Genomic DNA, 288,358 nt, shown 5'->3' with positions numbered 1-288,358 from the left:
TAAAAAGTCATAAAACATGCATCATATTTGCATAAATCATATTCTAAGGCTTGTCGTAATGACTTTGCTCCATACAACAATGCATCTTCATCACTTCCTTCTAATGTGCCATAAAGTCCGTCACTGTAAATCATTTCAAATGAGTTATTTAGAATATGAAGTTCTTTTGGTAGTTCTGACACCATTAACAATTCTTCATTCATTAATGAATCTTTTTGTATAAAGTAATACAATTCACTGCCAAGTAATAATATTTCATCAAGATCACAAGTTTGGAATTCATTTCCATTTTTTATTTTGCAGTAAAGTATAGCTAAAAGAGCATTAGATACACATTGTTTACCTGCAAGTTCTCTAAATCTGAAATCACCTTGATGATAACTGCCTCGTGCTATTATACCATCATTTATTTCCATTTCTATTTCAAACTCACACAATTCATTTTTTGAAATACCTTTATTAGTTGTATTATATTTTTGACCGTTTGTATATTGATTTGCAGAAACACTATTTATTTGATTATCAGTGTTTTCATCTGTAACTACATTTGTCTTCTCATTTGTGATGTTCATTTTTTTTGCTTCAGTTTGTTCATTAATGCTATGCAAGTGTGTAGTTTGGCTTTTAGCACAATTTGTTTTTGTTTTACTTTTTATAAAACGACCTTTCTTTCTAGGTTTATTTTCACCACCACCACCGTGCAGCTTCATTATCTTGTCCGTCATGTTGGTAATACAGTAGTAACAATTTATTTAATATATATGTATTTACATAAATAATTTATCATATAATATTATTCAAGTATAAATAAGTTGCTTTCTTCAATTTATATATTCTCAAAAATTCTCATAAATTCTCATAAATTGTCACAAATGTTCACAATGGTTCAAAATTCCTTCTTGCTGCCAACCACAACTCTACTTGACTCACCAACTAACTAAAATGTTAGAGGCTATTGTCTGAGTTTGCCAATCAACAGACTTTCTCTTGCTATCTATTACAACTCTACTTGACTCACCAACTAACTAAAATGCTAGAGGCTGTTGTCTGAATTGCCAATAAACAGACTTCTTCTTTGCTACCTATGTCAACTCCTCTTTGACTCACCAACTAACTAAAATGCTGAAGGCTATTGTCGTGAGTTGTTCATAAATAGACTTTTTCAACCCTGCTGCAGTCACAACTCCGCTTTGACTCACCAACTAGTGCTACAGCTAGAGGATATTGTCGTTGAGTTGCCAACAAACAGACTTTTATCCAGAATATCTTTTTATCAACCAACTAACTGAAATGCTAGAGGCTGTTGTCTGAGTTCTTTGCTACCTATGTCAACTCCTCTTTGACTCACCAACTAACTAAAATGCTGAAGGCTATTGTCGTGAGTTGTTCATAAATAGACTTTTTCAACCCTGCTGCCGTCACAACTCCGCTTTGACTCACCAACTAGTGCTACAGCTAGAGGATATTGTCGTTGAGTTGTCAACAAACAGACTTTTTCAACCCTGCTGCCGTCACAACTCCGCTTTGACTCACCAACTAGTGCTACAGCTAGAGGATATTGTCGTTGAGTTGTCAACAAACAGACTTTTTCAACCCTGCTGCCGTCACAACTCCGCTTTGACTTGCTACTAGTGCTACAGCTAGAGGATTGTCGTTGAGTTGCCAACAAACAGACTTTTATCCAGAATATCTTTTTATCCAGAATCACTGTTATAATCTGCAAAGAGAAGGAATATAAAAATTACATTCACAATAAATAAGATGAGATATTTATTAAAAATTTACATAGCTAGATGAAAATAATCTCTAGATAATTGACGGACAAAATAGTGGTAAAGAAAGAATAAATTAAATAAATAAAGATTCTGACAAAATCAATAAGGTTATAATTATATGCATGATAATACATAAAACCTAACAATTTGAATCATCAAGTTTTTTTTTGCAACAACCAATCTTAATTCTAAAACCATTGTTAACAATAGATTTTCTATAAAAAAAAAAAAGGAGGGGGGGGGGGCCACATACAGTAAAATATCAAAGCAATCAAATACATTTTTTTCATCAAATACATTAAAAAAAACAATATTAAATATTGCGTTTCTAATTGCAGAGGGCAGTATAGAACATAGATATGGACAGTGGGCTGCCTTATGTACAGTAGAATTAGCATTATAGCAACATGCTATATAGCATGTTGCTATAAAAGCTAATCCTATTATTATAAATGGCATTGTAAAGTTTAGATTAAAATTTTCAGATGTTGTAAATAACAGAATTTGAGATGTTTAAGTTGTGGCTTGTGTAGCAATGGTTATTAGACTGATTGCCAACAAGGGCGCTAACTATAGTATTAAGCCAAATTGCTTTTGAAAATATATAATTCCATAATAGTTGTGTCATGCAAAACCATAACCAATGATTGGAAAATAAAAGAGGTCTATTTAAGTTTATTGTTCTTCCAGATACTTACCAGAAGATAACTGGACAATGTAGCTTGTGGGTTTATACTGTAGTAAAACTTTGCTAAATGTTGTAGATTTTCTAGAGAAAAATAAAGATAACATACAGTATATCATCAAATGAAATATCATTTTTTGTTCACCAAAATTGCTGTCATGCATAACTACAACCTATTTATTGTTGAAATTTTGGAGTATAAAAAACAAAGCACATCCTCGTTCTATAGTAATTAAAAATATAATAGCAATTGATATTATTTTATAATTAATAAATAATATATAGTCCAAGTTGACTGTATTATTCTAACATTAATTTGTTATAGTCCTATTCTTTAACCTTATAGTACAGTATTTGCTTACATGTAGTTTCTTATGGCCTTCAGACTAGTTACCATGGTTAATGATTACAAATGTAATAGGATATAGAGGAGTGTCATTTTCAGCAGTGTGTTATGAGCATTAAGAAGAAAGCTATTAAACCACACCCAATGATTGCAGAGTGATGAATAGACTAACAATAAAAGAGGTCTATTTAAGTTTATTGTTCTTCCAGATACTTACCAGAAGATAACTGGACAATGTAGCTTGTGGGTTTATACTGTAGTAAAACTTCGCTAAATGTTGTAGATTTTCTAGAGAAAAATAAAGATAACATACAGTATATCATCAAATGAAATATTATTTTTTGTTTATCAAAAATTGCTGTCATGCATAACTAGTATAACCTATGGCTTTTAATGTGTAAATATAAATCATTTTAAAAACATGAGATTTAATGCTGTTAATGGAGCATAAAAAAACAAAGCACATCCTCATTCTATAGTAATTATAAATATAATAGCAATTGATATTATTTTATAATTAATAAATAATATTATAGTCCAAGTTCACTGTATTATTCTAACATTAATTGTTTATAGTCCTATTCTTTACCCTTACAGTACAGTATTTATTTACATGTAGCTTCTTGTGTCCTTCAGACTAGTTACCATGGAAATTAATGATTACAAATGTAATAGGATATCTATAGAGGAGTGTCATTTTCAGCAGTGTGTTATAAACATTAAAAGAAGAAACTAAGTTTTTTAAAGCTAGTAGGGACAATAACAAAAACATCTTAAACATCATATCATTAAAAAAATAGAGAAGGAGGGAGGTGATTTAAAAAAAAAAACATTAACCTATGGTGTTTAATGTGAAAATATAAAATCATGCATTTTAATGCTGTTTATTGTTGAAATATTAGAGCATAAAAAAACAAAGCACATCGTCATTCTATATTAATTATAAATATAATACTTAATAGCAATTGGTATTATTTTATAATTATTATATAACCCAAGTTGATTGTATTATTCTAACATTAATTTCTTATACTATAATAGTCCTATTCATTACCCTTACAGTACAGTATTTTCTTACATGTAGTTTCTGTATAAATATAATAGCAATTGATATTATTTTATAATTATTATATAACCCAAGTTGATTGTATTATTCTAACAATAATTTCTTATAGTCCTATTCTTTTACCCTTAGAGTACAGTATTTGCTTACATGTAGTTTCTTGCTTATGGCCTTCAGACTAGTTACCATGGAAATAAATGATTACAGATGTAATAGGATATAGAGGAGTGTCATTTTCAGCAATGTGTTATGAGCATTTAAAGCTTATAACAGTGATATATTTCTGCACGATCAAAACCAAGTATTTTTAATACTGGGTTGAAAGTTACCTGATTGTATTATTAGAACATTTTATTTATTTATATATTCAAATAGGCCTACATTGTTTTTAATGTATTTTAACAGTAACACATACAAAACAAAGTATAAAAAATGGAGCCATAAAACCATACCGACTGAAGTCAAGCACATTCTTTTTATAAAGAATCAAACAATCTATCGTGTTAATAATAATTTAATGTTACTCATTCTGAATTTCACTTTGTCATGGAGGTACTGTAATCTATTTTTATACCTCCATGACCTGGCTAACTCGACTCGACTTCTCAAGGAGGAGGACTATCATACATAATTTTGAGGTTCAAATGAAACATGTAGGCCTAGGTAGATAGCTACAGTATTAAGTATGATAACCTAGCCTAGAATTAAATTATATTAAAAAATATTGTGCAAACTCACCACAAAATGACTAATTGACTGTCAACAGTAACGATGTTCTTTGTTATGACTGCAACCAAAACAAATATTGTGGCACTTGGAATCAAAATTGTCGAATCTGAATCGTTGATTTCTTGATCAGAGAGTTTTATCAAAGAACTTATAATGTTATAAGATCTTTGGTTTTATCCATTCAGCAGTTTGTTGTTTTTGTGAAGGACCACGACAATGAGGGCGTCATCACCTTTTCAGAGTCAGAGCCATATATATTTATATACAGTACTGTATAATGGCTCTGTTCAGAGTTACACATGATCAATCTATATACGAGACTCACGTCATGTTGTAATTTTTCGGTATGATGACGTTATAAAAAAACACTTGAAGATGACAATTTCGAAAGATAATGAATTGAGCAAAAAAATATAAGGTTTTAAAGAAAATTTGTCATGTAGATGCGCAGTGCGCGCTCTTTAAAATTGTAATAAATGTGACGAAAAAGATGAAAAAAATACTTTTTAAATTCAACTGGCCATATCATAACGTCACAAAATCCGATTGGCTTAATTTTTATGTGAATTCATATCTACATTTCATCAGCTGTGACAATGAATTAAAATCATCACGGTCACCTTTAATTCTGAAGAGTTGCGAGATATTCAAATATACGCTGAAGGTGAAATTAATCGACCCACGTTATTCAAGTTTTTACGCGTGATGACGTCATCATAATGACAACTCTGACAACTCATGAGAAATATGAATAATTAAACAAGCACATACTGAAATTTGTGAGATATTCGAGCACAAACAACCGAGATGCGCTCTGTTGAATGTGATAAACTATACAAAAAGTAAAAAAATCCTAATTTTTAAATTCAAGTGGCCATTTGATGACGTCACAACATTTTGTACGTCAAATGTGTACATTAATACATATCTACAACTCAATGGCTTCCTGAATAAGATAAAAAAATTGGGGGTCATCTTGCATTCTGAAGAGTTATTTTCATTTTAAAAAAGACCTATTTTTCACCATTTTCAGAACTTTTGTGAAATTAATGTGCGCATTTTGTCAATTTTAACGTGCTCGTATAGCGTTATTTTAAGTCGGAATGGACTCAAAATCGGTGAATGTACTAAGGATTGTGATTAGAATGTGATTTATACATCAAATTTTATTTTTTACGCTTTTTAAAATTCGCGTGCGCAAAAATGTGTTTTTGCGCAGTAATTTTTTGAAACATGCAAATGGCCTAATTCATGCTCTAAATTGATCAAAACTTAATTTTGAGCTTTTTAAATTTTTAATGCGCGATTTCACGCGCATGACCTTGAAACACGCAAGTTTTTATTTGCTTATATTTTTACCCTTGACCTGAAGTTTACATGTAGTGAATTTCATTGATATGTGATAATGAATTATGGAGATATGATTAATAGTGTGATTTCACAAAATCGCGTATTATTGACGTCACAGTTGAGTGATCACACTGGAAAGCTTATTATGGTTAAGTTAAAGTATTTGAAAGACATTGTACAATTTTTGTGATCATTGCTATTCAACTTTTTGAGATAATTGTTACACAAAAAGTGTACAGAAAGAAGAATAACTAGAATTTAATTCGTCACTTTGACGAATTATAGGTGATCATTTTTATCATTTTACTGAAATTAATTTTTTTTAAACATGCACGTACGTTAACATACGATCGGAAAATGTTGATGTATGCCATCCTATTATATGCTTATAGTGCTGAGTTGTGCCTATATGCCATATACAATATGTACAGTATATACTGTATATCTATATACAGTGTAGCATAGGTGAAATTACGAGACACACATGTTCTAATTTTTTGGCATGATGACGTTATCAAACTAAACTTTAAGATGACAATTTCGAAAGATAATTAATTGAGCAAAAAAATATAAGATTTGGAAAAAAAATTGGCACGTAGAAGCGCTGTGCGCGCTCTTTGAATTGTGTATAACTTTGACGAAAAATATGAAAAAACTACTTTTTCACTTCAACTGGCCATATGTTAACGTTACAACATCCGATAGGCTTAATTTTTATATGAATTAATATCTACATTTCATCAGCTTTCATAATAAATTATAATCATCAAGGTAACCTTCAATTCTGAAGAGCTGTACGATATTCAAATTTACTGCGAAGGTGAAATTACACGGCCTACGTTATTCAAGTTTTTACGCGTGATGACGTCATTAAAATGAAGATAGTGTCAACTCATGATAAAGATAATTAATTAAGCAAGCACATACTGAAAGTTGTGCGAAATTCGAGCACACATAACCAAGATGCGCTCTGTTGAATGTGATAATCTACACAAAAAGATAACAAATCCTAATTTTTAAATTCAAGTGGCCATTTGATGACGTCAAAACATTTTGTACGTAAAATGTGTACATGAATTCATATCTACAACTCAATGGCTTCCAGAATAAGTTAAAAAAATCGGGGGTCATCTTGCATTCTGAAGAATTATTTTCATTTTAAAAAAGACCTATTTTTCACCATTTTCAGAACTTTTGTAAAATTAATGTGCGCATTTTGTCATTTTTAACGTGCTCGTATAGCGTTATTTTAAGTCGGAACTGACTCAAATTTGGTGAATGTACTAAGGATGGTGAGTAGAATGAGATTTGTAAAAAAAATTCATATTTTTTACGCTTTTTAAGTATCGCGCGCGCAAAAACGCATTTTTGCGCAGTAATTTTTTGAAACACGCAAATGGCCTAATTCATGCTCTAAATTGATCAAAACTTAATTTTGAGCGTTTTAAATTTTTAACGCGCGATATCACGCGCATGAACCTACGTGCGCGTGCGTTTTTATTTGCTAATATTTTTACCCTTGACCTGAAGTTTACGTGTAGTGAATTTCATTAATATGCGATAATGAATTATGGAGATATGATTGATAATGTGATTTCGCAAAATGGCGTATAAATGTCGTCACGGATGAGTGATCATGCTGGAAAGCTTATTAGGATTAAGTTATATTATTTGAAAGATATTCTGAAATTTTGGTAATCATTGACATTAAACTTTTTGAGATAATTGTTACACAAAATAGTGTACAGAAACAATAAAAAGAAAAAAAAAAAAAATAATAATAAAGATTTCATACAATAACAATAGGTGATCATTTAGCATTCTAAATGATCACCTAACTAGAATTTAATTCGTCACTTTGACGAATTATAGGTGATCATTTTTATAATTTTACTGAAATAAATTTTTTTTAAACATGCACGTACGTTAACATACGATCGGAAAATGTTGATGTATGCCATCCTATTATACGCTTATAGTGCTGAGTTGTGCCTATATGCCATATACAATATGTACAGTATATACTGTATATCTATATACAGTGTAGCATAGGTGAAATTACGGGACACACATCATGTTCTAATTTTTTCGAATGATGGCGTTATCAAACAAAACTTTAAGATGACAATTTCGAAAGATAATTAATTGAGCAAAAAAATATAAGATTTGGAAAAAAATTTGGCACGTAGAAGCGCTGTGCGCGCTCTTTGAAATGTGTATTACTTTGACGAAAAATATGAAAAAACTACTTTTTCACTTCAACTGGCCATATGTTAACGTCACAACATCCGATAGGCTTGATTTTTATATGAATTCATATCTACATTTCATCAGCTTTCATAACAAATTATAATCATCAAGGTAACCTTCAATTCTGAAGAGCTGTAAGATATTCAAATTTACTGCGAAGGTGAAATTACACGGCCTACGTTATTCAAGTTTTTACGCATGATGACGTCATCAAAAAGAAAATAGTGTCAACTCATGATAAAGATAATTAATTAAGCAAGCACATACTGAAATTTGTGCGAAATTCGAGCACACATAAACAAGATGCGCTCTGTTGAATGTGATATTCTACACAAAAAGATAAAAAATCCTAATTTTTAAATTCAAGTGGCCATTTGATGACGTCAAAACATTTTGTACGTAAAATGTGTACATGAATTCATATCTACAACTTAATGGCTTCCAGAATAAGTTAAAAAAATTGGGGGTCATCTTGCATTCTAAAGAATTATTTTCATTTTAAAAATGCATTATTTTTCACCATTTTCAGCACTTTGATGCAATTAATTTGCGCATTTTGTCATTTTTATCCTGCTCGTATAGCGTTATTTTAAGTCGGAACTCACTCAAATTTGGTGAATGTACTAAGGATGGTGAGTAGAATGCGATTTGTAAAAAAAATTCGCATTTTTTACGCTTTTTAAGTATTGCGCGCGCAAAATATTTTTTTTGCGCAGTAATTTTTTGAAACACGCAAATGGCCTGATTCATGCTCTAAATTGATCAAAACTTAATTTTGGGCTTTTTAAATTTTTAACGCGCGATTTCACGCGCATGACCTTGAAACGCGCAAGTTTTTATTTTCTAATATTTTTACCTTGACCTGAAGTTTACTTGTAGTGAATTTCATTAATATGTGATAATGAATAGTAAAGATATGATTGATATTGTGATTTCACAAAATGGCGTATAAATGACGTCACGGATGAGTGATCACGCTGAAAAGCTTATTATGTCTAAGTTAAAGTATTTGAAAGACATTGTGTAATTTTTGTGATCATTGCCATTCAACTTTTTGAGATATTTGTTACACAAAAAGTGTACAGAAAGAATAAAAAAAAACTAGATCTTAACTCGTCACTTGAGGACGAGTTTGGTTATCCGCCCGCAACAAACGTATCTTGCGCATTCAAGTACTTTTCAATCATGACTTTTCCAAAAAGAAAGGGAGTTTTATTCGAAAATAAAACTCCCTTTCAGTGTAATAAGCAAATAAATCCTTTTATTTAATTATTTTCCCGTGACGGGATTCGATCCCGGTACCTCTGATACCAAAGTCGGTTGCACTACACATCGAGCCATATGAGCACCTGCTGAAGAAAATCCGAAGAACAATTACTCGTTCATTCGGTATGTCGTGAACCCCTCGATGCAAGTTGATTATTACCTATCAAACTAAATCATAATTTTTACTATGATGAAATCTTCACACATTTGAAACAGTAACATATTATGAAAGTTCATACTTTCAAGTTTTATATATTAAAATGTGAAGAAAAAAGATAAACGTTATGTTTATTGTTTTGCTCTTTGAAAATGTTAGTGTTTGTTTGATGATCAAAATTTCAAAAATTATATTTAATATGCACATAATGTAGCCATCAAACACGTTTTAGCATTCAAGACTATAATAAATCAGACCTATGATTCATACACTGCAAGAAAATAAAATAAAAAATGGGGGTAACCTTGCATTCTGATGAACTGTATCGTTTTTAAAAGTAGACATATTTTGCAACATTTTCACAATTATTAGACATTTTACGTGCGCAACCAGTCATGTTTAACGTGCTCGTGTAACGCCATTTCCAGTTGAATAGTGAATAAAATAACGCAAAATTGTTAACTGAAGTTTGAAAAACACAGTCTATGCAAAATAAAGGCTCATACGCGTTCCCTGCGCCGTGCGCGCGTGAAAATGTGCGCATCTGGTGGGAATTTTTTAAACGCTTAAAATGACCTGAAACGTGCGCTAATTTAATCAGAAAATGATTTGAAGCATTTTAAAATTTCAAACGCCGTTTACGCGCGCACTTTCTAATGTTACAAAATTCGGTAGCGATAAAACAGTTTACAATTGATGTGAAGCAACCATGGCTGAAAATTTCGTTAAAAAATATTTATTTGTTTCAAAGTTATGATCAATTTAAGAATTTCAGAAATTCGCGCGTAACTTACGCTACGTGGCTCTGACAGCGTCCAAAAGCTTCGCAGTACAACTTCAGTTAAATGTCTAAATGTTTACAAAGTTACAACATGTTATGTTAACACGTTGCAGAGAAACAGCGTGCACAAAATCTGAGAAAGAAAGAAGAATAACTAGATCTTAAACTCGTCACTTGAGGACGAGTTTGGTTATCCGCCTGCAACAAAACGTATCTTGCGCATTCAAGTACTTTTCAGTTGTGACTTTTTCAAAAAGTAGCCTATTCAAAATTAAAACTGCCCTTTCAGTGTAATAACCAAACAAATCCTTTTATTTAATTGTTTTCCCGTGATGGGATTCGAACCCGGTACCTCTGATACCAAAGTCGGTTGCATTACACATCGAGCCATATGAGCACCTGGTGAAGAAAATCCGAAGAAAGAATCCTCGTTCATTCGGTATGTCGTGAACCCCCTCGATGCAAGTTGATTATTACATATCGAACTTAAATCATAATGTTTACTATGATGAAATCTTCACACATTTTAAACAGTGACATATTATGAAAGTGCATACTTTCAAGTTTAATATATTAACATGTAAAGAAAAAAGATAAACGTTATGTTTATTGTTTTACTCTTTGAATATGTTTATGTTTGTTTGATGATAAATATTTCAAAAATTACATTTAATATGCAAATAATGTAGCCATCAAACACTTTTTAACATTCAAGACTATTATAAATTAGACCTATGATTCATACTCTGCAAGAAAATAAAATAAAAAAATGGGGTAACCTTGCATTCTGGTGAACTGTTTCATTTTTAAAAGTAGACATATTTTGGAACATTTTCACAATTTGTTGACGTTTTCGTGCGCAACCTGTCATGTTTAACGTGCTCGTAGAACGCCATTTCAAGTTGAAAAGTGAATAAAATAACGTAAAATTGTTAACCGAAGATTTAAAAACACAAATCGTGTAAAAGAAATGCTCATACGTGTTCCCTGCGCCGTGCGCGCGTAAAAATGTGCGCAACAGTGGCAATTTTTTAAACGCTTAAAATGACCTGAATCGTGCTCTAATTTAATCAGAAATTGATTTGAAGCATTTTAAAATTTCAAACGCCATTTACACGCGCACTTTCTAACGTTACAAATTGCGGTAGCGTTAAAAAAGTTAACTATTGATGTGAAGCAAACGTGGCTGAAAATGACGTTAAAAAATATTCGTTTGTTTCGAAGTTATAACCAATTTAAGATTTTCAGAAAATCACGCGTAACTTACGCTACGCGGCTCTGACATCGTCAAAAAGCTTGGCTGGACAACTTCAGTAAAATGTCTAAATGCTGAACAAGTTACAACATATTATGTTTACACGTTGAAGAGAAACAGCGTGCACAAAATAAGAAGAGTAAAATATTTCAAACGCAATTTACGCGAAAACTTTCTAGTCTCCAAAAATTTGGTAAACATTCCAAAAGTTAGCCATTGATGTGAAGAAAACGTGGCTGAAAAATTCGTTAAAAAATATTTATCGGTTTCGAAGTTATGACCGATTTAAGATTTTCAGAAAATCGCGCGTGACTTACGCTACGCGGATCTGACAGCGTCCAAAAGCTTGGCTGAACATCTTCAGTTAAATGTCTAAATGTTGACCAAGTTACAACATGTTATGTTAACACGTTGAAGAGAAAACGCGTGCACAAAATCTGAGAAAGAAAGAAGAATAATAAAAAAAAAAAGAAACACGTACAATAACAAAGGTTATCCGCTTGTGGCGGATAACCAAAAAAAAAAAATAAAGATTTCATACAATAACAATAGGTGATCATTTTATTCTAAATGATCACCTAATAACAACTAGACATGTAACTCGTCACTTTGACGAGTTTGGTTATCCGCCGCGCAAGTGGTGCAACATTAACATTAAGGGGATAGGTTGAGGACAAAAGGAAGTGTTCACGTTGGCATTATGACCTGAACTGAAGAATATGATGTGTTGTTATTGCTGAATTTTATTATTTAAATTCATATATAGTATACACAGTATAATCTGTATCCATATCACATACAGTGTAGAATAGGTGAAATTACGGGACCCGATATTTATTGCAATTTTTAACATGTTGCCGGTTTTAAAATGAAACGCGAAGGTAGCATTTCCGAAAGGAAATTAACTCAGCAACAACGTATTAGCGTGTAGAAGAAATTTGAATACGTGAAATATTGATGCGCGCTCTTTTAAATGTAATGAATTATGACGCAAAAGATAAAAATACGACCTTTTTTATTTAACTGGCCATATGATGACGTCACAACATTCGATTGGCAAAATTTTTACATAGTTTCGTATCTACAATCCAATAGCTTCCAGAAAAAGTTTTAATCGTGATTATCACATTTTATTCTTACGAGCTATAACAGATTAAAATTTACTGTAAAGATGAAATTAATGCCACACGTGATTTAAATTTTTAGGCATGATGACGTCAAAAAAATTAAAATATTTTTAACTCCTGCGAAAGATAGTTGATTGACCTAGACAATATCAAAATCGGGGTGAAAATGGAAAACGGATAAGTGGAGATGCGCTCTATTCAATGTGGTAAGCTATGACGAAAGCTACAAAAATCCTAAATTTTATATTCGCGTGGCCATACGATGACGTCACAATGTCCGGTTAGCCATATTGATACATGATCCTATATCTACAACTCATCAACTTCTAGAATATGTCATCCACAAAAAGTTGACCGTGCAGTTTAGAAACTACGACTGTTTAAAAAAAGGCATAATTTTGACAAATTTCTGAACTTTTTCATCAAAAACGCGCGCAAATTGACCAATTCGACGTGCTCGTATGACGTAACCTTAAATCCAAATTGTTTAAAAGTTGGTAAAATTACTAGAAGAGGCTGGAAAAACATAAATCACGCGAAAAATATATGTTTTTAATGCTACGTGCGCACCGCACACGTAAAAATTTGCGCACGCGTGGGAATTTTTGACATGCTTAAAATGACATGAAACGCGTAGAAAGTTGATTAGAAAATAATTTTGCGCATTTTGAAATTTTAAATGCGCGTGCGCGCGTAACTTTATGTAAAACACGTAATTTTTTTTCAACAGAAAGTTAGCGCATGATATAAATTAAACTTTTGGAAAGTTTCAATTTGAAATGTTATTTGGTTTTCGACCTATGTTAAATACGAGGAAATCGTTAAATCACGCGTAAGTCACGTTGCGCAATTGTAAACGTCATGAAAAGCTTCGCAGCACATCTTCATGTGCATGACGATATGTTGAGAAAGTTACAAAATGTTATGTTTGCAAGTTTTAGAGAAAAGCGTTCCACAAAAATCATACAGAAAGAAAGAAGATCAAGAAAAAGATGTTGATTTCGTACAATCACAAGAGGTTATCCTGCAACTTCGTTGCGGATAACCAATAACAAAAACAACAATAAAGATTTTGTACAATAACAATAGGTGATCATTTTATTCTAAATGATCACCTAATAAAGATTTTGTACAATAACAATAGGTGATCATTTTATTCTAAATGATCACCTAACTAGACATGTAACTCGTCACTTTGACGAGTTTGGTTTTCCGCCGCGCAAGTGGTGCAACATGAACGTGTAACGACGTACCTTTTAACATTAAGGGATAGGTTGAGGACAAAAGGAAGTGTTCACGTTGGCATTATGACCTGAACTGAAGAATATGACATGTTGTTATTGCTAAATTCTATTATTTCGATTCATATATAGTATACACAGTATAATCTGTATCCATATCACACAGTGTAGAATAGGTGAAATTACGGGACCCGCTATTTATTGCAAATTTTAACATGTTGACGGTTTTAAAATGAAATGCAAAGGTAGCTATTTCGGAAGGAAATTATCTCAGCAACAACATATTAACGTCTAGAAGAAATTTGAATACGTGAAATATTGATGCGCGCTCTTTTAAATGTAATGAATTATGACGCAAAAGATGAAAATACGACTTTTTTCATTTAACTGGCCATATGATGACGTCACAACATCCGATTGGCAAAATTTTCACATGATTTCGTATCTACAATCCAATAGCTTCCATAAAACGTTTTAATCGTGATTATCAAATTTTATTCTTACGAGCTATAACAGATTAAAATTTACTGTAAAGATGAAATTAATGCCACACGTAATTTAAATTTTTAGGAATGATGACGTCAAAAAAATTAAAATATTTCTAATTCATGCGAAAGACAGTTGATTGACATAGACAATATCAAAATTTGGGTGAAAATGGAAAACGGATAAGTGGAGATGCGCTCTATTAAATGTGATGAGCTATGACGAAAGATACAAAAATCCTAAATTTTATATTAGCGTGGCCATACGATGACGTCACAATGTCCGGTTAGCCATATTAATACATGATCCGATATCTACAACTCATTAACTTCCAGAAAATGTCATCCACAAAAAGTTGACCGTCTAGTTTAGAAATTACGATTGTTTAAAAAAATGCATATTTTAAACGAATTTTTTAACCTTTTCATAAAAAACGCGCGCAAATTGTCCAATTCGACGTGCTCGTATGACGTATCTTTAAGTCGAAATTGTTTAAAATTTGGTAAAATTACTAGAAAAGGCTGGAAAAACATAAATCACGCGAAAAAAATACGTTTTCAATGCTACGTGCGCACCGCACACGTAAAAATGTGCGCACGCGTGGGAATTTTTGACATGCTTAAAACGACATGAAACGCGTAGAAAATTGATTATAAATTAATTTTGCGCATTTTGAAATTTTAAATGCGCGTGCGCGCGTAACTTTGTGTAAAACACGCAATTTTTTTTCCACAGAAAGTTAGCGCATGATATAAATTAAACTTTTGCAAAGTTTCAAGTTGAAATGTTATTTGGTTGTCGAGCTATGTTAAATACGAGAAAATCGTTAAATCGCGCGTACGTCACGTTGCGCAATTGTAAGCATCATGAAAAGCTTCGCTTGACGACGTTACATAAATGTCAAAATGTCAACATAGTTAAAAAAATGTTATGTTTGCAAGTTTTAGAGAAAAGCGTTACACAAAAATCATACAGAAAGAAAGAAGATGACAAAAAAGATGATGATGATGATGATTTCGTACAATCACAAGAGGTTTTCCTGCAACTTCGTTGCGGAAAACCAAAAAACTAGAATTTAATTCGTCACTTTGACGAATTATAGGTGATCATTTTTATCATTTTACTGAAATTAATTTTTTTTAAACATGCACGTACGTTAACATACGATCGGAAAATGTTGATGTATGCCATCCTATCATATGCTTATAGTGCTGAGTTGTGCCTATATGCCATATACAATATGTACAGTATATACTGTATATCTATATACAGTGTAGCATAGGTGAAATTACGGGACACACATGTTCTAATTTTTTGGCATGATGACGTTATCAAACTAAACTTTAAGATGACAATTTCGAAAGATAATTAATTGAGCAAAAAAATATAAGATTTGGAAAAAAATTTGGCACGTAGAAGCGCTGTGCGCGCTCTTTGAATTGTGTATAACTTTGACAAAAAATATGAAAAAACTACTTTTTCACTTCAACTGGCCATATGTTAACGTCACAACATCCGATAGGCTTAATTTTTATATGAATTAATATCTACATTTCATCAGCTTTCATAATAAATTATAATCATCAAGGTAACCTTCAATTCTGAAGAGCTGTAAGATATTCAAATTTACTGCGAAGGTGAAATTACACGGCCTACGTTATTCAAGTTTTTACGCGTGATGACGTCATTAAAATGAAGATAGTGTCAACTCATGATAAAGATAATTAATTAAGCAAGCACATACTGAAAGTTGTGCGAAATTCGAGCACACATAACCAAGATGCGCTCTGTTGAATGTGATAATCTACAGAAAAAGATAACAAATCCTAATTTTTAAATTCAAGTGGCCATTTGATGACGTCAAAACATTTTGTACGTAAAATGTGTACATGAATTCATATCTACAACTCAATGGCTTCCAGAATAAGTTAAAAAAATCGGGGGTCATCTTGCATTCTGAAGAATTATTTTCATTTTAAAAAAGACCTATTTTTCACTATTTTCAGAACTTTTGTAAAATTAATGTGCGCATTTTGTCATTTTTAACGTGCTCGTATAGCGTTATTTTAAGTCGGAACTGACTCAAATTTGGTGAATGTACTAAGGATGGTGAGTAGAATGAGATTTGTAAAAAAAATTCATATTTTTTACGCTTTTTAAGTATCGCGCGCGCAAAAACGCATTTTTGCGCAGTAATTTTTTTAAACACGCAAATGGCCTAATTCATGCTCTAAATTGATCAAAACTTAATTTTGAGCGTTTTAAATTTTTAACGCGCGATATCACGCGCATGAACCTACGTGCGCGTGCGTTTTTATTTGCTAATATTTTTACCCTTGATCTGAAGTTTACGTGTAGTGAATTTCATTAATATGTGATAATGAATTATGGAGATATGATTGATAATGTGATTTCGCAAAATGGCGTATAAATGTCGTCACGGATGAGTGATCACGCTGGAAAGCTTATTAGGATTAAGTTATATTATTTGAAAGATATTCTGAAATTTTTGTAATCATTTACATTAAACTTTTTGAGATAATTGTTACACAAAATAGTGTACAGAAACAATAAAAAGAAAGAAAAAAATAATAAAGATTTTATACAATAACAATAGGTGATCATTTTATTCTAAATGATCACCTAACTAGACATGTAACTCGTCACTTTGACGAGTTTGGTTATCCGCCGCGCAAGTGGTGCAACATCAACATTAAGGGGATAGGTTGAGGACAAAAGGAAGTGTTCACGTATGACCTGAAGAATATGATATGTTGTTATTGCTGAATTTTATTATTTAGATTCATATATAGTATACACAGTATAATCTGTATCCATATCACATACAGTGTAGAATAGGTGAAATTACGGGACCCGCTATTTTTTGCAATTTTTAACATGTTGACGGTTTTAAAATGAAACGCGAAGGTAGCAATTTCGGAAGAAAATTATCTCAGCAACAGCATATTAACGTGTAGAAGAAATTTGAATACGTGAAATATTGATGCGCGCTCTTTTAAATGTAATGAATTATGACGCAAATGATGAAAATACGACCTTTTTTATTTAACTGGCCATATGATGACGTCACAACATCCGATTGGCAAAATGTTTACATGATTTCGTATCTACAATCCAATAGCTTCCAGAAAACGTTTTAATCGTGATTATCACATTTTATTCTTACGAGCTATAACAGATTAAAATTTACTGTAAAGATGAAATTAATGCCACACGTAATTTAAATTTTTAGGCATGATGACGTCATAAAAAATAAAATATTTTTAACTCATGCGAAAGATAGTTGATTGACCTAGACAATATCAAAATCGGGGTGAAAATGGAAAACGAATAAGTGGAGATGCGCTCTATTCAATGTGATGAGCTATGACGAAAGATACAACAATCCTAAATTTTATATTCGTGTGGCCATACGATGACGTCACAATGTCCGGTTAGCCATATTAATACCTGATCCGATATCTACAACTCATCAACTTCCAGAATATGTCATCCACAAAAAGTTGACCGTGTAGTTTAGAAATTACGACTGTTTAAAAAAAGGCATATTTTTAACGAATTTTTGAACTTTTTCATCAAAAATGCGCGCAAATTGTCCAATTCGACGTGCTTGTATGACGTAACTTTAAGTCGAAATTGTTTAAAATTTAGTAAAATTACTAGAAAAGGCTGGAAAAACATAAATCACGCAAAAAAAAAATGTTTTCAATGCTACGTGCGCACCGCACACGTAAAAATTTGCGCACGCGTGGGAATTTTTTTCATGCTTAAAACGACATGAAACGCGTATAAAGTTGATTAGAAATTAATTTTGCGCATTTTGAAATTTTAAATGCGCGTGCACGCGTAACTTTGTGTAAAACACGCAATTTTGTTTCAACAGAAAGTTAGCGCATGATATAAATTAAACTTTTGGAAAGTTTCAATTTGAAATGTTATTTGGTTTTCGACCTATGTTGAATACGAGGAAATCGTTAAATCACGCGTAAGTCACGTTGCGCAATTGTAAACGTCATGAAAAGCTTCGCAGCACATCTTCATGTGCATGACGATATGTTGAGAAAGTTACAAAATGTTATGTTTGCAAGTTTTAGAGAAAAGCGTTCCACAAAAATCATACAGAAAGAAAGAAGCCAAACTAGATTTGAACTCGTCACTTTGACGAGTTCGGGTTATCCGCGCAAACGCAATATGCACATACGTTTAAAATATATGAACTTCGACAATTATTATACCATCTTATGACATGAATTAAATATTTTTACAGTGCTGAATTGTACCTATTTTGTAGCATACAGCATATTACAGTATTTACAGAATACACTGTATGTTATATACAGTGCAGCATAGACGAAATTTCGAGACCCATCTTTTAAATCCAATTATTAACAAGATGACGTCATCAAATTGACATATAAAGATAACAATTTTTGAAGATAATTATCTAAATAATTACATTAATACAAATTTGAAGAATTTTGAGCACGTAAAAGTGAGATGCGCTCTCGTTTAAATGCAATGAACTTTTACGCAAGAGATGAAAATATGACTTTTTGAATTCAACTGGCCATATGATGACGTCACAACATCTGTTTGGCAAAATATTCACATGAATTTGTATCTACAATCCAATAGCTTCCAGAAAACGTTTTAATCATGATTATCACTTTTTATTCTGACGAGTTATAACAGATTGAAATTTACTGTAAAGATGAAAATAGGTGACTCGCGTTATTTACATTTTTAGACATGATGACGTCATAAAAATTAAAATATTTTTAACTCATGCGAAAGATAGTTGATTGACCTAGACAGTATTAAAATATATGAGGAAATGGAATACGTATAAGCGAGATGCGCTCTATTTAATGTAATGAGCAATAACGAAACAGTCAAAAATCCAATATTTTACATTCGTGTGGCCATACGATGACGTCATAACATCCGAGGGGTAAAGATTCTGCATGAATTCATATCTACAACATATCTGCTTCTATATTAAATTAAAAAAATTGGGGGTAACGGTTGATCCTGAGGAGCTATAATAGATTCAAAATAGGCATAATTTTGACAACATTTTGTCACTTTTGCAACTAAAGCGCGCGCAAATGGTCTAAATCAACGTGTTCGTATGACATCATTTTAATTGGAAATTATGTCAATCTTTTTTAAAATGACTAGGAAAGGCTGTAAAATCATAATTCAAGAGAAAAACACATGATTTTCATGCTCCGTGCGCACCTTACGCGTAATTTTTTTCGCGCGCATGGGAATTTTTGACATGCTCAAAATGTCATGATCAGCGTAGAAAGTTGATTAGAAATTAATTTTGCGCATTTTGAAATTTTAAATGCGCGTGCGCGCGTAACTTCTTGTGAAACATGCCATTTTTAATCCATAGAAAGTTTGCGCTTGATATGACTTAAATTTTCAGTAAGTGTCAATAAAAAATGACTTTTGGTTTATAATCTATGATCAATCATTGAAATTCGTAAAATCGCGCGTAACTTACGCTGCGCGACTCTAACGTCATATAACGAAGTTTCCTGCACATCTACAGCTACAGGTCAATCTTATGACAAAGTTATACAAAGTTATGTCTACAAAAATTTGAGATATAGCTGCAACAAAAATCCGGGAAAGAAAGAAGAATAAAGATGAACTAGATTTGAACTCGTCACTACGGACGAGTTAGGTTATCCGCAGCGCAAAGGCCACGTCATACGTTAGAATATTGCAAACAGAAAAACGATTATGCCATTAAAACAATTTCAGTGTGCTCTCTATTTTGTGTCACGTCTAAGTATATACAGTATACACTATATACTGTATACATACTACATACAGTGCCATATAGGTAAAAATAAGTGATCAAAGTTATTTACGCTTTTGAACATGATGACGTCATCACAATTTTAAAAATGGTGAATCATGCGAATGGTAATTGATTGACCTAGACAATATTTAAAAAAATGGGGAAATGGAATACGGATAAGTGGAGATGCGCTCTATTAAATGTGATAAGCTATGACGAAAGATACAAAAATCATATATTTTATATTCAAGTGGCCACACGATGACGTCACAATGTCCGGTTAGCCATATTGATTCATGATTTGATATCTACAACTCATCAACTTCCAGAATCTGTAATTTTAAAAAATGTCACCACGTAGTTTGAAATCTATAACATTTTAAAAAAAGGCATAATTTGACAAATTTTTGAACTTTTTCATCAAAAACGCGCGCAAATTGTTCAATTTAACGTGCTTGTATGACGTGATTTTAAGTCAAAATTGTTTGAAAGTTGGTAAAATTACTAGAAAAGGTTGAAAAAACAAAAATCAAGCAAAAAAAAAATGATGTTGCGCTACGTGCGCACGCGCGCGTAAAAAATTGCGCACGCGTCTGAATTTTTGAAATGCTCAAAATGACATGAAACGCGTAGAAAGTTGATTAGAAATTGATTTTTCTCATTTTGAAATTTTAAACGCGCGTGCGCGCGTAACTTTCTGTGAAACATGCCATTTTTAATCCATAGAAAGTTTGCGCATGGTATGACTTAAATTTTCATAAAGTTTCAATACAAAATGACTTTTGGTTTTTAATCTATGATCAATCATTGAAATTCATAAAATCGCGCGTAACTTGCGCTGCGCGACTCGAAATTCATAAAACAAAGTTTCTTGCACATTTACAGCTACAGGTCAATCTTATGACAAAGTTATACAATCTAATGTTGGCCAGAATTAGAGATATGCGTGCAACAAAATTCGTGGAAAGAAAGAAGAATATAGAAAAAAAAAAAAAAAAAGAAAAAAAAAAAAAAAAAAAAAGATCCTGACAATAACAAGGGGTTATCCGCCAAGTGCGGATAACCAACTAGACATGTAACTCGTCACTTTGACGAGTTAGTTATCCGCACGACAAACGCCACGTGCACGTCATACGTTAGACTTTTGCACACAGAAAAAGGCATTATGACCTGATCTGAAGAATATGATATGTTGTTAGTGCTGAATTCTGTCAATTTTGTGTCATATAGTATATACAGTATAAACAGTATAATCTGTATACATATTACATACAGTGTAGAATAGGTGAAATTACGGGACCCCCGGTTATTCCTATTTTTAACATGGCGACGGTATCAAAATGAAAAACTAAGACAGCAATTTCGGAAGGACATTATCTCAGCAACCACATATTACCGTGTAGAAGAAATTTGAATACGTAAAATATAGATGCGCGCCCTTTTAAATGTGATGAACTATTACGCAAAATATGAAAATACGACTTTTTTTATTCAACTGGCCATATGATGACGTCACAACATCCGATTGGCAAAATGTTCACATGAATTCGTATCTACAATCCAATAGCTTCCAGAAAACGTTTTAATCATGATTATCACGTTTTATTCTGACGAGCTATAACAGATTGAAATTTACTGTAAAGATGAAAATAAGTGACCCACATTATTTACATTTTTAGACATGATGACGTCATAAAAATTAAAATATTTTTAACTCATGCGAAAGATAGTTGATTGACCTAGATAATATAAAAATTTGGGTAAAAATGGAAAACAGATAATTGGAGATGCGCTCTATTAAATGTCATGCGCTATGATGAAAGATACAAAAATCCTATATTTTATATTCGCGTGGCCATACGGTGACGTCACAATGTCCGGTTAGCCATATTAACGCATGATCCAAAATCTACAACTCATCAACTTCCAGAATATGCAAAAAAAATAACTTTCACCGTTTAGTTTAGGAACTACGACTGTTTAAAAAAGGGCATAATTTTGACAAATTTTGACGATTTTTTGAACTTTTTAATAAAAAATGCACGTAAATTATCCAATTCGACGTGCCCGTATGACGTAATTTTATATCGAAATTGTTCAAAAGTTGGTAAAATTACTAGAAAAGGCTGGAAAAACATAAATCACGGGGAAAAAATTGTTTTCAACGCTACATGCGCACCGCGCGCGTAAAAAAATGCGCGCGCGTGGGAATTTTTTACATGCTCAAAATGACATGAAACACGTAGAAAGTTGATTAGAAATTGATTTTTCGCATTTTGAAATTTCAAACGCGCGTGCACGCGTAACTTTGTGTAAAACATGTCATTTTTTTCCCACAGTCAGTTAGCGCAAGATATAACTTAAACTTTTTCTAAGTTTCAAATAAAAATGTTATATGGTTTTCGATCTATGGTAAATACGCGAAATTCATAAAAACGCGCGTAAGTCACGTTGCGCAACTCTGACGTCATTCACAATAGCAGGTGCACAACTTCACGTGAATGCCCACATGTTGACAAAGTTATAAAATGTTATGTTTACACGTTTTTGAGTTACGTGTGACACAAAAATGACAGAAAGAAAGAAGAATACAGAAAAAAAAACTAGATTTGAACTCGTCACTACGGACGAGTTAGGTTATCCGCAGAGCAAACGCCACGTGCACGTCATACGTTAGAATATTGCGCAGAGAGAAAAACGATTATGCCATTGAAAAAATGTTAGTGTGCTCTCTATTTTGTGTCACGTCTAAGTATAATCAGTTTACACTATATATTGTATACGTTCTACATACGGTGAAGAATTGGTGAAAATAAGTGGCCCAAGTTATTGACGCTTTTGGACATGATGACGTCATCACAATTTAAAAAATGGTATATCATGCGAAAGATAATTGATTGGCCTAGACAATATAAAAAAATGGGGTAAAATGGAATACGGATAAGTGGAGATGCGCTCTATTAAATGTGATGAGCTATGACGAAAGAGACAAAAATCCGCCATTTTATATTCGAGTGGCCATACGATGACGTCACTATGTCCAGTTAGCCATATCGATGCATGATTCTATATCTACAACTCATCAACTTCCATAATATGTAATACAAAATAAACTTCATCATGTAGTTTAGAATCTATGACTGTTTAAAAAAAGGCATAATTTTGACGAATTTTTGAACTTTTTCATCAAAAACGCACGCAAATTATCCAATTCCACATGCTCGTATGACATAATTTTAAGTCGAAATTGTTTAAAAGTTGGTAAAATTACTAGAAAAGGCTGAAAAAACATAAATCACGCGAAAAAATTATATTTTTGCGCTACATGCGCACGCGCGCGTAAATTTATTGCGCGTGCGTGGGAATTTTTGAAATGCTCAAAATGACATGAAACGCGTAGAAAGTTGATTAGAAGTTGATTTTTCGCATTTTGAAATTTTAAACGCGCGTGCGCGCGTAACTTTCTGTGAAACATGCCATTTTTAATCCATAGAAAGTTTGCCCTTGATATGACTTAAATGTTCACCAAATGTCATTACAAAATGACTTTTGGTTTTTAGTCTATGTTAAATACGCAAAATTCATAAAATCGCGCGTAGCTTACGCTGCGCGACTCTAAAGTAAAAAAACGAACTGTCCTCCACTTCTACAGATAGAGGTAAATCTTCTGACAAAGTTATACGATGTAATGTTGATCAGAATTTGAGATACACGTGACACAAAATTCTGGGAAAGAAAGAAGAATAACATAGAAAAAAAAAAAAAAAAAAAAAGATCCTGACAATAACAAGGGGTTATCCGCCAAGTGCGGATAACCAACTAGACATGAAACTCGTCACTTTGACGAGTTAGTTATCCGCACGACAAACGCCACGTGCACGTCATACGTTAAAATTTTGCACCCAGAAAAAGATTATGGCATTATGACCTGATCTGAAGAATATGATATGTTGTTAGTGCTGAATTCTGTCAATTTTGTGTCATATAGTATATACAGTATAAACAGTATAATCTGTATACATATTACATACAGTGTAGAATAGGTGAAATTACGGGACCCGCCATTTATTCCATTTTTTAACATGGCGACGGTATCAAAATGAAACACTAAAATACCAATTTCGGAAGGATATTATCTCAGCAACAACATATTAGCGTGTAGAAGAAATTTGGATACGTAAAATATAGATGCGCGCTCTTTTAAATGTGATGAACTATGACGCAAAATATTAAAATACGACTTTTTTTATTCAACTGGCCATATGATGACGTCACTACATCTGATTGACAAAATGTTCACATGAATTCGTATCTACAATCCAATAGCTTCCAGAAAACGTTTTAATCGTGATTATCACATTTTATTCTTACGAGCTATAACAGATTAAAATTTACTGTAAAGATAAAATTAATGACCCACGTAATTTAAATTTTTAGGCATGATGACGTTATAAAAATTAAAATATTTTTAACTCATGCGAAAGATAGTTGATTGACCTAGATAATATTAAAATCTCGGAGAAAATGGAAGACGGATAAGCGTGATGTGCTCCATTGAATGTGATGAGCAATAACGAAAGAGACAAAAATCCTATTTTTTACATTTGTGTGGCCATACGATGACGTCACAACATCCGTAAGGAAAAAATTCTGCATGAATTCATATCTACAACATATCTGCTTACATATTAAGTTAAAAAACTCGGGGGTAACGGTTGATCCTGAGGAGCTATAATAGATTCAAAATAGGCATAATTTTGACAATATTTTGTAACTTTTGCAACTAAAACGCATGCAAATGGTCTAAATCAACGTGTACGTATGACGTCATTTTAATTTGAAATGATGTCAATCTTTTTAAAAATGACTAGGAAAGGCTGGAAAATCACAATTTAATAGAAAAAAACATGATTTTCATGCTGCGTGCGCACTGCACGCGTAAAATTGTTCGCGCGCGTGGGAAATTTTGACATGCGCAAAATGTCATGAATGGCGTAAAAAGTTGATTAGAAATTAATTTTACGCATTTTAAAATTTTAAATGCGCGTGCGCGCGTAACTTCTTGTAAAACACGCCATTTTTAGTTAACTAAAAGTTTGCCCTTGATATGACTTAAATTTTCATAAAGGGTAAAAAAAAAATTACGCTTGGTTTTTAAGCTATGATCAATCATTAAAAATCATAAAATCGCGCGTAAGTCACGTTGCGCAACTCTGACGTCACTCAAAATAGGAGGTGCACAACTTCACGTAAATGCCCACATGTTGTAAAAGTTATGAAATGTTATGTTTACACATTTTAGAGATACGTGAGCCACAAAAAAACGGGAAAGAAATAAGAATAATACAGAAAAAAAAAAATATTGATCCACTACAATAACAAGGAGTTATCCGCTACTAAGCGGATAACTAAAAAAAAGATGATGAAACAGGACAGTTACAAGGAGTTATCCGCTGAATGCGGATAACTAATAAAAAGATGATTTCGTAGAATCACAAGAGGTTATCCTGCAACTTCGTTGCGGATAACCAAAAATAAAAAAAATAATAACTAGAATTTAATTCGTCACTTTGACGAATTATAGGTGATCATTTTTATCATTTTACTGAAATTAATTTTTTTTAAACATGCACGTACGTTAACATACGATCGGAAAATGTTGATGTATGCCATCCTATTATACGCTTATAGTGCTGAGTTGTGCCTATATGCCATATACAATATGTACAGTATATACTGTATATCTATATACAGTGTAGCATAGGTGAAATTACGGGACACACATCATGTTCTAATTTTTTCGAATGATGGCGTTATCAAACAAAACTTTAAGATGACAATTTCGAAAGATAATTAATTGAGCAAAAAAATATAAGATTTGGAAAAAAATTTGGCACGTAGAAGTGCTGTGCGCGCTCTTTGAAATGTGTATTACTTTGACGAAAAATATGAAAAAACTACTTTTTCACTTCAACTGGCCATATGTTAACGTCACAACATCCGATAGGCTTGATTTTTATATGAATTCATATCTACATTTCATCAGCTTTCATAACAAATTATAATCATCAAGGTAACCTTCAATTCTGAAGAGCTGTAAGATATTCAAATTTACTGCGAAGGTGAAATTACACGGCCTACGTTATTCAAGTTTTTACGCATGATGACGTCATCAAAAAGAAAATAGTGTCAACTCATGATAAAGATAATTAATTAAGCAAGCACATACTGAAATTTGTGTGAAATTCGAGCACACATAAACAAGATGCGCTCTGTTGAATGTGATATTCTACACAAAAAGATAAAAAATCCTAATTTTTAAATTCAAGTGGCCATTTGATGACGTCAAAACATTTTGTACGTAAAATGTGTACATGAATTCATATCTACAACTTAATGGCTTCCAGAATAAGTTAAAAAAATTGGGGGTCATCTTGCATTCTAAAGAATTATTTTCATTTTAAAAATGCATTATTTTTCACCATTTTCAGCACTTTGATGCAATTAATTTACGCATTTTGTCATTTTTATCCTGCTCGTATAGCGTTATTTTAAGTCGGAACTAACTCAAATTTGGTGAATGTACTAAGGATGGTGAGTAGAATGCGATTTGTAAAAAAAATTCGCATTTTTTACGCTTTTTAAGTATTGCGCACGCAAAATATTTTTTTTGCGCAGTAATTTTTTGAAACACGCAAATGGCCTGATTCATGCTCTAAATTGATCAAAACTTAATTTTGGGCTTTTTTAATTTTTAACGCGCGATTTCACGCGCATGACCTTGAAACGCGCAAGTTTTTATTTTCTAATATTTTTACCTTGACGAAAAATATGAAAAAACTACTTTTTCACTTCAACTGGCCATATGTTAACGTCACAACATCCGATAGGCTTGATTTTTATATGAATTCATATCTACATTTCATCAGCTTTCATAACAAATTATAATCATCAAGGTAACCTTCAATTCTGAAGAGCTGTAAGATATTCAAATTTACTGCGAAGGTGAAATTACACGGCCTACGTTATTCAAGTTTTTACGCATGATGACGTCATCAAAAAGAAAATAGTGTCAACTCATGATAAAGATAATTAATTAAGCAAGCACATACTGAAATTTGTGTGAAATTCGAGCACACATAAACAAGATGCGCTCTGTTGAATGTGATATTCTACACAAAAAGATAAAAAATCCTAATTTTTAAATTCAAGTGGCCATTTGATGACGTCAAAACATTTTGTACGTAAAATGTGTACATGAATTCATATCTACAACTTAATGGCTTCCAGAATAAGTTAAAAAAATTGGGGGTCATCTTGCATTCTAAAGAATTATTTTCATTTTAAAAATGCATTATTTTTCACCATTTTCAGCACTTTGATGCAATTAATTTACGCATTTTGTCATTTTTATCCTGCTCGTATAGCGTTATTTTAAGTCGGAACTAACTCAAATTTGGTGAATGTACTAAGGATGGTGAGTAGAATGCGATTTGTAAAAAAAATTCGCATTTTTTACGCTTTTTAAGTATTGCGCACGCAAAATATTTTTTTTGCGCAGTAATTTTTTGAAACACGCAAATGGCCTGATTCATGCTCTAAATTGATCAAAACTTAATTTTGGGCTTTTTTAATTTTTAACGCGCGATTTCACGCGCATGACCTTGAAACGCGCAAGTTTTTATTTTCTAATATTTTTACCTTGACATGAAGTTTACTTGTAGTGAATTTCATTAATATGTGATAATGAATAGTAAAGATATGATTGATATTGTGATTTCACAAAATGGCGTATAAATGACGTCACGGATGAGTGATCACGCTGAAAAGCTTATTATGTCTAAGTTAAAGTATTTGAAAGACATTGTGTAATTTTTGTGATCATTGCCATTCAACTTTTTGAGATATTTGTTACACAAAAAGTGTACAGAAAGAATAAAAAAAAAAAAAAAAAAAATAAAGATTTCATACAATAACAATAGGTGATCATTTTATTCTAAATGATCACCTAATAAAGATTTTATACAATAACAATAGGTGATCATTTTATTCTAAATGATCACCTAATAATTATTAATAAATTAATAGAAAACTAGAGAGGGCACTTTTCGAAAAGAAAATGAATATTTTTTTATGTGCGTTTTTATTCCGCTCGAGTTTATTCAATGTACTGTAATATACACTGTTATACTATTTTATTGGAAAGTAATTATTTTTGTGTGAATCTTCTTGAAGTTGTTTGAAAGCGTATCCTTTTACTTCTTTTCTTCAGAAACATCTAATTTATGTCTTAAAGTGACAAATATACACCTCGCACCAGATTCTGCCCACACACACTTCATCTCCTGAACTAACATAGTACAGTATAAGTCAAAATAATTGTTTAAAATTTTTTTTTATTGAAAACAATCTGCCTCAAAAAATATTATACAATAGTAACAATATCAGAAAGGTAGGTATTGTAATAATGTTTAAATTTAAAAATGTGAAAAAAAAACTGAATGTTTATACATACATTACAAATGAAATATATTAACTACTAGGTTATTTTAGTATTGCATACACAAGTACAGAATATCAGAAATCAATGAATCATGTTTCTAAATGTGGCATTATTAGGCTAATTTGCTTTGAGAAAAACATTGATGCCATTGGCCTATACAAAAAATCAAGGCAATTAGACAAAATATTTATATAAACAATTATACTAATATTGGTAGGTATAAAATAAGTGTATATAAACTTTTCTTAAATAATAACAGTATAGGGCCTTACCAATTTATTTAATACATAATATATGAACTATATTCCACAAGACATATAAATGAATTTATATGGACATAATGATTATCAAAACTAGTCAATATAATTAAATTTTAAACTCGTTACCACCAGCATTATAAATAAAATTTTAAAAAGATGAGAATGCAAGTAAACATCAGATTCTTAGTCCTCATTATACACAATAATTTTCTACTATTAGTATCACATATTAAAATATAAAACAATCATGTAGCCTTTAATGAATTTACATGGAGGTCTATTCAAATAAATTTAAATAAAAGGGTCATAATATGTCTCGTCTCCAGTTCGTAGAAAATGAAGTTAGGATTCTATTCATTTCAACAATAAAAAATATTCAAAATATCCTGCCAGTTTGCGTTCAAGAGTACAACCTGCTTAGTTTTTAATACGAGTACTGCTTTCTATACACATAACTTTGATTTCTGCAAAAAAAAAAAAAATCTCTGTAATAATGTACTTTAATTACTGTAATAATCTAGGTATAGATTATGTTGACCGGGCCAGTGAGAGGGCGTTCGACTGTACTACCATCTAGGTGTATACAACTTACTTCTTGTCTACAAAGTGTATAGTAGTATGCTAATAGTACTATTATTAGATTAGGTAGTTGGGAGTAGATTGGAAAGATACATCTATTTATAAGAGAGTACTGTATATGGAACTATCTGTGTTAGCCGCCTTTGTATTTTTAGATATAATACCAATAGGTACTATGTATTGGGATGCAATTCAACAGTTATGAATAAAAAAGTCCTATGTACTCTGTATGTTGGAGGAAATAAGCATAAGAGAAAATAAAGCCTTGACCACAGGGTGTAAGTCACTATTTTGAATCAGTAGTATGACTTCTTAGGAAGTAATTTTAAAATTATCATTGTATGATCGAAAAAAAATATTATAATATCTAACTTTCCCCTTTATATAAATATATTATTTTATCCAAGGGGTTGCAAACACAAGTGTTCATATGTCTTGTTATGTATTGCACCTTTGTCCTGTCTTTATGTTGTCTGTAATGTCACTGCACTAACGGGTGACCGGTAAACGAGCTTCTCTCTTACGGTTATCCATCCATATAAGTTGTTCATCTCTTATGTTCAGAAATTGAAATGGTAAATAAACTGAAACTGTGCTTATGTGGTCCAGGTTGACGAGCCAGGAATGATGGTAGTGCCAGTATACCGTGTAGTTTAGCCTCAAGGCAATACCATGTAGCTGGAGTAGCTTGGACAAATACAGTAGAAATTTATGAGACTTGGTGTGTGATGATTCAGTATGATAAATTTGTGCTGTGAAAGACAAAATTGTAGAATTATGAAGAAAATATTGTAAAATATAACAAGAAAATTATACTATAGTATAATTAAGGGGTAACCGTATAATATATAATTAATAATAATAAATGCAATGGCAATTACTTATATTATGTATACATTACAATATTACAAATAAATTCATATACAGTATTATTTTATTATGATAAGGAAATCTGTTTTAGAATGAGAAAAGCCATCCCAACCCAAATTTGAACCCAGCTATCAATAAAGCTATAAAACAAAATAAACCATATTGTAGCCGGACTGGGTAGCGTAGACTTACTTGAGGCCTAGGCCTAGTACGATTAGCTAGAAGGATACAGGTCAACCCGTACCCATGCCAACTCGCTCGTACCCAAATTTTGGTTTACTTATCCAAAATTTTGGCTTACTCGTACCTATCATGGGCTGACTGCCTAGTAGTAGTAGTAGCCTAGCCTAAGGCAGCAGGCCCGGCCCTAGCCTACTACAACTTAAGTCTAGGCCTAGCCTAGTACTAGTAGGCCTAGGCCTAGTAGTTAACATCATACATACGCCCTAGAGCCTAGTAGTAGCTACCTAGTACTCTACTAGCTAGGCCTAGGTAGTAGCAGTAGTAGTTATTGTAGTAGTATTATTGTATTGTAGTATTAGTTGTAGCTGTCCGGTGGTCCTTGGTCACTTGTCTAACTAGCTACGTCTAGGCTAGATCCCCTAGTAGCTCCATGCCTAGGCCTAGGCCTAGTACGTAGTAAAGATAATTAGTTATTCTTCAACAGTCACACAATTCAGATTCTGCCGCTGATTGCTAGTGAACAGGGGGAGGGAGAGAAAGAGTTAGAAGAACTGAAATAAGTCGTGACGTATAATAAACATCATACAAAATAATAATATAACTCACGAATCCGTATAATATAATAATGTTGTATGTTATAAATTAAGGTAAATGCGTTTAATATAATACAATTATATTATAATATAATGTATTTTATTAATAATATAATAGTAAATGTTCATAATATAATGCCAAAACCGAATAATATAATACAAATAGTCAATAATTTGTTACATTTTTCACATAATATATTAGAAATAGATATAATATAATGCTAAAACTAAGTAATAAAATGCAAAACGTATATTTCATTACAATACAATATATAATATAATAAAAAAATGATATAATAATATAATATTTTGAATACTTCAGACAGCTGAGGCTTGCCATAATAAAATAAATAATATTTTTTTATTTTTTAAAAGTTATACAGCCTCTTTTTACAATATAATCAGGTTCAACAGAGACTAAATTATGGCAAGCCTCAGCTGTCTGAAGTATTCAAAATATTATATTATTATATCATTTTTTTATTATATTATATATTGTATTGTAATGAATTATACGTTTTGCATTATATTACTTGGTTTTAGCATTATATTATATCTATTTCTAATATATTATGTGAAAAATGTAACAAATTATTGACTTTTTGTATTATATTATTCGGTTTTGGCATTATATTATGAACATTTACTATTATATTATTAATAAAATACATTATATTATAATATAATTGTATTATATTAAACGCATTTACCTTACTTTATAACATACAACATTATTATATTATACGGATTCGTTAGTTATATTATTATTTTGTATGATGTTTATTATACGTCACGACTTATTTCAGTTCTTCTAACTCTTTCTCTCCCTCCCCCTGCTCACTAACAATCAGCGGCAGAATCTGAATTGTGTGACTGTTGAAGAATAACTAATTATTTTTACTACGTACTAGGCCTAGGCCTACTAGGGGATCTAGCCTAGACGTAGCTAGTTAGACAAGTGACCAAGGACCACCGGACAGCTACAACTAATACTACAATACAATAATACTACTACAATAACTAATACTGCTACTACCTAGGCCTAGCTAGTAGAGTACTAGGTAGCTACTACTAGGCTCTAGGGCGTATGTATGATGTTAACTACTAGGCCTAGGCCTACTAGTACTAGGCTAGGCCTAGACTTAAGTTGTAGTAGGCTAGGGCCGGGCCTGCTGCCTTAGGCTAGGCTACTACTACTACTACTACTAGGCAGTCAGCCCATGATGGGTACGAGTAAGCCAAAATTTTGGATAAGTAAACCAAAATTTGGGTACGAGCGAGTTGGCATGGGTACGGGTTGACCTGTATCCTTCTAGCTAATTGTACTAGGCCTCAAGTAAGTCTACGCTACCCAGTCCGGCTACAATATGGTTTATTTTGTTTTATAGCTTTATTGATAGCTGGGTTCAAATCTGGGTTGGGATGGCTTTTTGTCATTCAAAAACAGATTTCCTTATCATAATAAAATAATATATGAATTTATTTGTAATATTGTAATGTATACATAATATAAGTAATTGCCATTGCATTTATTATTATTTATTATATATTATACGGTTACCCCTTAATTATACTATAGTATAATTTCCTTGTTATATTTTACAATATTTTCTTCATAATTCTACAATTTTGTCTTTCACAGCACAAATTTATCATACTGAATCATCACACACCAAGTCTCATAAATTTCTACTGTATTTGTCCAAGCTACTCCAGCTACATGGTATTGCCTTGAGGCTAAACTACACGGTATACTGGCACTACCATTATTCCTGGCTCGTCAACCTGGACCACATAAGCACAGTTTCAGTTTCAGTTTATTTACCATTTCAATTTCTGAACATAAGAGATGAACAACTTATATGGATGGATAACCGTAAGAGCAAAGCTCGTTTACCGGTCACCCGTTAGTGCAGTAACATTACGGACAACATAAAGACAGGACAAAGGTGCAATACATGTGAACACTTGTGTTTGCAACCCCTTGGATAAAATAATATATTTATATAAAGGAGAAAGTTAGATATTATAATATTTCTTTTCGATCATACAATGATAATTTTAAAATTAATTAAATCCTAAGAAGTCATACTACTGATTCAAAATAGTGACTGACTTACACCCTGTGGTCAAGACTTGCTCTTATGCTTATTTCCACATACAGAGTACATAGGACTATTTTTATTCATAACTGTTGAATTGCATCCCAATACACAGTACCTATTGGTATTACAGTATAACTAAAAATACAAAGGCAACTAACACAGATAGTTCCATATATACAGTACTCTCTTATAAATAGATGTATCTCTCCAATCTACTCCCAACTACCTAATCTAATAATAGTACTATTAGCATACTACTATACACTTTGTAGACAAGAAGTAAGTTGTATACACCTAGAGGACTTATGGTAGTACAGTCGAACGCCCTCTCACTGGCCCGGTCAACATAATCTATACCTAGATTATTGCAGTAATTAAAGTACATTATTACAGAGATTTTTTTTTTGTTGCAGAAATCAAAGTTATGTGTATAGAAAGCAGTACTCGTATTAAAAACTAAGCAGGTTGTACTCTTGAACGCAAACTGGCAGGATATTTTGAATATTTTTTATTGTTGAAATGAATGGAATCCTAACTTCATTTTCTACGAACTGGAGACGAAGACATATTATGACCCTTTTATTTAAATTTATTTGAATAGACCTCCATGTAAATTAATTAAAGGCTACATGATTGTTTTATATTTTAATATGTGATACTAATAGTAGAAAATTATTGTGTATAATGAGGACTAAGAATCTGATATTCACTTGCATTCTCATCTTTTTAAAATTTTATTTATAATGCTGGTAATGAGTTTAAAATTTAATTATATTGACTAGTTTTGATAATAATTATGTCCTTATAAATTCATTTACATTTCTTTTGTGTAATATAGTTCATATATTATGTATTAAATAAATTGGTAAGGCCCTGTACTGTTATTATTTAAGGAAAGTTTATATACACTTATTTTATGCCTACCAATATTAGTATAATTGTTTATATAAATATTTTGTCTAATTGCCTTGATTTTTCGTATAGGCCAATGGCATCAATGTTTTTCTCAAAGCAAATTAGCCTAATAATGCCACATTTAGACACATGATTCATTGATTTCTGATATTCTGTACTTGTGTATGCATTACTAAAATAACCTAGTAGTTAATATATTTCATTTGTAATGTATGTATAAACATTCATTTTTTTTTCACATTTTTAAATTTAAACATTATTACAATACCTACCTTTCTGATATTGTTACTATTGTATGATATTTTTTGAGGCAGATTGTTTTCAATAAAAAAAAATTGTAACAAACAATTATTTTGACTTATACTGTACTATGTTAGTTCAGGAGATGAAGTGTGTGTGGGCAGAATCTGGTGTGAGGTGTATATTTGTCACTTTAAGACCTAAATTAGATGTTTTCTGAAGAAAAGAAGTAAAAGGATATGCTTTCAAACAACTCCAAGAAGATTCACACAAAAATAATTACTTTCCAATAAAATAGTATAACAGTGTATATTACAGTACATTGAATAAACTCGAGCGGAAAAATAACGCACATAAAAAAACATTCATTTTCTTGTCGAAAGGTGCCCTCTCTAGTTTTCTATTAATTTATTAATAATTATTATTAATTAATGAGTAATATGAACATATTTTTAACATTCAATGCTGGAAACTGGTTCTAATCCTAACAAAGTTTCATACCTCCAAATTTCATCAACGTATTCAAAGCACTTAAATAAATATCACATTTAACATTACAAATCCAGGTTTTGATAGAATTTTGCTTAAAAACATATACAAAAAACATCGATAAAAAATACTTTTCGTATTCAAAAACATTTGATAATTGGTATATATGTTCAATATAGGTTGCTCCATCCATATTGCAAAAAAAAAATTAACTATCAAGCCATATCACTGATTTTTTAAATTTACGTTTTTACAAAATGTACACTTATGAAAGACTATACAATTCCAACTCATTTTTTTCAAGCTAATAACTATTTTGAAAAAACAACCAACAAAAAAGTTCATGAATGCAATTTTGTTTCTGTGAATAGAGCAACCTATAGTGAACATTTATACCAAGTATCATCTGTTTTTTAATACGAAAAGTATTTTTTATCGATGTTTTTTGTATATGTTTTTAAGCAAAATTCTATCCAAAACCCGAATTTTTTATGTTAAATGTGATATTTAATATTGAAGTGCTTTGAATACGTTGATGAAATTTGGAGGTATGAAACTTTGTTAGGAGTAGAACCAGTTTCCAGCATTGAATGTTAAAAATATGTTCATATTACTCATTAATTAATAATAATTATTAATAAATTAATAGAAAACTATAGAGGGCACTTTTCGACAAGAATATGAGTGTTTTTTTATGTGCGTTATTTTTCCGCTCGAGTTTATTCAATGTACTGTAATATACACTGTTATACTATTTTATTGGAAAGTAATTATTTTTGTGTGAATCTTCTTGGAATTGTTTGAAAGCGTATCCTCTTACTTCTTTTCTTCAGAAAACATCTAATTTAGGTCTTAAAGTGACAAATATACACCTCACACCACCAACCTCCAACACACCAGATGCCCACACACATTTCATATCCTGAACTAACATAGTACAGTATAAGTCAAATTAATTGTTTTAATTTTTTTTTATTGCTGCCTCAAAATATATTATACAATAGTAACAATATCAGAGAGGTAGGTATTGTAATAATTTTTAAATTTAAAAATGTGAAAAAAAACTTAATGTTTATACATACATTACAAATGAAATATATTAACTACTTGGTTATTTTAGTAATGCATACTCAAGTACAGAATATCAGAAATCAATGAATCATGTGTTTAAATGTGGCATTATTAGGCTAATTTGCGTTGACAAAAACATTGATGCCATTGGCCTATACAAAAAATCAAGGCAATTAGACAAAATATTTATATAAACAATTAATACTAAGTAGGCATAAAATAAGTGTATATAAACTTTCCTTAAATAATAACAGTATAGGGCCTTACCAATTTATTCAATACATAATATATGAACTATATTACACAAAAGAAATATAAATGAATTTATAAGGACATAATGATTATCAAAACTAGTCAATATAATTAAATTTTAAACTCATTACCAGCATTATAAATAAAATTTTTAAAAGATGAGAATGCAAGTGAATATCAGATTCTTAGTCCTCATTATACACAATGATTTTCTACTATCACATATTAAAATATAAAACAAACATATAGCCTTTAATGAATTTACATGAAGGTCTATTCAAATAAATTTAAATAAAAGGGTCATAATATGTCTTCGTCTCCAGTTGTTGCAAAGAAGTTAGGATTCCATTCATTTCAACAATAAAAAATATTCAAAATATCCTGCCAGTTTGCGTTCAAGAGTACAACCTGCTTAGTTTTTAATACGAGTACTGCTTTCTATACACATAACTTTGATTTCTGCAAAAAAAAAAAAAAAATCTCTGTAATAATGTACTTTAATTACTGTAATAATCTAGGTATAGATTATGTTGACCGGGCCAGTGAGAGGGCGTTCGACTGTACTACCATAAGTCCTCTAGGTGTATACAACTTACTTCTTGTCTACAAAGTGTATAGTAGTATGCTAATAGTACTATTATTAGATTAGGTAGATTGGAGAGATACATCTATTTATAAGAGAGTACTGTATATATGGAACTATCTGTGTTAGCCGCCTTTGTATTTTTAGATATAATACCAATAGGTACTATGTATTGTATGATAAAAAAGAAATATTATAATATCTATCTTTCTCCTTTATATAAATATATTATTTTATCCAAGGGGTTGCAAACACAAGTGTTCACATGTCTTGTTATGTATTGCACCTTTGTCCTGTCTTTATGTTGTCCGTAATGTCACTGCACTAACGGGTGACCGGTAAACGAGCTTCGCTCTTATGGTTATCCATCCATATAAGTTGTTCATCTCTTATGTTCAGAAATTGAAATGGTAAATAAACTGAAACTGAAACTGTGCTTATGTGGTCCAGGTTGACGAGCCAGGAATGATGGTAGTGCCAGTATACCGTGTAGTTTAGCCTCAAGGCAATACCATGTAGCTGGAGTAGCTTGGACAAATACAGTATGATAAATTTGTGCTGTGAAAGACAAAATTGTAGAATTATAAAGAAAATATTGTAAAATATAACAAGGAAATTATACTATAGTATAATTAATTAAGGGGTAACCGTATAATATATAATTAATAATAATAAATGCAATGGCAATTAGGGCCTAGGTACTATTACAAATAAATTCATATATTATTTTATTATGATAAGGAATGTTTTAGAATGAGAAAAAGCCGTCCCAACCCAGATTTGAACCCAGCTATCAATAAAGCTATAAAACAAAATAGACCATATTGTAGCCGGACTGGGTAGCGTAGACTTACTTGAGGCCTAGGCCTAGTACGATTAGCTAGAAAGAAGGATACATGTCAACCCGTACCCATGCCAACTCGCTCGTACCCAAATTTTGGTTTACTTATATCCAAAATTTTGGCTTACTCGTAACCATCATGGGCTGGCTGCCTAGTAGTAGTAGTAGTAGTAGTAGTAGCCTAGCCTAGCCTAAGGCAGCAGGCCCGGCCCTAGCCTACTACAACTTAAGTCTAGGCCTAGCCTAGGCTAGTACTAGTAGGCCTAGGCCTAGTAGTTAACATCATACATACGCCCTAACCCCCTAGAGCCTAGTAGTAGCTAACCTACCTAGTACTCTACTAGCTAGGCCTAAGTATTAGCAGTAGTAGTTATTGCATTAGTAGTATTATTGTATTGTAGTATTAGTTGTAGCTGTCCGGTGGTCCTTGGTCACTTGTCTAACTAGCTACGTCTAGGCTAGATCCCCTAGTAGGCCTAGGCTAGGCCTAGTACGTAGTAGTTATTCTTCAACAGTCACACAATTCAGATTCTGCCGCTGATTGCTAGTGAACAGGGGGAGGGAGAGAAAGAGTTAGAAGAACTGAAATGAGCCGTGACGTATAATAAACATCATACAAAATAATAATATAACTAACGAATCCGTATAATATAATAATGTTGTATGTTATAAAGTAAGGTAAATGGGTTTAATATAATACAATTATATTATAATATAATGTATTTTATTAATAATATAATAGTAAATGTTCATAATATAATGCAAAAACCGAATAATATAATACAAAAAGTCAATAATTTGTTACATTTTTCACATAATATATTAGAAATAGATATAATATAATGCTAAAACCAAGTAATATAATGCAAAACGTATAATTCATTACAATACAATATATAATATAAAAAAAAAATGATAAATAATATAATATTTTGAATACTTCAGACAGCTGAGGCTTGCCATACTAAATAGGCCTATATTGTATATGTATTGTTATTTGTACCTGCATGTACTCTAAATATATAGATTATTTCTTACAATGCAACAACTAATACACCGTAAAAAAAGCCTTTATAATATTACTTATTAGTTAGGCTATAAACTGGAAAATGAGTTTTTGGCAGTGTTGATGACGTGTAAAACGCCCGCGTTTTATTGGATGTTTCTGTCACGTGCATGCGCCGTGCGTAACATCACAACAAGATTCTGTTTACTTTACACCCATGGTTACCAACCAAAAAACTTTCACATCATCCGCACACGAGTTGATTAAAGTTTTACTTTAAAGTTTATAATAGCAAGTTATTTCAGTTTATTCAAACTACGTACGTATTTTATGAGATTTTATTTTTGTGTATATTGTTTTAAAGGAATGTTTTATAGCTTTTAAACACAAATTTGAGTATTTGTTCCAATGGGCTAGGCCTACTTTACACATCAAGCCCGGAGAAAGCGTCACGCGCAGCCACTGACTGGGGAACGTCATGCGCGCAGAGTTGCTTTACTTACTACTTTCTTTGGCTAGCTGGCCAGCCAACTCTCGAGACTTGGCATGGCCTACATAGACTGGCTTAATTACTTTTTATTTAGATTTTTTATTCAAAACTTTGTGTTTTTAAGTGCATGTTATTTTATTATTATTAATTAAAGTGTTCCGAAATAAATATTATTTCAACTTTGTTAATGTTTGTAACTTTTTTTATATCATCACGTCGATCGCGTTGTTGTTTTTGCACACGTCGCGTTCGTAAAAAGAAAAAATGTATCTGACGTCACACAAACACCTTCGATCTGGTGATTTGATTGGTCAGATTAAAGCGAATTTTGCACGCCGCGCGGGGGGCGCCAGTGACCGAATTCACCGCGTTGAAGTTGGGAATTGAAACAAGCAGCAGAGATACATAATAGTAGAGCAGTTAATGACATGAGCTGTGCATTTTATTACCAAAGCATGAAACTTGGCACAAAGTTTCTATAATGTATATAGATTCAAAATATCGGGGGGTGCCAAGTGTCCAACGTCCGGTATGGCGGCCATCTTGATTTTAAAATGGCCACCATAAAAACAAAAAATGTTCATATCTTGGCAACTATACACATTAGAGACTTAATTCTGGTCTCAAATTGTTCACAAACTATATATTTCTATTTGCTCTAATGAAAATTTTCGTCCAAAAATGACCGGAAATGACGTTTCTTTCAGTTTGACCTTTGACCTCGTATTTGTATATCTCTGTAACTACTGGTCATTTTCAATCGATTTTGGTGTCATTTTGTTCAGAATAAATACATTTATATTTGTAGTAATGAAACATTTTCACATAAAATGACTGGAAATACAATTTATGACCTTTGACATTTAATTATTGATTTTTAATTATGTGAATATACTGTATGTGGTTTTTGGTGGTCTTAAATGCACCTAATTTTGAACTTTGACCTGATAGGCGTAATTATATTAAATAATTAATGGACTTAAATTGTATATAGTACATAAAATTGGTAAACATTGTGCTTGGTGGTACCATTAGTTAAATGATGGTGGCACCTTCTGATTCGCTAAAAGTTTTAATAGTTTGACAGAGGAAATAACATACATGTTATGGAATACCGTAAAACCTCGAAAAGGTGATAGCATGAGCTTCTTTTCGAGATAGACTGTATTTGAATGTCAAATGAATAGTATGATGATCGTGTTTATATCAATATATTATTAATGACCTTACAAAGAAACCTTTATATTTCAACAATCAAGCCTCAGTTATTCTACAATTTATTGTTTTCCAAGTGGTAGGCCTATTTTGATTGCATCGTCTTTTTGTAGGCCTATGCTTCCTCGGTAATATGGTCCTACCCCTCCTTCTTTGTCTGTAGATGGTCTTATACCCCATTCTTTGTCTGTGGATGGTCTTATACCCCCCTTCTTTGTCTGTGGATAGTCTTATACCCGCTTCTTCGTCTGTGGATGGTCTTATACCTGATTCTTTGTCTGTGGATGGTCTTATACCCGCCTTCTTTGTCTGTGGATGGTCTTATACCCGCTTCTTTGTCTGTGGATGGTCTTACACCCCTTTCTTTGTATGTAGATGGTATTAAACCCCTTTTTTTGTCTGTTGATGGTATTACACCCCTTTCTTTGTGTGTGGATGGTCTTACACTCCTTCTTTGTCTGTGGATGGTCTTACACCTCCTTCTTTCTCTGTGGATGGTCTTATACCCCCTTCTTTGTCTGTGGATGGTCTTATACCCCCTTCTTTGTCTGTAGATGGTCTTATAATCCCTTCTTTGTGTGTGGATGGTCTTACACCCCCTTCTTTGTCTGTGGGTGGTCTTACATCCCCTTCTTTGTCTGTGGATTGTCCGACACCCCCTTCTTTGTCTGTGGATGGTCCTACATCACCTTCTTTGTCTGTGGATGGTCTTATACCCCCTTCTTTGTCTGTAAGTGGTCCTATACCCTTTCTTTGTCAGTGGGTGGTCTTACACCCCCTTCTTTGTCTGTGGACGGTCCTACACCCCCTTCTTTGTCTGTGGACGGTCTTACACCCCTGTCTTTGTCTGTGGACGGTCTTACACCCCTTCTGTGCCTGTGGACGGTCTTATATCCCCTTCCTTGTCTGTTGATGGTATTACACCCCTTTCTTTGTCTGTTGATGGTATTACACCCCTTTTTTTTGTGTGTGGATGGTCTTACACCCCTTTCTTTGTGTGTGGATGGTCTTACACCCCCTTCTTTGTCTGTGGATGGTCCTACACCCCCTTCTTTGTCTGTAGATGGCCTTACACCTCTTTCTTTGTGTGTGGATGGTCTTATACCCCCTTCTTTGTCTGTGGATGGTCTTACACCCCCTTCTTTGTCTGTGGATGGTCTTACACCCCTTCTTTGTCTGTGGATAGTCTTATACCCCCTTCTTTGTCTGTGGATGGTCTTATACCCCCTTCTTTGTCTGTGGATGGTCTTATACCCCCTTCTTTGTCTGGACCCACTACTTTGATTGATTAAATCAGACATTGTTTCTTTACTTGTATGATTAGGAGACCAAGACCTTCAAAGTGAAAGTCCACAGGTGGATGCCTAAAAAGGTCTTGTACAGAACAGTATATTGTAGGTCCATGTCACTAATTTGAGAATTACTTGAATAATTATATTAAGATGTCTTTTACGAATTGATTTGGTTCGGATTTTGCTAAAAAATCAATGAGTAGAGAAAATCGAGGAAAAGGATTCAGATGGTTTACAGCAAAGGCCCATTACCATAAAAATGGAGTACATTTTTTTAGATGCAACGAAAATGAACAAGAATTATCTGAGTTTCTGACTAATGAAAGTAGGTCTACTGCACAAATGCAGGATAAGTTTGTAGTAAGTACTTTGAAAGACGGTATTCTTTTAACTCATGAAAATGAAAACTTTCCGAACTTGTCTCATATGCAACATCAAAGAGGCCAACGAAAGAATGCTACTTTACATCAAAAATATTTCCAAATGGCATCTAACAATTCAATTCAACTTTTATTTCAGACAATTGTCCATATGGTATAATACATTGCAAAAAAAAAAAGATGATGGAGAGAGGACCAAAACTTTTATCTAACGATTGACACATCACAGTTTAGCAAACAAGTCGGCATAGATGAGCTCAGTGATTGCTGTTTCTCAGTGATCTGTCATACTTTACGCCTATCCTATCACATCAAAAGTCAAAAATTCAGAATAATAATTCCTGGTCATTTTTGCAGTGTCATTTATTTCGTTAAAAAAAATTAGGTGCATTTATACCAATGTAAACCACATACAGTATGTTCACATATTATATATGTCAAAGGTTATAAATTGTATTTCCAGTCATTTTATGTGAAAATGTTTCATTACTACGAATATAAATGTCTCTATTCTGAACAAAATGACACCAAAATCGATTGAAAATGATCAGTAGTTACTGAGATATACAGATAAGAGGTCAAAGGTCAAACTGGGAGAAACGTCATTTCCGGTCATTTTTTGACGAAAATTTTCATTAGAGCAAATAGAAATATGTGGTTTGTGAACAATTTAACACCAGAATCAAGTCTCTACTGTTTATAGTTGCCAAGATATGAGCACTTTTTGTTTTTATGGTGGCCATTTTGAAATCAAGATGGCCGCCATACCGGACGTTGGACACTTGGCACCCCCCGATATTTTTAATCTATATACATCAAAGAAACTTTGTGGCAAGTTTCATGCTTTGGTAATAAAGTGCACAACTTGGCTATTTTTATGGCACTAACTGCTCTACTATAATGCGTGTGATATCGATTTCAACAATGCGAACTTCAGCGCGGTGAATTCATAGATCGCGAAGTCTCTGCGCGCGTGACGATCGACTTACCATCCATACGTCACAATGTACACAGTGTAATAAAACAACACACGTGTGACACAATAAAAATAATGTTGAAAACCGAAATTATGTTGGCAACATTTATTTTAAGATCTACTATTAGTCCTGTTTGTGCTGTATATGCTTGTTTTAACTCACTCACAACAATTTGTATATGCTTTGACTAGTATTATTCAAATTAATTAATATATACAATAATAATTAAAATAATTAAAAACATAGTAGCCTATATCATTGACCAACAATAATTTATTCAAAATGTTACAAGTGAGATGCATAATGCACATTCTTTATATCAAATCATTAATGACAATATTATATTGCACACTAAAATGTAGGCCTATTGATATTAATAATCATTATGCATTTTTTTTAAACATGCATTTGATATAATTATTTCAGCATGCCTGGAGAACGAAGAAGCCTTCGTAATCTATTCAATCGGAGAACTCATAGGAGGAATCCAACGCTGTAAGATATTATCATTACTACAGTATAATTACATAACAGCATAATGTAACTACTGTATATATAAATTATTATGCTTATTTGGAGACAGACTGTCACAATGTAATCGTTAGTTTTTAATACAATACAATTCCAAAATGATGATCTGGTACAGTAACCCTATAAGGAGGACACCTTCTGGACCCAATAAAGTTCCCCCTTACCCACACCTTCCCCCCCCCCATACATTTCCCATTATTCATTTTATGGTAAAGTGTCCCTTTAATAGGGGTGCCCCATGCTAAAGGAGGGATTCTACTGTATTCTGTATTTTTTGCCTTTTACATTTAAATCATATTATTGAGCATCAGTAAGCATAATTTATTTTTAAAATCACATTTAATTTGAAACTATTTCTTATGGAGTTATTATCTTTTAGGGATCTTGTTCCTGCACCTCCTCCAAGCCAGCAGGAGATTAAAGAGGAACAGTCCTTCTTCAGAAGGATCTTTGGGTGTTGCTTCCCATTTGTTTTAAGAAGGCAGGCTCCTGCAGCACGAGCTCCTCCTCCGGTGCCTCCACCAACGCCAGCACCATCAACAGAGAGTGGGGCATCATTGGCAACTGCAGCTTCACCAGTAGAGGAACCTGTTGAACATCAATTTCTGAAGACAAGGAAGTCAAAAGTTAGACCGGTGGCCACTCTAAACTTGAGTCTTCCAACATCACCAATTAATATGCTGAAGGAAACTGTACCAGCCATGACCTTGGTGAAGAAAGAGGAGGAAGAAATTGTAACACCAACACTTCAGAAGGTTCCTACATCTGATATTCCACTTCTTACTATGGATAGTCCAACTCCATCAGTGGATGTACAACTTCCTGTAATGGAATTATCAGAAATCACTGGTGATGATATGCCATCATTTGGAGTGTCTTGCAACGCCAGCAATGAATTTGAAGATGAAGAGACTAGACTCCAAGCCGACATCGACGAGATCTTTAGAATTGTTCCTTCAGCTCCTGGTGCAAAACCACTTTGCTACAGGTTTAGCCCTAAGAAGGTATGCAGTTCTCCATCAGAGAAGAGTGAAAATGAAGAAGACCTGTTCTGGAAGAAATCTCCATGTGTTGATAGTCTTGATTCAGTTTGCAATGGCATCCTTGAATTGATAGCAAGTGGAAGCAAGACAGACCAGACTGTTGAATACAATAGAGTGAAGGATATGACGCCATTGGAACGCCTAGAAGATATGCTTCCACCATTTAGAGTTCGTTTAAGTGGCAGAGTCAATCCATTCCCAGCATCATGCAGCAATGAGCCAAACTTCTACCGTAAGACCTTCCTCAGCACAATATTTGCTGGAAGCTTTGCTGGAAACAATGGACTTGACCTTCAATTTGTCATCTTCAAGGGAAGTCAATCCACCCGGAGTGATAGGAAACTAAAGATAGAAGCACGAGTGATGCAACTATTTGTCAACAAATTCCTCAAAATCCACGGATCCATTAATGATGTCGCTAACCGTCATCATCGACTTGGGGATTTTGCTCTCATCACTGAATTCGTCGGAAATGAGGAAAGTCATTTATCCTACACTCTGGATGAGGTATGTGTCAGCAGGAAGATCGAGATGGGATTCTCTCGAATAACTGCCATCAAGATGGGAATTGACATCGCTCATGCTCTTCGTAGCATGCATATGGCTGGCTTACTTCACTGCAACCTGACCTGCAAGTCTGTGCTCATCAAGCCAAATGAGCCTCGCTATACAGTGAAGATCATTAAGCTTGGAAACACATGCCTCATTGATGCACCAATTGGTCTTGATATCAAGCACAGTGGAATCAAGACTAACCCATTTACTATAGTCAATGAAAGTAAGTACTCTATTTATTTTAAAATAAACAGCAGCTCACACAAAATAGATTTCTTTATGTGGTTTTACAGTATTTATTCCTTAATAGGGGTTAGCTGTAGTATTAAAACAAACATTGTTCATTTGTTTCACAGGAATGTATTCTCTTAATAGGATGTCCTAAAGAAAGGGTTCTACTGTATAACCATATTATATTTATTTTCACTAGTTGAGGACGACTTCGCCCCAGAGTTGTACCAACAGGGTGCACTACCATCCATCAAAACCGATGTCTACAGTCTTGGCACTATCCTTTATGAACTTGGATCATTTGGCTATGTAGCATCGATGAAGAGACTTGGAAAGGAATGCATGAGGCAGAAACCAGAAGACAGACCAAGCTTGGAGATAGTCATTGCAACACTGAAGAACACCCTAAGACCTGGTGCAGCAAGAGGCCCGCGGACTCGTCCAAACGGCCCCAAGACACTAGGTTAAATCTTCAGCCACCATCGTCCATCACCAATAAAGCAATGTTGTCAATTTTTCAACGGTACTTCACTTGAAACGAATACTAAATAGCAGTGCCGGATACTCTGAATTTGCAGGTTCAGGGAAGATTAAAATATAATGTACTTTTATATCGCCACCAAATGAAATACTATGCTAAATGATGGATAAGTCTGCTATACAATGAGTTACAGTACATCTTCAGCATTCAAAGAAATTGTTGAAAATAATATGGTTAAATAGCTTTATTTTATCCATGGTATTTTGATGCTATGTTTAACTTGGATTTCACAGCTACAGACTCTTCAACTCAACTGGAATTCTGTGGGTTACATTGACAACCTACAAAAAAAGAAGAAAAAAAGAAAAAAAAAATTAAGTTTAATAAAGTAATATTAAAAGAAAATATGACAACATAAATTATGAAACCCCGGCAATAAGTGTGTCACCTTACAAACCAAAATGTGACAAATGTAGCTTTATTTAATTGGTGATGGTAACGATGGTGGCAGACTTATAAACTCAACCATTTAATGGCTGGTGGCAGTAAATCTAATCTCAACCGACCCAAAGAATTCAATTATACAGTGAAACCAACTAGGTTGATGAGTTTATGAATTCTATACAAGTATACAACAGGTAACTAAATATGTGAATCTTCCAAACATTAAAAAAAAAAAATTGTCATGCATAGTTATAATTTTAAATGTAACAAAAAACATAAAAGTAACTTTAACTTTAACTTTCAGATTCATAATGCAAATAGTCAACAGTATTGAATTAAGTGATGGAAAACCCACAAGAAAGGAAAAACCCAAAAAGGGGAAAAACCAAGAAAATCCACAAGAATGGAAATCCCAAGATGAGAAAAATAATGTACAATAACACCACAGTGTAGAAAAGTATCAGTAACATAAAAAAGTAAAGTATGGTGAAATTGGTTATACTAATATCAACTAACCAGAATTTCAAAGACTTTATGCAACATCTTACGTTTTTGTTTATTTTTCTTTTTTAGTACCTGGGCAGACACTAGCGGAAATTTGATTAGCGTTAAAATCGAATTCTTTCATACATTTCTATTACAATATATTGTACATGATAACATAATTGCTATAGCTCAATCAAAGAAAGTGTGTTAACCATTATACCCTAATTGCACACAATGGAAATGATTGTGCTAACTCTATTTTATAATTCACTGTGTTACTATTACAGAAATTATACTGTAGTCAGGAAGGTAAAACAACAAATTGTTATAATACTGTAGTTTTAACTACTATTAAATTATCTACCTTTGTTTTAACTCTTTAGATAAACAAAACCATTCCAACTGAGATAATGAATTGGACAGTTGTGAAAGATATGATACAAGACGGGGACAAGATGCAAAATAGGGTGCAGGGAACATCCGTGTCACCACACCACACCTTGAAAAATCAAACAGAATCCTGACATCAAGTGACAAAGGAATCACCAGCTTCAGATTAAGATCTAAAATGTGTGTAAAATGTAAAAGAAATTAATTTTGTTTTAGAAAATGGATGCTATTTTAAAATTCACAATGATTTGATAGTGAATTAAAGAGTTATAGCAATAAAGTTAAAACGTTAATTTGTTTGTACTGTTATACTACTATTAGTTAATTACCTATATTTTCTTTAATTCGTTAGATAAACAAAGGCTAGGTGCCAATTGAGACAATTTGATCAGTTGTGAAACTTCAAAGAGATGATAATGATAATACGATACTAGGAAAACTGTAAAATACTGTAATGTCAAGACTTGCGCAGAATGTGAGGAACATTACCACTGTTTATCCATGGTATTTTGATGCTATGTTTAACTTGGATTTCACAGCTATAGACTCTTCAACTTAACTGGAATTCTGTGGGGTTGACAACCTACAAAAAAAGAAGAAGAAAAAAAAATTAAGTTTAATAAAGTACTATTAAAAGAAAATATGACAAAATAAATTATGAAACCCTGGCAATAAGTGTGTCAACCGACCCAAAGAATTCAATTATACAGTGAAACCAACTAGGTTGATGAGTTTATGGATTCTATACAAGTATACAACAGGTAAATAAATATGTGAATCTTCCAAACATTACAAAAAAAATTGTCATGCATACTAGTTATAATTTTCAATGTAACAAAAAACATAAAAGTAACTTTAACTTTCAGATTCATGATGCAAATAGTCAACAGTATTGAATTAAGTGAAGGAAAACCCACAGGAAAGGAAAACCCCACAAGAAAGGAAAAACCCAAAAAGGGGAATCCACAAGAATGGAAATCCCAAGATGAGAAAAATAATGCAAAATAACACCACAGTGTAGAAAAGTATCAGTAACATAAAAAAGTAAAGTATGGTAAAAATTGGTTATACTAATATCAACTAACCAGAATTTCAAAGACTTTATGCAACTTCTTACGTTTTTGTTTATTTTTCTCTTTTAGTACCTGGGCAGACACTAGCGGAAATTTGATTAGCGTTAGAATCGAATTCTTTCATACATTTCTATTACAATATATTGTACATGATAACATAATTGCTATAGCTCAATCAAAAAAAGTGTGTTAACCATTATACCCTAATTGCACACAATGGAAATGATTGTGCTAACTCTATTTTATAATTCACTGTGTTACTATTACAGAAATTATACTGTAGTCAGAAAGTTAAAACAACAAAGTGTTATAATACTGTAGTTTTAACTACTATTAAATTATCTACCTTTGTTTTAACTCTTTAGATAAACAAAACCATTCCAACTGAGATAATGAATTGGACAGTTGTGAAAGATATGATGATACAAGACGGGGACAGGGTGCAAAATAGGGTGCAGGGAACATCCGTGTCACCACACCACACCTTGAAAAATCAAACAGAATCCTGACATCAAGTGACAAAGGAATCACCAGCTTCAGATTAAGATCTAAAATGTGTGTAAAATGTAAAAGAAATTAATTTTGTTTTACTAGGAAATGGATGCTATTTTAAAATTCACAATGATTTGATAGTGAATTAAAGATGTATTGTCCCTTTGACCAATTCAAAACAAAATTTTTTTTTTAATTTCGAAAAAAAGTGGGTCATTTTGAAGTATCATAATAGTTATTAACTTAATTTTAACAAAAATTAGTAAAAAAAAAAATTATTTAACCGAAATACAGACATTTTTTTGTTCAAAAAATAACTTTGACTTCCAGTCAAAGTTTTCGATCAAAGCATAACTCATAATGCAACGCGCTTTTTTGGCTACTCTGTATGCATAATCATAAAATTTCCTCGCGATCTGTGTGAAAACACCTTCTCAACCGCGACGAGTTGTAAACAATCCTAATTAGCATCATGTATAATGCATACTCGTGGTTTGAAATCTTTGTTTACTTTCGCTTGTGATGATTTTCCAGACGAAATGTAATCAAATTAATTGACCTGTTAATAACGTAAACTTGTTTTTTTCGGCTCAAATTTTCGACCTAAAGTGAATACCTTTAATATTACTTTGATATGGCCAATTTAAATTTAGAATATTTTTTTTTCATTTTTTGTGTTTCAAGGGACAATACATCTTTAAAGAGTTATAGCAATAAAGTTAAAACGTTAATGTATTTGTATTGTTATACTACTATTATGTAATTACCTATATTTTCTTTAATTCTTTAGATAAACAAAGGCTAGATGCCAATTGATTCGTTGTGAAACTTCAAAGAGATGATAATGATAATACGATACTGGGAGAACTGTAAAATACTGTAATGCCAAGACTTGCGCAGAATGTGAGGAACATTCCACTGTATCACATGATTAAATCCATTTTTACCCTCCTATTTGGTGTCCCCAGGGTAAATTTACAGGATATGACCCGGCAGCAATATTGATTATTGCATCTTAGCTACATATCTACATAATCAGCCAATCAAACCTCTTGTGGCTTTTCACATGAATAAATTTTATGGGCGCATGGTCTAATAGTAATCAACAGTGGACAGATCTAAGGTGTGTAAAATGTAAAAGAAATTAGTTTTGCTTTTAAAAATATACACTATTTAAAAACTCACAATGATTTGACTGTGAATTAATACATTATAGTCAGAAGGTTAAACAATTTGTATGCAATACTAATATTAAATTACCTACCTTTGCTTGAATTCTTTAGATAAACAAGGCGCCAATTGAGAGAATTTCAGTTAGAAACATCAAAGAGATGATAATAATACGAGACTGGGAAATCTTGCAAAATATTGTAATACCAAGACTTGCGCATGATGTGAGGAACATCAACACTCTTTCAAACTTGACAGAATTCAACAGAAGTCAGATATTAATTGACAGTGGAAACTTGAACAGATCTAAAAGGTTTGTAAAATGTAAAGAAATTAGTTTTGCTTATAAAAATATACTACCTGTATATTTCAAAATTCACAATGATTTAATTAATACATTATAGTCAGAAAGGTAAACAATTTGTATGCAATACTAATATGAAATTACCTGCCTGTTTTAATTCTTTAGGTGAAAAAAAATGAGGTTCCAATTGGAAACATTGTGACAATTAACTTGGAGAGTTATGAAACTTGAAAGTGATGATAAAACGACAGAAAAAATAATGGCAACACGCTTTGAGCACAGTGTGGGGAACATCTACTTCACCATTCAGCTTCAAATGCTGCATAGAATTGAATTAAAATAATATTGTTATACACTTATCAGTATTCATACTCAGAATGGAGTATTAAACATACACAACTGATCATAATTTGATATGTTTTTACTGTGTCCTTTGTAATTACAGCTTTGAGTGTTACAGGTCCATAGTGTAACATTGCCAACCACAGCACTGTAATACCATGGACATTCATTTACAGGTCCATAGTGTAACATTGCCAACCACAGCACTGTAATACCATGGACATTAATTTATAGGTCCATGGTGTAACATTGCCAACCACAGCACTGTAATACCATGGACATTCATTTACAGGTCCATAGTGTGACATTGCCAACCACAGCACTGTAATACCATGGACATTAATTTATAGGTCCATGATGTAACATTGTCGGCCATAATACTGTAATACCAGGGACATTAATGTATAGCTCCATGGTGTAACATTGCCAACCACAGCACTGTAATACCATGGACATTAATGTATAGCTCCATGGTGTAACATTGCCAAACACAGCACTGTAATACCATGGACATTAATGTATAGCTCCATGGTGTAACATTGTCCACCACAATACTGTAATACCATGGACATTAATGTATAGCTCCATGGTGTAACATTGTCCACCACAATACTGTAATACCATGGACAATAATTTATAGCTCCATGGTGTAACATTGTCCACCACAATACTGTAATATCATGGACATTAATTTATAGGTCCATGGTGTAATATTGCCAACCACAGCACTATACCATGGACATTAATGTATAGGTCCATGGTGTAAAATTGCCAACCACAGCACTGTAATACCATGGACATTAATTTATAGCTCCATGGTGTAACATTGTCCACCACAATACTGTAATACCATGGACATTAATTTATAGCTCCATGGTGTAATATTGCCAACCACAGCACTGTAATACCATGGACATTAATATATAGCTCCATGGTGTAACATTGTCCACCACAATACTGTAATACCATGGACATTAATTTATAGCTCCATGGTGTAACATTGCCAACCACAGCACTGTAATACCATGGACAATAATGTATAGCTCCATGGTGTAACATTGTCCACCACAATACTGTAATACCATGGACATTAATTTATAGCTCCATGGTGTAACATTGCCAACCACAGCACTGTAATATCATGGACATTAATTTATAGGTCCATGGTGTAACATTGCCAACCACAGCACTATAATACCATGGACATTAATTTATAAGTCCATGGTGTAACATTGCCAACCACAGCACTGTAATACCATGGACATTAATGTATAGCTCCATGGTGTAACATTGTCCACCACAATACTGTAATACCATGGACATTAATTTATAGCTCCATGGTGTAATATTGCCAACCACAGCACTGTAATACCATGGACATTAATTTATAGCTCCATGGTGTAACATTGCCAACCACAGCACTGTAATACCATGGACAATAATGTATAGCTCCATGGTGTAACATTGTCCACCACAATACTGTAATACCATGGACATTAATTTATAGCTCCATGGTGTAATATTGCCAACCACAGCACTGTAATACCATGGACATTAATGTATAGCTCCATGGTGTAACATTGTCCACCACAATACTGTAATACCATGGACATTAATTTATAGCTCCATGGTGTAACATTGTCCACCACAATACTGTAATACCATGGACATTAATTTATAGGTCCATGGTGTAATATTGCCAACCACAGCACTGTAATACCATGGACATTAATTTATAGGTCCATGGTGTAACATTGCCAACCACAGCACTGTAATACCATGGACATTAATGTATAGCTCCATGGTGTAACATTGTCCACCACAATACTGTAATACCATGGACATTAATTTATAGCTCCATGGTGTAATATTGCCAACCACAGCACTGTAATACCATGGACATTAATTTATAGCTCCATGGTGTAACATTGTCCACCACAATACTGTAATACCATGGACATTAATGTATAGCTCCATGGTGTAACATTGCCAACCACAGCACTGTAATACCATGGACATTAATCTATAGGTCCATGGTGTAACATTGCCAACCACAGCACTGTAATACCATGGACATTAATTTATAGGTCCATGGTGTAACATTGCCAACCACAGCACTGTAATACCATGGACATTAATTTATAGGTCCATGGTGTAACATTGCCAACCACAGCACTGTAATACCATGGACATTAATTTATAGGTCCATGGTGTAACATTGCCAACCACAGCACTGTAATATCATGGACATTAATTTATAGGTCCATGGTGTAACATTGCCAACCACAGCACTGTAATACCATGGAAATTAATTTATAAGTCCATGGTGTAACATTGCCAACCACAGCACTGTAATACCATGGACATTAATTTATAGGTCCATGGTGTAATATTGCCAACCACAGCACTGTAATACCATGGACATTAATTTATAGGTCCATGGTGTAACATTGCCAACCACAGCACTGTAATACCATGGACATTAATGTATAGCTCCATGGTGTAACATTGTCCACCACAATACTGTAATACCATGGACATTAATTTATAGCTCCATGGTGTAATATTGCCAACCACAGTACTGTAATACCATGGACATTAATTTATAGCTCCATGGTGTAACATTGTCCACCACAATACTGTAATACCATGGACATTAATTTATAGGTCCATGGTGTAATATTGCCAACCACAGCACTGTAATACCATGGACATTAATTTATAGGTCCATGGTGTAACATTGCCAACCACAGCACTGTAATACCATGGACATTAATGTATAGCTCCATGGTGTAACATTGTCCACCACAATACTGTAATACCATGGACATTAATTTATAGCTCCATGGTGTAATATTGCCAACCACAGCACTGTAATACCATGGACATTAATTTATAGCTCCATGGTGTAACATTGTCCACCACAATACTGTAATACCATGGACATTAATGTATAGCTCCATGGTGTAACATTGCCAACCACAGCACTGTAATGCCATGGACATTAATCTATAGGTCCATGGTGTAACATTGCCAACCACAGCACTGTAATACCATGGACATTAATTTATAGGTCCATGGTGTAACATTGCCAACCACAGCACTGTAATACCATGGACATTAATTTATAGGTCCATGGTGTAACATTGCCAACCACAGCACTGTAATACCATGGACATTAATTTATAGGTCCATGGTAACATTGCCAACCACAGCACTGTAATACCATGGACATTAATTTATAGGTCTATGGTGTAACATTGCCAACCACAGCACTGTAATACCATGGACATTAATTTATAGGTCCATGGTGTAACATTGCCAACCACAGCACTGTAATACCATGGACATTAATTTATAGGTCCATGGTGTAACATTGCCAACCACAGCACTGTAATACCATGGACATTAATTTATAGGTCCATGGTGTAACATTGCCAACCACAGCACTGTAATACCATGGACATTAATTTATAGGTCTATGGTGTAACATTTCCAACCACAGCACTGTAATACCATGGACATTAATTTATAGGTCCATGGTGTAACATTGCCAACCACAGCACTGTAATACCATGGACATTAATCTATAGGTCCATGGTGTAACATTGCCAACCACAGCACTGTAATACCATGGACATTAATGTATAGCTCTATGGTGTAACATTGCCAACCACAGCACTGTAATACCATGGACATTAATTTATAGGTCCATGGTGTAACATTGCCAACCACAGCACTGTAATACCAATACTTTTTCCAAAGTCAGATTTCAATTAAGTTGACTGTAGTTGTACATAATGTAAATCAAAAAGTGAATACAAATTAAACCGGCAATTGATACAAACAAATACTCTACAGAACTTATTATCAGTTTCTCTATATTTTGATATATATTCACCAACCAAAACATTAAAATCTCCTTCTTCGCATCCGTCATTTAATTGAACTAAATAATGCAACTAAACTAGTTTATCATCCCTTTCATTAACAGCACTGGATCATACATACATCTCTTTATATAGCACCATACCAAAAAACACAGCGACTTCTGTTTTTCATACTTTTTTAAGTACCAAAAATTACAAAAACTGGGCCCAAAATTACAATACTTACGATCTAAACCCTCATACGGGGTATATTTTAATACACTAAAATATTAATATTTAAACTTTTTGTTTATCTTTTTGACATGGTTTATACTGTATATACAATCTACATATTATTTGCATATTAATTTTGCTTATTTGCATGCTCAGACAAATAGCACATCTCACGTTTTCACTTCCCACCAATACTAAATTGGCTCAAATATTCTATATAGTAACATAAAAATAAACTTTTTATACAATTCATTTCCTAACATTTCTTTCCCTAAAAGATTTCTATTCGTTTTCTATTTTTGCTCGAAATTGGTTATATATATAACGCCGCCTCAAGGTGGGATGGTTGAAATATGAGATGTACTGTCTCTCTCTCTTAATTTTTTACAGACTTATTAGCTATTTACAAGGAAACATAAAAATAGTAAACAAATAAGATACTGTGTCCGATGCTTTATATACAACAGCATATTCCACATCTAGTTCAATTGTTCCCTAACAACTACCTTTATCAACAAAAGTATTGCATTTTTAAGTAATTCATCTAATTTGTATGTTAAAGAGTGTATGTTCTCCATTCATTTACATGGGAATTTCATTTGGAAGCGAACTATAAAACATACATATCGAGAAAACACAGTAAAAATTGTTATTTTAAATGTATTTGGAGTGATTGACACACCTGTTTGGCATTATTAAAATAATTGTACATACAATATTGTATTCATGAATATGGGGTATTTCAGTTCATAAGTATTACAGTATTGTGCTTAAATGTACAAGGTACAAGTATGCTGTATTGGAAAAAATCTTTACACAAAGCAAAACTACACAAGTCTCTTATGTAGCAAATTTGCACAATAGCTGCTTATGGATTGTTTATGTTTGAACTTTAACCATTATAACAAACACTATTTGTATGAAAAAAAAAAATATCTAAAAACGGAAAAATTCATTATTTTTTAATATTTGAAAAACAGAAAGGTTAAAATTCCAACAAATACCTGAACTACTCAATCGAGAAAAAAAAATTAATTCACCCAACCGATATAAGAAGCAGTAGAATATTTTTCTTTGGTTCCTAAACTACTATACATAATATGACCCAACATTACTGAAATACAAACCCACCCAAAACTGGTCAAATATCACGTATGATTCCTACATTTAATAATTGTGTAGTACTAGTAGTTATTATATTGAGGAATATTCAGAACTAGCCTAAACAAGCCTAAACAATGTACAACTATAATTATGCAGAATCCCATCTGATCTTATGACATTATTGAATGCTACAAATAAAAGGTACCGTCCTGGTATTAACACAAACAATGTGCATATAGATTATTTGTAATAGTTGATTTGAGTATTATTAATAAGGAATATTAATTATGGAGCACAAACAAGAATCGTAAACAGTTTATAGTACAAGAGTATGAATGACCGATGCAGTGACCTGCGCAATATGATAGTATTGTGGTACGTCAATATCTGATAAGAAACTAAACCCGCACCTAGTATCTCAACATAGCTGTGTTTTAGTAAAGTAGTACGATTCCAATATCGGTATGATAGGAGTACAAAATACGACCGAATACATTATGTAATTTTAGACTAATCTAGACCAACCTAAAAGACAATGGCGTTAATTTTAACCAGATTACATTAGCATGAGCACCCATAGACTTGCTTATCATTTGAAATTAGCAAGCACAAACAAATATTTTGTGTAAATAATTATATTTTTGTGATTATTTTTTAGTTTTTTCAAATGCCAAAAAGTATGCTGGAGAAGAACATTTCACATTCATGTCAAGTGTTTGAAATTATTGTTATTTTTTAGTAATTAATTAATTTTAATTAATTATTAATATAAATTTTAAATAAAAATCAACAAAAAGAAATTTGATTGAAATGTGTTCTACCATCTGCACAAGTTTCAAATTAGATGGATTAAAAATATCAAGTGGTTAATAAAAATGTAAAATCATATTAGTTTTTGGTGTTAGACTGTAAGTACAGTGGTAGAGATATATGCAAACATAATTTTAAAGGATTACCATATAGACTCAAGCGTAGAAAACCAAAATATTTAACAAATCAATCTCATTTGCATAATTGTAAAAAGAGGGCCATGGATATCAGCTGGCCTGTGGGTTCAGCTGGAAGTGTCATACCTTCTATAAAGTTGAAATAAATAAATACAATTGTGTGGTTCTATTATAAATCATATCGTATAAATTGTTCAACTTGAGGCATATACTAGATGTCTGTATGGTAAACATCACAAAAACATAACATTTAATTCAACACAAACAATACTAATAAAACAAAAGGTAAAATGGTCAAATCTATTGCATCGCCTACTAGAATATAATTGTGCAATTGTGATCTTATCCTCAAATAAGTAGCAGGAATGTGGACATTATAGGCTATTTAAACGCATTAGCCAGGTTTCTGATTTGAATAATGGTTTTTGATTGGCCATTTGTATAGTTTGCCTTGTGAAGAACAAACTCAAGAGCAAGTATAGTAACCAATAGACAAGTCATAGTGAAGCCCCATTTATATATAGATAGGATCATCATTGGTAGCACTGACCCTTAAAAAAAATGAAGGGTCCTTAAAAAAATATTTTATTATTTTTAGTCCTTATCCGAGAACTAATGAACTAATACGTAGTAGAAAGTAGTGTGAAACGGGATTCATGAAAATAACGAACTGACAATTCACTCAAACAAATCAATTTTTTTCTTCCATTTATGATATTTGCAAGGAATTCAAATTATTTTGACAAAAAAAAGTTTGATGTGCCCAAATATTGTAATGATACGCTTAAATATGGTAGTGATATGACATCATCATATCCATATATCACATTTTTTGTGGCATAAATTTTTTTAATTCAGTTCCTAAACCTACTTGAATTGAAATGCCATTGAGTCGTTTCCAGGGTTTGAAAATGCACCAAAGTTGGGTGGTTGTACCGATGGTGTTGATGCAAAATTAAAACCACCACTAGGGGCTGGTGTGGTTGATGAACTCTTTCCTCCAAGCTGGAAAAGTGAGGAAGAATTGTTTTGCTGCCGAAACTGGAATGAGTTGTTAGGTTTTGAATTTGAATCACTGTTGAATTAAAAACCTATAAAGAAAACAATTTAATTAAATTTTCCATTTTGACCATATCTCAGCATTGTATAGTATGTTCAGGAAACATCACTAATTAAACAGGGAATAATTTCGCCAGTGTAGCATAGCAACAAGTTTTAAAAAACAACCTTTTTGCTACAGATTTTTTAAATTGTGTAGCAAAAAATACAATACAAAACTATGTTTCTCGACTCAAAAATCAGTTTGATTAGCAATAAAATTTAAAAATGAAATTTTCCCCTGTTTATTTAAAATGATAAAACAGAAGATTAATAGGAAGGGAAAGAAAGTAATGAGAAGAGAGTGAGAAGGAAAAATAAGTAAAGGGAAAGTCATTTAAAGTTATACACTTAAGAATAGACTAAGATACTTTGAAGACATTTGTTGTTGGTCTCCATCAGACATAATGTGCAACAAGGATATTCAGATTCACGACTAAAGAGAGATCTAATCTAGTAAAAATTGTTACATGAATTCTTACCACCACCTGGTCCATTAGTTTGTAGTGCCATACTACCGAATGCTGGAGCAAGGGTATTGTTAGCACTGGCACCACAAAAAGCAACAGAGTTACTATTCCCCATACCAAAGCCTATTGTTGAATTACTCTGACCGCCAAAGGTTGGAGCTACTGGGTTGACTGTAGCGCCAAAGGCTGGTGTGGATGACGTGGCACCAAACTTGGGAGCAGCATTGCTAGGGGTAAAATTGAAACCACCACCATTGTTACTGGATGCATTGAAGGTAACACCGCCTGTGGTAGAATTTACGCTGTTACCAAGTGTCGGTGCTGTTGAATTATTTATTTTTTGTCATAAAGTTTAATAGTGTAGACAGAGTTTTAGTCCTGGATAGAAACTTTTGTAGTCTTTAAATTCAGTTCCTAAACCTACTTGGATTGAAATGCCATTGAGTCGTTTCCATGGTTGGAAAATGAACCAAAGTTGGGTGGTTGTACCGATGGTGTTGATGCAAAATTAAAACCACCACTAGGGGCTGGTGTGGTTGATGACAGCTCTGAACTCTTTCCTCCAAACTGGAAAAGTGAAGAAGTTTGCTGCCCAAACTGGAATGAGTTGTTAGGTTTTGAATTTGAATCAGTTGAATTGAAAACCTATAAAGAAAACAATTGAATTAATATCTCAGCATTGTATAGTATTTTCAGGAAACATTATTAATTAACAATAACAACAAAAATAATAATCTGGGCAGTTTATTAACAATCATCTGCAACCCTTGTTGGGTATATCCCAATGCCTTTATGGTCTCAACACAATTATGTAGATCATTCGAAAATGTTCTAAGGGTATCAGTCTCCACTCTAGGGTTTGATTTTATTTTCTGTATCCAATGTTGTACAATTGTGCCCTGATTACCATATCGCTCATGTAGTATGAATGGCACAGCACTGTGTTGCGTTAAATGCCTCACCTTTACAGTGTCGAAGCAGATATACCAATTTGATCTTTTCCTCTTCCCCTTCCATTAGGTTGTGAAACTCGGTAATAAAGGGAAAGTATTCCAATTTGTTACCTGTAAATTCTGCTAGTTCCGCCAGGATAGCTGAATTAGCATTAGGTATTGTAGGACTAACTACTTCACTACTTACATCATTGGTGTCACTACGTTATCATTATGAGTGAGGGTGAGTAGGTCGTTGCTGAGAGTTATTGGTAGGGTGGTTCTCGGTCTTCCTCGAAATTTCATATTGGTAGTGTTGCTGAATAATAGCTTATTGCTGTGTTGGCTGGTGTATATGGGTCTTGTCTAAGTATGTGACCCAATAGTCTCCATCTTGCGTCGACTATTTCTAACGAAATTGGTTTTGTTCCTGTCCTTCTGTATAAATGTATTGATGTAGTCAGTAATAATATGGTGATGGTTTAATAAGCTGTAACAGTAATAATACTACTAATGTTTCAGTAAACTCAGTAATAGTAAATAGAAGCTATGGTAACAATATTAACAATTCAACTAACAGTTTAAAGTGTAAAACAACATATTCCAACATATGAGCTCAAAGGTCAACCTCTCGGTGCACGCCATGCGTGCTTCTACCTCCGCACTCGGTATATATTGTAAATAATATAATCAATGCTTACATAGATTCCTAACTTTATATCAACAATAGTCCTATAATTCTAAAGGCAACACTAACGAAATATGCACAGTAGATGCTGCTCGAATAACTAACTAAGCTCATTATAAACAATAAAAACGTAAACGTCCGGAGCCCGTAAAGTGACATTAGTTAAAAAAAATATATATTATTTCGAGGGAACGAAATATTATTTCATTCCCTCGAAATCATTTCGTTTCCTCGAAATATTATTTCGTTCCCTCGAAATATTATTTCGTTCCCTCGAAATCATTTCGTTCCCTCGAAATCATTTCGTTCCCTCGAAATATTATTTCGTTCCCTTGAAATATTATTTTGTTTCCTCGAAATATTATTTCGTTCCCTCGAAATATTATTTCGTTCCCTCGAAATATTATTTCGTTACCTCGAAATATTATTTCGTTCACTCGAAATATTATTCGTTCCCTAGATAGAAATAATATTTCGTTCCCTCGAAATAATATTTCGTTCCCTCGAAATATTATGTCGTTCCCTCGAAATAATATTTCGTTCCCTCGAAATAATATTTTCTTCAAATTCTACACGTTATAGTACTAATCTCACACTACCTGATGTAGTGTCAACCAAGACAATGTTGTTAGATTCCCTTGTGTCAACTGACCTATGAATTACTATAGTAATCGTTAACGAAGATGGAGAGAGGAAGGGTCCATTCGTCTTTGTTTTAAATATAAGGATATCGTATGGTTGTTGGCTATAGAGCACGGGTTAGTTATATCACTACGTCATTTGAAACGATTATTAAGTGGAATGGGATTGTTCCGAAAGAAAAATTACAGTGACATTGCTGATATTGTGAAATTTGTACCTAGTCAGATACAGAACTCTGGGGCGTTGGATGTATGCAAAATGTCTTGCACAGAATTGTCGGTGTAAGAGGACATACGAATAATACTCAAAGTATTAGACCCAGTAGGTACAAGCCAGAGACTAAAAAGACGACTTTTGCACCGGGTGTACACATCAAAGGGACCGAACTATATCTGGCTTTGAAAATAAAAGATGTAGTTATTGCAGATAAACATTCAAATTAAACTTGCTTTATAGTTCATTAAAAGTTTAATATTAACGTTTTTAATATACATTATGTAAACTATTAAAAATGACTTATTTATTTCAAATAAAACTTTTTTGATTTAAATACAGTAGTTCATAAAAAGTTTATCATTAAAGTTTTTGATGTTTTTTTTTAATAAAAAAGTGAAATAGATAAAGTTTAGTTTTATACTACATTAGTAGATTTACACTACTAAAGAAAGCTTTGAAATTAAAAGATTTAAAATTTGACTATCAGCTAATTCATTTTTTAGTTTTTCAAGTTTTATTATATTATAAATGTTTTATTTACCGTACCGATTGACGTGTTAAAATATTAGTACGTTATAAATATTACAATGTATTTATGTCGTTCGGCGTATTTCGTGGACATTGAAGCCATTAATCTAAAATACAGTGTACAGGCCTTATATTAGTCCCATATTTCTTTGTACAGTTCTGTTCTCGCGCCTATAATTGTCTTTGTATAGGCCTATTTCCCTCTGACGCCAGTATAATTCATTCACAATATGACATTTTATAATGTATGCTGACGACATTCTGTACTTCCATCTGCAAATCGTCCAATTACTATCTTCGAAATATCCATGTAGTATCAGACAGTATCTTGACAACAACTTCCTTTACTCTCCTCTTCTTCGGATCCGGTTATCGACCTTTATGGCTCCTCATTAAACAACGTATACTATTCAAGATCCTTGTTTTAACATTTAAATCCTCTTTATTTTGTCTCTGTCCGTCTTATATCACCACAATTTGTTCCTCAATATTTATATCTCGACGCCTTCCTTCGTTCCCTCTGACAAATTATTACTATCTGTTCCCTGTTTCCACAATAAGACTTTTTCTTTGTTGCATCTTCTCTTTGGAACTCCCACCTTTTGTCAAACTTTCACCCAATTTGTATGCATTTAAAATAATATAAAGACTCATTTATTTATCATATGCAATATACAATGCACAGTTGATCATTGACGCTTCAATTGACGCTATATAAATGTTTGAATAATATTGAATATTACGGAGCCCGTAAAGGGACATTAGTTGAAAAAATATATATTATTTCGAGGGAACGAAATAGTATTTCGAGGGAACGAAATCATTTCGTTCCCTCGAAATATTATTTCGTTCCTCGAAATATCATTTCGTTCCCTCGAAATATTATTTCGTTCCCTCGAAATCATTTCGTTCCCTCGAAATATGTTATCGTTCCCTCGAAATATTATATCGTTCCCTCGAAATATTATTTCGTTTCCTCGAAATATTATTTCGTTCCCTCGAAATATTATTTCGTTCCCTCGAAATATTATTTCGTTCCCTCGAAATATTATTTCGTTCCCTCGAAATATTATTTCGTTAGCCTTTGATTTGACACGTCATACAATACATCTTTAATGTGTGACAAAATAATATTCTTTAGTAGTCTGTATACATCCGCCCTTATGAGGGCGGGCATCACTCTCTGTTACAAATTTCTAATGCAAAAATCACTCATTGTATTCATGTTCAGAGCTCCTCAGCAGATCGCCAGAGAGAGTGGGTGAGGAGAGGGGAGCGGTGTGTCGTGTAACTTGTGTGTTACTGTAGGTGTCTAGCCTAGTGATTTATGTAATTAATGCCATACTCTTGGCACTGGTACGCTGCTAACTTGTTTTTAACCGATTGATTTGTTACTAGGCTACTAGGCCTATCTTTTAGCTAGGATAGGAGGCTACTCCCATCGCATCCACCCCACCGAACACCACCACTCTCGCTCATTCTGCACCAACCACCACGGTAACGGGACGATTCGGCCCTGAGACGATTCGGCCCTGGGACGATTCGGCCCGAGACTATTCGGCCCGGGACGATTCGGCCCTGAGACGATTCGGCACACTTGCATTTATCGGCTTTGATATGCATTTTATAAGCAAAAATAAGCTTTTTCCCCAAACTTTATTTCCAGAGAGACTATGGGGTAGCCTAGTACTACTAGGGATAAAGATGCAATAAAGCAAACATTTTGAAAACTGTCGAAAATGATCAATTTTTAGTCACGCGAACGATGTAAACAAGTTACGCCCTCTGTTGGCCGCTTGGCGAATGCACGAAATAAACAAGGTTTAAGAGTAATAAATTCATTATAAAATTACGTTTTTTTTAGTAATTTATTATATATATTATATCAAAATGTCAATATCAATAAAATACGGATTGTTAAACACCTTTAAAAACTTGATAAATACCCACAAAAATGAATATGAATTTGATCTGAGGTGAGACGTTTCGGCCCACAAAGTGGGATGTTTCGGCCCAAAAGTGGGCCGAATCGTCCCACCAAAAGTGGGCCGAATAGTCCCGGGCCGAATCGTCTCAGGGCCGAATCGTCCCTGAACCCCAACCACCATCAGCCAGGAAAAGAGAATTTTCCCACTTCTATTTAGACTATAATAGCGCTATATAGGACCTAACCTCACAGTCACAGAGAAACTACATACGTTGACCACATCCAATTTTATTTTAATTCTGGTTCACCATTTTAAAGTCCTCCTATTTATATTTCAAAACCCTGGATACGCCACTAAATCGGGTCAATTTTGACATGCCGAAATATCGGCTTATGGCCCTAATCGACAAGCTTTTTTCCAACTTTCTAAGTAAATCTATACAATGGTGCTAGGCCTATTATAGTTTTGTATTTTTTAAAAATTTTATAGCAGCGCCCTCTCTTATTTGGCTGTGCTTTCATAAATTCTCTGATATTTCATTTTTCTGTTTTGACCTCTGCTGTTGATGCTGAGAATAGTCAATGCTTTCATACAGTACTACAGTGCTAAAATTAATTTTTTTTTTCAGATTGACGAGAGTGTAAACCAAGAAAGGTTGTATCTATCCAACAACAAGATGGAGAGAAGAATGTGCACAAGAAGTCACGCAATCCAACTAGCAATACAGAACAGCAATGACAGAGAAATCAGAAAAGCAGTAGCCACAGGCAATTTGAATAAGGTTAAGAAAGTTTTCAGTTAAAATGCATGCCATACAAGTCTTGTGCAACTGGCATAAAGCCCCTGCTTTTTTACCAACCTCAAGCCATGCTAAAGTGGGTCATAAAATTGACAATAGACTTGCTGTCTTTCTTTTTTTATGTTAGCCGTTTTGATTTCCGCCGTGGCTAAAGATACGGTACCGTATCCTAACTTCCGTTTGCTAAAGGTACGGTAAAATTGCATTACGTCATAATCAGCCAATGGAGTGCTGGTACGTGTGTGACGTCATCGTATATAAGGACTTTGGATTTGTTTTATCGGATTTGTTTTATCGCGAAAACAGTGATCAACCGCTTAACATTTTCTTTATGTTTCATTTATCGCTATTATTGCCGTCGTGTGTGACAAAAACTAAATGTAGCCATAACATGTTGATTTTAATTCTAGAATACAGAAAACCGTTTCAAAGGAGGCCTACTACGTACTATAACCTATAGCCTCATTATATGAGTTTGTTTGTGTAGGGAAAAGGGTGCCAGGCTGTGGCCAGCTGCATGTGTGCGCTGATTTCTGTGACTCTGCCTTGGGCTACTGTCTAAATCATAATATTTGAGGGCCCCTTTGTTGTCCACATTTGCTTGTTTATGGTCACCATCTGTAAACAAAGTTTAATAAAAAATAGAGGCCATTTGGAATAAAAATAAAACCCTCATAGTAACTATGGATGAATGAACTAGATGCAACATTGAATTATAATTCCTTTACTATGTTGTATAATGAAATAATATTTGAGATTGAGTGCATGTTTTAAACGCTTTATGTAACGTCCACCTACCACATGAACTTGCTCTATTACTACAGCATCGACGTTGTCGCCCGTTATTAAACTTCTGGATTCAACATTGCTAGGTCTAGCCCCGGGGCTGAGTCACAGAATCAGCGCACACATCCATGCAGCCTGGATAGGCATTCTCTACAGACGCGATATGAAAAAAAATCCAAAGTCCATATACGATGACGTCACACACGTACCAGCACCCCATTGGCTGATTATGACGTAATGCAATTTTACAGTACCTTTAGCAAATGGAAGTTAGGATACAGTACCGTATCTTTAGTCACGGCCTTTGATTTTTCTCTGAAAGCTCAGGATACATATGAAACACCATATATGCCAAATTATTTATCTTTTTACTAATATTAAGTCAAAACTCCTAGACTAAATTAACAAGTGCTGAATAATAACCAGATTATTGAACCATGTTACAATTGACACCCTTATTATTTTATAATACATTTCTTATTTATAAATTGTAACATTATTTTAATAATAATTATCTATTATTACTGTAGGTGCAGAAATTGTTGTTAGAGGGTGCATCTCCAAACACTGTTGACTCAAATGGCTGGACGTTGTTACACTTGGCAGCATCAAGAGGCACTGACCGCGTTTTACGAATCCTTTTACAATATGGAGGTATATCACTTACTATTAAAGCTTGGTTCCCACTTAATCACAACACGTAAGGACGTAAGTGTATCACTAGTAATTTGACCAATCACGACGCAATGGATCGTCGTGCCTACGTTGTATTGTGCTTATGTTTTTGCATCCAAGTGGGAACCAAGTATATAGTAGATCCTATGTATACCTATGTGTTTATATAAATTAAGCAAAATCATTGACTTTACAAAATTGCAATGCTAATCAAGTTTGATCAATCCAACCACAGGTATCGTGGATGGGAAATATGCATTCCGATTTAAGATCAACATTAAATATTGATGATTTATTTTGTTTCATAGGAAATCCTGAAATTGTAGATCGTATTGGAGGATTTACATGTTTACATTATGCTGCGATGCACGGCCGTACACGGCTAGCTCGCATCCTATTAGAAGTTACCAAAGATAAATTCAAATTCATTGACACTCAAAGCGTGGATGGTTGGACCCCCTTGCATGTGTCGGCACACTATGGTCGCGATTCGTTTGTTAGGACACTTCTACATTTCAGAGCGTCTGTAGACATGTTGAGCACGAAGGGAACGACGCCTCTGCAACTGGCTGTAATAAAACAAAAGTTAAATTGTGTCCGGTTATTAATAGGAGCAAAAGCTAAAATTAACATCCAGAATGGGTTCCCCTTGCGATATGCAGTTATTAAGGATTATCACAAAGAAGTTGAACTACTTTTACATGAAGGGGCTGATGCTACTCTAGCCCGGGAGGAAGACAGTCAAACTCCATTACACCTAGCTGTACTAAGAGATGATGTTGAGATGTGTAAAATACTTTATAGATTTGGTGCTCTTTGTCATGTACTGAATGATGATAATGAAACTCCATTAGACATTGCAAAGTTACAAGTTCTTATTGATGGTCAAGTTTGTAATAGATCCTGCCTGCCAATAATATCACAATTAGCAGGTACAGTATTAATTTATCGCCAATATTTAAAATATTTTGAATTTAATTTAATTATCCAAATTGTCAATTTTTTTATAAAAATTCAATGCTTTCATATTACACACAAACAATAAATGAAATATTAATAATTTATCTTTTTATTCAATACAGTACATTCAGTTGTACAATCATTGTAACAAACTGTGTTTTTTTTAATAGGAAACCCAAGAAGTTTACAGGAGCTGTGTAGATTTGTTATCAGAGCAGTTGTGGTCCACAAGACTGAACTTCATCGCTTACCACTTCCAACATTTATGATAAAATATCTAAAATTTAAATTTAGTTGGTGACCATTCATGAAAATAAAAAATATATAGATGATAAAAGAAGATAGCAATACTGTATCCTACAGTCAGGGGGCGTAAAGTTCCACAATATCAGTACTGTATATTGTAAAGCTTATTGGTCAGAATTTGTGGGTAGATCCACAATAGTAGTACTGTATTATAGTTTAGGGTACCCTACTTAACACCAAGCAATTTATGTCAAAAATAAACATGTTAGACGTAAAAAATGTTTTTGAACAAACTAAAATAGATGGGATATTGGTCACTAGAAATGACAATCCAGACTCCAAAGTGATTAATTCTTTGTGTTAGTTTGACAAAAAGCAATAGTAGCAATGTATGTTTTACTGTAGTTTCTCATAATTCAGGCAGGACATGAAAATTAAGTATTCCAACTGCTATGTAACATTGTTTGGCAGTTAAATAAGTAGCGAGTATTTGAGGAATGCTAACAAAAGTGTACTCTGGTTTAAAAGATTGTAAAAATATACTGAATCCTATTTGTATTGTTGTGGCCCTGGCCTACTTCATAAAATGAATGTACTTTGCTATAGGAACTGTTTTAAGTACTGGAATTGATACATTCACACTGTCAAATATGCTGCTCTGTCATGATAATAGTTATTGCAAGTGTGGTTCAGGAAATTTATAGAATTAATCAATTTTATATTCAATAGAATGAAGATAAAAGTGCCTATCTAATTCTTTCAAATTTTATACAACAGGAACAAATTTTACATAGATTGATAAAGTTATAATAGCAGGAATTTTAGAATTTAAATGGTCTTACTAATTTCAGATGTCTTCCAATATTTTATCGTTTATATTTTGTATTTATAAATTTTAGAAAATACGGAAAACATCAATAAAATGGCAATAATGTTATTTGGATCAATGTTTTCAAACAATTGAGTTTTACTTTCAATAACCTTTTGAATAATCAACAATTTGTATACATGAATTTTCCAATATTTTAAAGTAAAATAATTTTGTATTCAATTGAATTGTATTTATTTTAACACATTATTTTTTATTAAACATTGGTTCCCACTAGGACGCAATGCAAGGACGTAAGCACATAGTAAATTGATCAATCACATGTGCTGGATTATTCAAACTGTCTTTTGTGATTGGTCAAATAGGTGTTGCGCTTACATCCTAGTGGGAATCAAGATTTAGAGAAATTGATATATTTATTGGCCTGGGATGATTGTTGTTTTATCTAAAACCATTTTATAAAAATTGGGTTATATCGTACTTACTGTATTCAGTTCTAATGTTTAGATAAGTTTTATTTTACATTTACAGAAATTTTCTGTTAACATTATGGTTAAAGTTAAACCTCATAGAGAGAACCAATATTAAAACTAATTAATTAATATTGCTAAATAATATTAACCTGATATAACTAATAATATTAAACATTCCAATGTGTCTTGTGTCAGTGGTTTGTAAGTAAGATGTGTAATAACTGTAAATATATTAAAATCAAAAAATTGTTTTAGTAATAGTATTTTATAATTATGATTGCATTACATGGCGTGCACTATTAAACGATCATTTTTGTGTACGAAAAAAAAAAACGTTTCGCGGATGAAAAACATGTCTTGTCTTGCCTATGTTTTGGTTGTAAACACCACCGCGAGATATGCATGGGTTGGGGGGTTGGGGTCGCGGTCAAAAAAGGTTGCGGAACGGCTGATTAAACACATCCATACATAGCGCCCTTATTTGTTACTCGCCCTATCTTGCCCGAGAAGAGGGGAGGTGGACAGAGATGACGTCAAGAAGCAATTCTCATTTCGACCCGGTGAACTATATGGCTTTTGGACATGTAGCATTGTGAAAATAGTGTTAAGGCCAGTGCTTTTGTTGAAACTGAACTTATACAACAGTAACACAAATATCTTAAATGGAAAACATCTCTAAAAGACGTCACAGAACAGCCTACTTAGGCCTACTCTGCTTTCTCACTACAACTTCTGACACATTTCTAGAAACAATACAGACAGAGAAATAACTAAGTGACGTATCCTTTTGTTTGAAAGACGCTGATCATAAAAATATTAACTTGAATACAGAGAGTCGACGAAATCCAAATGATGGGGTTAAACTAAAGTATTGTCAGAGACACGTAGACTTGCTGGATTTACATCAATATTGATCAAGGTCATTGAGCGTGGTTATCATTTGAATAACACAAATTTAAAATGATTTCATCAGAGCTGGCAAATCTGGTTGATGAGTTTGAAAGTCAACATTTAAAGAGAGATGATATCCCGATTAATGAAGAATGCTGCAATTCTCACAGAGGTGTTTGTTGGCCATGGCATGATGACATTGGACAGAAAATGTTTGAGGCATTGGTAAAAGTCTTGTAAACTGTCTATGGGATCCTAAGAAGGGACGAATATTGGCAAAAAATATATATGACGGTGAATATAGGTGACAAACTTATTAAAGTAAAAGAGGACTCTTTGTCGTATCACATAATCAGCCGGTACAGTACTGTATATGGGAAAGTATGAGTATTAATTTGGCGGTGAAACTTTTGCTGATTTGTTTATGAACAAGCTTGTTAGGATCGCAGATCAGTCTGTTGAAGTTTGATGGATACAATATATAGTAGAGGGTGAGAACGAAGGAAGGTTAAATTACTGTATGGCATTCAAGACAGCTCATTGATTAGACATATTTCATTGAAGGACTTTGGCAGAGTTAGTCATTTAACTGAAAAAGTTTATGAGATGTTTTAATATTAAGACGTGTACTGTACTGTAGACCTCCTGATAGTCAACATTTTGTGTTATCTCATCTCTATGTTGTTGTCATAGGCATATCATTTTGTGTCATTTCAATCTAATTTTATTTAACTTACACACGTTTCAATAAGATATTTAACCCATTTTTTAAAATGGGTTGAATTTCAAAATGGCCGCCATTTTGTGTTAATCACAAAACGTTGTTGTCATAGGCCAATCATTTTATGTGGTTTAATTTTAATGTTTTAATAAGAAATTTAATCATTTTTTTTTAATGGCGGCCATTTTGAAATTCAAAATGTCAGAATAGGCCTACTGATGAATATAGGTTTATAATAATTCTTATATAGCAGAGAACCCATATGGCATTAATTTTAACTTAAATTATTATTCATAATGGGTGTTACTTTGTCCAATATGGTACGTACATTTATTGGATATTTTACGTATTGGCGGCCATGTTGGATTTGACTCCCTTAAGCTTTTAAAAAAAAGTGGCAACATATTTTGTTTTTATTACTTTACATCCTAAAGACACTAAATCAGCTGGAATTTTGCTTTAAAAAAATGACACGAAATTACATAGTGGCCTACATTATTTTCATAATCTGTCTATGTTCTGTCGAGATAATTATTAAACTTTTCTGAGCTGAGAAGTATTTTGTTTGTAGTACCCTTGGCATGCTTAGATTGGAATTGCGCACGTAGGCCAAACTATAGCAAAGTTCATAGAGAAAGCAGGTTTTAAATAGTCATGAAACACCAATCACACGTTATACTGTATATTGATCATTGCTGGCCATTGGTTATTGACGTTAAATTGTCCCCCTATAATATCTCTATGATTGTCTTCATTTACCAGCGTAGTATAAAAATACAATTTAGCTTGAAATTTGATCTATATTTGATTAATATGTTAAATCCAAAAAGTTAAAACAAATTTTCAACCAAAACACTTGTTTAAATCAAGGATTCAATAAAGACCTATAAATTCTCAGTTCGAGTCTTTTGGACTATTTTTTTCGTTGAAACTATTTACTGTAATTGATTTTATAATTTCACAAACTTGTTTGCTATGTGTGTAATCTAGCATGCCGAAACAAAATACAAAAGCTTGCTTAATCGCCGCTATTTCTCTCTTGATCTGTTCACAATACTTTTTCCGTCAGTCCAGCATTATCGCTGGAATTGTTTTTTTATGGTACCATTATCTATTAATATCCGGAGGTACTATTGTAAATTCATGTCATTAAGATGAGTGACGTGCCACTTGATCTCTTGTTGCGCATGTGCACCGGAGATAATATATCAAAATGATTCTTCCCATAAAATTATATTCATTCATCTTATATAAATAGGCGAACTTACGAAAACCTGTTGGAATAGGCCTACAAGTTTGAAAGTTGTGTAGAAACTTCCTTCGTTGTTTTGCTGTGGAATTAAAAACGATACTCCCGAAGAATCCAAACTACAAAAGAAGCTTATTACGCGGTAAATCCTTTTTGGATTGGATGTAATTATCTTGTCAATGCTTGCTTCATTGTATTGTATGCGTTTGGTGTAATGGACAATCTGTTTATAATGGTGCAGATAGGATTCTTTTATAAGATTACAGAAAAAACATTCAGAAGCACGTTCTTCTTCCCGTTATTGCCTGGTCATTGTCATCGCATCTAACATATTCCTGGTTTAAAGTAACAAAAAGTCTTTTGAACGAATGAATCCATTGACAAAAGTACAATTTATTGAATTACAGTCAGGTAATTTATGTATAGCATATTCAAAGCCAAATATTATTTGTCTTTGTTGAATTGTAAGCCCGTCCGTAGAATTAGAATAATAAAAAGGGGAATTTCCCTTATTTTAAATGACGTAATCAACGAAACCGTAACAATTTAGTGGAGGCGCACTTTACTTTAATTTAATTACGTACTGTACTTCCGACTAATTTTTATGAAACAAAAAGATGTTGTTGGTTAATTTTCATTAATTTACATTGAATATGTGAATTTAACAACTTCTTGCATTAAAAACAGTTGAAATTATATTTCTATTTATAGACGTCAAATAGGTAAGACGAAACAACCATAAATGTATTTTGTTTTGTCGGGGTTATATTATAGGAATAATCTCTAGGAGGCCTAGGCCTAGCTAGGCTAGGCCTATCCACCTAGACTAGGCTAGGCCTGCCCTTCTAGCCTAGCCTATAGGCCTAGCTAGGTGGTTATACCGGGATATACCTTGGTTATACATACTACTGTATTACACAACAGACTACAGAATACAGAAAGTGCCTTGGTCGGTTGGGTTGTGTTGGTTAGGCTTTAGCTAGGCTTAACTAAAGTAGGCATACGAAACATGTATGTATAATGATTGATAATGTGGAACGAATGAGTGATTACTCTTTCTACTTCGGACTAGGCCTACTGTAGCTACGTCTTGCTTGATTTAAAAAAAAGGTAATCGAGCTAGGCCCTAACTCAAACTGTCATCGGCATGGGTGATGGGTGATGGCCATGGTTAAACCTAAACAGTACTCTCCTAGAATACTGGTCAACCCGTACCCATGCCAACTCGTACCCACCAACTCGTACCCAAATTTCGGCTTACTCGTACCCAAAATTTTGGCTGACCCGTACCCATCATTGGCTGACCCGTACCCATCATTGGCTGGCCCGTACCCAAGTTTAATGCTATTTAAAGTATATTTATATTAGTTATTACATTTAAACCCAGTTTTATTAAATTTTTAGATACCAATCCTATGTTCGATATTATAATGGCAAAAACTATTGACCTAAAAAGTATAATAATATGTACAGACTCGTACGAAAAAAGCACAGCTTTCATCGTATTTGCGTACGTCGTATTTGGTCAAGTTAATACTTGAGGGCGCTGTTTTATATGGCTCTGGAAGATGTCAGTGGTCGGCTGTGCTGCATTCTATTTTTTTTCATTTATGAGTTATTAATCTATTATTTTCTACGAATAGTAGTACACGGACATTGAAACACTGTGATGATGAAAACTTGAATTATTAAAAGTAAACATGAATATCTTTTATACATAATTTGTATTTTCATTTTATTTTACAGATAATGAAGTAAGGTGCTTTTTTAAAATCGTTTTAAAACGAATGGTTTTTGTTGTTATGTTTAGCAAGTTTTGGAAAATATTAAACTGTTTTAACATTTCGAAAATATTTAATACATTTTTAAGTAGTCACTCGTATTTTAAAATCACGAAACTATTTAAGTTGATACCAGCCTCATTGCTGCTATGAGCATCTTAGTAGTAGATTAGATTATTGCCGTTTATCTAGTATACAATGACGGATGTGAGAGTAATAATCAAAGGTAACCTCCCAATAATTTAACATTTAATTACAAATGACGACATTTGCTGTTATTACGTTTTCATTTTATAATGATTATTACTGTATTATTATGACTAAAAACCGAAATAAATACTACAAACTTAAAAAAATCATCTTATCGCTGACAGATACGTAAGTACTCAGACACGTGTAGGTAGGCCTTCAGAACGTTTATATTATTTTAGTAAATAAGACGACATCCGTTGCCATGGAAAAACGATCGTAGTTCATTCATTTGTCTTATTTGACACATTATAGAATGCGTTTTTTTTTTTAAAAAAGGGAATCCCTCGTCAGCAAAAACACGTAGCTGTAAGTTATTGAGGAAACATCTACCAAAAATGTTTAATTACCGTAAACAAACAGATAATTTTACTGAATTATTTAAGAAAAAAAATAAATAGAAAACGATCATACGCCACATTGCGTTGTCTATTTTTGTATTTTTTTTTTAAAAAGGGAATTCCTTGTCAGCAAAAACACGTAGCTGTAAGTTATTGAGGAAACATCTACCAAAAATGTTTAATTACCGTAAACAAACAGATAATTTTACTGAATTATTTAAGAAAAAAAATACGCCACATTGCGTTTTTCTATTTTTGGACACACTACAAATGGACCCGTACAAATGCGTTTTTTTTAATATTAAAGAGGAATCCCCATTCAGCAAAAACACGTACGTAGCTGTTATAGAAGAAAATCTGCCAAAATGTTTAATAATTGCCTTACAGTACGACAGTACGTGTATATGATCATTTCACTGAATTATTAATAAATAAAATATATGGAAAACGATCATACGTCATTACTGAGTCGTCTCTTTGACGCCGGCCCTATAAATGCGTGTTTTTTATAATAAAAGGTTAATCCCGGTCAGCAAAAACACGTAACACGAAATCTACGAGTAATTCGACCCCATAGCCCTGCAGGCTTTTTGCTTAAAACAGGGCGTTGTTAATTCAACCAATTTTAAATATACCAATACAATAGAAATAATAATTACTTGATCGAATGTAATCAGGGAAGATAATTAGAATAAAATAAAAGAATAAAATTTGATAAGTATAAAATTATACGTTGTTGGTACTTTACCTGGGCTTAATTGAATTGTAATACTAACTATACAACAGTTAAAATATTTTTTTATTAATTAATGTTCTCTTACGTAAATAAAAAAGACACATCAAACATACGTTTATAAAACTATAATACTACATTTAAATAAATGTTAACAAATATATGCCTAATTAAACGAAGTCTACAATCAAATCAATGGTCATTAATTTTTTTATTAGCACACATTTCACCGAGACCTGTAAAATAAAAAAACAATTTAAATATAGAAATATTCATATGGCAAAAGCATACCACTAGTTTTGCGCCGATCAAATCATTACAAGTAATTATTCAAATTGGGTACGAGTAGGCCAAATAATGGGTACGAGTAAGCCAAAAATGGGTACGGGTAAGCCAAATAATGGGTACGAGTAAGCCAAATAATGGGTACGAGTAAGCCAAATACTTGGGTACGAGTAAGCCAAATATTTAGGTACGAGTTGGCATGGGTACGGGTTGGTTTGGGTACGGGTTAGCCAAAGTGGGTACGAGTTGACCAATTATTTGGGTACGGGTTAGCCAAGTTGGGTACGAGTTGGCATGGGTACGGGTTGGTTTGGGTACGGGTTGACCAGCACCCCTCTCCTAGGCCTACTACCACTACTACTACTACTACTAGAGTAGTACTAGGTAGCCTAGTAATAGGTCCCTGACAAGAAAATTTAAAGGACAACTTGACCGAGGACCATATTTTAACAACGTATTAGAGATGTACATATGATTTCAGAACCATCGCAAGATTAAGGATATCGCCGCCGTACAGCCGTCGCCGTAAATTGCTGTGAAAACAAAGACCCCACTAAAACGTTTTAATATTACGTTATATAGGGGGTCTCTGTTTTCGAGTTTTTCTCAAAAACAGAGACCCCCACTAAAACGTCTCAATATACATTATATAGGGGGGTCTCTGTTTTCGAGTTTTTCTCGAAAACAGAGACCCCCACTAAAACGTCTCAATATTAAGTCAATATTACGTTATATAAGGGGTCTCTGTTTTCGAGAAAAACTCGAAACATAGACCCCCACTAAAACGTCTCATTATATTGGGGGTCTATTTTTTCGAGATTTCCCGAGACCCCCTAATATAATCCCTGTTTATTAAGAGTGTTGCAAATACCCACCAACGAGCTTGGTCATAAATTATTAAAACCCAACTTTTATCGCAAAAACCGTGAATTTATGTTTATTTATTTATCAATTTATTTATTTTTTTTAATTCATTTCTTTTTTAAGGCTCGCCCAACACAATATATTTGTCTTCATCCTCCAGTCTGCCTCAAAGTCTGACCTCATATCATTTTGTTATTGCATTGTACGTTATTATCTTTTATGCTTGTAAATAAATGTTACGAAACTAGTGTCAGCTTTTGAAATAATCTCCCGCTTTTTAGCTTCTAAAAGGCACAGCATGCATTTATACATATTACTTCTAGGACGTCGACCTTGTATTCCAAAATGACAGTCTTTTCACACGCGTTCAAGAATTCATCAATCTCTTCTTATCGTTGCGGCATGTTCTTTGATAGGCATATCAGTTACCGTTTATTACTGATACGTCATTCTGTGATTTTGAGACGTTTTAGTGGGGACCCCCTATATAACGTAATATTGACGTAATATTGAGACATTTTAGTGGGGGTCTCTGTTTTCGAGTTTTTCTCGAAAACAGAGACCCCCTATATAACGTAATATTGACTTAATATTGAGACGTTTTAGTGGGGGTCTCTGTTTTCAAGAAAATCTCGAAAACAGAGACCCCCACTAAAACGTCTCAATATTACGTAATATAGGGGGGGGTCTCTGTTTTCGAGATTTTCTCGAAAACAGAGACCCTGGGTCTCTGGTCTCTGTTTTCGAGGTCTCTGTTTTCGAGACACCCCTGTGATTTGTGACGACACAGGTGCATCGCAAAATGAGTAAACACACTTTGTAAATAAATCGTAAAAAATATAAATGAGGCATGGCATGGCATTGGTAATAATGTTCAGCGCTTACAACATTAGGCATATAAATCCAGGATATTATTATTATTATATATTATGATAATTGTACATGTGTAAAACCTTTAGTTCGTTATAAAGGTGAACCCCGTGCTGCGCTGAATTTTTTCTTGATTGGTCAATGGATCAGTGCAATTTTACACTAAAAAAAAACCCAAAAAAATTAATGTAGAATGCAATTTCCTAGAGGTCCATAATCCTAAAATATTCTTACCTTTTATCTTAAGGTGACAGACTCATTTATATTAACTTCATTATGTGGTTCAGCTGGGTTGCTGGGCCGCACATTGGTCTTGGGAATCATATTTTAGGCTGGAAATAAAAAGTTTGCAGAACGCTGTTTTAGGTAATGGTGTATACAGGGGCGGATCTAGGATTTTGATAAAGAGGGGGCCGATATGAGAAAATAAGTCTAGTGGGGTCAGGGCATGCTCCCCCGGAAAAAATGTTTTCTAGACGCCTGGAGATAGCATCTGAGGTGTTTTGGCCAGTCAATTCTTGTCATATAATTATCTGAATATAGTGGGTTTTATAGACCATTTTGACTATACGGAACTGTTTTTTTTTTTTGCGCCTAAAGCCTGTGTTCCCGTCGATGAAACGTTATGACTAGTTGCCTTAAATTTTCAAATCGTTAAAGTTGAAAATAAATTTAAATGATAACGATGATCGAGCCGGACCCGAAATCTGGGCCTGGTATAAAGTGAATACAACAAGACTTTTTAATGAAGCTGCCTACAGTATCTTTGCCCTTTTTTCAACCTTTGTTTAAAGTGTGAATTTTCCAGTACAATTTCTACTGTTTGTCCCCAGAACAGATAATTTTACAGGCACTGCTTCGATAGAATAAGTCCTTAAAATCTGATCAAAACCAGTCTAATATATTATTAAGTTACTTCAAGGGAGCTTCTTAAGCAGTAACATTATCTTAGAGTTTTTAGTAGCTTGAATCTTGTAATATAAAGTATTAAGTATTCTTTTTTTTTCTAGAATCAGCAGAATTACTTGAAGGTTTAATTGCATCATGACGCTGTGCATTGCAATTGTCATTTTTGCTGCCACGAATGTTCATTTTTTGTCAGCACAATCATACACTCCTGCTGAAGCCAGCCTAAAGATCAGAGACAGTCAAATAGTTGGTATGTATTGTTTATTTGTTGGAAACATATTCACAGACCTTCACACCAGATAAATTCTTCATAATGAAGCTCACATCAACAATAATATTCTTTTATTTTAATGATAACAAATGATACACCTCCACCAATACTTTGTCCAAAGACTTTTAAGCAGCCCTATTTAATTAGCGAGGGTAATTTGATGGTGAAACTGTATTGGATGTCTGGATTCAATTCAATCACTAATTATAAGTATTGTGCTAAATTGCATCAACATCATACAAAATGCATGTGTTGACCCCCTGTATATGTGCAATATCCACTAGGAGATTTGAAAGTAGTATTAAACTCTATTGACAACAACAAGGCAATAGGTAGGAATTGTTTCCAGTACACATAAAGTACTGTATTATATACACTCTGTAATTAATAACCTTGGATGGCTTAACATTAATTTATTTATCTTAATTGTAATGTTAGGTGGGTGTTTATTATTATTTATGAAATATACAATATGTTATGATGACTTAATATTATTAATATAGTAGTATGTGTACTTTTGATTGATTGTAAATGGGTGTGGCTATAAGGAAATACTGTGTTATCATTGGCATATTACATCTAAATCATGACCAGCAAGAAACAACAGATTATGAATTTGGAAATTATGTAAATCGTGCATTTACAATTATAATTTTGCTGGACAGATGTTAGTTGATATCACTTAGGAACTTTCATTATCCCTTTTCCTAAGAAGGTATAATAAACCCAGTTGACTATTATGTTCCACATTGGTTGGCATTTTAATTGTTATGTTACATTAGATCACATGGTCTGCATGGACCACCTATGTGTGTATCCAATTTACACAGTTTTATCAGTTGTTTAAGCCCTGTCTCCCCATATTAAACAAAATTAGATCTGTATTAAATAAAATAATAATAAATAATTTATTAGGAAATGACACCTTTGCATCGGTGGCACACACAGAAGTGGTGCATCCAAATTAACATAATAGTAATACATCAAAACAATACTTAATATGACGGATACAGGTTCTTAAACTATTTGCAAAAATATAAAAGGAAAAATAATTATCAACATGGTAATACAGGTACTGTATTAAATTGTCCTACAGTATCATAGGTTTGAGTTGATAATTTAAAAAGGTATATAAAAATAAACATAAAATATATAGAAAAGAGTTTACATTACAAACCATTGTGTTTCAACATCAGGTACTGAAGACCTATAGTTGTTATCACAGGTGTATAATATTTACAAATCATATATAAAAGCAACAATACAAAAGAAAAACAATCTATATATTGGGAGATTTAAGTTCTGACCGTTTCTCCCATGCAGCTCTTGTGTATTGTTTACAAAACAAATCAAAAAAGGTCTCAGATTCTTTACAAATCGCGATAGAATCTCCACCTAAAATATACTGTAATTTATCATCATCACTGGCTGTTGTGTAACGATTCCATGTGTCATAATCATTACAGAGCACAAGATTATTTTGTAGAATGGATAATTCTTTCATTCTAATATTATCAAATGCTTTACAGTTTAATAAAAAATGTTTAATGTCTTCAATTTCACCATTCCCACATAAAGTACAAAGACCGGACACATCATTGGACCATTTATAAGTTTTACAATCTAAAGGTAGAGTGTTGGATCTTAATTTAAATTTCAGACTTGTCTCATAAAAATGTGTTTTATCATGTAAATATTTTTCTGAATTAGGGAAAGGTTTCAATTTTGAGTATAAATTTAATGAGGTTTTTTGCATTATATTATTTGACCACTCTGATTTATATGATTCTGACACACATCGCTCGACATTGCTGGCTGAGAAAGGAACAAGAGTTAAACTATCATTATCAAAAACATTGTTGTAAAAGCCTATATCTGTACATTTTTCAAATACGTCAACACAACTACTAAGAAATTTATATTTTAAACGATCAAAGTCACATTTCAATTGTAGCATAGAATTAAGTACAATATTAGGCCACCTGTGGTCATCCATAGTTATAAAACGATTAAATAATTTAACTCTGGACAGTTTGTGTAACTTGGATAATGGAACCCACCCAAGGTCACCATAAAGTGCCTCTTTTGGAGTATACCGTGGAGCTTTGAGAAGAAAGCGGGCCATTTGCAATTGCACTTTCTCTAGGTCTTCGTTATCCTTCTTGGAATTATTATACCAAATGCTACAAGCATAATTTATTGAAGGAATTGCAATGGTTTTCCACAGTATGTTTCCATAGTACACCCGGTTAAAGTCATCAAGGTTAGCTATGATACCTTTGATATAAGCTATAAGCCGGTTGCCCTTTTGGATAACATGTTCATAATGTGAATGTTCACTCATGTTTGAGGAAATATAGACCCCTAAATATTTATAACTATTTACTTCTTTTATCGATTTTTCACCTAATTTCCACTCTGTATTATTTCAGATAAAGTGTTTAGTGAAGATTGTTTTAACTTCAGGACACTTGTTCGATCAGAAGATAAGATATTAGTTGGATGTAAAAATAAACTCATTCAGTTGAACTTTAACCTTTCAGAGATTGTAAGTATTGCTTAAAATTTATTTTTACCATCAAAACCTTCCACCACCTATGTTGATTTTATGATCTTTGTAGGCTATATTGACAGTTCCCCCTTCTGAACCGGCAGCACTCATGCAATTTCAAATTAAATTTTAAATATGTTTTTTTTAAACAAAACCTACTACTACCTGCATATTTTATTTTAAAACTGAAAATAAAATGTATATATGTATTTGAAAAGATAAGATGAGGAAATCAGTGTCTCACAGATTTCTTCATCTTATCTTTTCAAATTAATTAAATTTCAGTATATCATCTGGCGGTTTGAAATTAATGTTCTATGCCTAATGTGTGTATATAAAATGTATATATGTATATAAAATATAATAAAGTTTATTATATCATGTTTTCTTTAGAATTCGTTAGATTTCAGAGTTTGTGACCTTCCTTCGGGTCATATTACATGTGAACAGGCAAAGGCTACAACAAAAGAAGTAAGTAGGCCTAAGTATAATTGCGTTTTTTAGTTGTGTCAGGTCTCTGAACTTTAAGTTTGAGTTTTTATTTTTATTTTTTATAGGATATTTTCTAATTTTCTTTAATATCCATGACTGTGTTTATAAATCTATTGTCTATTGTAGGTGTCATCATTTATATATTTATTGGTCACACCAACATTGTATATGGAATTTTGACAGTGTAATGTTGGTAATTATTTTACAATTAGGTTTTCTTTATCCATGATTTTGTATTACCTCACCAATAGTAACACTCACTATTTCTGAGTAACTATTTCTGAGTATAATTAAAAACAAAGCGCTCACACAAAAAACAACAAAATATCAAATAATACACCATGAAAAAATATATATATTTTATAATTTCGTTAGTGTCTGCGTGCATCATCTAATTTTGACTACCACAACCATAATTTTAAGTCCGTAAGTAGCTGTAGTTTTAAACTGCTGACTGATTGACAGAGTTCAACGTGCATGTCCCTCTCATGAATTCTCTTTGGTAGAGTACATAATTATGGGGGTGTTCACTATCTAAGAGCCTATTAAACATATGCGTCACCCACTGTCCAAAACATTTATTTATCTATCTCCCTAAATTTACAATCACGTATTCTGTAATTTTACTGATGCTATTCAATTGTTGTTTTGACGTTCATCGCTGAGAAACTAAATATATTTCAACAAATTACACAAGAAACCCAAATCGCGAAAATAAAAGGTTGCGAAATAGTTGAAAATGTAAAATTGCAAACTACACTACAGTAGTTAAAATCTAAATATAAAACATTAAAAATCTATGAAAAAACAAATTCACAACCCAAAACATTTTTTCTTTCAGTATTACTGTCAAAACTACATCAGAACAATCATAGAATTATCAGATGATCCTAAAGGAAAATATTTTGTTTGTGGCACAAATGCTCGGACACCTCTTTGCTACTATATCACAGAGGTAAGAAAATAATATATTTATTTTTGTTATGACATTTAGGTAATCCTGTTTTAATGATTTAATTGGTTATCCGCACTTGGTGGATAACACCCCCCGCCTTGTTATTGTCAGGATCTTTTTTTTTGTTAAACTTTAATAATCGTGCGCTAAAGAATAGGTAATTTAATGCCAATTTGTGCAAAAATATACCTATTTTTAATCAGTTATAGCTCCTCAGGATTGGTTACCCCAATTTTTTAAAATGTATTATAGAAGCTGATGAGTTGTAGATATCAATTGATGTAAAATTTGTACCTACTGGATGTTCTGACGTCACCATATGGCCACTCGAATTTTAAAAAATTGAATTTTTTTCACTTTAGTACTCAAATGGTTTAATGGTTTTAAATTTATATAGCGCAAAATACAAATAGTCTCTATGCGCTGTTTAGCACAAGTGTGAAAATGTTGATGTAAAATAAACCACGAAATAGCCTAAAAAACCGAATAAATTGACCAAGACAACAGAAAGCGGAATCTCACATCACCACACTGTTTCACTAACTTGTCAAGACAAGCTAGCTATTTATTCACAAGTGTCATAGTGATGTGAGCATCTGACTATCCTGCCTAACAAACAATAAAATGAATAAAAGGTATATGAAAAAATAATGAATTCACACAGAACGAAACAAGTGAGTCTTCAAGTGAGCTTTGAAGATTGAAACGGAGGGAGACTCACGAATCACCAAAGGCAAAGAGTTCCACAATTTTGGAGCAGCGACCACGAAAGATCGCTCCCCATATGACTTCAATCTACACCATGGATAGTCAAGAGTGGTTAAGTTGACCGGAGGGAATGTGTACAGGTCGCCGAGCGAAACTTGATTAACTCTGAAATATACGCTGGGGACAAATGATGAATGGATTTGAAAACAAATAAAAAAAGGAAGAATGTTGGAAGACAGCCACGAATGTACATCATCAATACATGCCTCTAGGATGCGGATTGACTCAGTGGTATTCTCTAGATTGAAAGAAGTATACAGAGTATCATCAGCGTAAATGTGATACTTGATTGCATGTTTGTGAATAATATCACCAAGAGGGCGCATGTAAATTAAGAACAAAATAGGCCCCAGGGTGGAACCTTGGGGACACCAAAATCTATAGAAACAGGATCGGAGATAGCTGATTCCACTCTAATTTCATCTTTGCTACACTGTATATAACATAATACAGAGTATTCCGTAAATACTGTTAGAAGATTGACCTCTAACTGTAGATGTGCAAGAAACTTCGTTATATATATATTATTATTTCTAAGTTTTAAACTATATTGTTTACCTCCTTGCATTTCTAAATCTTTTCAAATCAGTTGTTGTCAGTAACTGTCTCATTTACATTTCAACTCCTGAACCTTAACCTATATAAATAGAGGGTGCTCGCATTGTCTAAAACTGCATTTACTAGGGTTATCTTTATCTTCAATATGAGCCGAAATTATCATGCCTTCTGTTACTCTCCTTATTCATGTCAAGTATTATGCTCAGTTTCCGAGCGCTTAATTCATTATTTATCTATGGTTTTTTATTTAAGAATTTCGAAAGAGATCCAAGAAATCCCAAGTTAAATGATACATGTGTAGTTGATAACAATGGTGAGAATCCTGTCCTTGGATTATACAGTGGTAAAGAGATTGGAGCATTCAATCCAAATCAAAATATATCATCTATACTTGTCAATATACCACACTCAGGTAAATGTATATTGTGTGTAATTATATGAGATAGGGTTTCTGTAATTAGTTATATAATTGAATGGATACGGCAATAGAAGGAGAATTTGTTTACTCTATTAATTTCTTTCTTAACTCTCACTTCTTTCTTACCTCATATTTTCTTTCTTAACTCTCACTTCTTTCTTACCTCACATTTTCTTTCTTAACTCTCACTTCTTCCATACCTCACATTTTCTTTCTTAACTCTCACTTCTTTCTTACCTCACATTTTCTTTCCTAACTCTCACTTCTTCCGTACCTCACATTTTCTTTCTTAACTCTCACTTCTTCCGTACTTTTTATATTCTTTCTTAACTCTTACTTCTTTCTTACCTCACATTTTCTTTCTTAACTCTCACTTCTTTCTTATCTCACATTTTCTTTTTTAACTCTCACTTCTTTCTTACCTCACATTTTCTTTTTTAACTCTCACTTCTTTCTTACCTCACATTTTCTTTCTTAACTCTCACTTCTTACGTACCTTTCATATTCTTTCTTAACTCTTACTTCTTTCTTACATCACATTTTTTTTTCTGTCCCTTGATCGGAACAGGAACACCATAATGTACAAACCATGAATCCCTTAAAACATTGATTGCTGCCTGATTTTTACATGGAACAGACAAAGAAAATTTACAAAAAACATCGGTCATATAAACCAGAACATCTTCATAACTTTAAGAAATGCCAAAATCTCTTGAGGACGAAAGGCTAATAAGTGTCGAGGTGGTGGTTTAACAGTAGAGAAAAGAACTGTAAAGTCTTCATTATTCATCCCCAGCCAATCACAATGAGCCCACTTATCATGACATAATTCAATTTAAGTTGAACACAAATTGAATACAAGACACCATTAAAATCACCGTAATTAGACCTCTCGCACAACCAACAAGATACAAACTCTGTTTCTGGATGTCCATCCTTTTCTCTACACCATCCAGCCTTCCATAGTTTCCAAACTTCACATAGCTCGTCATCTTTCTGCTGCATACCTGTAAGTTGCTGAAATGTATAACTTGGTAGAACAGAAGAAATATAGACTTAGTTTCCGAAAGGGACTTTGCCAATGAGATAGAATTATCCGAATTGTGATAAATAATAGCAGTATGAACATGTACCCACAAGCAACAAGCAACATACTCCAACGCTTCCTTATTTACACTCGCTTTTTCAGACGGATATCTACTTAAAGTATCCGCACACTTATTGTTTAAACCCGATTTATACTTTATTTCTATATTAAATATTGCAAGCTGGGCAACCCACCTTAAATCGCTCCAAAGGATTGTTATCAGTGTAAACTATAGCTTTAGAACTCTGAATATAAGAACCAAAAGAAGAATCTGGTTATCATCCCGCTGAGAGCCCGCTCATTCACCATTAACCCATACTTTGCTAACCTACTAAACACCTTATCTAGACGATTCAAATGTTCTTCAAATGTGGCTGAAAAGATAAGAATATTACAAGAATACAAAGCCAGTACGCATTCACCTGAAGAAAAGGTAGTTTGTAATACTTAAATGTCCATTTTTACCTTTTGCCCAATATGGACATTTGGTAATGTACCTCCTCTGTAGCCAATCCCCCCAAATGACTTACTAGGGCATCATATTTTACATCCCCATCTAAATTATAATGCGTAAATATGTCTCAAAATCTTCAAGCCATTACTGAAATGTAACATCCCCAGGTGATCCCTAAATTTAGTCAAGTTAATTCCTGTGGTCTCAGTATCTGGTTTCTCAGCTTTCTACAATATACACCGATGATATTAGTTTAAATCGAAATATATACAAAAAAATGAATAACAATAATTTATAAACCAAACTATACTATATAAATTCACATATAACATATTCACAAATTTCAATGGATATGATTCCCAGCAAGAGTACAGTACAGGTATATAACATTAATTATTGGAATTATTTTATCAAATTATTAATCAAAACCAACAGCGATAATTACCGCCACTAATAGGTTTGATACAAACAAAGCCAGTACTGTTTAAAGCACCTTGATTGGTCCTAACATTGATCAAGGGCTCCTCTCTTGTGGGTTTTTTTCCCATTGACACTTGTGTAATAACTACACCTAGTTTTCATAAGACATGCTTTTTTTGTATTTTTTCTACAAATTCTTATGAATATTGGTTCAATCGACATTTACGTGACGTTGTGCACCTCCTATTTTTGAAAAATGTCAGAGCTGCACAACATGACTTGTGCACGATTTTATGAATTTCAATGATTAAATAGATACATAATAATACGATAATAATAATAGATAATGATACAAGACACATAAAATGCGCAAAATTAATTTTTAATTAACTTTCTACGGGATCAATCATGGCATTTTGCGCATGTAAAAAATTCCCACGCGCACAAACTTTTTCAAAAGTTTTTTCACTTGAATTATATTTTCCAGCTTTTTTTGGTAATTGAAAAAAAAAGGTAGATCATTTTCAATGACATCATACAAGCAAATTGAATTATTAGACAATTTAGTTAAAAATTTTAAAAGTATTGTCAAAATCATGCCTATTTTTAATCTATTATAGCTCCCCGTGATCAATCATGACCCCAAATTTGTTTAAATTATAATGCAAGTAGATAAGATATGTAGATATGAATTCATGTAAAATTGTTACCTCTCGCATGTTATGACGTCATCGTATGGCCACCAGAATATAAAATATAGGATTTTTGCAGATAACTAAATTGTCAAAGTGACGACAAATCTAGTTCAAATTATTATCGTCAACTTCATGACATTTTTTCCTATGATATGAGTAGAACATAAGATTATTATAACCAAGTAAATTACATGATATTCAGTTGCTAAATACAGTATACAATTTGATAACTTATAAACAATATTTGTTTATTTTGTTATAATCATAGATGAAAAGAGATTGTACACAGCGACAACGCACAACAGTGCTGAGACCATTCCAATGATTCGAAGATCCAACATTTCAGACTTGGATGATAAAACAAAAGTTATAATTGACAAGTCATACGAGAAATGGTTAGATGGTAAGTTAAATACAGGTAGTACTTGAAATTTACTGTAAATTTAACAAATAAGTTATGCACTAAGTGCTACAACCGAAGACCAACAGGTGTCATCGGTCGTCGTCTGTTCCTAGAAACCATCAAACCTGTGTTGAGGTGAGCGAGGACATACAATACAATACCCTTGCATGTGCACAATGAACTAACTTTTTTTTGTGTGGAAATTTTGATGTCAACCAACAACAATTGATTAAATAAATTCATTCAACTTGACTTTTTTAGCACCACAATTTGTTGGAAAACCAATTGAGTATGGAGATCGTGTGTATTTCTTCTTTCGAGAACATGCTCAAGAATTTGAGAATGAAGGAGATGCAGTGTATGCTAGAGTGGCTGCTGTCTGTAAAGTAAGTATACATCTACTATCTCCCTGACAATCATAGGAGGTTCCCAATGTTTTGAGCTACCTTCCCATCACTCAGGGTTATTTTTATGTGGGGGAAAAGCTTTCTAATAATGTACAATTTTATTGGCTTACTACTAGGTCTTCTTTTTACATACAGTACACAGTCAAGAACTAAAAAAGTGATCCCTTTATAAATAGATGTTTCAAGGTGTTAAAAACATATATTTCCTCTTGTTCATGTCAAGGAAATAGGGGTGTTCTAAAGGTTCTACTAGGTAAAAAGTGGGTTTCTCCAACACATTTTCTACTTTTTCCTTGTCTGATATTAAGAGCCTTCATTGTTTTTACTATAAATGCTTGAGCTCCACCCCAAAATCAACTGTTATTTAAAATATCATCCCTCATACTTCATATGTAAAAGAAATTGTTTTCAACATGTACAATTTTCTTTAAAGTCACGCCTTTTCACGATTTGGGGGGATTCCTTGTAATTTCCTATTCTTTTACATGCAAAAGAGCAATTTGAATAATCCTAAAAAAATTATTTCTTCACAAAAAAAAAATATTAAAATGTTTTTTTTAATGTAATTTTTCCAGATTTTTATTAAGTATACTTGCCGCAATTTTGTGTAAATAGACACTTTCCCCCATTAGAGTGTAAATAGACACTTTCCGCCATTAGGGTGTAAATAAACACTTTCCCCTGTTAGGGTGCAACTGGTTTTTTTTTTATTATGCTAGGGAGTATGACCACGTGACATTTTCCACTATCACACTGCTGCTGTAGCTGCACGTAAAGTATATTAAAACATTCTGAATGTGACCCTATCATGTTTTCACAGTGGAGTAATGTGATTATAAGAATTTATTACTAAAATGTCAAACGAGATCTGAGAAAGACGTGGCTATAAAGCTAGGCCTAACTAGAGTTTACTGTAGGTATGTACAGCCGATGCTGCTTGGCCTAGCTAAGCTGAATAGCCTTATAGCAGTGAATTTTGATCAGTCGTCCTACCCATGGTAGGGTGCCTGAATAATTGCTCTTCACTCAGGCCTAAGCTTCCATATCACTTAACTATTCTGAGCAATATCAGTCTTGTTTTGCAGAGGATCATGTGCGAGAAAATCCAGGAGGGATAAATGGGGGAAAATGACCAAGTCTTTTCGAACCTATGAATACATAGGCATATGAATTCATGCAAGCTACAGTAGCTAGCATAGCTTAAAATTAATGTAGCAGGTGTTCACTCCTCTTAGCATGCGTTTTTCGCAATTCTATCACCGCGAACTACAAATAATATATCTACTCGGACATGGTCTCTCGAACTTCCGAATTAATAAAAAACGACATTAAGGCATAGTGGGGTTTTGGTTGGTTTATGATGATATCGGTCGCACTGAAATCTGTCGCGCTGAAATCGGTTACGATAAAATCAACTCTTCTGGCATTTTGTATGGCGCGCCACTAGAGCTATACTTTTGATGATATCTGTTATGTAGGATATTATTAGGTGTATAATAATTATTGTTGAGGCAAATCACACGTTTTTTTTCTAATGTTTAAAATAGTTTTTAATAAAATGATCATATATGCGGATGGTTAAAAGGCGAGTTACTGAAATAAACCATATCGGAGCTGTGCCTTCTATGACCGTGCAGCTGTTTCCTCTAACAGTAACATTATTTTTCTGATGGGGATTCCCCTGTTTAAAAACATGCACATGTCATATTAGTGTGTCAAATAACGGACAAAACATGTATGATCGTTGTCCATGGCCAGGTAAAGATGACGTCTAATAAACATACGTTCTGAAACGTCTATAGGCCTCCTGCACATTTTTTTTTAAACGATGTATATAACTTGCGTGTAAGTTCGAATATCTTTTATTTCTTCATTTATATAATCATTTTAACGTAAATAATTATGCAAGTACAACTCAGTGTCTCATATACATACAACATTCGTAAATCTAAATGTTTAAATATTGCAGATATACCTCTTTGAGAATCGTGTCCCCCTTTATTATCCATCCATGATTATTCTCACATCTATAATGTACATAGGCCTACTGTAGGCCCGGTAGATTGATTTATAACGGCATATTATCTATTTAATTTATTATTATCCTAAAAAAATGCTCACAACAGAGTGGCGGAATGCAAAAACCATCATGCATCATATTCCTTTACTTATTACATGAACCTCATTGAACTGGTATCCACTTTCGTAATTAACTCTGTGATTAAAAAATATGCAATGGCGTGTCTACTTGTTTAACTATTAAATTATTTCAACATTTTCAAAACTTTAAAACAGTGGCATGCCAATCTTTTCAAAAAACATTTTTAAAAGATTTCTAATTTAAATTATTATAAAATCATGAGATAAACATTTACTGTACTTAAAAAATAATACTGATTAAGTTTAAAAAAATGTTAATAGTATTATTAATACTATTGACATTTTTTTTCAAACGTTACCGTTTTCATCTGACACCTTTCGGTTTACGGTTAACCACTCAGCCGGTACAGAGCTACGTCACACAGCAGAAAAGCAATACACTAAATACAAAACTAAAATTAAAGAACTTTAATTTATTAATAATAATTTAAAAAAGGAATACAATTATACCACAAAAAAAATATTTAAATTAAACCTAGTCTAACCTAGCACTACTCACTAATTGGGGATGTGCACAAAATGTTCAATACACTGTATATGTTATATACAGTGTAGCATAGATAAAATTACGATACCCATCTTTGAATCCAATTTTTAACATGATGACGTCATCAAAATGAAATACGTAGATAGCAATTTTGGAAGGAAATTATCTGAGCAACAACATATCAACGTGTTGAAGAAATTTGGATATGTAGAATATGGATGCGCGCTATTTTAAATGTCATGAACTATGACGCAAAATATGAAAATACAACTTTTATAATTCAACTGACCATATGATGACGTCACACCATTCGATGGCCATAATTTGTACATGAATTCGTATTTACACTTCAACAGCTTCAAAAAAACGTTTTAATCATGAGTATCACTTTTCATTCTGAGGAGCTATAACATATTGAAATTTATTGGAATGATGAAAATAAGTGACCAAAGTTATTCACGCTTTTGAGCATGATGACGTCATCAAAATTTTAAAAATGGTAAATCATGCGAAAGATAATTGATTGACCTAGACAATATCAAAATATGGGGGAAAATGAAATACGGATAAGTGGAGATGCGCTCTATTAAATGTGATGAGCTATGACGAAAGAGACAAAAATCTTATGTTTTATATTCGAGTGGCAATATGATGATGTCACAATGTCCGGTTAGCCATATTGATTCATGATCCGATATCTACAACTCATCAACTTCCAGAATACGTAATTAAAAAAAAGTTCACCACATAGTTTAGAATCTATGACTGTTTAAAAAAAGGCATAATTTGTTTTTTTCAAAAATGCACGCAAATTGTCCAATTCGACGTGCTTGTATGACGTAATTTTAAGTCGAAATTGTTTAAAAATTGGTAAAATTACTAGAAAAGGCTGTTTTTAGCGTAAAAATGCAATAGGTGTGGTGAATTTTGTCCAAGATGGGGAAATTTCTGTCCAGAATGGGGAAATATTTTGTCCAGAATAAGGACAAAAGCGATAGGTGGCGCTATAATCGTGTCCAAGATGGGGAAGCTGTCCAATATAGAGAAATCCGATTTGTCCAAAATGGGGAAATTTCTGTCCAGAATGGGGAAGTGGTGGTGCTATATCGTGTCCAAAATGGGGAAATTTCTGTCCAGGATGGGGAAGTGGTGGCGCTATATCGTGTCCAAAATGGGGAAATTTCTGTCTAGGATGGGGAAATGCTGTGTCAAAAATAGGGAAGCTGTCCAATATAGAGAAATCCGATTTGTCCAGAATGGGAAAATTTCTGTCCAGAATGGGGAAGTGCTGTGTCCAAGATGGGGAAGCTGTCTAATATAGAGAAATCCGATTTGTCCAAAATGGAGAAATTTCTGTCCAGAATGGAGAAGTGCTGTGTCCAAAATAGGGAAGCTGCACAATATAGAGAAGGCAAAACATTAAAACAACATAAGAAACTTTTTTTTGTTTTAAAAACTTTAATTAAGTTCACACTTCTAATCTGAAAACATTACAAAATGTACATAATAATAACAGTACTAGTATGTTAACACTTTACAAGTACATTTGAAGTGGAAAGGTGTTCTATTAATTAATTAATTAACACCGTTATCAGCTAATTTTAAGTATAATAAACATTTAGTGAGGGATGTGGTTCCAATTTACTTCTGAAGTAAATGTTTACTGAATCTATACATTTATCTAACGTTAAAAACTACAGTGTATTATATAAAATTCCAACCATAAAAATCACAAAAAAAAAGTAGTACCGACACCGCCATTATTATACCACATCAGTAAGAGTACAGAATATTTATTAATATATTTAATACATGTTGTCACTTCTTTTCCTTCTTTTTATCCTTTTTATTTTTTCTTTATTTGTTTTTGTTTTTTTTTACCACAGGCCGCGGGTATTAATCTACCGTCACATGCAGTAATTCCACATGGAATTTCGACCACATGATGGAATCCTTGAGTTATTATAGTAACTCAATGATTTAAAATCAAACGTACACGCCGAATCATTAATTTTCAGCTATAAACAAAGTGATATCATTGACAAATCGTGCAATATTTGGCCTAATTTTTCTCATTTTACAATAGTATACGAGTGTTTGTATATTTGTAACATACAGTAGTATTAATTAGTGCTTTAAATGCGTTATTTCCTACTCCAAATAGGCATAGTTTAGGGCTAATAATTATGTTGATATTAAAATATGATTAACAGCCAGTGCTTCGCATTTTCTGTAAGGTTTATGCTCAATTAGATTTGTTTTTTTGGTTAAATTTCTCTCAAAATCTTTGTGTCTATACAAATGTTATTAGTGAGCAACTATTCTGTCAATGTGTATTCCTTTAAATTTACCAGGGGTGAATTGCTGTGCTGATTTATTATGGCTACTGATGTTCTTTCCATTTTCATGAAAACTTGCTGCCGATCATCTCTAATTCCATCAAGAAAAATTTTCATATGGATCATTTCATGAGCCATAGTATTAAGCAATTCACTCGTCGAATCTGCAGCATTTTCACTATTAATATTTATTATTGATAAGGAACCAATTTTATTCTTATGCAATTGAAGTACCAATGCTTGTCTGATATTGTAATCCAGTGCGAGTTTCTTAGGTTTATAAACTGAACATATTGTGTAGTCTTGACAAAATTGTGCATTTGCTGTTGATAGATGGTGTCTTGTAATCCACATGTTTCTGGATAGTTTCTCTTTAGAATTATGTTGGCGGCATTTATAATCCTATTATCTACCTCATTATGTCTCTCTTCTACAAGCTTTTTATGGTGTAATCTTAGTTGGTATTCCTCCAGCCACCAGTCATTGGGTTCATCAGTCGTTTGTGCTACAACACTTGACTTAGGCGTTGTAATAATCAGTCTTCCAAGACTATCTTTGGTTGTTTTCAGACCGAACGACTTGTTAATGTACTTAATGTGGTTTCCATTTAATTTATTATTTCGACGGTGTACTAAGGATTTTACCATAAATAAATGATTCGCTATTGACATTTCATTTAAAAAATGCTTGGACTTATTTAATTAGGAATAAAATTGTTCTGCAACTTGTGTATTTGTTTTAGACTTCAATTGTGGTACAAAATTAATTTAAAAAAAAATTTCAGTTTCACTATTTGTGTTAGCCTCATGAAATCGGTCGAAAAGCGCGTACGTGCTGCTTTGTCCAGTTACATGCCCGGTTTGCGACGTCGCACGAAGCCCATTAAGCCATGGCATGTCTATTAATAAAGTGTTAACTTTTGCACACCAAATATTCTCCTCTGTAGAATCAGCTTCTCTTCCTTCGAATGGAAAGAACATTGGTTCTGTTTGACCATCATAATGCAAATTGTTACCAAAGTTTGCAACAACGTGTGTCATGTCCACAATTATTATATTTGGCTTATGTTTCATTGACATGATTATGTCTGTGTAATCTCGAGGCGATTCTGCTCGTAGGACAAACTTAATTCCGTAGACTACTCCATGGGGACAATGTGATGTTAATATTCCCCCGGAACACCCCCAGATTTTCTTCATTATTTTATTGAAATTATAATAGTTCTTGGCTAAAGCCTTCCTTATACTACAAATAATGTCCAACTTACTTTCTTTTGATGCAAGATTGATAGTTTTAGCTATTTTCTTGACTTCCTTCACAGTAGATTGGTGGAGCATTTCAAAAAGTCTCTCCTCACTCATATGTCTGCAGTCAGCAGTCAAGTTACCGTCTTCTGAAACTTTCCTGAATTCTGTGTTGTAAATTAAATTGTCTTTTCTTGTATGCTCACCGATAAACGGAGACCATTCGTTCAGACCAGCCGTTATTGGAAAAGGATTTACGAGGCCTCTAGATAGTATATGCAAACTAACTCGTTCATAAAATTCTATGCAATCTACTTTTTCTTTACATTCATGAGGCTTGCCAAGTTCAGACAAAGCTGTCCTAAAATGAACCTTTCTGTTCACATCCATGATCATTATTGTGGGATGGTAACCACATATATTGCAATGCATATCTTCATTGATATTTGATTGAGCTTCAAATGCTAAATAAGCATTTAACACCAATGTTTGATCAATTTCTATGCCCGATGTTTCGCATATCTGCTTAACAATGCTACCAGTAGCTATGTGATGATCCACGCCTGACCTAAGCCATAGGCAAACATCAAAATCCAATACAAAATGAATCATTATAGTTATAAATACCAAGTTCATAATCCTTGTAATGGTAAGTCATTTTGGGCACATATTTGACAGTTTCTCTTTTATACAATTCGGAAAAATCGAATTTATTAGGCCTTGGATACTGTAGTTTCTCTAATTTGGACACAGCACTTCTCTATTCTGGAGAAATTTGTCAAAATTATATTTTTCTGCTAAAAAATTTCTCTATTTTAGACAAAATTTCCCCATTTTGGACAAATCGGATTTCTCTATATTGGACAGCTCTATTTTGGACACAGCACTTCTCCATCCTGGACAGAAATTTCCCCATTTTGGACAAATCGGATTTATCTATATTGGACAGTTTCCTTATTTTGGACACAGCAATTCCCCATCCTGGACAGAAATTTCCCCATGTTGGACAAATCGGATTTCTCTATATTGGACAGCTTCTATTTCAGACCCAGCATTTCCCCATTCTGGACAGAAATTTCTTCATTTTGGACAAATCGGATTTCTCTATATTTCTATATATTATATAGTTATAAATACCAAGTTCATAATCCTTGTAATGGTAAGTCATTTTGGGCACATATTTGACAGTTTCTCTTTTATACAATTCGGAAAAATCGAATTTATTAGGCCTTGGATACTGTAGTTTCTCTAATTTGGACACAGCACTTCTCTATTCTGGAGAAATTTGTCAAAATTATATTTTTCTGCTAAAAAATTTCTCTATTTTAGACAAAATTTCCCCATTTTGGACAAATCGGATTTCTCTATATTGGACAGCTTCTATTTCAGACACAGCATTTCCCCATCCTGGACAGAAATGTCCCCATTTTGGACACGATATAGCGCCACCACTTCCCCATCCTGGACAGAAATTTCCCCATTTTGGACACGATATAGCGCCACCACTTCCCCATCTTGGACAGAAATTTCCCCATTTTGGACACGATATAGCGCCACCACTTCCCCATCTTGGACAGAAATTTCCCCATTTTGGACAAATCGGTTTTCTCTATATTGGACAGCTTCCCCATCTTGGACACGATTATAGCGCCACCTATCGCTTTTGTTCTTATTCTGGACAAAATATTTCCCCATTCTGGACAGAAATTTCCCCATCTTGGACAAAATTCACCAACCCGTCTCTAAAAATGTGCGCGCACGTGGGAATCTTTGACATTTTGAAACTTTAAATGCGCGTGCGCGCATAACCTCTTGTAAAACATGCCATTTTTAATCCATAGAGTTTGCCATTGATATGACTTAAATTTTCACCAAGTGTCAATACAAAATGACTTTTGGTTTATAATCTATGACCAATCATTGAAATTCATAAAATCGCGCGTAACTTACGCTGCGCAACTCTGGCGCTAACGAAAACCTTATTATGACGTCTTAGATAAAGGGTAAAATTCTGGTAAAGTTACAAAATGATATCTTACAAGTTTTTGAGATAGGCTGTGCACAAAAATCGTGGAAAGAAAGAAGAATAAAGATGAAAAAAAAAAGAAACATGACAATAACAAGGGTTCCGCAATACCTTGCGGATAACCAATAAAGATTTCATACAATAACAATAGGTGATCATTTTATTCTAAATGATCACCTAATTACTTAAGCCAAATGAATGTGAGATAATGACTCAGTCAGAAAACCTAAATTTATTAAAAAAATGAAATGTAAAATTAACTAAAAGAAAAATAAAAGTAAATTTACAAATAAAAAATACACACTATTACATCAATAATATAATAATAAATATTTTTCGACACTATGATTTACCAAAGGGGAGAAATTACAAAAACATGTTCACAACGGGTGTCCTTCGCAAAGTGTAACATATTTTGCGACATATTGTAAACTAATAACCCAGTCCCCTAAGTTAATGAAAAAGTGTAATGTATTAAAAAACACTATTTTCTGACCGACTTTTTAAAAATGAGTTTTTGCAAAATATTGCCATATTTTTTGTTATGTAATCACTTTCATTTAAGCATGCTTAAACATAATATAAGCTGAGAAAGTTTGAGTGGAGCTCCACTTTAAGTGGACACTTTCCCGTGGCATGAGGGGAAATATATGTTGTAGATGGTTGTAGCATGGAGGTATAATACCTCCATGGTTGTAGTATAACAATTGAAACGTTGCATTCTCAACCATATCATATATCATGTCATAAAAATTTCTTTTTTTTAAACAGATGGTGTACTACAAACTTTGCTAGTGTGTTATTCACTATGCAAACCATTAAATCCATAAGATTGTAAACTTTAAAAAAAATCTTTTTAAAATTTGTTTTTATAGAATGATATCGGAGGTGTAGATGGAAGTAGCTTAGATGGCATGTGGACTACGTACATTAAAGCACGACTCATTTGCTCTTTGCAAGGCACCTACCCATTCTACTACGATCATTTACGTAAGATACTATTGCTCTTATTTCCTTTTGAATGTTGGAATGTCATAGAGAATTACACAGCCTGTAGTAGAATAGACAACATTATAAGAGCTCCTGAGATTCACCCACCCATATTTCTCTTTCAATTTTCTGCATTGTCTCCAAGATTTTAAATTGTCATTGAAATTATAAAGCCAACAATTTTAAGCAAAAAGAATATTTTTTGAATTGAGATTAAGGGGAAACAAGGTTATTTAACAAAAATGTAACAATTCCAATGTTGTGGCTATAAACACATTTAAAATCTTTTGGATTGAACAGCACACAGAAAGCCTTTTTATGTGCAATATAAGAATTAATGCTAAAATACAAATCCTGACCGTGAACAATTCAGCGTATATAATTGCTTACTTAAGATGAAATTGAGAAATAAATATACTGATTGAAATAGTACAGAAACAACAATATACTTTCCAATTCACAAAGGAGAGGTATAATTCATTTACCTTTCAAAAGTGGACAAAGAGAGAAGTTAGAAAACTGGCGACCTATCACACTCATTAATGAAGATTATAAGATATTAGCTCATGTTCTATCAATCAGATTACAAAAAGTAATATCAACTATAGTATACATGCTGATCAAAAAGGTTACATTACTGTATAGGAAAATGTATACAGTTAATTGGAAAGTCAATCTATTTCAAAGTTTGGCTTGATGCAGGCAGACAATGAATGACATAATTAAGGAGAATATATTATTACCAATGAATGAAGTGTTACCATTACTATCACAGAAACAAAATGGATTAATTGAATATATAGGGCTAATGAATGCCATACCACAATCATGGAAGGAAATTATTTTGAATAGTGAACATGGAAATAATCAAACAAACACCGATTACTTTTGGCTTCATACAAAACAACTTAATGCAAAACTACTTTATAATTTATTTGTGGAAAATTTAATATCAACACAAAAAATTGGGAGATAGAATTTCAAAATTTACACTTTTGAATGGGATACCGTTTGGTATAACAAGGTGTTTTCTATGCAACATATCACAAAAGTTGCGCAATTCAAATTTCAAACTACTACATCGTATTCTTGCGTGTAAAAGTAAGCTAAAAATTTGGAATCTTTCTATAAATGACATATGTGAAAGATGTAATAGTGAAATTGAAAATGAAAAACATTTGTCATTTTCATGTAATAAGATTAAACCCATATGGATTGTATTAAAGTTTTTGATCTCGAACTGTTTTGTAGAAAAGATTGATATAACATGGCGTAATATTGTTAAAGGAACGGAAACGAAAACAGTAAATGAACTTACTTCAATATTTACTTTTTGCATTTATAAATCGTGTTTAGTAATAAGAAAAGTAAAGAAACAAAATCAGGAATCAAAAATAATGTGATTCATGAATCATTTAATGTGTTTGGTGATGCAATATAATTGATGGCATGTCAATATAATCTGTATGTATTTGTATTTGTTCAATGTATATATTTTTCTATATTTGCAATATTTTATACCGTAAATACAAATTGTAAGTAGTAGTTGTACTAAGATGACATCGGGTATGAAGCGTCTCACATACGCACAGAGCCAAAATTGCATCTTGGACTTGCACAGTGTATGGACTCTAACCTTACGGTTTTCATTAAATATATCATTGCATGCTATCATTCTAAATATCTAACTTTCAAACTTTTGCATTCCTCTTTTTTTATTTCATCCATTTTATCTTAGTGAAAAGGGAGGATACTACATTTTCCTCCCATGAGTTTATAGCCTCTACTCAAACACAAATAAGATAGTTTAACAAGAAAATTTTATTCATGTATTTTACCGCCATTTTTCATTTTTACATTTTAATTAACATCGTATCTAAAATTTTAAACAAATATGGTTAATACTAAATTCAAGCATCTTATTATGTAAATATACCTATACTTCTACTACTTTAAAACATTTACTTTAATTGTCACAAATGTACTTATATGTATATAATAATATTCATCACTCACACAGGACAAAAAAAAAGATTTGATTGTACAAGCCAAGATAATTCTTTTAGTTACTATCTAATTTACAATGAGTGAGTTTTATATTTTTTGCAGAGGATATTTATCAGTCTCCTTCAATGAATAACACCATTTACGCTGTGTTTACTACACAAGAGTAAGTTATTTACTAATGATTTATATAAATAAATAAACAACAATTACATGTCTTACAATTTATATTGTATTTCAGATGGAATGAGTCAGTATTGTTTTGACTATGGACTAAAATACCTTACCGCACTACCAATCAATCAACTTTGTAATAGGCACACGTTATTTTTTAATTAATTGTTAATTTGTATTGTAGATATGGTCAGCCTGGCTCTGCTCTATGCACTTACAACATGGATGAGATTGAACTTTTAATGAATGAAGGTGATTTGAAAGGACAGGAGACGCCAAACTCTCTGTGGCTGAAGCCCACAAATCCCCCAACACCAAGGCCAGGAAGTGTAAGTATTAGACAAATACTGTTATTAATGTTAGATATATAGGAAATATTTTGGAGTCATTACCCAGGCAAAATATTGAATAATAAGTAAGTTTAATCATATTTTAGACATTTATATAAATTATTAAAATTTCTCCAAAATAAAATCACAGCCATCTGGAAAATAGGTAAAATTCTTGTAGAGCCAACCAGATTAAACCATAGTGTTGAACTTGACTATTAAAACCAGACTGTAGAATCAGATTGAACCAAATTGTAGAACTAAATTGGAGTTTTTCTTTTCTTTTAATTCAATTTTAAACCCAGAGTGTTCTTTTAAGACTATATTTATCTACAGAACTTTTGCTTTTTTAATACTATACATTTTATTAAATTGCTGTTTAGTGTTCAGATGTGCAGCCAGAATCAAACTATGTAAACATTAGATCTTACTCACTCATTTACCAACCTGTGCCAAATTTAGCAGAATATCGAGAAGCTCCTAGTCCGCCAACACTGGAACGTGATTCAGACAATCCACTACTTACACAGAAAGACGTTCGCTTCTTGCAGTTGGTAGTCAAAGAAGATGTGAATGATTCTGGACAAGACATGTTTTACATTGGCACAGGTGAGAATGGTGTTATTGTTCATGTAACCTGGCGGAGTCAACTCTATTAATCACACAGGTGTTGATTAACTTGGAACAGTACATTCCTGAAGTTGGTCTTCCAGGGAAACTTAATCAGGATGTGCTCCCATTAATCAGCTCAACACGTTTGCTTGCAGTGTGGAAGGTTAATATTAATTAATATGAGCCATTGTTTATTTTGATGTATGTACATAGAGATCTTATTATGTATGTATGTCTTGAACGGATTGTGCTATTGAGAGACCATGGAATAATTTGTTGGCAATTTAACTAGAATATGGTGATCATGTTTTTCTATTCTAGATCGTGGTACTTTAATCAAGTTCTTAAAACCAGCTGCAGGTCAAGGAATTTTATCCCAAGAGATAAATCTTAATGTGAGTTTGTTGATATAAACACCAAACTTTATTTATGATTAAAAATAAGCTTATTTCGTGGCAACAAACAATTATGTACAGTCAAGGTGGTTATGTTTCAACCACTGGATGGACAACACTGTTTGTCCATCCATGTACAAGATATCTGCCAAACGATCCATTGCCTTTTGGTCCTAGACATTTCTATTCAGTTTTTACCAAACCAAATTACAAAGGGTGCTCTCTACAAGACAATTCTTTGGTGTACAGTATTCTTTTTGTTTTTCTCCAAAAGAAAAACATGGATAATACTCTGTAATGCATATTTGGTACTTGGTGCAGTGATCCCTTTGCAGCTCATAACAAAGCACCAGAGCCAAAATGTGCAAAAACACAATTTAAATTTATACTATCACTCTTTAGGTGAAAGAGCCAGTACTGACAATGGAATTGTGGGATGACCTAATTTTTATTGGGTCTGAGAATGCAATTCAAAGGCTACCACTTAATCACTGCGATGCTTATAATACAGACTTTCAACAGTGCTTAACAAAAGATCCTTATTGCACGTAAGTAAATCATCGTTGTCCAAATAATATGTTATCTGCAAATCTTTTAAATAGCAATTATAAAAATGTATGAAAAAATGTAAATATGAGAATGTTACCTCACAACATGGCGATCCAGTCGGCTGGCGTATTGATATTTATAAACATTCTCTTCTTTGTTTCACATAAATTTAATCAATGATATAATATAAACACATGATGAAAACATGATTGCATTATTACTTATATTTATTTATATGCATAAACCTATATGTATGTCAACAGAAACAACATATTAGGGAATATTTTGTTTACGCGTATACATATTTCGGAGTTGATAGGTGGCAGTACCTTTTCAATTTTGCCATTATAAGATTCGACATACAAATACAACCCCTGAATAATATTTTGGCTACTGTTGATAAACAGGACTACATGGATACAAGCTCAATACATTTCGTCGGCACATTTATATGTAGTTAAATGTAACATAGTTTCAATCTATATTTCCTTGATAAATCCCCCGCTCATTTAAATCAAACAGAAGTTGCTAAATTGCTGATCATTAGGGACCCTCAGAGGTTCACAAGCAAACATATACACAAGATGCTCTACATAAACAAAGTCTTATTACAAGTCTTTGGGAGTGGAGTTGTAATTTTGTCCTTAGAGAAAATCCTGACATGTGATGGGACTTGAACCCAGGACCCTTGGAGTGGTAGCCAAGCATCATAACCACCAAGCCACAACTCCACTCGCTTCTCTGATAATCTATGAATTGATTTGTACACAATGTTGTTCTGGTGGTAAAAACCAACATAACGAAAATGGTATAGTCCTTTGCGGGGTGTGGGGGATGTTTACTATACACAAAACAGTGTATTGCAAACACATAGACACAGCGATATCGAAAAACCTATTTTCCCTGACATAAAATGATCAACACTAGATATTGTCTGTGGGAATCAAACGTACACTATGTACCTCGTGCAAAGGAATTTGGAAAGGGGTTTTTCACACATGTTTTTTACCGTACATAAACGATCGTTGGCTACAGTATTGCAAATTTTAAAATTGCGTTTTTTATAACATAATACTCTATACGGTACAATATAAATAAACCCAAAACAAAAACTTAATTAAAAATTACATTATATACAAATTTTTAGAGTTATGACATTATACAATTTTTTGGGAAGAGCGGTAAAGTTTTAAATAATTATATTCTCAGACAAGTAATGTATACAAGCAATAATAATGTTGGCTTTTTATTTACATACATTGAAAATTCTAAAAAAAATGTAATGTTTTTTATGGACACTCATGATAGCCTAACGTATAAAGTACAGTTAACCAGCAAATGAAATATCTATTCTAACCACAGTACAAATTGTACGGAACTAATTTTACAGCATGGAGCTACCAGAAAGCATGTTTGCATTTACAAATAGATAAACAAATAAACATGACATTGAGAAGCAGTTGTTAATTAGCACCCTGTTGTTTAATGGATAATGAGATTAAATAAGTCAATCAAGATGGTGTGAAAATGAGAGTGGTGTTTCAGTTTTAATGGGCTATTGAAGGGGTACCTTAAAAAAGACCTTTTGTTGGGGGCCCTAAAGAGTGTCAGGACAGTTAATGGATTTCATAGTTGATAACAGAATTTGTTTTTTATTTATTATTATTTAACATTTTCTTTAATTTTAGAGAAGTGGAAGCATCATGTGAAGGTAAAATATGTTAATTTTTCAAACTTAATCAAATCAAATCCCACTCTTCCCTCCCTTTAGGCTTATAAACAAACTATAAAAGAATTGCAATTGTATCAAGAATAAAATTCTGAATTATTTATGGCCAATTAACAAATTAATTTAAAACATTTTGATTGGACTGTTCACTTGGCTACAATTTTTACTTTGGTTTTAACCTGTCTGTATAAAATGAGTAAGTAAAAAATCTAGCCAAAGGTTTGATATTAAATTGCCTTGTGTTTTAAAAACATGAAATGGCATTGTTTACCATTGAAAGTGGCTCACTCTAATTGCTTGGTAGTATCTTTTAATATATATTGCTTGGTAGTGGCACCCTCTATTGTTTGGTAGTGCCGTATAGTGTAATAAAAAATGATAAACAGTACCATTATCATTATAAATAGTAATTTATTTAAATTAACATGGTTACATGGTTGATGAACTGAAATATATGTTTCTTGACATAGTAACCTTAAAAGAGATATTTGGTCCAGAGAACATAACAGCAGATCCTGGAGATGCTGTATATCTGTATTGTCATGCAACAGTTGAGGAAGGCATTGCATTGGAGGTGGAGTGGCTGAAGGATGGCGTTAGTTTGACAACTGGTGCAGGATTCACAGAAATTGAGCGTCTACTTCAAGGAGAAATAAACTATGACTATTTGCATGGCAAGAAAATTGAAAACGAAGTGAGAAGCCAACTGAGGGTGTTTGTCAATGCAAAAACCAAGGGAACATATAGATGTAGAATATACGGAGATGGTTTTGAATTTCAACGTGAAGGAACTATCACTATGCAAGGTAGTATTTACTGTTCTAGTTGTCTTGTACCTAATTGTAGAGGTAGCAAATGATATACAGTACACCAAATCTCTCTCCTGCTTTTGGTGTTCACGTATCCACAAGTATTCAATATGGTATATATTACAGTTTATTTAATCAGTGGCTATCAGTATGCCTACTAAAGCATGGTTCCCACTAGAATGCAACGCAGCGACGTATATCGATGCAAAGTGCTGTATTGTGTAATCACAAGTGGGAACCGACGACGTAACAGTGCTGCAAACATCGCTCTGGGAAATCAAATCAGTTTGATTTCACGCAACAACGCAAGTCAAAGGCAACCAGGTCAAAGTCTACAGCATGCTAGCGTTGACGCACAAGAAGCAGGTTTGATTTCACGCAGACGGGGGCAACACAATTATTGGAAAGGCATTTGTTTACGTTGCGTCGGTTGCGTTACGTTGCTAGTGGGAACCACGCTTAAGTGCACAGAGAGTTTCCACTATCAGGCACCAAACACATTAAATCCTCTTGATACAAATGTTTAATGGTTTTATTTTTAATTATTTTTATTGGTCTATTTATCTAAAAATGGTTGCAAAAAAAACAAGAAAAATATGTACTTAATGAGCTACAAGTATATATAGATTGACTAGAGAGTGAAATGCCGATAGCGATGTGATTCCAACAGACTTAAACCATAAATGTGGCCACCATAAGTCTTCTAAAAAATATAAGCTCATTGTAAGTACCATACATCCTCATACACCAAGGAATATAAATTGCGTATTTGCAGCTTTGACTTTTAATTTCTACTTAACATAATTATCTAAAGTCACATCCATCAAGTTTACATTATTTGTTTGTGTTTTTATTAATTGTTTTTCAGAAATGAGAGTGACGGAGAATTCATATGACCAAAGAAAAGTGGAAGAGGTACGACTTAAGAAGCTGGAGAGTGATGCAATGGAACAGTGGTCTGATAACAAGCAGCAGGTAATTAGTATACAAATAATGTTTATTAGTTGAATGGGGAAATAATATTGAATTGAAAGATTGACTGTTTGCAATACGATGTCAAATAGGACAGTCAGGTTTTCAATGAATTAAAATATTCTTATTTTTATTACCCATCAAATCAACATATACAAAACATGAAATAAACAAAATGAAAAAAATTATTATAACAAATAACTTTAGTAAAATGCTATATAGACCCATGATAGACCAAACCATTTTTTCTGAAAGATATGAACAAATAAATGAATTGAATTTAAGTGGCAAAAGTGTACACTGGACCTCCAGTTTTAATAATACCCGATTCCCAGTTTTTTAACAGTTATGCAATAAGTACTTTTTTAACATACTTTTTTTTTTCAGTGCACTATCAGCAGCAGTGAATTGTGTGAGGAAATAACTGAAGTAGATTTGGAGAAACAGTTTGTAGATTCAAATCCATATAATGGTATGAATACCCAAATTGAAACATAAATTTAAATGTTTCTTAGTTAGTACTCTTCAATTGAGTCAACTACTAATTTTAATGAGGTAGTGAGTGTGGTTATGCCACAAAGTGACACCAACCATGCAGTGGTTTGATAATAACATGTGTTTCACGAAAGCACTTCACATATTTTTGTACATTTTATGTTCGCAAAGGTATAGTTTAATTGTATATCTTGTTAAATTGAACTAGTATTTTAAGGCTAAACATTTATAGTGTCTCTTATAGTAAAAACACAAAATCAATTTCATGTGAGTAGTGTCTGTAGTCACGTTAGTGTCTCTTTATGACGGCACTGATGATATTTAACAATTTGAATGAGATTTTTCTCTTTACCTACAGTATATTTTTTTGTTATGGTACAAAAAATGTCAAGTTTTCTATTTTGCCTCTACGTTGTTTCATAATACAAAATGCGCTATTACCATAATGTTATAATCACATCAGAAGTAGGTCATGTGACATGATGTTTTCCTAGCTAGAAATGTCTCAAATTTGAGAATATGAAATAAGTAGTAAATAATTGGAAGATGCTTAAATGAAAAAAAATTTAAGTAATTAATACTGTTTTTCAATTTTGAAAAATAGTACAGTAATGATAATTTTCACTTGATAAATGCATTATGTTTAGTAAAATTAGCAAATTGTTATTGAACAAGATTTTTAAATAGCTGTTTAACAGATATGATATGCTGTATGAGCAGAGCCTTTGAAAATGTGTCCCTTTTAACATATATCCCATGAATGAGGGCACATGGAGTTTTAAATGTGAGAATTCTATTGTTGAAAGAGAAAATTTATATAGCAGGTCATATTGAATTATGCGACTCCTTGAATTCATATCCAACTAAAACAGTCTTTCAATTTATATTTTTGTTTAAAAATGAATGATTTACTTGTTTAACTGTACAATGTTGCCTAGCAACTGTAGTAGTCCAATGGCAGGGAGAGGGGAATCACCACCCGAAAAGGGACAAATTGCCATCTAACTTTTCTAGACCATAACTTTCGGTAGATTATGAATATGGAAGGTAATCGATCAATTATAACAATGTATTATAAATCCAAAGGCAAATTACTGAAAATAATGACAATGCTGTGGGTATCCGTGGCTGGATCTCAACGGAGATACAAAATAAGCAAACAGATAAAATCAAAACGATAAAATAAAACAGCCAGAAAAAGTAGCAGAGCTTTCAGGCAACACTAGCCCTTCATCAGTGCAAGTAAGAGTACTTATTATTAAAAGAAATAAGAAATAAAAACAAAGGAGGCACAGGCTGGTGAATAGAGGGTAGAGAGAGTAAGATTAGAAAACAAAGAAGATAGCTTGGTAGAGGATATAAACAATTTTGGAATGGAACTAAAAGACAGCTTTATGGTGGTTAATATTGAAACTTAAATTTAGGTAGTCAATGGAATTACCGGTATTTAAACGATCTGGGAGTATGTTCCTGTAATGTCCTAAAGGTTTTGTGGTTTTAAGTAGTAATTCCCAGTGGTTTTCTTTGTCTTTGCGAGTTTTGTCACTCCATTAGACATCGTGGTCTATTGCAATAACTCTGAAATTTGCAATTGTAAGGGACCACCAAAATTTAGTCTTTTATTATATTTGCATGGTTATAAAAGTCACCTTATAAAAAAATCCTTTGCAATTAAAGGTCAAATGTCAATATTGACCAATCAACATTTTCCTATGAAAAAAAAAAAACATTTCACACAAAATGTGATGTTTTATCATTCTGTTAAGATCAATCATAGACAATCAAAAGAGCACTTCATCATTAAACCAAATGTTTTGCCCTACTCTGACGTAATTTGTACTTTACACTAAGTACATTTGAGAATACTTCTCGGGTGAGGCCGACCTCCAGATGGCGTTTATACCTCTAGGCTAGGGGTTGGTTACTTTGCATTTATTTGGTAACTACCTAATACGCATATTAAAATGTTGACATTTGGCGTTATGTCAACTGATGAAATGATGTATGTGCTCTTTTACATTGCGTATGATTAACAGGAAGAAAAATTGGTTTTTATTTGGTTTTATAGTTATGCTCTATGTTTAGTCAATATTGACATTTGACCCTTAATCGCGAAGGATTTTTTTTTCATAAGATGATTAACTAGACACTTATAACATTGAGTATTCTTTACTCCATGCCTATAATAAATTGGTTATAATACATATATAATACTGTACATTGTTGTAATTGGTGAATTTTGAACTTTAACCCCTTATCTGATCGATTACCTTCCAGATTCATAATCTAGTGGTGATACCCCCCTTTTCTCCTGCCACCTATAGAATATGTCTTATACTGTTGTACATATTCCTGAATACAAATATAATTGTTGTGCAAAAGTGTTTATAATTTGTTATGTATTAAGTTTTCCCCTATTGTAATGCATGTGAAAAATATGTAAACTGTAAATGTTGAATTTGTGTTAACTATGTAGATGGTTGAGCATCAGAAAGGTATAAACTGTAAATTGTGATAATGCTGAACTAAATGTTGTGTACTGTAAAAGATTTAATTATTAATATAAATTATTTATTTGTATTGTTGCCTATTGTTTTTATAATTAAATTAGTAATATTGTTACATTTTGTTAGCGGGCCGTTTCTCGACGTTTCGATCAATATGCTTTGATCGTCCTCAGGAGTGATATGACGTCATCAACAACTTTTTTTGTGAATCCGTCGAGTCCAAGACGACAATAAATACGAGTGCCCTGGTAGTGTTTGTAAAGATAAATTTAGGACTTTAGGAAAAATTTAGGAAAACCATTAACAAGATGCGCGGTTTTTCGCTTACAATTACCACTTGTCTGTGTAATTTGGCCTTTAAGGTCACAGTATGTATGTGTATACTATAGGAAGCTACAGGAACTGTGCGAGACTAGTGGAGTAATAGGCTACTCATCTCGAGAAATACAGTATAGGTTAGGTTTTTAAAGTACAGTAATTTCTTATATACCATTACCAGGTATAAAAAATGTATTTTTCACTTTTTAGATGCTTTTTTTTAAATGTAATTTGTTTAATTGATTCACAATAAACGTAATTATACACATTATCTATGGTTTTTCTTGTTACTTTAATCTTGTTGGCCGTGACGGAAGAGCATCGTCACATGACTCTGTTGCGTCCAGGTGGGAACCAAGCTTTAAGTAGCTGTGAAATGTTCGTAAATTAAAAAAGACTATTATAACAATAAGTAAATACAATACTGTACTTTATTTATTCATCTCCCACTTCAATCAACTGATTAAAATATTCATAAAATAATAATAAATAACAATCTATTTAAAATACAGTTTAAAAGTGAAAAAAATAGATATTAAAATCTAGTAATCTTTTAGACTATCTGTATATTAAATGTAATATTTTCATGCAAACATGATTACAACTGAATCATAGACATATTATCATGAAACAATTGTTGGTGGGACATAATCATAATAATACCATAATGCACAATTTGTATAAATGCCTAGTCTAGGTTCAAGACAGTGATTCAGCTTAGAGTAACATATCGTAAAAAGATAAACATTTGGAATTTGTTTAAAATTCCCACTGGTGCTCGTCATGAGATAATAACTTAAAAAGAATATAATTACAGGGGCAAGAATGAAAATTGTGCTATAAATAGATATATTATAATTATGATTTTTTACTGTTACTTAATAATGTTTACAATAAAAAATTCTCTCAAGATGATTAAGAAAATCATTTGATGGTATCGAAAATTATTATCTACTCTACATATTTGGTGTCTATAATACTGTATTTCAATACTTTGACATTGTGGATATGATAAAGATAAGCCATGCACATGTAATAATTGCAATAATGACTCATGTACAATAGAATTTATTATAATCATTCAAAATTTGACAAATTTTGATACTGGAGCACGGTTAACGAAATTCCTACTATGCACCGAATTTTTTATTGCCAAACATTATCTGAAGATAATCTTATTAATGACCCCAATAATACAACTGGCATTTAAAATCATTAAAAAACGGTACACCAAATTGTTAATATTATATAAAATTACCAAATACAATATCAATTAAAATCATCATCACTTTTGATCAATTTTGATAATGCGGCTTAAAGGCATTTTTAAAGTGGATTTTTTTACCTTTTTACCTAGGTTTCAATCAGGTTGTTATTGCAACACTAAGGATAAAAGTCATGCCATAGTTTTCTTTTGTAACTTTACCTATTGTCACTACTAAGTACATTGAATTGGCTGTTGCTGAACAATGAGAACAACTATTAATATAATGGCTTTGGAATTTCATAATTGCTAGGTCTATGTCCTTCCCTCAATTTTCCGACACTTGCTGTTACGATATTCATTGCAGCCATGATGGTAGTGTCTTGCTCTCTGGGTGCTCCAAGCTCAGGATTAAGCTCTACAATATCCACGGCATGGAGTAAACCTGTATCAGATACAACCTCGGCAATATACATTCCCTCTCGATATGTCAAGCCACCCATAACAGGGGTGCCAGTACTAGGCGATACAACAGGGTCTAGTGAATCAATGTCATAACTCAAATGAATAGGTCGATTTCCTTTTGGATTCACAGTATCAAGCGCTCGACTTAGTACTTCTTTGACACCAAGTTTATCCACGTCATGGATAGAATACCCGGTCATACCAAACCTTTCCATAATGTACTTTTCTCCTGGATCAATATCCCTGAGTCCAATATAAACAATATCTTTTAATGATATACATGGCTTAATCCATTCAAAGCCAGGAATCTTTGGCATGTACTCTTCCAGTTCATGAACTAAGAATGATTGCACCATGCCATGAAGGTTTCCAGAAGGAGAACTCAACGGTGTGTTTAAATCGGCATGTGCGTCAATCCATAACAAGCACATATTTGGGTTTACTCGTGCATGACCGTTAACACTACCGACTGACAATGCATGATCACCACCTAAAGTCATACAGAGACGTTTATCTTCTTTCATAATTTTGTAAACGGTATCTGATATCATCTGAGTTGCTTTTCCTAATGAACGCGAGTTTTTTAATGGCTTCATAGAGGAAACATCTTCTTCAATTTCAGGAAATTTAATATCGCCATAATCTTTAACGTCTCTTTCAATATTTTTCAATTGTTCAATAAGTCCAGCATCTCGAATTGTTTGTGGACCTAATCTAGTTCCAGATTTACTCTGTCCTTTATTTAGCGGAACTCCAATAATCCCTATGTCTTGGGGTGCCTGTTCTTTACTGCTTAGGGCTCTGACATCAAAGACCAAACCTTCTACTGATGATCGAAGAACTGATGACATCTGACCTAGCAACATCCTGCTAGGCCGAATGCTGTTAACTAATAAATTCATTGGCAAAATGTAAAATGTTTGATTTGCAGCTGTAATGAGAAAACAAGTCAGTCCCCTACTACACTGTAACAGATGCTAGTCAAGTCGCCCCATCGCAAAGTCGCCCCAAAACATTAAAATAGTTTAACAAGTGCGTAAAATGTCGCAATGATTGTGTAGGCATAAAAGGGGAAGCCCCGCCATGTAGTCTCAGGTCACACGATCATTGGCACGCTCCCATCAGAGAGGAAGCCCCCGACTAATCACTCCACGGCGGGTCGCTTTCGAAATCGGTCATGTTTAATTTTGGTCGCGATAAAGTGATGTTATGATCTAGATTATTTTTACTTTGGTCGATGAATATTTATTATTAGTGTATTATTTTTTTCGTTTCGTTTTCGTATTATCTTGTTTCGTTGTTTTATTTTATTTTATTCATATTTTATTTTAATGTTCCTGTTCGTAATCTTCGTAGTAAACCCTTTCTTCATGTTAAATATTCTCGTGTCAATGTTTGTAAAAATGGTATTTTCTGTAGACTCTCGTCATTGTACAATTCATGTCTTTTAAAAAAAAATAATTCTTCAGATATCTTTAACTGTAATTTCTCTCAATTTAAATGTATTATTAATGAAATTATTTAAATAATCTTTACATTTTTGTATATAATTATATAGGCTTATATTTTATAGTTTAGTTATTTTATTTTCAACCTGTTATTGGTGTTTTACACTGTTGGCTTGAAATAAAGAATAAAGTCTAAGAATTATATTAATATTTAATAATTGAATTTTTTTTAATTTTACAGATCTATGAGAAAAATGTGTGACAATTTGTAAAAATAGTTTTAAGATTATAGTATTATTCGGGATAATGTCATTTAAAGATGTATTGTCCCCCTGAAAAAATAATTTTTAAACATTTTTTTGTTGAATATTCCATTTTAATGCCAGATAATAGTTATTCACTTTAACCAAAAATTATATAACGCTGTCCGTGGTGTATTACATGGTTTGACAATAACAATAGGCTATCACTCTACAAAGATAATCTCTTTAGAACTTCCAAACAAGTAACTATTTTTTTTAATGATTTTCAAAAAGCCATTACTCCATTAAAACCTGTAAAATAAAAATTAAAACACAAATTATAATAGGATAAACATTATAATGTATACGAAATTTATCACGACCAAAGTAACAACGTGATCGATATCAAACGCAACCGATATGATTAAAACAGCATACTAATCATACCGAAATAAAACCGTGGGCGACTTTGCGTTCGGGCGACTTTGCGATGGGGTGACTTTGCGATGGGGTGACTTTGCGATGGGGCGACTTTGCGATAGGGGCGACTGTGCAGGGGCGACTTTGCGATGGGGCTACTTTGTTTTGGGGCGACTTTACGATGGGGCGACTTGACTGGATCCCCTACAAAGTAGGCCTAGGCCTAGTAGGGTAAGGCCTACTAGGAGGCTAGGCCAGTAGCCTAGCCTAGCGAGGCTAACTAAGGTAAGTACTACTAGGCCCTAGTAGTAGGCTGCTAATAAGGACGGCCACAGCCTCAGTCAGGTGATAAGAAAAATAATGCTTTGGAATAATTATTAATATTAATTTACCCAAAATCACGAAAGTCTTTTTTCTTGTTTGGTGTTGATTCGTTGATTGTGGTGGTGGTGCAAGCGCATGTGTTCAATCAAATTATTGAAGTAAAATCGAATAGAGAGAGTGAGGCGCGCGAGGAGAGAGAGAGGAGTGATTATTATGTAATCGCACAACAAACAAACCAACAAACCAAGTTAACTCTAGAGGGCATCATATCATTTATAATGGCGACCTGCTGTAATGGTACGTTGATCTTTAAATTGCTTTTTATATTATTTTTACTGAACGAAATACATTTTACATATGTAATCTGAAACATACACTTTTGCTGGAAATTTGGCTATAATATTAGTGAATTATAAGACCTAAATATCCATTCCTAATTAAGGAGGCTTAGGCTAGGCTACGCCTACTTAACTTACTAACTCATTAACTGAACTTATTAATATTAATATTATTGACTATGTGGCCTAGGCCTTCCTAAGTAGAGCTTTAGGCCTAGGCTAGGCCTACTTATTAATATTATAGTAACTGCTAGGCATAGACCTAGCCTGGCCTATAGTAGTAGTAGGCCTACCTAGGAGCCTCTAGTCTAGGCCTCTAGTTAGCCTTAGCTAGAGTAGAGAGGGTGTCAGATGAAATCGGTCTCGATAGAATCAACATCCGGTATTTTATATGGCGAGCTGCAGGCTCGATAGGCCTACGTTTTTTTATTATATTAGTTACGTTTGCCTGTATGTGAGACACTGAGTTGTACTTGCTTAAACTTAACGCCGTGGTTAGGATTCCGGCACCGGAACTCAACTACCCATTGTAACAGATTCCGACAGAAACTTTTCACTGAGAACTAAAACCTAAAACTAAAAAAAAACATCCCTCTAGGCAATGGTGGGTAAAGACGATGATGGATAAAGACGATGGATGGTCAATTTTTTTTGAATAAAAAAAAAATGTAAAAAATTGATCGAGAATTGGACCAGCAAAACCCCTAGCCGCAATACCACACCAGTAAGCCAGCCAACCAGTCGGAAAAATTGGTGTTGAACTGTGTACATGAGGTTATAAAATTCAACTGTCAGTGACATAGTTAAATACCCTATGAAAGAAGAAATGCGTAGCTGGCCTGATATTTTCTTATAAAATCTCATATGTAATGGATGTTTCTTATCTTCTAAAATTTTACTTAATTTACTTAGGACCATATTTTTTCAAAGCTGAGTTGATCATCAATATGTGTACCAAGATATTTGGTTTCATGAACACGTTCAATTGTCTGATCATTAAAGCCCCCTTCCCTACGTTTTTTAGATCTAATTTAAGATCACAAACTATATTTAATGTAAAAATAATACTATATGGTCCTATTGCGATAACTTTTTTCGTCTTTAAACGGTTAAAAATGTGAAAAATAAGTCGATTCTAATAATTATAGCGGCCCGCTATAAATCCCAAAATGCATTGCACGCGGATTGATATTTTTGTGTTTCACCTGTAATTCGCCCACTTTTCGATCGATCGTGAGGCCAAAACAAATGGAAGACTCCTAACTTTTCAGCGAAAATACCGGGTTTTCCCCAATTTGTATCAACGGAGTCTGGCAAAAATAGAAAGACAATTAATGCAGCAACTATACAACGTCAGGCTAGGTATATAGCTAGCGTACGATGTTCGTACGTTACCGATGTTTACCAGCTAGGCCTTCAAAACTAAGCCTAGCTAGGCTATGCCTAAGACCGTCCACGAGAGGTCGATCGCCGCGAGCTACTTAGGTAGTGCATTGTTTTTCACTTTTTATCATAATTTACCATAAAACGTACATTTAAGACAAGGAATGACATGGTTTAATGTTTTTAAAGTGATATATATGTATTATTTTCCAAAAAACGTCCAAAATTGCAGGGAAGGGGTCTTTAACTATCAGATAACTTTTTTCTTTTTCCTAAAATCCCATATAATTTCTTTAGTTTAAAAAAAATTTATCTTAAGGTAATTGTCATTGCACCATGACATTAATTTAACATATATTCAGCCTTATACACATGATCTTCAGTATCTTTCAACAGACGAATCAGTACCATGTCATCTGCGTATTTAATTATATGACTCATGCTACATGAGGATCGACATTCGCTAGTATATATTGTAAATAAACTCGGGGACAGACAACACCCCTGGGGTGCGCCAGTGTTGATCTTTCTCATTTCTGAGATAAATTTACCAACTTTAACATATTGTAACCGATTTGTAAGAAAATCACCAACCCACAAAGCAAGGTAAGGATTAACCTTCCATTCAGACATTTTATTCATTAAAATATGAGGCTGCATCAAGTTAAATGCAGATGAAAAGTTTATGAATAGCCTTCGAGTAAAGGTTGTATGAGGGCCTGGCCCGTCGAGGCCTGACATTCCATCTTGTTGGTTGATTGCTGTAGTACGGTGCAACTTCAATACCTTCACATAATTCCTCTTGAGTAGTGGTGTTTTACTAATATTTCAAGTCCATTTTACACGCAAAGACAAACGCACGCATTTCTATTAACATTTATTTACCAGTGTTTCATTTACATCTTACAACATATTAATTCTAATAAATTTTCTTCAATTGTTTCTTCCGAAAAAATACATCGTATTCTTAAACCACTTTATTCTTCCGTTTCTTATTCGGTTTACTGTAACAACACAATATTTCACTTCATCCACTCGGTATGTATGCCGGGAGCTCAATTATAAACTATAATGAAATGGATTTACAAACGATACACTTGGCTATCAGGCCCACTAGTACTAGCCTGCTGTAAAAAGTGGAGGAAGACCGGGGCCAGCCAAGAGGATAATTAGCTAAGCTAGAGGCCTACTGTACATCTGTCCCACCTTACTTAGCCAGGACCTTTCTAACTATTGTCACCTAGCTAGTGTATTACATATTGTGTACAGTAGTACGTAGGGATGCTAGAAAAGTCACCCCATTGCAAAGTTGCCCCTTACAATTTTGCCCCATCGCATCAAAATATTTTATAGGGAACGTAGGCTACGTCTGCAACTACTACGCTTTTAATGTCATTGATGCGTGACCCATAATACGATTTTACAGGAAAGGTGGTAAAAACATTAAAAATCAAATTCAACGCATGATCATTAAAACTGACCAATCAATTAATGGTTCACAAATTACGTCGTCATAGTTTGTGAAAAAATATGTATGCGCTAACAATTCTTTTACAAGACGACAAAGTTTTTCTTTTTTGTACACTTTTAAAGTCTGATATTTTAAAATAACAAGTGTAATTAAGTAAAACTAAATTATAATATAAAAACAATTTAATTTAATGTTTAGATATCAGCGAAAACTGGGTTGAAACATCAAAACCTGTTACTTGTTCAATTTTCATGCGAGCCCAGCTACGCGTGACTGGCCTTGGCTTCGCAACACTTCACGCCCACCATTAACAATCCCTTAAATATTCGCGGTCCGAATCGATCATTGTTATCGTTATTTATTTTCATAGGCAGGCTCTTGTGGTAATTTTAAAATCATAATTAATTAATTGAAACTTTAATTCAGTGGTAATCTTTTTAGAAACTTGCAAAACAAGAAACTATTTTTTAAAATAATTTTCAAAAAGCACATTACTTCATTGAAACCTGTAAAATAAAAATGAAGATACAAATTATGTATATACAAATAGGATAAACATACATTATAATGCATTGCATACAACATTTAGTGCGACCAAAATAAATCGCGATCGATAACAAATGCAACCAATATGATTAAAACAGCGTACTAGCGGCACTCCATAAATTATACCAGACTGAAATAAAACCAATCATAGATAGCCTATCTATATATGCTATTAATGCTTCTTTGTCTAACTAGTTTGGTGAGATATTTTCCATACTTAGGTAGCAAAAAAAAAAAAATAAATAATGATATTTAAATTTAAAACTATTGATTTATGACGGTGTATGGGGCGACTTGACTGCATCCAGTACATTGGCCTATTATTATTAAATTCAGTTGAAAATATTGCTTTGAATTTAAATACCTAGTCCTACAGTTGTAAAGGGATAAGCACCACCCCTTGAATCTGCCCCTCAGTGCAAAATATTGTATATGATTTTTAACAATAATTTGTTATTTATTCTTCAAAGCATTGCAATCACTACATCGACTGTCGATTAACCAATTGAATTCAGTCCGACTTCAAGCAGCCAGTCTGCAATGTACTCGAAAACTACATGATCAAAAGAAGACAACAGATGCTACTTCTAAAAGGTTTAAAAAACCTTCTTGACATAAAAATTAATTTATTTTTAGTTTGTGTGGATACAATTTCTGACAATATTGTTTTTATAAACATAATTTTCTGTGTTTATAAACATAATACTCACTGGATAACTGCTGAAATTCTCTCCAATGTTGTCTCCATAGTCAATTTTTGACTGAAGGATGCCTGATGATGATGATGATGATGATTCTATTTAAAAAGAAGATATACTAGTCTATAATAATTATGTTTTTTCTGATGATATTCTTAGTAGTGTGCCATACAGACAGAAGAGTTCTGCACCTGCAGTCACACAACCAAGTAGGCTAAGCAATGCTGCTGATTTCACTGTTGCCAAAATGGATGATCTAATCAACTGGGCCAGAAGGGTATGAAGATATAAACATTTAACAAATGAACCCATATTGTGCAACAAATATGCATACTCCTGTAAATAATACTGGAAAAACAACCTATTTTTAAACAAATTATAAAAGATTAAATACAGAATACTGAACCAAAGTAGACATCAACTATTATTTTTGGTTCTCTTAAACCAGGCAAATTGCCTTTTTACAAATGTTAAGCTCATATTTGTCTTTTTGTCATTCTGGCTAAAGTATAAACTGAAATTGTTTATGATTTATATATTTCATCTACTACAATAATTTCAATAATAAAGAACTGTTGGCTATGTGTATGTAATGTACTGTTTTTTATATATAGGCGACAGTAATTCCATTTTTTATGATTACTTTAGAACTCTCTGTGGCCTATGACGTTTGGCCTTGCATGTTGTGCTGTTGAGATGATGCACATGGCTGCACCACGTTACGATATGGATCGTTTTGGTGTGGTATTTCGTGCTAGTCCAAGACAGTCGGATGTTATGATTGTGGCAGGAACTCTTACAAACAAAATGGCACCAGCATTACGGAAGGTTTATGATCAGATGCCAGAACCTAGATGGGTCATATCAATGGGAAGGTATGTATCCTGTCAATAAAGCTTAAAAAGACATTCTCTGTGGTTTTCTTTCAGTATATATATTTGTTTCCAGTTGCATTCAAAGTAGAAAAAGTAGTAGGACAGAATGTACTGTGTGAATTCAGTGGAGTAGATTGTCAATGATTTCTCTTTGCTTTATCAATGATATTTTTCTTCTTCAGTTGTGCCAATGGTGGTGGTTATTATCATTATTCATATTCTGTTGTGAGAGGTTGTGATCGGATTGTTCCTGTAGATATATATGTTCCAGGTTTGTGATTGATGTATTCTTTAACACCACCCATGTTTATATTCTTGCCTATTAATTAGGTAATGTAAAAATAAACTAATATTTTCGCTGTCAAATTGGGATGGGTGCAATCCGTGTATTAAGACTAGTTCTTGTCTAGCATGTGGCTTGATAAGTCTATTTAATTTCAGGATCATGCATTGTCTGAGCAGTTTCTGACCAGTCCTTCGTACAAAAAATAAAAGGATGCAAAATAAGGATTTTACAGTAGATATTAAAGGACCCGACAAGGTGTCCCCCGTGAGAGTGTTAAAAATGTATCTGTCCTTGTTTGTTTCACAAGAAATTTTCCTCTTTATTAATTTTCCCATGAAAAGGGGTTTCCCAACAGAGAGGTTCTAGTGTTCTAGTAATAAAAACGCATTTATCACAACAAATACAGACTACAATATATTTTACTACGCATCGTATATGAATAGTTTAGCATACTGTAATTTAAAATAAGCATTTTATTCATTCTTTTTCAGGTTGTCCTCCTACTGCAGAAGCACTATTGTATGGGTTTCTACAATTACAGAAAAAAATAAAAAGGCAAAAAAATGTTGCCATGTGGTACAGAAGATAAAAGTTTTAGAGACAAACTCGCACAAAAAAAAACAATATCAATTTGCAGTTAATTAAGGAATATTTTGTATCATACATACTTCCATGTAGTATATGAATAACTTTTTAGTATGAACAATACATGAGATATTATTAAAGATGCGGTCTCTACAAGAATAATATACATGGCAACATTTCTTAGTGGTCTTATAATTGCAGTTTAATTAATCTACTAATGGGATGGTAAGGTGTTCGCTATAAAATAAAGTATTTCCGCTTTGAATCGAGTGTTGTTTTGTTTAAAAAAAGAATAACAATTGTCATCATCCAGCAGCCTATTGTATATAATAAAATTGATTTTAAATAAATCAAAACATATTTTGTGTTGAATATTCATGTCAACAGAGAAAATAAAATAATGCTGTATGTGTAAAATGGCTTTTGCTGTTTTTGTTCATTTCTGTATTCAGTCAGGGCAAAAATGGCAAAAGGCTTCCTACTTTCTGGGAGTTTTATGTGCTTAAGTTATCATATAGTCTATATTGTTTGACGGGTCTAGGACAATCACCCTCCTAGGACAACTACCTCCTAGGACAATTTTCCCCTAGGACAACTACCCTCTAGGAAAACTATCCCCTAGGACAACTACCCTCTAGCTATCCACTAGGACAGCTACCCACTAGGACAACTACCCCCTAGGACAACTGCTGCCCCATGTAGGCCTACAACTACCCCTTAGGACAACTACGATTGGTAATCAAATTAACAAGCTGCTTCTTTTGGTGCCAATTGTATTGTAAATCAAATTGTGTGTGAGGTGGGAGTACATGGGCGGTGTACCACAATATACATTTTACAATATTTGACGTGAAATTATTCTTTTAAAAATTATTAAAATATTCTCCTGGTCTTATATTGATGTATGTACCTAAGATTTGGGATTAGGGACAATACATCTTTAAGTTAGACGTAAACACATCATGGGTATAATTGAGAGTGGGGAGAAAATGTAAAAAAAAAAAAAAAAAGTTCTCCTATGAAGTAGTAACAGCCAAACCAATATTCCATATTACTGGACTTGCAGTACACGTATGATGTCATGTAATGTAAACCGCATAACATAGCTCTTACGGTAAAACATTTTTTTTAGACAAGAAGAGAACAAAATCAGGCAAATTTTATCGATATTAAGGGGCTGATAAAAAATAACCTTTTTTAAATATGATTTTCGATTGACTGATGCAGCTAGGTAAACTGTACCGTATGTTCCTAAATGTCATGCCACGCAAGAATAAAATAAGCCCACCCCTTTATTTTTCAAGATAATTGGAATACGTTTTAAGATAATTTGGTGCGTTATCGATTCTCATTTAATGTCAAATAACTGCTGACGAATACACATGCTGTATTAAAAGATTCAAATGCTTTCATTTAAGATCAATCTCTCTCCCTATGTTTTGAAGTTAGCAAGTTTTACAAGATCATATTAAAGTGTTATGTAATTTATTATTAGAAAAAATGTAAAATAAATGAAATTTAAAGTCCCATTCCCTATGTTTTTAGATCTAAATTAAGGTCACAAACTACATTTAATGTAAAAATAAATACTATATGGTCCTATTGAGATGATTCTAATAATTTTAGCCACATGCTATAAATTCCAACATGCATTGCACACGGAATGATATTTTTGTTTTTCTTCTGTAATTCACCCACTTTTCGATCGATTGTGAGGCCAAAACAAATGGAAGACTCGTAACTTTTCAGCGAAAATATCAGGTTTACCCCAATTTGTATCAACGAAGTCTGGCAAAAACAGAAAGACTATATGTCAGCTAGCGTATGATGTTCGTATGTTACCGACGTTTACCAGCTAGGCCTACAAAACTAAGCCTAGCTGGGCTAGGCCTAAAGACCGTCCACAGGTGGACATTTACCGCGAGCTACTTAGGTAGTGCATTGTTTCTCTCTTTTTATCATAATTTACCATAAAACGTACATTTAAGACAAGGAATGACCAGGTTTAATGTTTTTAAAGTAATATATACATTATTTTTACAAAATGTAAATGGGAATGGGTCTTTAATGAAAAGCCTAAGGTGTCATGATATTAACTATTCTAGAGGTGTGGTTGTCCTAGGGGCATATCAGTTGCACTAGGGGGTAATTTTCCGGGTGGTAGTTGCCCGGATACGTGTTTTGACAACTCTGTAACATGACCACAGTGCGGATTTGCCATTTTCCCCCTGACTGTACTGTATATAAAAGTATGTTTTCTAGATGTGTATAGATTTGAGTTACACCTAGACATGGATGCTACCTTTCATGGGCTCATCATCAGGTATCCCACCCATAATCAAAACACAACATTCTGCATTGCATGGATTACAAGACTTCAACAGAACAGAGACAAACAAGATGTCAATTTACCAACACAAAGATGTTCTGTGTTTTTATTGTTCTACAATTTGTATAATACATAACATTTTCGTTGTATGTTTACTTGAGCGGGATAAATCGAGAGGAGTGAGTGGCACCAATACCGGGTCTGCCATGCTTCACTGGTTTGTATGTGATACTGAATTCTCCCAAGTAATGGCCAATCATATCAGGCTAAAAAAATTAAACGAGAAACATGTTATGAACGAGTGAAATAGGACAGGTTAATAGTTTGGTAATTTAGTTTAGTAATAAAAAGTCTGAAAATATAATATAAAGTGTAATTAAATATGACCATTATCGATTATCGAAGTGTTGTGAAATAAGCTGGTGCAACATACAGGCCTCACAGAATCTTAAAATTTAAATGTCTGGAGTTTGGTTGCCCAGAAAATATTTCAATGTTTTTTTATAGCATAGCAATTTTTAGATTTTGTATAATTCACAGACAGATATAGGTTTTTGAAACAGTTTAGTTTTAATGTAGGACATTGAAAAAGACAAAATTGCATAAACCAATACCTTGATCTCCACTTGGTTAAATGTTTTGCCATTGTAGACGCCAACCATGCTGCCGACCATTTCTGGTATTATGATCATGTTTCTAAGATGTGTCTTTACCACTTCTGGTTTTTCCAATGGTGGGGCTTCTTTTTTGGCCTTGCGTAGCTTCTTCATAAGTGCTAATGGTTTACGTTTTAAACCACGACTGAATCGTCTTCTGGCACGGCAATGAACCAATTCCATGAATTGTTGACTAAATAAGAATGGACCAAAAATTGTTTTAAGTCTCAGACTTAAATATGTTAAATAAATAACTTGAATGGAAAAAAAATTATAAGCACAACAGGCATAGACTTCCAGTAAACTCTTATTTCACACCCCAATTATTTTACATATTCTCAAGTTTACAATTTTACATTTTGTCTCATTTCGATCCCAATTATTCATATGATCATTGTTGTTCTTTGTGAGGTTGTACATCGGGACACAGGCGGTAAAATTATACATGCCTGACACGATTTTTTGTGGCTCCAGGACATTCTGCGAGCCATGTTTGATAGAAACTTGGGACTAATAAGGATAGTAAAATTATGTACAATATGTATCATAAAAAAAAAATCGCATGGTCTTGATAGTTTTCAATAGTGTTGATTTGGTTTAGTTACTTTAATCTAAAACATACTTTTATCATATTTTTATTCCCAGGCAAAAATTAGTCTGAAAAAACTAGTACTTGATTCGTAAGAAAACAGTCACAACTTACGTGCTCATATCCAACAGCTGGTCGAGATCAACACCTCGAAAGGTGTACTTTCTGAAAGTTCTCTTCTTCTTTACTTCAACCTCAGCCTGAAAAATATAATGTAAATTCTTTAATAATACAGTACACGACAGTCAGTCAGTAGTCTATATTGGTCTACAGTACAGACAGTACCCTAACCATTATCATTTTTGTTGGTCTATTCAGCATCAGTGGAAATGCAGAGAATGTTAGGCTACTTTAAAGCCAAAAGGATTAATTACATCCTCATTCATACATCTAGCTGAATAAATACAGTAAATAAGTAAACTAAAAGTAAACACATCATATTTAATAACCCACTCGACAAAAATAGTGCAACTGATTTAGAAACGATGAAAATTTTTAAATTAACATTTAAAAGCTAGGGTAGATGTACCAGACCTCGGCAATGTGCCAAACCTCGGCAGGTTGTATTTATATTAGTTATAATTAATTAAATAATTGATATTTTTTGTTTATCTTAACGTATAATGTACTTTATTTATAGGTGGTAAATATAAACCACCGATCGTTTACTAGACACCAGCGAAACAAGTGACATTTCAGGAAAATAGACCAATGAGCTAACATGTGACTGTTCCATTTAAAGTTCCAGGGCATGAAAAATTACACACGAGGGACACGTCTGGGATTGAAATAGGCTCCTACTGTAGTGTAGCCACATTCCAGAATATTCCATTTTCAAACCAATGAAAAAATATAGGGTTTATGAGGGGTGTTAAGATGTTTGGTTGATAATTAATGATATGTGCCAGACTTCGGCACCTAACGGAAATAACTAATTAAATTAAATTATTTGCAATGTTGTTTATTAAATTTTATTCAAAATATAATTGTTGGTAAAATAAATTTAATATTGCTGTTTTTTTACTCATTTATTTCACATCTGGCCCTGCTATTTCATCGACGACCGATTGCGCAATCGCTCGCGCGTAATTCCAGGGCTTGCTTGGGCAGCGTATGCCGAGGATTGGCACACACATGCCGAGGTTTGGTACATAAATAAAAAACACATTTTTTATTATTGTTTGTTAATTATAAATATTTATTTGATAATTCACACTGTATTTACTATACTTATATAAATACTAAAAACTCTACCAAAAAATATTTCGTGATGCTTTTAAAAAATACACGTAAATAACGAATTTCCCTGTATTGTAACCTTCCGAGGTCTGGTACATCTACCCTAGGCCTATGTTTAAAAAAAAAACTTTCAGACCAATTAAACAGGATAGGGTTAGGCTACTACACTTTAGCGGATTATTCCAGTAGGCCTACCTATTTATTGTAACCTGTCTTACAAACAACAGCAGAGTACTACTACTAGCCTAGCCTACTCTAGGCCAAGACTTAGTCTTAGTAGTACTACTGTACATAATAGATAGGCCTAGGCCTACTACTAGCTAGTACTACTACTACTAGGCCTACTACTAGGCAACTATATGTAGGCCTAGGCCTCGTAGGCCTTACTAGTAGTAGAAGGTAGGAGGGTCTAGGCCTCTACAATGTTTTATTATTAGAAACAAGGGAGGCCTACCTATAGTAGTAATAGTTAAGCTAGACTACTAGAACTAGCTTCAATTAGGCTACGTCACAGAGCCGTAGAGTGGCGTTATGGTACTATACAATACATTTAGGAACCAAGCCTAAAGGCCTAGAATATATTGATTCTCTATATGCTTTATTTTATTTTCAAATATTTCACAAACTTTATTTTTAAATAGTTGTATTATAAATAAAGCCTATAAACATTAAAATTAAGGTAGATGGTTTATAACGACTGAGATTTTAAACGATAATATACAACGAGTTGTAACAATTAATTACCATTTTGGATTATCAAGAGAAAAAGAGCGATAGAGTACGCCACCATGAGAACCTTACTTTCGATAGACTTTTAAACCAGGCGGTATTGTTTGTTGACATAGTCCATAGTCTTGGGGCGCCAGTCTTCGCCAGTCAGTCACACAGCAGTCAGGTACGTGTACTTGTACAAACAATAACAACAAAAAGATCTACAAACCGGAACCACCACTGACTGGGTTTTTGCAGTCTCATTGCTTGTTGTAATTTCAAAAGTTTCCTTGTACTGCTGGTAACTCGCACACTTCGTTGGTATTGTAAATCTCATTATTATCTTGCATCAATATGGAGACAGATTTTATGACTTTAACCCGTTTTATGCTTGAGGAGCAGGGTCGTTGTGATGGTGCAACAGGTGAAATGACCCAACTCTTGAATGCTATCTGTACGGCTGTGAAGGCTGTGTCCTCAGCTGTTAGGAAGGCAGGGATGGCCAAGTTGTAAGTTCTAGGCTAGGCCAAGGCCTAAGCCGACACCTATCTAGTTTATATTTTTTTAAAATTATTTGTTATTGTTTGAATATATGTGAACTATATACTATTATAGTAATTATTGTATTATTGTTCACATACATTATTTATATTATTTGAGTACATCATACAGAAAATTTATTTTTAAACCAAAATATTTGACACACCCACCTCGGGTCCTTTTCTGACTGAAGGTTTTGGGGAAATTATTTCAAATGGACAATCAGAAGAGAATTGAAAGTTCTAAATTCGGCTACTGTACATCAATATGTGTAATATACACTGTACTATAGTATAGAGGTACAGTAGTCGTCGTAGAGTCAGTCATTAGTAGTTCATCATAACAATTTTATATCCTGGTTTTGGTATGCCTGGACGGTATAAATCATCATGACTTGCATTTTCTTGTTTGGTTTGCTGATTATGATTCTTTTTTACAATGTTGCGTAGAACCAATTTATATACTTTGACAATGTCAAATCTATCAAGGATTATAGTCACGCGAATCAAACATTTCACAGAGAAAAAAAGTGTTGTTGTTTTCAACTGCAATTTTCATTTCGGTTGTGTATCTGTTGTTGATTCGCATGAGCTCTGCACAATTTTTCGCATTGCAAGAAATATTATAAAAAACTAACAAAATGTAGAAGTTTAAAAGATGGAAATATGCGCATAAGCTGAATGGAAAACAGGCTTTAAGTTGGTCATTGTGTGAGTCTGTAAAACTGTTGGTAAGTTTCTCTTGTGGTGAATTAATTTCAGTTGTAAATGATTGAAGGGGTAAGTAAGTATAAACATTGTTATTGCGCATTTAAAGTTTAAAGTATCATTTTAAAATTATTTCCATTTATTTTTAATGATTTTTACTACTTTTAATTCAGACCATTTTTTCACTTCTATCAGGTATGGCATTGCAGGCTCCCAGAACACAACTGGTGATGAACAAAAGAAATTAGATGTACTCGCTAATGATGTTTTTATTAACATGATAAAATCGTCATTCACTGCCTGTGCTCTGGTTTCTGAAGAAAATGAAAATGTTATTCTGGTTGATGTAGATAAAGCTGGCAAATATATCGTAACCTTTGACCCCCTCGATGGATCTTCAAATATAGACTGTTTAGTGTCAATTGGTTCTATATTTGGAATTTGGAAAAAGGTGAGGTTTGCTAACTTATAAAGCAAATTATGTAATGTAGAATTACCTTGAAATATTTTGGTATTTGGTATTTTGATGAGTACTGTCACAGTGGAACCTGTTTTTATTTTGAATTTTTACAATGCATGGGAAAAAACAGCAATAGTACAGATTTACCAGGGAAAACTTATGTCAAGTTTGTTTTAAAGTAGTATACTTACTGTCTTCCGTCAGGTTGTACACGCCTCACTGTGGTGCAAACCTTTCCAGCACCATTATTTGAAAATACAGGTATTATATTTAAAATTTAATTGTGTACTAAAAAATAATATCCACAGGAGCACACAGGAAATGCAACTGAAGCTGATTGTCTACAACCAGGCAGCAAGATGGTTGCAGCAGGGTATGCCTTATTTGGAAGCGCCACTGCAATGGTTATCTCAACTGGATGTGGTGTTAATGAGTTTATGCTTGACCCAGTAGGTCATCGAGATATTTAACTAGTTTGACAAAACAAGTGTGATGGGCCCAAATATGGTAGTGATATTTCTAAATATGGTAGTGATATGTCCATATGTCCATATATGGGCACATCACATTTGATAAACATAAAGTTTGATAGTGTAGACAGAGCTTTATATTAAAAGCATGTCTGCTTTAGGCCCATTATGTAATTTCAACATTTTTATTTTGCTTAATTTATTAAAAATGTGCTCTTTTATATTTGGTATAACATCTCCTACTTCACATAAAAGGCTATGCTCAAGGTTTTAACTAGTTTCTTTCTTTTTTTTCGCCAATAGAACTAAGTATAGGTATGACATACCATTACATGTGTGCCAACATTTTTTATTTCACAAATATTAAGCTGAATTTCAGTTTAATGAAGAAAGTAAAAAGAAAGACAACATGGTTTGCAAAACAAGGTAAATTATCTTTTCAAAACAAGTAATTATTTTCCCAGGCTATTGGTGAGTTTGTTCTCACAGACCGCAGCATAATGATGAAAACTAGAGGTAAAATTTTCAGCATAAATGAAGGTTATGCTCAATACTGGGACGATGCAACTAAGGAATACATTCACAGTAAGAAGTTTCCAGATGATGGCAAGACACCCTATGGAGCACGCTACATTGGATCCATGGTGGCAGACATGCACAGGACCATCAAATATGGTGGAATATTTTTGTACCCCAGCACATCAAAGACTCCGAGTGGAAAGGTTATTATGATTTCTCGTTACAAATATTTATACAGAGAAAAGAAATTTTAGTACAGTACAATGATTCATTGTACATAAGCAATAAAGTATACCATTCACTATATCTTACAGCTTCGTCTTCAATATGAAAGCAACCCTATGGCATTTTTAGTGGAACAGGCTGGTGGAATGGCAACAACAGGAGAGACTAGAATACTTGACTTAGTGCCAAAGGGTATTCATGATCGTTGCCCTGTCGTGATGGGCTCGTACCATGATGTCAAAGAGTACTTGAACTGTAAGGCAAAGCATGCTAAGTAGTTATACAGGAATGTGTAATAAAACGTATTATAGAAAACCATGGCCACTATTTCTACAGAACAGGGTAAAGTCTATATTATGGTAGATCCACAACTAATAAGCTAAATACATTTTTTTTAACTTCAATAACGTATGATTTTAGTTTATGATGCAGCCACTGCGATTAACAGTATGATTAACCCAAAAAAGCTTGCCAAATAAATGCATTAAACAGATTAAAGAGTACATAAAATGTAGTAGGCCTAACTACAGTATGCTTTTTTAGCATGATCCCTTATTGTTGTTGGCATCTGTGAACAAAAATATATTGTTTATACCCTCTTGGATTTTGCACAAAATTATTCTTAATATGTTGTAGACATTCAGTTTTATTTTCACCCTATTACTCACCCTATTATCCAAATAAAGAAATAATTGCTTGATTCAACAGAATATCATTTTTTGTTTTATGATAATCTGCTAGTAACTAGCAGAATAGACTGTGGTACATGGTTTTTCTACTAAACGTGAATATATAGATACATTCCAATCAATACTCTTGATGTTTTCACAATGACAAATGTATATTTTAATGCAAATCATATAAATCATTTCTAGTATAAAATCATGGTTAGATAATTATTTTATTATTGACGCAGTTAATAACAACTGTTTAATAGAACCTTTAATATGTACAATGGATAATGTAGTTTAACTATTCACATATTAATGATGTCAAGGTTTTCATATATTTAAAAAAAAATGTATTGCTTAATTATTTTTTTAATAAAATGTTTATAGTTTTGCACAACATGAAGAGACAAAAGCAACAGAAAGTTTCAGAGAAAAATGTAAATGATTCGTTTGCGGACACGATCAGTTGATAATAACTTCAGTCGTATTGTTTATGTCCCATGTATACACAGTGCGATAAACTGTTTTCAGTCCCAACATCTTTTTTATATGATTTAAGACAAAAAATAAAATAAGTTTATAATAAATATGTTGAAAGTTACAGAACTAAAGATTTTAAAAGCTATTAATTGGTATTGTTACAGTTTATTGTGGACCTCATTTATGATTTGTGTTAATTAACTAACTGATCATTATTATGTCGTTGGTCATCACACGGCTTTCCAAAATCATGAAGCCATTCGACATGTTTTTTTTTATAATCTAAAATATATTTTAATCATTTGAATTATATAATAGTTACAGCCTTGGTCTTACCATCAAAGATCCGTTAAAGATTTAAATCCCTATATTAGCAAACCATTCAAGAAACTACCGTATCTATATCTGTCTGTAGCTGCACAAATATGTTGCTTTAGAAAATAAACCTTGTTTTTGTAATTAATCCAATATATTTTTATAAAATAATTTTTTATTTTGTGGTTGTGGCGATAATAAACAGTTTGAAATAAACATTTCTTATTTCATATATTTTCCATACTAAAACTTTACTTTACGGTAGAAATTTGCGTAAATATATATATTTCCAAGTTGAATAACTCAAATTAATGAAGTGGCATAAGAGGCTGGCGGGTCGTATCAGACCCTTTAGTAGTTTCCTCGTCTTCTTGAAACGTTTCTTGAATTCAAGAGTACTGTCAGCTTCTACAATGTTGGCAGGAAATATGTTCGAAACATTTACCACCCTTTGTGATAAAAAATGCCGACTACAAATGGTTTAATGTATACAGTACATACAAACACAAAATTAAAATTCGATAATACTTTGCATTTTATTATATTTTATTGATCACTATACATCGTCAATATTGAATTAGCTCACACATGTGACATTGAATACATGTTAACATTCTATTTACTTTCTATCCAGAGACGTACTCGCGTCTAGTAGTCGTAGTAGTAGTGACTTGAGGTTTAGAGTATTTAGTGTATGTTGTGTAAATGTGAGTCGTCGAAGATGACGACGATGACGAAGACGAAGAACTTTGCGAATAGTGACCATTACTATAGCAGTAAATTACACCATTTCTACTGTATTTACTAACGGTATACCATCTACCACCCCACCAATACATCAACCGTCGACCACTATACCTAAAACTTACTACATAACTAGTAACGCGTCCTCCGTATCGGATCCGTACATAAAGTCGCCGGTTTTTGAAGTAGAAAACACGGGAGCAACGCGATTTTGTAATAAATCTTCCACCAGAGAAAACGTAACTAATGCCGTTAATTGTATATTTACGGACTACACTCCATCTACCGCTATCGAAGTAATATAAAGTGTGTCCACGCCATCTGTAACGTACGCGATATTTTCCATATTGTCTACCACAGCGGAACATCAAGTAAAGGCTTGTTCCCTTCCAAGAGAAATAAAATCGAGGACGCCAGTGACCACTAATAACAAATCGTCTTCCATTAAATGTATACTTTGCGCCATATTGACCATATTTACGCACCAATTGCCATCTTCGTTGAACGTACGCAAACAACCGTCCTCTACGCCATCTACAACGTACGCGGTATTTACGGAAATCGCGACCCCGTCTAATATTATAGTACAATGTGTTTTTATCAAACGTATAGTAAGTGCTGGTCGGCACTCTTTTGATTGGACAAATGATAGGTCTAGGTCGCCTAATGATATACTGGCCTCTATAAATTATGTACCATCGGCCATTGCGTCTATATCGTCGGACGGTATACCATCTGCCACCCCACCAATACATCAACCGTCGACCACTATATCTAAAACTTACTACATAACTAGTAACGCGTCCTCCGTATCGGATCCGTACATAAAGTCGCCGGTTTTTGAAGTAGAAAACACGGGAGCAACGCGATTTTGTAATAAATCTTCCACCAGAAAAAACGTAACTAATGCCGTTAATTGTATATTTACGGACTACACTCCATCTACCGCTATCGAAGTAATATAAAGTGCGTCCACGCCATCTGTAACGTACGCGGTATTCCTCTTTTACAAAACGCTGCCGTCCACTGCGGCGGATTCCTAAATAAAGGACTCTTCCCTTCCAGAAGAAATACAGACTAGAACGCCAGTGACCAGTAGCAACATATTGACTACCACTAAATCTATACTTTGTGCCGTATTGACCGTATTTACGTACGAAACGCCATCTCCGTTGAACGTATGCAAACAACCGTCCTCTACGCCATCTATAACGTACTCGGTATTTACGGAAATCGCGACCCCGTCTGATATTATAGTACAATGTGCTTTTAATAAACCTATAGTAGGTGGAGGTCGGCACTTGTTTGATTGTTACTCGCATTCTGTTACGGACACGTCGCCTTCTGCAACGGTAACGTCGTTTTCTGCAACGGAATCGTCGTCCTCTGCAGCGGTAACGTCGTCTTCTGCAACGGTAACGTCTTCTTCGACAGCGATAACGTCTTCTTCGACAACGGTAGCGTCGTCGTCTGCAACGGTAACGCCGTCTTATGCAGCGGTGGCCACGTCTTCGACAGCATCGTCTCCTCCTGCAGCGACAGCATCGTCGTACTCTCCTCCGTCTACAGCATAACTTTACTTTGTCTGTGTCATCTGATGTGATAGCATCTTGAGGGCTAACACTCGTTACGTCTGCCTTTACATCCAAGTTTACATCAGGCCTTGAAACTGCCTTGATTGCATTTTCCTCGTTTTCGATAGTTCCTGAATCTCCTTTCACAGCTACTAGGAGCAAGATAGAAAGTAGAGCAACTCGAACCCACCACATGGTTCTGTTGAAAACAACAAAACGTAAGACATTGGAATTGGTTAAAAAAGTTATGTGTTTACAAAAGAAAATAACGTGTCTCGACATATTCTAACCACCGCATAAAAGAGAAAGCTATCTTTCTATTTAAAACAGTGAAAGCTTTCTTATTGAATATAATAGGCCTACACTTACTATATCATCCGAATTCTCCCATGTGGAGATACAGGAATCAATGCTATTTGCTCCTCCATGTTTATTCAACCGATTTAAAAATGCACCTACTCTACCTACAATTACACACTATAAGGACATCTTAGTTATTATTATTCCGACCGGGATTCCCAGGTGAGTTGGTACCCACCAAAGTTAGCGACATGAAGTCAAACTTAGCCGGTTAAATAACTAAGTACGAAAGTTCCCTTTGACACTTACCCGAACAACCACTGAAATGAATTTTCTTATTCAGGTCGACTTTATGAGTCTCCGAAACTGCAACTGATTATGGTGAACCTGTGATCTTTCTTTTATAGTTTTTCTTCTGTTAATCAATGTTAACATGTACTGGTCCCGTCAGACTTTTAAAGTACCATCAAGCACCCTTAATGTGAAGTATTTTCCATTCTTTTTATATAAAAAAAATGCAAATAATTTTTTTAAATCATAGTACCTTTGTTTCATATATTATGTGTTTTTCATTCTTTTCCATTCTAAATTTTTTAAAAATATAAATAACAAACTTATACGGTAGGCCTATATATACAAAATCACTTATGATGCATAGACGTTCCACAGTGATAGCATGCTTCATATTCTATTAAAGTGTATATCATATTATCATATCCGTTAATGAAATGTATTTCAATATCTTAGGTTACGTGTATGTTATGATATAGTCGCATTCAAGAAGTTAATTGATAGGATGATCGCAGTAAATTTGCAACTGCACACATAAGGGTGTAAGCTAACAAAATGGTGTGCTTAGTGTGTAGAGAGGTGGCAATGGACGCTCTCTAAACAAGCAATTAGACCTCCGCTTTTTTCGGACTTGCTTTGCGTCCAAGTGGGGAACCAATTTCCATTTGTATCTGAACGCACGGTATAATTATGATTTTTTTTTATTTATTTCGTTTTCATTTAGTATGATAGCCCTCTCAGTAATAATGTTACTGTTACAGATGTATGCAGCCCTATCATGTCAGTGCATGATACACGGATCCAATCTGTCATTGTTACTATAAATGATAAATTATTATCCCAATCGATATTTTGTCTAGTATTATACTTTTGGCGGTTCATGATTAGTTCAGAGTTCATTTTATTTATGTTTTTTTTAATCTTATTTCAATACGGTACCATCACATTTTATTTATAGTCATAGAAAATGATGATACATAAACGATTTGTGTGAATGGCCCCATGATAAACATGATATTATATTAAACTTAGGGCCTAATCCGAATTTCCTCAGTTTCCAGTTAAGCTTGAGGATAAATATAAATACCTTTACCTTTACCTTTTTATTAAATGTATGGATAATTGTGTTTTACAAGCATTTATACAGCGTTTATGAGCATAAGAGAACAATAGTAATATAAAATCACCGGACGGACGTATAATCATAGACCTATAAATATATCCATGGTATAATCATGTGAGTAATCTATGCCGTACGTTATTTCCTTGAACATAGATTACTTTCATTTGAACAAAGATTAACGTTGGAGGGAAAATCAGTATGTGTTCTATCCTACACACGAATGTTTTAATATCTTTTGAACACAGAATGAACGTTGATTGAAATATATTCAATCCTATACCCGTATTTTCCAATTTCCTTAGAACAAAGATTAACGTTGAGGGAAAACCATATACACCACTGAACTGACTGAAATGTGTTCATTCATAGCCATAAGTTTTAATATCCTTTGAAGAACGTTAGAATGTAAATCAGTATACACCACTGGACTGACGGATCCTATCCGTATGTTCCAATTCCATTTTGAACACAAATTAAACGTTAGAGAGAAACTGACGGAGACTCAAATCAATTACAGTGTGCTCTACTTTTCATCGACTACAAATTAAAAGAAAGGATTGCAGTCCAATCACTGTATTCAACACGAGTGAGTTTTTATATGAACAATGTAGCCTATTATTAATAGAATAATGCACTGATTATGTTTAAATAACATTGTATAAAACTGAATCATGGCTTGCCTCTCGTAAAATGAATTAGCATAATTATTTTTTTAGTTTTAATTAAATTTATTTAATAAATTTAAAATAAAAGTAATATTTCCAGAAGCCATTGGACTAATTAATTTCTTTTTCTGATGGAAAATTATGAAGAATAACTGGTACAAACTCGTAACTCATAAAAACGGACAATTTAACAGAAAATTGTATTTATCTTCAATTTAATTTCCTTTTACATACTTTAAAAAATCTATTTTCTCATTTCATATCATACCAATCAGAATTTGCTTGATAAGTGTATACACTTTGATATGTTGTTACAATTAATGACGTGATTTAGTCTTTTCAGAGAATTGGGGACAGCATGCCAATTAATAATATTTTTAAAAGTATTCTGATTTATTTATTAAGATGCTCTACATAAACAAAGTGTGATTCCTACAGAAGTCTTTAGGAATGTTCATGGCAGGATTTGGACCCAGGACCCTGGGATGGAGCTGTATCTTGGTGGTTAACGTGCTTGCATTCCAATACCGAAGGTCCAGGATTTAAAATCTGACTTGTTGGAACTCACGACTCTCAACTGCACTCTATAATCCTCAAATGAGATTAAAGCCTTGCCTTTTATACACTATCAAACTTTATGTGACAACAAAAACATATGTGATGTGCCCATATACATATGGGCATGATGGTGATGATGATATCACTACCATATTTGGGTATATCTCTACCATATTTAAACATTATTTTGATTTATTAATTAAGACTAGATCCCCCGCTAGGAAGTGTAGACGATGGTTCTCGGAATGATAATGACTCGGGTAGAAAGGTTTTAGAAGGACATTCTGGCCTGGACATTTTCGGTCGGTTACCATTATTGAAATGCTTGATATTCGTAAAACTAAACCTACTCACTAACTACTCACAGTGTCTGTCATGATTATTGGCGTTTTACGTATAGTGTTTATTGTTTGGTAGGGCCCTTATAGGTGGGTTGATTTAAGGGAGGTGCTTATTTGAGGGATACGTACATTTTTTCATATGAATCTCTTGAGCAACGAAATGGCTAAATTGCCTCAACACACTCCACTGGGACATGAATACCACCGATTTCGCACCGTGATATTCTACAAAACACTTGATTTTCATGTTCCCACACCTAAATATCTCGGCTATTATAAGTCGGATTCTTTTGGTTAGTACTATAGCTCAAAATAAACTGTAGACAATACTAAACATTATGATATATGTTTGAAATGGGGGTAATTAGGTGATCATTTAGAATAAAATGATCACCTATTGTTATTGTATAAAATCTTTATTAGGTGATCATTTAGAATAAAATGATCACCTATTGTTATTGTATGAAATCTTTATTCTTCTTTCTGTACACTATTTTGTGTAACAAATATCTCAAAAAGTTAAATGTCAATAATCACAAAAATTTCACAATATCTTTCAAATACTGTAACTTAATCCTAATAAGCTTTTCAGCGTGATCACTCAACCGTGACGTCATTTATACGCCATTTTGTGAAATCACATTATCAATCATATCTCCATAATTCATTATCACATATTAATGAAATTCACTACACGTAAACGTCAGGTCAAGGGTAAAAATATTAGCAAATAAAAACTTGCGTGTTTCAAGGTCATGCGCGTGAAATCACGCGTTAAAAATTTAAAAAGCTTGAAATTAAGTTTTGATCAATTTAGAGCATGAATTAGGCCATTTGCACGTTTTAAAAAATTACTGCGCAAAAACACGTTTTTGCACGCGCTGTACTTAAAAAGCGTAAAAAATACGAATTTTTTGTACAAATCTCATTCTACTCACCATCCTTAGTACATTTACCAAATTTGAGTCCGTTCCGACCTAAAATAACGCTATACGAGGAGGTTAAAAATGACAAAATGCGCACATTAATTGCATAAAATTGCCGAAAATGGTGAAAAATAAGGCATTTTTAAAATGAAAATAATTCTTCAGAATGCACGATGACCCCCAATTTTTTTAACTTATTCTGGAAGCCATTGAGTTGTAGATATGAATTCATGTACACATTTCACGTACAAAATGTTGTGACGTCATCAAATGGCCACTTGAATTTAAAATTAAGTTTTTTTTCTCTTTCGTCATATTTTATCACATTCAATAGAACGCATCTCTGTTATTTTGTGCCCGATTTTCTCTCAAATTTTAGTATGTGATTACACAATTAATTGACTTTCTCATGACTTGCCACTATTTTTATTTTTATGACGTCATCACGCGTAAAAACTCGAATAACGTAGCTACGCTCGCGCTAACCGCTCGCCAATTCGCCAATGGCGACTGGAGTCTCCATTTGGCGAAAATAATTATTGCCTCGTTCGCCAAACTGGCGAAAATACATTTCCAAGCCTAGGCCTAGCCTGGTCGGCGTGACTTCTTATGGGAGCGAGAATTCGCCACACTTCGGTACTTTCTGACTCGGGTACACTTTTTACCACCACAGCATTTTATGTGACGACGTCACGATCGCCGTGTTCATTTTTTAGTTCTGTTTAAACATGCGCAGAGCGTGCCTCGATGACGTTTTAATGACACACAGTTAATGTGATTGGTTCGTGGCCGGCCGTCGTCGACGTGATGATGAGCGAATAAAAGGGGAAGTCCCTATTCTTCTACGTAGAAAATGAACTTGGAGAAGAAAATGTAAACAGAAACATGTGGACGAATACTTCCGTAAACGAGGCTGTTCTGTTATTACCTCAATAGTATAATGTTAACATGTTTAATTTTATTTCCCTTTCGATTATTCTAACCGAAAGTTGCGCTTTAAATTGAATAGCTAAGAAACAGCGTATACTACAACGGCAACCCTGGCCAAAGCGCGTTTCGGCCGCCTACATAGAATGGGTTACGGCCGCTGCATAGCAAATTCAAAGCTTCTTAAATTTCTGCGGTACATTTCTTCCTAACGTACTTGTTTTATATAATAGATTGATAAATATTCCACTTATTAAATAATTTAATAAATCGGTAAAATTGACGTTTCGAAGCAAATATTACATGATGAGAGGCGACATTTTTCGACATGCCTCGTGTGCGGCGAAGACTAGTTCAGAAAATGGAACAGTCCACTGCGGGGGTTATCCAATCATTAATTAACGCGCTAATACATGCATACCATGCACATTGCCTGGGCGACGGTAATTTAGTAATAAGCGGAGAACTGAATTCCCCGTAAGGAAAATGGTAAACACTGATATTTATGGTAGGGATTATTTTTTTCAGTGGTTGGTCTTGTTGGCTTCTTCCCACGAGGTCCACGCAAAGTCAAATAAAACGATGTGGTTTATCAAACAGAAATATAAATTAGCTTTAATTCAATACTAAATTAGCCAGATTTTGATAATGAGAAAGACTCAAAAATTTAATTTTTATCGTTAAAATTGACATATGAGGCGGATGTACATAATAATAATAACCGATTTACATATCAAAATAAAGAGTATTTAAAGCCTGATAACATGCAACAAAAATTACTCCACCACCTATTATGGACCTCGTGCGATCGGGTTCGAAAATGGGTAGGTGTTTTCCAAAGTTATTTTTAGCGGGCGGATTTCGGCTCGCCGGCTTTTGTACCTCATTTTTAACTCGCGTTTTCTATTAAAATATTTAATAAACATAGATTAAAAATATATAAAAATAATCCCTTAAACAAGATCTTTCCAGGCATATAATTTTTATTCTCATGGGTACATAAGAAATATTATATTTTTAACTTCAAAGACACGTCACTTTTTGAAATTTCACGAACGTGTTAAAATCGCGGTAACGAAAATCAGCTTCATTGGAATACCTAATAATAATATAAATGTAAAAGAAGTAAAATAACAAACAAATACATGCATTATTTATTTAATAAACATTTTTGCGATTTTTTATGGTTTTTTAAATTTGGCTAAAGGATTTTCAATTTGGCTAATGTTTTTCAAAACCTTTCGAAAAATTGACCTTAGCGCGAGCGTAGCGTAGGTCATGTAATTTCACCTTCGCCGTAAATTTGAATATCTTACAGCTCTTCAGAATTAAAGGTTACCTTGATAATTATAATTTATTATGAAAGCTGATGAAATGGAGATATGAATTCATATAAAAATTAGGCCTATAATCGGATGTTGTGACATTATGAAATGGTCAGTTGAAGTTAAAAAGTAGTTTTTTTCTCTCTTTTGTCAAATGTATACAAATTTCAAAGAGCGCGCATTGCGCTTCTACGTGTCAAATTCTCTTCCAATTCGTATATTTATTTGCTCAATTCATTATCTTTCGAAATTGTCATCTTCGAGTTTATTTTGATAATTCCATCATACCAAAAAATTAGAACATAATGTGAGTTCCGTAATTTCACCTATGCTACACTGTATATAGATATACAGTATATACTGTACATATTGTATATGACACATAATAGGTACAACTCAGCACTATAAGTGTATATGCATCATGTCATAGGATGGCGTACATCAACTTTTTACGATCGCATGTTAACGTACATGCATGTTTAAAAAATGTTAATTTCATGAAAATGATAAAAATGATCACCTATAATTCGTCAAAGTGACGAATTAAATTCTAGTTATTATTAGGTGATCATTTAGAATAAAATGATCACCTATTGTTATTGTATGAAATCTTTATTTATTTTTTTTTTTATTTTTTTTCTTTCTGTACACTTTTTGTGTAACAAATATCTCAAAAAGTTGAATGGCAATGATCACAAAAATTACACAATGTCTTTCAAATACTTTAACTTAGACATAATAAGCTTTTCAGCGTGATCACTCATCCGTGACGTCACGTATACGCCATTTTGTGAAATCACATTGTCAATCATATCTCCATAATTCATTATCACATATAAATGAAATTCACTACACGTAAACTTCAGGTCAAGGTAAAAAATATTAGCAAATAAAAAATTACGCGTTTCAAGGTCATGTGCGTGAAATCGCGCGTTAAAATTTTAAAAAGCTCAAAATTAAGTTTTAATCAATTTAGAGCATGAATTAGGCCATTTGCGTGTTTTAAAAAATTACTGCGCAAAAACATGTTTTTGCGCGTGCGTACATAGAAAGCGTTAAAAATACAATTTTTTTGTACAAACTGGATTCTACTCATCTTCCTTGGTACATCCACCAAATTTGAGTCCATTTCAACTTAAAATAGTGCTATACGAGCACGTTAAAAATGACAAAATGCGCACATTAATTGTACAAAAGTGCTAAAAATGGTAAAAAATAAGGCCTTTTTAAAATGAATATAACTCTTCAGAATGGCAGGTGACCCCCAATTTTTTTAACTTATTATGGAAGCCAATAAGTTGTAGATATAAATATATATACATATTAGACGTACAAAATGGTATGACGTCATCAAATGGCCACTTGAATTAAAAAATTAGTAATTTTTATCTTTTTGTGTGGATTATCACATTCAATAGAGCGCATCTCCGTTATTTGAGCCCGATTTTCGTACAAATTTTAGTATGTGCTTGCTCAATTAATTATCTTTCTCATGAGTTGTCAACATTTTTATTTTGATGACGTTATCACGCGTAAAAACTTGAATAAACTAGGTCGTGTAATTTCAGCTACACCATACATTTGAATATCTTACAGCTCTTCAGAATTAAAGGTAACCTTGAAGATTATAACTTATTATGAAAGCTGATGAAATGTAGATATGAATTCATATAAAAATTAAGCCTATCGGATGTTGTGATGTTATCATATGGCCAGTTGAAGTTAAAAAGTAGTTTTTAAATTTTGTTAGTCGTAGTTAATCAAATTTCAAAGAGCGCGCATTGCGCTTCTACGTGTCAAATTCTCTTCCAATCCTTATATTTATTTGCTCAATTCATTATCTTTCGAAATTGTCATCTTCGAGTTTATTTTGATAATTCCATCATACCAAAAAGTTAGAACACGATGTGGGTCCCATAATTTCACCTATGCTACACTGTATATAGATATACAGTATATACTGTACATATTGTATATGACACATAATAGGTACAACTCAGCGCTATAAGTGTATATGCATCATGTCATAGGATGGCGTACATCAACTTTTTACGATGGTATGTTAACGTACGTGCATGTTTAAAAAATGTTAATTTCATTAAAATGATAAAAATGATCACCTATAATTCGTCAAAGTGACGAATTAAATTCTAGTTTTTTTTTTTATTATTTTTTTTCTTTTTATTGTTTCTGTACACTATTTTGTGTAACAATTATCTCAAAAAGTTTAATGTCAATGATTACAAAAATTTCAGAATATCTTTCAAATAATACAACTTAATCCTAATAAGCTTTCCAGCGTGATCACTCATCCGTGACGACATTTATACGCCATTTTGCGAAATCACATTATCAATCATATCTCCATAATTCATTATCACATATTAATGAAATTCACTACACGTAAACTTCAGATCAAGGGTAAAAATATTAGCAAATAAAAACGCACGCGCACGTAGGTTCATGCGCGTGATATCGCGCGTTAAAAATTTAAAACGCTCAAAATTAAGTTTTGATCAATTTAGAGCATGAATTAGGCCATTTGCGTGTTTCAAAAAATTACTGCGCAAAAATGCGTTTTTGCGCGCGCGATACTTAAAAAGCGTAAAAAATATGAATTTTTTTTACAAATCTCATTCTACTCACCATCCTTAGTACATTCACCAAATTTGAGTCAGTTCCGACTTAAAATAACGCTATACGAGCACGTTAAAAATGACAAAATGCGCACATTTATTTTACAAAAGTTCTGAAAATGGTGAAAAATAGGTCTTTTTTAAAATGAAAATAATTCTTCAGAATGCAAGATGACCCCCGATTTTTTTAACTTATTCTGGAAGCCATTGAGTTGTAGATATGAATTCATGTACACATTTTACGTACAAAATGTTTTGACGTCATCAAATGGCCACTTGAATTTAAAAATTAGGATTTGTTATCTTTTTGTGTAGATTATCACATTCAACAGAGCGCATCTTGGTTATGTGTGCTCGAATTTCGCACAACTTTCAGTATGTGCTTGCTTAATTAATTATCTTTATCATGAGTTGACACTATCTTCATTTTAATGACGTCATCACGCGTAAAAACTTGAATAACGTAGGCCGTGTAATTTCACCTTCGCAGTAAATTTGAATATCTTACAGCTCTTCAGAATTGAAGGTTACCTTGATGATTATAATTTATTATGAAAGCTGATGAAATGTAGATATTTATTCATATAAAAATTAAGCCTATCGGATGTTGTGACGTTAACATATGGCCAGTTGAAGTGAAAAAGTAGTTTTTTCATATTTTTCGTCAAAGTTATACACAATTCAAAGAGCGCGCACAGCGCTTCTACGTGCCAAATTGTTTTCCAAATCTTATATTATTTTGCTCAATTAATTATCTTTCGAAATTGTCATCTTAAAGTTTAGTTTGATAACGTCATCATGCCAAAAAATTAGAACATGTGTCCCGCAATTTCACCTATGCTACACTGTATATAGATATACAGTATATACTGTACATATTGTATATGGCATATAGGCACAACTCAGCACTATAAGCATATAATAGGATGGCATACATCAACATTTTCCGATCGTATGTTAACGTACGTGCATGTTTAAAAAAAAATTAATTTCAGTAAAATGATAAAAATGATCACCTATAATTCGTCAAAGTGACGAATTAAATTCTAGTTATTAATTGATGTTTTATTGGGGAGGTGTTCCGGACGTTATTCAATTAAATACCATTCTAATTGGTATAATTAAAGACCCCTTCCCTGCAATTTTGGACGTTTTTTGGAAAATAATACATATATATCACTTTAAAAACATTAAACCATGTCATTCCTTGGTCTTAAATGTACGTTTTATGGTAAATTATGATAAAAAGTGAGAAACAATGCACTACCTAAGTAGCTCGCGGCGATCGACCTCTCGTGGACGGTCTTAGGCCTAGCCTAGCTAGGCTTAGTTTTGTAGGCCTAGCTGGTAAACATCGGTAACGTACGAACATCGTACGCTAGCTATATACCTAGCCTGACGTTGTATAGTTGCTGCATTAATTGTCTTTCTATTTTTGCCAGACTCCGTTGATACAAGTTGGGGAAAACCCGGTATTTTCACTGAAAAGTTAGGAGTCTTCCATTTGTTTTTGCCTCACGATCGATCGAAAAGTGGGCGAATTACAGGTGAAAAACAAAAATATCAATCCGCGCGCAATGCATTTTGGGATTTATAGCGGGCCGCTATAATTATTAGAATCGACTTATTTTTCACATTTTTAACCGTTTAAAGACGAAAAAAATTATCGCAATAGGACCATATTTTTACATTAAATATAGTTTGTGATGTTAAATTAGATCTAAAAAACGTAGGGAAGGGGGCTTTAATACATTATTCCCCGACACAGTGAGCCGTTTTGGCCTAAGAAGGAAGACGTTTTAGACGGCTTGCAACATGGGCAGAAGGAAGACGTTTTAGACGGCTTGCAACAGAAGTATCCAAGAGTCCTAAGGACACAGATAGCGCACAGTAGGCCCTATACATAAAGTACTCAAAAACTCGGCTATCGGGGGGGAGGGGGGGTTTCATTCGATTTCAAACAAAAGCTCTTATCATCAGTTCCCTCGATGTAATTTTATATACTTATTCCCCACAATATACTCCTATGTGTTATGAATATATTTAAACTAAAATGGCTATCGCCACCAACGGCCAACTTAGTTGAAACCAACCATGCAGGAAGTTGCAATTAATTAAAAAAAATACTTCTACCGCGCGGAGAGTTAAATATCTACCGATTAAATCAGATTTTATTTTTATAAAACTCTTTATAATATCTTCCTACGATAGAAATATGGAACAATATCGTAATAGTGGAAACTAATGTTATCAAATCTACGTTTCGCGGTACATCTGAGATAGACAAGGTATGTATCCAAGGCGGAGATTTGTACCGAAGTATAATCCTTAAATGAGATTAAAGCCTTGCCTTTTATACACTATCAAACTTTATGTGACAACAAAAACATGTGATGTGCCCATATACATTTGGGTATGATGATGATATCACTACCATATTTAGGCATATCTCCACCATATTTGGGCACATCCTAGTTTGATAATGTAGACAAAGCTTTAGTTTATAAGCATTATAAATTATAAAAATAGTGTATCTATCCTGCAATTGGCAAATTACTCGCTGTTGGATGCCTATGAAAATAAACTCCATTGAAGGAAAGGAAAATAAATCATTGAATCAGATGAATTCGATGATTGTGTTTTAATAATAATATTTCCTTTCCAACTACATTTTATAGTAATTCATTTCTCTGCAGGAATCTGTCCTCTGGATTTTTAAACTTCTTCTTATGTTCTAGGTTGTTGTTACGTCTTTATTTTCCTTGAATTAATGAAATGGAACAACGAAATGAATAATATAATTATTTGGTCTTTTTTGTTGTCTTTGGTGACGGAACAATAAAATAAAGAAACGTACATTGGCATTTTGTGTAGGCCTACTCAAATGTATACTAAATTACAAAAATAAATTACAATTCGATAAATAATTGCATTTTTTTCATATTTATTGTAGTTCATAATTATTTCTAACATACTATAAAGAACATGGTATACTGTAATACTACGGCTTACCGCCATGATGCTTCACACGCTATAGTTCTATATAGTTTTCTATTCAGGGACGTATTCACGTTTAGTGGTGGTGGTAGTAGTGACTACAGGATTGGAATCGTTATTGGTATATGTTGTGTAAGTTTGGGTCGATGACGACGATGATGATGACGAAGGATTTTGCGCATAGCGACCATTACTGTAGCAGTAAACTACACCATCTTTACTGTATTTACTAACAGTAAACCATCTACCACTATCGAAGTAGTATAAAGTGCGTCCACGCCATCTGTAACGAACACGATATTGGCCAACTTGTCTCCCACAGCGAAATCTTAAATAGAGCACTCTTCCCTTCCAAGAGAAATAAAAAGCAGGACGCCAGTGACCACTAATAACAAATCGTCTTCCATTAAATGTATACTTTGCGCCATATTGACCATATTTACGCACCAATTGCCATCTTCCTTGGACGTATGCAAACAATCGTCCACTACGCCATCTATAACGTACGCGGAATTTACTGCCCCGTCCGGTATTACAGTACAGTGTGTTTTGGCTAAACGTATAGTAAATGTTGGTTGGTAATCTTCTGATTGGACGAGTGATAGGTCTAGTTCTCCATCGTCGTCTTCTGCATCGGAAACGTCGACGTCTTCTGCAACGGTAACGTCGTCTTCTGCATCGGAAACGTCGACGTCTTCGGCAACGGTAACGTCTTCTTCTGCATCGGCAACGTCTACGTCTTCTGCAACGGTGACGTCGTCTTCTGCAGCGGCAACGTCGACGTCTTCTGCAACGGTAACGTCGTCTTCTGCAACGGCAACGTCTTCGACAGCATCGTCTCCTGCGGCGACAGCACCGCCGCCGTCTCCGTCTACAGCATAACTTTACTTTATTCGATATCGCATTTGATGTGATAATATTTCGGGGGCTAACAATCGATGAGTCCGTTTTCACATGTAAGTTGATATCAGGTCGTGAACCTGTTGTGATTCCACTTTCTTCGGTTTTGACAGCTTCTGAATCGCCTTTCACAGCTACCAAGAACAAGACAGACAACAGAACAACTCGTACCCACCACATGATTCTGTTGAAAGACAACACACAGTAAAGAATTGAAAGAAAACATAGAAACTTGTGTTTTATGTGTTTAGTGAAACGTTCCACGAATAGAAAAATATGTAAATAACGTAACACGTTCGTTGTATTCCAGAAGACCTATTTTAAAACTACTATATTAAAAACTATAAAACTTGCTCATCGACTTACAAGCGCACTAATTATCTACGCTAAAAATACACTAATGTCACTTACCCCAACAGAGAACGTGCACTGAAACTATTGTAAAATAATTTGCAGGCGCGCCTACTCGGACTACAAAACAGGAATTGGAGGTTGTGAGTTTGCGGTCTTCTTTTTGTATAGCTTTCTAACTCTTAATGAATGTGCTGGCGCCATCAGTAATTGTTTGAAGTACCAAGTATCAAGTACTCTCAATTTTAAGTGTTTATATATTTTGGATGTTCAAAATGCACTTTTAATCCCAGTTAATATCGATATCTAATAAGATCGAAACAGTACTGTCTGTCTTATACTAAATAAATAACCTATTTAATATAAATAATAAATGAAAAAACGGTAAGATGAGGAGATATTTAACTAACAGAGCATCCACTTTGGAACCTATGCTTGCTTATTATTGACATCGTATCATAGATCTAATGTCTAATGGAATTGAACGACTCTTTAATTTATTTCATGATTCTTGAAGTTATATAATATTGTTTATTACTTTACCAGCCTTGACCGACTCTGCTTCTATTGTTTCTCAATTGTTTGGTCAAACAAATATATTAAATTAAAGCCAAGTGGTCTAGTCTATGATGTTGGTATATCAAGGAAACAAGCAGACAGTATTAATTGGTAGATTGAAGGTACAGCATTACAGTAGTCCTACGTTTCATGTTCGAAATAATGCCTATTGTACTATTAGGCTTATTCACATGCTGTTTTCTTTCTTACTTTTTCTTATATCATAGATGGTGTGCTTTATTTTGTAAATATATTTTCAACCAGGGGCGATTGTTTTACTTTTTTGTTAAATCAAAATTACTTTTCGTCGACAACCGGTCGGCTTCTTCAAACTAATGTTTGTCGTCAGTAGGCCAATGATTGAGTATGTCCTGACGTGTACAACAGAAGCCATAACATGCAAAGTTTATATTGATGTTGTGTTTTCTGTTTTATTATGCATCTTGAATAGTCGACAGGCTGTACACGAAACGTCACTACAGGTTAATTTAAAATACGTGATTGTATTATAAACATTAGTAAAATTCAAAACTTAATATTTTTTGGAACCAGACGACTTTATTCAACATGTTACTAATTTGGCATTTAAGAGTTTCTGGTACATAACAAATCTCTCACATAAACTCGAACTATGGTGAGACTGCGGAGTTCATCATGATAGGAGTGATGTGAATTATTAATGTGAATTGTGATTGTGATGTGAATTACATTAAGGAATTAAATGCTAATACCATAAATAAGCAATACTGTACTTTAGTTCTTTATTAGATGTTAAATAAAAGAAAACACCATGAAACAATCTTAATATAGAATTTTTAAAACATTTTTGCTTCTTGTATTGGCTGACTTGATACAGAGATGCATAGATTAGTTTACCCTTTAGTATAAATAACAACTAGTCTTAGTCAATTGACATTACATTTTTGTTAATTAAAATACAGTTAACTTGCTCGTGGAGGCCAGGTTATTGGTTCTGATCAAATGAGTAGCTTTCTTTGAAATTAAGCCTGTAGAGATAAAAAAAAATGTCAAAAATTCACTATAATATTAATAGTATAATTTAATTCAATATATATACTTTAATGATTGAATTTTGTGTGTACTTTATTTTCTTACATATTTAATTGAAACAATTTTACAATGCACTTCTAGTTGACGATACTTCAGCTAAATAAAACCACACTCCATAGTTAGTTGCCTCACTATCATTTCTAATACTGAAAAAAAACCAAGTTTTATTTAATTTATTTAAGTATTTGTCGTAGGCCAATGTTAATTTTTACTGGCAAAATTCTCTTTGCTTTAAAATACAAATACAATATTTAACCAATTTCAGTTTAGCACATAGCTTGCACAAAACGAATTTTGCTTATAATAGGGCCGACGGGCCTAGTGAATGTGTTAAGCTTACCAATGACTGTTAACGTTGTTGCGCCGCGCCACAGGGCAGGGGAATTGTATATCTATTTACTACTAAATTAAAGGATCCCAATGGAAATAAGCTAATAAGCTGTTTGGGCTATCCTGGAAAATCTTTTATAAATGTATTATTTGTAATGTCAGTAATTTATGTTATCACCTTGTATGTATTTTTTATGATGATTTTCCTAATAAATTCAAATCAAATCAAATCACTGCATGTCAGACGATCGAGACCACGGACAATCGGGCCCAAGACGATCGGGCCCAGAAAATGTGGTCCCGATTGTCTTCAGCGTTGGGCCCGATCGTCTTACTCATGCGTTGGACCGATCGTCTCATGTGTTAGGAACAATTTTGGTCCCGATCGTCTCATTCGCTGGACCCGATCGTCTTAGCGCAGGGCCCGATAGTCTTGTGTTCGATATGGTAAAATTGATTTTTTTATTTTGGTTCCTATAAATTCGGGTATCGATATTCGGTATGGAGCGTCGCTGATACGCTTTTGCGGTTGTAATTGGTTCTGGTCAATATTGTTAGGTATAATAGATGAATGTTTATTTAGGCCTAATAATGTATATAGTATTTGTTTTCAATTTATTTTACATTACATTACACTATGGATAGAAGAATAAAAAAAAGGTGTGTGGATCCACAATCGGGTACAAGCAACAATCTTATTAAATCTAACATCCTAAACACTGCTTTCATGGTGGAAACAACATTTTATTAGAACTCTCAGAAAAAAATGTGTAATCCGTAATCGACGCCATGTTATTGTTAAATCGTAAATATTTGTCGCACTAAAATTAGGATAAAACTATTTTAAGCTATTTTTTTTGCTTATTATTAATTCATTTATATATTATTTTGATTATTTGAAGATATATATATATATAATTATAAGTAACTATTTTATTCAACTAAATAATACTTTGATGAACGAATACAATTTTAAATTGGTCAAAACCAGTAGAACAAATTTAATTTACGGACGTTTGAATGTACAGTAATTTTCTCTTTCACCCGATGGCCTAATACTAAAGACTACAAAACTCATCTACTTCAATACGCTAGTTGTTATTTGGTTCTCTTAACAAGTTTTATTCACCCGATTGAAAACTGCACTCATTCTAACTCTAAAAAATACAATCCATACTTTACAATGTCACTTCCCGCCAAAAGTGCACTCCCAAAAACTGGTTGTGAGATGCCATCTTCTTTTTTGTTAATAGCTTGTTGGCTGGCTGGCGCCATCACTTGTTTAAAGTACCATCAAGTACTCTCAATGTTAAGTGTTTATATTTGATGTTCAAAAATCTTTTGATCTAGGTATTATATAATAAAATAATCTATTTAATTTAAATCTGTATCTCTTGTCTGACAGCTCAAAATTGCATGAATTCACTGCTCATTCAATATTAAATTTACACAAAAATTGTGTTCGTTAACTGTTATCAGCCAATTTAAATATGTGATTTTTCGTGTTTGACGTCACTTACACCAATGACATCCAAAAAAATAAAAGTCTAATCATTAGTGAAAGATTGAATTCCAGTCAAAGTTTTCGGTCAAAACATATCTCATACTGCAACGCGCTTGTTTGGCTACTCTGTATAATCATAAAAGTTCCTCGCGATCTGTGTGAAAACACCTTCTCAACCGTGACGAGTTGTAAACAATCCTAATTAGCACCATGCTTAATGCATACTCGTGGTTTGAAATCTTTGTTTACTTTCGCTCGCGACGATTTTCCAGACGAAATGTAATCAAACTAATTTACCTGTTAATTACGTAAACTTGTTGTTTTTGGCTCGAAATTTTGACTTAAAGTGAATAACTTTAATGTAATTTTGATATGGCCAATTTAAATTTAGAATATTTTGAACTTCATTTTTTGTGTTTCAAGGTACAATACATCTTTAAACTTAAATTACAAACTTTACATAAACGTTCTTGGAGTGGAACTTTGTTCCATCTGCCCTTTTCAACTTCGATCTAGAACTCCTAAACGAAATTTTGTCTTTTACGTTTCCTATCTGTAATATTTAATACATTATACCTTAATTCAATCTCTAATGAACTTATATTTGTTTTCAACTTTCTGATCGTACCAGACGTAACCGTAGCCAGTGGAACAAAGCAGATCTTTCACTTTTTTTGACCCAACACTGTTCATTTCTATTAGTTTTTCTTAGTAAACGTGTAACATTTAAAAAGAAATCTATTTTTATCCATTTCAATGGTACGTAAAGCGAATAATAGAAATAAAGCAATCAATTTGTAAGGATAGTCTGCCTATTCTGATCTGACAGCCACGCTGGGTGCGCTGTTTCCAATGCCTAAAATAAATCTTGAAAAACGTGTCTGTAAATGATCAATTGTGATAAATTCGAAAAGCCCCATATCTCACTTCCGTAAATTAAAATTGGTAAAACTTTTATGTCAAAATGTGGTTCCAAGTTATATAATGATTGTTGAATTTTAAAAAATATGTCTGAAAGTTAACTGTAAAAACGTGCGTAGATATTCCTAAGTTGCATAAGGTGTACTTAACAAAAATACAAATAATAACACTTAGATAATTAATTTAAATTGTTGTGTAATTTATTGACTGATTCATGATAAATGTGTACCACAGATATTAACGTTTTATTTACTTACATTAGTCAGTATGTATGTTGTATTAATTATCGTTTTACGCTGCGACGGTGTTCACATACGTTTTTTATTTGAAGTTTAGCGTATAGTGAGTTGTATATGTATGTATAGTATGGATTGTCGATGAGCTTTGTGTATAGCGACCATTACTATAGCAGTAAATTACACCATTTCTACTGTATTTACTAACGGTATACCATCTGCCACCCCACCAATACATCAACCGTCGACCACTATATCTAAAACTTACTACATAACTAGTAACGCGTCCTCCGTATCGGATCCGTACATAAAGTCGCCGATTTTTGAAGTAGAAAACACGGGAGCAGCGAGATTTTGTAATAAATCTTCCACCAGAGAAAACGTAACTGATGCCGTTAATTGTATATTTACGGACTACACTCCATCTACCGCTATCGAAGTAATATAAAGTGCGTCCACGCCATCTGTAACGTACGCGATATTTTCCAACTTGTCTACCACAGCGGAATCTTAGATAAAGATCTTTTCCTTTCCAGGTGAAATAAAAACCAGGACGCCAGTGGCCTGTAACAACAAATCGCGTTCCATTAAATCTATAATTTGCACCATATTGACTGTATTTACGTAACAAACGCCATCTCCGCTGAACGTAAGCAAACAAACGTCCACTGCGCCATCTATAACGTACTCGATATTTACGGAAATCGCGGCCTCGTCTGATATTATAGTACAGTGTGTTTTTATTAAACACATAGAAAGTATAGGTCGGCACTCTTTTGATTGGACGGATTGTAGGTCTCGGTCGTTTAACAACATATCGACCTCGATATAAAATATACCATATTCCATTTCGTCTGTAGCGTCGGACAATGTGCCATCTTCGTCCATAGTAGACGTATAACACGTTGCGAAAATACCTGTATCTAAGACAATATCGACGTACATAACGCCCGTATTGGATCAGCAAATAACAGCGGTTTCGACGCCATTGTATTTGACATCGATGTCGTCTGCAACGGTATAGTATTCGCAACCAGATTCGTCGTCTTCTGCAGCGGTAACGTCGTCTTCTGCAACGGTAACGTCGTATTCTGCAGCGGTAACGTCGACGTCTTCTGCAGCGGTAACGTCGTCTTCTGCAGCGGTAACGTCGTCTTCTGCAACGGTAACGTCGTTTTCTGCAACGGTAACGTCTTCTTCGACAACGGTAACGTCTTCTTCGACAACGGCCACGTCTTCGACAGTATCGTCTCCTCCTGCAGCGACAGCATCGTCGTACTCTCCTCCGTCTACAGCATAACTTTACTTTGTCTGTCTCACCTGATGTGATAACATTTTGAGGACTAACAATCGATGAGTCTGTCTTCACATCCAAGTTTACATCAGGCCTTGAAACTGCCTTGATTGCATTTTCCTCGTTTTCGATAGTTCCTGAATCTCCTTTCACAGCTACTAGGAACAAGATAGAAAGGAGAGCAACTCGAACCCACCACATGGTTCTGTTGAAATTAAGAAATGAAAGAAAACACAATCATTTAAAGTAAAATAGAAATTTGCAAGGTTATGTTTTTAACGTTTTTATGAATAGGAAAAGATTATCGTCATATTCCAACCACCAGACCAAATCTACAACAAAAACTATTTAAACCTCTGCATCATCTACAGTACTTACAATACTATAAATGTTATTTGACTCTCAAAACCAGTTTTATTCACCACATTGCAAAATTCACTAACTTTAAAAATACACACTCCGTAGTTTAGACTGTCACTTACCGCAGAAAGACCGTGCACTGAAACTAATTAAATGTAATTTGTATTAGGCCTACTCAGACTGGGTCAGCAGGAACTGTGATCTGAGTTTGCTATCTTCATTTTTTATAGCTTTCCAGCTGTTAATGTGCTGGCCCCGTCAGACTTTTAAAGTACCACCAAGTACCCTCCTCATTTGAAGTGTTTATATATTTTGAATGTTCAAAATGAACTTTTAATACTATGAAGTATAATAGCTGGAAGGATAAAATAACAAAAATATTAGTGCTACAAAGAGATGTGCAGGAAACTTGGCGAGCACACTTCTAGAGGACACAGTTGAAGGCATGAGAGCAAAAGAAAAATGAAGATGCGCTACGAATAGCCGTGACAATGTAGGAAACTTGACGAGCACACTTCTAGAGGACACAGTTGAAGGCATGAGAGCAAAAGAAAAATGAAGATGCGTTACGAATAGCTGTGACAATGCAGGAAACTTGGCGAGCACATTTCTAGAGGACACAGTTGAAGGCATGAGAGCAAAAGAAAAATGAAGATGCGCTACGAATAGCTGTAACAATGCAGGAAACTTGGCGAGCACATTTCTAGAGGACACAGTTGAAGGCATGAGAGCAAAAGGAAAATGATGCGCTACGAATAGCTGTGCCAGTGCAGGAAACTTGGCAAGCACATTTCTAGAGGACACAGTTGAAGGCATGAGAGCAAAAGAAAAATGAAGATGCGCTACGAATAGCTGTGACAATGCAGGAAACTTGGCAAGCACATTTCTAGAGGACACAGTTGAAGGCATGAGAGCAAAAAGAAAATGATGCGCTACGATTAGCTGTGACAGTGCAGGAAACTTGGCGAGCACACTTCTAGAGGACACAGTTGAAGGCATGAGAGCAAAGGAAAATGAAGATGCGCTACGAATAGCTGTGACAGTGCAGGAAACTTGGCGAGCACATTTCTAGAGGACACACTTGAAGGCTTGAAAGCAAAAGAAAGATAGAATCAAATGAAGTGTAGAGATCGGCTTAAAATCGTATTTATGGAATGCGAATGGTGGTCAATCTTTGTGTCGAAGACAGTACAAGATGATGATGATGATAAATATTCTGTAATATCTGCATAGTTTATGTCAATCGTCGACAGTTTTCATATGCGTTGATAATGAAAGGAGGAGGAGGCAACAACAAGATGGATAAAGAATGATTATCCGATCAAAGAGAGGAGAGGAGCATGAAGGAAAATCCGTAATATCAGATATGTTATTAGGCCTACATTTCAATGCTTAATTCCCACTATAGACGCAACACAACGACATTTGATCAATCACAAGCGAAGAATTATTAGAACTATCGCTTGTCATTGGTCAATTCGTTATCGTCCTTGCATTGCGTGCTGGTGGCAGTAGATTACAATGTGAAATCATTCATTACAGTGCCTTATAGGGGTGTTAAATTGTGTGGGATCAAAATATCTACATTTATCTAGGGTTAATGCTCTGTGACTAAGATGATTGTCTATTAGTTCGGCTTGTTCATCAAAACTTCATAAAGTGGATTAAATATGAGGCTAGGCAGATTATTGTTCGGTAGATTATCATTTTCAGACATGTTAATATCATGGAATGGAAGATGGCTAAAATCAGAACTATCACACACATCTAATTTTGTGGATTTTAAGATAGCAAACGGGTCAATATATGCGCAATTCAAATAAAAGATAATAAAAACAAAAAAATAACAATAAATCAGAGGAATATCATAATGTAATAGCATTGAATAAGCATTTCATTACGCAAGTGCAGTCATGTTAAGTAAGCTAGTAACACAAGTCATAAGTTAATAAAAAGTTTAGATCGTAAGTTCATAAATTAATACAATATACAGTACGAAGTATGGAAAGTAATGTTTTCTTTTCTTTGACAAGACTCATATTTAAAGATTATCAAGATCAGATTGTGAGCAAATGAGATGCTTGCTCTCCTTTCCATCTAGAGTTGAGGTAGCAAATATTCGTCCGTCGATGGACCACGCACTTTTCACTTTGTTATGTTTACTTGCTCTGTTTAGTAGATCTCTTGTGTGTTTCGTCAGGTCTTCTTGTATGGAAATACCGCTCCCTTTCAGTTTTTTTCTTTGTGTAATTAGCTTTCTTCTATGTCTATGCCTATAACCTTGTGACACATTATATATAATTATTTTAAATAGTTTTGGTGTAATACTTACTATTTTCCTGTAGTCATAAATCTTTATTCTTGGTGATCCGTCTAGTCTTAATTAAGGCGATCTCTTGTGTAATGTCTAATGTACTAAATTATTTTACTACATCATTTCTAGCGACAATCAACACAATCTGATTGTGACGGCAACGTCTTTCAAACATTGATTAATGTATCATAGCCTCTTTCTCAAAAACGTTATGTCAAGGCGTTTATCTACAAGCCTTCTTGTAAGGCTGACTGAATGGTTAGTGCGTTTTAGACCAGGGTTCGAATCCCATCAATTAATATGTTTCTGACTCTGACCAACAGTGGCATATTAATATGGTATACCCATTGTGTGAATAAAGGTTATCTTTAATTAGCAATACTGACAAGTCGAATTACTATAAATTGAGATTTTTAGTCTTTACTCATTTTAATAACAAGGTTGTATTTGATAAATAATAAGAAGAACATGATCTTTCTCTCCCAACACACCAAACCTCCTACATCCCGTCCTTACCTTTTATTACAGGTCAACCCCCTTCATTCTGTTTTGATTAATCCGTAATTTAATTTCTATTTTGTTTACAAATCAATACATTAGTTTCGTTATAAATCTTATATTGTATTATTCTTCAAACAAGCATAGTAAACAAACAACGCAAAAAGTACATTACTCTTTTATTATCCTCGTGTATATTTTTTGAATTTGAGAATTAAGGTATAAGATAATTAAGCATAAATGTCAAAACAAAAGATCAGATAGAGTTTTATCGATGAAGTATAGCCTATATTCAGCTTAATGTTTGTCTACCTATACATTCGCTGGAAGCCTACATCTTTTTCATAGGTGGTGATGCCGAATTAATAAGTTTTGGTGGCTTACCATTAATTAAGATATGTGGAAATCTATATGTTGGTATTGGTAATAGGAAGTAAACAAATTAAGCAACGATTTACAGGAGAATAATAACATATATAATACATATTTTATTAAATAATGCATGCATGTACTATTAATAACATTAATACAAATAATTGGTGTTTTTTTCATCAAAAAAGTTTATGCAATTTATTCTTAATGGTATAAGTTAATTGCCTTTATTTTTGTGACGATGTTCGTGTAACATATGTTTTAGTTACCACTACAGGTTTCGATTCAGTCACATAATAATGTTTAGTCGTAGTAGTAGTGGTAACCACAGGTTTGTAATGATGAGTGGTGTATGTTGTGTAAGTATGGGTCGTCGACGATGACGACGATGATGATGACGTATAGTGACCATTACTATAGTTGTAAATGACACCATTTTTGCTGTATCTACTAACAGTATACCATCTCCCACCCCACCAATACATCAACCGTCGACCACTATATCGAAAACTTACTACATAACTAGTAATGCGTCCTCCGTATTGGATTCGTACATAAAGTCGCCGATTTTTAAAGTAGAACTTACGGGAGCAGCGCGATTTTGTATTAAATCTGCCACCAGAGAAAACGTAACTAATGCCATTAATTGTATATTTATGGACTACACTCCATCTACCGCTATCGAAGTAATATAAAGTGTGTCCACGCCATCTGTAACGTACGCGATATTTTCCACGTTGTCTACCACAGCGGAATCTTAAATAGAGGACTCTTCCCTTCCAGGTGAAATAAAATCGAGGACGCCAGTGACCACTAATTACAAATCGTCTTCCATTAAATCTATAACTTGCGCCATATTGACTGTATTTAGACAAAGATTGCCATCTACCGCCGTCAAAATAATATAAATATTGACCTCGCCATCTATATCTTACGCGGTACTTATTGCGAAGTCTGCCACAGCGAACACGCATGTATAATTTATTCTGTGTGAAGTAGAAATAAAATCCTGGATGCCAGTGTCCACTCACTACATATCGCCTTCCACGGAAAGCATAGCGTGCACCATGTTGATTAAATTTACGAACCATACACCATCTGCGTCGAATGTATGCAAACAGTCGCCCACTACGCCATCGATAACGGACCCGGTATCTACGGTAAACGCGACCCCGCCTAGTACAACGGTACAATACGTTTCGTTTCCACATATAGCAAGTGTATTTCCGTACTACTTTGATTGGACGGGACGGTCTAGATCGCTTGATAACATATCGACCTCGATATAGGATATACAGCCTTCGATTGCGTCTGTAACGTCGAACAATGCGCCAGTGTCTTCTGTAGTAAACGTACAATAAGTGGCGACGGTATCTGTATCTAAGACGATATCGTCGAACGTGACGACCACATCGGATCAACAGATAACAATGGTTTCTGAGCCAATATATTCTACGGTAGCATCTCCTAAAACGACGTCTGGTAACGTATCGACCTCTGTAGTACGTATACCATTTTCCATGACGTATGTATCGTCTAACAATGCGCCATCGTCTTCTGTAATAAACATACAATAAGTGGTGACGGTATCTGTATCTAAGACGATATCGTCGAACGTGACGACCACATCGAATCAACAGATAACAACGGTTTCTGCGCCAATATATTCTACGGTAGCATCTCCTAAAACGACGTCTGGTAACGTATCGACCTCTGTAGTACGTATACCATTTTCCATGACGTATGTATCGTCTAACAATGCGCCATCGTCTTCTGTAATAAACATACAATAAGTGGTGACGGTATCTGTATCTAAGACGATATCGTCGAACGTGACGACCACATCGAATCAACAGATAACAACGGTTTCTGCGCCAATATATTCTACGGTAGCATCTCCTAAAACGACGTCTGGTAACGTATCGACCTCTGTAGTACGTATACCATTTTCCATGACGTATGTATCGTCTAACAATGCGCCATCGTCTTCTGTAATAAACATACAATAAGTGGTGACGGTATCTGTATCTAAGACGATATCGTCGAACGTGACGACCACATCGAATCAACAGATAACAACGGTTTCTGCGCCAATATATTCTACGGTAGCATCTCCTAAAACGACGTCTGGTAACGTATCGACCTCCGTAGTACGTATACCATTTTCCATGACGTATGTATCGTCTAACAATGCGCCATCGTCTTCTGTAATAAACATACAATAAGTGGTGACGGTATCTGTATCTAAGACGATATCGTCGAACGTGACGACCACATCTAATCAACAGATAACAACGGTTTCTGCGCCAATATATTCTACGGTAGCATCTCTTAAAACGACGTCTGGTAACGTATCGACCTCTGTAGTACGTATACCATTTTCCATGACGTCTATAACGTCGAACACAACGCCATTTTTTTTTGTAGTAAACGTACAATAAGTGGTTACTGTATTTGTATCTAAGACGATATCGTCGAACGTGACGACCACATCGGATCAACAGGTAACAACGGTTTCTGCGCCAATATATTCTGCGGTAACATCTCCTAAAACGACGTCTGGTAACGTATCGACCTCTGTAGTACGTATACCATTTTCCATGACGTATGTATCGTCGAACAATGCGCCATCGTCTTCTGTAATAAACATACAATAAGTGACGACGGTATCTGTATCTAAGACGATACCGTCGAACGTGACGACCACATCGGATCAACAGATAACAACGGTTTCTGCGCCAATATATTCTACGGTAACATCTCCTAAAACGACGTCTGGTAACGTATCGACCTCTGTAGTACGTATACCATTTCCCATGACGTCTATAACGTCGAACAATGCGCCATCGTCTTCTGTAATAAACATACAATAAATGGTGACGGTATCTATATCTAAGTCGATACCGTCGAACGTGACGACCACATCGGATCAACAGATAACAACGGTTTCTGCGCCAATATATTCTACGGTAAGATCTCCTAAAACGACGTCTTATAACGTAACGACCCCTGTAGTATGTGTACCATCTTCCATTGCGTTTAAATCGTCGAACACAGCGCCATCTTCGCCCGTAGTAGATGTATAACTTATGTCGATGGTACCTGTATCTAATGCGGTATCGACGAACACAGCGGCCTCGGTGGACTAACATATAGCAACGATTGAGACGCCAATAAATTCTATATCGTCGATGGTATCGCCTACAACGATGTCGGTAACGCCGTCTTATACATCGGCGAACACGTTTATATCGTTTTCTGCAACGACGTCGTCGTCGCCGCCGCCTAACACAGCGACGATAACGTCGATGGTATCGCTTACAGTAACGTCTTCTGGAACGATTACGCCGTCTTATACATCGACGAACGCGTCTGTATCGTCTTCTGCAACGGCGTCGTTGTCTAACAGAGCGACGATATTGTCGACGGTATCGCCTACAACGCCGTCTTCTGCAACGGTAACGTCGTCTTATAGAGTGCCGACAACGTCTATGTCGTCTTCTGCAATGGCGACAACGTCGTCTTACATAACGATGGTGTCGCCTACGACATCGACGTACTCTCCTCCGTCTGCGACAACGTAACTTTACTTTGTCTGTCTCATCTGATGTGATAGCACTTAGAGGGCTAACACTCGATAGGTCTGCCTTCACATCCAAGTTTAAATCAGGCCTTAAAACTGCCTTGCTTGCATTTTCCTCGTTTTCGATAGTTCCTGAATCTCCTTTCACAGCTACCAGGAACAAGATAGAAAAGATACCAACTCGAACCCACCACATGGTTCTGTAATCAATAAAAGTAAAATACAAAAATAAAAATAAGTATAAGTAATAACATCTTTAACGAGCGTGGTTCATCACGCTTAAGCACAATGTCCATAAAGAATAGAAACTAAATAAATAATAATACCGTAAATCTTCTAATAGCAACCCACACTCTAATAGTAACCCCCATATAATAGTAACCCACCTTATAAGTCAATCTATAATAATAACCCACTACTCTAATAGTAACCCATGATAGAGTCACAAAAACTTTTGACAAAATGACAATAAAATCAACATTTTTTTTGCTTTTAACACGATGTATTCTAAAAGTTTTCAGAGATACAAATACTCGTAATAATCTATCTCAATTTCTGGAGAAAAAACGCATGTACAAGACCATGTGTATACATGGTCGATCTCTTAAAAAGGACCCCTGGAAATGCCTAGCCAAACTAAAATGATTATTGATTATTCTAAGTCTCTGTTTAGTCTAAGTAAAATGAATTGTTTAAATCTTTGGAATCCCGTTATCTATACATAAATTTACGTAAGGGCAAAAATCGGTAAATCGCGCGTTACTTCTAGAATTTTTACTCGATGGTATATAGGCCTAAAGTTGGTTCATACTTTCGGTACTGATTTTAACCACCTGATTTAACCCTGTTTACTAATTAAATTGAGTTAGATAATTAGTTATTGACAATTAAAACGAATCTAGGTTCAACGATTTGCCCCAAATAAGGGTGTTTTCCGATCGTGGTATACACTGTCTAATGGATGTCCATCTTGAAAAATACCCGCACACAATAATACGAGGATGCTTCGCATTTTCCTATCTCCTCCTACGATAATTGTTTTTAATAGCTGAAAACCGGTTGAACAGCTCGAGTGCAGCATCATAAGACAGGCCGATTTTCTTTAAAAAATGCTATTTTGATAGATTTAATATACGTTTATACAAATGTATTGATTTGCGATGAATGGAACATTCCAAATTATTTGGTTTAACCATAGAGGTATAGGCCTACCTCCATGGTTTAACACAAGTAGGTAAATTTATGGGACCGTGGAGAATAAACATAAATAGTATTACAATACTATACAATACTGTAAATAGGTATTTTAAGTTCAAGAGGTACGTGGTCTGTCGCAATAAACACTCTTACAAAGCCAAAGCCAAGCCAATAAAGGCCTTTTTAAAATAAGTAGTTATATTACAGTTGAAACAGTCCTTACTAAATGAAAGTTCTTGGCATACCTTATAAATCCAGTAACGACAGATCAAGAGCTTAACTTGGGCGTTTTCCATTATGGATTGATGTATACAATAAATTGTTAGCTTATTGGCTAAAGGTAATCGGAATGGCTCCAAATCGACTTCCTTATAAATGTTATGCGCATTTGAAGCGATTTCAAGAAAAAGAAGGTAAACCAAATTGGGTATCAAATATCAAATCAAATTCAGGCATAGAAGAGGCATTTCGTTGATAAGGACCTCATCACACAACTTAAATGTCAATATTAGAGTAAATGATAATTCTTTGAATCTATGTCATATGTGCGACCGGCAACAAATAGAAGACGAGTATCACTTTTGCCTTGTATGTCCGGTATTCTTGTCGATGTTTTGTTTTAATAATAGTAAAAAGATAAATATTTTTGCACATATGGCGTTTCATACGTATACTACTATAGCTTGGATATTTTCAGACAAAGATCAAAATAAACAAGGCCATATAGATGGCTGCAGTCGCGTGCTCAAATTTGAGTTAGTGACCGACCGACCAACCATCCGACCAACCGATCGACATAGTGAGCTGTTGAGTAGAGTAAAAATACTACAGTGGATGCTGCAATTTGCTTTAAAGGAGAAGGTGTTAGATGAAAAAAGAACTCTTATAGATTATCAGAAGAGGTGGCAACAAGAGGAGAAAACCAAGAACTGGAAAGAGAAAGCCCTACATGGAGATTCTTGATGATATTAGAAATGTTGTAAAGCAGAAATCGGGCAAAAAGAGTGCATATTAAGGTTTAACGCACAGTGCGCGTGCGAAAATCTGCGCACCCATGGCAATTTTTTAAACGCTTAAAATTGCCTGAAATGTACTCTAATTTCATCGAAAATAAATTTTGACAATTTTAAGCGCGCGTACGCATGCGTTATATGCGCTACGCACGTAATTGTATTGCCATATGATGAAATATGACCTGAAATTTATTAGTACCAAATTTTATTTAATTGTGATTCATGCTTGTGAAGATATGATTACAAACGTGATTTCGTTAAATCGTGCGTAGACCGCGTAATTTTTGATTGCGCACCGTGAAAACATAACCACATCGATTCCTGGCCATAAGGAATATACTGTAAAAAATTGACTTAGCTAGATGAAACTGATATCAAGACAAGGCCATATAAAGTTAGTGTTTACCGACCGACCGACTGACATAGTGAGTGAATGAATAAATACAAAGACAATGAATACAGACTTGGGGCAAGTCTAGTCATACAATAGTGCTTCGTCTCTATCATCTTTATAACATTGTAGCCATTCACCTGTGATTGGTTTCCAGAATTGTTTATACACTGCTGGCCTGATGTTACTCAAAAATGTAGTTTTATACACATCATCTACACTACTGTAGCTTCCGCCATAATTTATGTTCAACGTCGATAAAATAAAGTTAAGGTTCAACCAAATGTGTTTATTCGTACTGTTTTATTATTTTGCTATGAGTTGCTGACCGGAAAAGTTGGGGTGGGTTACTATTTTCAGGTGCCTAATTTAAGATTAGTAATAGTAACCCACTACTCTAATAGTAACCCACCCTAAAAACAAGAATAATAACCCAGGGTTACAATTAGAAGATTTACGGTAACAATGAAAAGACAATTACTGTACGTTGATAAGAGAACGAATACAAGACTGACAATAAATTGCAACTTCCCCTTTCGTTTGTACTGTAGTTGTATTAGTTGATTTATTTAATTTTGTATGAACAGAATATCGTAATTTGTCAAAACCATCCGATTTTACTAATGATGTAATACTTACCTGAATCGTCTCTCAGCTTCCAGTATTTAATGAATTTCCAACACAGCAATTGATCTTGATTCTGTGTTTTTTCATTTTTATAGCTTTTCAGGAGTTATTGGGCTGTTGGCATACAATATGCTGGTGCCACCACCAGACTGTTAAAGCACCATACAAAGTACCCTCAATGATGTTTATGTTTAGGATTTGATTCAAGTAGTTTTATTATAAAGTAAAACATGTTGTCGCTGTCAATTATTGACGTGGTACTATTTTAATGAGTTACTTTATTATGATACTCTAGGGTAGGTAATTGTGTAGGCTCGGTATTAAAATATTGAGTATTTACAATGTTGTTAATTCGTGTATTAGTTATTTATAACAACTAATAGGTGTATTATTATAATAATATAGCAACATTGTAAATGTTCAATAACATTTCATGTTCATCTTTAAATGAATAAACAGGTTTATTATTTTTCCATTATTTTAATAGTGTCTATGTTTATTATTAGTAGTAGTATTAGTTAGGGCTTGTTAGCAAATATTTCACAATTCTAAGAAATTTTTTTCTAGTATTTGCACAGTACGCTTCATTTTTATTTATGACGATCTCAGATTTGTTAGAATAGCTTCTTCAGTAAAACATTGAAATGAGCATTCATACTTTCCATTTAAATGACATGAGTAACAACTGTAATACCACCAGGCGTCTTCATGCTGTTCAGCACGATTCTCCGTATTCTATTGTCGTTATCTACATCACGTGTCGTAAAACCTTGCCCTCGATGATTTACCATCAACTGCTTAGGGAAAAAAAAAATTAATAACGATATTTTCTAAAAACAGTCATTTTCTTTCAAATGTTGCTATAACATATAGTACATGATTTTATGATCTAATCTAACATGATTGTACTGGTACTGGTTCAAATAACCGTCTCACAGAGACATCTTGTAGCCATTGACTTGAAGTTGGCATTTGGATGTGTTACTTTTAAATGTACAGTATGAGAGTGACTATTACCAAATTGCACAGTCACAAAACTACTTATAAAACAGTTCATAATTATATACAGTTAAAACATTGCTGGAAATTATAAATTTCTGTTGAAGCAGGCTCCAATGAAGTTGCATCTAGTAAGTTGACTTTGTTGTACAACTCTATCAAGTACTGATGGTATCTTTCGACCTCTTCGTTTACTTTGTGTGAAAAGTAAGAATTTTTGTAAGATCTTCATTTTCTTTTCAAATTACATGTCCGATCCAGTTGAATTGTTGCTTGTAGACATATTCTTCTAGCAACAAAATACTTTCAACTTTTTCTTATATTTAAAAAAAAATGTAATTGCACATTTTACGGTGGAATATCGACGTGCACAGCGTACAGAAGTACTTGCGCGGCAAAGAATATTGCGCGCGCGTGCGATAGTACATTATAAAGTTTGATTGATTGATTTTGGAACGAAACATCCCATAACTACGTCCTATTATTAACAATTATGTAATATTTTCAATTCATAATTCATGCTTTGATGACTAAATAAAATGTAGGCCCTAGCATTTTTTTTTTTTATTATAAAAGATATATATATATATTTTAACAAATCCAAATACCATTAATAAAATGTATTACTTAAAGATATATTGTCCCCCTAAAAAAATATTTTTTTAAATTTTTTTGTTGAATATGTTATTTTAATGTCACATAATAGTTATTCACTCTCACAAAAAATTGTGTCTGAAAAAAATGTATTTACCTGAGAAAAATGTAATTTAAAGCAAAAAATGGTCAAACTGTCTGGAAGACAATGAGTTTTTGGGTAATTTAACTGTTTATTTTGTCTTTTTATAGGTGAAATAATTTTTTTCCCCCGTTTTTTTTCTTATGGAAGTGAACAACTTCATTAAAACTGCAAAATGGCCTATTCAAAGTCCGATTTTAAAAATCTTTATTTTTCATGATTTTGGGGGACAATACATCTTTAAATAAAAACGGAATCTAAGCGTTATTTCATAGACAACAAAATCTAAAAATAATGCATAGCCTAGAAAACTAACTACAGGAAAACGCTATACACAATAGACGCGCGCGCCTATATTAAAATCTTTGGTAACACTACAGTCAAAGAACTTATAACACAAGAATCTCCTGTTTGTCCGAAGCGCGTAACAATTTCGAAAGGCATTGTGGGATAGAATAGAGCTATGGGTGGCGCCATTGTGAGCCATGGAGCAGAGCCATATATAGAGAGAGTTACGACTTTGCGTTCACGGATTTTAGAAAGTCACGTGGTGTGCACGCCGGCCATATTTGTGTCCAACTATGCCTATGTAGCGTATGGAGTCGAGTCATTTGCTTAAAAAATGTATAACATTCACAAGGCTTTAAATATCGAATTTAATATCAAAACAATCAATTTGTTTAAAGGTTTTTGTTAAGATAATAACGAAATCATAAAGTTACTGCGAACATGATTTTAAACAACAAAATGTAAAAACAATGCATTACTATAGAGAATCGCTGTACAAACTAAACGCGCACGCGTAGAGCGTGCATGGAGCGCACAACCAGAGCCGTTCCGAAATTGCTATTTTATTTCATATACGTTCGCTGTAAACTGAGATCCCGACGCGCACGCGCACCCTCATATCGGCGCCATCGTTTGGAGACGGCGTGCACCCGAACGATCATGGAACAAAAATCACTTGCAATACAAGAAGATGTGCTGGAGATTTCTGCTGGAAATGTAACATTTGCAGCTACAACTCCACTTGTACAGCATACGGTGGCTAAGCCCACCAAAAAGGCCAGGAAGGCGGGGTCTAACTGTACTATTACTAGGCCTCCTAAAGAAGGTAATACGCATAGCAACAGCGATGCCGTTGCTATCGCCGGGCCATCATGCACTAACGTGCTGCAGCCTAATCAACAGGTCGGAGTAGGCCTGAACTATGAGGCTAGGGTTGAAAACCTTGAGCGGTTGGTTGAGCAGCAGGTTAAAGAGACGAAGGCTGCTCAACAAATAAATGAGTCAACGCACGACCTTTTATCTCAGTTGATGACACAAATGTCATCACAATGTCACAACAATGAATATGATGACAGTAGCTCGGTGGTTAGCCTCACGAGTAACATTTACGATAGGCATCATCAGTACGAACATGATGTGTCTGACCTGGAGGAGGGGGAAGTAACAGGTACACAACTATCCAAGAAGGATGAAAATCCTGAGCGGCCAGCCACTAATAGTAATAGTAAGGTCAAAGGCCCCCTTCCTCCGGGTTTTGCAGCAAGATTTGCTGTTTCTAACGAATTGGCACCAGCAGTCAGCCAAGAGTTGGCTGACACGCTAACATACTTATTGCACTCGCATATGAGTGATAGTGTAATGACCGAGCTGATCAAAAGCTATCCTATACCGGAAAATCTAGAGGCCCTAATGGTGCCAAAGGTCAATCCAACTATTTGGGATTCCATTACACCAAGGGCACGGTCTAACGATCTAAAATTTCAAAAGGTACAAAAACCTTTGATAAAGGGAATTACCGCCCTTGCTAAATTAGTTGATGGAAATGAGTCATCGGAGATAGCACAGGACACAATCGGCCTACTTGCCAATGCGAACTTCGAGTTACTTGCACTTCGTAAGGAGATGTTGAAACCGGAAATAAATGCCAAATATACTCATTTATGTAAACCCAGCATTAAGCCTACAGAGTATTTATTTGGTGACCTGAGTACTACAGTTAAAAAACTGGATGAGGAAAGGAAGGCTACGGCAGGCTTATTTAATTTTAAGTCGTACCAACCAAAGACCAGGTCCAACAACTACAGATACCAGCCATACAATAGAAATGGCAAACCTTTTTTAGGTCAAACCCGGCGACACAAATGGTCAACAAACAACTACAACCAGACCAAATTTTATCAGGGGAAAAAGGACCTAAAACAACAGCCGAAGAGGTATGAGTCGATTGATAATATAAGTATTTCTCCTAACAATAAGGTTAACAAACATAATAACCTTGACATAGTAGGAGGTCGACTCAGGTCATATATACATAGGTGGAAAAAATATACTTCGGATCCATACATCCTAAATGCGGTTTCAGGATATAAAATAGAGTTTGATAAAGCCATACCCTACCACCTAAAAGGAAAAATACCTCATCCATACAAACTCAGCAACATGGATATGGAGGCTATTGATGATCAAATAGTTAAATTGATATCAAAAGGGGTGGTCAAACCAGCCATGTATGAACATGACCAGTTTGTATCAAATATTTTTACAAGGCCAAAGAAAGATGGAGGGTTCAGAATGATATTAGACCTCTCTAAATTAAATGAATATGTGACATACAAACATTTCAAAATGGAAATGTTTGGAAATGCATTGACACTAATTTCACCAGGTGTATATATGACGTCAGTCGACCTCAAAGATGCATATTTTACTGTACCCATAGCAGAGTCGGACACTAAATATTTAAAATTTGTTTGGAAAGACAACCTGTATAAGTTTGTCGCATTGCCTAATGGGCTTAGCTCAGGGCCTAGACTTTTCACGAAATTATTGAAGCCCCCAATTGCGTTTTTGCGCAGCAGAGGGCATATTCTGTTGGTTTACATTGATGACATTTTGTGTATAAACCAGTCAGAAGACTTGGCCGGCGGTACCGCCAGGGAAACTAGTGAACTTCTAGCCTCATTGGGTTTTATCATTAATAGAGAAAAATCAGTAATGAATCCTACGCAGATCATAACCTTCTTGGGATTTGAAATAAATTCTATAAGTATGACGGTTTCCCTTCCATATCACAAGAAGGAGGAAATTAGAGTTCAAAGTAAACACATACTTACATTAAGTCATACTACCATTAGGAAAGTTGCGCAATTTTTAGGCAAAATTATAGCAACACTACCTGCTGTAGAGTATGGAAAGCTTCATTATAGGGCACTAGAGAAGGAGAAAATACTAGCTCTAAAAATAAATAAAGGCCATTACGATAGGCCTATTAGTATTTCCGTCAATGGACGGGACGATATTCTTTGGTGGCAAAATAATGTCAAAGACGCATATAAATTGATATATCATGGGTACCCCGACCTAACAATTGAGACAGACGCTAGTGGTCTAGGCTGGGGTGCCACTGATGGACATACCCACACAGGGGGAAGGTGGATAAACAAAGACCTAGACATTGCATATGCTACAGGGGCACTAAATATTAATTACTTAGAATTGCTGGCTGCTTTTTTCGGCCTTAAAGCATTGTCCCGTGAGAGAAAAGCTAAGCACATAAGGTTGAAGGTTGATAATACCACGGCAGTAGCTTACATAAACAACATGGGCGGCGCAAAATCAATTGCGTGCAATAAAATTTCAAAAGCCATCTGGTCTTGGTGCATTGAGAACAATTTTTGGATAAGTGCAGAATACATCCCAGGTAGAGATAATATAATAGCTGATGCAAAGTCTCGTCAGTTTAAAGATGAGACAGAATGGATGCTTAACAAAGAATTGTTTATAAAAATCACTAAAACATTCGGCGAACTGGATATAGACCTATTCGCTTCTAGGCACAATGCACAGCTTCCGAAATATATATCATGGAAACCGGACCCAGATTCAATTGGTATCGATGCATTTCTACAAAATTGGTCCTCTGCCAAGCTCTATGCTTTCCCGCCGTTCTGCCTTATAGGTAGATGTTTGCAAAAAATATTGACAGATAATGCCATAGTTATCATGGTGGTCCCAAACTGGCTAACACAGTATTGGTATCCTAAATTACTATCAATGATGGTTGGGGAACCACTGAGGTTTAAGAATACCAAACATGCCTTAACATTACATGGTTCAGATGATTGTCATCCCCTTTATAACAGACTTAACCTTTTTGCCTGCAGGCTATCAGGGCGGAACTCTACAACAAAGGAATAAGCAATACTGCAGCAGACGTCATTCTGCAATCCTGGAGACGGTCAACGTGGAAGCAATATAACTCACAGCTAACAAAATTTATAGACTTTTGTGAAATCAGAGGAATCACATGGCAACAGCTAAACACCGGTCACGTCCTCGATTTCTTGATAAAGCTGAAGGACGAGGGCTTAGGCTATAGTACTATCAGTATAGCGAAAAGCGCAATTGTAAACTTTCTCGAAATCTTAGATATAAACATGAAGGAGTCTATTGAACTGAAAAGATTTATGAAAGGGTTATTCAATTTTAACCCACCGACTCCAAAATATGCACACATTTGGGATGTTCGCTTAGTTACAGACTATCTGAGGCGAACAATTAACGACGATACATTATCGCTTAAAGAATTTACCACAAAAGTAGCATTGTTATTAGCATTATTGTCCTCAAGTAGGCTTCAAACCTTATATAATTTCAAATTTTCAAATATGAATATCGAGAATGAAGCAATCACCTTTTACATTTGTACATTACTAAAAACTAGCAGACCAAACAATACAGGTCAACTGGTGGTTTTCCACAAAAGTGAAGACCCTGCCCTATGTCCGGTCAGAACAATTCTAAAGTACAGGGAAAAAACTAGTAATTTAAGGGAAAATAAGGACAGATTTTTTTTATATGTCATAAGAAACCGTATGCCGAGGCATCAAAAGACACAATTGCTCGATGGATAAGGACAGGTTTATCAGAAGCAGGAGTAGATACAACAAAATTTAAAGCCCATTCGGTCCGAGCGGCTGCATCTTCATCAGCAAAATTAAGGAATGTCCCGGTTGACTTAATAATGAAAACAGCTGGGTGGAGAAACGAACATACACTAAACAGATATTATAATAAGCCTATAAAATTTGTAGAAAATCCGTCATTTCAACAGGCACTGTTGAGAAAAGTTGATTCATCAACTCATTAATATTGGTTGTGTTTGTTGTTGGCTACTACAAATAGCCCCTGTTTGCATTTTGAACCAGTTTAATATTGTTGTTTAGTTTTCTAATTGATGTTTTTAGGGTGAGAATCCTAAAACGTTGGACTATTGATTATAAGCAAAATAAATGCTTTATTATTAATACAACACGATAGTTGTCATATTTAAGTTGCCCGTTAGGCAAACATCCTTATGAATGAATGTAGACTTTTGGAAATAAAGTTGTTTTATTGAAACTAACATTTCCGTCAATTATTTGGTTTACAGTTCAAACATGTTTCCAGAGTTGGCTTTAAACATCTCAGTTTACAGCGAACGTATATGAAATAAAATAGGAAGATTAAACGAGACTTACCTGTAAGTTGAAGTTTGATCACTATTTTATGAATATGTGAGTGAGGTGTAAACTGCCCGCCTCAACCCACCCCAAGTAAAACAATTATTATTATAGAACAATGCAGGTTATCATATATATACTTATCGCTGCAAATTATTACTCTGGATATGTTTGATTTAAAGTATGAGGGTGCGCGTGCGCGTCGGGATCTCAGTTTACACCTCACTCACATATTCATAAAATAGTGATCAAACTTCAACTTACAGGTAAGTCTCGTTTAATCTTCCTATTTTTGTTGTTTTAAATCATGTTCGCAGTAACTTTATAATTTTTTTATTATTTTAACAAAAACCTTTAATCAAATTGATTGTTTTGATATTAAATTCGATAATTAAAGCCTTTTGAACGTTATACATTTTCAAAACAAAAGACTCAACTCCATACGCTACATAGGAATAGTTTGGACACAAACACGGCTTCTAATCCATTCAATGCCGTACTCTCTCTATATATATGGCTCTGCCATGGAGTAGGGCGCCCGCATCAAATTAGAAAGTCAAAATCATAGAGGGGTTCTGCTAATACTCTATAGTAGAGCAGTTAGCGCCATAAAAATTGCCAAGTTGTGCACTTTATTACCAAAGCATGAAACTTGCCACAAAGTTTCTTTGATGTATATAGATTAAAAATATCGGAGGGTGCCAAGTGTCCAACGTCCGGTATGGCGGCCATCTTGATTTCAAAATGGCCACCATAAAAACAAAAAGTGTTCATATCTTGGCAACTATAAACAGTAGAGACTTGATTCTGGTGTTAAATTGTTCACAAACCACATATTTCTATTTGCTCTAATGAAAAGTTTCGTCAAAAAATGACCGGAAATGATGTTTCTTCCAGTTTGACCTTTGACCTCTTATCTGTATATCTCGGTAACTACTGATCATTTTCAATCGATTTTGGTGTCATTTTGTTCAGAATAGAGACATTTATATTTGTAGTAATGAAACATTTTCACATAAAATGACTGGAAATACAATTTATAACCTTTGACATATATACGTATGTGAACATACTGCATGTGGTTTACATTGGTATAAATGCACCTAATTGCACTTAATGCAAAAATGACCAGGAATTATTATTCTGAATTTTTGACTTTTGATGTGATAGGATAGGCGTAAAGTATGACAGATCACTGAGAAACAGCAATCACTGAGCTCATCTATGCTGACTTGTTTGCTAAACTGTGATGTGTCAATCGTTAGATAAAAGTTTTGGTCCTCTCTCCTTCATCTTTTTTTTTTTTTTTTGCAATATATGGACAATTGTCTGAAATAAAAGTTTAATTGAATTGTTAGATGCCATTTGGAAATATTTTTGATGTAAAGTAGCATTCTTTCGTTGGCCTCTTTGATGTTGCATATGAGACAAGTTCGGAAAGTTCTCATTTTCATGAGTTAAGAGAACACCGTCTTTAAAAGTACATACTACAAACTTATCCTGCATTTATGCAGTAGACCTACTTTCATTAGTCAGAAACTCAGATAATTCTTTTTCATTTTCGTTGCATCTAAAAAAATATACTCCATTTTTATGGTAATGGGCCTTTGCTGTAAACCATCTGAATCCTTTTCCTCGATTTTCTCTAGTCATAATTTTTTAGCAAAATCCGAACCAAATCCATTCGTAAAAGACATCTCAATATAATTATTCAAGTAATTCTCAAATTAGTGACATGGACCTACAATATACTGTTCTGTACAAGACCTTTTTAGGCATCCACCTGTGGACTTTCACTTTGAAGGTCTTGGTCTCCTAATCATACAAGAAACAATGTCTGATTTAATCAATCAAAGTAGTGGGTCCAGTGTAATACCATCAACAGACAAAGAAAGGGGTGTAATACCATCAACAGACAAGGAAGGGGATATAAGACCGTCCACAGGCACAGAAGGGGTGTAAGACCGTCCACAGACAAAGAAAGGGGTGTAAGACCGTCCACAGACAAAGAAAGTGGTGTAAGACCGTCCACAGACAAAGAAGGGGGTGTAGGACCGTCCACAGACAAAGAAGGGGGTGTAAGACCATCCACTGACAAAGAAAGGGTATAGGACCACTTACAGACAAAGAAGGGGGTATAAGACCATCCACAGACAAAGAAGGGGATGTAGGACCATCCACAGACAAAGAAGGGGGTGTGAGACCATCCACAGACAAAGAAGGGTGTAGGACCGTCCACAGACAAAGAAAGGGGTGTAGGACCATCCACAGACAAAGAAGGGGGTGTAGGACCATCCACATACAAAGAAGGGAGTGTATGACCATCCACAGACAAAGAAGGGGTGTAAGACCATCTACATACAAAGAAAGGGGTGTAAGACCATCCGCACACAAAGAAAGGGGTGTAATACCATCAACAGATACAGAAGGGGGTACAAGACCATCCACAGACAAAGAAGCGGGTATAAGACCATCCACAGACAAAGAATGGGGTATAAGACCATCTACAGACAAAGAAGGAGGGGTAGGACCATATTACCGAGGAAGCAGAGGCCTACAAAAAGAAGATGCAATCAAAATAGGCCTACCACTTGGAAAACAAAAAATTGTAGAATAACTGAGGCTTGATTGTTGAAATATAAAGGGTTCTTTGTAAGGTCATTAATAATATATTGATATAAACACGATCATCATACTATTCATTTGACATTCAAATACAGTCTCGAATCTCGAAAAGAAGCTCATACTATCACCTTTTCGAGGTTTTACGGTATTCCATAACATGTATGTTATTTCCTCTGTCAAACTATTACAACTTTTAGCGAATTAGAAGGTGCCAACATCATTGAACTAATGGTACCACCAAGCACAATGTTTACCAATTTTATGTACTATATACAATTTAAGTCCATTAATCATTTAATATAATTACGCCTATCAGGTCAAAGTTCAAAATTAGGTGCATTTAAGACCAACAAAAACCACATACAGTATATTCACATAATTAAAAATCAATAATTAAATGTCAAAGGTCATAAATTGTATTTCCGGTCATTTTATGTGAAAATGTTTCATTACTACAAATATAAATGTATTTATTCTGAACAAAATGACACCAAAATCGATTGAAAATGACCAGTAGTTACAGAGATATACAAATACGAGGTCAAAGGTCAAACTGAAAGAAACGTCATTTCCGGTCATTTTTGGACGAAAATTTTCATTAGAGCAAATAGAAATATATATAGTTTCTGAACAATTTGAGACCAGAATTAAGTCTCTAATGTGTGTAGTTGCCAAGATATGAACATTTTTTGTTTTTATGGTCTATGATCTTGATTTCAAAATGGCCGCCATACCGGACGTTGGACACTTGGCACCCCCCGATATTTTGAATATATATACATTAAAGATGTATTGTCCCTTGAAACACAAAAAAATGAAGGTCAAAATATTCTAAATTTAAATTGGCCATATCAAAGTAATATTAAAGTTATTCACTTTAAGTCGAAAATTCGAGCCAAAAGCAACAAGTTTACGTAATTAACAGGTAAATTAGTTTGATTACATTTCGTCTGGAAAATCATCGCGAGCGAAAGTAAACAAAGATTTCAAACGACGAGTACGCATTATGCATATGCTAATTAGGATTGTTTACAACTCATCACGGTTGAGAAGGTATTTTCACACAGATCATGAGGAAGTTTTATGATTATGCATACAGAGTAGCCAAACAAGCGCGTTTCATTATGGGGTATGTTTTGATCGAAAACTTTGACTGGAAGTCAGAGTTATTTTTTTAACAAAAAAATGTCTGTATTTCAGTTAAATGATTTTTTTTTCGACAAATTTTTGGTGATAGTTAATAACTATTATGATACTTCAAAATGACCCACCTTTTTACGAAATCTGTTATTTTTTATTTTTTTGGAATTAGTCAAAGGGACAATACATCTTTAAAGAAACTTTGTGCCAAGTTTCATGCTTTGGTAATAAAATGCACAGCTCATGTCATTAACTGCTCTACTACTAGGGGGGTAGAGTAATTGACTGCAGAGCCATATATAGAGAGAGTTACGACTTTGCGTTCACGGATTTTAGAAAGTCACGTGGTGTGCACGCCGGCCATGTTTGTGTCCAACTATGCCTATGTAGCGTATGGAGTCGAGTCATTTGCTTAAAAAATGTATAACATTCACAAGGCTTTAAATATCGAATTTAATATCAAAACAATCAATTTGTTTAAAGGTTTTTGTTAAGATAATAACGAAATCATAAAGTTACTGCGAACATGATTTTAAACAACAAAATGTAAAAACAATGCATTGCTATTTTTGTTGTTTTAAATCATGTTCGCAGTAACTTTATACTTTTTTTATTATTTTAACAAAAGCCTTTAATCAAATTGATTGTTTTGATATTAAATTCGATAATTAAAGCCTTTTGAACGTTATACATTTTCAAAACAAAAGACTCAACTCCATACGTTACATAGGAATAGTTGGACACAAACACGGCTTCTAATCCATTCAATGCCGTAACTCTCTCTATATATTATGGCTCTGATTGACTGAGGAGTAGGGCGCCCGCATCAAATTAGAAAGTCAAAATCATAGAGGGGATCTGCTAATACTCTAGGGGGGTCGAGTAATTGACTTCCTAGTTTGGAGGGGGCGCTGCTCCATTGTGAAATGCAGAGCCATATATATAAATAAATGGCTTCTAATTTTCAATGTCGTAACTCTTTATATATATGGCTCTGGTGAAATGGCGTCGCCCAGTTTGACCTTTTAACCCTGTACTTCCGATACTGTGTTTTGAATGCAAATTGAAGAACAGGAGATTCTTGTGTTATAAGTTCTTTGCTATACAGTATAGTTTAGTGAATGGTAGTACTAGTAACCAATTCTTGCTGGTTTTCATTTCAATGTATTTCTATAGCCTTAGTAGTAGGCCTAGGCCCTAGGCCTAGTCCTTATTTAGTAGTTAGGAATGGTTAGTAGGAGAAGTAGGCCTAGGCCTAGGTTAGGCCTCCTTCGTTTATTTAGTTAGTTTAGGCCTAGGTAAACCTACCTAGGCCTAGTGTAGGGCCAGTTTCGTTGTTGGTTGGTTGAAGATAGCGTAGCAGCTAGGGTGTCAGATGAAATCGGTCGCGTTTGAAATCGGTCGCGATAAAATCAACTTCCGGTATTTTGTATGGCGCGCCGCTAGTAGAGCTATACTTTTGATTATATCGGTTGCATTTGAAATCGGTCGCGTTTGAAATCGGTCGCGTTTGAAATCGGTCGCGCTATTTTGTATGGATCGAGCGGGATATACATTTTTCGTTTATATAGATTTAATTGCTATTTTTTAGGAACTAGATTATTTTTGTGGATATTTTTTATTTGGTTAATAAATATTTATTGTCAATCATTAAATTAATTTTTTTCTTGTATTTCACAGGTCTCGGAGAAGGACTGTGTCTGTTCAAAATGGCCATTTCTAAACACGTTTAAATATTATATTAGGCATATAATAATTTACCTCTATTTATATGTACTGTAAATAATATATTATATAGAGAATATACGTCTGTCGTGTCTTTTATTATGCAAACAATTACGTATGGTTTTAGGATATTAATAAAATATATAGATAATATGCCGTTATAAATCAATCTACCGGAATACAGTAGGACTATGATGTACAATGCTTATCCTTGCCTCCTTAGATTTCCACGTGTCTTGATTTGGTTACCTATGTTTTAAATGTATTTCGATTTTAAAGGCTAAATAAAGAATGAATGAACATGATCTCATACTCGCGTCGAGCATCTATCTCATTGGATCGTTTCACAAAAACACGTGCAGGAGGCCTATAGACGTTTCAAACGTATGGATGGTTATTAGTAATAGACGTCATCTTTACCTCGCCATGGACAACGATCGTATGTGTTTTGTCCATGATTTGACACACTAACAAGTGCGTGTTTTTTAAAAAGGGGAAACCCCGTCAGCAAAATAACGTATTGTTAGAGGAAACAGCTGTACTGCACGATCACATTTTACTAAAATCTATTTTAAACATTAGAAATAAAAATATACACGTGATTTGCCTCAACAATAATCATTATACACTTAATATTATCCTACATAACGGAGAAATAAAACAGAAATAACAATAAGGTGATCGAATAGTATGTTGTTAACGACATGGATATGATATAATCTGCCACAGTATGCATAAGTATAAAAATGGATACGCTGGCTTTACGGGCTATATTGTAAAAATTATTGTTTTTAAATAAATTGTTCTCTTTTACGTAATTGTTTGCATAATAAAAGACACGACAGACGTATATTCTCTATATAATATATTAATTACAGTACATATAAATAGAGGTAAATTATTATATGCCTAATATAACATTATGCCTATATAATATTTAAACGTGTTTAGAAATGGCCATTTTGAACAGACACAGTCCTTCTCCGAGACCTGTGAAAAAAAAAATTAATTTAATGATTGATAATAAATATTTATTAATTAAGTAAAAAATATCCACATAAATAATCTAGTTCCTAAAAAATATCAATTAAATCTATATAAACGAAAAATGTATATCCCGCTCTAGCATGCATCCCGCTCGATCCATACAAAATAGCGCGACCGATTTCAAACGCGACCGATTTCATCAAAAGTATAGCTCTAGCGGCGCGCCATACAAAATACCGGAAGTTGATTTTATCGCGACCGATTTCAAACGCGACCGATTTCAGACGCGACCGATTTCATTGTAAACCGCAGCTAGCTGTCGACTTCGTTAATCCGATAATAGGCTAGGCGATGTTCGGGCCAGACAGTGACAACATGTATCTTTGCGAAGCCGTCCTTGTTAATTATATTATAATTGTAATTTTTAGAATAACGATTGTTGTAAATTCAGTTTCTGAAACAATAAAAAAATATTAAATACTGTACTGTAAATTTGACATGTGATGCTGACAGCATATTAATTATACTGTAAATAATATTAATAGAAATAGGATAGGCTATTAGGCCTATAATATTATTCATTCAATCTTTTATTTCAGATTCTCTAGTCCATAGAAAGTAAAAATTACATATAAATGAAATAAAATAATAAGACTATTATTACTACTACTCATCTCAGGATGGCATTCCACCTGGAGAGCATCTTCGACTTAACTAAGACGTTGCTTATAATCGTTGAGACTAAAACATTATTAATGAGGTCCTAATTGTACTGTATGCACGGGCAACCATGGATGTAAAATTAGTATTTTTAGTTTATTTTTAGTTTTCTAATATGTGGCATGAATGATGAATCAAAGTAGAATATAAACAATTGTTCAATATTAATTTGTTTTCAGTTGCTCAATACAACCTAATTGATTGAATATGAGTGAAGATTTTAAAAACCGTCTTGTATTTAACAACAGAGGTGTGCAAAATTCGGCTATTAAAAAAATAAAATGTCTAATAATAAACGGACTAGCAAGAGCTGAGGCTGAAGGTGTTCAGGAATCACAATTAAAAAAGGTTTGAAAGTTAAAACTCAAAACTTCATATTTAAAAGAATTAGCACCAAATAGAGCTATTGGGGATATAATTACACATGCTGTATTTTTCTGTGCAATTTCATATTTTATTATGCAGCCTGCAAATCAATACCTTAAAAAAACAGGGTTTAGTCATCAAGTGACATTCTATATCTTATATGTACTTTCCTATTTTTGTTGTTTTTTTACTGTGTGTATTGTGTGTGATCATGTACTGATACTTGTTCAGAAAGTACTATGACTAATACTTTACACACAGGTGCCATAAACCAGTTTTTGTTTTCATATAAATACTGAATACAGTGATATAAGATAGGCTCCAAACAAAGTGTTATACCTTATAGGTGTGTTCCCTGAACATGGGTTACCAATTAAAAAACATTATTATTGCCCTTCGTTTGAAACATGGGAAAGTGTCCTACTGTATTAATAGAGGTGTTCCAAAGGAGTGGTTCTACTGTAATTAATTATTATTGTAAATTACTTTTCAGCTTCCAGAACTTGAATTACTTTGGGACCAGTGTCAGGTAGAAGCATCTTATCAGAGTCATGCATGTTGCAGCGCCCTCACTTCACTTGTACTTAGTTCACATTTGAACATGGATGATGTTTTTAGAGGTTTCTTAAATGTGTATCCGTCGGCATGCAATGTGTCTGGTATTGTGGAAGCTTTGGTTAATCTTCTTGTATTTCAAATCAAAACAATTGTAAGCAAGAAAACGGAATATAATAATCCATATAAGATTAGGTGAGTGTAAATTATATTGTATGGAAAGTTCAGTTACCAATTGTGGTTTGTATGTTTATATGTACAATATGCCCACACCATTGGTATGGGCATATTGTACCTATACCATGCCTATTAATTGTCAGGAAAATCGGTATATATTTGTAACAAATGCTTATCTTATCTAGTTATTTTTATCAATCAAATATCAATCAATATGTGCCTAAATATTAAATTTGCCAAGCATTTTTCGATCAATTTCTGAGCATTTAATCAATTTCGTTTTTTTGTTGTTAAAATTTCACAAATTCACAAAACAATAATGTCCCTGTTGAAATGGTAAAAAGGTGGTATCTATTGATGCCATATCTCTACAGTTTCGTACAGGTACAGTACAGGAATTATCAATGCATTGTATGTTTTTCAGGTCTCCTCCGCACCCTTTAATTACCTGCCTCACCAGTCGTCCCAACACTTGGCCTACAATATTTCATCACGTACAACATCTGTTTAGCTCATCAGATAAAAGGTAATTTAAATTATATTATAAAAAAAAACTGGGATTTTTTTCATTTTCAAACATTCATGTAGCTGATCTTCAATGTACTTACTACTTTACTTTTTCAATTATTTGTTACACTCTGTATATATATCAAGAGTAAACATGCTATATCATTTCTGCACACATATTTTAACATAAATGAACGATTTAATATCTAGTTCTTTTTGGTTTCAGCATACAGCCGTATATTATACCAATGTTGGAACCATTTCTGAAATATGTATTTTTAGAACCTGTACAAACGGCAGAATATGCTGGTCTAAGAGCTTCCCTCTACAGCAGTCTTTTACAGCAATGTACCCTAGGCTTCCATGGCATGGATAAAGTATTTCAGAAAACAATTGTTAACTTCTTTTTACAATGCATTCCCAAGATACAGGTAAGATATTATTTTATCTATATATATAAGTGAAAACTTTATTTAACAAACCAGTTTGTAAAAATTAATTACTGAGATTTTAAAGAAATTTGGTCACCAATTATAATAATTTAATTCAAAAAAACTTTATTATCCCACTCCCACACTGGGAAATTCATGTGGTCATGGTAGACAAATATCCATAAAATATATTAAATACTATTAAAAAATTATATAAAACAAATTCTGCACTTCTTTGATATTACTGTAAACAAATAAAAAAAATATAATAATAGCACCATCATATAATGATTTTAAGGTTCGGGAATCAAAAAGATAGTACTGTAATAAAGTACAATGCAGTACAGTATACACAAATATATAAATGGATGTATAGTGCCGAGAGGTACATTATACAGCATTTATATTAAAAGGAAGATAATGTTAATAGACATACTGTATTCTTCTTATATTTCAGTGTCTATTTTGTTTTAATTCTAAAAGCAAGCAATTTTAAATACCAATTTGCAGAGTCATCGCAAATAATATTAGTGCTCAACTGTATTCAAAATGAATGTTTGAAAACACAGTCATAAAAAAAAAATCTTGTTAATATATTTTTATTAATACATCTCTTTGTTTCTTGTTTTGTTTGTGTATATTTAAATAATATTTTATTATTTTATTGATTAATATTATTATGTCAGTTTTCCCATCATCATGTTTGGTATAGGACATAATACTATATTTCATAGTCGTCTGGTAAATTGTCATGTTTTGTAAAAGCTTCCAAAGTATGTTAATATCATTGAATAGGCCTAATTAGAAAGAAGTAAATATGATTGCAACTTCATCCTCCTTGTTTGTACCTCCTTGCTTCTAGACATACACTCCTTAAAAATAAATTACATAAAACGAACAATTAAAAGTTCCTAAAAAACAACAAAACATAATGGAATTAGAAGCCTCTCTTAAGGCCCGGTCACACCTTACCGATATTTTAGACCGATATCGATACAAAATATCGGTATAGTGCATAACAGCGGGGGCGGTCACACTAGAGCGATAATCGAGACGGTCATCGGGAGCCAAATCGGTCGAATGGCTTCTATAGCGATTTTTTTTTTGTATCGCCCGATAATTTTGTTTTTAGCCAATCAGATGATGGTACGTCATACCTGTCATCAACAGTGAATTTCTCCACTCCTCCTCTCCTCTCCTCCTCTGTGGCGCGATGGCTGACACAACATCAGACGTTGTTTTGGAAACACTGATTTTGAACGTTCAACTAAACACAGTTCTGTATGACAAGGGACACGCCGAATACAAAAACAAAATTAAAAAAAATGATATATGGAACGAGATTGGCGAGAGGGTTGGAATGACTGGTAAGTGATTAACTAACAGCTATTATTCCAGGCTAGGCGCGCGTCTGTAATTTCTTCTAGGTCTAGCCTAGTGATGTAGAGTAGACAGTAGTCTGCAGATGTCAGTCAGCACGCGCGCACGTGTACGACTACGGCGGGCAGTGAACCAATTATCATTTGGTGGACCAACTTGGCCTAACTAGTAAGCGTAGGCCACAGAATATGGTTTATGAAATGAAAAATAATAAAAATACTAGTAGTAATATTGCATAATAATCTTCACAATAGATTTTTATTAAATTTACAACATTAACAAATATATTATAATCCTCTCGAATAATTAATAGAATATCAATACTACTAGGCCTAGGCTAGGCCTAGTACTATAGTAATATTGCATAATAATCTTCACAATAGATTTTATTAAATTTACAACATTAACAAATATATTATTACTCTCGAATAATTAATAGAATATCAATACTAGGCCTAGGCTAGTACTATAGTAATATTGCATAATAACCTTCACAATAGATTTTATTCAACAACAACATTAACAAATATATTCAAGTTTACCAAAGCCATATCATTATTTAAAATATATTAAAATAATAAAATGATGTTTTTTCCCAACTCTGAAATGTAATTTAAAACTAAAATATATTACTATGATATGAAATTATTTTAAACATAACATATTTAATGACAAAAAACTTTTTTACAACCGTCCCACAATGTTACAGCAAATAAACCATTTTTTGTTAGGCATTATTATAACATTATTAATTAATAATATTGAATGTTTCTCATTTTATCTACTTTTATTTCATTATGAATAATTAAACTGCTTTGCCAAAACAAGCATCCCTTTGCCATGGCACTTCACCCGCTGGTGACATAAAGTACTCTTTGAATGTGTGCCTGACTGCTATTGCGTCATTTGAGGCATGATTTCCTGTTAAACGCAGGTTCTGTATGACTTTATGATGTGCAGACCTTTGAGCATCTACTTGTGCATTGATATCACCCGTCTTCTGTAAAAATTTGTGCAGTACACATGTAGCCTTGATTATTTTGTCCACATTGTGTTGCTGTAATTGCATCCGCCTTTGGTAGACACGCCACCTTGCTGCCAAAATGCCAAATGCATTTTCCACTATCCTCCGGGCTCTAGAAAGTCTGTAGTTGTATATTCGTTTGCTGTCATCAAGTTCACTGCCAGGATAAGGTCTCATAATATTTGATTTCAGTGGAAATGCCTCATCCCCAACAATGACATAGGGAACTTTACCAAGCTCTGGTGCATTTGGCAATGCTTTATCAGCTGGAAAAGCCAATTGATGGGCTTGTATCGCTTTGCCCATTGCACTTTTTGCAAATATTCCAGCGTCACTTTGGGAACCATATGCTCCAACATCAATCAGTATGAAACGGTACATGGCATCTACCAGAGCCATCAGTACTACAGAAAAAGTACCTTTGTAATTGAAGAAGGTTGATCCTGTATTTGGTGGGGCTTGAATAACAACATGTTTCCCATCTATTGCCCCAACACAGTTTGGGAACTGCCACCTTGTTTCGAATGCAGCTGCTACTTCTTTCCATTCATTTTCTGTTGGAACAGGCATATATTGAGGGTGCATGCATTGCCAAATAGCATCACACACCTCAGGCACAATGTTGACAATGGTTGATTTTCCGACTCTGTAACTAAAAGAAATAGTTTTGTACGAGTCTCCAGTAGCCAAGTATCTGTAAAAAAAAAGATAAATGGTTTTAATTTATTACTTGACTTTAAAATGTAATGTGCAGTATGCAATGTGTTGACAGTTGATTTGTATAACGTTTCAACACAAAAAAAATAGATAAATAATGTTTATTGTAACTATTAATTAGTTGTACTACAGTAGCTGTTTACATGATATTTATATTTTCAATGTTTATTTTAAAACTACACTTTTTTTTATATTTAAAGGAGACTTGGCACGCAAGAAATGGGCCAACATCAGGGATGCTTACAGCAGCAGTAAACGAAAAGCTGCATCTAAAAGTGGAGATGCCAAAAAGTACATAAAGAAGTACAAATTCGAAGACATCTTGTCCTTTTTAAAACCATTTATCCAACACAGAGAGTAAGTAAAATCTAATAATAATAATTAATTCAATTCTGTATAAATAGTAAACAACATAATATATTTACTAAACAAATGAACATTTTGCCTGTGGTTCAAATGTATATATCACATCAAAGGTAATATAAGTCTGTAGACCATTAACAATTGTTTTTCATTTCAGGACTTCAAGTAACCTCAATAGTCCGAGTGAACAATTAAGTAAAAGCAATATTATTATTAGTGATGAGGACATTCCAGACTTGCCACACACATCAACACAAAAACCCACACCAAAAAAAAGAAAGTTACCAGATGACAGTGACAGTGTTGACATTGACAAATCAATTTTGAAGTATCTGGAAGATCAGAAAGAAAACAAGAAGGACGACATTCATTGTTTTTTTTTGTCAATGGCTGAAATTTTAAGAAAACTGCCTGAAAGGGCCAGGGCTGACATCCGATTTAAAATTCACAAATTGGTTCATGAGGCTGAGATAGAGTATTTGTTTTAGGTTTTGAATTTTATTGTTAAATTTTACTTTATTTTATAAAAATAATTGTATATAAATTGATTATTATTATTGTTCCACAACACTTTCGGGTTGTTGAAAAATGTTGTTTTTGTACATTAACAACATTGACGAGAAAAATAAATTAACTTGTATTTTTCCGGGATGACACAATATCTTTAAAATTGCAGTATTTTAAATATTTTAATTTAGCTGGCAATACTTCAAAGAAGGCAATTAAAATAACCGTTTTTTAATTTTGAATTAACCAGTGTTGAGTCTCCTTTGTTTGAGTATTTATTACTTAACTTTTATTTCATTTTTTAAAAAAAATAACAAAATAATCTCACAGCAATATTAATGCCGAAAATGTGGGGTTACTGATCAGTAGTAGTCTAGGCCTAGGTCTATAATAATTAGTTGTACAGTAACTCACCCTAGTCTTGTAGTAGTAGTACTACTATTAGGCTTACTGCTACTACTAGGCCTAGGCTGTTACTAAAGTAGGTACTACTGTACCCTAGACGCTAGAGAGGCCTGCTCTAGCTAGGGGCCTGTAGTACTAACTAATTATGATTAGTGCTCAATTAATTTATTATATTTAAGAATTATATACTTACCTAAGACATATTGCTAGCCTTTCCTTTGCACTTACACTCTTTCTAAAGAAGGTGTCTTCCTTTTGTATTTTACCTCGTACCAAGTCTAAAATAGTATAGAACTGTTGCTCTGACATTCTGAAGTATTCATAAAATTTGTCTTCATGAGAAGACAATTCTCTGAACAATGTATGGAATTCCCCATACATTGGCCTAGATTCATTGATTGGGTGTACCCACAATCTACGTCTTTTTTGTCGACGTTTTTGTCTTCTTAATAACAAATACATCAGAAGTACTTCTTCGCTCTCGTCTGCCATCATGTAATTTTAACTTTAATTACGTACATACAACAACTTTTTCTAACCGTTGGGGGCGTCATCACAACGAAACGATTTCGGTTGAAGTGTGACCGCGATTGAGAACGATAAGTCACGACCGATATTTCACGTCCGATAGTTATCGGTTAGGTGTGACCGGGCCTTTAGTCAGACATTATATCGGCCAAAAAGTGGGCCGAGATTTAACCAACACAGATTTCGGCAGTTGCAAAGAAATTGGTCTAAAAAACACATTTTTCATACAAATTTGCCGTTCTAATAATATAGACTAATGGATAAAGGGGAATTAAAAGGTTTAGTAGGAGGTAGAGGAACAAATTTTGGCTTAGTGCCATTATAATATATAGGATTAGGATACAAAATTTAACTTGTATACTTTTCATAAAAATAAAATTGCCAGTTATGTGTTTTCTGTTGGATGGTGTGATATAAAAAATGAAAAAAAACATTTTTTTGTTATAGATTTGTCTTTCACAATGTGTTGCAGAGATGACTACATTCATTGACCAGTTCTCAATCATCTTGTTATCTAGCAGGCATGACAATGAGGAGTGCACTCTATATCCACAACTATCAAACTATGTCACAGCTCTATGCCTTCATGTCAGACAACTTGGACTGGATACCTCTGATCTGTTGGTTACTCTTCAGAAGCTAACAAAGGGGAATTCCCTTCCTCAGTCTACTATTGTACTGATTGGTTGGTTGATATTGGAAGCGACCTCATTAAAGGAACTCTCATTATTACTTGAGTTTGGTGAGTGTTTTTGCATTTTAGTGGCGATCAAAATCTTTCTTTTTGCATAACTTGTTATAATCAGGCTATGATTGGTATATTATTAACCTATGGTTTTTCTAAAAATACAATAATGATATATTTTATATAGAGAAGGAGTTTAGTCAAAAGTATTTTGTAGCTACAGTATAACTTTCTTTTTGGTAACACTTGTCTTTTCAGTTGAAGAAGCTCTTTCAAATTCATACATCACCAAACCCATTGCCTTATTTTTGGTTTTCCCTCTTGTTCAACTGATTTCCTCCCCGCCTCTCTCAATTTCACTACATGGAGATCCATTTTCAAAGATTCAGAAGAAAGCCAGCTATTGCCTAAGTCTAATTCAAAGCTACAAATCAGATGATAGTAATATGAATCCATCAAAGGTTGATATACCTCTACAAAATCTATCTGCAATAAGTGTATGTCCTTCTTATGCCGACATTAAAACATTCACAAACCTACTTTTGCATCTTCATGGCAATGACCTGATAGTTCATGATTGGCTGAAAGTGATTCAATCAAAATTGACCACTAAGTCTGTCTCTAATCATGTAATATTGACTATAGCATCCATTCTGTTGAAGCGACAGGAAGAGCAAGTCGATGCATGTCTTCAGACATTACTTGTAATTGGTAGAATGGATCCATCAAAGGTACAGTATATCTAAATATTACAAAGATTTTATAGCCGAAGGCTAGATTGCAAACTCCAATGTTATCGCAGTTCAAACAGTGATTCTTCAAGGAGAGAGAACCAACAAGATAGTGGCTGCAATTGACCAATCAGAAATTCCCTATGCGCAGTACCCACTAATATACGACTGTGTTGAGCCTATCTGCGCGAGAACAATGCGCAACGCAGCGTGTTAAGTGTATAAACGCGAACGCATTCTATACGTATACAAAAAATGCTAGATTGCCAAGAAATTCCATTCCATTGTGATTAACAATATATTTAATTATTAAATACACAATGCAGCGTGTTAAGCGTATAAACGTGAACGCATTCCATTTGATCCTCGTATACAAAAAATGCTAGATTACCAAGAAATTATTCATTCCATTGCAATTAACAATATATTTAATTTTATAAAACTTCACTGTGCTTTGACAAGAATATGTGTAATTTATGTGGTCTTAATGTATTATATTAGATTATTGTTTTTTATATTAAATAATGTTTTTGAACACATTTACGGCCGCCATCTTATTGGTTCCCCCTCCTGTTGGAATCACTTTTCAGTCTGGAGGACGCCCTCTAGCCTTTGGCTTATAACAGCCCTCTGATATACACCAGAATAACACCAACACCATCTTATAACACCAGCGATATACTGTATGTACTTTCTTTTTGCTCCTAGGTCAGACTATCTTTAGGTTCAGGTGCAGTCACTGATTAGTGTTGCTGTGACCTGAAACTTACCCTAAAGATAATTTAAGTGGGAATTGTAGTTTTTGGGAATAAATGTTAGTTTTTTTACACCCCCTCGAACAAACACCCACTAAAAACCCAACTGAAGTGATGGTATTAGCAATTTATTGCAAATTTGGAAGTACTGTAAACAAATGTTTTTTAAAATGTATTAAATATTATAGTATATAATAGACAGTTTATATTTTGCTTCATAGTCTCCTGTAATTTTAACTTTATTACTATACTTGCTTGGAGTTGAAGACCGGCCTCCAGTCACCATGCACATTTTGAATGCCATCCCCCAAACAGCTACGCACAGGTATAACATCTCACCTGCCTTGAAGGTGATTCAGTCACTCGGAGCAACACAAGACATGTTTCCTGTTTCTATTAGGTTACTATCAGCATTATGGAAACTTCAGGTAATAAATTGTAAAAGTAGGGTTGAATATGTTGTATTGTTTCTGCCATTTTAAGTGTTGTAGAATTGTATTGTCAACCCAACGCAATGTAACGCAATCTACGCAACGTAAGTAAATGCCCTTCTAATAATTGTGTTTTCCCCTGTCTGCGTGAAATCAAACCTGCGATGTTTGCAGCACTATTGTGTCGTCGGTTCCCACTTGTGATTACACAATACAGCACCTTGCTTCATACTGCGATGCGTTCTAGTGGGAACCACGCTTAAAGCATGTTTTCCTGTCAATGTAACGCTTTAAAAAAAATGTCAAATAAAAGTCTCATTTCATACAAAAATAAAATGTTTTTTGTAATGAGAAACAATGCAGCCATTAAAACATAAACATTTCAAGGACCAGGGTGAGACTAGTCAGCAGACTGTAGAATCTATGCTATCATCATCGACATTAGTTTTTTTTTAACCTAGCAAAAACTATCTCTGACAGTTTTCTATTTTTGTTGCCATTTATTTTTTGGTTTGTTTAAAATTTTACTTATTTAGGATCGATGTTTTCCACATCTTCAAAAAATGTTGACCTTTGACATGCAAAAAAGTCAACCAAAATCTTTTGAGTACAATGAGGAGTTACTGGCAAAGACGGCAACTATGAGAGATATATGCATTACAAGGTATTTTGTCTTATGTTACCCGATTCCGAATGCTTTATCTCCGGACCAGCCACATATGACCTATCATAGGAAAATTCCCTAAATTTTACATGTGTGTTATGATACTGGGTGATACATGTGAAAGACACACATCAATTATTTTAATCTTTTACTCAGGACTTTCTAAAATTTTGTTTGTCATTACGTAGTATTGTTTTTCTTCCTCTTGATTTTCTTCCATTTTGGAGGCTATTTGAATGTAAAGATAGAATTGAATAAATGATCGAATAAGCGCCTCAGTCAAATAAATGCGAATGTAAATGTATTGCAATTCTAATTGACCTTTGACCATGATGGCCTTTTGTCTAAAAATACCAATTACATTGCATTTTTGCAGACCTTTTCAACATGGACCCGATCTTCTGCATTTGTTGTCAACTATTCTTAGTGACTATACTGAAAGTCATCATGCTATCCCAGCAAGCTTTGCTCTGGAAGGCGTTGCTGCACTTTGTGAGGCTGAAGTTGTGGATATCAGATCAACATGGGGCTTACTGTCACCTAAACTACAACATGATGAACGGTAGGTCATGTTAAATATAATAAACCAATCAAGTATTATTAAAGATGGTCAGTCTAATTACCGAAAACAAACCGAATACAAAATAAAAAAAAATCTAAATATCAAAACCAAATTTTTATAATTTGTTTTTAACGTCGCCCTCTACTGATGGGTGTTTCTAAAGCTAAGACCATGACATAGAGAAGACCGCATGTGGAAAAGCCAAGGAAGTCCCTACGAAATGTTAGTGTGCCCAAAATACAACTAAAAATTGTACAAACTCAATGATAACACCGTATATTTACTTACAGAATCTATAAACAGATTTTGATTTTAATCTTTCGATTTTTGATCCAGAAACCAATGCATGTACTCCCACATTAATTGTGAATACGTTAATGATGATCAATTTAATTGTAGAATTTCAAAAGATAATAATACAAAAATGATATTTTAAGAATATTGATAATATTAGGGACTATATATACAAGTATACTTAAAACAAGCTCACGATAACGATTCACAATAAAATCTATTCAGTAAAATTTTGAGTTGTATTTTGTGCACACTACTATTTCGTAGGGTCTTCCTTGGCTTTTGCACGCGTGGTTTTCTCTCTGCATGGTCTTAGCTTTAGAAACACACATCAGTAGAAGGCAACATTAAAAAAAATATTATACAAATTTGTTTTCAGTATTTAAATTTTTTTATTTTGTTTTCGGTTTGTTTTTGGTTCTTTTCGGGTTTTTTTTCGGTAATTAGACTGACTCTATTAGAAGATATTGTATATTGTGCCCCTGAAAAAAATAATTGAAATACTCTGCATTTTTTACACTAGAGGGTGAGCTCGCTTCGCTCGCTCCCCCTCTAGGAAGTGTAGACGATGGTTCTCGGAATGATAATGTTCTCCTTGTACGTTTTCTGTCGGTTAACATTATTGAAAATGCTTGACATTCGTAAAACTAAACTATTCTGTTTCACAGTGTCTTAGATGATTAATAACATTTTAAAGTATAGTCTTTATTGTTTGGTAGGGCCCTTATAGGGCGGAGGTGGGGAGGCGGAGTTCATTTGAGGGAGGTGCTTATTCGAGGGATATATGTTTAATTTTTTAGTTTAAATATTATGGTACCATTTATAATCAAATGAAATTCTCTAATAGATATGAAAAGTGGTAAAAAAGAATAACAAATGCTTGGTAAATTGTAGATAACAGTGCGATGAATTCTACTACAAATAGTATAATTGTGTAATTATAAATGTGGATGAGATGGACGTTTATTAGATAGTTGGATTGGGTGGGGGGGGGGTGGGGGATTATTATTCAAAGTGATGTTTTATTGGAGAGGCGTTTATTCAAATAAATATCATCCTAATAAGTATTAATACATTATTTATTTTAAACATCTTTTGAAACTAACTGACATGACAGAGTGGGCCGTTTCGGCCCAAGAAAGAAGACATTACGGCTTGCAACATGGGCAGACATCTCGGTCCTAACAGGACACAGATAGCCTACAGTTATTCCTGCCAGGTTACTTAATAAAACTCAGCTATCGGGATTTCACTCAAATCTCCCTATGTAATTTTATAATACTATTCCCCACAATATATTCCGATTCTTTATGGCGTATATTTAATTTGATCTTTATTAATTTGCAGTATAATTTTTATTTTTTAACTACTGTACCTTTCACACGCGCGGTCCGTTCCTAAAATAAACAAAAATTTAAATGGCTATGCCTAATGGCCAACTTAAGCTCCAGTCCTACTATCTGTTTTTTTCTTCCGTCTTCCAAAGGGACACTGTATTGATTGATGGAAAGTGCCTGTTTCCAGTCACCTTTAGGGTCAAATCTATTATTTTAGCTGCTCCCTTGTGTATAAAAGAGAGAAAATAGTTGAAACCATGTTGCTGGAAGGTGAACTTATTGTAAACCCGGAAATTACTTGACCGCGAAGAATTGAAATTGAGTTGAAAATATACTGTTGAAATCATAAATGTTGTTAAAAAACTCTTTATAATATCTTCCTAAGATAGAAATATGGAACAATAGCGTTGATCTGAACACTAATGTTATCAAATCTACGTTTCGCGGTACATCTGAGATAGATAAGGTAGGTATCCAAGGCGGAGATTTGTACCGAAGTTTTTGCATTGTGCTCGCCTATGTCAGAATTAACCATAATTTATATATAGATAAATGCTTGTACAGGTAGGAATCCAAATACTTAACTTAACTTAATATGTAATATTATGTTTATATCCATAGTATGCTGGTTCAAGTGAGCCTTTGCAAGTTATTGTCTCTTGTTCCAAGTCTTGTGGTCAATACTGAAGAATATGAGGTATTTGTATATTCATAGTCAGCACCAAATATTGCTTTATTGTAGATATATGCAAACATTGCAAAAGAAAAGTTTTAATACTATTCTCAGTTCCTTCCATTTGTGCATTACAAATACATTTTTAATTGTGTTATTGTACCTGTTCATGTATTTTTGTATGGTTTTACGAGTGTGTGTCACTCAGGTGTGTTAATAATATTATTAGTATTTACCACCTTTATATATTTACAAAGGTATTGCTTCTACAAAGTAATATGATGCTTTTATGTTTTTATTAAAAAAGTAATAATAGGAAGAATGTTTATCTTCTAAGGAATTTCGATGTGATGTTGTTGAGTTGCTATGGTTACTATCATCCAATCCAAAGGCTGCCGTTTCTGGCGCTGCATTTAAGGCATTATCCAAGTTTGACCAGGAAGAGTTTACTCTTTCTGACCTTCCTGAAGAGGTAAAATGTTCAAATTTTATTGCACAAGAGAATTTGCATTCAATTTTCTATTACGTGCAATTTCTATGAAAACCAGTCTTTTAACAAATACAAATATTTTTCATTAAAAATTAATTTGTATACTTATTTTTCAATATCTTACTGTTAGAGTATTTGTATTGGAATCCATATTTATAAAAAAAAAATATTATTTAAATCATCAAATCAACCACAGTATTGTTGTTTATTTTATATTACATTGTACATTGTATTAATTTTGCATAAAATATTTTGAATTTTATTTTTTCATGTCATTATGTGTTTAAAAGTTTAATATATAGTGGCACTGTAACTCATGTGTTCGAATCCAGTGACCGTTTTCACCAATCATATTTACACTTTTGCATGTTTATTTTGTTATTTAAAAGTTTAATATAATTGTGGTACAGTATCTTGGTGCTTAACATTATTGCTACCAACCCCAGACTCATGTGTTCGAATCCAGTGACCATATTCACCAATCATCATACTATTCACAATATTTTCGCATAATTTTCCATACAATTTCAAACTTTAAATAAATAATTGATTTCATTGTAGGTTACCTTGAATGTAAGGCAGAAACTTGCAAATCTTAAGAAAGATAGGCCGGTGGTAGATGATGAGGAGGAGAATGAAGATGATAAGGATGAAGATATTGATGTCCCAGGATGCTGCTACATGCAGTTATTGTTACATGTTGACCAAGACATATTGCCTGGTAAATATTGTGTATTTATATAACACCTAAATAAATTCCTGTCATTTGATTGGACGATTGTGGGTCACATGGCGTGCAATAGTATGCACTATTAAACTATCGTTTAATAGTACTTTTTTTTATGCATTTATTTTTTATTCTATTGCTTTTGAAAAACAACAGCGCCACCTATTTTGTACTTTCATCGCCAATGTTATTGTTATGACTGGTTTAGCGATGGATGTACATTTTTTGAGAGATATGTACTAATTTAGATCAAAAAAGCATTGAAATTAACTTTGATCGTTTTTAGGATTTTGATTAATTAATGAGAACATTTCTTCAAGACGTGGTATTGTTGAAAAAACATAATTAGCCTAAATGAGTTTCAGTTGCCTGTCGAAGTTTCATATTGCTGTCTTTCAGCCTAGGCCTACGTAGCTAGGCCTGTTAGTATTAGGCTAGGCCTAGGCGTTTCAGCCTTGCCAGCCTTGTTTGGTCGTTTGTTGACATAATTAACACTAACAGTAGGTATATTTATGAAATCCATATAAATAATAATATTTAATATAATTATTAAAACCAAATGTTACTGTTTTAATCAATGTGAATCAAATGTAGGCCTACCTTTTTTTTTATTCAAATGACAGGAATCTATTTAGATGTTATATAAAACAAATGATGAATGTTTTATATTCGTGTAATGATACAAATAATGACAGTTGGTGAATGATGAACGGTTATATATCAACTCTGCTATCGACTCGTTGATATATAACCTTTCATCATTCACCTCATGCCATTATTTGTATCATTACACTCATAATCATTCATTATTTGTATATTATATGTGGGTGTTGTATAAAATAGACCATGGTTGGAAAGGACGATGACTATTTTAATGATAAAACCATTATTGTAGTTAAATGAACATTAGATGATTTTTAAGGATGTTATTTTCACAATGTATGCACTGTCAAAAACTTGTTAATTATTTGAATTAAATTAATTGATGAACAATGATATTTTATCTTGACTATCATTTTCTTGGTTGTCCCCTGTGTGACTAATTGAATACATTTTGAATGTTTTAATGAATCATTGTTGTTAAACATCTATATTATGTATGTTATGTTATATAAAAAAAAAATATTGAAAGACAACTTCAAGCACTAGTTTATTCACAGTTATATACAAATACAATAACATACATAAGCATAGCATAAATGCCTATTTGCATTTTTTCCTACAAAAAACAAAGGTAATCAAAAAAGTATTCATCCTAGAACTATTATACAGATATTGCCTTTAAACCTTCCTCCTTTTCTTCTTGCAGACATCCCAACTCTGCAGCCTCTGATAGCCTTTAAACCTTCCTACTTTGCTTCTTGCAGACATCCCAACTCTGCAGCCTCTGATAGCCTATAAACCTTCCTACCTTGCTTCTTGCAGACATCCCAACTCTGCGGCCTCTGATAGCCTTTTAACCTTCCTACTTTGCTTCTTGCAGACATCCCAACTCTGCAGCCTCTGATAGCCTTTAAACCTTCCTACTTTACTTCTTGCAGACATCCCAATTCTCCAGCCTCTGATAGCCTTTAAACCTTCCTACTTTGCATCTTGCAGACATCCCAACTCTCCAGGTAGTCATGGAAGGTTCCCGCTATTTCGAGTCAATCTTGACTCTAGTTGAAATTATTGTTAGCCCCTTTTTCAAGAGATCAATAATTTCTATAGTGGTACTGGTAGTAAGCCTAGAATGCAGGCTACATAGATTTTTATGTTGTACAGTTTGTTGCAAGAAATAAGGCTACCATGAACATTCATAGTTTTGTTTTTATAATTCTGTATATGAAATTATTCTTTAAATATTGAATATGGTGGATCATACAGTATGCAAGAATTTGTTCTCTGAGAATTTATGCTTGCATAAATTTACTAGAGTTTTTTAAATTCTTAAGTTTAACAGATTGTAGGTGATCTTTGTGATTAAAGACAATTTAATTTTAAAAAATGAATGATTTAACTTTGTTTAAGTCCAATCAAAGTCTATTAGTATGCGCAATTGTATCGTGATGATACAACGATTTTATTGTTGTTATTGATCATGACGTCACTTTGATTAGATTTATATGTTTGATATCTTCACTCTTTTAGAGTGTAACTACATTTGTATGCAAAAATATGTGCCATTAAAAAAAATTTTTTTTTACAGATTTTGGATGTTTTTTAACATCTATGGTACAAAAGGAAGTGAAGGATTTACCTCGGAGTATCTATCATGCAAGTGATATTATTGAGAAGTCTGACAACAAGGCTGTTTCTACTATCTCTGGGATTCTTAAGAACAAATATGAACGGAATAAGCAACCAGGCTTGAAGGCGGGCCTTGCAGGTACTAAATAAATAGAGGGCAGCATTCAGCTATAGAAATCTTAACTTTTATTAGATTGCACCATTTACAATTGGACTAAACTAACAAGGTATTGATTTTTCCATTTACTAATGGAACTAAAACTTAATTCCGAGCCTATTGAAGAAAACCGCGGCTATATTTTTGCTTTCACGAATTAGTTATTAGTTTTCTGTCTTTAAATTTGAATTGTTTTTTCTTCTTTTCTAGGTGGGTTGTTGTGTTGCTTTGAGTCTATACATAGTGCTGGCAGGGATGGAAAAGTAGAAAGACGCCATATTGCCAGCTCAGGACGAGGTTATCAGCAAATGCTGACCACTTTAGTCAATGAGGTGAATTAAGAATGTTTTACTACAGTATGTTAATTTATTTGTGCGAATTGAAAGTGCACGTCATGCATATTTAAAGTTCCTTCTTCCAAAGGAAAAAAAGCAAGATAATATTTTCAGTGGCAAAAAACCCAATAATAGAATATTCAATAGTATGCAAATAAAGGTTCTTTAACTGTACGTGTTGGTAGTAGACATTGAGAAGAAAGATTTTGTTTCATATGACTAAGACTGCTTGAGTGAAGATTTCAGTATATTTAATTTAGCAAAACTCTTTTTTGATTTCTCAGGTACCTATTCAATCCTCAGAATGGTTCCAATCACTGCATCTACCAATTTCATGGAAGAACTTTGTGGAAAGGGCTTATTTTTCTATATTAGAGGTGAGATAATTCACTTTATTGTCTCAACAGCTCATATACAATTTACCTAGTCTCCCCATTAATCATTTTAAGCTCTGTCTACACTATCAAACTTTATGTGACAACAAAATTTGATGCGCCCATATATGGACATGATGATGTCATATCACTACCATATTTGGGTACATTACATTTTTTTGTTACATAAAGTTTGATAGCGTAGACAGAGCTTTAGGATATACTGTAAGCTTGAGCCCAAAATGATGATTTATTGTTTAAAATTGGTGGATAACACATTATAGAACAATCATGTATGACAAACTTTATTTTTTAGGGAAGGAAAGCAGAACTCGAGATTCAACAAAGTCATGGTCACCGTGATGAAGAGGATGATGATCTTGAAACAGCACAGAGTATAGCCTGGTTATGGACACGTGATAAGCTAACAGATATCCTCAAATCTTGTGCCAGGTAAATCAGTCATACATTAGAACCTCTATTAAGGGACACCTTTGGGACCAACGTTTACCCTTAATATGAGTGCCCTCCAAATAAGGGCTGGCCTTAATGTTTATTTCACATAAAAGTGTCCCAAATCAATCAATCAATCAATCAATCAGATTTATATAGTCCCCCTAATAAAGCTGTCCCAATGGATGGGCTTTACTGCAATTTTTTTTGGATGGATGCCAAAACCCTTTATCAGATCATTTCTAGCTTTTTTTATCATAAGCTATCCAGAATCATGAAAACCATGATTATAGAGACATTGTTTTTTAATCTAGAGGAAATCCAAGTTCTCAAGCAAACTCAATCCTAGCCCTAGCATCGCTAGCCTGTGTAAGCACCAAGTATGCAAACAGTCTGGGCTCAGATGCACAAAAAAACCAATCGGATGCCCCTGAACACATGGGTCAAAACTTTTGGCTGGAGACTGTAGCAGAAACTCTGTTATGTCTTGTGAATAATAACTACAAAGCAAAAAAACGAGTTTTTTCATGGTGTCAGGTTAGTAAGTAGAAAAGTTCCATATACACTGAACTCTCCAAATACCAGATATCCTTGTAATATGTCACAGGAATGTTGGTGTTTGAAATGTGTTAATAGTAAAAAAGTATTTGTGACCTTTTTGACCTCAAGAAATGTCAGGAGTTTTCAGAGAGCCTAGTATTTGATAAAAATATATATAATCTAATATATCTACTTTGTCAAAGTACTCTCACTTGCATTGATAAAGGGCTAGTGTTGCCCGAAAGCTCTGCTAATTTTTCTGACTGTTTTACTTTTTTTGATTTAGCTTTTTCTTTTTTTATTTTGTATCTTCATTGAGATCCAGCCACTGATACCCACAGAATTGTCATTTTTTCAGTAATTTTCCTTTGGATTTATAATATAATCATCAGATATACTGTTCTTGTATGAATATCGAAAAACAAAGCTATTACATTGTTCATCATTTTTTGAATTTTTAAGAGATCTTCGGAGAGACGAGGACAATCGTCTGTAAGCCCTGTGGTAAAATCATGTGCTTCATTGGCTCTGTGTACTCTAGTGCCTGTTTTAACAACAAATCACTCAGAGTTGATATTCAAGATGGTGGACTGTTTGTGTGCAGAGTTACCACAGAAAGATCTGGCAGACACTCAGATTTCTCATGTCAGTCTAGGGCTTGGATTTCTTCTTAAAACATTATATGAGGAAAGGTTTATAGATGTTACTGACCAAGAAGTAAGTAGACCTTTAGTTTACTAATTTTCAGAGTTTGCAAAACAAAATATAAATCTGGGGCAATAAAGTTGAGGAAAAAAATCATATTTCATGTAAGGCCTACAGTATAGTGGCCTTATACACCAATCACACTTAGGCTAAAACACCCAGACCCACAATTAAAAACAATCTCTTGAATACCAATTAAAGGAAATTTTTAAATATTTATTGTCTCAAATACTTAGTATTCAAACAAAATATTTTATATTTTTTCATCACTCCCGAAACTGGACTGCTCTAAATTCTTCCCTAAATAACAATTATTTGTTTAAACCAGACACCATACAATTTGGACATTCCCAAGGCTGTTGGATTTTGCAAAAGTTTTATTTTAAATGTTAAATTTTTGTTTCCAATGCATTGAATCTAACTTTATGTTACCCAATACAGGGAAAACTAATGATAATGAAGGCACTGGACAGACTTGAAGAACTATGCCTCGTGAATGATATGGAAAACGTTGGAAATTACCTAGGCCTTATGTTAGCATTGGTGGGAATGTGTCATGATGGATCGACACAAACTAGAGTGCATCTCTCCTCTGTGTTTGGTAAACTCAAGTCCAGGCTAGACAGTGATGAAAACAATCTAAACCAGGTATGTACAAAATAACTTTGGTGATATGCTGTAGAGTAAGGGAATCAGGCTTGCTTGTGAGAGGCATAGGTTCAATACCTGTGTGTGTGTGTGTGCGTGTATGTGTCATTCATTGCTGATTGGCTTTGAATAATTTGAAGAAGTAAACATGTACACTAAACCTCCATATAATGAGGCCCGATGAGGTTTAAATCGTTTGCATTTCTTCTTTTTATTTTTCATTGTCCCTTATTCATATTATTTGCTTGTTATATTTCAGGGTTTGTTAATGTGCATCAGCTGTGTAACAGCATCTCTCTTTGCTGCCAATCTTGCCTCAAAGGATGTTGTACTGGATGTGGTTACCAAAATGCTTTCACTTCAATCTAGTCATGAGACATCCAGTATGTTCTCATTAGGTCTGGGTTTACTGCTACATAGCTTGCTCAGGGCTGATTATCCACAGGTTGTTGAATGTTACAACAAGGTGTGCACAGTTTGGTTTGACAGAGTCGAAGATAAGGTATAAAGCTGTTTATTAATATAGATATGAAAAAGGTAAATGAGCTGCCATCAATTAGAACACTGTGCAGTTAAAACCTGTTAATATTGCATTACATTGCACAGTGAGACATTTAATATAAGCATGATATAGTTTATCTATCCTGTATGGCAATCCTATGTTGGATGTGTATGGAAAAAAATAATTTACAGTACATTTTTTTTGTACAATTGGTAATATAGTACAGTAGTATAATATCCACTGGCATCCACGTTAAAATTTGTGATTGAATTTATATATTTATTTTCCTTTAAAGACTATTGGAACACCAGAAAGGCTTGCAGCAATGAATGGACTATCAGCATTATTAGCTGGCCCAGGTGCTCTTGTGTATGGTATCTCAGAATCCACTTTACCTGCTGACATCAATGCAAAAACAACTAATCTTGTTAAGCAAATCATACTTGTAAATATACATTTAGAACATTTTTGAAAATATATCTGACTTTAAGTACATTAAAGAAAAATAATAAAACTAAAAGAACCATAGACTCACTCACAGCAATGTAATACATTGTAATGATTTATTATAATAAATAATTGCATTACAGCTGATGAATGACAATTCTGATATGACCTTACAGAGTCAATCTTCCTGGTTTCTAGGCTATGTTTATTTGGTAACACTGTCCACGCCGTCAATGGTTTCAGGTATAGTAATAATTCAATTTAATTGAAGTAATGCCACATAGTCAATAAAGATGACATTTTTTACAAATTCGTTGAACCGATTGGTTGTTGAACTAGTTGTTCACGCATCTGCACCTTGCAAAGCGCACTCTGATAAAAGTACTTATAAGTACTTAAAAGTACTAATAATAAATTGTATCAAGAATAAAATTAACTATTTTACGGCCATTTATTTTGTTATACACTATCCCTTCAAAAATTATGCGAAAAATTTAGTAGCATTAATGTATAGATACAGTAACATAATATAATTTTCTTTCAGCTTCAACAACTTACAACCAACTTCCAGAATCAAGTATTCTACGAAGTGCAATTGACATGTTGATTGAAGCAGGCAAGCTTGGATCTGAAGGCCTGTTACCAGCTAGATTAGAAGTACTTATGAAAGCACTTTGGCAGGGGTGCGAAACTGTTCTGCCACCCCTCAATTGGGCTGGGGTACTATCACCAATTAAGAGGCTTGCATTTGGTAATGTTTTTTTGTTTTATTTTATATATATATTTATTTTGATATACAGTAGTAACAACTACAAATGTCACTATTTAAATACAGCTGGAGAAGCAGTACAATGATGATGAGTATTTAACATGAATTTCAGGCAGATAATAATGAAAACACAACAATGCTGTGTAACTTCAGTAAATGTAATTGTTTTTTTACTAGGGACCTCAGTGCATGTTTTGTGTCTGCAGTTGGCATTGAGGGAATGTGTATCTTCACCAAGTGCATCGCTATTTCTAACTGCTTGGACAGGCTCGTCATTATTTAACACATTACAGGGGAGTACATTCTAATTACATGATCAAGAACATTCATTTCCAATGGGCCATTTAGACATTTATACAAACATACAGAGAAAAAATAGCTTGATCGATTGCGCCAAGGAGTGAATATAACCAGTGTTGCATCAGGACCAATGCCTAAATATTGTGATTCTTCTGATTTAGGCGTGCCACTCCAACAAAAAAGCTAAAACATTCAGAAATGAATATAGATTTATAATAACATTATTTAGTTCTAAAATCATTTTTTGAAATATCTTTAAAATGTATCAAAAAAAAAAAAGGATTTAGCATTTATAAAATTAGGCCTACCCATCCATATTTGTGGACCTACGTATAACTGTAAAATACTAAAGCAGTGGCGGATCCAGGGGGGGTGGGGGCGTACCCTCCGCACGCCCCCTATAAATCTGGAAAAAAAAAAATTATCCTACCATAAGGGGAAAAAAATAGGGAAAAGAAGCATAAAAAAGAGTAAAGTACTTTCACCTTTGATTAAAATACATTGTTTCAGCGCCGTGCTAATTTACTTTTTATTAGAGGTCACCATCCGTTGCTGTCTGTAAGAGTTGCGAAATGAATTGCCTATTTTCACCTGAAAAATAAACGCAATTTGGTCCCTGGATGTAACATGATATTGACACGTGTATCGTACCCATACTCGGGGCACGAACGATTCGTACAAGGGACACCGCCATTCAACCGCGTAGGTCTACCTATTGTTTAGATCGCTGGCAGTCAGCAAGCATAAATAAAAGTGTATATACGTCAAATGGAACGCCGTGGTTACCTACAGATCATCATCATAGAGGATATGTTAATAATAATATCGTAGGCCTACAGTACACTAACTGTGGTAACTGTGTAATGTAGTATACATTATAGCAACCGATTTTTTTTCTAGGCCACCCACCCAACTGTATCGATACATATTTATATATTTAATTTCTTCAACAAATTGATGTAAATAAATATTGAGCCATAATAAGCATTAAATTTGCGCCTTTTTTCGGGGCTTCCCCTAGATGTATGTTCGCATTGAACTTGAACGCAATCAAAACTAAATACTGAGTGAAAGAAATCGGCAACAAAATGTTATATCGTCCTGTAATTAGTCACGTCTGTTTATTGGAGGGAAAAAGTATGATCGTTTTGCTCATTCGTAGCATGCTACATTATTATGAGAGTGTCTTTTCCTGCAAATTAGAGGTGCCATTTATCATGAATTTTATGTGTGAGAGTACCATTTCTTCCGGCCATCTGGGGCGTCATTTAACAAAGTTCTCTTCACCACAGGTCCTGTCGACTTCCTTGAAAAAGCACCTTTTCCGCCATGTACGTGCAAACGCTGACTTGCGCGAAACGCCCTGTTGTGACGCTTTTACTCAAAATGGGCCTATAGGGAAAATGTCACCCTTTAATAGGCTAGTACCTCAGTTTTCATATTTAAAATATCAATTTTTAATACATTTATTTAACGTGAGAGTGCCATTTCTGACCATCTAGAGGTTTTACATTTTCAAAATCGGCTCAACTCAGCCCCAACCATGGTGCGCCTGAGTTGGTCTGGATTCTCTACAGTTGCGCTCCCCCTTTCACAAAATGCTGGATCCGCCCCTGTAAAGCATTGTCTATATTTGTGCCAATTGACATTTAAATATATTTTTTTTTATTAAAACTATAAATAGTACAGTAATGGCAAACAAATCAGAAAAAAACACTTTGAATAACTTATGAATATGCATAATTTATTTGTATATGTCTGGCGATACCCAATCACGTGTCTTTGTTCTAATTCTTTATTCATCAAACATAAAAAAAAATACAACAATAAATGAATACATAATATAAGATAAAAAGGAAACACATAAAAACTCAAAAGAGCTTGATAAGTTGTGTCCCCCTACGTCCCTAACTAGCCTAATTCGTAGTTCAAGTCATTCCACAATTTGGGTCCCACACATGACACAGTAGAACTAGTAGAAGTACGATTAAGAAGACATGACCTACTGTAGGCCTACAATCTTTGACATTATTCACATTATACATATTGAATTCACCCACATAGCAAGATGGGTTAAAAAATTGTAGATATACAATAATATTTTTCAAATCAATTACCTACTGTAGTCTAGTAGACACTAGATATACAGTAATTGTAAACAATATTATTATTATTAGTATTTAACTGGAAAGTTCATGGAGTTTAGTAGATCTTATTTTATAAAAGTAAATAGCAGAGAAACATTTTTATTTTGAAATGTTGCTACACACTATCATTTCATATAATTTGCAAATATTAACAGTGGGTATATAAGAAGTTAATCTGTTTTTACAGGCCAAAGAAAAGGAGCTCCTGTACAAGTCACTACCAGTTCTGATAAAAACAATCCCCCTGGCCAAGCTAAAGTTCTTCTTGGCCACAAGCATACTTGAACCATTTACCAACTTCAGTCCAGTCACTGTTACACTTTGTGCATCAGTACTGGAGGGATTAAAGGCAGCATTAGCAGTACCTGACCCTCCACAATCTGTTACATATCTACTTTATCAAGCTGTGGAAACTATTTATTTTATACTTCCACGAAATATTGAGGTAAAATTTGTTTTCATTCAGTCGAGTCTCTCAATAACAGAGGCCATTGGGATGGCCTAATATGTTTAGTTTTCTACAAATTCTGGTATTCTTTGAATGTGATTTTAATGGTATGAAGAGCTTCAAAAGAAAGTTTTTGGTTTTCAAAGATTTTTTTATTGGGAGGTTCGAACATATTAAAATGTTGCATGAAACAAAAATGAACAAGATTATTATAGAATTGGATTAACAGCTTGCTTTTGTGACATGTGACCATTTTGCATGGAGAAAGATCTCACAGAAGATCTTACAGATGTATTGTCCCCCAAAAATGAAAAATGAAGATTAAATCAGACTTTGAATAGGTTATTTTGTAGTTTTAATCAAGTTAATCACTTCCGTGGAAAAAAAAACGGGAAAAAAAATAATGTTTTCACTTATAAAATGACAAAATAAATGGTTAAATTCAACCAACAATTTTTTTGCTTTAAATTACTGGTTTTTTTCAGGTAAATAAATTGTTGTCGATCCAATTTTTGGTCAAAGTGGATAACTATTTATGTTATATTAAAATGGCATACAACAAACATTTAAAGAATTATTTTTTCAGGGGGACAATACATTTTTAAGTAGTTTTTCACATTAAAACAAGCTAATATCTTCTTGTGAGCAACGTGATGTGGTACATAGTGTATTCTATGTCATTGCATGTGATAAAAACTTGAACTTATATATAAAAATAGGCATTTTTTTTTTGTATATTATTATGTCTTATGTTTTTATTTTCTATAGAACTATCAATGTATTTTGCTGTCAGAATGTGTTTGTCAACTTCCTGTTGAGGTCATTGATAGGTTGACCTCTCCTGAAGCAGAGGAAAACTTAATAAGGTCAACATTCATCAGGTCACACACAGTGGGCAAACAGCCACTTGTTTGGCTCAATCCTTGTATTGGTAAATATTGTTTTAAATAATTTTGTGCTTTTCAGTAGAGAAAAAAAATATGTTTTTGTATTTGTATTGAGCAGTTTATTTTGAACATACAGTACTCTATTGTAAATATGAACCTAAATAAATGTACCTTATTATTTATTTACAGATGTGGCAATGAATTGTAGTGAGGCTGAACAGCAGGTTTTGTTATGGTATATTTTAAGCAGCCTCTCTAGGTCTGCATCTATCAACAATGAGCAAATAAATGGTTTGAGTCGCCTGAATTGGTTATTGGAACTAATGGGGCATATTCACAACGTTGCAACTTGTAAACAGGAAGGGTCGAAGAATGATGGGAATTTTTCAAGGGTGAAACTACTATTTTTGTTAATAATATTTATTCGGCATGTCATCAAGTACAATCTTGCCAGGAGCAAGCAATAGGCATAGGCCTGAACAGTTACTGTAACTGTAACTGCTTAATATAAATATATTCCTTTCTAAACACCAAGAGGAAGTCTTGTTGCACCTTCTTTATGTAATTCTTCTTCACCACAGTTAGATAATAAATAGTGTTTTTTTTACCACAGCCGGTTCAATTTTTAATAAAGATATTCACTGCAGCTGTAACTGCCTGGTCTTCGCCAACAAACATCACAAACCTTAGTGTTCCACTGGAGTTTAATACTGAAAAGGATATAGTTTTAGATTATGGTTCAGTGGGATGTAGATCAATGGAGGTTTTTATCTGTCAAGAACTAGTTGCTCAGTTACCAGCATCACTTGTAAATTTGTTAAATCTAAACCCTTGGAATCAAATAGTTGACAAGGTAAAGGTTATGTATTGTGTAACAGTTTAATAATAATCATAATATGAATAACACATTTTAAATTGGAAGATGATTGTTTATTTTAAACTTACAGATTATAGATTGGTTAATTACCTTATTGACAGATGCCAGTCACATGTTGTCACCCACCTTGAAAGTTACTCTTAAGGGTTAGTAGAATTTGTTTCATTTTTCAAGAAATTAGTATAATACCCATTTCTTTACTGATGTCAACCAGGGTATCAGCCCCTCTGGAATACTTTAATCCTCTTTTTTATGTTTAAGGAGTGTGGGCTTGTGTTTTTACCAAAGTGATAAACTGTACAGTAATGTCCTGGGCTTCTTAGGACAAGTCATGAAAGATGTGCATGAAATAGTACACTATTAGAAAAAATGCAATGCCTCCTGATGATAATGGGCTATAAATAACTTTATCATGTTTCTTTTATACAGAATGTGTTTATTCATTGAGGCACACCACACCATTCAAGAAGTTTGCTGTTTGGAGCAAGGCGCTATCAAATCTTGATTGATAACACTTCGTTTATGGACACCGATATAAAGAGACAGAGATCCTTCTAGTTTAAAACAAATATATGCTATAGCATGCTGTAGGAAAAAATACTTTAAAAAGATCTGATTGAGAACTGTAATGGATTTATGTATGTAGTGTATACCCTACAGTATTTCTGACTTTCATAAAATGGACAAAACAATAACATATTTTTGCTAATTCAGTGGAAATTTCTATTTTATGTTTGTTGGCAGTAACATGCTTAACATAAATTCATTCATTGTTATTTATATGTAAACACAGGTTTTTGCCAACAGAAATTAAATTCCATACACAAAAAAAATTATAAAGTTGGATGAAGAGAGGCAAAACAAATGCATGCATTAACAATACTGTATTTTCTTTAAACATGATAGCTCCACCATTTGGATATATGTTATACATATTATTTACTAAATGAGACAAACAAAAATGGCATTATATTTTTAATTAAACACTATTTTCATTGAAAGCAGTTTACTACATTATTTTTAAAATACTGATCAACTGTAATTTATGAGTTCTTCTTTGGCACCTAACCTAACCTGCAAGTAGAAAAACCCAATAAATTATTTGTTTGGTAAGGGAATCTAATTATAATTTAAAATCACTATAAAGATCTTTTTGTAATGATTTTACACTTTGAGACATCCCACTACAATCAACCCCCTTAGGGGAGGGGCCCTTGAGCTCAAGGGACCCCAGAGCATAAGCAGTCCAATGCAACTACCCAGCGTTGGAGGGTCCCTTAGGAGTGCTAAACCAGGGGCCTTTGCCCTGTGCATTACGCAACTGGGGACAATCCTATTAAGGAGATACCTCCACTATTAATAAAACACTACTCCGTATTGAGATGTCATCTCTCTTGGAGTTCTACATGAAAATAGACTGACTTACAGTTTTAACCTCATGGTATTCTTTCAAAGAATCTTCTCCCCTGAAAAACAAACATAATCATTCAATAACTATTGACCGATTTATATCACCTGGCACTTGAAACATGAACATTTCAACTTACAAATCTCTACCAAAACCAGACCGCTTGTATCCACCAAAAGGAATGGAAGGTCCGCCCACATTGTAGCAATTCACCCTGAAATAGAAGAAGTGTAACTATGGTTTAGTGTATGTTAAAATATGGACTGTGGAAAGTGTTCTATTTTGAATAAATCAAATATAATTTAAATTACCAAAACACTGTGAATATAGCATTTAAGTGTACAATAAGTAGTAAGTCATTTCCGAATACTTAATGCTTTACCATACGGTTCCAGCTTTGAGACTGTGCGCCACTGTCATAGCAACATCAATATCTTTGGTGAATACTGCTCCTGCTAGGCCATAATGTGTCTTATGAGTACGCTCAATGACCTCTTCAATATTCTTGAATTTCAAAATAACTTGCACAGGTCCAAAAATCTTAAAAGAGTGCAGAATACTAGAAACTGCTAAATGTATTGTAAAGTAACAAATATTAAATAAACCCCTTATTTCCTTTCAATTGTATACAGTAGAACCCCTTCATTTGGGACACCACTATTAAGAGGAAACTTTGTTTGATTGCAAATGTGTACTTCAGTACTCTCAATTATAAAAATGTAAATGCATTTTGTCAACAAATCAATCTTAACCTCACCTCTTCTTTGGCAATAATCATGCCATCAGTGACATCAGAAAACACAGTTGACTGCAAGAAGTAGCCTTTGTCACCATGACGACTACCACCACATGACAATGTGGCACCATCTTTTTTACCAGATTCAATTTTTCCAAGAACTTTATCAAACTGTTCTTGATCAATATGTGAAACAATTTCATTACAAACATTAATAAATAGTGGTGACAAATATTTTAATTTATGTCATCAAAATCATCTTCAGCATTATCATCATCACCCTCATCAAGAGCGGATCCAGGATGTTGGAAAAGAAGAACCTCTTTTCCATTTTTCACCTAAAAGTTTTCCCCTCTCCCTATAAATTTACATAATATACAATAACCCTAGCGTTTGCTTTCTGCACACTTTTCTTCACAAACTCATCATAGATCCCCTCTTGGACAAATGTACGGGAACCTGCAGAGCAGCATTGGCCCACATTACAAAAGACGGCTTCATGGGCCTCATCGACAGCAAAATCCACTATGGTACATAAAATAATAGGTTTTTTTAATTTAGTTTATTTTAACGCATTCAACAGACAGTAATTAGCCAATTACAGGATGAATGATAAACTAAATCATGCTTATAAGTGTTATTAGGTCAGGATTGAACTCTGGCAACCAGGTCAGGATTGAACTCTGGCAACCATGAGGTCAGGATTGAAACCTGCCATTAAGTCACTATTGAATAATCGGGATTGGAAGGCAAGCTGCATCTCCACTAAACTGCTATTATGCAACATCAAGTATTGATGTTATAATATAAAATGTTGCCATCACTGTCTGCAAATACATTGTTTGGACACTCTCTTCAAATTGCTTTTTCCTGCTGCTTGCTGGATCAGATGACCGACCTATTATAAATTGCACAATAAAATATACTTTGATTAGCATAACTATTTAGGGGGAGGGGCTTACATAAGTCGAACATTACTATGTCTAGCTTGTCAAGGAGTTAAGTTAATTGGTCAGCCCTTACAAAAAAGTTCTATAGAATTCTATAGAACATTTTATAGAGCTCTATTGATAATGACGATCTCTACAAAATTACTGGCTGTCAACCGCTAGAAGAATATGTCTACAAGCAACAATTCAACTGGATCGGACATGTAATTAGAAAAGAAAATGAAGATCCTACAAAAATTCTTACTTTTCACACAACCCAAAGTAAACGAAGAGGTCGGAAGATACCATCAATACTTGATAGAGTTGTACAACAAAGTCAACTTACTAGATGCAACTTCATTAGAGCCTGCTTCAACAGAAATTTATAATTCCCAGCAATGTTTTAACTGTATATATGAACTGTTTATAAGTTGTTTTGAGACTGTGTAATTTGGTAGTAGTCACTCTCATACTGTAGGCCTACATTTAAAAGTAACACATCCAAATGCCAACTTTAAGTCAATGGCTACCAGATGTCTCTGTGAGACGGTTATTTGAACCAGTACCAGTACCAGTATGGTATTCTATAGAAGTACAAAATTTCTATAGAAACATATTTCAATTTCTATAGAATTTATTTTGTGTCTATAGAATGTTTCTTTTTTTCTATAGAACCTATAATTTTATAGAATTTCTATAGAATTTATTTATGAATTTATATATGTGATTAATACATTGTCTCACCATTATTGAAAGATCATGGAATGAAGTGGATTGAAAATTACATTTTTATTTTGCCAATAACAATTTTTTTTTTCATCGCTTACAAAAATTGATATGATAAGCAATTTTGCATGTAAAAGAATAGGATTTTTCTTTACCAGTTTATAGATTGTTGAAAATCAAATTAAAACCTGGACAAAATACAGAAAAACAATACAACACTTTTCTGTAGAAACTCTATGAAATCTCTATAGAATTTTGATAGAGATTTTATTCAATCATTCTATAGAAAATCTATAAACGAATTCTATAGAATATTTGATATAAATTCTATAAAATTATATTTATTTGATTCTATCTATAGAACAAATTTGTAAGGGATATTAACATGAACCAATTATCATTGTGAACTTGAATTATATAAACTTTTGCTTACTGTATATCATCAATTATTATAATTTTTATTGTTTAATGGGGGTTACATTTTGATTTTGCCAATATCAATACAATAATACCTTTTACAATTTTGCATGTAAAGGAATATGATTTTTCTTTATAGACTGTTGAAAATCTAATTAACTTGGACAAAATATAGAAAAACAATACAACGCTTTTCTATATAAACTCTATGAAATCTCTATAGAATTTTAATAGAGATTTTATAGAATCATTCTATAGAAATTCTATAGAATAGTTGATATAAAGTGCCTCGGCCAACCTACGTTCCCTAGTAGGTAGAATGTTAATTTAGACCAGGCCATTTTTAAATAGGGCTGTATAGCGGAAATAGTTCTGGTGGTTCTACTTATATTTATTTGTATTAAATGATTTACCAAATCTTATACTTATACTACCTTAACAGAAAAATTAGTAATAAACTAATAATTACTTCTACGGGAAAATATTTTATATCGACGGGGCAAAAAATATCTGCATTCTTAAACAATAAGTTGACGAGTCTCAAAAAGTGTGGGCCTAGGCCTATTTAAGTGTTTTTTAGCACGAACCTCCTGCGGGGAAGTTTGATTTCGGCCTAGCCTAGGCCTAGGCCTATCCGTTGTATTGTATTGTATAGCAATACACTTTTTATACTTAGCTAGGCCTAGGCCCCTAGCTAGTAGTTTTTTTTATTGGAATGTGGAAGGATGTCTTCGTATCAAATTAGCTTTGGATACAAATTGTTTTTTTAAGGTAAAGTGGTTGCAACAATAGAATAGGCCTAGGCCTAGGCCTAATCATAATAATAGGCCTAGGCCTAGTATAATAGCTCTAGGCCTAGTTAGGCTAGCTAGGCCTATATGACAGATCTGTTTTCTTCTTCTTTCTTTTATGGGAATGGGTTAGGCCTAAGGCCTAGCTAGGCCTAGGCTAGTATTATTACTATAATAAAGGCTATATCGTTAGTCTAGTATCAAGCTAGCCTAGGCCGAAGACCCTATATTCAATTAGGCCTAGCTTAGATATCAATTGGTTTTTCTGTTGACAGCTTTCATTCTAAAAACTAGGAAATGTAATTTTGGTTTAAGGTTTATTTTTTTTAGGCCCAGCAGGCTAGCCTACATGCTGGAACCTATCATCCTAGTATTGGCCTAGCCTATATACCAATACCTAATAAATACAGTACAATCTATCCGCATGTCCTATATTAAACACCAAACCAAAGACTATTCAGGGTTATATGTAACAAATACGATAGGCCTATATGCTTTTTATAAATCAACTTCAGTTCCAAAAAGTCAATATTTATATAGTTAAAAACAAGGAATATTTAAATAACGCTAACTGTTACGCCGTACACATCTTTTGATCGATTCAGTAAGCAATATTTTATAATTCGAGATCTGTGCTGACTTGTCTGTGTTCTTGGGTGATTCTTCAGACAAGACATAAAGTTGTTGGTCACTGTCTGTACGACTTAATAATTAATTAAAAAATTAGTAGAATTGTTATTGTTTCTTCAGAAGAAAAAAATCTCAAAATGACCAACAGAAGACGACTGGATATGTGTTTTGAAGCATCACATATTAGAAGACAAGACCCAGATGGACATTTACTGTATTCTATTTGAAGGAAAAGGTAATCTTATAATAGGCTTACTAATATTTTATGCAGTGTAGTGAAATTCAGGCATCACTGCATCAGTGGAAAATTCAGAATGTTAACACCAGACCATGATTTACTGGCTAATTGTTAAAAAGTGATATATTGTGATATATGCAGTAGTTATTTGAAAAAAACCATAAATCATTAATTAAAAATACTGTTGCAGCCAATGGCGCAATTGCAGATAATTCTTCTTTTTATAAAAAAAAGTGCAAAAAAGAATTATAAGGCTTCCATTTCAGCAGGGCTTGATTTTTGTTTTTGTTGTGACTAGCCCACTGGGCAAGATAACTTAACTTAATTATATTAAGCCTATAGTTTAAGTAAATGCTAAATTATAAATAAACAACTATAAAATAAAATTATTTTTAATTTACACTAAAATATGTTTTAATGTTAATAATAAATTAAGTACAAAGTACTGTAAAATATTTCATCCCAATTGTTAATTAACTTAATCAACGGGTAAGTATAATGTTCCCTTAGGTTGCTTTCTTGGATATTGGAGAAGTTACTGTAGAAGGTCCAGCGGTTGTATATATTTCATAATGGCTTCAGTCCTGCTATCGGGATGTTTGGTACTTCAGGACAAACAATTCAGGATAATGTAATTCACCACACAGTTGGAGCAGGTAAGCAATGTCAAAATACTTCTCTTTCCCTTATATAGTAACTTACATTTTAGATTAATCTGCTGTTCTGTCTTTCCTGGTACATATCAAGACCGCTACAATGCTGAGGATATATCGTGGCCAGCAGGTATTGAAATTGAGAGCTCCAGAGATGTCATCCTACAAGACAACACTGTGGTAGGCTCTGAGATGGTGCTGTACCATGTCAGTGGGGAGATTGTGACGTTGAAAGTCAATGGAGCAACAACGAAGGCCATACTTCTTTGCACGGTGTTCATGACGAGGGATGGTCAGAGAGACTGCACACAGATTGCCAATTTCTTCATCTGGAAGAATTGGGATTATGTCTTTTTCCAAATTTCGAGTTCCGTTGTAAATGACTGATCTTGTTCTTGCTGACAACAACATCGGGGTGATGCCATTTGTCATTGAGCCATCTTCTCTTAGTCATGGAGCTGTTGATAAGTATGTGTGAGAATGGACGTTTATAATTGGTACAAGCCTGTTCTTTGATTGCGATGAGTTACAGGTAGGTTCAGTAAGATTTAACATTAAATAGCATGTTACAAACCGAATACTGTATATATTATGTAATTATGATGAATTAGATTAGATAATGTATAAATGTAAAAATCATAATGAATGAAACAATGTTAATGACGATGAAATAAAAGTGGGAAACCAAAAAAAAGAAAAGATATAAACAGTTTCAATAAATATGAACATTTTTATTATTCATTTTAAAAGATGTTTTTTTTTTTTCTGTATTTCAATTTTTATTATATTTTCATTTTGGGGAACTCTATTTTGCATTCTGTCAAATAAAATCAATGTATAGATATTATACAGTATATGCATACTTGACTTTCACTCGAAAGGAAATTTGTCAAAGGACTTTCTTACTCTTCTACCTCCTTTTTCTTAACGTGTACTGATAATGCCATTCCATTGTGTAATCAGTTACGTAATTTATAAATTCTGATTAAAATATTACATTTTTCCATTAACATTTTCATGTAAATATTTCAGAATCAACCGGAGAATGCAGGTCAAAGTGCAAAACAGCGTGCACCTCGTCCAGAGAACGGAAATGCTGGATTCGTGTGGGCAAATTTCATGTAATGGTGCTCAATTTTTTTCAATTTCATGGTATACATAATTACCCAGCTATTGCTGGAAGCACAAGATTGGTCCTTACTTGGACAAACCTAGTCCTTACTTCGACAAGCCAACAACTGCCATTGTTTGAGTTCTATTGCAGGAAACGCATACTCATACTGTTTACACATGAAGCTGAATGCTTATAGGTACAAAGAAGGTAAGAGACAGAGACAAGAACAGGGTTTACATACATATACCTAATTTAGGGTAAGTACTAATAGTATTTATCCTATATATCTACGGACCACTTGCATTTATCCAAGTTACGTTATTGTAAATCATTGTGTATCTTTACTTGCTAATTGCATTATTTTCATCAACCTAGTACACTTACTGTACCTACAATACTTTTCATTTAATCTTAACACTACAGTAAAGTTAAAAAGACCCCCTTCCCTACGTTTTTTAGATCTAATTTAAGGTCACAAACTACAATTAATGTAAAAATAAATATTATATGGTAACTTTTTTGTCTTTAAATGGTTAAAAATGTGAAAAATAAGTTGATTCTAGTAATTTTAGCGGCCCGCTATAAATCCCAAAATGCATTGCGTGCGGATTGATATTTTTGTTTTTCTTCTGTAATTCACCCACTTTTTGATTGATCGTGAGGCCAAAACAAATGGAAGACTCATAAATTTTCACCGAAAATACCAGGTTTTCCCCATTTTGTATCAACGGAGTCTGGCAAATATAGAAAGACAATTAATGCAGCAACTATACAACGTCAGGCTAGGTATATAACTAGCATACGATATTCGTACGTTACCGATGTTTACCGGCTATAGGCCTACAAAACTCAGCCTAGCTAGGCTAGACCTAAAGACTGCCCACGAGAGGTCATTCGCCGCGAGCTACATAGGTAGTGCATTGTTTCTCACTTTTTATCATAATTTACCATAAAACGTACATTTAAGACAAGGAATGACCTTGTTTAATGTTTTTAAAGTAATATATATGTATTATTTTTACAAAACGTCACAAATTGAAGGGAAGGGGTCTTTAATCCTTCTGAGTGCGTGGAGATGGATTGTGATGCATTTAAGAATGCAATGATCAGAGACGAAGATGGTGGAATTCTAGTAGGATCACGGCCTGGTTATGTTATTCCTGATTCTGCATACGAGTGGGATAGAGATCCGAGACGTGGACTTAGAATTATAGGATTATAGAATTCCAAACATGATGGTTACAGACATCAATGGTAGTAAAATCTTTTATCTAATCTGCTCTTTTCATTAAGGTATCATTGGTACAGAAGACTGAATATGGCATGAATCTTGGCAGGCTTTTGAATGCTATGACTACGATTACGCTATGTTGATTATTGAAAGTCTTGATCCTGACACAAGAATTACGACGTCTTCACCAATCGTCATTGTGTCTAACGGTTATGTTGATTTGATCAATGGACCACAAGATCACGGCTGGTGTCATGGGTACACATGTCAAGAGCGCATCAGCACATTTTTTTTTTTTAATTTTTTAATTTTGGATTTATATAGCGCTTTTCCAAGTGACCAAAGCGCTGTACAATAGAAAATACTATATACTCAACAAAACTTACAAAATACAAAAAATAGAAAATGGAATGAAAATACAAAAATATATATATATAAAAACTATGAGGGCCTATACAAAAAGTTACCGTAATATCATAAACATTATTTAGGAAAGAGATAGGTTTTTAACATTTTCTTGAAATATTGCACATTTGGGGCTTCACGAATATAAGATGGTAAGTTATTCCACAATCTAGGACCGATGACAGAAAAACACTTATCGCCAAACGACCTCTTGGTCTTGGGAATGGCAAGACGGGTATGGTCTTGGGTAGATCGAAGTCCATGCCGACCAGAATGGTGTTTGTTTATAAGGTCCTGTAAATAACCAGGTGCTGAGCCATACAGACAGTTGTACACATGCACTAAGATCTTGAATTCAATCCTCTGCTGGACAGGCAACCAATGCAGCTCCCCAATGAGAGGAGACGCAGTGGTGCGCTTGCTAGCTTGAAAAATAAGACGTGCAGCGCTATTTTGCAGTGTTTGCAAACGTCGGACGTCTGAAACAGCCAATCCACCGAGCAAAGAGTTGCCATAGTCCAGTCGGGAAAGAATTAAAGATCTTACTGCATGTGTACAAGTAGAGCGGTCTATGAAACACCGAATCCTACTCAAATTACGAAGATGGAAGTTTACCCTACTACGCAATGTACTAACATGATTTTTCATAGAGAGTTGGTTATCAAGCATGATACCAAGATTATTAATCTTACTGGATGGGGTGATTATAGATTCACCGATTTTCAAATCAAGTTGGGGTATAGCCTTAACATGCCTATTAGATGAAATCACGAAAAACTCAGTTTTTGAATCATTGAGCTTTAGTTTGTTGATCATCATCCACGAACGTATTTCAGTAATGCATTCGGTAAGTTTAAACTTAGCGGCGGAGATATCCTCCTCCGACTTTGAATCAAAGCTAACGTAAAGCTGTATGTCATCAGCATATATGTGATACGCTACTTCAAATTGCCTAATGATATCTGCAATAGGTTGCGCATACATAGTAAAGATAGATGGACCTACGATGGACCCTTGAGGTACACCATATCTCAAAACATGATTCTGCGAGTATTCACCTAGAACACAGACTCTATTTACACGTTCATGATGGTAACTAGCAAACCAGTTTAATGCAGTACCGGAGATACCAAATTCACTCTGCATTCGATTTACAAGGATGTCATGGTCTATGGTGTCGAATGCAGAGGAGAGATCTAGTAGGACCAACATAATTGATTTACCTTTGTCAAGTTCATTTAACATATCATTCTTAACCCGCAAAAGGGCAGTTTCCGTACTATGAGATGATTTATATGCAGACTGGTACGGTTCAGTAAGATCGTTGTTCTGGAGATGCTCTTTAAAACTAGAGACTGCGGGATATTCAATTATTTTACCTAACGTTGGGAGGTTGGAGACAGGCCGGTAATTTTTAAACACATCAGGATTTAAGGTTGGTTTCTTAATCAAAGGGGTAATAATCGCTTGACGAAGGATAATAGGAAATATCCCTGCTCTCAGAGAATTATTAACAATGGACGTGATACTCGGCAATAATGTATCAATACAGCGTTTCAGTAACCAAGTGGGCATAGGATCCAGTGGACTTGTTTTATTAGGAAGTTTAGTGATAATTTTCCTAACATCTTCCTCGTTCAGTTTTACATATTATATATTTTAACATATTTACACACTTACTTAATTTATCACTAGGGATATTATTGTCAGAATTTAAGATTTCGTTTTGACTGACATTGTATACATTATCATTCTTATCATTATTTATATGGCACATTTGATCAAGTTCAGATCTAATGTTAGACACCTTATCAGTGAAATATTGTGCAAATTGATTGCTCAGAACAAGGTTAGAGGAACTTGCAGGAAGTTTACTGACAGATGAATTTAACAGACTATTAAGAGTATTAAACATGGTTTTAGCATTTGCACCATTTAGTGTTTCTTGGAAAAAGTTGGTTTTACGTTCCTTGATAAGTTTAGTAACTTTAACATTTTGCTTAAGGTACATTTCACGATCTTCAGCAGAGAGAGTTTTTCTCCACTTGCGTTCAAGTTGTCTACGCTCACGACGCGAGTCTTTCACATCATCAGTATACCATTTAGGTTGTCTGATCAGCTTCAGGGACCGTGATTTCTCCGGGCAATGTTTATCAAGTACTTCGCGAATAGAACTATTATATAACTCAGCTTGAGAATTGGGATCATTTGTCAGAAGAATACACTTCGTCGCACGATCGAGATCTGGTATGAAAGATTCCATGTCTAGGTCTTTAAACGATCTACGGGTGATAATTCTTCTTTCGGGACATGGTTTAAACCTATTGATACTACACTCTATCATGTTATGATCAGATCCATATCTGCATGGTGATACAGTAATGGATGACTCGCATGTAATAAGATCATCTTCTGGATGACAAATAACATGATCTAGCGTATTTCCACATTTATGCGTTGGGCTGTTAACGTACTGTTTCATGTTGTGTTCTGCCAAAGAAGTTAAAAATCGCGACACGTCTTGTTTTGTAGGATCATTAACATGAACATTCAGATCACCCATAATCAATGGTTTGCCAGGGAGTGTAGATACGACACCCAGGAAACTGTCAAACTCTTCAAAAAATTGATTATGTGTAAAGCCATTTTTCTTTGAGGGTGGTGGTCGATAGACTGCAATAAAACGAACAAACTTTGAGTTGCCAGTTATTGAAGCATGTTCAAAAGTGACGGTATCTATTCCTGTAGGTGAAATACCTAGCTTCAGACTTGATTTGCTGATGATTGCAATACCGCCGTGTCTATCACCAGGTCTTGGAAAGTTTAAGAAAGAGTACCCTAATGGCGTACATTCACCAATAATAACAGGGTCTTCTTCAGACAACCAAGACTCTGTGATAGTCAAAACATCAACATCTTTGTCGAGAATGTAGTCATAAATTGTTTGAGTTTTATTACCGATAGATTGTGCGTTCCAGCAGTGAACATCGAGATACTTTTTACTCTCCGCTTTTATTTGCACAAGATTGTTATAATTAATGACGCGAAGTTCCAACTTCCTCTGAGAGCATACATCAGTTGTGTCAGAAAAGCGAGATGTCGTAAGGACTTTTATTTGTCGTCGCTTTTTCACGCCAGCTCTACATCCTCGTACGGTCTTTCTACAAATACCGAGGTCACTCAGTCGCTGCCATACTTGTTGACTAAAAGATTGTGGTCTGTTTACTTGTTTGCCAATATTCTTGATTTCATTCAGCGTGTAACGTACAAGTGACTTCATAATGAATGCAAGTCAGATGAGTTGAGCTATTCACTCCGAGCAAGAAATGCCGATAATACAGTATGCAATGAAAAACCAGAGTTCGCAGAAAGTTCAGTTCAGCTAAAACAAAAGAATCAGCTGAGCATGACTAGACTTGAACAACAGGTCAGTCTAGGCTTGTCTGGAACCAAAGCAGGAGGCCTCAAACAGACTACTTTCCCCTATAAAACCTCAGTTTATTCAGGTAAACAGTTAGGCCTAGGCAGTGTAGTAAATTTGAACAAAAGTTACAGAAGGCAAAAACAGTCACAAACTTCACCAGACTAGGAAAAACAGACAACAGGTACAATAAAAGTAAAATCAGTACAACATTAAGAAATTTAAATCAGAAAACAACGCAAATTTTAGAAGAAAATTCAGGAGCAATTTAGACACACTGCTGCCACCTAAGCAGCGCAAGGTTAAAATTTATGTCTATCGTTGCAATTGGAGAGACTTATGAGATGTATATGAGAGTTCAACGAATCCTCAAACGTTATGACTTCATTTCCTGAACACAGCTCCAGATCAGAAAATAGTTGTCGGCATCCGGTATGCCAATCCTCAACGCTTAGATGTGTACCATCAAGGTCACTATGTCATGCCAAATAACAGGCAGCTGGATGGAGATATGTTCATATGGGTTCCAGAAGATCCAAATAGACCAGACGATCAGTTCATGACTCCAGCATTTATGGCGAGAACTATTTTGATCGCGATTGGCAGACTCTTTGGATACTTATACGTGGTAGTGACCCAATTGACATCATCACTACACCGGTTATAATGGTTGACGTTGGTGTGGCTTCTGTTGATGTTGATGACTTCTATGAAGAAGATCTTGTTAACAATCTTGCCAGTTTGGTATATATAATACAGTAAGTAAATAGCTTTCTTTAACCATATTAAAGTATCACATAATCTATCCAGATTTCTTCTTTTTTCAGTTTTATATGTTTAGAAATGAGTTGAATTTTATTTCATTGCCTATTCTTTTAATATCTAAACAATAATTAATATTTCTTCCTTACAGGCAATTCAACCCTAGAACATGATGAGTTAGTTAACCTTCAAGCAGAAATTGTTAATGCAGCACAAACCGGTACTTTGTACGAGAGTCTTGAAGTTGAGGTTATTAGCAATGACCGATCCTTCTCCCCCAGCCGAAGACCCAACAAGGGGTGTGAGAGCAACAAATACAACAGGAGGTCCAAGTACAGGCAATAAAACGTAAGTAACATTTAAGAAGTAATGAGTTGAAGTTGAGTTTTCTGTAGAGTTACTGTAGTAAAGAACTGGCTTGTATCGTCTTGTCCAAAGTCTTAAATTGTATTCTCATGTGTGGCTTGTAACGAACATAACCATAATGCCTATATCATTACAAAACAACATAACTAATTGGTTCACAGGTATTCTGAGAAGCAAGCTGAAGAAGAGGCATCTAGTGACCCAGGAGTATAAATCATCTATCAATTCTCAAGCACAATGAGTATACGTTTACAACGGCTGATGCTATTTGAGATTCAACCTTGCATCTCTATATTGGATACCAGTGTAGATTTAACACAATTCTTTCTAAACTCCAATATAGGCTATCAAGCTGTGGTAATACACCATAGGTTTGATACAAATATTCTACGAAAAAAAAGGAATTATTCAATGATTTTTACAGGGTGAAATTGTGCAAAATCTGGGACATTCTTCACATCCATGGAAAATGCCCAGGAGTATCTGATGCAGAGCTCGTCAGCAACAACACTGTAGATATAATCCATGGCTGGGCCAACTTCACTGATCTTGCCATTAATCTGTCAGGAAGTGGTTACTTCTTTAAATTCAGCATTGTTTATTCCAACTCATCCACGCTAGAAGGTATCAACTCAACAGAGTTTTCTGTCATTGAGGGTGTTTTCCACATATCAATCGCAGATCAACACTAAAAGTTGTTGAGAAATTTGATGTTCAGTTTAATATAATTGAAGATTTTACAATGGATATTGCAGAACATCTGGATTCCAAGGTTGGTGATTTTTTAATTAATTATAAGTCATTTTCAAATTGTCAATGCAGTTTTTCTCTCTAATTAACCATCCATCTTCTATTTAATACTGCATTATAATAACTAAAATCACCATCAATTGTAGACTAGTGTATCCAATCTAAGAGCAACTTCTTTTTGAAGACTACAGTCCATTTCAAATTTTCAATGCAGGTCTCCCTCTATTTAACCCACTACCTTCTATTAATACTTCCCCCTACCCCAATTTTAAAAGCATCTTCAATTGTAGACTATCGTATCCACTCTAAGAGCAACAAACGTTACTGTTACCATGAATAGGTATAATAAGTTCAATTTATCCACGGAGGCCCAGATCAACACAGGGTTGCTCTTCACAGCTTCTCGAACTTCACTAAATTCTTATTGGATGCTACACACACAGATCCTCTCAATTTAAGATGCAGGCGAGCATGTTCATACATGCATACAAACTGTACATTAATTAAACAAATATCCAGTCAATTTGTGTGTACAACAGGGTCATTGTTTAGAAATTGAGCAACGCATTGCTTTTTCAACCTTTGACATCCATTGACAGTTTTCATTTGAGCACCCACAGCGCCTTAAACCTCTCACTAAAGCTTTTCTGGTAGCTACTTAAAATCTATCCGTTTTAAAAGCAGGTATTTTGAGTCTCATATACAAAATGAAGTTTGTAATTGTTAAATATACAGTATATGTTGACAGAAGTGTGGACACCTTCTTCATCTAGACTCCGATATCCCAGCTCAAAGAGCTCTATGCGAGGAAACAAACAATGAGAAAAGTTAAGAGACTAAGGGGATCACGACCCAAAATCACATCAAAATTATAGAAAATGAAAAAACAAAAATAAACAAGTCTATGCACACTTTGGACAATAATCGCTCTGATTGGGGAAGTCTTGTTAAGTGCGTGATAGTGATATGTTTGCGGTACAGAACGATCACAGCATGTTGATTGAAATGTGGAGAAAAACGCAACCGTTCTTTTCATATTGATTTCATCATGCAACAATATGTCAAATAATTTGACCATACACCTACCGTGTATACGTTTATGTACTGTATGTAAGTTTTTTTTAAATATTGTGAGTTATATTAAATATTTGTGTTTCTTTGTAGAGCACAATTTTCTAAAATAGAGAAAATGGCACTGCCTGAGAAGGTACCTTAAGTTAAAATGTCAGACTATGCGAATGAATCTAAGTAAGAAGAGTGCTAGCAGTGGATCTAATCAACTATTGTAAGTATTAAGCCTAAGAAATAAATATTTAGAATATTTATTCTTTGTGTTGAAGTATACAGTGCCAGTAACTACTGTTTATGTGCACACTAAACTGTTTGCCAGTCCAAACTTCTAGCATTCTCTTTATTTGCCTTCTTTCCTTCTTTGGAAACTTAAGATTATATAATCGTTGGGAAAACTAACATTATCAGCTCTATCACTCATTATTTCTGGTCATTGATGGTGATGATTTTTATATTTTTAATTAATAAACAATTTATTGAATCATGGCAATGATTGTTATTAGATTGAGAGAAAATAATTATAAATAGACCACCATGGTTCCTTAGGCAGGATGCTTTACTCTCATTGCCTTATTCTTCGGATGAGATGTAAAGCCGTTGGTCCTGTGTACTTAACAGTGCACATTAAAGAACGTGGTACACTGTTTGAAAAAAGTAGGGGATTGTCTCCCGGTGTGCTGATCTGGTAGGCGCTGCACTGCTGGCTGTCGAGGGTCCGTGGAGGGCCTAATCCGAATTTCCTCAGTTTCCAGTAAAGCTTGAGGACCAGAATAATACATTATAATAACACAGGTTGTGTTAAAATACTTCTATAAAGGAACATTCTTACATTGGAAAGTGTTAGTTCTGTAATTGTAACTTTTTTTTCCCTGAGGTTTTTGTCTGGCACTTATTCATTCGATAGTGACACTTATTTATTTGTTTCAGATTTTTATGAGCCACATTATTCTTGGATATTGGAGAAGTTACTGTAGAAAGTCCATCGTTTGTACGTGAATATACATTTCATAATGGCTTCAGTCCTGCTATCGGGATGCAATTCAGGATAATGTAATTCACCACACAGTTGGAGCAGGTAAGCAATACCAAAATACTTCTCTTTTCCTTATATATAGTAACTTACATTTTAGATTTTATACAACAACATCGGGGTGATGCCATTTGTCATTGGGCCATCTTCTCTTAGTCATGAAGCTGTTGATAAGTATGTGTGAGAATGTAGTCATCGTTTATAATTGGTACAAGCCTGTTCTTTGATTGCGATGAGTTACAGGTAGGTTCAGTAAGAATATAAACATTTGTAGCATGTTACAAACCGAATACTGTAATTAAGCAATTATGATGAATTAGATTAGATAATGTATAAATGTAAAAATCATAATGAATGGAACAATGTTAATGACGATGAAATAAAAGTGGGAAACCCAAAAAAGACACAAAAAAAAGATATAAACATTTTCAATAAATATGAACATTTTTATTATTCATTTTAAAAGATTTTATTTCTGTTTTTCAAATGTTATTATTTTGTCAGTTTGGGGAACTATATTTTGCATTCTGTCAAATAAAATCAATGTATAGATATTATATATGCATACTTGACTTTCATAAGGAAATTTGTCAAAGGACTTTCTTACTCTTCTACCTTCTTTTTCTTAACGTGTACTGATAATGCCATTCCATTGTGTAATCAGTCACGTAATTTATAAATTCTGATTAAAATATTACATTTTCCCATTAACATTTTCATGTAAATATTTCAGAATCAACCGGAGAATGCAGGTCAAAGTGCAAAACAGTGTGCACCTTGTGGTCCAGACAATGGAAATGATGGATACGTGAGGGCAAATTTCATGTCTGGTGATAATGGTGCTCCATTTTTTCCATTTCATGGTATACATAATTACCCATGCTATTGCTGGAAGCACAAGATTGCAAGGTATGTAAAAGCATGACATAATCTGGTCCTTACTTGGACAAACCTAGTCCTTACTTGGACAAACCAGTTGAGTTCTATTGCAGGAAACGCATACTCATACTGTTTACACATGAAGCTGAATGCTTATTTGGATAACATAAAATTGCCATTGTATCCAAGTTATCACCACTGTAATGTTGAGGTTGTCCCTTAGTACTGTTTTATCATAAAATATGTCTTTAATATCGGAATACATTTTTGGTGAAACTTACCAAATGAATATATTTCAACATACTTATTCATTTACAAATAAAGGTATTTTGCTCTTTCTTATCAATAGATGTCACATTCGCTCATTTTGATACTGCGTGTAAGAAAGATCATTACGCTACTATGACCAATCCATCAAATGATGATGGTATCCACCCAATGTCTGCTGTAGGTACTGTACAAAGAAGGTAACAGTCAGAGACAAGAACAGGGTTTACATACATATACCTAATTTAGGGTAAGTACTAATAGTATTTATCCTATATATCTACGGACCACTTGCATTTATCCAAGTTACGTAAATGTAAATCATTGTGTATCCTTACTTGCTAGTTGCATTATTTTCATCAACCTAGTACACTTACCTACAATACTTTTTGTAATGTACCGATTTACAATACAAATAAGTGAGAGAGAGACAAGTTCTGTTATAGTTGAAAGCTAGCACTGAAGTGTTTATTCTTTATTCTACATCTACTATATATAATAACAATATCGGTAATGGGTAATTAATCTGTCAAGGTGGAATGTTTAGTGGTCTCAGCAGAGGGGTCTACTTTAGCCATTAGTGACCATTAAGTAGCCAGGGTTATATAGAAGTGGGTTAACATAATATATATGGTAACAGGTGAAGGAAGTATAAATAATTGGTAGCAAGTAATATTAATCAAGTTCAATACATTACATTCCCTCTCTTCTATTATAAACAATTCTAAGCTATTTATTTATAATTGAATCAAAGCAGCACTGTACTAAGTTATGGTTTAATAACACTTTAAATGTATATGGTATAATGCACTGTATAAAGTAAAATATAAGATCAACATTTTAAATTGTCCAGTAATAATGTCCATAAAAGTTTCTATATTTCAGTTATTAAAAATGTCCATATCTTTCCGGCGGTTTTCTATCGCGAGTAAGGTATACTCTTCGCTGAGCAGTAATAGACTGTGCTTCGACAGTCGATTGTGATGTTTCCACTGTTCAGATTTGGATTAATGAGCATTGGAGGTAATTGTGGAGGATCATCTTTGTTTGTAAGCTGTTTATCCTGAGTTTGAACAGGCCTATAACGCTTCCTGATATGGTCGGCATGACGACGACAAACTCGTCCATCTTCTAGTTTTATCTTGAATGAGATGCGACCGGATTTTAATGTTATTGTTCCGGGTAACCATTTCAGATTTTGTCCTCTAAAGTTCTTTATATACACCTACTCTCCTTCTACAAAAGTGCGTTCTTTGCATGACGATCATGGGCTAATTTCTGTTTTTCAAGTTGAGTGATAACACGATCTGCTTGATAAGGGTGTAAAAGATCAAAATGCGTTTTCAATTTTCGGCCATTCAGTAATTCTGCTGGTGTTTTGCCAGTTGTGCTATGAGGTGTATTTCTATATTTAAATAGGAATCTTGAATTGTTTTTTTTTTTAACTTTATTTGGTAATCAAGGTTAAAAAACAATAAAATATAATACATAGAAAATAGAAAAACAATTGCACGGAAAAAACAGGCCTTGATTACAAGGAATGCCAAGAAAAGTTAAAAACTTATTTCCACTTGGGTCCTAAAAACAAGAAACTGATAACAAGAACATACAAATTACAACATAAGAATCTTGCGACTTTTGTTTCGATATATCCATCTTTCCTACGTTTCGCTGTTTCTTTAAATGTGCGTACAGCACGTTCCGCAAGACCATTCGATGATGGGTGATATGGGGCTGTTAAAGAATGTCTTATTCCATTTCGCTTTAAGAATGTATGAAATTCATCACTGGTGAAACATGTTCCATTGTCGGATACTATTTTATCTGGCAATCCATTCGATGCAAATATAAGCCTGAGCTTATCCACTGCGTTATTTGTCGTTGAGGAATTTACCGGAATTACCTCAAGCCATTTTGAGTATGCATCGTATTAAAAACATTTTTCCAATAAATGGTCCAGCATAGTCGATATGTAATCGTGACCATGGTCTATTTGGCCAATTCCATGGGTGCAATGGTGCTTTAGGTGGTAAAGTTTGATTGGATTGGCATGTATCGCACTGCTTTGATATGTCTTTGTCCATATTAGGCCACCATAACGAATCCCGAGCAAAACTTTTCATTCTGACAATTCCAGTATGACCGTCATGTAGTGCTTGTAGCAACTGTTTTCTACCAGGCTGTGGAACAACAATTCTATTTCCCCACAAAATACATCCATCTTGTGTAGAGAGTTCTCTTTGTCAGATCCAATATGGTTGCAAGTTTTCAATTTTTGGATTAGTATTGGGCCAACCCTTTTCAATGTAGTAAAGAACTCGAGAAAGTGTTGGATCTTTAACCGTCCAACCTTTAATATCTGCTGTGGAAACTGGAGATTGGTTCATTGGCTCCATCAATAGAACAGTTTCGGCAGGTTGTGGAATTGATTCTGGTTTTCCTGGCAATGGTAATCTGCTTAAGGCATCCGCATTGGCATGGGACTTTGTCAGTTTGAATCTTAATGTATATTTGTATGTACCTAATTTCAGTGCCCAACATTGGATTCTAGCTGATGCTTGGCTAGGCACAAGTCTGTCCTCATTAATAAGACCCAGCAATGGCTTATGGTCTGTTACCAATGTGAAATGTCTACCATAAATGTAAGACTGAAATCGGGTTACTCCGAAAACGCATGCCAAACCTTCTTTCTCAATTTGCGAATACTTTTTTTCCGCTTCTGCAAGTGTTCTAGATGCAAATGCGATTGGTCTTTCTGTACCGTCACCGCTTTATTTACAGTAATTTTGTAGTCACCACAGATCCTAATGGTAGATTTATCTGCCTTAAGTACCGGAACTATTGGTGCAGCCCAGTCTGAAAACTGTATTGGTTCAATAATGCCTTCTCGTTGTAAGCGATCAAGTTCGTCATCTACTTTCTGTCGCAAAGCATACGGAACATTTCTGGCTTTGCAAAATTTTGGCATTGTCTCTTTATCAACATACATTTTTGCTTCAGTACCCTTAAGGGTACCTAGTTCATCTTTAAATATTTCTTGGTATTTACCAAGCAGTGAACTTAAATCTAATTGGTTTATTACCTTGATTTGTTGCCAGTCCAACTTTATAAACTGAAGCCAGTCTCGACCAATTAGGGTAGGTCCACCTGTTCGCACAATCGTTAACGGTAATATTGTAGTAGTACTCTGGTATGTAACTTCAGCATTAATTTTACCCAAAACATCCATTATTTGTCCAGTGTACGTACGTAGCTTAACTGACGATGGTTCAAGTTTTCTTTCAGGCCATAATTGCCTAAATTTCGTCTGCGACATTATTGGTACCGAGGCTCCTGTGTCAATTTCCATTTCAGTATCCAAACCATCTAACAGTATCTTAACTTTCATAGGTGGAGGACTAGACGTGGTCTTTATTCCAAATAATTCTTCATACATTTCTGTAGCTGCTATGTTGCTTGGTTCATCGCTTGGCTCATCTGCCAAAACATTTTTAACTGTTTGGGGCTTCCCCTTCTTTTTGCTAAGACAAACAGATTGAATGTGTCCTACCTTGTTACAATAATGGCAAGTTGTTTGCTTAAAATAACATTTGTCTGGCAAATGGTTATTCTTTCCACAGCGAAAACATGGTTTCGACTTCTTATTTGTATTTGATGTAAATTTTGACTTCTTTTTGTAAGCAATTTTGTTTACATTTTCAACTGCAGCTGCAGAGGATGGCTGCGCCAGATCTTTTACATTTCTTGTTGCAGTTTCGATGCTAGTTGCAATTTCAACAGCTTTTTCCAGTGTCAGTGCTTTTTCTGCCAAAAGACCAAATTCCGTGATTACGGACGCCAAAAACTAGACGATCTCGTAACATTGTATTGAGCGAGCTGGCTCCAAAGTTACAGAATTCTGCCATCGATCGAAGCGATGCCATAAATTCAGGCACTGTTTCATTATCACGTCGAAAGCGTGAGTTGAATTTGTATCGCTGTACAATTTCACTAGGCACTGGACTGTGATGCCCATTCATAGCTGTTACCAGCTCATCGAATGTTTTATCCTTGGGTTTTTCTGGTGTAACCAAATTTCGTAAAAGCTTATAAGATGATGGGCCAATAACTGTTAACAGTGTTGCTTGTTTCTTCTCCTCTGTAGTAATTTCTTTTGCCTTGAAATACAAGTTACTTACTTACTTATTTGTTTTCATAGCTATCCCCAATATTGGGGACATTTCGCCGTCATTGACATTATGTTGACATAGCACAACTTTTCTTAATTTTATGAGAGACGTTAAATTTGATGAGAAGGTCATGGAACACTAATTAATTTTAAAAACAACTAAAAACCAGGGACCTGTAACCCTGACGGGTACTCTCCCTCCGGGTCAAAGGGATCCCGAAACTCATCGGTGGGCAGGGGCGCTCATCTCCCTGTTCAGGACTATTCCTGATGATTACCCAACCTATTTACATTTAAAATTAAAATTAAACATCAAGACAAAACTTAATCAACTTAATGACTACTGGACATAGTAGTTATTGTCTTCTATAAAAGATGCTGGAAGCACTTCCTTATATAGTCTTCTCGGTCTAGTTGACTAGCGTTTATAGTTCTCTGAAGTATACTTGGGCTCGGTCTTCCTATCAATTTACTTTTTTGGTCATAAAATGTAAGAACTTCGCAGGGATCATAGTTCTGTCTCCGAATACAGTGTGAAATCCAGTTAGATTGCTGTTGTTGGTAGAATATCGTGTTGGTTATTGCGTAGAGCCTCTGGTTATTGACAACGTACCGCCAATCAGTTTCCTGTTGTTCTTCTTCTTCCTCAGACTCTAGTCTAAAGTCTAAACGCTCAACAAACTGTGACCAATCTTCCCTTCCTTCAATAAATTCTTCAATTTTGCCAATAAGGGCCATTCTCGTCGCCACTGTAGTGTAATGTACCGATTTACAATACAAATAAGTTAGAGAGAGACAAGTTCTGTTATAGTTGAAAGCTAGCGCTGAAGTGTTTATTCTTTATTCTACATTTACTATATATTATAATAACAATATCGGTAATGGGTAATTAATCTGTCAAGGTGGAATGTTTAGTGGTCTAAGCAGAGGGTCTACTTTAGCCATTAGTGACCATTAAGTAGCCAGGGTTATATAGAAGTGGGTTAACATAATATATATGGTAACAGGTGAAGGAAGTTTAAATAATTGGTAGCAAGTAATATTAATCAAGTTCAATACATTACACTTTTCATTTAATCTTAACAGTAAAGTTAATCCTTCTGATTGCGTGGAGATGGATTGTGATGCATTTAAGAAAGCAATGATCAGATATGAAGATGGTGGAATTCTAGGAGGATCACGGCCTGGTTATGTTATTCCTGATTCTCCATACGAGTGGGATAGAGATCCGAGACGTGGACTTAAAATTCCTTATGATGAAAAATGTCCACATAAAGGTTGGTTGTCTGCTTTAATGTTGAATTTTAGCTTTTGTAAACTGTGATTCTTCCCTAAATCTTTCCTCCTATTAAAGTTGCACTCTTGAAACAAGACCAGTCCATTCACCGAGACTGGGCATGCAATTTTATTGTGGCATCCCTTTTTTGAGGAGTAGGAGAATCACTGTGTTGTAGCTGTGATCTTTTATATAATCTGCTCTTTTCATTAAGGTATCATTGGTACAGAAGACTGCATATGGCATGAATCTTGGCAGGCTTTTGAATGCTATGACTATGATTACGCTATGTTGATTATTGAAAGTCTTGATCCTGACACAGAATTACGACGTCTTCACCAATCGTCATTGGGTCTAACGGTTATGTTGATTTGATCAATGGACCACAAGATCACGGCTGGTGTCATGGGTACACATGTCAAGAGCGCATCAGCACATTTATGTCTATCGTTGCAATTGGAGAGACTTATGAGATGTATATGAGAGTTCAACGAATCCTCAAACGTTATGACTTCATTTCCTGAACACAGCTCCAGATCAGAAAATAGTTGTCGGCATCTGGTATGCCAATCCTCAACGCTTAGATGTGTACCATCAAGGTCACTATGTCATGTCAAATAACGGGCAGCTGGATGGAGATATGTTCATATACAATACAATACAATACAATACAAATCTTTCTTTATTCTGGAATAGCTCTTTCAATACACAAGTACTGGTCTCCCAAGAGGTCCAGATTTGGAAAAAAAATACAAGAAAAATAAAAGTAAAAGCTATATTAAAACTATGTACAATAGAAGTTATACAAGATGTTTAAATTCAACTTGACTAAGTGTCTCATAATTTTTACGGATATGTACAGGAAGATTATTCCATAAGGTTTGTTGCTCTATAATTAAACATTCTCTTTCCATAAATATTGTTCCATGCTGGAACATTTAGAGTTTTTGTTGATTGACTTCTTGTATTTTTTGTGTGAAAAGTGTCCATAAATTTGAATAGATTTGTTAAATAAGATGGTGCTAAACCCTGTAGGCATTTAAATAGCATAATTAATAAATCATTTTCCCATCTGTCATGGACACTCTTCCATTTTAGTGAGGACATCAATTCTGTTATAGGGGTGTACATATCAGCATAAAGAATGATTCTAGCTACTCTATTTTGAAGTACTTGAAGACGATTAACAAGTTCTAAGTTACAATTTGACCAAACATTACTACAGTAATCAAAACAAGGTAATACTATTGCATTAGCAAGTAGTCTTAAAGCAAAATTTGGAATATAATATCTTAATCTACGAATAATACCGATACGTTGTGATACTCTAGAAGCTACTTGTTCAACATGCTGTTTCCATGACATAAGTGAATCAAATGTAAGTCCAAGATATTTAAAATTGTCAACTCTTTCGACATCATTGCCATTAATAGAAAGAGAAATATGGGTTCCAGAAGATCCAAACGATCAGTTCATGCCAACTCCTGACTCCAGCATTTATGGCGAGAACTATTTTGATCGCGATTGGCAGACTCTTTGGATACTTATACGTGGTAGTGACCCAATTGACATCATCACTACACCGGTTATAATGGTTGACTTTGGTGTGGCTCCTGTTGATGTTGATGACTTCTATGAAGAAGATCTTGTTAACAATCTTGCCAGTTTGGTATATATAATACAGTAAGTAAATAGCTTTCTTTAACCATATTAAAGTATCACATAATCTATCCAGATTTCTTCTTTTTTCAGTTTCATATGTTTAGAAATGAGTTGAATTTTATTTAATTACCTATTCTTTTAATATCTAAACAATAATTAATATTTTTTCCTTACAGGCAATTCAACCCTTGAACATGATGAGTTAGTTAACCTTCAAGCAGAAATTGTTAATGCAGCACAAACCGGTACTTTGTACGAGAGTCTTGAAGTTGAGGTTATTAGCAATGACCGATCCTTCTCCCCCAGCTGAAGACCCAACAAGGGGTGTGAGAGCAACAAATACAACAGGAGGTCCAAGTACAGGCAATGAAACGTAAGTCACATTTTAAGAAGTAATGAGTTGAAGTAGAGTTTTCTGTAGAGTTACTGTAGTGCATGGCTTGTATCGTCTTGTCCAAAGTCTTAAATTGTATTCTCATGTGTGCCGTGCAACAAACATAACCATAATGCCTATATCATTACAAACCAACATAACTAATTGGTTCACAGGTATTCTGAGAAGCAAGCTGAAGAAGAGGCATCTAGTGACCAAGGAGTAGAAATCATCTATCAATTCCAAAGCACAATGAGTATACGTTTACGGCTGATGCTATGGAGAACCATCCATTTGAGGTTCAGCCTTGCATCTCTATATTGGATACCAGTGTAGGTTTTAACACAATTCTTTCTAAACTCCAATATACTGTAGGCTATCAAGCTTTGGTAATACACCATAGGTTTGATACAAATATTCTACGAAAAAATGGGATTATTCAATGATTTTTTGATTTTTTCAGGCTGAAATTGTGCAAAATCTGGGACATTCTTCACATCCATGGAAAATGCCCAGGAGTATCTGATGCAGAGCTCGTCAGCAACAACACTGTAGATATAATCCATGGCTGGGCCAACTTCACTGATCTTGCCATTAATCTGTCAGGAAGTGGTTACTTCTTTGAATTCAGCATTGTTTATTCCAACTCATCCACGCTAGAAGGTATCAACTCAACAGAGTTTTCTGTCATTGAGGGTGTTTTCCACATATCAATCGCAGATCAACAGTAAAAGTTTTGGAGAAATTTAATGTTCAGTTTAATCTAATTGAAGATTTTACAACGGATATTGCAGAACATCTGGATTCCAAGGTTGGTGATTTTTTAATTAATTATAAGTCATTTTCAAATTGTCAATGCAGTTCTCTCTCTAATTAACCATCCATCTTCTATTTAATACTGCATTATAATTCAAAAATCACCATCAATTGTAGACTAGTGACGTATCCAATCTAAGAGCAACTTCTTTTTGAAGACTACAGTCCATTTCAAATTTTCAATGCAGGTCTCCCTCTATTTAACCCACTACCTTCTATTAATACTTCCCCCTACCCCAATTTTAAAAGCATCTTCAATTGTAGACTATCGTATCCACTCTAAGAGCAACTTATGTTGAAGACTAGCCAAAAGTACCTACAAGTCACTCCCATAAAAATCCAATTACAGACTACTTTCAAATTTGATTTCATCGGCTGTATAAATCACCTCAAATTAAAGACAACCTCCAGAACAATTGGATAAATATTGGTCAAACAAGGATAAATATAATATTCTAGGCTTTTCCTTAGGCTTTTTGTCTGGCACTTACTTGTTTTGGGTTCAGGCAGTCTTTAATTTCAGTATTTTGCAACTTAATAACAAGTTGTGTTAAAACACTTCTATAAGGGAACATATTAAGTGGATTGTTTTTAATAACAGATAATGATCACAGGAGATCAGGAAAGTGCTAGATATGCACAAGCATGTGATGCGGTATATGCCCAAAATAAAAAGCAGGCAGCAGAGACTTCGAGGCCACAAGAACAGCCAATAGCCAAGGACATATCAACCTTGAAGAATTATAATGCAATTGCTGTAGTTGCGGGTGAAAACGTTTTAAACACGGCACATCTTTTTTTTTTTAAAATAGGCATTGTTGCTGGTACAATGCAAACTTCACTCTCACAAAGCATAAACACCTTAAAAACCAGAATCTCGCCAAAACCTAGATTATCTCAAAATATTTCCTGCCCTTTATATAGTCCGTACAGCTTATTACCCACACAGTACATATCTTTTACTTACCTGTTCTGCCAGTAGGTAATTGAAAAATCAGCAAATTTTGTCAAATTAACAAGTGGCAACACTTGTACAGGTAAGAAGAATAAGAAAACTTAATTTTTTTTAATTAATTATTTTATTGTGTTTTTCTATAGGAGATAACCCAGAAGCCTAGAAGTAGAAATGAATACTTTTACAGGTAAGCTTTAATATAGTTTATAAACAAAGTATGTAAAATGAGAATACTTCTTTTGCTAATAGAAGAGACAATTCCAGAGTGCCATAAAATCAAGACCATATATTTGTTGGTTCTAAACATGGAAAAAAATGTTATGGTAGATCTTAAGTTCTTCAATGCAATCAGTGCAATCAAAGTACTTAATGTACAGATAGATATTAGGAATATATTAAATTGTTAACTTTTCATTTATTATTGATCAGCAGATGAAACTTTTAAAGAAGAAGAAAACATCACAGGTAAGCTTATAAAACATTACTAATAAAAATCTATACCAGCTGGTGCTGAGGTGAGGTGAAATTAAGATTGACTCTTTCTATGAAGTTCTTTTTTAGTGTTAAAATTAATTAATCCATGTCCCATTTTCCATTCCAATCTGTCCCTGTGTCATAAGAAATGTTTAAGAGTTGTGCAACTGTAGATGCCGGAAATGGCACTTATCAGACACAAATTAGATTTTCGTAAACATTACATTCTTAACATTTTATTGTTGTTTATCAGCAGATGATGCTGATAGTCATGGACAACTAGAAATTGCCACAACATCAGGTAAGTCTACTACAATATTAGCAGCAAAACATTTGAAAACACAAATGTACAATGTATCAAGAACGAAAATGTATAAAATATTAATGTTATAAATTGTTTTTGTTTACTACTATAGCAGATGACCTATACAACCATGACGATCTTACAGGTAAGTTTATATTTAAAAAGGTTCGTTCTTCACATGCCAAAGAGCATTCAATTGGTTAAAGAGCAGTGCATATATATGATTAGACTGGGTTCCAGCCCGTAAATAGTAAAGATAAATAATTTGGCACGATAACCTACGTCATTCTTATCGGATGTTTGCGGGCATGCAAATCGATTTCTTCACATATTTCCCCAGTGCGTAAATCTGAGTATTATATTATACGTATAAAACGCCATATGTGCCAAAATTTACGGGCTGGAACCCAGTCTAATATAGGATGGATGTCTGAGGTTGTCATGTGTACCTGTAGGCCTATACTTCTGTATTTAAGCATTTTAATTGGAATATTGTTGAACATTAAAGGGAAAGAGATCAATATAGTGTTATTTTTGAACAAGTACAGTACTACAGTAGTTATAAAATATGGGCCGGTTGTTGGTCGCAAATATTCAATTTCTCGATTCCAAGTGGATAGCTGTTATGTGACATCAAAATAGGACAAATTTAGGACAAATACATCTGTAAGAGATGATAGAATAATTGCATTTTTGTTTTTCTCATTTTGCAGGCAAGAAAGAGGTAGCGAAATTGTTGACATCAAATCCTGGATTCTCAATTCAAAATTGGATAATTATAAGGATGAAAGTTAAGAATGAAAAAATGATGCTGATGAGTTTTTGATTTTAAAAGGTTTGAAAATAGATATAACATAACGTATGTTAACGTTCTGATTGATATACTTGTTTTTAATAGTGTTACCATATCAATTTGTCAGGCTGTTGCACCTAAGGGCGCGTTTATACAACACGCTATTACACGCATATTCAACACGCCTACGAGAATTGTGTTCTATAACATCGAAGAGATTCCGTGTAATGAGATTTTAATTGCAAAAAAGGCTACTTGGCTGAATCCTAACATTTTGTTCATTCCCGGTTGCTGTTATTATTATAAATAATAGTGTAATTTGATATTTGGGCTACAATAGTCTATAGATTATAGCATGGATTAATTAGTTTAAACTAATTGATACATGGTTATATACTACAAGTTGATCAATTTGGAAATGTTTGCAATATTAAAAGTGTAATTTGATATTTGGGCTACAATAGTCTATAGCATGTATTAATTAGTTTAAACTAATTGATTCCGTAAATCTTCTAATTGTAACCCTGGGTTATTATTTTTTGATTGTTTTTTAGGGTGGGTTACTATTAGAAGTGGGGGTGGGGGGGGGGGGGGGAAGGGGGATTACTATTGGAGTAGTGGGTTATTATTACTAATCTTAAATTAGGCACCTGAAAATAGTAAGGCACCTGAAAATAGTAACCCACCCCAACTTTTCCGGTCAGCAAATCATAGAAAAATAATAAAACAGTACGAATAAATAAATTTGTTTGAACTTTATTTTATAAACTCAAAAACACTCAGTCCTCCCGAGATCAACATGCATTATCTCCTTATTTTCAAAATATTGCTGCATAATAAACGACCAGTCTTAATGTCATTTTTTCAATAGTTTTTGTGACTCTAATAATAACCTCCCCCATGGGTTACTAGTAGTAGTAGTGTGTTATTATTATAGATTGACTTATAAGTTGGGTTACTACTAGAAGGGGGGTTACTATTAGAGTGTGGGTTACTATTAGAATTGACGGTACATGGTATAATACAAGCTGATCAATTTGGAAATGTTCACAATATTAAAGTGTAATTTATTAAGTTATTCAGTGATTAAATATTTCAAAGTATTTCAGCTAGAATGTCAATGTTTCTAATTTATTTTTCTTTACATTATGATCATTTATTTATACATAAAAATCATCACATATAAGACAAGAACAATTGTCCTGTAATTGATCCTGCTGGAGATAGATTTCATACATGTTAAAAACGTCAAATGTTTTTAAAAAAATTACCGGTATGAATATGAAAATATGAAGCACAATTAGTGTAGTATGTTCCTTAATAAAATTCTTAAAATTAATACTGTAACAGACTGAAATTAGGAACTATCCAGTGTATGTTAGATTCAATTAATAGTATTCCTAACACAGTACATTACTGTAGCAGCTTTGAGCGTGTAGCCAGATTTCTAATTCTTACATGATTGTACAGTAGATACAAATCATCAATAAAATAATCCAATACTTTTACTGGATTTGGACATCAGATGAATCTAAAGATGTTAAAAACCACATGGACAATTGTTATTTAAATATTTTCAACGTCATGACAATACAAATTACATATTTAGAATATGACATCAACTAAGAACAATATAGCCATAGAAAATGAGAAAAACTGCAACCAGCTGCCCAAGAACATTTACTCCATCAACACATCAGACACTAGGCCTATATGAAAAGGAAAAAGACATTATTAATGTTAACACAACGAGTACCAGACAACATAACTCTTTTGGGATCATTTCAGCCACCAGTTATTGCGGCCGTCAGTTATGCCAGTACATTTTTTTTTTTTATTTATTTTACATGTGCCAATAAGTATGTGTGATTTTTATAAATAAAGTTGTTTTGTTTCCGTTTTGGTTTTATTCTGCAAATTGTGTTTTTTAAATGTTGGAAATTAGTTTATTTATTATTAGTTACCATTACCAATATTAATAATTAATATTCATTTTATCGATAACAGGATTATGGTTTCTGTATCAACTTATAAACTCCAAGTGCATAAGAAATGAAGAAGTACAATTAAAAAAACGGGAAAAATTGTGTTTATGAGATGAGCCTTGTTGTTTGGGGTATCATGTATAATAATGATATGCAGAAATAAGAAAAGACGTAAAAAAAAGAAATATACGAACGATTAATTATTATAATTAATCATTAAAACTAGATGTTAGATTAGTAAAATTTGTTTTGTATTAAGACACATTGATTAGTATTTATCGGCTGTTTAATAATTAATTAATATTTACTATATTCATAAAAACATTGCGCGGCTGATACTTGACTAGATACTAAACTAGTTTAATGGCCATTTAGTTCTGTGTTTATTTATGGCTATTTGGAGGCCTCCTTTTGTTTGGTGCGCATACAAAAGTGGGCCCGATCATCCGTTTAACACCCATACGCGAATCCTGGGCGAATATCTACTAGGCCTATTCTAGGCCTACCTAGCTAGGCTTAGGCTAGGGCCTAGCCTAGGCCTACCAGCTAGCTAGGCTTAGGCTAGGGCCTAGCCTAAGAAAGATAAGCTAAATAGGCCTAGCTAGGCCCCTAGGCTATTTATTTAATTTTGGCCCTAATTAATAGCGATATACAGTACTATGCGGCGACTATAATAGGCTAGGCCTAACCTTTTAGCTTAGCTGACTAGGCCTATGCAACTAGTTTTTAAAATTGGTACCAACTCACCTAGCTCACGCCCAGCCAGGCGGCAAAAGCCGCATCACTTAGACCTAGGCTAGGCCTTCTAGGCCTAGAATAGAAGACACCGACAACAAATTAAAAGACATGCCTCTAGGACCTAGAATTATTTATAAATTTGGTGAAACAGAATTTAACCATTTAATTATTTTGTTTTATATAAATTGTAGGCTTAAGGATTGACAGAAAATAAACTTAGATAGGGGTCAATCGGTTGATTTTACTTCCCTCTTTTTAGTGTAAAATGGCCTTAAGGGTAATATAATAAATTCCCCTTAGCACAGCGATTGTGGTATGAAAACGTTAAGGGGGAAAGACAAAAAGGGTTATATCTGCCATTTTACCTACAAAATAAAAAAAAAGTTTGTATCGTAATTGGAATCATTAACATATATGTTGAAACGCAAAAAAGAATATATTTAGCCGATATTTTGGTTTAAAACGGTTGGAATACCATCTTTCCCACTACACCTGTACAAATCCATTTGCATAACAACGCCGACATACCACCAACGATGATGAGATATAAATTCTTTTCTAAACACGTAACGAAGAGAACTATAATTCCTTTTTTTCTGACATTCAATTGTTAGTCATTCGCGGCGGTCAACGCGCCACACTGTTGAATTTTGATGTTGTTAATCTTTTACATTATATTATCCTAAATTAACCTGACTCTCTAAATATCTCTCTTTCAAAATAAAAGAAAAGCATTTTATATTTATTTTTTTAAAAAAAATAATCCGTAGAGATTCGAACCCCAGCCAGTAGAGCTGAGAGAATTCAATCCAAACGATAGTTACTAGAGCACTACCCGTTATGCCACAATGTACACGAGTAATAAAAGGTGACAATAGTATAGTCTTATACGCGCTTCATATTACGTCATTCTAATCGTTACGTCATAAATTTGCATATTCATGACGTAATTTTGAGGAAACGAATCTAGTTTTAACCTTGCTATTAACCAGAGGGCCGGATAGCTCAGTTGGTAGAGCGTCGTGGAACACGATTATCGTGGGTTCAAACCCCATGCCGGTCGGTGGAAAAGAGTTAAAGCTATGCGAGCTTCTGTGTTTGGGGTTCACAGATTTAAACGTCCCCCTTTCCACCACACATTATGAGGCAATAACATCAAAGCATCTGATGTGTGGTACCCCCAAGGCTGTGAGAGAGCCTTACCGTGCTAGAGGCAAGGGAGCACACCATCATTTTTTTTGGCTTCCCGCCTCTTTCCGATCTCGTAAATTTTATGTTTGGCGCCCTCAATTTTAAGAACACCTAAGTTATGTCAGAAAATTAGGAACAAATAAATAGAAATGTGTAAAGATGCCGATGCCTAGCCTGGCTAGTGTATTCTCTCTATTTATTTAAATACATATGCATTATTGTAATAAATAATTTCACAATTTCTGTGTGAATTATTAACTTTGAACAAACGAACATTATTCCAAACCATGTACTACATTTTACTGTGTTTGATCATGAATAAATGAAATGAATTAAGTGAATAATTGATCGTGAGAAATCAAAACAACTGATACAATGAATTAAATGATGAACAACAGCAGCCATCCAACCAACCCATTGATTGCTACTCCTATACAAATATTGATCAGTTGGTATGCCGTGCGTTATTATGCAAATGAGTTGGTGCAGGTGTAGTGGGGAAGATGGTATTGTTATTCATTGCGGTCAACACGCCACACTGTTGAATGTTGATATTGTTGATTATTCAAATCTTGTAAGAAAAACTATTTCTCCGGGCGGGAACCTAGCAGATCCCCTCATTTAGTTTGAAAGAAATCTCGAAAAGAAATCCATCTGGAAAAGATCTACACACATGTTCTAGCTATTCCAAATCCATTATAAAAATAATACCATTTATAATGCAAATGGCGAATGTAAAAAAAAACAGACGTTAAGGCGAAATCGCAAAATTATATTTGTTGACAAATGTTATGGACATTTTAATTCACGTTCATTCCCCTGATATAGTATAGTTTAAACTACACACTGTTCTAGCTATTCCAAATCCAGTATGAATTATAATACCATTTATAATGCGATGTAGGCCTAGGCCTAAATGGCGAATGTTAAAAAAACAGACGTTAAGGCGAAATAGTAAAATTATATTTGTTGACAAATTTTATTGAAATTTTAATTCACGACTGCTTTAATCTCACTCTTCCCTGATATAGTGTAGTCAAAACTACTATCACACATGTTCTAGCTATTCTAAATTCACTAAAAAATAATAATACCATTTATAATTTGCAATGTAAATGGCGAATGTTAAAAAAACAGACGTTAAGGCGAAATAGTAAAAAGAGCTGTCCCCAATTAAACGAGGGGTTCTACTATAATATAAATGTAGGCCTACACTATAATAGCTTATGAGAAGAAAAATTTACTACACAAATGTTATAATGTAAAAGAAAAATACTAGTATCAAGTTTTTAAAAAAAAATAACTTAGGCGTACTTTTAGTAAAAAAAATGTTGTAAATGTATAGTAGAACCATAGGCATCATATTTTGAAAAATAAAAAATGTCCAAATCATCTAAAATTCTAGTAAATTACCCAATTTTTATACTAAAGATAAATAAATACATATAGAATTATTGTACCAAATTTGAACAAAATTGAAGTTGGTTAAGTATTTTTCCACGATGGTTTTTGAATGATGTTTTTACAGTTTTATTTTATCCAAATAATACTAAATTTCTATCACTAATAAAAATCTAACTTTTCGATATACTGTATTACAATTTTGGAATTAAATACTCTTTTATGAGTGGAACACACTTATGCTATTAGATATTAAAATGTAATGTAACTATTAGTCATTAATTAGATATTACTTAACTTTTTTTCCCCGTTATTTGAAACCTACGCGAAATAATAAGAGAGGACGCTGTTTTACTGGTAATAGATATGGTTATTATGTGTTGTATTCTTCCGCTCGAGTATTCTTTAACCCCACAGACTACATCGCCCAGATAAATAGCGAGGTCCTAAATATTTTTGTATTCTTATATACTATAGGAAAGATGATTCCATTTTGCTAAAGGAACCTTTAGAAATACAATAGCTTTATTTATTTGCAGTTTATTCAACAAGAAACGGAAACTAAATATCTAAATAAATAAAGTATAGACATAATGAATTAAATTAATAAGTACTTTTAGTACGAGAAAATGTATTATCAATGGGCAAAATGTGTAGCATTGATGCCATAAAGAATAAATTGACGAGTATCGGTAAATATGTAGGCTTAGCTCGTGGTTCAGTGTAGCGGAGGAAATTCACTTTAGCTGCGTATCCTTATTACCACAACGCGAGAGAAATTGGCCTAACGGGTAGGCCTAGGACTTGTAGTGTGGGGGGCCTAGAAAGTCAAGCAGAGTGCCTCGGCCAACCTACGTTCCCTAGTAGGTAGAATGTTAATTTAGACCAGGCCATTTTTAAATAGGGCTGTATAGCGGAAATAGTTCTGGTGGTTCTACTTATATTTATTTGTATTAAATGATTTACCAAATCCTATACTTATACTACCTTAACAGAAAAATTAGTAATAAACTAATAATTACTTCTACGGGAAAATATTTTATATCGACGGGGCAAAAAATATCTGCATTCTTAAACAATAAGTTGACGAGTCTCAAGAAGTGTGGGCCTAGGGCCTAGGCCTATCCGTTGTATTGTATTGTATAGCAATACACTTTTTATACTTAGCTAGGCCTAGGCCCCTAGCTAGTAGTTTTTTTATTGGAATGTGGAAGCATGTCTTCGTATCAAATTAGCTTTGGATACAAATTGTTTTTTTAAGGTAAAGTGGTTACAACAATAGAATAGGCCTAGTAGGCCTAATCATATAATAGGCCTAGGCCTAGGCCTAGTATTATCTCTAGGCCTAGGCCTAGGCCTACTAGGCCTATAGTCTATTATAGCTCTAGGCCTAGTTAGGCTAGCTAGGCCTATATGACAGATCTGTTTTCTTCTTCTTTCTTTTATGGGAATGGGTTAGGCCTAAGGCCTAGCTAGGCTAGTATTATTACTATAATAAAGGCTATATCGTTAGTCTAGTATCAAGCTAGCCTAGGCCGAAGACCCTATATTCAATTAGGCCTAGCTTAGATATCAATTGGTTTTTCTGTTGACAGCTTTCATTCTAAAAACTAGGAAATGTAATTTTGGTTTAAGGTTTATTTTTTTTAGGCCCAGCAGGCTAGCCTACATGCTGGGACCTATCATCCTAGTATTGGCCTAGCCTATATACCAATACCTAATAAATACAGTACAATCTATCCGCATGTCCTATATTAAACACCAAACCAAAGACTATTCAGGGTTATATGTAACAAATACGATAGGCCTATATGCTTTTTATAAATCAACTTCAGTTCCAAAAAGTCAATATTTATATAGTTAAAAACAAGGAATATTTAAATAACGCTAACTGTTACGCCATACACATCTTTTGATCGATTCAGTAAGCAATATTTTATAATTCGAGATCTGTGCTGACTTGTCTGTGTTCTTGGGTGATTCTTCAGACAAGACATAAAGTTGTTGGTCACTGTCTGTACGACTTAATAATTAATTAAAAAATTAGTAGAATTGTTATTGTTTCTTCAGAAGAAAAAAATCTCAAAATGACCAACAGAAGACGACTGGATATGTGTTTTGAAGCATCACATATTAGAAGACAAGACCCAGATGGACATTTACTGTATTCTATTTGAAGGAAAAGGTAATCTTATAATAGGCTTACTAATATTTTATGCAGTGTAGTGAAATTCAGGCATCACTGCATCAGTGGAAAATTCAGAATGTTAACACCAGACCATGATTTACTGGCTAATTGTTAAAAAGTGATATATTGTGATATATATGCAGTAGTTATTTGAAAAAAACCATAAATCATTAATTAAAAATACTGTTGCAGCCAATGGCGCAATTGCAGATAATTCTTCTTTTTAAAAAAAAAAGTGCAAAAAAGAATTATAAGGCTTCCATTTCAGCAGGGCTTGATTTTTGTTTTTGTTGTGACTAGCCCACTGGGCAAGATAACTTAACTTAATTATATTAAGCCTATAGTTTAAGTAAATGCTAAATTAAATTATAAATAAACAACTATAAAATAAAATTATTTTTAATTCACACTAAAATATGTTTTAATGTTAATAATAAATTAAGTACAAAGTACTGTAAAATATTTCATCCCAATTGTTAATTAACTTAATCAACGGGTAAGTATAATGTTCCCTTAGGTTGCTTTCTTGGATATTGGAGAAGTTACTGTAGAAGGTCCAGCGGTTGTATATATTTCATAATGGCTTCAGTCCTGCTATCGGGATGTTTGGTACTTCAAGACAAACAATTCAGGATAATGTAATTCACCACACAGTTGGAGCAGGTAAGCAATGTCAAAATACTTCTCTTTCCCTTATATAGTAACTTACATTTTAGATTAATCTGCTGTTCTGTCTTTCCTGGTACATATCAAGACCGCTACAATGCTGAGGATATATCGTGGCCAGCAGGTATTGAAATTGAGAGCTCCAGAGATGTCATCCTACAAGACAACACTGTGGTAGGCTCTGAGATGGTGCTGTACCATGTCAGTGGGGAGATTGTGACGTTGAAAGTCAATGGAGCAACAACGAAGGCCATACTTCTTTGCACGGTGTTCATGACGAGGGATGGTCAGAGAGACTGCACACAGATTGCCAATTTCTTCATCTGGAAGAATTGGGATTATGGAGTCTTTTTCCAAATTTCGAGTTCCGTTGTAAATGACTGATCTTGTTCTTGCTGACAACAACATCGGGGTGATGCCATTTGTCATTGAGCCATCTTCTCTTAGTCATGGAGCTGTTGATAAGTATGTGTGAGAATGGACGTTTATAATTGGTACAAGCCTGTTCTTTGATTGCGATGAGTTACAGGTAGGTTCAGTAAGATTTAACATTAAATAGCATGTTACAAACCGAATACTGTATATATTATGTAATTATGATGAATTAGATTAGATAATGTATAAATGTAAAAATCATAATGAATGAAACAATGTTAATGACGATGAAATAAAAGTGGGAAACCAAAAAAAAGAAAAGATATAAACAGTTTCAATAAATATGAACATTTTTATTATTCATTTTAAAAGATGTTTTTTTTTTTTCTGTATTTCAATTTTTATTATATTTTCATTTTGGGGAACTCTATTTTGCATTCTGTCAAATAAAATCAATGTATAGATATTATACAGTATATGCATACTTGACTTTCACTCGAAAGGAAATTTGTCAAAGGACTTTCTTACTCTTCTACCTCCTTTTTCTTAACGTGTACTGATAATGCCATTCCATTGTGTAATCAGTTACGTAATTTATAAATTCTGATTAAAATATTACATTTTTCCATTAACATTTTCATGTAAATATTTCAGAATCAACCGGAGAATGCAGGTCAAAGTGCAAAACAGCGTGCACCTCGTCCAGAGAACGGAAATGCTGGATTCGTGTGGGCAAATTTCATGTAATGGTGCTCAATTTTTTTCAATTTCATGGTATACATAATTACCCAGCTATTGCTGGAAGCACAAGATTGGTCCTTACTTGGACAAACCTAGTCCTTACTTCGACAAGCCAACAACTGCCATTGTTTGAGTTCTATTGCAGGAAACGCATACTCATACTGTTTACACATGAAGCTGAATGCTTATAGGTACAAAGAAGGTAAGAGACAGAGACAAGAACAGGGTTTACATACATATACCTAATTTAGGGTAAGTACTAATAGTATTTATCCTATATATCTACGGACCACTTGCATTTATCCAAGTTACGTTATTGTAAATCATTGTGTATCTTTACTTGCTAATTGCATTATTTTCATCAACCTAGTACACTTACTGTACCTACAATACTTTTCATTTAATCTTAACACTACAGTAAAGTTAAAAAGACCCCCTTCCCTACGTTTTTTAGATCTAATTTAAGGTCACAAACTACAATTAATGTAAAAATAAATATTATATGGTAACTTTTTTGTCTTTAAATGGTTAAAAATGTGAAAAATAAGTTGATTCTAGTAATTTTAGCGGCCCGCTATAAATCCCAAAATGCATTGCGTGCGGATTGATATTTTTGTTTTTCTTCTGTAATTCACCCACTTTTTGATTGATCGTGAGGCCAAAACAAATGGAAGACTCATAAATTTTCACCGAAAATACCAGGTTTTCCCCATTTTGTATCAACGGAGTCTGGCAAATATAGAAAGACAATTAATGCAGCAACTATACAACGTCAGGCTAGGTATATAACTAGCATACGATATTCGTACGTTACCGATGTTTACCAGCTATAGGCCTACAAAACTCAGCCTAGCTAGGCTAGACCTAAAGACTGCCCACGAGAGGTCATTCGCCGCGAGCTACATAGGTAGTGCATTGTTTCTCACTTTTTATCATAATTTACCATAAAACGTACATTTAAGACAAGGAATGACCTTGTTTAATGTTTTTAAAGTAATATATATGTATTATTTTTACAAAACGTCACAAATTGAAGGGAAGGGGTCTTTAATCCTTCTGAGTGCGTGGAGATGGATTGTGATGCATTTAAGAATGCAATGATCAGAGACGAAGATGGTGGAATTCTAGTAGGATCACGGCCTGGTTATGTTATTCCTGATTCTGCATACGAGTGGGATAGAGATCCGAGACGTGGACTTATAGGATTATAGAATTCCAAACATGATGGTTACAGACATCAATGGTAGTAAAATCTTTTATCTAATCTGCTCTTTTCATTAAGGTATCATTGGTACAGAAGACTGAATATGGCATGAATCTTGGCAGGCTTTTGAATGCTATGACTACGATTACGCTATGTTGATTATTGAAAGTCTTGATCCTGACACAAGAATTACGACGTCTTCACCAATCGTCATTGTGTCTAACGGTTATGTTGATTTGATCAATGGACCACAAGATCACGGCTGGTGTCATGGGTACACATGTCAAGAGCGCATCAGCACATTTATGTCTATCGTTGCAATTGGAGAGACTTATGAGATGTATATGAGAGTTCAACGAATCCTCAAACGTTATGACTTCATTTCCTGAACACAGCTCCAGATCAGAAAATAGTTGTCGGCATCCGGTATGCCAATCCTCAACGCTTAGATGTGTACCATCAAGGTCACTATGTCATGCCAAATAACAGGTAGCTGGATGGAGATATGTTCATATGGGTTCCAGAAGATCCAAATAGACCAGACGATCAGTTCATGACTCCAGCATTTATGGCGAGAACTATTTTGATCGCGATTGGCAGACTCTTTGGATACTTATACGTGGTAGTGACCCAATTGACATCATCACTACACCGGTTATAATGGTTGACGTTGGTGTGGCTTCTGTTGATGTTGATGACTTCTATGAAGAAGATCTTGTTAACAATCTTGCCAGTTTGGTATATATAATACAGTAAGTAAATAGCTTTCTTTAACCATATTAAAGTATCACATAATCTATCCAGATTTCTTCTTTTTTCAGTTTTATATGTTTAGAAATGAGTTGAATTTTATTTCATTGCCTATTCTTTTAATATCTAAACAATAATTAATATTTCTTCCTTACAGGCAATTCAACCCTAGAACATGATGAGTTAGTTAACCTTCAAGCAGAAATTGTTAATGCAGCACAAACCGGTACTTTGTACGAGAGTCTTGAAGTTGAGGTTATTAGCAATGACCGATCCTTCTCCCCCAGCCGAAGACCCAACAAGGGGTGTGTGAGCAACAAATACAACAGGAGGTCCAAGTACAGGCAATAAAACGTAAGTCACATTTAAGAAGTAATGAGTTGAAGTTGAGTTTTCTGTAGAGTTACTGTAGTAAAGAACTGGCTTGTATCGTCTTGTCCAAAGTCTTAAATTGTATTCTCATGTGTGGCTTGTAACGAACATAACCATAATGCCTATATCATTACAAAACAACATAACTAATTGGTTCACAGGTATTCTGAGAAGCAAGCTGAAGAAGAGGCATCTAGTGAAATTTGATGTTCAGTTTAATCTAATTGAAGATTTTACAATGGATATTGCAGAACATCTGGATTCCAAGGTTGGTGATTTTTTAATTAATTATAAGTCATTTTCAAATTGTCAATGCAGTTTTTCTCTCTAATTAACCATCCATCTTCTATTTAATACTGCATTATAATAACTAAAATCACCATCAATTGTAGACTAGTGTATCCAATCTAAGAGCAACTTCTTTTTGAAGACTACAGTCCATTTCAAATTTTCAATGCAGGTCTCCCTCTATTTAACCCACTACCTTCTATTAATACTTCCCCCTACCCCAATTTTAAAAGCATCTTCAATTGTAGACTATCGTATCCACTCTAAGAGCAACAAACGTTACTGTTACCATGAATAGGTATAATAAGTTCAATTTCAAAGAGCTCTATGCGAGGAAACAAACAATGAGAAAAGTTAAGAGACTAAGGGGATCACGACCCAAAATCACATCAAAATTATAGAAAATGAAAAAACAAAAATAAACAAGTCTATGCACACTTTGGACAATAATCGCTCTGATTGGGGAAGTCTTGTTAAGTGCGCTGTGTCGCAAGATGTTCAGCGTTCGTGATAGTGATATGTTTGCGGTACAGAACGATCACAGCATGTTGATTGAAATGTGGAGAAAAACGCAACCGTTCTTTTCATATTGATTTCATCATGCAACAATATGTCAAATAATTTGACCATACACCTACCGTGTATACGTTTATGTACTGTATGTAAGTTTTTTTTTAATATTGTGAGTTATATTAAATATTTGTGTTTCTTTGTAGAGCACAATTTTCTAAAATAGAGAAAATGGCACTGCCTGAGAAGGTACCTTAAGTTAAAATGTCAGACTATGCGAATGAATCTAAGTAAGAAGAGTGCTAGCAGTGGATCTAATCAACTATTGTAAGTATTAAACCTAAGAAATAAATATTTAGAATATTTATTCTTTGTGTTGAAGTATACAGTGCCAGTAACTACTGTTTATGTGCACACTAAACTGTTTGCCAGTCCAAACTTCTAGCATTCTCTTTATTTGCCTTCTTTCCTTCTTTGGAAACTTAAGATTATATAATCGTTGGGAAAACTAACATTATCAGCTCTATCACTCATTATTTCTGGTCATTGATGGTGATGATTTTATATTTTTAATTAATAAACAATTTATTGAATCATGGCAATGATTGTTATTAGATTGAGAGAAAATAATTATAAATAGACCACCATGGTTCCTTAGGCAGGATGCTTTACTCTCATTGCCTTATTCTTCGGATGAGATGTAAAGCCGTTGGTCCTGTGTACTTAACAGTGCACATTAAAGAACGTGGTACACTGTTTGAAAAAAGTAGGGGATTGTCTCCCGGTGTGCTGATCTGGTAGGCGCTGCACTGCTGGCTGTCGAGGGTCCGTGGAGGGCCTAATCCGAATTTCCTCAGTTTCCAGTAAAGCTTGAGGACCAGAATAATACATTATAATAACACAGGTTGTGTTAAAATACTTCTATAAAGGAACATTCTTACATTGGAAAGTGTTAGTTCTGTAATTGTAACTTTTTTTTCCCTGAGGTTTTTGTCTGGCACTTATTCATTCGATAGTGACACTTATTTATTTGTTTCAGATTTTTATGAGCCACATTATTCAGTTGCTTTCTTGGATATTGGAGAAGTTACTGTAGAAAGTCCATCGTTTGTACGTTTGATTTTATTTCTGTTTTTCAAATGTTATTATTTTGTCAGTTTGGGGAACTATATTTTGCATTCTGTCAAATAAAATCAATGTATAGATATTATATATGCATACTTGACTTTCATAAGGAAATTTGTCAAAGGACTTTCTTACTCTTCTACCTTCTTTTTCTTAACGTGTACTGATAATGCCATTCCATTGTGTAATCAGTCACGTAATTTATAAATTCTGATTAAAATATTACATTTTCCCATTAACATTTTCATGTAAATATTTCAGAATCAACCGGAGAATGCAGGTCAAAGTGCAAAACAGTGTGCACCTTGTGGTCCAGACAATGGAAATGATGGATACGTGAGGGCAAATTTCATGTCTGGTGATAATGGTGCTCCATTTTTTCCATTTCATGGTATACATAATTACCCAGCTATTGCTGGAAGCACAAGATTGCAAGGTATGTAAAAGCATGACATAATCTGGTCCTTACTTGGACAAACCTAGTCCTTACTTGGACAAACCAGTTGAGTTCTATTGCAGGAAACGCATACTCATACTGTTTACACATGAAGCTGAATGCTTATTTGGATAACATAAAATTGCCATTGTATCCAAGTTATCACCACTGTAATGTTGAGGTTGTCCCTTAGTACTGTTTTATCATAAAATATGTCTTTAATATCGGAATACATTTTTGGTGAAACTTACCAAATGAATATATTTCAACATACTTATTCATTTACAAATAAAGGTATTTTGCTCTTTCTTATCAATAGATGTCACATTTGCTCATTTTGATACTGCGTGTAAGAAAGATCATTACGCTACTATGACCAATCCATCAAATGATGATGGTATCCACCCAATGTCCGCTGTAGGTACTGTACAAAGAAGGTAACAGTCAGAGACAAGAACAGGGTTTACATACATATACCTAATTTAGGGTAAGTACTAATAGTATTTATCCTATATATCTACGGACCACTTGCATTTATCCAAGTTACGTAAATGTAAATCATTGTGTATCCTTACTTGCTAGTTGCATTATTTTCATCAACCTAGTACACTTACCTACAATACTTTTTGTAATGTACCGATTTACAATACAAATAAGTGAGAGAGAGACAAGTTCTGTTATAGTTGAAAGCTAGCACTGAAGTGTTTATTCTTTATTCTACATCTACTATATATAATAACAATATCGGTAATGGGTAATTAATCTGTCAAGGTGGAATGTTTAGTGGTCTCAGCAGAGGGGTCTACTTTAGCCATTAGTGACCATTAAGTAGCCAGGGTTATATAGAAGTGGGTTAACATAATATATATGGTAACAGGTGAAGGAAGTATAAATAATTGGTAGCAAGTAATATTAATCAAGTTCAATACATTACATTCCCTCCCTTCTATTATAAACAATTCTAAGCTATTTATTTATAATTGAATCAAAGCAGCACTGTACTAAGTTATGGTTTAATAACACTTTAAATGTATATGGTATAATGCACTGTATAAAGTAAAATATAAGATCAACATTTTAAATTGTCCAGTAATAATGTCCATAAAAGTTTCTATATTTCAGTTATTAAAAATGTCCATATCTTTCCGGCGGTTTTCTATCGCGAGTAAGGTATACTCTTCGCTGAGCAGTAATAGACTGTGCTTCGACAGTCGATTGTGATGTTTCCACTGTTCAGATTTGGATTAATGAGCATTGGAGGTAATTGTGGAGGATCATCTTTGTTTGTAAGCTGTTTATCCTGAGTTTGAACAGGCCTATAACGCTTCCTGATATGGTCGGCATGACGACGACAAACTCGTCCATCTTCTAGTTTTATCTTGAATGAGATGCGACCGGATTTTAATGTTATTGTTCCGGGTAACCATTTCAGATTTTGTCCTCTAAAGTTCTTTATATACACCTACTCTCCTTCTACAAAAGTGCGTTCTTTGCATGACGATCATGGGCTAATTTCTGTTTTTCAAGTTGAGTGATAACACGATCTGCTTGATAAGGGTGTAAAAGATCAAAATGCGTTTTCAATTTTCGGCCATTCAGTAATTCTGCTGGTGTTTTGCCAGTTGTGCTATGAGGTGTATTTCTATATTTAAATAGGAATCTTGAATTGTTTTTTTTTAAAACTTTATTTGGTAATCAAGGTTAAAAAACAATAAAATATAATACATAGAAAATAGAAAAACAATTGCACGGAAAAAACAGGCCTTGATTACAAGGAATGCCAAGAAAAGTTAAAAACTTATTTCCACTTGGGTCCTAAAAACAAGAAACTGATAACAAGAACATACAAATTACAACATAAGAATCTTGCGACTTTTGTTTCGATATATCCATCTTTCCTACGTTTCGCTGTTTCTTTAAATGTGCGTACAGCACGTTCCGCAAGACCATTCGATGATGGGTGATATGGGGCTGTTAAAGAATGTCTTATTCCATTTCGCTTTAAGAATGTATGAAATTCATCACTGGTGAAACATGTTCCATTGTCGGATACTATTTTATCTGGCAATCCATGCGATGCAAATATAAGCCTGAGCTTATCCACTGCGTTATTTGTCGTTGAGGAATTTACCGGAATTACCTCAAGCCATTTTGAGTATGCATCGTATTAAAAACATTTTTCCAATAAATGGTCCAGCATAGTCGATATGTAATCGTGACCATGGTCTATTTGGCCAATTCCATGGGTGCAATGGTGCTTTAGGTGGTAAAGTTTGATTGGATTGGCATGTATCGCACTGCTTTGATATGTCTTTGTCCATATTAGGCCACCATAACGAATCCCGAGCAAAACTTTTCATTCTGACAATTCCAGTATGACCGTCATGTAGTGCTTGTAGCAACTGTTTTCTACCAGGCTGTGGAACAACAATTCTATTTCCCCACAAAATACATCCATCTTGTGTAGAGAGTTCTCTTTGTCAGATCCAATATGGTTGCAAGTTTTCAATTTTTGGATTAGTATTGGGCCAACCCTTTTCAATGTAGTAAAGAACTCGAGAAAGTGTTGGATCTTTAACCGTCCAACCTTTAATATCTGCTGTGGAAACTGGAGATTGGTTCATTGGCTCCATCAATAGAACAGTTTCGGCAGGTTGTGGAATTGATTCTGGTTTTCCTGGCAATGGTAATCTGCTTAAGGCATCCGCATTGGCATGGGACTTTGTCAGTTTGAATCTTAATGTATATTTGTATGTACCTAATTTCAGTGCCCAACATTGGATTCTAGCTGATGCTTGGCTAGGCACAAGTCTGTCCTCATTAATAAGACCCAGCAATGGCTTATGGTCTGTTACCAATGTGAAATGTCTACCATAAATGTAAGACTGAAATCGGGTTACTCCGAAAACGCATGCCAAACCTTCTTTCTCAATTTGCGAATACTTTTTTTCCGCTTCTGCAAGTGTTCTAGATGCAAATGCGATTGGTCTTTCTGTACCGTCACTTTGTCGATGTGCTAACACAGCCCCAATTCTATATTGAGATGCATCACACGATAATATTATTTCCTTTTTTGGATCATAATGTGCAAGTACTCTGCAGGAAAGTAGCAATTCCTTTGATTTATCAAAAGTAGATTGTTCTAAATTTGTCCAGTTCCAAGCTTTATCCTTACGAAGTAAGGCATATAACAGAGCAATTAAGTGTGTTGGATAAGTTTGGTAAAAACTTCATAATAAGATAATAATCCCAAATAAGCTCTCAGTTCTGTCAAGTTTTGAGATGCTGGAGCATCTTTAATTGCTCTCACTTTGGCGTTTGTGGGATGCAATCCCTCTTTGTCGATCAGGTGTCCCAAATAACCAACAGATTTAACCATTAAAACACACTTACTCTTTTTTAGACGAAGTCCAGCATCTGCCAGTCGCTTTAGGACGATTTCAAGAGTTTCGAAATGCTCAAAGTCATTTTTTCCTGTAATTAATATATCGTCCAGGTATACTGTAACACCTTTAATTCCTTGTAATAGTCCTTTCATGACACGCTGGAAAATCGCTGGTGCTGAAGAGACTCCAAACGGCAACCGTGTATATTGTAAAGTCCCTTTTGAGTGTTGATTACAACATATTTTTCGAGAATCTTTATCCAAGAGTAATTGTTGGTACGCTTGTGACATATGTCCAATTTAGTAAATTTTTCTTTGGGGCAAAGGATACTGATCAACTTTGGCCGCTTTATTTACAGTAATTTTGTAGTCACCACAGATCCTAATGGTAGATTTATCTGCCTTAAGTACCGGAACTATTGGTGCAGCCCAGTCTGAAAACTGTATAGGTTCAATAATGCCTTCTCGTTGTAAGCGATCAAGTTCGTCATCTACTTTCTGTCGCAAAGCATACGGAACATTTCTGGCTTTGCAAAATGTTGGCATTGTCTCTTTATCAACATACATTTTTGCTTCAGTACCCTTAAGGGTACCTAGTTCATCTTTAAATATTTCTTGGTATTTACCAAGCAGTGAACTTAAATCTAATTGGTTTATTACCTTGATTTGTTGCCAGTCCAACTTTATAAACTGAAGCCAGTCTCGACCAATTAGGGTAGGTCCATCTGTTCGCACAATCGTTAACGGTAATATTGTAGTAGTACTCTTGTTATGTAACTTCAGCATTAATTTTACCCAAAACATCCATTATTTGTCCAGTGTACGTACGTAGCTTAACATATAATTGCCTAAATTTCGTCTGCGACATTATTGATACCGAGGCTCCTGTGTCAATTTCCATTTCATAGGTGGAGGACTAGACGTGGTCTTTATTCCAAATAATTCTTCATACATTTCTGTAGCTATGTTGCTTGGTTCATCGCTTGGCTCATCTGCCACAACATTTTTAACTGTTTGGGGCTTCCCCTTCTTTTTGCTAAGACAAACAGATTGAATGTGTCCTACCTTGTTACAATAATGGCAAGTTGTTTGCTTAAAATAACATTTGTCTGGCAAATGGTTATTCTTTCCACAGCGAAAACATGGTTTCGACTTCTTATTTGTATTTGATGTAAATTTTGACTTCTTTTTGTAAGCAATTTTGTTTACATTTTCAACTGCAGCTGCAGAGGTTGGCTGCGCCAGATCTTTTACATTTCTTGTTGCAGTTTCGATGCTAGTTGCAATTTCAACAGCTTTTTCCAGTGTCAGTGCTTTTTTTGCCAAAAGACCAAATTCCGTGATTACGGACGCCAAAAACTAGACGATCTCGTAACATTGTATTGAGCGAGCTGGCTCCAAAGTTACAGAATTCTGCCATCGATCGAAGCGATGCCATAAATTCAGGCACTGTTTCATTATCATGTCGAAAGCGTGAGTTGAATTTGTATCGCTGTACAATTTCACTAGGCACTGGACTGTGATGCCCATTCATAGCTGTTACCAGCTCATCGAATGTTTTATCCTTGGGTTTTTCTGGTGTAACCAAATTTCGTAAAAGCTTATAAGATGATGGGCCAATAACTGTTAACAGTGTTGCTTGTTTCTTCTCCTCTGTAGTAATTTCTTTTGCCTTGAAATACAAGTTACTTACTTACTTATTTGTTTTCATAGCTATCCCCAATATTGGGGACATTTCGCCGTCATTGACATTATGTTGACATAGCACAACTTTTCTTAATTTTATGAGAGACGTTAAATTTGATGAGAAGGTCATGGAACACTAATTAATTTTAAAAACAACTAAAAACCAGGGACCTGTAACCCTGACGGGTACTCTCCCTCCGGGTCAAAGGGATCCCGAAACTCATCGGTGGGCAGGGGCGCTCATCTCCCTGTTCAGGACTATTCCTGATGATTACCCAACCTATTTACATTTAAAATTAAAATTAAACATCAAGACAAAACTTAATCAACTTAATGACTACTGGACATAGTAGTTATTGTCTTCTATAAAAGATGCTGGAAGCACTTCCTTATATAGTCTTCTCGGTCTAGTTGACTAGCGTTTATAGTTCTCTGAAGTATACTTGGGCTCGGTCTTCCTATCAATTTACTTTTTTGGTCATAAAATGTAAGAACTTCGCGGGGATCATAGTTCTGTCTCCGAATACAGTGTGAAATCCAGTTAGATTGCTGTTGTTGGTAGAATATCGTGTTGGTTATTGCGTAGAGCCTCTGGTTATTGACAACGTACCGCCAATCAGTTTCCTGTTGTTCTTCTTCTTCCTCAGACTCTAGTCTAAAGTCTAAACGCTCAACAAACTGTGACCAATCTTCCCTTCCTTCAATAAATTCTTCAATTTTGCTAATAAGGGCCATTCTCGTCGCCACTGTAGTGTAATGTACCGATTTACAATACAAATAAGTTAGAGAGAGACAAGTTCTGGTATCCACCCAATGTCTGCTGTAGGTACTGTACAAAGAAGGTAACAGTCAGAGACAAGAACAGGGTTTACATACATATACCTAATTTAGGGTAAGTACTAATAGTATTTATCCTATATATCTACGGACCACTTGCATTTATCCAAGTTACGTAAATGTAAATCATTGTGTATCCTTACTTGCTAGTTGCATTATTTTCATCAACCTAGTACACTTACCTACAATACTTTTTGTAATGTACCGATTTACAATACAAATAAGTGAGAGAGAGACAAGTTCTGTTATAGTTGAAAGCTAGCACTGAAGTGTTTATTCTTTATTCTACATTTACTATATATTATAATAACAATATCGGTAATGGGTAATTAATCTGTCAAGGTGGAATGTTTAGTGGTCTAAGCAGAGGGTCTACTTTAGCCATTAGTGACCATTAAGTAGCCAGGGTTATATAGAAGTGGGTTAACATAATATATATGGTAACAGGTGAAGGAAGTTTAAATAATTGGTAGCAAGTAATATTAATCAAGTTCAATACATTACACTTTTCATTTAATCTTAACAGTAAAGTTAATCCTTCTGATTGCGTGGAGATGGATTGTGATGCATTTAAGAAAGCAATGATCAGAGATGAAGATGGTGGAATTCTAGGAGGATCACGGCCTGGTTATGTTATTCCTGATTCTCCATACGAGTGGGATAGAGATCCGAGACGTGGACTTAAAATTCCTTATGATGAAAAATGTCCACATAAAGGTTGGTTGTCTGCTTTAATGTTGAATTTTAGCTTTTGTAAACTGTGATTCTTCCCTAAATCTTTCCTCCTATTAAAGTTGCACTCTTGAAACAAGACCAGTCCATTCACCGAGACTGGGCACGCAATTTTATGTTGGCATCCCTTTTTTAAGGAGTAGGAGAATCACTGTGTTGTAGCTGTGATCTTTTATATAATCTGCTCTTTTCATTAAGGTATCATTGGTACAGAAGACTGCATATGGCATGAATCTTGGCAGGCTTTTGAATGCTATGACTATGATATACGCTATGTTGATTATTGAAAGTCTTGATCCTGACACAGAATTACGACGTCTTCACCAATCGTCATTGGGTCTAACGGTTATGTTGATTTGATCAATGGACCACAAGATCACGGCTGGTGTCATGGGTACACATGTCAAGAGCGCATCAGCACATTTATGTCTATCGTTGCAATTGGAGAGACTTATGAGATGTATATGAGAGTTCAACCAATCCTCAACGCTTAGATGTGTACCATCAAGGTCACTATGTCATGTCAAATAACGGGCAGCTGGATGGAGATATGTTCATATACAATACAATACAATACAATACAAATCTTTCTTTATTCTGGAATAGCTCTTTCAATACACAAGTACTGGTCTCCCAAGAGGTCCAGATTTGGAAAAAAAATACAAGAAAAATAAAAGTAAAAGCTATATTAAAACTATGTACAATAGAAGTTATACAAGATGTTTAAATTCAACTTAATTCAACATAATTTTTACGGATATGTACAGGAAGATTATTCCATAAGGTTGATGCTCTATAATTAAACATTCTCTTTCCATAAATATTGTTCCATGCTGGAACATTTAGAGTTTTTGTTGATTGACTTCTTGTATTTTTTGTGTGAAAAGTGTCCATAAATTTGAATAGATTTGTTAAATAAGATGGTGCTAAACCCTGTAGGCATTTAAACAGCATAATAAATTAATAAATCATTTTCCCATCTGTCATGGACACTCTTCCATTTTAGTGAGGACATCAATTCTGTTATAGGGGTGTACATATCAGCATAAAGAATGATTCTAGCTACTCTATTTTGAAGTACTTGAAGACGATTAACAAGTTCTAAGTTACAATTTGACCAAACATTACTACAGTAATCAAAACAAGGTAATACTATTGCATTAGCAAGTAGTCTTATAAAGCAAAATTTGGAATATAATATCTTAATCTACGAATAATACCGATACGTTGTGATACTCTAGAAGCTACTTGTTCAACATGCTGTTTCAATGACATAAGTGAATCAAATGTAAGTCCAAGATATTTAAAATTGTCAACTCTTTCGACATCATTGCCATTAATAGAAATATGGGTTCCAGAAGATCCAAACGATCAGTTCATGCCAACTCCTGACTCCAGCATTTATGGCGAGAACTATTTTGATCGCGATTGGCAGACTCTTTGGATACTTATACGTGGTAGTGACCCAATTGACATCATCACTACACCGGTTATAATGGTTGACTTTGGTGTGGCTCCTGTTGATGTTGATGACTTCTATGAAGAAGATCTTGTTAACAATCTTGCCAGTTTGGTATATATAATACAGTAAGTAAATAGCTTTCTTTAACCATATTAAAGTATCACATAATCTATCCAGATTTCTTCTTTTTTCAGTTTCATATGTTTAGAAATGAGTTGAATTTTATTTAATTACCTATTCTTTTAATATCTAAACAATAATTAATATTTTTTCCTTACAGGCAATTCAACCCTTGAACATGATGAGTTAGTTAACCTTCAAGCAGAAATTGTTAATGCAGCACAAACCGGTACTTTGTACGAGAGTCTTGAAGTTGAGGTTATTAGCAATGACCGATCCTTCTCCCCCAGCTGAAGACCCAACAAGGGGTGTGAGAGCAACAAATACAACAGGAGGTCCAAGTACAGGCAATGAAACGTAAGTCACATTTTAAGAAGTAATGAGTTGAAGTAGAGTTTTCTGTAGAGTTACTGTAGTGCATGGCTTGTATCGTCTTGTCCAAAGTCTTAAATTGTATTCTCATGTGTGCCGTGCAACAAACATAACCATAATGCCTATATCATTACAAACCAACATAACTAATTGGTTCACAGGTATTCTGAGAAGCAAGCTGAAGAAGAGGCATCTAGTGACCAAGGAGTAGAAATCATCTATCAATTCCAAAGCACAATGAGTATACGTTTACGGCTGATGCTATGGAGAACCATCCATTTGAGGTTCAGCCTTGCATCTCTATATTGGATACCAGTGTAGGTTTTAACACAATTCTTTCTAAACTCCAATATACTGTAGGCTATCAAGCTTTGGTAATACACCATAGGTTTGATACAAATATTCTACGAAAAAAAGGAATTATTCAATGATTTTTTGATTTTTTCAGGCTGATATTGTGCAAAATCTGGGACATTCTTCACATCCATGGAAAATGCCCAGGAGTATCTGATGCAGAGCTCGTCAGCAACAACACTGTAGATATAATCCATGGCTGGGCCAACTTCACTGATCTTGCCATTAATCTGTCGGGAAGTGGTTACTTCTTTGAATTCAGCATTGTTTATTCCAACTCATCCACGCTAGAAGGTATCAACTCAACAGAGTTTTCTGTCATTGAGGGTGTTTTCCACATATCAATCGCAGATCAACAGTAAAAGTTTTGGAGAAATTTAATGTTCAGTTTAATCTAATTGAAGATTTTACAACGGATATTGCAGAACATCTGGATTCCAAGGTTGGTGATTTTTTAATTAATTATAAGTCATTTTCAAATTGTCAATGCAGTTCTCTCTCTAATTAACCATCCATCTTCTATTTAATACTGCATTATAATTCAAAAATCACCATCAATTGTAGACTAGTGACGTATCCAATCTAAGAGCAACTTCTTTTTGAAGACTACAGTCAATTTCAAATTTTCAATGCAGGTCTCCCTCTATTTAACCCACTACCTTCTATTAATACTTCCCCCTACCCCAATTTTAAAAGCATCTTCAATTGTAGACTATCGTATCCACTCTAAGAGCAACTTATGTTGAAGACTAGCCAAAAGTACCTACAAGTCACTCCCATAAAAATCCAATTACAGACTACTTTCAAATTTGATTTCATCGGCTGTATAAATCACCTCAAATTAAAGACAACCTCCAGAACAATTGGATAAATATTGGTCAAACATTGGTCAAACAAGGATAAATATAATATTCTAGGCTTTTCCTTAGGCTTTTTGTCTGGCACTTACTTGTTTTGGGTTCAGGCAGTCTTTAATTTCAGTATTTTGCAACTTAATAACAAGTTGTGTTAAAACACTTCTATAAGGGAACATATATTAAGTGGATTGTTTTTAATAACAGATAATGATCACAAATCACAGGAGATCAGGCAAAGTGCTAGATATGCACAAGCATGTGATGCGGTATATGCCCAAAATAAAAAGCAGGCAGCAGAGACTTCGAGGCCACAAGAACAGCCAATAGCCAAGGACATATCAACCTTGAAGAATTATAATGCAATTGCTGTAGTTGCGGGTAAAAACGTTTTAAACACGGCACATCTTTTAAAAAAAAAAATAGGCATTGTTGCTGGTACAATGCAAACTTCACTCTCACAAAGCATAAACACCTTAAAAACCAGAATCTCGCCAAAACCTAGATTATCTCAAAATATTTCCTGCCCTTTATATAGTCCGTACAGCTTATTACCCACACAGTACATATCTTTTACTTACCTGTTCTGCCAGTAGGTAATTGAAAAATCAGCAAATTTTGTCAAATTAACAAGTGGCAACACTTGTACAGGTAAGAAGAATAAGAAAACTTAATTTTTTTAAATTAATTATTTTATTGTGTTTTTCTATAGGAGATAACCCAGAAGCCTAGAAGTAGAAATGAATACTTTTACAGGTAAGGTTTAATATAGTTTATAAACAAAGTATGTAAAATGAGAATACTTCTTTTGCTAATAGAAGAGACAATTCCAGAGTGCCATAAAATCAAGACCATATATTTGTTGGTTCTAAACATGGAAAAAAATTGTATGGTAGATCTTAAGTTCTTCAATGCAATCAGTGCAATCAAAGTACTTAATGTACAGATAGATATTAGGAATATATTAAATTGTTAACTTTTCATTTATTATTGATCAGCAGATGAAACTTTTAAAGAAGAAGAAAACATCACAGGTAAGCTTATAAAACATTACTAATAAAAATCTATACCAGCTGGTGCTGAGGTGAGGTGAAATTAAGATTGACTCTTTCTATGAAGTTCTTTTTTAGTGTTAAAATTAATTAATCCATGTCCCATTTTCCATTCCAATCTGTCCCTGTGTCATAAGAAATGTTTAAGAGTTGTGCAACTGTAGATGCCGGAAATGGCACTTATCAGACACAAATTAGATTTTCGTAAACATTACATTCTTAACATTTTATTGTTGTTTATCAGCAGATGATGCTGATAGTTATGGACAACTAGAAATTGCCACAACATCAGGTAAGTCTACTACAATATTAGCAGCAAAACATTTGAAAACACAAATGTACAATGTATCAAGAACGAAAATGTATAAAATATTAATGTTATAAATTGTTTTTGTTTACTACTGTAGGAGATGACCTATACAACCATGACGATCTCACAGGTAAGTTTATATTTAAAAAGGTTCGTTCTTCACATGCCAAAGAGCATTCAATTGGTTAAAGAGCAGTGCATATATATGATTAGACTGGGTTCCAGCCCGTAAATAGTAAAGATAAATAATTTGGCACATATGGTATGATAACCTACGTCATTCTTATCGGATGTTTGCGGGCATGCAAATCGATTTCTTCACATATTTCCCCAGTGCGTAAATCTGAGTATTATATTATACGTAGAAAACGCCATATGTGCCAAAATTTACGAGCTGGAACCCAGTCTAATATAGGATGGATGTCTGAGGTTGTCATATGTACCTGTAGCCCTATACTTCTGTATTTAAGCATTTTAATTGGAATATTGTTGAACATTAAAGGGAAAGAGATCAATATAGTGTTATTTTTGAACAAGTACAGTACTACAGTAGTTATAAAATATGGGCCGGTTGTTGGTCGCAAATATTCAATTTCTCGATTCCAAGTGGATAGCTGTTATGTGACATCAAAATAGGACAAATTTAGGACAAATACATCTGTAAGAGATGATAGAATAATTGCATTTTTGTTTTTCTCATTTTGCAGGCAAGAAAGAGGTAGCGAAATTGTTGACATCAAATCCTGGATTCTCAATTCAAAATTGGATAATTATAAGGATGAAAGTTAAGAATGAAAAAATGATGCTGATGAGTTTTTGATTTTAAAAGGTTTGAAAATAGATATAACATAACGTATGTTAACGTTCTGATTGATATACTTGTTTTTAATAGTGTTACCATATCAATTTGTCAGGCTGTTGCACCTAAGGGCGCGTTTATACAACACGCTATTACACGCATATTCAACACGCCTACGAGAAGTGTGTTCTATAACATCGAAGAGATTCCGTGTAATGAGATTTTAATTGCAAAAAAAGGCTACTTGGCTGAATCCTAACATTTTGTGGATTCCCGGTTGCTGTTATTATTATAAATAATAGTGTAATTTGATATTTGGGCTACAATAGTCTATAGATTATAGCACGGATTAATTAGTTTAAACTAATTGATACATGGTTATATACTACAAGTTGATCAATTTGGAAATGTTTGCAATATTAAAAGTGTAATTTGATATTTGGGCTACAATAGTCTATAGCATGTATTAAGTAGTTTAAACTAATTGATTCCGTAAATCTTCTAATTGTAACCCTGGGTTATTATTTTTTGATTGTTTTTTAGGGTGGGTTACTATTAGAAGTGGGGGGGGGGGGGGGGGGAGGGGGATTACTATTGGAGTAGTGGGTTATTATTACTAATCTTAAATTACCTGAAAATAGTAAGGCACCTGAAAATAGTAACCCACCCCAACTTTTCCGGTCAGCAAATCATAGAAAAATAATAAAACAGTACAAATAAATAAATTTGTTTGAACTTTATTTTATAAACTCAAAAACACTCAGTCCTCCCGAGATCAACATGCATTATCTCCTTATTTTCAAAATATTGCTGCATAATAAACGACCAGTCTTAATGTCATTTTTTCAATAGTTTTTGTGACTCTAATAATAACCTCCCCCATGGGTTACTAGTAGTAGTAGTGTGTTATTATTATAGATTGACTTATAAGTTGGGTTACTACTAGAAGGGGGGTTACTATTAGAGTGTGGGTTACTATTAGAATTGACGGTACATGGTATAATACAAGCTGATCAATTTGGAAATGTTCACCATATTAAAGTGTAATTTATTAAGTTATTCAGTGATTAAATATTTCAAAGTATTTCAGCTAGAATGTCAATGTTTCTAATTTATTTTTTCTTTACATTATGATCATTTATTTATACATAAAAATCATCACATATAAGACAAGAACAATTGTCCTGTAATTGATCCTGCTGGAGATAGATTTCATACATGTTAAAAACGTCAAAATGTTTTAAAAAAAATTACCGGTATGAATATGAAAATATGAAGCACAATTAGTGTAGTATGTTCCTTAATAAAATTCTTAAAATTAATACTGTAACAGACTGAAATTAGGAACTATCCAGTGTATGTTAGATTCAATTAATAGTATTCCTAACACAGTACATTACTGTAGCAGCTTTGAGCGAGTAGCCAGATTTCTAATTCTTACATGATTGTACAGTAGAACAAATCATCAATAAAATAATCCAATACTTTTACTGGATTTGGACATCAGATGAATCTATAATAATAATAATAACTTTATTGAACAGACGCTTTTAGAACAGCGGCACACGTTTTATGACGGTGCGTTCATAAGTTTAAAGAAAAAAAAGAAAAGGAAATGAATTATACAATAGTGAAAAAGTACAACACTTAACTTTTGATGGAGTATAGGCCTACTGTATATAAGTATATTTATTCATTATTATTATTATTTATGTTCTTGTTAATACTGTATTATTATGAACGTTAATTGTAATTTATTTACAGTGGTACTATTTTTATTATTATTTATGTTTTCCTAATTATTTTTATACTTTAGTCTTATTTTTAGTATTTTATTAACATTTTTATCTTAGAAAAATCATGATTTATGTTTTGAGAGTTAAAATGAATATAAATTTTTAAGAAGAAACCTCCATGTAACAGTTAAGTGTTGTTTACAGTGATAAAATAATTAATAATATGAAAGGCCTAAAATAAACCAAACTTAGCATTTGTAAAAATTAACAAATTAAAGTATGAAGTTAAACATAAGAAAATAAACATTTAAAATCAACGAATACAGTAAACACAAATAGTAATTTTAAAAAGATTTACAGAGATGTACACCAGTCTTTCTCTGTAACATTAAATACAATAATAGCGAAAATTAATAAACAAAATTATAAAGCAACAATGCAAATTAGCTATTTTTTAACTCGGATCTTTTTTTCCAGGCAACTTTAAGAAAATTCTTACAGTATTTGTCAAATGCTGTCAAGACAGCTTTACTAGGATCCAAGTTAATATCCCCCCCTAAAACTATAGTAGTTTTTCCATTAACATCAGCATTTATAAAATGTTCCCATGTTGCAGACTCATCCAAATTTTCAAGGTCATTATTTAGCTTCACTAATTGGATCTCCCTTATAGCATTAAAAGCTTGGCAATTAAATAAAAAGTGTTGTACATTTTCTATTTCACCACTCTGACATAAAGTGCAGTGGCCAGATATTTCTTTAGACCATTTACAGGTTCGTCCATCTAGAGGTAAAGTGTTGGATCTTAATTTAAATTTTAAGCTTGCACCTGTGAAATTGGTTTTATCAAGAAGATAACTCTCAAGGCTAGGACTTTCTTTTAGTTTGGAGTAATCTTCAAGGGATGACTTTTGGTTTATATTATTTAACCAATCCAAAGTGTATGCATCTGCAACATGATCATCTATGGTTTTAACAGAGAATGAATTAAAAGTATAATTTTCAGTATCAAAAACTTGTTCAAACATATTTAAGTCTTGGCATTTATCTAAAGTTTCTTTACATAAAGCTAAAAAATTGTATTTTAAAGAATCAAAATCACTGTTAAGTTGAAACATGCAATGGAGTGAAATATTAGGCCATCTATTTACATTCATATTTATAACACGTTTGAGGTATTTGATTTTAGTAATTTCATGTGTTTTTGATAATGGACTCCATCCTAGATCACCATATAGTGCCTGTTGCGGTGTGCATCTCGGAGCTTTTAGCAGGAATCTGGCCATTTGTAGCTGTAATTTTTCTAAGTTGTAAATATCGCTTTTTGAATTACAGTGCCATACACCACATGCATAGTTAATCGAGGGAAGTGCAATTGTTTTCCATAGGATATTCCCGAAAGAGACTCTATTGAAATCATCAAGATTTCCTATTATACCTTTAATATATGCGATTAAACGATTTCCTTTTTGGATAACATGTTGGTAGTGACCATGCTCTTTTTGATTTGCACAAATTATTACACCAAGATATTTATAATTGTTTACCTCCGTTATAAATTCATCTCCAATTTTCCATTTTTTATCACGATTGACACGTTTCCCAGTAACCATTACATTAGATTTGTCATAATTGAAGCTTAACTTCCACTCCTTTGCATATTTCCCTGCAATATCTAGCATTTTTAACATTTCAAATTCATTATTAGCTAGCAAAACAACATCATCGGCCCAAAAGAGGCCACCCATCCATGAACCATTCATTCTAACTCCTAAATCATTACTACGAAGCATTTTAACAAATTCATTTATGAAGATACAAAATAATATTGGGGATAAAACGCATCCCTGTTTTACACCCTTATTTACATTAAATTGATCTGTAAGATCATTCCCCATTCTAACCTTTGCTTTGACATTACTATACAAACATTTAATGATTCGCCAAACCTTTCCCCTTATTCCGGCATCCCACGCTGATTTTAATAGGCCTTCCCGCCACACACATCTAAAGATGTTAAAAACCACATGGACAATTGTTATTTAAATATTTTCAACGTCATGACAATACAAATTACATATTTAGAATATGACATCAACTAAGAACAATATAGCCAAAGAAAATGAGAAAAACTGCAACCAGCTGCCCAAGAACATTTACTCCATCAACACATCAGACACTAGGCCTATATGAAAAGGAAAAAGACATTATTAATGTTAACACAAAGAGTACCAGACAACATAACTCTTTTGGGATCATTTCAGCCACCAGTTATTGCGGCCGTCAGTTATGCCAGTACATTTTTTTTAAATTTATTTTACATGTGCCAATAAGTATGTGTGATTTTTATAAATAAAGTTGTTTTGTTTCCGTTTTGGTTTTATTCTGCAAATTGTGTTTTTTAAATGTTGGAAATTAGTTTATTTATTATTAGTTACCATTACCAATATTAATAATTAATATTCATTTTATCGATAACAGGATTATGGTTTCTGTATCAAGTTATAAACTCCAAGTGCATAAGAAATGAAGAAGTACAATTAAAAAACGGGAAATATTGTGTTTATGAGATGAGCCTTGTTGTTTGGGGTATCATGTATAATAATGATATGCAGAAATAAGAAAAGACGTAAAAAAAAGAAATATACGATTAATTATTATAATTAATCATTAAAACTAGATGTTAGATTAGTAAAATTTGTTTTGTATTAAGACACATTGATTAGTATTTATCGGCTGTTTAATAATTAATTAATATTTACTATATTCATAAAAACATTGCGCGGCTGATACTTGACTAGATACTTAAACTTAAAGTTTAATGGCCATTTAGTTCTGTGTTTATTTATGGCTATTTGGAGGCCTCCTTTTGTTTGGTGCGCATACAAAAGTGGGCCCGAACACCCATACGCGAATCCTGGGCGAACATCTACTAGGCCTATTCTAGGCCTACCTAGCTAGGCTTAGGATAGGGCCTAGCCTAGGCCTACCTAGCTAGGCTTAGGCTAGGGCTTAGCCTAAGAAAGATACCCAACTTGGCTAACCCGTACCCAAATAATTGGTCAACTCGTACCCACTTTGGCTAACCCGTACCCAAACCAACCCGTACCCATGCCAACTCGTACCTAAATATTTGGCTTACTCGTACCCAAGTATTTGGCTTACTCGTACCCATTATTTGGCTTACTCGTACCCATTTTTGGCTTACTCGTACCCATTATTTGGCCTACTCGTACCCAATTTGAATAATTACTTGTAATGTGGTAGTGGTATGCTTTGCCGTATGAATATTTTTATATTTAAATTGTTTTTTTATTTTACAGGTCTCGGTGAAATGTGTGCTAATAAAAATGACCATTGATTTGTTTGTAAACTTCGTTTAATTAGGCATATATTTGTTAAAATTTATTTAGGCCTAATAGTATTATAGTTTTATAAACGTATGTTTGATGTGTCTTTTTTATTTACGTAAGAGAACATTAATTAATAAAAAAAATATTTTAACTGTTGTATAGTATTACAATTCTCAATTAAGCCCAGGTAAAGTAGGCCTACCAACAACGTATAATTTTTATACTTATCAATTTTCATCACCTAATTATCTTCCCTGATTAGATTCGATCAAGTAATTATTATTTCTATTGTATTGGTAATTTAAAATTGGTTGAATTAACAACGCCCTGTTTTAAGCAAAAAGCCCACAGGGCTATGGGGTCGAATTACTCGTAGATTTCGTGTTACGTGTTTTTGTTGACCGGGATAACCTTTTATTATTTATTACGCATTTATAGGGCGTCAAAGAGACGACTCAGTCGTATGATCGTTTTCCATATATTGTATTTATTAATAATTCAGTGAAATGATCATATCGGGGATCATAATTATACACGTACTGTAAGGCCTGCATGGCTATGGGGTAGAATTACTCGTAGATTTCGTGTTACGTGTTTTTGCTGACCGGGATTACCTTTTATTATAAAAAAACACGCATTTATAGGGCGTCAAAGAGACGACTCAGTAATGACGTATGATCGTTTTCCATATATTGTATTTATTAATAATTCAGTGAAATGATCATATCGGGGATCATAATTATACACGTAATGTAAGGCATGCAGGGCTATGGGGTCGAATTACTCGTAGATTTCGTGTTACGTGTTTTTGCTGACCGGGATTAACCTTTTATTATAAAAAAAACACGCATTTATAGGGCGTCAAAGAGACGACTCAGCAATGACTATGATCGTTTTCAATATATATTTTATTTATTAATAATTCAGTGAAATGATCATATACACGTACTGTAAGGCAATTAAACATTTTGGCAGATTTTCTTCTATAACATGCAGCTACGTGTTTTTGCTGACTGGGGATTCCTCTTTTATATTAAAAAAACGCATTTGTAGTGTGTCAAAAAATAGACAACGCAATGTGGCGTATGATCGTTTTCTATTTATTTTTTTTCTTAAATAATTCAGTAAAATGATCTGTTTGTTTACGGCAATTAAACATTTTTGGTAGATGTTTCCTCAATAACAGCTAGCTACGTGTTTTTGCTGACGAGGGATTCCCTTTAAAAAAAAAATACGCATTCTATAATGTGTGAAATAAGACAAATTAATGACCTACGACCGTTTTTACTAAAATAATTTAAACGTTCTGAAGGCCTACCTCGAAATTTTTCGAAAATTTCCCCGTGGGGGACCATAGGAATTTTTTCGAAAAATGATCAAAGCTTCCACTTCTTTAAATTCAATAATTATGCTATAATATTGCCATTTATGCACACATATTGTGTTAACTTCATCTTATAGAGCCATAGTAACTAGTTATATCAAAAAATAAAAGGGTCAAAATTTGGTCATTTCTCGGAAATTTTCCTGAGGGGGACCATAGGAATTTTTTTGAAAAATGGCCAAAATTTCCAATTTTTTAAATTCTATAATTAGGCTATAATATTGTCATTTATACACATATATTGTGTTAACATCATCTTATACAGACATAGTAACTAGTTATGTCAAAAAATAAAAGGGTCGAAATTTGGCCATTTTTCGAAAATTTCCCTTCGGGGGACCATAGGAATTTTTTCAAAATATGAACAAAGTTTCCACTTTTTTAAATTCAATAATTATGCTATAATATTGCCATTTATGCACATATATCGTGTTAACATCATCTTTTAGAGCCATAGTAACTAGTTATGTCAAAAAATAAAAGGGTCAAAATTTGCTCATTTGTCGGAAATTTCCCTGCGGGGGACAATAGGATTTTTTTCGAAAAATGGCCAAAATTTTCAATTTTTAAAATTCTATAATTAGGCTATAATATTGCCATTTATGCACATATATTGTGTTAACATCATCTTATAGAGCCATAGTAACTAGTTATGTCAAAAAATAAAAGGGTAAAAATTTGGCCATTTTTCGAAAAATTTCCCTGCTGGGGACCACAGGAATTGTTTCGGAAAATGACCAAAAATTCCACTTTTTTAAGTTAAAAAATTATGCTATAATATTGCCATTTACTCACATATATTGTGTTAACATCATCTTATAGAGTCATAGTAACCAGTTTCGTCAAATAATAAAATAATATATAAAATAATAAAAGGGTCGAAATTTGACCATTTTTCGAAAATTTACCTGCGGGGGACCATAGGAATTTTTTTCGAAAAATGACCAAAGTTTCCACTTATTAAAATTCAAAAATTATGCAATAATATTGCCATTTATGCACATATATTGTGTTAACATCATCTCACAGAGCCATAGTAACTAGTTTTGTCAAAAAAGAAAAGTGTCGAAAAATTAACATCATCTTATAGGGCCATAGTAACTAGTTTTGTTAAATAATAAAAGTGTCGAAAAATGGCAACATTTTACACTTTTTAAAATAAAATAATTATGCTATAATATTACCATTTATGCACATATATTGTGTTAACATCATCTTATAGAGCCATAGTAACTAGTTATGTCAAAAAATAAAAGGGTCAAAATTTGGCCATTTTTCGAAAATTTCCCTGCGGGGGACCATAGGAATTTTTTCGAAAAATGGCCAAAATTTCCTATTTTTATAATTCTATAATTAGGCTATAATATTGCCATTTATGCACATATATTGTGTTAACATCATCTTATAGAGCCATAGTAACTAGTTATGTCAAATAATAAAAGGGTCGAAATTTGGTCATTTCTCGGAAATTTCCCTGCGGGGGACCACAGGAATTTTTTCGAAAAATGGCCAAAATTTCCACCTTTTAAAATTCTATAAATTAGGCTATAATATTGCCATTTATGCACATATATTGTGTTAACATCATCTTATACAGACATAGTAACTAGTTATGTCAAAAAATAAAAGGGTCGAAATTTGACAATTTTTCGAAAATTTCCCCGCGGGGGACCATAGGATTTTTTTCGAAAAATGATCAAAGCTTCCACTTCTTTAAATTCAATAATTATGCTATAATATTGCCATTTATTCACATATATTGTGTTAACATTATCTTATAGAGCCATAATAACTAGTTATATCAAAAAATAAAAGGGTCAAAATTTGCTCATTTGTCGGAAATTTCCCTGCGGGGAAACCATAGGATTTTTTTCGAAAAATGGCCAAAATTTGATTGAAAAATGATCAAAATTTCCACTTTTTTAAATTCAATAATTATGCTATAATATTGCCATTTATGCACATATATTGTGTTAACATCATGTTATAGAGCCATAGTAACTAGTTATGTCAAAAAATAAAAGCGTCAAAATTCGGCCATTTTTCGAAAATTTCCCTGCGGGGGACCATAGGAATTTTTTCGAAAAATGGCCAACATTTCCTATTTTTAAAATTCTATAATTAGGCTATAATATTGCCATTTATGCACATATATTGTGTTAACATCATCTTATAGAGCCATAGTAACTAGTTATGTCAAAAAATAAAAGGGTCAAAATTTGGTCATTTCTCGGAAATTTTCCTGCGGGGGACCATAGGAATTTTTTCGAAAAATGGCCAAAATTTCCTATTTTTATAATTCTATAATTAGGCTATAATATTGCCATTTATGCACATATATTGTGTTAACATCATCTTATAGAGCCATAGTAACTAGTTATGTCAAATAATAAAAGGGTCGAAATTTGGTCATTTCTCGGAAATTTCCCTGCGGGGGACCACAGGAATTTTTTCGAAAAATTTCCAAAATTTCCACTTTTTAAAATTCTATAAATTAGGCTATAATATTGCCATTTATGCACATATATTATGTTAACATCATCTTATAAAGACATAGTATCTAGTTATGTCAAAAAATAAAAGGGTCGAAATTTGGCCATTTTTCGAAAATTTCCCTTCGGGGGACCATAGGAATTTTTTCGAAATATGAACAAAGTTTCCACTTTTTTAAATTCAATAATTATGCTATAATATTGCCATATATGCACATATATCGTGTTAACATCATCTTATAGAGCCATAGTAACTAGTTATGTCAAAAAATAAAAGGGTCAAAATTTGCTCATTTGTCGGAAATTTCCCTGCGGGGGACAATAGGATTTTTTTCGAAAAATGGCCAAAATTTTCAATTTTTAAAATTCTATAATTAGGCTATAATATTGCCATTTATGCACATATATTGTGTTAACATCATCTTATAGAGCCAAAGTAACTAGTTTCGTCAAATTAAAAAATAATATATAAAATAATAAAAGGGTCGAAATTTGACCATTTTTCGAAAATTTCCCTGCGGGGGACCATAGGAATTTTTTCGAAAAATCACCAAAGTTTCCACTTATTAAAATTAAAAAATTATGCTATAATATTGCCATTTATGCACATATATTGTGTTAACATCATCTCACAGAGCCATAATAACTAGTTTTGTCAAAAAAGAAAAGTGTCGAAAAATTAACATCATCTTATAGGGCCATAGTAACTAGTTTTGTTAAAAAATAAAAGTGTCGAAAAATGGCAACATTTTAAACTTTTTAAAATTAAATAATTATGCTATAATATTGCCATTTATGCACATAAATTGTGTTAACATCATCTTATAGAGCCATCGTAACTAGTTATGTCAAAAAAATAAAAGGGTCGAAATTTGGCCATTTTTCGAAAATTTCCCTACAGGGGACCATAGGATTTTTTCGAAAAATGGCCAAAATTTCCTATTTTTATAATTCTAGAATTATGCTATAATATTGCCATTTATGCACATATATTGTGTTAACATCATCTTATAGAGCCATAGTAACTAGTTATGTCAAATAATAAAAGGGTCGAAATTTTGCAATTTTTCGGAAATTTCCCTGCGGGGGACCACAGGAATTGTTTCGAAAAATGATCAAAAATTCCACTTTTTAAAAGTTAAAAATTATGCTGTAATATTGCCATTTATGCACATATATTATGTTAACATCATCTTATAGAGACATCGTAACTAGTTATGTCAAAAAATAAAAGGGTCGAAATTTGGCCATTTTTCGAAAATTTCCCCGCGGGGGACCATAGGAATTTTTTCGAAAAATGATCAAAGCTTCCACTTCTTTAAATTTAATAATTATGCTATAATATTGCCATTTATGCACATATATTGTGTTAACATCATCTTATAGAGCCATAGTAATTAGTTATGTGAAAAAATAAAATGGTCAAAATTTGGTCATTTCTCGGAAATTTTCCTGCGGGGGACCATAGGAATTTTTTCAAAAAATGGCCAAAATTTCCAATTTTTTAAATTCTATAATTAGGCTATAATATTTCTATTTATGCACATATATTGTATTAACATCATCTTATAGAGCCATCGTAACTAGTTATGTCAAAAAATAAAAGGGTCGAAATTTGGCCATTTTTTGAAAATTTCCCTGCAGGGGACCATAGGAAAAATGGTCAAAATTTCCAATTTTTAAAATTCTTTAATTAGGCTCTAATATTGCCATTTATGCACATATATTGTGTTAACATCATCTTATAGAGCCATAGTAACTAGTTATGTCAAAAAATAAAAGGGTCAAAATTTGGCCATTTTTCGGAAATTTCCCTGCGGGGGACCACAGGAATTGTTTCGAAAAACATTCCACTTTTTTAAATTAAAAAATGATGCTATAATATTGCCATTTATGTGTTAACATCATTTTATCGAGCCATAGTAACTAGTTTTGTCAAAAAATAAAAGTGTCGAAAAATGGCAAAATTTTCCACTTTTTAATAATTAAATAATTATGCTATAATATTGCCATTTATGCAAATATTGTGTTAACATCATCTTATAGAGTAACTAGTTATGTCAAAAAATAAAAGGGTCAAAATTTGGCCATTTTTCGGAAATTTCCCTGCGGGGGACTACAGGAATTGTTTCGAAAAATGACCAAAAATTCCACTTTTTAAAATTCAGAAAATATGCTATAATATTGCCATTTATGCTTATAGAGCTATCGTAACTAGTTATGTCAAAAAATAAAAGGGTCAAAATTTGGCCATTTTTCGGAAATTTTCCTGCGGGGGACTACAGGAATTGTTTCTAAAAATGACCAAAAATTCCACTTTTTAAAATTCAGAAAATATGCTATAATATTGCCATATATGCTTATAGAGCCATCGTAACTAGTTATGTCAAAAAATAAAAGGGTCGACATTTGGCAATTTTTTGAAAAATTCCCTACGGGGGACCATAAGATTTTTTTCGAAAAATGACCACAATTTCCACTTTTTTAAATTCTATAATTAGGCTATAATATTGCCATTTCTGCACATATATTGTGTTAACATCATCTTATAGGGCCATAGTAACTAGTTATGTCAAAAAATAAAAGGGTCGAAATTTGGCCATTTTTCGGAAATTTCCCTGCGGGGAACCACAGGAATTGTTTCGAAAAATGACCAAAAATTTAACTTTGTAAAAGTAAAAAATTATGCTAATATATTTCCATTAATGAACATATAATTGTATTAACATCATCTTATAGAACCATCGTAACTAGTTATGTTAAAAAATAAAAGGGTCGAAATTTGGCCATTTTTCGAAAATTTCCCTTTCCAATTTTTAAAATTCTATAATTAGGCTACAATATTGCTATTTATGCACATAGATTGTGTTAACATCATCTTTTAGAGCCATAGTAACTAGTTTTGTCAAAAAATAAAAGTGTCAAAAAATGGCAAAATTTTCCACATTCTTAAAATTAAATAATTATGCTATAATATTGTTATTTATGCACGTATATTGTGTTAACATCATTTTATAGAGTCATCGTAACTAGTTATATCAAAAAATAAAAGGGTCTAATTTGGTAAATTTTCGAAAATTTCCCTGCGGGTTACCATAGGATTTTTTTTTTTGAAAAAATGGCAAAAATTCCACTTTTTAAAATTCGAAAAATATGCTATAATATTGCTATTTATACACATATATTGTGCTAACATCTTCTTATAGAGCCATAGCAACTAGTTATGTCAAAAAATAAAAGGGTCGAAAAATGGAAAAATTTTCCACCTTCTAAAATTAAATAATTATGCTATAATATTGCCATTTATGCACATATATTGTGTTTACAACATTTTATAGAGCCATCGTAACTAGTTATGTCAAAAAATAAAAGGGTCTAAATTTGGTAATTTTTAGAACAATTTTCTGTGGGGGATCACAGGAATTTTTTCGAAAAATGACCAATATTTCCACCTTTTATTATTCAATAATTAGGCTATAATTATCAAAAAATCAAAGGTTCGAAATTAGGCCATATTTCGAAAATTTTCCTGCGGGGCACTATAGGAATTTTTTCAAAAAATGACCAAAATCTTTACTTTTTAAAATTCAAAAAATTCTATAATATTGTCATTTATGCATATATATTGTGGTAACATCATCTTATAGAGACATAGTAACTAGTTATGTCAAAAAATAAAAGGGTCAAAATTTGGCCATTTTTCGGAAATTTCCCTGCGGGGGACCACAGGAATTGTTTCGGAAAATGACAAAAAATTCCACTTTTTTAAATTCAAAAATTATGCTATAATATTGCCATTTACTCACATATATTGTGTTAACATCATCTTATAGGACCATAGTAACTAGTTTCGTCAAATAATAAAATAATATATAAAATAATAAAAGGGTCGAAATTTGACCATTTTTTGAAAATTTCCCTGCGGGGGACCATAGGAATTTTTTCGAAAAATGGCCAAAATTTCCACTTTTTAAAATTCTATAAATTAGGCTATAATATTGCCATTTATGCACATATATTAACATCATCTTATACAGACATAGTAACTAGTTATGTCAAAAAATAAAAGGGTCGAAATTTGGCCATTTTTCGAAAATTTCCCCGCGGGGCACCATAAGATTTTTTTCGAAAAATGATCAAAGCTTCCACTACTTTAAATTCAATAATTATGCTATAATATTGCCATTTATGCACATATTGTGTTAACATCATCTTATAGAGCCATAGTAACTAGTTATGTCAAAAAATAAAAGGGTCTAAATTTGGTCATTTCTCGGAAATTTTCCTGCGGGGGACCATAGGATTTTTTTCGAAAAAATGGCCAAAATTTCCAATTTTTAAAATTCTATAATTAGGCTATAATATTGCCATTTATACACATATATTGTGTTAACATCATCTTATAGAGCCATAGTAACTAGTTATGTCAAATAATAAAAGGGTCGAAATTTGGCCATTTTTCGGAAATTTCCCCGCGGTGGACAACAGGAATTTTTTCGAAAAATTGCCAAAATTTCCACTTTTTAAAATTCTATAAATTATTCTATAATATTGCCATTTATGCACATATATTGTGTTAACATCATCTTATACAGACATAGTAACTAGTTATGTCAAAAAATTAAAGGGTCGAAATTTGGCCATTTTTCGAAAATTTCCCCGCTGGGGACCATAGGAATTTTTTCGAAAAATGATCAAAGCTTCCACTTCTTTAAATTCAATAATTATGCTATAATATTGCCATTTATTCACATATATTGTGTTAACATCATCTTATAGAGCCATAGTAACTAGTTATGTCAAAAAATAAAAGGGTCAAAATTTGCTCATTTGTCGGAAATTTCCCTGTGGGGGACCATAGGATTTTTTTCGAAAAATGGCCAAAATTTGATTGAAAAATGATCAAAATTTCCACTTTTTTAAATTCAATAATTATGCTATAATATTGCCATTTATGCACATATATTGTGTTAACATCATCTTATAGAGCCATAGTAACTAGTTATGTCAAAAAATAAAAGCGTCAAAATTTGGCCATTTTTCGAAAATTTCCCTGCGGGGGACCATAGGAATTTTTTCGAAAAATGGCCAACATTTCCTATTTTTAAAATTCTATAATTAGGCTATAATCTTGCAATTTATGCACATATATTGTGTTAACATCATCTTATAGAGCCATAGTAACTAGTTATGTCAAATAATAAAAGGGTCGAAATTTAGCCATTTTTCGAAAATTTCCCTGCGGGGGACCACAGGAATTGTTTCGAAAAATGACAAAAAATTCCACTTTTTAAAAGTTAAAAATTATGCTGTAATATTGCCATTTATGCACATATATTGTGTTAACATCATCTTATACAGACATCGTAACTAGTTATGTCAAAAAATAAAAGGGTCGAAATTTGGCCATTTTTCGAAAATTTCCCCGCGGGGGACCATAGGAATTTTTTCGAAAAATGATCAAAGCTTCCAATTTTTAAAATTCTATAATTAGGCTATAATATTGCCATTTATACACATATATTGTGTTAACATCATCTTATAGAGCCATAGTAACTAGTTATGTCAAATAATAAAAGGGTCGAAATTTGGCCATTTTTCGGAAATTTCCCCGCGGGGGACCACAGGAATTTTTTCGGAAAATGGCCAAAATTTTCACTTTTTAAAATTCTATAAATTAGGCTATAATATTGCCATTTATGCACATATATTGTGTTAACATCATCTTATACAGACATAGTAACTAGTTATGTCAAAAAATAAAAGGGTCAAAATTTGGCAATTTTTCGAAAATTTCCCTGCGGGGGACCATAGGAATTTTTTCGGAAAATGGCCAACATTTCCTATTTTTAAAATTCTATAATTAGGCTATAATCTTGCAATTTATGCACATATATTGTGTTAACATCATCTTATAGAGCCATAGTAACTAGTTATGTCAAATAATAAAAGGGTCTAAATTTAGCCATTTTTCGGAAGTTTCCCTGCGGGGGACCACAGGAATTGTTTCGAAAAATGACAAAAAATTCCACTTTTTAAAAGTTAAAAATTATGCTGTAATATTGCCATTTATGCACATATATTGTGTTAACATCATCTTATAGAGACATCGTAACTAGTTATGTCAAAAAATAAAAGGGTCGAAATTTGGCCATTTTTCGAAAATTTTCCCGCGGGGGACCATAGGAATTTTTTCGAAAAATGATCAAAGCTTCCACTTCTTTAAATTCAATAATTATGCTATAATATTGCCATTTATGCACACATATTGTGTTAACATCATCTTAAAGAGCCATAGTAACTAGTTATGTCAAAAAATAAAAGGGTCAAAATTTGGTCATTTCTCGAAAATTTTCCTGCGGGGGATCATAGGAATTTTTCGAAAAATGGCCAAAATTTCCAATTTTTAAAATTCTATAATTAGGCTATAATATTGCCATTTATACACATATATTGTGTTAACATCATCTTATAGAGCCATAGTAACTAGTTATGTCAAATAATAAAAGGGTCGAAATTTGGAAATTTTTCGGAAATTTCCCCGCGGGGGACCACAGGAATTTTTTCGAAAAATGGCCAAAATTTTCACTTTTTGAAATTCTATACATTAGGCTATAATATTGTCATTTATGCACATATATTGTGTTAACATCATCTTATACAGACATAGTAACTAGTTATGTCAAAAAATAAAAGGTTCAAAATTTGCTCATTTGTCGGAAATTTCCCTGCGTGGGACAACAGGAATTTTTTCGAAAAATGGCCAAAATTTTCAATTTTTAAAATTCTATAATTAGGCTATAATATTGCCATTTATGGACATATATTGTGTTAACATCATCTTATAGAGCCATAGTAACTAGTTATATCAAAAAATAAAAGGGTCGAAATTTGGTCATTTTTCGAAAATTTCACTGCGGGGGACCATTGGATTTTTTTCGAAAAATGACCAAAGTTTCCACTTATTGAAATTCAAAAATTATGCTATAATATTGCCATTTATGCACATATATTGTGTTAACATCATCTCACAGAGCCATAGTAACTAGTTTTGTCAAAAAACAAAAGTGTCGAAAAATTAACATCATCTTATAGGGCCATAGTAACTAGTTTTGACAAAAAACAAAAGTGTCGAAAAATGGCAACATTTTACACTTCTTAAAATTAAATAATTATGCTATAATATTGCCATTTATGCACATAAATTGTGTTAACATCATCTTATAGAGCCATCGTAACTAGTTATGTCAAAAAAATAAAAGGGTCGAAATTTGGCCATGTTTCGAAAATTTCCCTGTGGGGGACCATAAGATTTTTTTCGAAAAATGATCAAAATTTCCACTTTTTTATATTCAATAATTAAGCTATAATATTGCCATTTATGCACATATATTGTGTTAACATCATCTTATAGAGCCATAGTAACTAGTTATGTCAAAAAATAAAAGGGTCAAAATTTGGCCATTTTTCTAAAATTTCCCTGCGGGGGACCATAGGAATTTTTTCGAAAAATGGCCAAAATTTCCTATTTTTATAATTCTATAATTAGGCTATAATATTGCCATTTATGCACATATATTGTGTTAACATCATCTTATAGAGCCATAGTAACTAGTTATGTCAAATAATAAAAGGGTCGAAAATTAGCCATTTTTCGGAAATTTTCCTGCGGGGGACCATAGGAATTTTTTCGAGAAATGGCCAAAATTTTTACTTTTTAAAATTCTATAAATTAGGCTATAATATTGCCATTTATATTGTTTTAACATCATCTCATACAGACATAGTAACTAGTTAGGTCAAAAAATAAAAGGGTCGAAATTTGGCCATTTTCCCCGCTCCCCGTATAAATGGCAATATTATAGCCTAATTATAGAATTTAAAAAATTGAAAATTTTTGCCCTTTTTCGAAAAAAATCCTATGGTCCCCCGCAGTGAAATTTCCGACAAATGAGCAAATTTTGACCCTTTTATTTTTTGACATAACTAGTTACTATGGCTCTATAAGATGATGTTAACACGATATATGTGCATAAATGGCAATATTATAGCATAATTATTGAATTTAAAAAATTGAAAACTTTGTTCATTTTTCGAAAAAATTCCTATGGTCCCCCGCGGGGAAATTTTCGAAAAATGGCCAAATTTCGACACTTTTATTTTTTGACATAACTATTTACTATGTCTGTATAAGATGATGTTAACACAATATATATGCATAAATGGCAATATTATAGCCTAATTTATAGAATTTTAAAAAGTGGAAATTTTGGCTATTTTTCGAAAAAATTCCTCTGGTCCCCCGCAGGGAAATTTCCAAAAATGGCCAAATTTCGACCCTTTTATTATTTGACATAACTAGTTACTATGGCTCTATAAGATGATGTTAACACAATATATGTGTATAAATGGCAATATTATAGCCTAATTATAGAATTTTAAAAATTGGAAATTTTGGCCATTTTTAGAAAAAATTCCTGTGGTCCCCCGCAGGGAAATTTCCGAAAAATTGCCAAATTTCGACCCTTTTATTATTTGACATAACTAGTTACTATGGCTCTATAAGATGATGTTAACACAATATATGTGTATAAATGGCAATATTATAGTCTAATTATAGAATTTTGAAAATTGGAAATTTTGGCCATTTTTCGAAAAAAATCCTATGGTCCTCCGCAGGGAAATTTCCGACAAATGAGCAAATTTTGACCCTTTTATTTTTTGACATAACTAGTTACTATGGCTCTATAAGATGATGTTAACACGATATATGTGCATAAATGACAATATTATAGCATATTTATTGAATTTAAAAAAGTGGAAACTTTGTTCATTTTTCGAAAAAATTCGTATGGTCTCCCAAAGGGAAATTTTCGAAAAATGGCCAAATTTCGACCCTTTAATTTTTTGACATAACTAGTTACTATGTCTGTATAAGATGATGTTAACACAATATATGTGCATAAATGGCAATATTATAGCCTAATTATAGAATTTTAAAAATTGAAAATGTTGGCTATTTTTCGAAAAAAATCCTATGGTCCCCCGCAGGGAAATTTCCGACAAATGAGCAAATTTTGACCCTTTTATTTTTTGACATAACTAGTTACTATGGCTCTATAAGATGATGTTAACACGATATATGTGCATAAATGGCAATATTATAGCATAATTATTGAATTTAAAAAAGTGGAAACTTTGTTTATTTTTTGAAAAAATTTCCTGTGGTCCCCCGCAGGGACATTTACAATATTATAGCCTAATTTTGATCATTTTTCGAAAAAATTGTTATGGTCCCCCGTAGGGAATTTTTCAAAAAAATTGCCAAATTTCGACCCTTTTATTTTTGACATAACAATTCCTGTAGTCCCCCGCAGGGAAATTTCCGAAAAATGGCCAAATTTTGACCCTTTTATTTTTTGACATAACTAGTTACGATGGCTCTATTAGCATAAATGGCAATATTATAGCATATTTTCTGAATTTTAAAAAGTGGAATTTTTGGTCATTTTTCGAAACAATTCCTGTAGTCCCCCGCAGGGAAATTTCCGAAAAATGGCCAAATTTTGACCCTTTTATTTTTTGACATAACTAGTTACTCGATGAGATGATGTTAACACAATATAGGTGCATAAATGACAGTATTATAGCATAATTATTTAATTTTAAAAAGTGGAAAATTTTGCCATTTTTCGACACTTTTATTTTTTGACAAAACTAGTTACTATGGCTCTATAAGATGATGTTAACACAATATATGTGCATAAATGGCAATATTATAGCATAATTATTGAAAATAAAGAAGTGGAAGCTTTGATCATTTTTTGAAAAAATTCCTATGGTCCCCCGCGGGGAAATTTTCAAAAAATGGCCAAATTTCGACCCTTTTATTTTTTGACATAACTAGTTACTATGTCTGTATAAGATGATGTTAACACAATATGTGCATAAATGGCAATATTATAGCCTAATTTTGATCATTTTTCGAAAAAATTTTTATGGTCCCCCGTAGGGAATTTTTCAAAAAATTGCCAAATTTCGACCCTTTTATTTTTGACATAACAATTCCTGTAGTCCCCCGCAGGGAAATTTCCGAAAAATGGCCAAATTTTGACACTTTTATTTTTTGACATAACTAGTTACGATGGCTCTATAAGCATAAATGGCAATATTATAGCATATTTTCTGAATTTTAAAAAGTGGAATTTTTGGTCATTTTTCGAAACAATTCCACCTGTAGTCCCCCGCAGGGAAATTTCCGAAAAATGGCCAAATTTTGACCCTTTTATTTTTTGACATAACTAGTTACTCTATGAGATGATGTTAACACAATATAGGTGCATAAATGACAGTATTATAGCATAATTATTTAATTTTAAAAAGTGGAAAATTTTGCCATTTTTCGGAAATTTCCCTGCGGGGGACTACAGGTGGAATTTTGACCCTTTTAGTTTTTGACATAACTAGTTACGATGGCTCTATAAGCATAAATGGCAATATTATAGCATATTTTCTGAATTTTAAAAAGTGGAATTTTTGATCATTTTTCGAAACAATTCCTGTAGTCCCCCGCAGGGAAATTTCCGAAAAATGGCCAAATTTTGACCCTTTTATTTTTTGACATAACTATTTACTCTATAAGATGATGTTAACACAATATAGGTGCATAAATGACAATATTATAGCATAATTATTTAATTTTAAAAAGTGGAAAATTTTGCCATTTTTCGACAATTTTATTTTTTGACAAAACTAGTTACTATGGCTCGATAAAATGATGTTAACACAAAAATGGCAATATTATACCATCATTTTTGAATTTAAAAAAGTGGAATTTTTGGTCATTTTTCGAAACAATTCCTGTGGTCCCCCGCAGGGAAATTTCCGAAAAATGGCCAAATTTTGACCCTTTTATTTTTTGACATAACTAGTTACTATGGCTCTATAAGATGATGTTAACACAATATATGTGCATAAATGGCAATATTAGAGCCTAATTATAGAATTTTAAAAATTGGAAATTTTCGCCATTTTTCGAAAAAAATTCTATGGTCCCCTGCAGAGAATTTCCGAAAAATGGACAAATTTTGACCCTTTTATTTTTTGACATAACTAGTTACTATGGCTCTATAAGATGATGTTAACACAATATATGTGCATAAATGGCAATATTAGAGCCTAATTATAGAATTTTAAAAATTGGAAATTTTCGCCATTTTTCGAAAAAAATTCTATGGTCCCCTGCAGAGAATTTCCGAAAAATGGACAAATTTTGACCCTTTTATTTTTTGACATAACTAGTTACTATGGCTCTATAAGATGATGTTAACACAATATATGTGCATAAATGGCAATATTAGAGCCTAATTATAGAATTTTAAAAATTGGAAATTTTGGCCATTTTTCGAAAAAATTCCTGTGGTCCCCAGCAGGAAAATTTCCGAGAAATGACCAAATTTCGACCCTTTTATTTTTTGACATAACTAGTTACTATGGCTCTATAAGATGATGTTAATACAATATATGTGCATAAATGGCAATATTATAGAATAATTATTGAATTTAAAGAATTGGAAGCTTTGATCATTTTTCGAAAAAAATCCTATGGTCCCCCGCAGGGAAATTTTAGAAAAATTGCCAAATTTCGACCCTTTTATTTTTTGACATAACTAGTTACGATGGCTCTATAAGATGATGTTAATACAATATATGTGCATAAATGGAAATATTATAGCCTAATTATAAAATTTTAAAAATTGGAAATTTTGGCCATTTTTCGAAAAAATTCCTATGGTTCCCCGCAGGAAAATTTCCGAGAAATGACCAAATTTTGACCCTTTTATTTTTTGACAAAACTAGTTACTATGGCTCGATAAAATGATGTTAACACATAAATGGCAATATTATAGCATCATTTTTTAATTTAAAAAAGTGGAATTTTTGGTCATTTTTCGAAACAATTCCTGTGGTCCCCCGCAGAGAATTTCCGAAAAATAGCCAAATTTTGACTCTTTTATTTTTTGACATAACTAGTTACTATGGCTCTATAAGATGATGTTAACACAATATATGTGCATAAATGGCAATATTAGAGCCTAATTATAGAATTTTAAAAATTGGAAATTTTGGCCATTTTTCGAAAAAATTCCTATGGTCCCCCGCAAGAAAATTTCCGAGAAATGACCAAATTTCGACCCTTTTATTTTTTGACATAACTAGTTACTATGGCTCTATAAGATGATGTTAACACAATATATGTGCATAAATGGCAATATTATAGCATAATTATTGAATTTAAAGAATTGGAAGCTTTGATCATTTTTCGAAAAAAATCCTATGGTCCCCCGCGGGAAAATTTTCGAGAAATGACCAAATTTTGACCCTTTTATTTTTTGACATAACTAGTTACTTTGTCTGTATAAGATGATGTTAACACAATATATGGGCATAATTGGCAATATTATAGACTAATTTATAGAATTTAAAGAAGTGGAAGCTTTGATCATTTTTCGATAAAAATCCTATGGTCCCCCGCGGGGAAATTTTCGAAAAATGGCCAAATTTCGACCCTTTTATTTTTTGATATAACTAGTTACTATGTCTGTATAAGATGATGTTAACACAATATATGTACATAAATGGCAATATTATAGCCTAATTTATAGAATTTTAAAAGTGGAAATTTTGGCCATTTTTTCGAAAAAATTCCTGTGGTCCTCCGATGGCTCTATAAGCATAAATGGCAATATTATAGCATATTTTCTGAATTTTAAAAAGTGGAATTTTTGATCATTTTTCGAAACAATTCCTGTAGTCCCCCGCAGGGAAATTTCCGAAAAATTGCCAAATTTTGACCCTTTTATTTTTTGACATAACTATTTACTCTATAAGATGATGTTAACACAATATAGGTGCATAAATTACAATATTATAGCATAATTATTTAATTTTAAAAAGTGGAAAATTTTGCCATTTTTCGACAATTTTATTTTTTGACAAAACTAGTTACTATGGCTCGATAAAATGATGTTAACACAAAAATGGCAATATTATACCATCATTTTTGAATTTAAAAAAGTGGAATTTTTGGTCATTTTTCGAAACAATTCCTGTGGTCCCCCGCAGGGAAATTTCCGAAAAATGGCCAAATTAGACCCTTTTATTTTTTGACATAACTAGTTACTATGGCTCTATAAGATGATGTTAACACAATATATGTGCATAAATGGCAATATTAGAGCCTAATTATAGAATTTTAAAAATTGGAAATTTTCGCCATTTTTCGAAAAAAATTCTATGGTCCCCTGCAGAGAATTTCCGAAAAATGGACAAATTTTGACCCTTTTATTTTTTGACATAACTAGTTACTATGGCTCTATAAGATGATGTTAACACAATATATGTGCATAAATGGCAATATTAGAGCCTAATTATAGAATTTTAAAAATTGGAAATTTTGGCCATTTTTCGAAAAAATTCCTGTGGTCCCCAGCAGGAAAATTTCCGAGAAATGACCAAATTTCGACCCTTTTATTTTTTGACATAACTAGTTACTATGGCTCTATAAGATGATGTTAATACAATATATGTGCATAAATGGCAATATTATAGAATAATTATTGAATTTAAAGAATTGGAAGCTTTGATCATTTTTCGAAAAAAATCCTATGGTCCCCCGCAGGGAAATTTTAGAAAAATTGCCAAATTTCGACCCTTTTATTTTTTGACATAACTAGTTACGATGGCTCTATAAGATGATGTTAATACAATATATGTGCATAAATGGAAATATTATAGCCTAATTATAAAATTTTAAAAATTGGAAATTTTGGCCATTTTTCGAAAAAATTCCTATGGTTCCCCGCAGGAAAATTTCCGAGAAATGACCAAATTTTGACCCTTTTATTTTTTGACATAACTAGTTACTATGGCTCTATAAGATGATGTTAACACAATATAATATGTGTATAAATTGCAATATTATAGCATAATTATTGAATTTAAAGAAGTGGAAGCTTTGATCATTTTTCGAAAAAAATTCCTATGGTCCCCCGCGGGGAAATTTTCGAAAAATGGCCAAATTTTAAACCTTTTATTTTTTGACATAACTAGTTACTATGGCTCTATAACATTGTGTTAACACAATATATGTGCATAAATGGCAATATTATAGCATAATTATTGAATTTAAAGAAGTGGAAGCTTTGATCATTTTTCGAAAAAATTCCTATGGTCCCCCGCGGGGAAATTTTCGAAAAATGGCCAAATTTCCATCCTTTTATTTTTTGACATAACTAGTTACTATGGCTCTATAAGATGATGTTAACACAATATATGTGCATAAATGGCAATAATATAGCCTAATTCTAGAATTTAAAAAATAGGAAATTTTGGCCATTTTTCGAAAAAAATTCCTATGGTCCCCCGCAGGGAAATTTCCGAAAAATGGCCAAATTTCGACCCCCTTATTTTTTGACATAACTAGTTACTATGGCCCTATAAGATGATGTTAACACAATATATGTGCAGAAATGGCAATATTATAGCCTAATTATAGAATTTAAAAAAGTGGAAATTGTGGTCATTTTTCGAAAAAATTCTTATGGTCCCCCGTAGGGAATTTTTCAAAAAATTGCCAAATTTCGACCCTTTTATTTTTGACATAACAATTCCTGTAGTCCCCCGCAGGAAAATTTCCGAAAAATTGCCAAAATTTGACCCTTTTATTTTTTGAAATAACTAGTTACGATGGCTCTATAAGCATAAATGGCAATAATATAGCATATTTTCTGAATTTTAAAAAGTGGAATTTTTGGTCATTTTTCGGAACAATTCCTGTAGTCCCCCGCAGGGAAATTTCCGAAAAAAGTCCAAATTTTTTTCCTTTTATTTTTTGACATAACTAGTTACTCTATGAAATGATGTTAACACAATATAGGTGCATAAATGACAATATTATAGCATAATTATTTAATTTTAAAAAGTGAAAAAGTTTGCCATTTTTCGACACTTTTATTTTTTGACAGAACTAGTTACTATGGCTCGATAAAATGATGTTAACACATAAATGGCAATATTATAGCATCATTTTTTAATTTAAAAAAGTGGAATTTTTTGTCATTTTTCGAAACAATTCCTGTGGTCCCCCTCAGGGAAATTTCCGAAAAATGGCCAAATTTTGACCCTTTTATTTTTTGACATAACTAGTTACTATGGCTCTATAAGATGATGTTAACACAATATATGTGCATAAATTGCAATATTAGAGCCTAGTTATAGAATTTTAAAAATTGGAAATTTTGGCCATTTTTCGAAAAATTTCCTATGGTCCCCTGCAGGGAAACTTTCGAAAAATGGCCAAATTTCGACCCTTTTATTTTTTGATATAACTAGTTACTATGTCTGTATAAGATGATGTTAACACAATATATGTACATAAATGGCAATATTATAGCCTAATTTATAGAATTTTAAAAGTGGAAATTTTGGCCATTTTTCGAAAAAATTCCTGTGGTCCTCCGCAGGGAAATTTCCGAAAAATGGCCAAATTTCGACCCTTTTATTATTTGACATAACTAGTGACTATGGCTCTATAAGATGATGTTAACACAATATATGTGTATAAATGGCAATATTAAAGCCTAATTATAGAATTTTAAAAATTGGAAATTTTGGCCATTTTTCGAAAAAATTCCTATGGTCCCCCGTGGGGAAATTTTCGAAAAATGGCCTAATTTCGACCCTTTTATTTTTTGACATAACTAGTTACTTTGTCTGTATAAGATGATGTTAACACAATATATGGGCATAAATGGCAATATTATAGACTAATTTATAGAATTTTAAAAAGTGGAAATTTTGGCCATTTTTCAAAAAATTTCCTATGGTCCCCCACAGGAAAATTTCCTAGAAATGACCAAATTTTAAACCTTTTATTTTTTGACATAACTAGTTACTATGGCTCTATAACATTGTGTTAACACAATATATGTGCATAAATGGCAATATTATAGCATAATTATTGAATTTAAAGAAGTGGAAGCTTTGATCATTTTTCGAAAAAATTCCTATGGTCCCCCGCGGGGAAATTTTCGAAAAATGGCCAAATTTCCATCCTTTTATTTTTTGACATAACTAGTTACTATGGCTCTATAAGATGATGTTAACACAATATATGTGCATAAATGGCAATAATATAGCCTAATTCTAGAATTTAAAAAATAGGAAATTTTGGCCATTTTTCGAAAAAAATTCCTATGGTCCCCCGCAGGGAAATTTCCGAAAAATGGCCAAATTTCGACCCCCTTATTTTTTGACATAACTAGTTACTATGGCCCTATAAGATGATGTTAACACAATATATGTGCAGAAATGGCAATATTATAGCCTAATTATAGAATTTAAAAAAGTGGAAATTGTGGTCATTTTTCGAAAAAATTCTTATGGTCCCCCGTAGGGAATTTTTCAAAAAATTGCCAAATTTCGACCCTTTTATTTTTGACATAACAATTCCTGTAGTCCCCCGCAGGAAAATTTTCGAAAAATTGCCAAAATTTGACCCTTTTATTTTTTGAAATAACTAGTTACGATGGCTCTATAAGCATAAATGGCAATAATATAGCATATTTTCTGAATTTTAAAAAGTGGAATTTTTGGTCATTTTTCGGAACAATTCCTGTAGTCCCCCGCAGGGAAATTTCCGAAAAATGGCCAAATTTTTTTCCTTTTATTTTTTGACATAACTAGTTACTCTATGAAATGATGTTAACACAATATAGGTGCATAAATGACAATATTATAGCATAATTATTTAATTTTAAAAAGTGAAAAAGTTTGCCATTTTTCGACACTTTTATTTTTTGACAGAACTAGTTACTATGGCTCGATAAAATGATGTTAACACATAAATGGCAATATTATAGCATCATTTTTTAATTTAAAAAAGTGGAATTTTTTGTCATTTTTCGAAACAATTCCTGTGGTCCCCCTCAGGGAAATTTCCGAAAAATGGCCAAATTTTGACCATTTTATTTTTTGACATAACTAGTTACTATGGCTCTATAAGATGATGTTAACACAATATATGTGCATAAATTGCAATATTAGAGCCTAGTTATAGAATTTTAAAAATTGGAAATTTTGGCCATTTTTCGAAAAATTTCCTATGGTCCCCTGCAGGGAAACTTTCGAAAAATGGCCAAATTTCGACCCTATTATTTTTTGATATAACTTGTTACTATGGCTCTATAAGATGATGTTAAAACAATATATGTGCATAAATGGCAATATTATAGCCTAATTATAGAATTTTAAAAATTGAAAATTTTGGCCATTTTTCAAAAAATTTCCTATGGTCCCCCACAGGAAAATTTCCTAGAAATGACCAAATTTTAAACCTTTTATTTTGTGACATAACTAGTTACTATGGCTCTATAACATTATGTTAACACAATATATGTGCATAAATGGCAATATTATAGCATAATTATTGAATTTAAAGAAGTGGAAGCTTTGATCATTTTTCGAAAAAATTCCTATGGTCCCCCGCGGGGAAATTTTCGAAAAATGGCCAAATTTCCACCCTTTTATTTTTTGACATAACTAGTTACTATGGCTCTATAAGATGATGTTAACACAATATATGTGCATAAATGGCAATATTATAGCATAATTATTGAATTTAAAGAAGTGGAAGCTTTGATTATTTTTTGAAAAAAATCCTATGGTCCCCCACGGGGAAATTTTCGAAAAATGGCCAAATTTCGACCCTTTTATTTTTTGACATAACTAGCTACTATGTCTGTATAAGATGATGTTAACACAATATATGTGCATAAATGGCAATATTATAGCCTAATTTATAGAATTTAAAAAATGGAAATTTTTGCCATTTTTCGAAAAAATTCCTGTGGTCCCCCGGAGGGAAATTTCCGAAAAATGGCCAAAATTTGACCCTTTTATTTTTTGAAATAACTAGTTACGATGGCTCTATAAGCATAAATGGCAATAATATAGCATATTTTCTGAATTTTAAAAAGTGGAATTTTTGGTCATTTTTCGGAACAATTCCTGTAGTCCCCCGCAGGGAAATTTCCGAAAAATGACCAAATTTTTTTCCTTTTATTTTTTGACATAACTAGTTACTCTATGAAATGATGTTAACACAATATAGGTGCATAAATGACAATATTATAGCATAATTATTTAATTTTAAAAAGTGAAAAAGTTTGCCATTTTTCGACACTTTTATTTTTTGACAAAACTAGTTACTATGGCTCGATAAAATGATGTTAACACATAAATGGCAATATTATAGCATCATTTTTTAATTTAAAGAAGTGGAAGCTTTGATTATTTTTTGAAAAAAATCCTATGGTCCCCCACGGGGAAATTTTCGAAAAATGGCCAAATTTCGGTGCATAAATGACAATATTATAGCATAATTATTTAATTTTAAAAAGTGAAAAAGTTTGCCATTTTTCGACACTTTTATTTTTTGACAAAACTAGTTACTATGGCTCTATAAGATGATGTTAACACAATATATGTGCATAAATGGCAATATTATAGCATAATTATTGAATTTAAAGAAGTGGAAGCTTTGATTATTTTTTGAAAAAAATCCTATGGTCCCCCACGGGGAAATTTTCGAAAAATGGCCAAATTTCGACCCTTTTATTTTTTGACATAACTAGCTACTATGTCTGTATAAGATGATGTTAACACAATATATGTGCATAAATGGCAATTTTATAGCATAATTATTTAATTTTAAAAAGTGAAAAAGTTTGCCATTTTTCGACACTTTTATTTTTTGACAAAACTAGTTACTATGGCTCGATAAAATGATGTTAACACATAAATGGCAATATTATAGCATCATTTTTTAATTTAAAGAAGTGGAAGCTTTGATTATTTTTTGAAAAAAATCCTATGGTCCCCCACGGGGAAATTTTCGAAAAATGGCCAAATTTAGGTGCATAAATGACAATATTATAGCATAATTATATAATTTTAAAAAGTGAAAAAGTTTGCCATTTTTCGACACTTTTATTTTTTGACAAAACTAGTTACTATGGCTCTATAAGATGACTTATTTTTTTGACATAACTAGTTACTCTATGAAATGATGTTAACACAATATAGGTGCATAAATGACAATAGTGGAATTTTTTGTCATTTTTCGAAACAATTCCTGTGGTCCCCCTCAGGGAAATTTCCGAAAAATGGCCAAATTTTGACCCTTTTATTTTTTGACATAACTAGTTACTATGGCTCTATAAGATGATGTTAACACAATATATGTGCATAAATTGCAATATTAGAGCCTAATTATAGAATTTTAAAAATTGGAAATTTTGGCCATTTTTCGAAAAATTTCCTATTGTCCCCTGCAGGGAAACTTTCGAAAAATGGCCAAATTTTGACCCTTTTATTTTTTGATATAACTTGTTACTATGGCTCTATAAGATGATGTTAAAACAATATATGTGCATAAATGGCAATATTATAGCCTAATTATAGAATTTTAAAAATTGAAAATTTTGGCCATTTTTCAAAAAAAATCCTATTGTCCCCTGAAGGGAGATTTCCGACAAATTAGCAAATTTTGACCCTTTTATTTGTTGACATAACTAGTTACTATGGTTCTATAAGATGATGTTAACACGATATATGTGCATAATAGGCAATATTATAGCATAATTATTGAATTTAAAAAAGTGGAAACTTTGTTCATTTTTCGAAAAAATTCCTATGGTCTCCCGAAGGGAAATTTTCGAAAAATGGCATGGCAATGGCAATATATGTGCATAAATGGCATTATTATAGCCTAAGTTATAGAATTGTAAAAAGTGGAAATTTTGGCCATTTTTCGAAAAAATTCCTGTGCAAGGAAATTTCCGAACTAGTTACTATGGCTCTATAAGATGATGTTAACACAATATATGTGCATAAATGGCAATGTTATAGCCTAATTTATAGAATTTAAAAAAAATGGAAATTTTGGCTATTTTTCGAAAAAATTCCTGTGCAAGGAAATTTCCGAAAAATGGCCAAATTTCGACCCTTTTATTTTTTGACATAACTAGTTACTATGGCTCTATAAGATGATGTTTACACAATATATGTGCATAAATAGCAATATTAGAGCCTAATTATAGAATTTAAAAAATTGGAAATTTTGGCCATTTTTCGAAAAAAAAACCTATGGTCCCCTGCAGGGAAATTTTAAAAAAATGGCAAAATTTCGACCCTTTTATTTTTTGACATAACTAGTTACGATGGCTCTATAAGATGATGTTAATACAATATATGTGCATAAATGGAAATATTATGACCTAATTATAGAATTTTAAAAATTGGAAATTTTGGCCATTTTTCGAAAAAATTCCTAAAGTCCCCCGCAGGAAAATTTCCGAGAAATGACCAAATTTTGACCCTCTTATTTTTTGACCTAACCAGTTACTATGGCTCTATAAGATGATGTTAACACAATATATGTGTATAAATGGCAATATTATAGCATAATTATTGAATTTAAAGAAGTGGAAGCTTTGATCATTTTTAGAAAAAATTCCTATGGTCCCCCGCGGGGAAATTTTCGAAAAATGGCCAAATTTCCACCCTTTTATTTTTTGACATAACTAGTTACTATATCTCTATAAGATGATGTTAACACAATATATGTGCATAAGTGGCAATATTATAGGCTAATTTATAGAATTTTAAAAAGTGGAAATTTTGGCCATTTTTCGAAAAAATTCCTGTGGTCCCCAGTAGGGAAATTTCCGAAAAATGGCCAAATTTCGACCCTTTTATTATTTGACATAACTAGTTACTATGGCTCTATAAGATGATGTTAACACAATATATGTGTATAAATGGCAATATTATAGCCTAATTATAGAATTTTCAAAATTGAAAATTTTGGCCATTTTTCGAAAAAAATCCTATGGTCCCTCACAGGAAAATTTCCGAAAAATGATCAAATTTTGACCCTTTTATTTTTTGACATAACTAGTTACTATGGCTCTATAAGATGATGTTAACACGATATATGTGCATAAATGACAATATTATAGCATAATTATTGAATTTAAAAAAGTGGAAAATGTTGCCAATTTTGACCCTTTTATTTTTTGACATAACTAGTTACTATGGCTCTATAAGATGATGTTAACACAATATATGTGCATAAATGGCAATATTAGAGCCTAATTATAGAATTTTAAAAATTGGAAATTTTGGCCATTTTTCGAAAAAATTCCTATGGTCCCCCGCATGAAAATTTCCGAGAAATGACCAAATTTCGACCCTTTTATTTTTTGACATAACTAGTTACTATGGCTCTATAAGATGATGTTAACACAATATATGTGCATAAATGGCAATATTATAGCATAATTATTGAATTTAAAGAATTGGAAGCTTTGATCATTTTTCGAAAAAAATCCTATGGTCCCCCGCGGGAAAATTTTCGAAAAATGGCCGAAATTCGACCCTTTTATTTTTTGACATAACTAGTTACTATGGCCCTATAAGATGATGTTAACACAATATATGTGCAGAAATGGCAATATTATAGCCTAATTATAGAATTTAAAAAAGTGGAAATTGTGGTCATTTTTTGAAAAAATTCTTATGGTCCCCTGTAGGGAATTTTTTCAAGAATTTCCAAATTTCGACCCTTTTATTTTTGACATAAATAGTTACGATGGCTCTATAAGCATAAATGGCAATATTATAGCATATTTTCTGAATTTTAAAAAGTGGAATTTTTGGTCATTTTTCGGAACAATTCCCGCAGGGAAATTTCCGAAAAATTGCCAAATTTTGACCCTTTTATTTTTTGACATAACTAGTTACGATGGCTCTATAAGCATAAATGGCAATATTATAGCATATTTTCTGAATTTTAAAAAGTGGAATTTTTGGTCATTTTTCGAAACAATTCCCGCAGGGTAATTTCCGAAAAATGGCCAAATTTTGACCCTTTTATTTTTTGACATAACTAGTTACTCTATGAGATGATGTTAACAGAATATAGGTGCATAAATGACAATATTATAGCATAATTATTTAATTTTAAAAAGTGGAAAATTTTGCCATTTTTCGACACTTTTATTTTTTGACAAAACTAGCTACTATGGCTCGATAAAATGATGATAACACATAAATGGCAATATTATAGCATCATTTTTGAATTTAAAAAAGTGGAATTTTTGGTTTTTTTTCGAAACAATTCCTGTGGTCCCCCGCAGAGAATTTCCGAAAAATGGCAAAATTTTGACCCTTTTTTTTTTGACATAACTAGTTACTATGGCTCTATAAGATGATGTTAACACAATATATGTGCATAAATGGCAATATTAGAGCCTAATTATAGAATTTTAAAAATTGAAAATTTTGGCCATTTTTCGAAAAAATTCCTATGGTCCCATGCAGGGAAATTTTCGAAAAATGGCCAAATTTCGACCCTTTTATTTTTTGACATAACTAGTTACGATGGCTCTATAAGATGATGTTAATACAATATATGTGCATAAATGGCAATATTATAACCTAATTATAGAATTTTAAAAATTGGAAATTTTGGCCTTTTTTCGAAAAAATTCCTATGGTCCCCCGCAGGAAAATTTCCGAGAAATGACCAAATTTTGACCCTTTTAGTTTTTGACATAACTAGTTACGATGGCTCTATAAGCATAAATGGCAATATTATAGCATATTTTCTGAATTTTAAAAAGTGGAATTTTTGGTCATTTTTCGAAACAATTCCTGTAGTCCCCCGCAGGGAAATTTCCGAAAAATGGCCAAATTTTGACCCTTTTATTTTTTGACATAACTATTTACTCTATAAGATGATGTTAACACAATATAGGTGCATAAATGACAGTATTATAGCATAATTATTTAATTTTAAAAAGTGGAAAATTTTGCCATTTTTCGACACTTTTATTTTTTGACAAAACTAGTTACTATGGCTCTATAAGATGATGTTAACACAATATATGTGCATAAATGGCAATATTATAGCATAATTATTGAAAATAAAGAAGTGGAAGCTTTGATCATTTTTCGAAAAAATTCCTATGGTCCCCCGCGGGGAAATTTTCGAAAAATGGCCAAATTTCGACCCTTTTATTTTTTGACATAACTAGTTACTATGTCTGTATAAGATGATGTTAACACAATATGTGCATAAATGGCAATATTATAGCCTAATTTTGATCATTTTTCGAAAAAATTCTTATGGTCCCCCGTAGGGAATTTTTCAAAAAATTGCCAAATTTCGACCCTTTTATTTTTGAAATAACAATTCCTGTAGTCCCCCGCAGGGAAATTTCCGAAAAATGGCCAAATTTTGACCCTTTTATTTTTTGACATAACTAGTTACGATGGCTCTATAAGCATAAATGGCAATATTATAGCATATTTTCTGAATTTTAAAAAGTGGAATTTTTGGTCATTTTTCGAAACAATTCCACCTGTAGTCCCCCGCAGGGAAATTTCCGAAAAATGGCCAAATTTTGACCCTTTTATTTTTTGACATAACTAGTTACTCTATGAGATGATGTTAACACAATATAGGTGCATAAATGACAGTATTATAGCATAATTATTTAATTTTAAAAAGTGGAAAATTTTGCCATTTTTCGACACTTTTATTTTTTGACAAAACTAGTTACTATGGCTCGATAAAATGATGTTAACACATAAATGGCAATATTATAGCATCATTTTTGAATTTAAAAAAGTGGAATTTTTGGTCATTTTTCAAAACAATTCCTGTGGTCCCCCGCAGAGAATTTCCGAAAAATGGCTAAATTTTGACCCTTTTATTTTTTGACATAACTAGTTACTATGGCTCTATAAGATGATGTTAACACAATATATGTGCATAAATGGCAATATTAGAGCCTAATTATAGAATTTTAAAAATTGGAAATTTTGGCCATTTTTCGAAAAAATTCCTATGGTCCCCCGAAGGAAAATTTCCGAGAAATGACCAAATTTCGACCCTTTTATTTTTTGACATAACTAGTTACGATGGCTCTATAAGTATAAATGGCAATATTATAGCATATTTTCTGAATTTTAAAAAGTGGAATTTTTGGTCATTTTTCGAAACAATTCCCGCAGGGTAATTTCCGAAAAATGGCCAAATTTTGACCCTTTTATTTTTTGACATAACTAGTTACTCTATGAGATGATGTTAACAGAATATAGGTGCATAAATGACAATATTATAGCATAATTATTTAATTTTAAAAAGTGGAAAATTTTGCCATTTTTCGACACTTTTATTTTTTGACAAAACTAGCTACTATGGCTCGATAAAATGATAATAACACATAAATGGCAATATTATAGCATCATTTTTGAATTTAAAAAAGTGGAATTTTTGGTCTTTTTTCGAAACAATTCCTGTGGTCCCCCGCAGAGAATTTCCGAAAAATGGCCAAATTTTGACCCTTTTTTTTTGACATAACTAGTTACTATGGCTCTATAAGATGATGTTAACACAATATATGTGCATAAATGGCAATATTAGAGCCTAATTATAGAATTTTAAAAATTGAAAATTTTGGCCATTTTTCGAAAAAATTCCTATGGTCCCATGCAGGGAAATTTTCGAAAAATGGCCAAATTTCGACCCTTTTATTTTTTGACATAACTAGTTACGATGGCTCTATAAGATGATGTTAATACAATATATGTGCATAAATGGCAATATTATAACCTAATTATAGAATTTTAAAAATTGGAAATTTTGGCCTTTTTTCGAAAAAATTCCTATGGTCCCCCGCAGGAAAATTTCCGAGAAATGACCAAATTTTGACCCTTTTAGTTTTTGACATAACTAGTTACGATGGCTCTATAAGCATAAATGGCAATATTATAGCATATTTTCTGAATTTTAAAAAGTGGAATTTTTGGTCATTTTTCGAAACAATTCCTGTAGTCCCCCGCAGGGAAATTTCCGAAAAATGGCCAAATTTTGACCCTTTTATTTTTTGACATAACTATTTACTCTATAAGATGATGTTAACACAATATAGGTGCATAAATGACAATATTATAGCATAATTATTTAATTTTAAAAAGTGGAAAATTTTGCCATTTTTCGACAATTTTATTTTTTGACAAAACTAGTTACTATGGCTCGATAAAATGATGTTAACACAAAAATGGCAATATTATACCATCATTTTTGAATTTAAAAAAGTGGAATTTTTGGTCATTTTTCGAAACAATTCCTGTGGTCCCCCGCAGGGAAATTTCCGAAAAATGGCCAAATTTTGACCCTTTTATTTTTTGACATAACTAGTTACTATGGCTCTATAAGATGATGTTAACACAATATATGTGCATAAATGGCAATATTAGAGCCTAATTATAGAATTTAAAAAATTGGAAATTTTCGCCATTTTTCGAAAAAATGTCTATGGT

The 288,358-nt window shown here is 33.4% G+C and overlaps 13 protein-coding genes and 3 long non-coding RNA genes across 21 annotated transcripts; 10 read left to right on the top strand and 6 right to left on the bottom strand.

Moving 5' to 3' along the window:
- The first annotated feature begins 45,338 nt into the window (after positions 1-45,338).
- LOC144854718 (uncharacterized) lies at positions 45,339-46,051 on the top strand. Its single transcript, XM_078712672.1, has 2 exons — positions 45,339-45,543; positions 45,751-46,051. Exons 1-2 carry the CDS (start codon positions 45,360-45,362, stop codon positions 46,017-46,019), a joined length of 453 nt encoding a protein of 150 aa, XP_078568798.1. The 5' UTR covers positions 45,339-45,359; the 3' UTR covers positions 46,020-46,051.
- Positions 46,052-47,702: 1,651 nt separating this feature from the next.
- Positions 47,703-50,679, top strand: LOC144853995 (uncharacterized). Its single transcript, XR_013614480.1, has 3 exons — positions 47,703-47,719; positions 50,210-50,400; positions 50,557-50,679. It is a non-coding gene; the product is annotated as an uncharacterized LOC144853995 (long non-coding RNA).
- A 12,007-nt stretch (positions 50,680-62,686) lies between these two features.
- Positions 62,687-129,719, top strand: LOC144853991 (ankyrin repeat and SOCS box protein 7-like). Of its 3 annotated transcripts, XR_013614478.1 has the most exons (6): positions 62,688-62,817; positions 64,018-64,170; positions 65,505-65,628; positions 65,958-66,581; positions 66,780-67,025; positions 129,710-129,719. XR_013614478.1 is itself a non-coding variant. In XM_078711875.1 (5 exons), the coding sequence occupies exons 2-5, from the start codon at positions 64,066-64,068 to the stop codon at positions 66,908-66,910; spliced, it is 984 nt and encodes a 327-aa protein (XP_078568001.1). In that variant the 5' UTR covers positions 62,687-62,765; positions 64,018-64,065; the 3' UTR covers positions 66,911-68,037. The 3 variants fall into 3 exon arrangements, 2 of the variants coding, with proteins under 2 accessions (XP_078568001.1, XP_078568000.1); XM_078711875.1 differs by lacking the exon at positions 129,710-129,719 and having other exon boundaries at positions 62,687-62,765; positions 66,780-68,037; XM_078711874.1 differs by lacking the exon at positions 129,710-129,719 and having other exon boundaries at positions 66,780-68,037.
- LOC144853987 (semaphorin-2A-like) lies at positions 71,618-106,939 on the top strand. 2 transcript variants are annotated; one of them, XM_078711868.1, is made up of 18 exons: positions 71,618-71,740; positions 77,152-77,300; positions 79,754-79,869; positions 80,266-80,343; positions 81,206-81,319; positions 82,898-83,057; positions 85,988-86,122; positions 86,384-86,508; positions 95,661-95,775; positions 97,885-97,945; positions 98,138-98,282; positions 98,666-98,891; positions 99,216-99,289; positions 99,692-99,837; positions 101,527-101,549; positions 102,038-102,373; positions 103,245-103,351; positions 103,736-106,939. In XM_078711868.1, exons 2-18 carry the CDS (start codon positions 77,186-77,188, stop codon positions 103,844-103,846), a joined length of 2,187 nt encoding a protein of 728 aa, XP_078567994.1. In that variant the 5' UTR covers positions 71,618-71,740; positions 77,152-77,185; the 3' UTR covers positions 103,847-106,939. The 2 variants fall into 2 exon arrangements, with proteins under 2 accessions (XP_078567994.1, XP_078567995.1); XM_078711869.1 differs by lacking the exon at positions 81,206-81,319.
- Positions 107,014-110,951, bottom strand: LOC144853989 (arginase, hepatic-like). Of its 2 annotated transcripts, none has more exons than XM_078711872.1 (2): positions 110,840-110,951; positions 107,014-109,226 (listed from the first exon to the last, which is right to left on the bottom strand). In XM_078711872.1, exon 2 carries the CDS (start codon positions 109,201-109,203, stop codon positions 108,151-108,153), a length of 1,053 nt encoding a protein of 350 aa, XP_078567998.1. In that variant the 5' UTR covers positions 109,204-109,226; positions 110,840-110,951; the 3' UTR covers positions 107,014-108,150. The 2 variants fall into 2 exon arrangements, with proteins under 2 accessions (XP_078567998.1, XP_078567997.1); XM_078711871.1 differs by having other exon boundaries at positions 107,014-109,268; positions 110,840-110,945.
- Positions 110,974-117,313, top strand: LOC144853994 (NADH-quinone oxidoreductase subunit B-like). Its single transcript, XM_078711878.1, has 6 exons — positions 110,974-111,068; positions 114,980-115,103; positions 115,367-115,484; positions 115,856-116,082; positions 116,265-116,353; positions 116,860-117,313. Exons 1-6 carry the CDS (start codon positions 111,050-111,052, stop codon positions 116,955-116,957), a joined length of 675 nt encoding a protein of 224 aa, XP_078568004.1. The 5' UTR covers positions 110,974-111,049; the 3' UTR covers positions 116,958-117,313.
- LOC144853603 (small ribosomal subunit protein uS19-like) lies at positions 119,357-120,760 on the bottom strand (the record flags this gene model as incomplete). The annotated part of the gene is made up of 3 exons (XM_078711334.1): positions 119,357-119,548; positions 119,897-120,131; positions 120,642-120,760. Coding segments are annotated over 3 exons (468 nt in total), but the record flags the coding sequence as incomplete, so codon positions are not given.
- On the top strand, positions 122,690-127,096 carry LOC144853571 (fructose-1,6-bisphosphatase 1-like). The gene is made up of 6 exons (XM_078711279.1): positions 122,690-122,986; positions 123,920-124,175; positions 124,493-124,633; positions 125,119-125,376; positions 125,488-126,592; positions 126,905-127,096. The coding sequence occupies exons 1-5, from the start codon at positions 122,832-122,834 to the stop codon at positions 125,674-125,676; spliced, it is 999 nt and encodes a 332-aa protein (XP_078567405.1). The 5' UTR covers positions 122,690-122,831; the 3' UTR covers positions 125,677-126,592; positions 126,905-127,096.
- On the bottom strand, positions 127,398-129,849 carry LOC144853988 (uncharacterized). The gene is made up of 2 exons (XM_078711870.1): positions 129,792-129,849; positions 127,398-129,381 (listed from the first exon to the last, which is right to left on the bottom strand). The coding sequence occupies exon 2, from the start codon at positions 129,375-129,377 to the stop codon at positions 127,491-127,493; it is 1,887 nt and encodes a 628-aa protein (XP_078567996.1). The 5' UTR covers positions 129,378-129,381; positions 129,792-129,849; the 3' UTR covers positions 127,398-127,490.
- An 11,190-nt stretch (positions 129,850-141,039) lies between these two features.
- LOC144853990 (uncharacterized) lies at positions 141,040-142,666 on the bottom strand. Its single transcript, XM_078711873.1, has 2 exons — positions 142,583-142,666; positions 141,040-142,355 (listed from the first exon to the last, which is right to left on the bottom strand). The coding sequence occupies exon 2, from the start codon at positions 142,349-142,351 to the stop codon at positions 141,326-141,328; it is 1,026 nt and encodes a 341-aa protein (XP_078567999.1). The 5' UTR covers positions 142,352-142,355; positions 142,583-142,666; the 3' UTR covers positions 141,040-141,325.
- Positions 142,667-153,535: 10,869 nt separating this feature from the next.
- Positions 153,536-158,844, bottom strand: LOC144854029 (uncharacterized). Its single transcript, XR_013614491.1, has 2 exons — positions 158,804-158,844; positions 153,536-155,763 (listed from the first exon to the last, which is right to left on the bottom strand). It is a non-coding gene; the product is annotated as an uncharacterized LOC144854029 (long non-coding RNA).
- A 2,630-nt stretch (positions 158,845-161,474) lies between these two features.
- Positions 161,475-164,732, top strand: LOC144854495 (uncharacterized). Its single transcript, XM_078712451.1, has one exon. It carries the CDS (start codon positions 161,475-161,477, stop codon positions 164,730-164,732), a length of 3,258 nt encoding a protein of 1,085 aa, XP_078568577.1.
- Positions 164,733-173,410: 8,678 nt separating this feature from the next.
- On the top strand, positions 173,411-200,361 carry LOC144854684 (focadhesin-like). Its single transcript, XM_078712625.1, has 30 exons — positions 173,411-173,581; positions 174,093-174,349; positions 174,756-174,857; positions 175,065-175,269; positions 180,641-180,935; positions 181,137-181,609; positions 182,586-182,792; positions 183,332-183,459; positions 183,836-184,021; positions 186,274-186,349; positions 186,663-186,797; positions 187,377-187,536; positions 189,731-189,910; positions 190,139-190,260; positions 190,548-190,640; positions 190,954-191,090; positions 191,405-191,627; positions 192,093-192,347; positions 192,777-192,983; positions 193,243-193,485; positions 193,781-193,930; positions 194,076-194,175; positions 194,477-194,683; positions 194,879-194,995; positions 197,337-197,593; positions 198,365-198,527; positions 198,673-198,875; positions 199,097-199,336; positions 199,431-199,506; positions 199,790-200,361. Exons 1-30 carry the CDS (start codon positions 173,441-173,443, stop codon positions 199,867-199,869), a joined length of 5,418 nt encoding a protein of 1,805 aa, XP_078568751.1. The 5' UTR covers positions 173,411-173,440; the 3' UTR covers positions 199,870-200,361.
- Positions 176,297-179,704, top strand: LOC144854685 (uncharacterized). Its single transcript, XM_078712626.1, has 3 exons — positions 176,297-176,636; positions 178,591-178,747; positions 178,911-179,704. Exons 1-3 carry the CDS (start codon positions 176,483-176,485, stop codon positions 179,239-179,241), a joined length of 642 nt encoding a protein of 213 aa, XP_078568752.1. The 5' UTR covers positions 176,297-176,482; the 3' UTR covers positions 179,242-179,704.
- A 31-nt stretch (positions 200,362-200,392) lies between the features above and the next one.
- LOC144854494 (aldehyde dehydrogenase, cytosolic 2-like) lies at positions 200,393-206,320 on the bottom strand. The gene is made up of 6 exons (XM_078712450.1): positions 206,093-206,320; positions 201,526-201,690; positions 201,151-201,308; positions 200,908-200,982; positions 200,787-200,826; positions 200,393-200,434 (listed from the first exon to the last, which is right to left on the bottom strand). Exons 1-6 carry the CDS (start codon positions 206,318-206,320, stop codon positions 200,393-200,395), a joined length of 708 nt encoding a protein of 235 aa, XP_078568576.1.
- An 18,984-nt stretch (positions 206,321-225,304) lies between these two features.
- Positions 225,305-228,124, top strand: LOC144854740 (uncharacterized). Of its 2 annotated transcripts, none has more exons than XR_013614675.1 (6): positions 225,305-225,474; positions 226,578-226,621; positions 226,867-226,899; positions 227,165-227,209; positions 227,325-227,357; positions 227,926-228,124. It is a non-coding gene; the product is annotated as an uncharacterized LOC144854740 (long non-coding RNA). The 2 variants fall into 2 exon arrangements; XR_013614674.1 differs by having other exon boundaries at positions 227,162-227,209.
- The last annotated feature ends 60,234 nt before the right edge of the window (positions 228,125-288,358 follow it).

The sequence above is a fragment of the Antedon bifida genome, chromosome 10 (assembly GCF_963402885.1).
Source record: "Antedon bifida chromosome 10, ecAntBifi1.1, whole genome shotgun sequence".
Lineage (NCBI taxonomy): Eukaryota > Metazoa > Echinodermata > Crinoidea > Comatulida > Antedonidae > Antedon > Antedon bifida.
The sequence above is the reverse complement of the archived record's forward strand: the minus strand, read 5'-3'. Positions and strand labels throughout refer to the sequence as shown.

Coding starts and splice junctions, on each gene's coding strand:
- LOC144854718 (XM_078712672.1), top strand. CDS start 45,360: ATGCATATGGCTGGCTTACTTCACTGCAACCTGACCTGCAAGTCTGTG. Junction 45,544..45,750: donor ATTTACTATAGTCAATGAAA/GTAAGTACTCTA, acceptor TATTTTCACTAG/TTGAGGACGACTTCGCCCCA.
- LOC144853991 (XM_078711875.1), top strand. CDS start 64,066: ATGGAGAGAAGAATGTGCACAAGAAGTCACGCAATCCAACTAGCAATA. Junction 64,171..65,504: donor CCACAGGCAATTTGAATAAG/GTTAAGAAAGTT, acceptor TTATTACTGTAG/GTGCAGAAATTGTTGTTAGA. Junction 65,629..65,957: donor AATCCTTTTACAATATGGAG/GTATATCACTTA, acceptor TTTGTTTCATAG/GAAATCCTGAAATTGTAGAT.
- LOC144853987 (XM_078711868.1), top strand. CDS start 77,186: ATGACGCTGTGCATTGCAATTGTCATTTTTGCTGCCACGAATGTTCAT. Junction 83,058..85,987: donor TGTCAATATACCACACTCAG/GTAAATGTATAT, acceptor TTATAATCATAG/ATGAAAAGAGATTGTACACA. Junction 97,946..98,137: donor GCTGTGTTTACTACACAAGA/GTAAGTTATTTA, acceptor TTTGTATTGTAG/ATATGGTCAGCCTGGCTCTG.
- LOC144853989 (XM_078711871.1), bottom strand. CDS start 109,239: ATGAATTTATTAGTTAACAGCATTCGGCCTAGCAGGATGTTGCTAGGT.
- LOC144853994 (XM_078711878.1), top strand. Junction 115,104..115,366: donor ACAGATGCTACTTCTAAAAG/GTTTAAAAAACC, acceptor TGATATTCTTAG/TAGTGTGCCATACAGACAGA. Junction 116,083..116,264: donor TGGGTCATATCAATGGGAAG/GTATGTATCCTG, acceptor TTTCTTCTTCAG/TTGTGCCAATGGTGGTGGTT.
- LOC144853571 (XM_078711279.1), top strand. CDS start 122,832: ATGGAGACAGATTTTATGACTTTAACCCGTTTTATGCTTGAGGAGCAG. Junction 124,176..124,492: donor TATTTGGAATTTGGAAAAAG/GTGAGGTTTGCT, acceptor TAATATCCACAG/GAGCACACAGGAAATGCAAC. Junction 124,634..125,118: donor ATGAGTTTATGCTTGACCCA/GTAGGTCATCGA, acceptor TTATTTTCCCAG/GCTATTGGTGAGTTTGTTCT.
- LOC144853988 (XM_078711870.1), bottom strand. CDS start 129,377: ATGTGGTGGGTTCGAGTTGCTCTACTTTCTATCTTGCTCCTAGTAGCT.
- LOC144853990 (XM_078711873.1), bottom strand. CDS start 142,351: ATGTGGTGGGTACGAGTTGTTCTGTTGTCTGTCTTGTTCTTGGTAGCT.
- LOC144854495 (XM_078712451.1), top strand. CDS start 161,475: ATGGAACAAAAATCACTTGCAATACAAGAAGATGTGCTGGAGATTTCT.
- LOC144854684 (XM_078712625.1), top strand. CDS start 173,441: ATGAGTGAAGATTTTAAAAACCGTCTTGTATTTAACAACAGAGGTGTG. Junction 182,793..183,331: donor CAGCATTATGGAAACTTCAG/GTAATAAATTGT, acceptor TTACTTATTTAG/GATCGATGTTTTCCACATCT. Junction 186,350..186,662: donor TCAATACTGAAGAATATGAG/GTATTTGTATAT, acceptor TTATCTTCTAAG/GAATTTCGATGTGATGTTGT.
- LOC144854685 (XM_078712626.1), top strand. CDS start 176,483: ATGGCTGACACAACATCAGACGTTGTTTTGGAAACACTGATTTTGAAC. Junction 176,637..178,590: donor CGAGAGGGTTGGAATGACTG/GTAAGTGATTAA, acceptor TTATATTTAAAG/GAGACTTGGCACGCAAGAAA. Junction 178,748..178,910: donor CCATTTATCCAACACAGAGA/GTAAGTAAAATC, acceptor TTTTCATTTCAG/GACTTCAAGTAACCTCAATA.
- LOC144854494 (XM_078712450.1), bottom strand. CDS start 206,320: ATGACAAATGGCATCACCCCGATGTTGTTGTCAGCAAGAACAAGATCA. Junction 201,309..201,525: donor TGATTATTGCCAAAGAAGAG/GTGAGGTTAAGA, acceptor CACTCTTTTAAG/ATTTTTGGACCTGTGCAAGT. Junction 200,435..200,786: donor AATACCATGAGGTTAAAACT/GTAAGTCAGTCT, acceptor TTCTACTTGCAG/GTTAGGTTAGGTGCCAAAGA.